This window comes from Xenopus laevis, chromosome 2L (assembly GCF_017654675.1).
Source record: "Xenopus laevis strain J_2021 chromosome 2L, Xenopus_laevis_v10.1, whole genome shotgun sequence".
Lineage (NCBI taxonomy): Eukaryota > Metazoa > Chordata > Amphibia > Anura > Pipidae > Xenopus > Xenopus laevis.
In genome coordinates, this window is record NC_054373.1 from 31,873,142 (window position 1) to 32,131,634 (window position 258,493).

General features: G+C 40.5%; 9 protein-coding genes and 2 pseudogenes across 11 annotated transcripts; 6 read left to right on the plus strand and 5 right to left on the minus strand.

Annotated features, from left to right (window-relative positions):
• Positions 1-19,238: 19,238 nt before the first annotated feature.
• git1.L (G protein-coupled receptor kinase interacting ArfGAP 1 L homeolog) lies at positions 19,239-100,203 on the plus strand. 3 transcript variants are annotated; one of them, XM_018246092.2, is made up of 21 exons: positions 19,239-19,723; positions 50,812-50,945; positions 52,058-52,170; positions 52,266-52,371; positions 53,746-53,832; positions 58,896-59,026; positions 60,655-60,749; positions 62,464-62,506; positions 66,172-66,198; positions 69,136-69,184; positions 71,024-71,096; positions 85,450-85,547; positions 85,746-85,857; positions 88,319-88,443; positions 89,168-89,320; positions 89,468-89,683; positions 90,531-90,620; positions 94,638-94,714; positions 95,028-95,210; positions 96,574-96,637; positions 97,191-100,203. In XM_018246092.2, the coding sequence occupies exons 1-21, from the start codon at positions 19,672-19,674 to the stop codon at positions 97,401-97,403; spliced, it is 2,241 nt and encodes a 746-aa protein (XP_018101581.1). In that variant the 5' UTR covers positions 19,239-19,671; the 3' UTR covers positions 97,404-100,203. The 3 variants fall into 3 exon arrangements, with proteins under 3 accessions (XP_018101581.1, XP_018101583.1, XP_018101582.1); XM_018246094.2 differs by lacking the exon at positions 90,531-90,620 and having other exon boundaries at positions 19,240-19,723; XM_018246093.2 differs by lacking the exon at positions 66,172-66,198 and having other exon boundaries at positions 19,242-19,723.
• Positions 100,204-102,897: 2,694 nt separating this feature from the next.
• LOC108705957 lies at positions 102,898-108,797 on the plus strand (annotated as a pseudogene).
• Positions 108,798-110,543: 1,746 nt separating this feature from the next.
• Positions 110,544-117,572, plus strand: LOC121399827 (protein kinase C delta type-like). Its single transcript, XM_041581675.1, has 9 exons — positions 110,544-111,438; positions 112,144-112,250; positions 112,747-112,914; positions 113,182-113,273; positions 114,143-114,205; positions 115,242-115,380; positions 116,057-116,248; positions 116,611-116,739; positions 117,435-117,572. The coding sequence occupies exons 1-9, from the start codon at positions 110,685-110,687 to the stop codon at positions 117,549-117,551; spliced, it is 1,761 nt and encodes a 586-aa protein (XP_041437609.1). The 5' UTR covers positions 110,544-110,684; the 3' UTR covers positions 117,552-117,572.
• A 6,590-nt stretch (positions 117,573-124,162) lies between these two features.
• On the plus strand, positions 124,163-127,104 carry LOC121399828 (protein ABHD15-like). Its single transcript, XM_041581676.1, has 2 exons — positions 124,163-125,084; positions 126,366-127,104. Exons 1-2 carry the CDS (start codon positions 124,234-124,236, stop codon positions 126,883-126,885), a joined length of 1,371 nt encoding a protein of 456 aa, XP_041437610.1. The 5' UTR covers positions 124,163-124,233; the 3' UTR covers positions 126,886-127,104.
• Positions 127,105-146,611: 19,507 nt separating this feature from the next.
• LOC121399829 (protein kinase C delta type-like) lies at positions 146,612-152,253 on the minus strand. The gene is made up of 8 exons (XM_041581677.1): positions 151,853-152,253; positions 151,190-151,357; positions 150,515-150,606; positions 149,583-149,645; positions 148,437-148,575; positions 147,568-147,759; positions 147,158-147,286; positions 146,612-146,749 (listed from the first exon to the last, which is right to left on the minus strand). Exons 1-8 carry the CDS (start codon positions 152,231-152,233, stop codon positions 146,633-146,635), a joined length of 1,281 nt encoding a protein of 426 aa, XP_041437611.1. The 5' UTR covers positions 152,234-152,253; the 3' UTR covers positions 146,612-146,632.
• A 3,062-nt stretch (positions 152,254-155,315) lies between these two features.
• On the minus strand, positions 155,316-161,195 carry LOC121399830 (tumor protein p53-inducible protein 13-like; the record flags this gene model as incomplete). Its single annotated transcript, XM_041581678.1, has 8 exons — positions 155,316-156,047; positions 156,525-157,410; positions 157,858-158,064; positions 158,509-158,637; positions 159,047-159,125; positions 159,317-159,375; positions 160,112-160,147; positions 161,073-161,195. Coding segments are annotated over 8 exons (1,629 nt in total), but the record flags the coding sequence as incomplete, so codon positions are not given.
• Positions 161,196-181,671: 20,476 nt separating this feature from the next.
• LOC121399834 (protein ABHD15-like) lies at positions 181,672-204,847 on the plus strand. Its single transcript, XM_041581681.1, has 2 exons — positions 181,672-182,576; positions 204,762-204,847. Exons 1-2 carry the CDS (start codon positions 181,726-181,728, stop codon positions 204,814-204,816), a joined length of 906 nt encoding a protein of 301 aa, XP_041437615.1. The 5' UTR covers positions 181,672-181,725; the 3' UTR covers positions 204,817-204,847.
• On the minus strand, positions 204,808-224,099 carry LOC121399836 (protein kinase C delta type-like). The gene is made up of 9 exons (XM_041581683.1): positions 224,094-224,099; positions 210,198-210,304; positions 209,535-209,702; positions 209,188-209,279; positions 208,256-208,318; positions 207,081-207,219; positions 206,222-206,413; positions 205,734-205,862; positions 204,808-205,037 (listed from the first exon to the last, which is right to left on the minus strand). The coding sequence occupies exons 3-9, from the start codon at positions 209,697-209,699 to the stop codon at positions 204,921-204,923; spliced, it is 897 nt and encodes a 298-aa protein (XP_041437617.1). The 5' UTR covers positions 209,700-209,702; positions 210,198-210,304; positions 224,094-224,099; the 3' UTR covers positions 204,808-204,920.
• On the minus strand, positions 214,497-220,214 carry LOC121399831. Its single transcript, XM_041581679.1, has 8 exons — positions 219,956-220,214; positions 218,997-219,032; positions 218,510-218,568; positions 218,242-218,320; positions 217,702-217,830; positions 217,069-217,275; positions 215,730-216,621; positions 214,497-215,252 (listed from the first exon to the last, which is right to left on the minus strand). The coding sequence occupies exons 3-8, from the start codon at positions 218,548-218,550 to the stop codon at positions 215,143-215,145; spliced, it is 1,458 nt and encodes a 485-aa protein (XP_041437613.1). The 5' UTR covers positions 218,551-218,568; positions 218,997-219,032; positions 219,956-220,214; the 3' UTR covers positions 214,497-215,142.
• Positions 224,100-228,921: 4,822 nt separating the features above from the next.
• Positions 228,922-231,723, plus strand: LOC121399832 (annotated as a pseudogene).
• Positions 231,724-248,793: 17,070 nt separating this feature from the next.
• On the minus strand, positions 248,794-253,998 carry LOC121399835 (protein kinase C delta type-like). Its single transcript, XM_041581682.1, has 7 exons — positions 253,861-253,998; positions 253,188-253,279; positions 252,256-252,318; positions 251,112-251,250; positions 250,247-250,438; positions 249,836-249,964; positions 248,794-248,931 (listed from the first exon to the last, which is right to left on the minus strand). The coding sequence occupies exons 1-7, from the start codon at positions 253,975-253,977 to the stop codon at positions 248,815-248,817; spliced, it is 849 nt and encodes a 282-aa protein (XP_041437616.1). The 5' UTR covers positions 253,978-253,998; the 3' UTR covers positions 248,794-248,814.
• Positions 253,999-258,493: the final 4,495 nt, after the last annotated feature.

A 258,493-nucleotide genomic window follows, 5' to 3' on the forward strand; every position in this document is an offset into this window, starting at 1 on the left:
ATACAGAGAGAGACAGAAAGGTTGGTTCTCTTTTACAATACAGCCTGCTTAAAGGAACAGTAACACCAAAATGAAATGGTTTAGGGTAAGGGCCTCACGAGGAAACTTCGGACGTCTTTGGAAAATGAAGCGCGAGTGCCATCCCGCTGGTGAGTTCTCATTATAGCTGGCAGTAAGGTAGGGGAAGGCAGTTCGGGGAGATTGTCGCCCGAAGAAGAGGAGATTTGTTGTCTGGGTGACTAATCTCCCTGAATCTGCCCGTGTGCCCTTACCCTTAAAGTAATGGAAATATCATGTAGTGTTGCCCTGCACTGGTAAAACTGATCTGTTCGCTTCAGAAACACTACTATAGTTGATATAAACAAGCTGCTGTGTAGCAATGGTGGAAATTGAAAAAAAGGCTATATGGCACAGGTTAAATAGTGGATAACAGATAACACCATTATGTTCTACAGAGCTTATCTACTGTGTAACCTGAGCCTTTTCTTCTTTGAATGGCTGCCCCCATTGCTACACAGCAGCTTATTTACTGTATATAAACAATAGTAGTGTTTCTGAAGCAAACACATCAGTTTTACCAGTACAAGCCAACACTGGATTTTATTTTTATTACTTTAAAACACTTTAATTTTTTAATGTTACTGTTCCTTTAAGGGAAATGGGAATTTAAAATGCAATGCAATGCAAACGCTAGCATGAGATAGCTTTACTAGATATTCTGGATATAAGGGGAGGTATTTTCCTGTAATAGTTCTTGGTTGCTTATCAGGTTGCTATGATAAGGTAACACAGGAAGTGATAAGGCAGAATTAAATTCCTGTTCCTTCTGGTGTTGGGGAAATAGCACACACAGTTTATCTAAATTTCTATCTAGATATGGAAGTCTTACAATATTTGTGTATGTTGTCACAGCTTACAGCTTAGTTAAGTTTAACAGTGCACTAATACATTTTTAGAAGCAGCAAAAAACAGTCCTCATATGCTACTAAACTCTTGTATGCTCTTCCAGTGGTTTGCACAGGCAATTAAATATCAGTGGGTATGCTATAGCTTTGTATTGCTTGGGTATAGCTTCGTATTGCTCCAAATGAACTGACTGCTTTGCCTAGTTCCCTGTTCTTTGATATATATTTTGGCATTTATCAGGGCATGGCCCTCAGTTATTGCACCCACTAAGACCAGGGACCACTGGCGTAACTACCGGGGGAGCAGGGGGTGCAATTGGGCCAGGGCCCACACACCCTCAGGGCCCCCCGGCAGCTCGCGCGCCACTGACTCTGGCGGAACTCCGGGCGGTTCCGGGCGTACGGAGGGGGGCGGCTGCACGTCCCTCCCCCCCTCTAGTTACGTTACTGCCAGGGACTATCAATCTGCCGGTAAAAACCTTGAAATAGTTTACCATACTATAGATTCCTCGCTAGCAGCGCCGGCCATTCAACGGAAGGAATAACACTGTTTAATATCATTCGGCTTTATTAGTACACACAGTGCGGAGTTACAATTTCAGTGGGTGTGCTGTGCAAACCTACGCGTTTCGTGTCTAGGTAAACGACACTTCCTCAGGGAAGTTTACCATGCCTATTATGGTGGGACTGCATGACACTAGTATCGGGGGTTCGCCTTTAAGTTAACTTTTAGTATGTTATATAATGGCTAACTCTAAGCAAACTTTTCAATTTTTTTTTGCATACTTTATTATGCACTTTTTCTTTGACCACCTTCCATCCGGAACTTACTTCCAAAGGTCTGAAGCAATGTAACATAACGGCAAGAATTTCGATTCGAAAATGGATTCGCATATTGCAATAAAACACACCTTTGAAAATTCACCATTTCGTTTACACAACATTTTACACCATTTTTTGGCACATTTCAATTTATACAGCACAATAAATAAGTAAAATATTATTGTAGTTGTTATTGCTTATATTTCTATTTAGGTCTCTCCTGTTCATATTCTAATCTCTTACTCGAATCAATGCATGGTTGCTAGGGTAGTTTGGACCCCAGCAACTGGATTGCTGACATTGCAAACTGCTGAATAAAAAGCTAAATAACGCAAATACTGTAATAAAAAATGAAAACCAATGGAAAATTGTCTCAGAATATCACACTCTACATCATACTAAAAGTAAATTTACAGGTGAACCACCCATTTAACTATAGAGTGGGCAGATCCTGTGAACCAGGTAGCCCAGGGGAACAGGTGGCTCACAATAGGTGATCGTAAGGGACATGCAACTCAAGCAAAATGTCTTGTGGGGGGCCAATTTTAGTGCAAAGCTTTTCTGTTATAGTTTAAAGGCATTACTCTGTACATACATTGGAAGGAACCATTAAAGGCCCTATTTGGAGGCCATGTCCTTATCATGAAAGATCACTTGTCACGCCACCTTATGGATCCTTGTTTGAAGATTAAAACACAAGCAGAGGGCTGTGGGAGTTGATGAAGCACATTATGACCCCTGCAGCTTAGACAAGACAAAAGACATAATTATTTGACTGATATTTTGAAAAGTTTACATAATTTCAAGCAACTTTGCAATATACATCATTTAAAAAATATGCAGACTTTTCATGATTTTTAATGGTTTCTGACAGTTCCCTAAGCTTAGCCCCCTGCTGATCTGTCTGACTACTTTGCTGAGCTGGCTGACTACTGTTACTTTGTATCAGCAGCCATCTGTCCTCAGCCTCCATCCTCCAAACCCCAGAATTCCCTGCACACCTGATTTCAATAAGGAAAGGAACATCACAGAGCAATGCATTTTGGGTTATGTACCGTAATTCCTGCATGCTGTCTGTAAGCTGTGGAGAAGTTGTTACAATTTGTAACATCAGTGTTTAGTCCCTCCTTCCCTGCCAGGATTTCAAATTATGCATAAACAGAACTGTTATACAGCTGGATTTCAGCATAGAAAATGGCATTTATTCATACTTTTTGAAGAAACAGGTAACTGTGATGGGTATATTAGGGGTTTTTGTGTTATGTGGGCCTCTTTATCAAATTTTGGTTTGGAAGCAGGAGTTCCCTTTAAGTTAGAAAAAAATTTAAAACAATACACAAAAAAATGTGAAAAAAGAAAGCTGAGAATATCAGAATGTCTACATTATATTAGATGGTATTTAATGTTTTGCTACCCCTACTCTGCATAACATATTGGCACTATATATATATATATATATATATATATATATATATATATATATATATATATATATATATAAAATACAACATTATTTAATAAAAAATAAATAAATATTTGTGTGGATTACATGCTAGCTTTCTCCCTGGAACGGATCAAAACAAGGTTTTTATCAGCAGTCTGAAATATCTTAACAGGAATATTATACGGTTTTGAAAGGTTACATTTGCCTGTGTGTATTTTTGTCCACTATCCTCTTCATATAAGAACAAATGAGAAGTTATTTACTGTTCTGTACTAGTGTGCCCCCTGCTGCCAAAATGGCATCATAGACAAGCTCAATGATATATCAGCTGTTCCAGCTTTACTATAGGGCTATTAATCAGTCCTGAAAGGTTACACTGCATACTGATTTTTTTTTTTCCTGTTTAACAAACAAGTCATTAAAGCTCAGAAAGTAAATGTCTGAATCCTTTTTCCAGTAGAGATGATGCATTCGAGTATAAGGACTCAACGCCAAAAACAGAGACATAGTTTTGTTAGCGCTTTCCTGGCGCTTCAGACTTTTCTGGGAAATACAATCCTTCTGGATTCCCAGATTCCTTCTTTAATAAATCTGCCTGTAAGTTTCATATAACCACAATCTGTAGATCAACAAGAGACTGGGAACTGCAGATAAAAAATTCCAACACTGGGCATTTTAGCACTTATATGTCATGTGCCCACATAAATAGAAGTTGCCCAGGATAGAATTTATGAAAGTTTTTAACACCATTCATGCACAGAACAGGATCTCTCAGCCAATGTTTCTTAAAACAAATGAAAACTTTTTATTGACTGAAAGGTTCAGAGTCTCTTGGTTGGTGCTGATGTGACTGTACTAACATCAGTCACTTACATCCCTTAGATGTGATTTAATCTCAGCTGTTCACAGCACCCCAGTGGTAGTACTTACAGGTCAGTTAAATTAGTCCCCAGTGGTAGGTAATGCTCATAGTGGTCCCTTTCTCCAGGGATCTCCTATTCCTGAGCCTAACCACTTGAGTCACCATACTGGTGGTGGATGACAACACATGGTACAAACCCATCCTGGTCACCTCATTAGAGACTCTGGCCGATCAACTACCCTGATCCAGCCTTGCACTCATAGAGGATGCTATTACAAACTTTCTAACACTTATTACTCCTACCTGAGGACCTACCTCTGCCCTCTTGAGCACAACACCATAAGACTAGTGAATCCTGACAACATCTGGCCGAATACTGAACTGGCAGGGAAATACTTTGACCTGGAAAATGGATACACATCCCTTAATACCCAGCGTTGGACTAGGCCGGCTGGACACCGAGAAAAAACCCAGGGGACACGGCCCTCGTGAAGCAAGGTAAGGAAGGGGTGACATTTTTAGGAGCTGGAGCTTGCAACAATCAGTGGCAGCCCAGTAGATACCCCAGTTCAACACTGCTAATAACTGTAAATCAAGCATAGCTATTAGCTGTCCAAAACCCTTGAAAACCTTTATCCCCTCCCTACAAAAGGAACAACCCTCTCCTATTTCTAGGCCTTATCTAAAGGACAATAAATCTCAGTTTGCAGGGCAAGTGCCAATATGTTAGGTACCTCCCATTGAATATGATCTTTATGTTTTTTTACCTGGGCATACAGGCACAAAATACAGGAAAATAAGTGCATACAGGCACAAAATAGAAAGGAAAGGGGCAGACAAGGTAAGAGAGTGAGAGGGATGAAATAGGGGCACATAATAGGGGCACACAGGGTAAGAGAGAGAGGGAGGAAATAGGAGAGTGGACTGGGCCAATTAGTTTGGGGCAGGCTGGGCCCATTCAGCTTGGGAGCAGGCTTGGTTGGATTGGGGGCAGGCAGGGCCTATCAAGGTTGGAGGAAAGCTGGGCCTATGAGAGTTGGGGGCAGGCTAGACCTATGGAGTTGGGGGATAGGCTGGCTTATCAGAGTTGGGGGTGGGCTGGACCTATGGATTTGGGGATGGGCTGGACTCTCAGTTGCCCCCAACTCAAAGTTGGGGGCAGGCCAAGCAGCATCATGTGCTGAGGGAAATATTATCTGTGCTGCCCTGTGGTGCGGGCCCCCCAGAGGTGCGGGGCCCTATTGGGCCCAATTGGTCCAATAGGCCTAAGGCCGGCCCTGATCTCCCCTTTCCACTGCCGCAGACAGGCTGCCACCCCACCTCCAGACCCTACTGTCTTGACTGTATTCTGCTGATACACAAAGGGTTAAGCTGATCAATGGGACATTAGACTGACTAATTTGAAATTCTGAGAACATTATATCCGTACAGCTTTTTTGCCGAGTTAAAGAAAGGTTACTTTCAATGCCAAGGGTTAAATGTCATAGTTATTGATTGTCATGGAAGCAGTTCTTACATTTGTTATGATCTGCAGTTAGCAGTGCCCCGCAGGTACAGTACACACTAGCTTCTTAATTGCTGTGGCCCCAAGCAGGAATCTTCTCTTCCTTTTACACATTCCTGCCGTTCTTAGGCTGTTAACCTATCTAGCCATGATTTATCTTGCTTATACGTCCAGTAACACCAGTTATTGCTATTCCTTAAATGCTTGTATTTTTAGTATTCATAACTAGCACATTATATATAAAGTGAAAACATATTGTACAGCAGTATGGATCCTCTTTTTTTGTAAAACCCGGTAAATTGCCATGTTCTTTACTCACAGTTCAGCATTTTTCCCCCCCAGAATTCCAATGGCAGCCGCACTGGGAGTTGTCCCCACTGCAATTGTGCCCAATGCATCAAACCTGCAGCTTACATTTTCATGGTGGGGACTGAGTCACTTCCAGAATGTACCAAAATTGGATCTGTGCCTACTGTAGCTTAGTATTTTTGAAAAGCTTGGAACCATCCCTACAACATTAATGTAACTACTAAAGTAAAAAAAAAAACATTTTAAGTTTTTCAGGGAACCAGAGAAATATTATATAAATATAAAAATGTGAAATCAGGGAAATAAGTTCAACTTATTCTTCAAGTACTCAAAGAATATAAGCACAGGAGTCCGTTTTAATTTGAAATACAATATTTACTGTAAATCTTTGCATGTAGGGCCAACTTAATGGTATGGAGATCTGGGCCCCATATCAGGAAAACCCCAGGTCTTGAGCATTCTGGATAACAGGTGCCATCCCTGTACAACAAATACATTGTTAGTGTGCAAATGCATGATAACCAGTATTAAAAAAAAGGTCACTGGGTGTACAGCTTTTCTCACCTTTCCTTTTTTTGTTGCACCTTTTCTGAGATTAAAGTAAATGTAGGGTTAGTAAGACTGGTCATGACTGTGACATATTTAGCATCTGAAATAGATTGCAATATATGAACAAACAATCCCTGTTTGGTATAAGAAGGTATATTTAGCAAAGAGGTTGACTATGTAAACATGCATGCACAATTCCAGCAGGAAGAAAATGATGATGGTGGAAGCACGGGGAAGAGGGGATTACTTCAGTTTGTGTGACACTTCTGTAAAATAATGAAGCAGAGAGAGGAGAGGACTGTCCTTTCTATCCTTGGTGTAGTCAATCAGCAAGTGCTAGCTGTTGTAGCAGTCTCTCAGAAGGTTCTTGGGTTCTCTGACTGAGCAATATGCAGCACTGTGTATACCAACAACCTATATAAGGCACATAATAGATTTTTTTTAGGCTACATTGTCTACAGCTGGGTTGGCTTGGATCATTAGAAGTCCCTAGCATCAGGGGTGATGTCTGTTGTGTGTAGGAGGACCTGCAGCTTGAGGGGGAGTGTTTGCGATGGCTGTTGTGTCGGGGGACCTGCAGGTTGAGTGTTTGTGATATCTGTCGTGTGTCGGGGGACCTGCAGGTTGAGGGGGAGAGTTGGTGATGGCTGGGGTGTGTTGGGGGCACGGCAGGTGAAGGCGAGTGTTGGTGATGGCTGGGGTGTGTGGGGATGCAGTTGGTCGTGGTTGAGGAGGTGGTTAGTGGCAATGGGGACAGGGGGCCTACATATAAGGTGCCCACAGGTACCCCAGAGTATAGGAAGTAAGTATTAATGTTCTACAATCTGAGTAAGTTTCAGCAATCGACTAAGAAATGTGGAAATCAAGTACACACTAAGGTTTACCTATAACAGTAATTAATTAGTGAATGTTCCGTGCTACCAATATGCTGTTTGGGCAGACCTCTAGTCCCCCACCATTCCCTTGCAATCAATATGTAGGTTTAAGCAATCATCTCCTCTCCCTTAACTAATCTAATTTTAATAGCAAGCACAGCTGGGATTGATTTTACATTTACATCATCTCCCAGTCATAATCCAGCCCCATATTAGTGATAGTGATCTTGTATACTGCATTCCATGCTGTGACTGTGGAAACAAATTCAATGCAATTTTATTGACAGGACTGATGCTTAAACCCAGGTACAGCATGAGATTGGTGCTGCCTAGCTGTGGATCTTGGAGTCTTGGTACAGCAATGGGTTGTGATTTGTGTATTCACTCTCCAACAGGGACAGGTTTGTTATACTGACATTTGTAAAATGTTAGATATTTTTTCTTATTTGTGGAATTCATGTCCATTTGAGACACCAGTGCAAAAGTTGTGGATGTCTGGAAGGTGCTGAATCGAAAAGTAAATCCTTAGGAAGGATAAAAGTAGGTCACGAACGGCGGCTGTTTCATTATGTAGTATACTGTTAAGATGTACAAGTACCAGATATTAAAGGGAAAGAAAACCCTTGTTAGGGTCAGAGCCCTGTCTTCCAATCTGCATCACTGGGAATCCTCAATACTGTCATTTGCCAAACCTAAAAAGTAAAGTAGTGCAGTAGGGTTGGTGGGTACCATCTTGCCACCTGATATCTTCTCCAACCAGACGGCAGCGGGTTGACACTTTGGGGCAGATTTATTAAAATGTGAGTTTAGAGTTTACTAAATATAAACCCACATTCTATTCATTCCTATGGGATTTTTAGAATTATATTTATCAATGGGTCAAATTTAGAAATCACCATTTGATAAATACTGTTCTAAAAATCATTATAGTAATGAATAGAACGTAGGTGAGGTTTTTTTTATGAAGCTCTAAACTCACATTTTGATAAATCTGCCCCTTAATATATTTTCCCCAGCAATGCTTGGTTTGAGGGTAGAGACAGACAAGAAGATTCAGAGATTTAGTTGACTGGTGCCAGACGCCATCTCCCCGAATCGCCACGTGTGTCTCTACCCTAAGGGGTGGCTCACCTTTGAATTAACTTTTAGTATGATGTTTAGAGGGATATAATTTCGTTGGCATGTCCCCTCACCACTACAGGCTGAACTTTCCCTGGCTGTGACAGGGTTAATGGAAAACCCCATGACAAAGAAAACAGTATAATGCTCATGTACACGACCCTTCGAGAAGAGCGAATGTCGGAGATTTCCTTTTCACGCTGCGTTTCCTTTTTTACACTGTCACCCTCACACAATGAGCTATAAATAGGAGCCCAGAATTCATTAGGAAATAAGTTCGTTAGTGTTAACGCCGACTTTCTATTCAAGATTTACATCCCCTGATTTCAGGTTTCCCCTCATATTGCAATGTTTTTTGTGGGTCCCACCAATATATAATGCATTTCCCTGATTTTGCACCATTTTTTTCTTGTCCCTTTAAAAATGGGGGGTTTCTGCTGTATTTCCACCTAATGTTAGTCAGCAACATGAGAGATATGTGGAGCCTGTGCCCGTCCCTGTTCTGTCAGATCTGTCCGTCTGTAGTTTCAGTACTGATTCTGGGTCCAAATCTTGGTATGCAGAGAGTATGTAGCATCTCAGGCAGGCTCATAATTTACATGTAGGTTTAATGGAACCAGTGCTAAAGGGATGGTTCACCTTTAAAGGAGAAACAAACCCTTTACCAAAAAAACCCTACCTCCCACCCCACGTAGACCCCCTCCCTCCCCCCCCAGCCTAGCTGCCCACCTGGGGAAATGCCCATAACTTTTTACTTACCCCTCGGTGCAGAGTCACAGTATCGGAGTTCACCGCAGCCATCTTCAAGTCTTCGGTAAGCTGAGATGGGGACGGCAAAGCGGTGCATGCAAAGTTGGAGCTATTTACCGGCTTGCAACAACTGCGCATGTGCCCAAATGGATGGAAATTTCGCCTCTGCTCTGAGAAAAAAGTTAAAAAAAATTAAAACACATTGTCTCAGAATATCACTCTCATACTAAAAGTTAAAAAGAGAGGCGAACAACCACTTTTATAAAGCAAATCATACTTTTCCATCAGTTAAAGTAATACAGCTAGGTGGCAAAAAATCCATTCTGAACTTTTTGAATTTGCATCCAAATTGATCCCAGGACATCCCTCATAGGCTTAAACTGCAATTTAGCAGATTTAAGGTGACTAATACTCAAATTTGAATTCTTAAAGGGTCAGTGTGATACATTTCTAAAAGCTAATAGAATTTTTTTTTTTAAAACTCGATACAAATTTTAGTCGAATTTCACAAAAAATTAAAAATTCGAATTTTCACTTTGACACTTGATAAATCTGCCCCTAGGTGGCCTCAAGATCATTATTACATAAGGAACATTTCCCCATAAATAAAGCAAGACAGGATAACCTGAAGAAAGTTCAAACAGTTTGCCGTCTCTGCTTTCAGTACCAAATCCATAGTAATGCATTTATGTAAATTATGTGTGCATTAGCAAAAATATACAGGTCAATTTATGTCCACATTCATTATAAAATCCTTAAAGGACATGTCAACCTAAAAATAATTTTTCGCCTAATAAAAAAAACTGATTTATCAGCAATTTTCCAATATGAATTTGTTCAAATTTTTTAGTGCTTTAAAAGCTATTTGTAAATGTAATTGGTACTGATACCAGCAGCTTTACAGTGCAGTGACAGACACTGCTTTCAATAGAAATACATATACAATAACTGACAAACCACAGAAAGCATATCATGAATGTATAATGCAAAGTTGCTTAGAATTATGTTTTCTTTTATTCAGCAAAAAATAATTTTTGTCCTTTAAAGGATAAGTACACCTTTAAAAAAAATGTAATTGCTCTGGGTGGCTCCGAATTATGGGAAGGCTGTCCTCAATAGACTCCATTTTAATCATATAATTCAAATATTTAAAAATGATTTCTTTTTTCCCTGTATTAATAAAACAGCACCTTATACTTGATCCCAACTAAGATATAAATAACCTGTATTGGAAGCAAAACCAGTCTATTGGGTTTACTGTATTTAATGTTTTCAATGATTTTTTAGTAGACTAGGTATGAAGATCCAAATTACATAAAGATCTGATATACGGAAAACCCCAAGCCCCGAGCATTCTGGAAAACAGATCCCATACCTGTATCAGTGGATGGAAATATTGTTTAGGACAGAAGCTGCACAAGTATTTTCTTAGCCAATCTTATAATATATTGTTTTGATCAACATAAAAAATAAAAGCAATTTTCCTATCACAACCTGGGATATATTTCTATTAGTAAGGTTATTTTTGAGCAACCTTCTTATCCCATTTCTGTGGGGAAACAAGCTCAGCATTTCAGGGGCTGCTAATAACTAATAATAATATTAAATGTGCTCTGCATCTCAGTCTGGTCTCTGGCACCATCAACTGCTGCTGAGCTTTACAGAGAAACATTAAATCACCTATTTAACATGGTATTTAATACCACTATGATTGATCATAATAAATCAGATCAGTAACATATTACTAATATTCCTGGAGCACACTTCCAGGAATGTGGATTTGATCAATAATTATACTGATTGTGAGCATTATTTTGGCAGAAGTGGGATAACAAATCCCCGTATTGAAATGGCATTAATAGATCATGACAAATATTTATCAAACTTTAATGCTTAAAGCTTTCTGGCCAAGTCAAATAACTGGGAATCCTGCAGGAAAGTGTTTATAAATCAGCTTGCAGCCAGGATTTCCCTTTGCTTATCAGCTGCAAGTGGGTGAAGAGACACATCCACGTACCATCTGTACTTGCGTTTCCTCTAGCCTTTGTTTCATCACTTTGAAATGTGTAAAGTCACCTACGTCTCTGTCACAGCCTTTTGGATTCCATGCTGAAAATCTGTTAACACTTTATTAGCTTTAACTATTGATCCCACTTACTTGTTGAAGGCTAAGGAACAGAATAATGACTGCTGAGAGTGACTGCAGAGGGCCCCAGTGTATCAGGGAGTCAGTGGGGGTCCTGACTAGGGATGCACCGAATCCACTATTTTGGATTTGACCCAACCCCTGAATCCTTTGTGAAAGATTCGGCTGAATACCGAACTGAATCCTAATTTGCATATGCAAATAGGGAGTGGGAAGGGAAAAACATTTATTATTTCCTTGTCTTGTGACAAAAAGTCATGCAATTTCCCTCCCTGCCCCTAATTTGCATATGCAAATTAGGATTCGGTTCTACCAGGCAGAAGGATTTGGCCGATTCCGAATACTGCTGAAAAAGGCCGAATCCTGGATTCGGTGCATCCCTAGTCCTAAACAATAGTCAATTTCAATACAACATATTCCACAGCATTGTACGGCAGATGCATGTATACACCATGCATACAAAAAAGAGTCCAACACAAAGAAACTTACAAAATAGCCTCACTGCAGATTATGACATTAAAAATCCTGTTATTATAAAGCTTCCAGTCCAGAAAGGTTACTTAAATATATAGGGCTAAACTAACGGAAGATTCCATTGGTATCCTGTCTGGTTGTGAGGAATATGCATTCAGAGAGCTTATGGGAAACATATTTTACCTTTAAGTCAACTTTTAGTATGTTATAGAATTGCCCATTCTAAGCAACTTTTTTAATTGGTCTTCATTATTTTTTAAATTATTTGCTATCTTCTTATAACACTTGCTAGTTTTCAAATGGGGTCACTGGCCCCATCTAAAAAAACAAATGCCCTGTAAGACTACAAATGTATTGTTAATGCTATTTGTTATTACTCATCTTTCTTTCCAGGCCTCTCCTATTAATATTCCAGTCTCTTATTCAAATCAATGCATGGTTGCTAGGGTAATTAGAACCCTAGCAACCAGATTGCTGAAATTGCAAACTGGAGAGCTGCTGAATAAAAAGCTAAATAATTCAAAACCCACAAATAATAAAGAAATTAAAACCAACTGCAAATTTTCTCAGGAAATTGGCCTCTATATCATGCTTGACATTAAAGGGCATGTAAAGGCAAAAAAATAAAATCCCATTTTTACTTTCTTTAATGAAAAGAAACCTATCTCCAATATACTTTACTTAAAAAATGTGTGCCGTTTTTATAAGAAACCTGACTGTATGCAGTGAAATTCTCCCTTCATTTACTGCTGTGGATAGGAATTGTCAGATGGTCCCTAACTGCTGAGCAGGGAAACAATCATACTTATGTACAGCAGGGGGAGCCCCCGCCTTACTTCCCAGCCATGCAGAACTCTAGCAGCTTTGTTTATGACGATCCCTAAGCAGCCCAGACCACACTGAGCGTGTGCACAGTCTTAGTCTTGCAAAGATGTATAATAAAGTTACAAGATGGTGACCCCCTGTAGCCAACTTTGAAAGCATAAATTATTTGTTTGATTAGGCTTGTGGTGCAGTAAGTTCATGTTTATATTTAGTATACAAAATACAGCATTTCTAGCCTTATGCTATTTAGACTTTACATGCCCTTTAACTGAAAGGTGGACAACCCCTTTAATGTGACCACACACCGGATCCACTCTCATGCAGCATTTGCAGCTAGTATTATGTATGCCTGTGGTATGGTAACTCCATACAGTGTAAATAAAAAGGCAATAAAAAGGCAAATTGTGCACAGAATATTGTTTGACTGTATTTCACCAGATCCAAAAACCCACAGCCTTTGGAGGACCATACCTTTCATTATGTAATGGTGTCACCGTTGTGACCAAAAGCCCCTTGGAGATATAAGCAAATCTAAAACCTGACGAATTGCTGTTTTAGCCTATGGGGGACCTTTGGAGTCATTTGGTGGACTCTGAATCGAATTTGATCGAATACGATCCAAATTAGATTTAACTCAAAGTTAAAAAATGCAAAATTAAAAAAAAAAATTTAGAGTTGATGGGAGCGAATACAGCCTATTCACTCGAAGTTAAAAAATTATATATTTTTTTAAATAAATTTAGAGTTGATGGGAGTTTAAAAACACTCCCATCACCTCGAAAATCGACCCTTGATAAATCTGACCCTATAGTGTGATGGAGAGAGTTATATTCGGAGACTTCTGCATTTGGTTTTCATTTTTTATTAGTTGTGGTTTTTGAGTTATTTAGCTTTTTATTCAGCAGCTCTCCAGTTTGCAGTTTTCTTAATCTGGTTGCTAGAGTCCAAATGACCCAAGCAACCATGCATTGATTTTTTTAGATGGAGTCAGCGACCCCCATTTTAAAGCTGGAAAGAGTAAGAGGAAGAAGGCAAAAATTTAGAAAATCTATAAAAAAAATATGAAGGACAATTGACAATTCCATGTTGGAGAACACTGTATTGCTTAGAAGATTCCTCTGTATCCTCCCTCCTTCACTTTTTCTTTTTCCTCTTATGTTAAAGGAAAAATTACATGCTATAGCTATGACAGTTTAACAGGTTTTGTTGTATTCTGTCTGTATTTGTTTTATTACTTTAAATTGGCTCAGGATTACTACGGTGAATATTAAACAAACTTGAATGTTTGCTAATTTATGAAAAAACCCGTCTAGAAGTTGCAATTTCCTGAAATGTGGTCTTCTTTACAAAAATAAATATACCTAAATTAAGGAAAATAACCATAACCTAGTAACCATATACACATATAGGTTTACTGACCTATATTACGTCATCGATATTGTAAATTCGGTTGGTGAGGTTTTTCACTTGTGGACTCCTGCAGTAACTCTGTTAGACCACTAGAGGTCTGTGCAATCCATGTTGGAAGTACTTGTCTGGATATAACTGTCATGCTGAGTTTAAAGGGATACCGTCATGGAAATTTTTTTTTCTTCCAAAATTCATCAGTTAATAGTGCTGCTCCAGCAGAATTCTGCACTGAAATTAATTTCTCAAAAGAGCAAACAGACTTTTTATATTTAATTTTTAAATCTGACATGGGGCTAGACATATTGTCAGTTTCCCAGCTGCCCCCAGTCATGTGACTTGTGCTCTGATAAACTTCAGTCACTCTTTACTGCAAGTTGGAGTGATATAACTCCCCCTCCCCCCCCCAGCAGCCTAACAACAGAACAATGGGAAGGTAACCATACAGCAGCTCCCTAACACAAGATAACAGCTCCATGGTGGATAAACGATCATCACTCAATAGTAAAATCCAGGTCCCACTGAGACACGTTCAGTTAAATTGAGTAGGAAAAACAACAGCCTGTCAGAAAGCAGTTCCATCCTAAAGTTCTGGTTCTTTCTGAAAGCACATGACCAGGCAAAATGACCTGAGATGGCCGCCTACACACCAATATTACAACTTAAAATAAAATACACTTGCTGGTTAAGGATTGAAATTGGTTCATGGGAGTAGGGTTGCCACCTGGCCGGTAAAAATGATGGTTGATCCCAATGTTATTAATAGGGAAAAAAAGATAAATATATAGGAAGGCCGGTATTTTTTTCCAGAAAAGGTGGAAACCCTACATGGGAGAGACATTCAAGACCAACAGAATTACATTGTGATTTAAATCTAGATAATTACCAGAGTATGTAGACTGTCAAGGTTGGGGTTATTTTCTCTGGAAAAAAGACATGATTACACTTTACAAGTACATTAGAGGACATTATAAACAAATAGCAGGGGACCTTATTACCCATAAAGTGGATCACCGTACCAGAGGCCACCCCTTTAGACTAGAAGAACTTTCATTTGAAGCAACGTAGGGGGTTCTTCACAGTCAGGACAGTGAGGTTGTGGAATGCACTGCCGGGTGATGTTGTGATGCTGATTCAGTTAATGCCTTTAAGAATGGCTTGGATGATTTTTTCAAAGGCTATTGTGATACTAACCCACTGCGTTTGATTGATGTTCATCACCACCTTTGATAATTTATGTGGAAGTATGGAGGGGTGTGTGTATGGATGCTGGGTTTTCATTTGGAGGGGTTGAACTTGATGTACTTTGTCTTTTTTCAACCCAATTTAACTATGTAACTATGTATGTGTAATGATGTCATTGTGAGGTACACAGTGCAGAATGTGAAAAGACAAAATTCCAAGAAAGGGATATTGCATATGAATTTCTAACGACAAGGCAAATGCCCAATACACATGAAATGTTACACACGCGCATTTGTTTGTGGCCCCCGTGTTACGCTTTCCTTCGTTCAGCCGCAGGGGAGCATAGGAGTAGACGCACTGAATTATTGTCAATGGGGCTGTACTCACACAGACGCATGTATGCGCCACATGCTGGTAAAATGCAACCTGCGTTTGGCGCTTACATGCGCCTGTGAGAGTACAGCCCCATTGACAATAATTCAGTGCCTCTACTCCAGCGCTACGCAGGGGAGCGCACAAACAAACGCCCGCGTGTAAGAGCCCTTAAAAATATGTAAATGTAATGGCAATTAAAAGCTGTCCTATTCCTATCTTCACAGCTGGATCTGGCTCTTAAAACAAAGCTGATTAAAGGGGTTGTTAACATTTTAATTATTTTTTGTATGATGTAGAGAGGGATATTCAAACAATTTACAACTGGTTTTCATGTTGTATTTGTGTTTTTTGCATTATTTAGCTTGTTATTCAACAGCTCTCCAGTTTGCAATTTCTGTAGGTAATCTGGTTGTTAGGCTCCAAAATACCCTAGCAACTATGCACAGATTTGAATAAGAGACTGGAATATGAATAGAAGAGGCCTGAGTAGAAAAAATAGTAATAAAAAGTAGCCTTACAGAGCACTTGTTTTAGATGGGGTCAGTGACCCTCCCCCATTTGAAAGGGAAGAATCTCAAGTAAAATAATTAAAATACTACAAAAAATAAACAAATTAATGTCAATTGAAAAGATGTTTAGAATAAGCCATTCTTTAGTATGTTAAAAGTTAACATACAGGTGAACCATCCCTATAACAGTGCTGTGAAGAAGCATGCAAGGTATTATGACAATTGCAGTCTCAGCTGGTGGAGTGTTGGCTTCTGCTGCAGTTTCTGTTCATCAATTGCTAATCAACTGACTGTCATGCCTTTGTATCAGTTTGCTTGGATTATATAATAATCATTTGAAAAAAAAATGTGAAGGCTACATCATAGAAATATAAATTCCATAGTTCTGATATTCATGCTCAAGGTAACTGAATAAGGTAAATCTTTGCAGTGCAGAGATACTTTAAATACATATAAACCTACTCTTATATTAAATTATTTAAACAATATGGCTGGTTTTGGCCCCAATAAGGACTAATTGTATCTTAGTTTAGATCAAGTACAAGGTACTGTGTTGTTATTACAGAGAAAAAGGAAATCATTTTTGTAAATTTGAATTATATAATTAAAATGGAATCTAAAGGAGATAACCTTCCCGTAACTTGGAGCTCTGTGGATTGCTGATTTTTTGGATAACAGATCCCATACCTGTAAAACATATTCCACAGCACTGTATGGCAGATGTGTGTATACACCAAGCATACCAAGAGGGGTTCAGCACCAAGAAGCTTACGATCTAAAAGGGTTGATGGTTACGCTTGGGGAAACACAGGTCACGTAACTATACGCTTTGAAGCAAACACAGCAGTTTTACCAGTGCAGGGCAACACAGCATTATATTTGTATTACTTTAAAACACTTATTTTTTGATGTTACTGTTCCTTTAGAGGTAAATAGCACAGCAAGGAAGGGAAATATTCAGCTAACATGCCCCAATGTCACGGACAGACCCTGGCCCAGTTGCACATGGTGGGAATTAGAGCTCATGGGGCCCCAACCTAAAGGGAAAAAGGAAGGAACTGATGCCCAGCCTGAAACCAACAACTTCCAGCAGCCTCGAGGCAGTTGTTAAACAGCTAAACCAAGCATGTCCAAACTCCGGCCCGCGGGCCAATTACGGCCCATTTTCAATTCGAGACTGGCCCGCAGCCAGACAAATATTCGCCCATTCAAGGACAGGCCCAGATAAAAATTGGCACCCAATTGGCCAGCCTGAGCCAGGAGTCAGTCGCTGAGCATTGCCTTCTATCTTCTTGCTGCTCCGGCTGCACACAGTGACGTAATCACACTTTAGCGTGTGTGCGTGACGTCACTGGATTAGGCGTTAGTTCTCGCCGGAAATTAGAAAGATATGCGCAGTCCGAAGATATGCGGCCGACTACTACAGCAGAAAATAATATGGTAACGAAAATTAAGTTTCTGCAACTTACTGGGAGTAAGTAGTAAGTAATGATTGAATTACATTTATTACAATTTCATATGGACAATTGTGGTTGACTGTGCTATTGCTTATTAATCCCAAACGGAAGAGATATGTGACCATGGCTACCAAGCTTGTAGAAGTGGGAATGCTAGCAGCGTCTTTCTACTCTGGCATCAACAACTGCACCCAGTAACACTTTTGCACCTATTTACACTTACTACACCTAATTTAGATTGTCCTTTTTTTACTTACTTTAGCTTACACCTATATTCTTACCTATACTCACACCCATACCATTATACACACTTTCCAAGTGTGCACCTATACATACAATTTTACTTTGCCTTCAATATTTTTAATTTTTTTCTCTCTAAAGCTGGCCATAGATGTTGAGATTTTTAAAAGATCAGATCCTGATCGTGAGACCACGATCTTCTCGTACGAATTTACCATCAACTAAAAAGACCAATTTGCTAGGAAAACGAAGTGAAGTTGCCTGCTTGGCCCTGCAAACATAGATAGATTGCACTGGAACCGACAAAGATTTGACCTGGCCTATCAATTTCCTGACAGATGTCGGCCGAAAAATCGTAAGATGTACGATGGTTCGAATCGCACTAACCACACGATAATTTCGAAGGATTGGTCGGACTTCACTAGAATCGGTCATTCGGCAAGAAGAATCGTCGCGTCTATGGGGAGCTTAAGGGTCTGGCCACAAGAGCAGATTCGGGGAGATTAGTCACCCCAGCAACAATCTCCCCGAACTGCCTTCCCCCCCGCCGCCTAAAATGAAAATCGCCTGGGGGAAGGCACACACGGTGCTTCGTTTTCCGAACCGAAGTTGCCTCACGAGGCAACTTTCAGGAGACTTCGGAAAACGAAGTGCCACATGTGCCTTCCCCCAGGTGATTTTCATTTTAGCTGGTGGAGGGCAGTTCGGGGAGATTGTTGCCCCGAAGAAGAGATTTGTCTCTGGGGGCGACTAATCTCCCCAAATCTGCTCGTGTGGCCAGACGCTTAAAAGCCGTAAGCTAGTGGCGGGGGAGGCCCTCAGACTGAAACCAAGGTTCAGCAGACATTTACTTCAATTAATGCTACTATGCAGAGAGGCACAAGATCCTTTATACTATAACCAGAGGTAAACAAGTTAGTTAGGGACCACCGTGTGGGGTTTACCTTGACGGCTTATCAATTTTATGATCATAACTTTGTAACTAAAAACCAGTCTTTGTGAACACATGCACTTGTATATATACTGAATTACTTAAGACAGGGGCCCAGGGAATGTGCACTGATTAATTTGGCCAAGTCAGTAGCACTTCCATTATACTTTAATCCATTTTTACTTAGCCTTAGGAGTGCTCCCACAACCCCCCTTTTGTATCAAAAAAAGTAGAATGGGACAACCCAGATAAGAAAGGTGCAAGGCTTATGTAGCCACAGAAAAGGGAAAGCGCACGTTTAGGGGTCGTAACCCTTCCTGGGGTGAAAAAAAAGGTACAAGTGACCGTTTCCAACATAATGGGTGAAGTTAAAAGATAATTATTCCCAATTATTTATTAATAAGAGCAAGCTTATTAGCCATTATGTTGGAAACAGTCACTTGTACGTTTTTTCACCCCAGGAAGGGTTACTACCCCGCATTCTCAATGGTCGGCCCCACACACCCCTGAGCTAAAGAGTGTCAGGCTGGGAATCCCTGATGGATACAGACTAGTGATAGATATAACCATAAGGTGCTGGGGAGCCCAGGGAAAATGGCCTCACAGTCGCTGCACATCAGACGAGACCATTAAAGCAGGAGGAAGGACATTCCGGATACCGCCAGCCTCCTATCCCCGGCTGCCCTGCTCCACTTCTCCTTGTTCCTCCCTCCTTCTCTCCCATTTCCTTTTCCCATCCCCTGGGGGGGGAGAAGCTCGGGTCCCTCCCTAGAATGGGCAGGGCCGCGCTCAGTTTCCTGCAGCCGATACATTGGAGCACAGGGATTCCAGCCGCGGAAAATACCAAGCACCGGAGAGGGGAGCCTGCGGGGTCGCGCTGACCCTTCTCCACTGCAGACACAAGCGGATCCCCCCTGTATTGTTCGGTGCGAGTGTAAGGCAGCGCCCTGGCTCAGAAGGGGATCCCCTCCTCTCCCCTGAGGATGTCTCGGAAGGTGCCGAGAGGCGAGGTGTGTGCAGACTGCAGTGCTCCAGGTAAGGTGCCAAGCTCAGCGCAGGCGGATAGGCTGCTTCTCACCCACAAGGCCTGGCATCCCATAAAGCTCATGGGGGTTCATGGCACAGGCCTACTGGCGATATTATAGCGCAAACCAACTTGAGCATCAGCCCTGGGCCCCCTTAGTCTCAGAAGGGCCCATGACCCTGAATTTGCACTTGCACGAATGAATATTACCAGATCAGTATGTTAATGCTGGTCTCGTGGTGACATGCAGACTGTTCCGTGGGGGTTGCTGGGAGTTGTAGTTAACAGCAGCTGAAAGAGCTCTGGTTGGTCGTTGCTGACATAACTCTGCTGAGGCTCCTCCCTCCTTAAAGTGCCAGCACTTGCTCCTTTTCTGTAGCCCTGGCTCAGGTAAAGTCATCGACCCAGGGATGATTATGTGTGACCCTGATTGCTGCCCTGCTGTATCTTCCCTAGGAACACATTCACAGTAAAACCTGCAGCCCTCCAGTTAGAAATATCAGGACTGGGGTGGATTTTGGGTGTTGTAGTTCAATATCATCCCTGACCTCCTTTGCTGTGACTTCCATTCAGAGGTTAAGCTCAGTGATGGCTGCCCTTTGCTCCCTCTGTATTTCATTGTGTGTAGATAAGGTCACCTACCTGCCCGATGATTAGATGCCAGGTGGCAGCACATTGTATTGGACTGGCCGAGAATGTGGCTTAAATGTTGGCATTTGTGTTTTCATTGTTCATACGTAGAGTGTGGGCACAGCAGATGTGAATGGCTCAGTCTCTGTGTCGTGCCCACAGCATGGTGCGCTCAGACGCCAGGTACAGCTGCTGTGTATAAAGGCAAAGCACATGACGTCATGCCTGGAACTTTGTCAGGAGCTGGGCTGCTAAATGCCATTTAAATGCTGGCCCTTGGGAATACGGCCGAATGGCAATGAATGTGTCTCTTCTGGCAGCCAGAGGGACTTGTGCCTTTCTGTGATTGTATATCATTGTACAGGTAAACGATCCGTTATCCGGAAAGCTCCAAATTATGAAAAGGCCATCTCCCATAACTCTATTTTATCCAAATAATCCAAAACATTTTAAAAAAATAAAAAATATTTTCCTTTTTTTCTCTGTAATAATAAAGCAGAACTTTGCCCTTGATCCAAACTAAGATATAATTAATCCTTTATGGAAGTAAAATATTGATTTCATGTTTCCATGATTTTCTAGTAGACTTAAGGTATGAAGATGCAAATTATGGAAAGATCCCTTATCTGGAAAACCCCAGGTCCCAAGCATTCTAGATAACATTTGCCATACCTGTCGGACTAATACTATTTAGTCTGCTGGGTCCACTTGCAGAGATGTCATTTGACCTCATGTCAATAGAGCAGTGTTAAAGGACCAGTAGCATACTTTTTTTTTTTAAATTAGTTTCTACTTAAAGGACCAGTAACAGTAATTTTTTTTAAAAAAATTTTTTCTTTTCAACGAAAAAAAAAACCACCAACACAGTTTTAACTTTTAAATCGCAAAGCTTTTATTAAGAAATTACTTACCGATTCTCTGCATGCGCTCCTCTTCTGAAACAGCGACAGGGCGACGATCCATCGTGTGATGCTCCATTTATCCTCCCTGCCTTCTATAGGAGATAGCCAGGGAGGAGAAATCGAGCACCGCACGTTGGATCCTCGCCCTGTCACCGCTTCAGAAGAGGAGCGCATGCAGAGAATCGGTAAGTAATTTCTTAATAAAAGCTTTGCGATTTAAAAGTTAAGACTGTGTTGTTTTTTTTTTTTTTTAAAAATTATGTTACTGGTCTTTTAATAATAAAACTGCTCCTTTTCTCCCTCCAGAACAGTTGCAGGTCACCTGGTGCAGTTATTGGCTCTTCGCTTGCAAGGCTATAATAGGCTGGAGGGCCCCTCTAATCCAGCCTATATCAGTCCTCAGTATGAACTGGTTATAGTCATGTTTAACTAGAATAAGGCACTGTATTTTCTGTGCTCATTTCACTGTCTCCATCCAGTAGCAGTCCTGACTTGCTTTATGGCTGAGACACTAGCTGCCTTTATAATAATGCATTCTGTCACAGTGGTCACGGATCCTGCCTAAAGGTCAGGACTGATGAGCCTTGATTTTGTACCCATGTTCTACCAAATCACACCGTATCCCCCAATTGGCCTGTTGATTGGTTGACTGAATAACCCTGTTTCTTGTACAGTTATGGGATTGGAAACCTGTTATCCAGAAAGCTCAGAATTATGGAAAGGCCGTCTCCCATAGACTCCATTTTAACTAAATAATCCAAATATTGAAAAATGATTTCCTTTTTCTGTGTAATCATAAAACAGTAGCTTGTACTTTATCCCAACTCATATATAATTCATCCTTAATGGAAGCAAAACCAACCTATTGGGTTTATTTAATGTTTGCATGATGTTCTAGTAGACTTAAGTTATGAATATGCAAATTACAGAAAGATACGTTATCCGGACAACCCCCAGGTCCCGAGCATTCTGGATAACCGGTCCCTTACCTGTATTATAATATCAGGGGCATATTTAGTTTATGTGATATTAGTAGTAAAATAGAGTGGCGTTACATCAACTTGTACCACTGACTGGCTCATCTCCATTCATCTCACGTGTACATACGCTTTCCGTGTGACTAGTTAGATGCAATTCAACATTTGACCTTTTATTTTTTCTTATGATAATGATCCGATATACCTGAATAGTGGGAAAATTGCCTGATGCAACTGTGCAATTAATTCTTATCTCATTTTCATGATACTGGAATCCAACTCCCCAGTATATGAGTAGCAGCAATGCAGCCCTCAAGCTCTTTAGAACCAAGATTGTATCTCCAAAAACAAAATTTAATAAATTATGCCTTTGGATATAGTGCAAGTTCTTTGTATGGGGGATGTGGGATATGGTTGTGCCACAGTGAGTATGGTTAGTGGAAAAGCCAGGGTTATTGGCATAAAAGCTGCTGCTGGCTTAAGGTCAATGGTAGCTGCCTGGACCAGGTCAAATGCTTTTTAATTGCTTGGCACAAGGGGAATGATTGTGAAGGCGGTACAGGTATGGGATCTGTTATCCAGAATGCTCAGGGCCTAGGGGATCTTCTGTCTTAAGTCTACTAGAAAATCATGTAAACATTAAATAAACATAGTAGACTGGTTTTGCTTCCAATAAGGATTAATTATATCTTAGTTTGGCTCAAGTACAAGCTACTGCTTTATTATTAAGGAGAAAAGGGAAATAATTTTAAAATATTGGATTACTTGATTAGAATGGACTCTATGGCAGATGGCCTTTCGATAATTCGGAGCTTTCTGGATAATGGGTTTCCCGATAACGGATCCCATACCTGTATTCGTTACCTTGGTATTTGTGCCGTCCAAATAAAACCCACGAATATTAGAAATTCTGTGGTAATCCGTGCAGAATTATTTCCCATTACTGACCGTGGGAGATCTGATGAGTAGGGTGCATGTGTATAAAAGTTCCAGAGTGTTCATCATGCCCTTGTGCCATGTAGAGCAGTTCCTTTCCCATTGCGACAGACAGGTGGGCGTTAAAGGTGCTATGAGCCAAATACTGTATGTTGCCACTTTCCACCATACTCCACTTTCCACCAATTTTAATGGTTTAAAAACAATTCTTCAAAACCATTAACCATATTAGTTTCTGCCTTTCTGTTCTCTGCACTGGTGGTCCTGACTTGGTACTCACCTGAATCAGTGAAGCAGCAGCCAGCAGACCTGTGAAGAAGCATGCAAGGATGCTACATTCTTTCAAGAGACAGAATCAACAGTGCAGAAAGAATCTGTATTTCTTTCATTCGTTTTGAGTTTACACCCCCTTTTAAAGCATCAATGTTATTACTGCTGTCTTTTTTATTTATTTTTTTAAGATTTACTCATACTTGTTAATATATATTTTTTACCCAGCCCCATTATATTAAAATATATTCTCTCTTCTGCCCCTTGGTGAAGAATGGCATGAAAACGAAACAATTAATCTCTATTTAAAGGGGAAGTTTACCTTTGCTTTAAGTTTTTGTAATTATAGATAGCCCTGTTCTAAGCAATTTATCAGTTGGTGCTCACTATCTATTTTTTTTTTTTTATTAGCGTTCCTATTTCTCTTGCTGCAAGGAGGAGGAGAAAGACATTTGTAGTGCATATTAAGCTAAAATCAAAAGCACATCGAAGAACTCAGAATCGTTTTATTCCTGTTCTAATTCCGTCTCTGCTCATAGACTTTTATTGGCTGAGTCATGCGTTGATTGTCATTCAGGATAAGAGAAGAGATGTTTGACAGATAAAAATAGCAGCCTATCGCTGCCACACACCTTCCCTTGTGTACAGAATCAAAGTTGAAATTGTAAATAACTCTTATCGGCAGCCCTATCAAAAAAGGAAAGACATTCCAACCTAGACATTTGTCTAGATTTCATTTTGCAGGCCTGTGGGGCTCACTAAATTATAGCAGTTAGGATCACAAAGTGACCACTTCAGCTTTTCCCCAAAGCTTTATCATAGCACTCTTCAACATGGCTCAACCCCCAGGGAGTCTATAACAGTACCATGACCGCACTTTGGTCAGCCATATTCTTCATTTTAAGACTGGCGTTGCTGCATTACCCCCTAATGCTTGTGGTGCCCAAAATGCGGACACACACACACACACACACACACACCAAAAATTTAAATAAAGAAATTTTTGGTTCACTAACCAAGGTGTGCGGGTCCTCTTGAACTTTACATAAATACTTTGACCCAGCACCCACGTTCATGGAAGACTGGTTCAGAGTGCAAGCGTCTGATTCAGGTTATATGTGTGTATATATATATATATATATATATATATATATATCTATATTATATATCCTTACAGTTTGGTTCCATTTACCAAGATTACTGCTCCTACATACTGTTTATGGAATCAACATGGATTTATATTTTTTAACCTTTTCTGCATTTTGTTAGTGTTTTTAAGAGTACTTTTTGCCTAGTTTCCCTGCAGCCCATTGCAGTAACACTTATTTGCCCCTAGTTTTGTAGAGCAGAGATCATCAAGCAATGGCTCACGAGTAACATATTGCTCACCAACCCCTTGGTTGTTGCTCCCATAGGCCTCAAAGCAGGTGCTTATTTTTGAATTCCAGGCAAATTTTGGATGAATAAAAACCAGGTGTATTTACAACAGGGCCTACTGTAGACTGCCAGTCCACATAAGGGGTACCAAATAGCCAATCACAGCCCTTATTGGAACCCTCAGAAACTTTTTGCATGCTTGTGTTGCTCCCCAACTATTTTTACATTTGCATGTGGCTCATGGCTTAAAAAGGTTGGTGTTGTAGTGTAATCCTAAAGAACCAAGCAATATTTTTAATTGCCCAACCTCTTAATTCTCTTGCTATGGAGTACAGCACATACAGTGGGACTTCAATTTTACATCCCCTGATTTAAAGTTTTCCCTCATTTTACATTGTTTGTGGTCCCACCTATGCATAATACATTTCACTGATTTTACATTTTCCTGGATTTTCCACAATTTTTTGTCTGGTCCACTGAAAAAAACGTAAAATGGGGGTTCTACTGTACACCAGACAAATGCTGTTGGTGTTTGAAGCTTTATCATTAAAAATACAGACTTTAAGAATAGTCCGCATTAACATTTTCCTGTATGGATCTGTGTCATTGTGAGTCACTTCCCTATATAAAGAAGTATGTCTAGATGACCAGACTGATTTTCCCCACCAATTCTAATGTAGGAACCCACCTCCAGGACAGATTAGATGGTAGGAAACTTTTTTTCACCAAGTTGCACACATACTTCACATATAATGTGGCATCACTGTCGCTCTACACTAAAAGATCTGCTGGTTTGGTGAGGTCAAGGCAAGTATAGCATTGATGAACCAATGTGTTTCTTGCCCCAACAGGATTTTTAAACCTGTCCTATCAATATATAGAATGGCTCATTCTAAGCAACTTTTTTTATAGTTTTTTTAAATTATGTGCCTCCTTCTGACTGACCAGCTTTTGAATGGGGGATCACTGACCCTAGCAGCCAAAAAACGATTGCTTTGTGAGGCTACAATGTAATTATTACTTATTTACGTATCTTTATACTTAGGCCCCCCTCTATTCATATTCCAGTCTCTCTTTCAAACCGCTGCTTGGTTAAATTATTCAAAATTATTCAATTCAGTGCATGGTTGCTAGGGTTATTTGGACCCCAGCAACCGGATCTCTGAAACTGAAAACTGGAGAGCTGCTGAATAAAACACAAATCATAAAAAATTAAAACAAGTTGCAATTTGTCTCAGAATATCACTCTCTTCATCATACTAAAAGTTAATTTAAAGCTGAACATCCCCTTTAAGAATCAATATATATTCATTGCCCCCTATAGGTAATACCAACGGTACAGAAATGTGAAAATATTTCTGTCAGCAGCCAGTCCAAAGAATATGTAGCATAGCAAATTTTATTTTTTTTAACCCAAAATGGGGCCACCAGCCAATATTGCAGGCCCATAGTAGTTTATCTTAAACCCTAACAATGACTTGACATGTCTATGCAGAACTCTTGACTATCCACCTGTTTTACAAACCAGTTGCAGACTTCACTGCTACCTGTTAATTCTCATTTGGGGCTTTAATGTGTCCAGCATATAGCTCCTGATTTAAAATTAATGGGCTACATTTGCCTCCTATAGTGGGGTTAATAAGTAATGGTTGGTTGTTTATCTGAATAAAGGTGGCCATAGACGTACAGATAATATCGTACGAAACGAATTTTCGTCCGATATTCATTGCGTGTATGGTGGAAAAAGAGTCGACCGATATTAGCAGAAGACTTGGATATCGGTCGGCTCGTCGATTGGGCTGGACATAAAATTTTGATCGGGTGCCTTTGAAGGGACCCAAACATCGCTCATTGTTAGTGCTGAATTATCAGATACAGGTAGAATTCTATTGTTTCTTCCCGTATATCTACCTGTATATCCGACGATTCAGCTCTACACGTGTGTATTGAAACGAACGATCTTTCTTGGAAAGATATTTTCCAAGAAAGATCGTAATTGTTACGTCTATGGCCACCTTAAGGCAGTGTTTTAGCCATCATTGGGTGACAGGTCAGTAGATGTGAAATTTCATGCATAGGTATAGTGAACACATGATAAAGCATTATGGCCAATAAAGATTTAAGAATATTGTTACAGGTATGGGGCCTGTTATCCAGAATGTACAGGACCTTCTGTTTTTCAGATAAGGGATATTTCTGTAATTTGGAACTTCATACTTTACATTTGCTAAAAATCATGTAAACTTTAAATAAATCCAGTAGGCTGGTTTTTGCTTCCAATGTGGATTAATTATATCTTTGTAGGGATCAAGTTCAAGGTATTGTTTTATTATAACAGAGAAAAAAGAAATAGGTTTTAACATTTTAAACGATTTAATTATAATGGAGTCTGTGGGAGACAACCTTTCCGTAATTCAAGGCTTTCTGGATAGCGGATTTTCCAGTAACGGATCCTATTCCACCACCATTTTAGAATTCTTTATTTAGCCTTTTAAACGGGTCACATTCCATTTTATATACCCTTTATGTTCTGCAAACAGATCATAATTTACTTTAAAACAAAACCTATACCGTTGTATACTCGTATACTGGCTTATTCTCCAGGAAAAACCTGGTCTGGTCCATGAAAAAAGCACCTAAAAAAATATATTTTCTCATATGTGCTGTAACAATTTAACAATGAAATAAGATAAAACTGTGACATGATTGTAAAAATTGAGTTGCAGAGCTTATTTTCGGGCTGCACTGTTTTTATTTTTATTTTTTATGTCGCTTTAATTCTCTAGTTGTGATGTTATCTTCTCTTTATCAGGTTTACAGACAGGGAATTAAGTTTATCATGTAAATTCATTTGTAAATCAGGCCCTTGGGATTAGGTTTATGGGAATCTGCCAGATTGCTGCAAATTTAACTTGATAGAGTGAAAGAAATATGAAACAGACAAATGTTTACGCATACAGGTCAGTGTTTGGGGGCACAGTTCTCTAGCTTATGCAAATCCATAACCTGCTGTTGTTTGAGAACTATTTGAACACTGCATCTCTCACCCTAAACTGCTGGGATTGACCACAAGATGGACATACCTGCTAGGTAAAGAAAGAGGATCACAGAAGTGTGGAAAGCATTGTGGGAATTAGAGTCTGTAGTATAGCTGAGTAACTAATACAGGTATGGGACCTGTTATCTAGAATGCTTTGGACCTGGGGCATTCTGAATAACCGATTTGGATCTTTATACCTTTGTCTACTAGAAAATTATTTAAACATTAAATAAACCCAATAGCTGTGTTTTGCTTCCAATAAGGATTCATTATATCTTCGATTGGATCAAGTACAAGGCACTGTTTTATTATTACAGAGAAAAAGGTAATCATTTTTAAAAATTTAGATTAAATGGAGTCTATGGGAGACGGCCTTCCTGTAATCCGGAGCTTTCTGTATAACTGGTTTCCGGATAACCAATCCCATACCTATGCTACATTGTTTTATTGGTACATATAATCCGTGCCAACAGTGCACGAAATGCAACAGGACATGCAGATAGTGCTTATATGCACACAGTAGGTAAAAATCTTTATGATCATTGACTGTTCTTAATCAGTGTATATTGGAGGGTTGCCCAGCATTGTATATACTTTCAATATGCAAAATTTAACATTTGGGGTACTTCCACATAAATATTGCTGTATATTTGGGACTGGCTCATGTTATATTGCTTTCCTCTTCTAAGCGTCCAAAGTGTTTTATAACTGGCCTCTGACCTTCCTTCCCTTCACTGCCTTCTGTGTGTATAGACACTCTCAAACTGTCAGTTACATCACCATCATATCATTACTTAAGCTGTTGCCTGAGGTCACATTTTCTGCACTTCTTTGTCTCTTTCATTCCTTGCATTCAGTCTTCTCCTATTGCCTTTATGCCTGAAATATCTGTGGAATGTTATCTTCCATGGTTCTATATGGTTCTAATTTGCTTTATACATACAGCCAATATTAATATAAACCGCTTCATAACTGTATTAAAGGGTTTGTTCACCTTTTAGTATGATGTAGAGAGTGATATCCTGAGACCAGTTTTTCTTTTTTTTTTATCATATGTGGTTTTTGAATTATTTAGCTTTTTATTCAACCTGTCTCTCAAGTTTGCAGTTTCAGCAATCTGGTTGCTAGGGCCCAAGTTACCCTAGAAACCATGCATTGGTTTGAATAAGGGACTAGACTATAAATGGGAGAGGGCCTGAAAAAAAGTCATACAAAATAGCAATAAATGTGTAGCCTTACAGAGCAGTTATTTTTTTAGATGGAAAGAGTTGGAAGAAAAAGGCAAAAAAGTAAAAAAAAAAACTATAAAAAAAATAAACAATCAAGACCAATTGAAAAGTTGCTTAGAATTGACCAATCTATAACATACTAAAAGTTAACTTAAAGGTGAACCACCTTTTTTTAGGAGGCAATTCCAATACATGAAATACAGCAGCAGAAATTTCAACAGGGGTGATGTCTCAAGTGGAGCACAGGACTGTTAATTGTTAGGTCTGCTTCTTAAAGAGGCTGGACAGATCTACCCTGTGACCCTCGGCGCTTCATCTGCTGCTGAACTACAAGGCAGTTATAATTAAGCAACATCTGGAAAACAAAACCCAGTGGGTATACTAGTCTTAAAGCATAATTGGGCTTCTGTTTTTGGACGTCTGTTTTTGCTTTTGGGTTTTATTATAGAGTGGCACATAAAGGTAATGACAGTGCAGTGCCGTGTGAAACTGCACACATGAAAATGTCACTAAGTGCCTTTATATTGTCTTCTTGTGGTTTCTGGAATCATTTGCATTGTGTTGAAAGTTGCCTTACTGTCCTGAGGTATTGGTGTTTTTCTTCTCTTCATAAACCCCTATGGGTCCCATAAAAAAGATTTGAGAATATCATCTGTGCTTGGTCATCACATGATGCAGCAGCCCCTGGTACCCTGGCCCAGAGAAAGGCATAAGTAATAATTTGATTTTAATTTTATAGGCAAATTCCGATGATTCCGATGATTATTATTTTCAAATGTAACCTTGATTGAGAGAGGTATTGTATTTTTCTGCTTTTTACAAAAATAATTTATACAGGTATGGGATCTGTTATCCGGAAACTCGTATAGACTCCATTTTATCCAAATAATACAAATTTTTAAAAATGATTTCCCTTTTCTCTTTATATAATAAAACATTACCTTGTACTTGATCTAAACTAAGATATAATTAGTCGGAAAACCCCAGGTCCTGAGCGTTATGGATAGCAGGTCCCATACCTGTAGTTAGTGATGTGCGGGCAGGCCCGATACCTGAGGGTTTACCCACGGGACTGGTGGGTTCAGGCCAACCTCGCCCATGTGTGGGGCCATCCGACAGACGTCCCCGGTTGATATCTGGCTGAAAGTCAGCCAGATGTCTATCGGGCAGGGCAAAAAATTCCTTTTGGATCGCAGCCGAATCTGTTTGTTGATGCGATCCCACGTTCTACCTGTCCATATTGCCTCCATTTTGATCCAATTGTTGCGCCCAAGATCGGATAAGCCCGATGTCGCCCACCTCAATGTGGTCATACCGGGGAGAGATCCATTCGTTTGGCGACTTAGCCAAACTAGAGTATCTCCCTGTGTAAAGCCACCTTAAAGGAGAAACAAACGCTTAATTAAAAAAAAACCCAGACCCCCCCTACCCTACATAGACCCCCTTCCTCCTCCCCTCAGCTTAGCTGCTACTCGGTGCAAATGCCCCTAACTCTAAAAAAAAAAGTTGTTTTTTGAGGATCTCTGAAAAAACAGTCATTGATGCTCACCAGGCAGGAAAAGTTTACAAAATTATTTCAAAAGCATTTGGACTCCACCAGTGTACAGTTCAAGTTGTGTACATATTTTTGCAGTTCAACACCATAGTTATTCTCCTCAGGAGCGGTTTAACAAAGATCACACCAGGAGCAAGGTGTTAAACCCTAGGCTAAATTCTAAGGATCGAAAGGACTTTCTTGCCCTGGAGAATGTCTGTGTTCATGAGTCCACCATCAGTAGAACAGTGGACAGCAATGGTCCGCATGGCAGGGTTGCAAGGAGAAAGTCACCACTATACAAAAAGGACATTTCTGCCCAGCTATAGTTTGCTAGACAATGTGAATAATTTAGAAGGCTATTATTGGAAAATGTTTGTTTTTTTTTTTTTGTTTTTTTGGAAGGGTGAGGCCAAAAATAGAAAGTTTTTTGCTTTGAATAAAAGCATTGTGCATTGCAGCATAAGAATGTTTCATTGTGAAGCACTGCAAAATATGCTGGCGCTATATAAATGCATGATAATAATAATAATAATATAATAAACTGATGGAGTCTGGTACAGGTATGGGACCTGTTATCCAGAATGCTCGGGACCAGGGGTTTTCCGGATAACAGATCTTTCTATAATTTGGAACTTCATACCTTAATCCTGGCAAAAAAAAATTTTTCCTAAGGATTTTTTTATGACTTTTTTCTGGAATTTTTGTAGTTTGGAACAATTTTTCGTTCTGGCCTATATGTATGCACTTGCACTTTTTGTCATTAATTGATTGTAACATGTTTCACTAATTAACTTAATTGTCATGCTTTTAAATTTGTATGTGCACTAATATCCGGTATGCTTGAAAAAGGGGTTACGCCCCAAAACGTTGCATCAGCAAATAAACGAGCAAGGTTAAATCCTGCTAGAATTATCCATGTTGTGCTGGTGTGTCTTGTATCTACGCTGTTTTTGAGGTTGTCCAATTCCTCTAACATCTAGCACCTGGAACTCGTGTGACTTCGGACGGCCAGGGTGTGCGAGTGTAAGTTCTTCTTTTTTGCATCACATAGTTGGGCACTTCTACACCAAAATGCGCCCTGTGTAAATCCTAATTTATGACAAATAGTCTCATGACCTTTTGTCATAAAACAAGGAAGTAAAAAATATTTTCCCCTTACCACCCCTAATTTGCAATTAGGATTCTGGTTCGGTATTCTGCAAATTTTCCGCAAAGGATTCGGCCGAATCCAAAATAGTGGATTCTGGGCATCAATAATTTATATATATATATATATATGTATATATATATATATATATATATATATATATATATATATATATATATATATATATATATATATATATATATATATATATACAGAAATAAAACCGCACTCCAAGGTCTTGATATGATGAAAAAGGTGATAAAGTTTAATTCAACGTTTCGGCACGCTTAACTCGGGCCGTCTTCAGGAAGTCACTTCCTGAAGACGGCCCGAGTTAAGCGTGCCGAAACGTTGAATTAAACTTTATCACCTTTTTCATCATATCAAGACCTTGGAGTGCGGTTTTATTTCTGTTTATTATGCTATGCTATAACCAGCACCCAGGCGGTTGTATATATTGCGAGTGCTCCACTACAGACTGTATGTGTATATATATATATATATATATATATATATATATATATATATATATATATATATATATATATATATATATATAATGATTCCAAATGGGCAGCACACCGCCTTTGTAGCTTACCTCAGGTGCAAGGTAAAATGGGTAGATAATGTAGTAAAGATGACCAGCAACACCGAGTTTTTTGAAAGAAACAAATTGTATTCAAGTTACATGCAAAGCCGACGTGACGTTTCGGTCCACTCAGGGACCTTTCTCAAGCCTTGAGAAAGGTCCCTGAGTGGACCGAAACGTCACGTCGGCTTTGCATGTAACTTGAATACAATTTGTTTCTTTCAAAAAACTCGGTGTTGCTGGTCATCTTTACTACATTATATATATATATATATATATATATATATATATATATATATATATATATATATATATATATATATATATATATATATATATATATATATATATATATATATATATATATATATATATATATATATATAATATCTCTATCTACATAGTAACATAGTAACATAGTAAGTAAGGTTGAAAAAAGACACATGTCCATCGACTTCAACCTTTTTTTTTTTTTTTATTAACTACCTATCTGCCAGTTGATCCATAGGAAGGCAAAAAACCCATCTGAAGCCTCTCCAATTTGCCTTAGAGGGGGAAAAATTCCTTCCTGACTCCAAAATGGCAATCGGACTAGTCCCTGGATCTATCTATAGATAGATAGATAGATAGATAGATAGATAGATAGATACAGTGGTGTGAAAAACTATTTGCCCCCTTCCTGATTTCTTATTCTTTTGCATGTTTGTCACACAAAATGTTTCTGATCATCAAACACATTTAACTATTAGTCAAAGATAACACAAGTAAACACAAAATGCAGTTTTTAAATGAGGGTTTTTATTATTTATGGAGAAAAGAAATCCAAACCTGTGTGAAAAGTAATTGCCCCCTGAACCTAATAACTGGTTGGGCCACCCTTAGCAGCAATAACTGCAATCAAGCGTTTGCGATAACTTGCAACGAGTCTTTTACAGCGCTCTGGAGGAATTTTGGCCCTCTCATCTTTGCAGAATTGTTGTAATTCAGCTTTATTTGAGGGTTTTCTAGCATGAACCGCCTTTTTAAGGTCATGCCACAACATCTCAATAGGATTCAGGTCAGGACTTTGACTAGGCCACTCCAAAGTCTTCATTTTGCCATTCAGAGGTGGATTTGCTGGTGTGTTTTGGGTCATTGTCCTGCTGCAGCACCCAAGATCGCTTCAGCTTGAGTTGACGAACAGATGGCCGGACATTCTCCTTCAGGATTTTTTGGTAGACAGTAGAATTCATGGTTCCATCTATCACAGCAAGTCTTCCAGGTCCTGAAGCAGCAAAACAACCCCAGACCATCACACTACCACCAACATATTTTACTGTTGGTATGATGTTCTTTTTCTGAAATGCTGTGTTACTTTTACTCCAGATGTAACGGGACGCGCACCTTCCAAAAAGTTCAACTTTTGTCTCGTCGGTCCACAAGATATTTTCCCAAAAGTCTTGGCAATCATTGAGATGTTTTTTAGCAAAATTGAGACGAGCCTTAATGTTCTTTTTGCTTAAAAGTGGTTTGCGCCTTGGAAATCTGCCATGCAGGCCGTTTTTGCCCAGTCTCTTTCTTATGGTGGAGTCGTGAACACTGACCTTAATTGAGGCAAGTGAGGCCTGCAGTTCTTTAGATGTTGTCCTGGGGTCTTTTGTGGCCTCTCGGATGAGTTGTCTCTGCACTCTTGGGGTAATTTTGGTCGGCCGGCCACTCCTGGGAAGGTTCACCACTGTTCCATGTTTTTGCCATTTGTGGATAATGGCTCTCACTGTGGTTCGCTGGAGTCCCAAAGCTTTAGAAATGGCTTTATAACCTTTACCAGACTGATAGATCTCAATTACTTTTGTTCTCATTTGTTCCTGAATTTCTTTGGATCTTGGCATGATGTCTAGCTTTTGAGGTGCTTTTGGTCTACTTCTCTGTGTCAGGTAGCGCCTATTTAAGTGATTTCTTGATTGAAACAGGTGTGGCAGTAATCAGGCCTGGGGGTGAGTACAGAAATCGAACTCAGGTGTGATAAACCACAGTTAAGTTATTTTTTAACAAGGGGGGCAATCACTTTTTCACACAGGCCCATGTAGATTTGGAGTTTTTTTTCTCCCTTAATAACGTAAACCTTCATTTAAAAACTGCATTTTGTGTTCATTTATGTTATCTTTGACTAATAGTTAACGGTTTTTGATGAGCAGAAACATTTAAGTGTGACAAACATGCAAAAGAATAAGAAATCAGGAAGGGGGCAAATAGTTTTTCACACCACTGTAGATAGATAGATAGATAGATAGATAGATCTATCTATATATATCTATCTATATATATATATCTATCTATATCTATCTATCTATCTATCTATCTATCTATCTATCTATCTATCTATCTATACACAAAAGCCATGTATATCCTGTAAATAATATACTTAGAAATCGTGACTAGTGATTAGTGGTCGTTTTTGTCGCATGACTCACTAAAACTTGTGTTTAATAATAAATAAAGTACCCCTTGTTGAAAAATATGAGGAAATTAGAAGTAATCTCGGAGTTCCATGACCTGTATAAAACCACTCTGCCTTGTGCTTTTATAGTGTCATGGAACACCTCTGTGACTTATAATATACTTATATTTTACAATAGGGGGTACTTTATTCAATAAATATATATATATGCCACAGGAGAGAGCACTGTGCATGCCACTGGCATTACACTATACACCAGATAAGAAGTGGATTATAAAAGAACAGACAGATCTGCTGAAGAAAATATCAGGGATTCAAATCCAGAGACTTTTACAAGTACTAGATAAAAATAACCAGTGCAAATGAGTGATTTTCACTTTGCATTGGTGCCTTGGCGGTGCCATTCAAGGACATCTGCTTCCGTTTTGTTATGGCTCATTTACCTTTGATCAGACGTTCTCTCAGACATCACAAATGTGGGGGCTATTTTAGGGAAGCTGTCCCATCAAGGTTGGCCTTCTGCAGCTATATGGTTGAAATGCTTGGAAGAGATTAGAAAGTAAAATAAGTACAGTGTTTTTACAATCCTCTATTGCACTATTTTTAGTTATAAGTCACTTCATGCCACAGAGCTCAGCTCAGCTGCGAATTCTCACCTATAATTGTAACTTGAGTAAACCAGGTTTTGCTGTGATTAACTGCCTGTGTAAACTAGGAAAAGTGTTTTCCCTCCTCCCCCAGTTCGCCCTTTGGCCTGGTTTACATGGGTGACAAATTATATGTGCTTAAACTCATAGTTTAGATAGCATTAATTCCTCTGCCAAGGTTTCATAGAATTTATACAAGGGGTTTTAAGGAGACTACACACAGGCCAAAGTGACCCCTCCAGACAAAGTCTAATTGGTCCGTGTATGTGCCCTTGGAATAAAACATCCAGATATCTGTCAATAGGGATTTTTTTATGGGCCTGGGGGGGTTCTGGTCAGCATCCACTCATCTTTTGGAGATCATAGGTAGGTTTAGCCCAAATTTTAAAAGTCGTCTACCCTGCCTGCCACATTACAATGCCCCGACTCCTGCCTGTTTGCCCTGCCCTTTCTGTGAAATCAGAGATGGGAGGGTTGGGCGTAGGTCTATAAATATACTGAAGGCTAAGCGGGTAGGGTCAAGGGCAGATCAGGAGTGGAGGGACTAGGGTCTGGTGCATGTTGACTTTTTGTCGACCCATACATCACTATCTTTCAAGTATATATATAGGCCTGCAGTATGATCCACTCATTTCCCCCATTTGGCCCAACTCAGGGTGGCCAGATTAGGGAAGGATCCGCTTGTTTGGCACCCTCACTAATATTGTGCAACAATTGGAGACCGTTCCTGCTATTTTAGGCCATAGGATATGTTCCCAAATAGGTGTGATTTTTCCTATAAACAACCGGTAGCAACCAATAAACTAGTAGCTGTGGTCAATCAAGTACTCTTACCCAATAAAACCCAAAACATGATTGGTTAATATTATTTCCTACTCCAAAGTAAAACTGCAGTTTACGGTGATTTCCCTACTTGGAGTCACAGCTAGTGTGAGCTGTCAGTCTCGGACACCATCTGAGCTAGTGTAAACTGGTTTGCTGCTTTGAATTTTAATTAGTCACATGCAGTTAATTGCTCGTGTAAACCAGGTTTTAGCAGACTGAATCAGAGATCCCTATAAGATTGCACATTGATTTGCTTCAGTCATTATGCATTGAATCCATTCAAGGTTCCTTTTATAGTTTCGAGCAGTGATTTCTCTGGCGATTAGAAAACGAAAAACATGTTCCGCAGTGCTTTGTATAGATTAGACCTCATTCGCATCAGTTCCTGCCGCAGTGGAGCTTACAATCCAAGGTCTGTTTCACAAGCACATACTATGGTCGATTTTTTTATCAAGGGGCAGTTAATCTGCCTATATTTATTGGGAGTCGGGAGGATACTGGAGTACCCGGAGGAAACCCACACAAGCACAGGGGGTTGTCCTGGCTGGAATCGACTGTAGAACCTGCCGGCACTACATGAAACAAAATAAACCAACTAAATCTTGCTATATATGCCCATATTTAGTGAGGAAGTTTTGTTGCTTTTTGCCATACTGCCCAACCTTCTATGGCACCTCAAAGTGTTCAGTTTTGACAGGTCATCTTGTAATGCCATTGAACCCCAATTCCATCTGTTGATACCACTGTGTGGATGGAGGATGAAGAATGGATAGGCAGTTCCTCCTCATGATACCTCAGATTCACTCGCATGGGTTTATCGGTAATCTAACCCTGTGGTCAGCCTGTGAATGGAGAAGTTGGACAAGTTTTATCTTCTAGCATGGTGAAAAACAAATAATGAAATTGTTTACATAAGGGTTTATTTACTTTTGCACAACAGGGCATCAAGCAGGAGGACTGGAGTTGTATCTGGCCCTCTAAAGCTGGCCATAGACACAAAGATATGATCGTACGATTTTAGGACCGTCTGTGGCCTTCAAATAATTGTGCGAACAATTTTCGTACCATGGAGATCAGTTGTTTAGTTGATGGGACAGGTTCGAAAATTTCTCTTGGGGTAAGGATAATATCTTTTGCATGTATTGCCCTGGATACCGTCTTTGCCATGGATATCTAATGTTATTACTCTTTCCAGGACATAACTTGCGTATAAGTGTGGTCTATCAATTAATGGCAAAAACATTGTTTTCCAACTTTAATCCTAAAGTTAACATTTTTAAAATTTGAATGTTAATTTTGAATTGTGGCATTAAAACGAACTATCGATAGCTAAGCATTTTGTCATATGAGGATTAAAATCTGAAAGTCTTTGGCCAGTTTTAGCCTAGTGCTACACGGGGCTGAAATGTGCAGTCCAAAAAATCATCCCCTACGCTGTCATTAATCTCCTCTCCTGCCTGCACTCAGGATTGTCGTGTTAGCTCGAATTGTTGTGCAGCCTGCACCCGAAATGGTTTTGCCGCTGATTTTGGCCCGAGAATGCATTTCTTAGCCAAAATCAGATGAGTGTGCCTGCACCCGAGCTGGCACAACAATTCCGGGTGCAGGCAGTAGAAGAGACTAAAGGTGGCCATACACGGGCAGATAAAGCTTATCTGCCCTTGTATGGGGGCTTCCGACGGGTCTTCCCGATCGATATCTGGCCACGATATCGATCGGGAAGGTTGGATTTTTACACGACCGACCCGTCGGAGCCGCATGGCGCATCGTAATTCGATCGTTCGGCCGTACGGGCGAACGGTCGAATTACCCCCGATATAGCTATGCAGTTTAATGGCATATCGGGGAAAGATCCGCTCGTTTGGCGATGTCGCCAAACGAGCGGATCTTGGAGTCTATGGCCACCTTAATGTCCACGTAGGGGCTGGTTTTTGACCTGGATGTTTCAGCAGACCAATTTCAGCCCCCATGTGGCACTAGCCACCAGACTGCTGAAGAGCTCCATTGATCTCTGTGGATGACATAATCATTTTATAACAATGTGACTCTGGAACGTGTAATATACTGAATAACGGGCCCAATCTATGGAAAGAGTTGCCCAGCTGTTTCATAGAATGTTGCTGTGGTCTCTCTGCTCCCTCCTTCTTGACCGATCTTGACAATCCCCCGGTTTCCACAGTTTTCAAGCCAGTAACTGGGAGGGGCTGTATAACACTGCCTGTCAGTTATTAAACAATGGCTGGGTTTGTTCCCTTCACTTGGCTCCAGAAAGCTGATTTTGTGGAAAATCAGACGAATGAAAACACAATAGAGAATGCTGTTTATCTGCAGCAAGACAACCGATAATGGGGAGCCAGCTTATCAGACGCTTCAGTGTTGCTGGGAGGAAACATCGTTGTCAGGATGTAATGACGAATATACAGCATGATGGTTATTTCTTTTTGATTAATCAAGCATGTCCTTTTACATCGTTCAGATGTTTTGTTAGAACGGACCTGGAGGATCTGTTCAGCTCATTTTATTTCTTCTGCTTCTAATATCGCTTGAATGTTTTCAAACACTATGCTTAAAATTCGTGAAATATACATGCAAAGCCGGCAAATATGAACGGTTCCCTGACATGGCCGTGTGCATGAATTTGTAGATGACCGACGTAGTGGTGGTTAAAATGCTGAATATCTACTGAGGTTTACACCAAAGGCAGCCCTACGTGGGTCATCTAGTTCAGCAATCTAGTGGCATCTAAGTGACATTTTTAAGCGCGCCGGGCTGTAATTTGTTGCACCAACAGTGCTAGGAACAAGGACCAATAGAGAGTTCAAGTAGCTAATTTGGGATTGTCTGTGTCTCTTCTTGGCATGTCTGTGTGTGGTTACTACGGCACAAATATATTATTAAAACCCTCACTGGAGACATTGTGAAGACTTTGATCTTTTGTATTATGCCGTGTCCCCAGAAAATGTCGTAGCTCTGTCAGGAAGTTTGGTTTGACTTCTGTTTAGCGACAGGAAGGAAGCAGATAAAGTCACATGACTATCTGGAATTTAGCCCGTCACTTTTCCCTGTTTTACTATATGCACAGAACATGTTGGATACACATAAAATCACTTGTTAAAAGGCAGTGGGTACCTATATACACCTTTGCTAAACACAAGCCCTATAAGTATGGGAAATAAATCTGTATTAACTAACCCTAAGGGCAGAAACACACGCGAAGATTCATGGAGATTATTCGCCTGGCAACAAATCGCCTCTTCTTCGGGCGACTAATCTCCCCGAACTACCTTCCCGCCGGCTAGAATCTAAATCGCCGGTGGGAAGGAAGTTCGGGGAGATTATTTGCCGAAAGAAGAGGTGATTTGTCGCCGGGCGACTAAATCTCCCTTAATCTTCGAGTGTGCCCTTACCCTAAGATGCAGCTTTTGTCAGACTTTGAGATAAAAATCATCTCATTATACCGAGGGCTCATGTTTGTATTTTTAGGCTAATTTTACACCAGGTCCAAATGGCTAGTGCCACACGGATGCGTATCTTGGCCTGCAGAGAAAAGCTGCTGCTGCTTTGCCTGCACCCAGAAACTTTGCCTCCGCTTGGGTGAAGACGGATGCTGACGATTTTGGCACAAAACCTTATGTTTCAGTGCCGAAATCCGCTGCATCTGCCTGCACCAGAGTGGAGGCAGTGTTTCTGGTTGCTGGCAGTGTTTAGTTGATTCTTGGCCTGTGTTTGTCCGGTGAGAAACGTAGGCTGAGATCTGAATCTATGTTGCTCTAGCCAGAATGCACAATTGAGCATTTTCATTCCAAAATTTGCAGTTTGTGCACTGACAGGCAGATTGTTCACTGACCATGAGACAGGTAGGACTGGATTGCGGTTTTCCATGTCAACAGTACAAAACCCCTGATGTGACACAATCCTTTATTCATTGTACTAGTTTCTCATCTGCAACCAGTAACTCAGCAGAACTGGGAAATGAGGCCATAAGTGCTAAAATAAAAACAGTTACATATAATTGGTTGGCACAAACCCTTTACCCTCCCATGACTGTTAGAAAACCACAAATCGGTCAACAATGGTTCACCCAGTCCCATACATGTGGCCAACACAACCATCAACCAGTTTCAGTAATGATGGCCAGCATAGCTATCAACATGTGCAGCCAATCTGGCCAATATCTGACCCATTCTGCCTGACTGTAGAAACAGAGCTGGCCAAAAAGCTGAATTATTGCTTCCATGCTTGTCTACCATTGTCTGATTTTCTTTTCGGGTCTTGGCTACCCATTCCCAACCCAGTCCAAGCTTTTAAAACATTTTTTGGACCTGCATTTGACTCCCCATGTTGACTAACAGTGCTTACATCCCTAAATGGGGAGATGGCATTACCAGCATGAAGGTGCCCTTCACTAAGTTTTGCCTACAACCTGCTCCAGGTGCTCTTTTGTAGGTCTGAGCATCACAAGCAAGTAGAGTCTGAAGCTGAATTCTGCTCTCAAGTTCAATGAGATGAAGTTAGGGGCAATTGGCAGGACCCCAGATTGCGTTGTTCCTGGTTGTTTTGTGTGTGTTTAGTGAGAGGCGTTTGTTGGCCCTTTACTTGCTCTCTGTATGTAAACCTCACTGATGCAGTCTGTGAATGAAACAGCAAAGCACAGTACTTTTACCCTGAAATATTCAAGCTGCTACAGTGGAGTTAGGAGGGGGCCCAGCTGTGTGTGTGGGAGAGATGGAGAACAGCTTGTTACCAAAGCCATGATATTTCCATGAACTTTCTCCCTTTGAGTATTACATTAGAGCTTACAGTAACACCTTAACTGCCAGGCCTGCGCCTCCGAGATAACCAGTATGATGTCATCTGTGCAGGAATAGCTTTTGGGGTTGGCACCTTGCTAACCACTATCTTTTTGTATAATTATACAAGACAAACTAAATTTGAACAAATAAGAACAGGGCTTATATGCTTCTTGCATCTCCTGCCGGTAGTTCCTGCTTTTTTTTTTTTTATTCATTTTTATATTTTTTGCACGCTTCCTTCTGTAATGTAAATGTCACCTTTGGGATTTGGAGGAGCCATTTTCAAAGACTTTCCTGCAGGTCACTTACCTGTGACAAGTTCAATGCATGTGAGGCCATTTACCAATGCCCAGGGCACATCTGTTGGAGCGCTATGGGACACAAAATTGTGCCCATTTACCCAGAGATTGCACCTGCGGCATTGCTGCACTCTACCTCCTGTGCCAAATGAAAAATCTGGCACAGAGTGCATTGCTGTCAGACTCAAAGCAGCCCTGTCCCAACACAGGCAGCATATGTCACAGTGCCCTCAGACCCTGATTTTCCTTACTGTTAAATTATAGGGCCATTATATACACTGATATATAAATATATCAAGATTTGCTCCATTAGAGTTTGATGGCTTGCGTTTCTGTATAATTGTGCTATACAGTAGCCGTGAATCATTAACATTGCACGATATAGCTCTGACATATTCTTCAGCACATTACATCGTTCACATCAAGGCAGGACATATAATTGATTATGACACATTCAGCCCATTTCTATTTTTGTGCAATTAACGGTTGTTTCCGGAGCCCTTTTTCTGTTCATTTGCATTGTCTTCACAGATTGCAGAGCCGTCCCGCAGAGATCCTCTGGATGCAGAGCGGCAATGCTAACAGCACACTTAGAAAGGAACAATTTAAAAGAATACCATTAATAATTCACTAGTGCAGTGTTGTCTGGAGGAAGCTATGGCAAGAAATGCTAAGTGTAAAAACGATGAGGTTATAGAGTATCCCTGAAGGAAATGCTGCACTGCAGCCAAAGAAAGTCTTCTGGGTTTTATAATCATACAGAACCTGCAGTTTACCTAACCTCATGGCTGATTTTCTTGTTAAATAGGGCTGCTCCTATAATTTGACCTCCAAAGGTCCATGTCTGTGCAGGCCTGTTGGGAGAGGACTGAATCAATGTGCCAGTACAGTCTTTTCCTGATGGGATTTTATATCCTGCTCGATATAAATGTGCCGGTTTTGCTACATGGGCAGAAAAGCCGCTAACTTGGTCTAAAGGGGCCGAATTGGTAGCTTAAATCATGGACATAAGAGCTGTTTCACAACTGCACTAGCACCGTTGCGCACAGAAACCAGCCAGATCTTTGCTTTGCTTTAATTTTCCAACTGCTTTAAACTAGGGCAATTTTGTACAGGTATGGGACTAGTTATCCAGAATGCTTGGGACCTGGGGTTTTCCAGATAACAAATCTTTACATAATTTGGATCTTCATGCTTTGTCCACTAGAAAATCATTAAAACATTAAATAAACCCAATAAGCTGATTTTGCTTCCAATAAGGATTAATTATATCTTAGTTTGGATCAAGTACAAGGTATGTATATTCGTAAATAAGGCCTACTGCCTCTTCATGCAGACACATTCATATACTGTATCTACCTCCATACTCTCTAGAGACATGGGCATTTTCCCTGCTCTACATATAGTGCAAGCACATTATTGTAGTGCTTATACATCATTCACCTCAGTTCCTGTGCGGAACCAATTTTTGAGATCCCGCAGCCCGCATCCCGCATCCCGAACCACAACTTGCATATTTACCCATTTGAATCCGCAACTGGCCCGTAACTGCTTTATCCGCAACCCCATCTGCCATTAAACAAGAAGTGCTGCTGCTTCAAACCAGACCTCATCAAAAAAAAAGTTTGTAAAGTTTTAAAAGGAGTAAAATATAGACAATACAACATAAGATAGGAAATATATATGTGTGACGCGTAGACCCACATCTATTCCCGCAACCGGAAATCCTACTTTCATCCCGCAGGGTAACGCTTTTTTTTTTTTTTTGCGCGGGTAACCCATAGGTACCCGACCCGCTGCAAAACTCTACCCAGTGGAACCAATTTTGGCGTCATGCGCCAGTTGACCTGCCTATGTGTTTTTGGGAGAGTGGGAGGAAACTGGAGTACACGGAGGAAACCCACACAGGGAGAACCTACAAACTCCTTGCAGATAGTGCCTTGTCTGGAATCAGACTTGCATAGTTACTTAGTTAAATCGGGTTGAAAAAAGACAGAGTCCATCAAGTTCAACCCCTCCAAATTGTTGCTATGTGTTACAAGACTTAAGGTGGCCATACACAGGCAGATAAAGCTGCCGATATCGGTCGTTTGGACCGATTTGACAGCTTATCTGCCCGTGTATGGGGGCTTCCGACGGGTCTTCCCGATCAATATCTGGCTACGATATTGATCGGGAGGGTTTGATTTTTAACCGACCGACCCGTCGGAGCCCCTTGGCGCATCGTAATTTGATCGTTCGCCCATACGGCCGAACGTTTGAATTACCCCCGATATAGCCATGCCGTTAGTGGCATATCGGGGAAAGATCCACTCGTTTGGCGATGTCGCCAAACGAGCGGATCTTTGAGTCTATGGCCACCTTTAGTGCAAACTTGCAAGCTCTTATTGCATTTCTTTTTGAAAGGTTTTCTTTATTGTATTTTTCAATCAGTTAGGATCCTATTCCATTTCTGTGCGATGGCCCATGTGCCTTTTCCTTAATTCTGTGTGGCTCACTATTATTTGTTCAGTTACCAAGGCTGGCCTGCTATGCAGCTGGGACACTGAAGGAAAAGCTTGGCTCTTGGTTGCAAGTAGGAGTCTGATTTCTGGCTCTTGCTGGGACTTGATGGAGTAGGCGGGAAGGGCAGGTCACTGGAGGGTTACTGCCGAATGACTCCATTCTGTGCGAGTGTGTCATTTCACGCAGCGGGCGTGCATCACAGAGAACCCGTTGCATTTCCCTGACCTCAAACAAGTTTGTTTTAGGCTTACAAGAGCATGCTTTATCATGTACTGGTGCAGAATATGTTCGTATTCACTGGAAGCAGCTCCATGCTAAATGCACAGTGAGTTCTGCCTGCAATTTCTTTCAGCTGTGTAAACCTGTACCTCGTATTGACTCAGTATGTCGCCTCCCAGAATCCTTGTCCACAGAAACGTGACATGACTAATGGTGCAAATAAGGAGCCGTCGCCAACATAAAAGCACAATCCCGGCAATTCCCTCCTTGCTGAGTAATTTCTGTCACAATTGTTTTCTCTTTATTATTAACCCCTTGTTTTTCATAAGAATGCTCCCAAAAAACCTAAGACTTGAAGTTCCAGAATATGGAACAGGGTGAGGCTGATGTTGAATGACTCTGTGAGCCTAAGGGCAGGCCAGTGGACCATGTGGACTATAAAAGTACCATGGACTCTGGAGTCTTATAGTGGACTATTTAATGGACTTTTCTAATGGATTGATTTTCCAGTGTATGTTGCATTTGATTCCAAGCTTTCCAAAGTATGTTGCATTTGTATTCCAAGCCTCACTTTAGTAGGGCCAGGGCCGCATTTACATAGTGGGTGCTCCTAGGCCCACTGCCGTTCGTCGCCCCTGTCCCCTCCCCTTTATTCGTGCAAATTTTCATCATCAACAGGGATTGTCGCATAGGAAATTTAAAAAATGATTTTATCTCCAGCGCATTCCCAGTGTTTTTGAACCAATGAGGGTGTGGTTGGGCAGCATGCCGGCGCCCTAGGCCCAGGCCTAGGTGGCCTTTCTACAAATCCGGGCCTGAGGAGGCCACACGTGTCAGTCAAGCTTCCCTCTGAGTTAAGTTTAGGTTCACAATACTGTTTTAAGCACCACCCCTACATTGTTGTATTATCCCGACAAGGAAAGGAGTGTTCCCAAAACCCACCCCCTCCCAAACGTTGATTGTGGTTTTACTGGCAAAACAAATAGGGTAAGCTCGATAGCCAAAAAAATTCTAAGCATGTGCGGTCTCTATCTCCTGTTATGAAATTTATCACTCATTTATTTATTAAGTGTAGGGAGCACTGCAGCCATTTTTCCCAGAATTCCAGTGTTGTGTTCCCAACAGGTCATTAAGCCTGATACAATTGCATTCAATGCGTCATAATTAATGTAATTGCACTTGTGCTTTGCCGTAAATCGGATGGTTTTCCATATGTGGTTGGTGTCACTTCCGGTGTTTTTGGCGCAAGAGTGATGTGCACCCATTTCTTTAGATGCAAGTACTCTGCACACAATGCTGTGGGAACTGCCTGGTTCATAATTGGGGGGTAGCTCCATGGTTCCTCTGTGTCTAAAGGTGCAGCTGTGCCCCGTTCTGTAACAAGGCACGGGAAGGACTGAGCGATGCCAGCACAACTATATGGAAGTGCAAAGATCGCATTTTGGTGCAAGTACTGTACCTTTTAATGAATGGGATTTTATGCTTAAAATTTGCACAAACACAACTGTATTAGTTGACATAAATTACTTCTTATAAGTCACTGAAAAGTTCCATGACCATATACAGGTATGAGGCTAAAGGCTGAGTGCTTTTATACAGGTTATATAACTCAGAGGTGGCTTCTAATATCCTCATTTTGCATCAGGGGGTACATCATTTATTATAATAAGTTTTAATGAATCATGTGGCAGAAATTACATCACCAATTACAACTGAAGACCTCACTAAGCAGCGTTTATAAGGATATCATTTACAGATAAGTTTACAGCAGGAAAAATAAGTATTGAACATTTTCTTGGTAAATATATCTTTAATGGGGCTATTGACATGCCATTTATACCAGATATCGGTTACAACCCAAGTAATCCACACTTACAAAGAAATCAAAACAAATAAGCCCATGAATTAAGTTATGTGTAAAAGTGGAATGACAAAGGGAATACGTATTGAACACATGACGAAAAGAAGATGCATGGAAAGCCAAGAAACCTGCTATTCATGTCTGTACCCCCAGTAGAAATATAATTACGGAGAAAAACCTTGACGTTTATATATTCTCACTGATTTTATATATATATATATATATATATATATATATATATATATATATATATATATATATATATATATATATATAATCCTCTCCAAAAGAAGCCGCACAACTCAGGACTTATTGCAAAGTAATAAATTTATTAAACACACTAACGTTTCGGCTGCAACATCAGCCTTTGTCAAAGGCTGATGTTGCAGCCGAAACGTTAGTGTGTTTAATAAATTTATTACTTTGCAATAAGTCCTGAGTTAAGGATATTATAAGTTACCGAGGAGTTTCATGACCATATAAAAACACGAGGCCGAAGGCCGAGTGTTTTTATACAGGTCATGGAACTCCGAGGTAACTTCTAATATCCTCATATTTTACAACAGGGGGTTACTTTATTTATTATAATACACAAATTTCAGTGAGTCATGAGAGAGGTTTTCACTTCACTTAGTAAAGGGCAACTCTTAAGTACACCAGGCCATTTTCATGCATTTTTCTACAAATACTAAATTTGCTTTTGAGTTCCAAAAATCAAGGAAACACATTTACCATGGATTGTGCTAGCTAAATGTTTTATGGTCTCATAATGGCTTTTAAGGTCCTAGAAGGAATTTTAATTGATTTAGAGCTAGAGATGGCCTTTTTTTTACAGGGCACTGTGTACATATAGTATCCAAGTACTTAACATAAGTCCACGCAACCTCTCTCTCCCCCATCTCTTTCCAAATTACAGCTGTGACATCATTCTGACAGAAATGCTAAAAATCCAGGGAAATCTTGATGTTTTTTTTTTTTAACCAAGGCTAGCAAAATCTCCCAGCATGCTTCAGTCATCGTGCTGATTATACTGGGACACTGGCCCTTTTTCCGCTCCAGATATGTCACTTTTCTATTGCCCACTAGTGCTATTAATATTGCATTATGTAAAGAACATATCTGGAAAAAGTAATAATCCAGCTTCTATTCAAACATCCAGGAGGACAGTTCACAGCATTGCGATCCTGCAGTGCTAAGGTCCTGAGTTTGATTCCGACCTGGGCCTTATTTGCAAGCAAGGTGTATATGTCTCTGTGTGCATTTCCTTTTGTATTCCAGTTTCCTTCCACACTTCAAATACACTATATTCAGACTGCTTAATTGACCAGTGTCAATTTACACAATGTGTAAATTGGATATGTTAGACTATACCTCCCAACAGTCCCATTTTCAGCGGGACAGTCCTGCTTTTGACAGCTCAATCCGCAGTCCTGTGTTTGTACTGGAAAGTCTGATTTTCTCTCCAATGAACAACTAAAAAAAAGATACAATGTTTCTAACTTAATTGGCTTTTGGCAGATAACACAGAACTGCCACCAGGCACAGATAAGATACTTTTGTAACAATTTTGAGATAAGCAAATAAGTAATTGTAACAATTTAGATAACGGGTCCCTTGGAAGAAGTGTTAGACTAAAGGTGGCCATACACAGGGAGATCCACTCATTTGGTGATGTCGCCAAACGAGTGGATCTCTTCCCCCCCCATATGCCCACGTTGAAGTCGGCGATATCGGGCTGATCCGATCGTGGGACCTAGGGCCCAATGATCGGATCAGAACGGAGACCAAACGGTCTGATCTGATCAACGAAAAGATTTGGCCGCGATCTGACTGGATTTTCTAACCTGCCGGATCGAGAGATATTGATAAGGAAAGCCCGTTGGGGGGAGGGGGTCTACACACGGGCCAATAAGCTGCCGACTTGGTCTGTTAGCAGCTTTTATAGGCCCGTGTAGGGGGCCTTTACAGCTTAAAGGGCAGTTCACCTTCATTAGCAAAACTGTAATAACTGAAAAAAACCCACAGAAGAAATATGTTTAAACTTTCATAACCTGCCAAATGTTGTAAAATGAACATGGTAATTAGGGGGTGTGGCCAAAAGATAGGCATGGTCAAAAAAATTTCACTGTGCTTCATGGCAAATTTTTTGTCCCTGTTTTTATTTCCAAAATGTTGGGAGGTACTGTATGTTATACTGCTTTATTCTAATGAAAAATTTAACATTTTATTAAAAAGGAAAATTTTGTAGCGATATTAGGGCTCATTTACAACTGCAAGTGCAATCCCCTGTCTCAAGTGTCCTATAAAAGTGCATCCCTTTCCCATAAGGAATGACAGTTGTATCTGTCTTTAGGGCACAATAACAAACTGCTGCAGCCGGAGCAATGCTCTTCCTTTCTCAAATGAGTTTGCTCTCCAGAATCTTGTTTTTTTTGCTGTTTCTACCTTGAAAAGCAATTACTGAGAGAGCTGATTTTCCTATTAGCCCAGCATTGGGATAACCTCACGGCATACCTTACATTTTTGTGCACGGTACGTGTAGGTGCAAACTCTACAGCAGTGTTGGCACAGAGAAAACATTCGGGAATTCTGTTTATATTTCTCCACCCCGGCTTGCAGAACTGCAGCTCATTACCTCTATTTAAGACTGTTATTATATCACGTTTGTGACATCACTCACATGAGGAAACATGATTTGTGTGAAAATGTTAACATGGTGTGTAGCCTGTAATCTGCTCTGACGTATGTGTGTGTGTGGAACTTATATCATTTATTATATAAAGGGGATCTAAACTATCCCTAAAACTGTCCCACCATTACATACCGGTATACTAAATTAATGTAACATTTCTGGGTGCCCTTTACAGCACTTTTGCAATTTATATTATCTACTATTTTCTGGTTTTCAAGTTATCTGCAGTTTTTTAAATTGCTTTCATAATGAATTTGAAACAGCAGTTCCACATGCTTCCAAGTAGCAAACAAAATGTAGTGCTAAAAAAATATGAATTGTGGCCTTCAGTTATTTTGTGTAGGAACAATACAGATCTTTGTCCTTGTCCCTGAGAATAATCTCATTGTAAATCTGATTTTCCTGGGGATAATGCACTTTACGGGGCACTAGCAACAGACTTCCTGCACTTAAAAGGTCATTGTTTGCTCTGGGTTGGTGAATCTGGCTTAACCTTTAGCTGAATGCAAGGAAGGCTTAATTTAACACACGCCAATCATTTCACCCTTTCTGCAATGTATAGGCGCTAACTGGTGTATATAAATTTACATTTTGTTTCTCTGAACATTTTCCTTTTTCATTGGCATCAATTTTGTCTAATGTGTGGGTGTGTTCTGGTTGGCCACAAATCTGCTTAAACATACCTGATCAGGATTCTAGTGCTTTTGCATGTTTCATCATAAGTTTATCAGCTGTCTTCTACTACATTCAGTAGTCAGAACCAGCAGTGCTGAGAATGTAAAGGGACACACAGACGCTGCTTTCAATTACATTTGCAAGTAACTTCAAAACCAGTAACATCTTCTAATTTGTGTATATTGAGACGTTGCTTTCTTTTATTATGCAAAATGTTGTTTGGGGCCTTTAATTAATTTTTAGAATCATGCCTCCACTACACTTAGGAGGGTTATTTATCAAAGTCCGAATTTATCTCCGCATTTTCTGCTACAAACTCCGATCAAATCCGCTCGGGTTTTTTATGCTTATTTATTATTACATTTTCCCGAAAATTTGCTTTGCGGGGGGGAAAAATTAGATTTTTACTATTTTTTTTAATTTTTTCATCCGATTTTCATGAATTTCAATATTTTTTCGGAATTTTCACCCAAAAACTACAGGTATTGCATGAAACCTAGCGCACATCAAAAAATCATTGGGACTTCTCCCATTGATTTATAAGCAACCTCGACAGGTCTGAGATGCCGGTTTTCTGATTTGGAGTTTTCCATCGTCGGGAATAAATTCAGATTTTTTTAAAGTCTGATTTTATAAAAAAAAAATCATACATTTTTCGTGTTTTTTGCATTCAAAAATAACCCCCTTAGATGTTGAACCTGTACAAGTGCTAAAATTAAGATGTCCCTGCCTCTCCACCCAGTCCCAATTTGTTTGCGTCTCAGCAGACAGGTCCACAATCTGAACCCTGCAGTTGTGTTGGATGCTAAATTCTATGACATGACGGATTCACAGAGAGTTTTAGGGCTGATGTGTTGCTTTGATAATTCTGTGTAACTTGCAAGCGCTATATTAAAAAAGTGATGATTATTATCATCTCCTGTTAATGGGCTTCTATGAATGCACAACCTTTGATGCCAAGTATTGCCTGGGATTAGAGAACATCCATACGAGCCAAATTCTTCCCCTTCAGTCTCTTTTACAATATCAATGCAGGCACATAATCTCTGAATGTTTCAGTTTATATGCATAGGAACTTCCCTATGATTGTATTTGGCCAGCAGGGGCAGCTGCTTCTGTATGTTATATATATTTTGTATGTATGTATATTTTTACTAATGAAGTGCCACTTATGTACACATTGCTGTACAGCTTGAGAAACAGGGGGTCAATACATTAATAAAATAAGACAAATGCAAAATAAGGATTCAGTGAAGTTTAAGTGCTAATTGTTAAAGAGACAAGATGAAGAAGGTACATGCCCCATAAGTATTGGAGAATGAAAGCGTCATTAGAGAGTGGCAATATTGCAACACATACTTATATGAAAGCAGTGGAGATCTTACTTGTTAATCCTTTACCTGTACATTTGTCACTTTAATGGTGTTTTCTAGGATTTAATGCTCATCATGCATTTGTTTGCTGTAGGACGGTTATTCACGTTTCCCTGTTTCTTTTCCCTCTCTCGTGTAGATCCTGGGTGGGCCTCCATAAACCGGGGCGTTCTGATCTGTGATGAGTGTTGTAGTGTGCACCGAAGTTTGGGGAGACACATCTCCATAGTGAAACATCTCCGGCACAGCACGTGGCCATCGTCTCTCTTACAGGTGAGATTCTAACAGGGCAATGAATGCTAAATTGTGGCTGCAGGAGGGTTCTGATATTCCACAGAGGATAGGTTTAGACAAAAGTCATCTATCAGCAATAGAGGCAGTGAAGCTGATGGCAACAGATGACATTATAATGAGGAAGGCACGGTTGTTAAACGGGCTGGATTCTTTGTGTGGCATTCTGTTCTATAAATTGAGGCAGTTGAGATAATTCAGTGTAAAGCACACAGCCAAGACCGCAAGTAGGAATGGGTTGGCATTGCTTTGGTCAGTTCTGTGTCCAATATAAAATATACCAACAAAAAAAACAAAAAACAGGTTTAAGGTGTATTAATAAAAACGGTATATAATAACTGTTTCCCTGTATCTGCAGCAGCATGACTTTCTATGTATTTTTCAGGCATGTAGCAACAGAACTCTGTTGTCCTAAAAGCTCAGGTTGCCACCCATTCTAATAGCTTGCTTTGATAAAAGTTATGTCACTGGTTTTTTTTTTTTTTGGTTTTTTTTAAAGCTTTACTTTTTTTTAGTGAATTGGGGGTCGGTAGTTTCTTCTTTGCAGGTTGAAAGGGTAATGTAAAATTTCCAATTTTGCATTCCAGCGAATGTAAAATTCCTCAAGGTGGGCATATTAGGAAATGATCCACTCATTTGGCCACCTTTAGTCTCTTATTGCAATAAGTTTACACCCTCTTGCATATAGACACTTTTGTCCTACTACCACTCCTGCTAAAGCATGCTATTTCTAACCATTGGGGTACTCTATTGATCAGGGCCCTCCTTACTTGGTCAGTATTTGTATGTATCTGATGTAGGGATGCACTGAATCCTTAAAATCAAGTGACACAAACAAGGAAGTGATTTTTTTTTTCTCCTTAACACTTCTGGATGCTAATTTGCATATACAGATTGGGATTCGGTTCATGATTCAGCCGAATCTTTCATGAAGGATTCAATGAATTCTGTGCATCCCTGATTTGATGTACACACCCTTCTATTTACAGCTCTGTGCAATATGCTGGCACTTTATAAATAAGAGATAATTATAATAATGGCAGTACAGTTCCTCTGGCACTGAACATACTGTATGTACTGCTCTTTCCCTACAGATGGTGCACACGCTGGCCAGTAACGGGGCAAACTCCATCTGGGAGCACTCACTTCTGGATCCAGCACAGGTACAAAGCGGCCGACGTAAAGCCAACCCCCAGGACAAATTACAGTGAGTGCTCGCTTTAGTTGCACAAGTGTGCCGTACTAGTGATGGCCGAGTGAGTGGGCTGCTGCAAATCAGAACCTTTTTTTTTCTTCTTCCAGCCCCACAAAGTCTGAGTTTATTCGTGCCAAGTATCAGATGCTAGCGTTTGTACATAAGCTACCATGTCGGGATGATGATGGAGTGACCGCTAAAGATCTGAGCAAGGTAAGAAACAGATAAAATACTATTACTGTGCCTGATATAATAATGGTTGAATGTGGTGTCTGAGCCCTCGTCATCATATATTTTTGGGGGCGCCATCACCCCCACATACCTTAGCTACCCCAAGGGACTTTGTTTTGTTTTTTACTTGCAGCAAAATATTCATATGTCTGAATAGTCAAAGTCAGTACTTTTTGTTGGATACAAAATTTTGCACTGTGGCAAACATCAGGCAGGCTGAGATTTTATGAAATATATTTGTCCCCTAAAAACAGATTTATTCTAGTTAAATATTTTCTGTACCCCCTGTGGTTATAGAAATGTTTGACAAGCGCTGTTCTGAAATTAACATAATGCTCAAGGTCATTTCCATTCATAGCTCATCTTGTATGGATATGTCTGCATAATTACCAGTCTACGAATCCAGTGCAGTTTTACTTGCCTCTATCCCATATGGCAGCGTATGCACAAATGTGCGTGATCAATGGTCTTTTGACTTCTGGCATATACAGCAGCGTTTATCATTGTCTAGTAAAGAAGAGAATTGTGCATTAAAACCCATGCACTATATATAGTTAAATGTAGAGGAAAACCAGCAAAGGCTGCATCCCTTCATAAAACCACATAGCAAGTAATAATAATGTACAAGGCTTGCTAGGCACTATATACAGTAAAACTATTTTGAACTATTTTTTTTTTTTTCAATGAAATTATTTAATAAACTGATATTTTCATTAAATATAATTTGTTCTGTAGTTTTGAAGTAGGGGTAGAGGGAACATGATGATTGCAGTGGGCTAAATATTGTGCCCCAGTTTTTGGCTTGCACTTTGTAGACTGCAATGTACAACTCGGAATGGCTGGATATATATTTAGTTTATTTGTATTAACAAACATCAGAGCCTCTCAGAAATAAAGAGGTTGTAAACCCAAAGATGTGTTTGCTGAAAATAAATTGTAATTCCAAGCGACTTTCCTATATACATCGATTCCAAACTTCTAATGGTTTTAAAATTATGTGTAAATAGAACTATGGAAAGCAGTATCTGTCCTTTGCTGTTCTCTGCCCTGGTGGTTCTGACTAATGAAGCGATGTAGAAGGCAGCTGATTAACCGACCAATGGAGAAGCATACAAGGTTGTCTTCAGCAAATTCTTTCTAAAGACAGAACCAGTAGTGCATAAGGGACTTACTAACTTACACTATTTTGCAATGACATTTACAAAAAAGAAAATATATTATTTATATTGTGTGGAGTGTAACTGCTGGAAAAAACATTTTATTTTATTGCCTGTTTTCTTTGACTCATGTTCAAGTACACACGTGTGTCTTTCATTTGCCAAAGAATAGTATCCATCTCTCTTTTTATTATCACAGCAACTCCACTCCAGCGTGAGGACCGGGAACCTGGAGACCTGCTTGCGGCTACTATCTCTTGGGGCCCAGGCCAATTTCTTCCACCCGGTAATTACTGAATGTTCTTTCTACCATTTGCTCTGCAGGTTAGCCTGTCTTATATTTCTCATAAACTACCATCTTGGATCCGGCCTGTGTCTTTTAGAGAGATGGAGTTATTGATTTTTCCCTGACTGTAACCGTCTTCCTTGAAGTTCTGTAATCAAATATTTTGAGACTGCTAATATTAGCACCACGGAGGCTGCTCTATAAGAACAGCTTCTAGGAACTTTAACTTGACAACATTCAGCTAATTTAATCATGTAAATTACCCTTCCCCCCATTGTCTTGGAATATATAGTTGTAAATTCATTCTTAGGTCTGGTTTTTTTTTTTTAACACGTTCATTGTTTTGATGCAGTTGTATTAGCTGTCTTTTCAACACTTTCATTCTAATACTTAAATCAATTAAGGCTGCTCAGGGTATGGTCATGTTAATAATGGATTGTATCTGTAAAGCACAGCGGCCGAAGCACCCAGGCATTCCGCAGGCCTATAGCCATAAAGGGATATTCTTTGGGGTTTTTCATATGTAGTGAATCAAACTTGTTCATTATCGATGCATATCCAACGTTTGGGCCCACATTACAGCTTTTCTCAAGGAGTAATGTGGCCCGAAACAATGTATTTGTGCAGCGGAACTGCATTTATCATACGCTCCCCCTGAATGTCAGCCCATCTGGCCATGCAGAGGCACACACTTCCTCAATGCCATGCTATGCTATTCATGCAAATTTGAATACCCTTTTAACATTACTCTGATGACTGATCCCATTGTTCCATATTAGAGAACACTGACTCTTTCGATAGAGGTGTGTTCATACCATATGTAAGATGTGTTGTTTTTTTCCCCTTTTGGGCATATTTCACCATGGGTTTCAGAACACAACACGTCTATAAACTGTCATTCACAGCAGAAGCGTGTGCCTCTGCATGGCCAGATGGGCTGACAATCAGGGGGAGCGTATGATAAATGCAGTTCCTCTGCACAAATACGCTGTGTCTGCCATAAGGTCCCCCTGAATACACTGAAAAATTAAGAAAATCACTGTAACAAACCATTCAGCGATAGAATTATCTGTTACCCATCTAGTTAACATTGCAAGAATGCAGATATCTCCTATTCCCATCCTATTCACAGTGCTCCATATAATAGTGCTGCATAATTGGTGCTTAGAATCGCATTAAATGACCGAATCAGCACCATAATGCAGATTGTTTATCTCTGGGAAATCAGAATCGCTCCTAGTCATGTTGTCCTTGGCTGCGAGCCAGTATCTGTTGGAAAGAAGAGCAGCAGAGGGGGATCTGTAGCGTGATGTTTATAAAACGAATAATAATATTAATACAGTTTGCTGAAAACGATGAGGACTTTGGAAGTGTAACTTGACTTTAGGGGCACTAGGACGGCTGCTGTTTATTGAGAGGTTTTTCCTCTTTAACCCAAAATGACTTGCTACTACATTTGGATTATTAGAAGAACTTGCATGGGAAATGGCCTACATGCTCAATTGTTTTTCATTGCTATACCGTGTTTGCAAGTAAAAGATAGTTAGTGATAATGCAATCATGTGTTCCTTATGTTTTACAATAGGGGGTACAGTGCACGACTGGGTAAACTGTACTCCTACACAAAATGTACTTCCCCTCTGCTTTGAAATAAATAGTAGATTTGTTTTAAAGCACACGGATATTATAAGCCACAGAAGAATTCCATGACCAAGGCCGAAATGTGAGTTATTTAATATAGGTCATGGGACTCCTCAGTGACTTACAATATCCTCATATTTTACAACAGGGGGGTGCATTACTTATTGTACATAGAATCCATTATCCAGAAACTAGGGATGCACCGAATCCACTATTTGGGATTCGGCCAAATCCCTGAATCCTTGGTGAAAATTCGGCCGAATACCGAACTGAATCCTAATTTGCATATGCAAATTAGGGGCAGGAAAGGAAAAAGTGGGGAAAAAAACCTCTTCTTTTGTGATGAAAAATCACAAGATTTCTGTACCGCACCTAATTTACATATGCAAATTAAGATTCGGATTCGGTTCGGCCAGGCACAAGGATTTGGCCGAATCCGAATCCTGCTGAAAAAGGCTGAATCCTGGCCTAATCCCGAACTGAATCCTGGATTCGGTGCATCCCTACCAGAAACCCATTAAACCCACCAAAATATAAGAAGGCCATCTTCCTCAAACTACATTTTAAGCAAATAATTCATATGTCAAAATGATTAAAACAAATTTCTGTAATAATAAATCAGTAGCTTGTACTTGATCCATCTAAGATATAATTAATCCTTATTGGAAGCAAAACCAACCTATTGGGTTTATTCAATGTTTAGATGATAATTTTATAGTAAAATAAGGGCAGAGACACACATGTGGAGATTCGGGGAGATAAGTCGTCCTGCGACAAATCGCCTATTCTTCAGGTGACTGATAATTCAAAACTCTATAATAAAGTTAAAAAGCTAGTTTATATTTAACATTGAGTAAAAAGAATAGCCATACAGACCAACAGGCCTTATCCGTTTCATACCCTCTGGTAGTTAATCATAGGCATTAATGATACCCAATTCGACAACTATATTTAAACCCAAAAAGATACCTCCAGGTACATTTTAAAACCAATCACAAATTGCCACGTAACACTCAGATGTCAGAACAGCGTTATACATATACATTGTTAAGGTTTTCTCTTCCAGTATGCCTATAATCAGCACAAATAATAACATAAACAATATTATATCAAGATTCTCCGAAAACGTGTATAAATGTGCCCTGATTAAAACATTTTAAACGGTCAGTACCATAAGATTGAGGTGTAAATCAGGGTAAATGCTCCACTAGTATTGGCCAAAAATAGAAAAAAGTGAGGTATTTTGGATTTATTTACATACTCGCCCACTTGGTCTTAATTATGAATTTGACGTGACATATTTTACTTAATTTATAGCTGGACTATATAATGTACAGTTATTTAACTATATGCTCATTAAAACTATATGCCATAGGTCTACATTTAAAGAAAAAGAATATGAGTAGATTTAACAATTTTTGAGCAATACTAGTGGAGCATTTACCCTGATTTACACCTCAGTTTTATGGTACTGACCGTTTTAATCAGGGCACATTTATACACTTTTTCGGAGAATCTTGATCTAATTTTGGTATTATTTGTTCTGATTATAGGCATACTGGAAAATAAAACCTTAATGTATATGTATAACGCTGTTCTGACATCTGTGGTATGTGGCAATTTGTGATTGGTTTTAAAATGTAACGGGGATGGGTTTAAATACTGTTGTCGAATTGGGTATCATTAATGCCGATGATTAAGTACCACAGGGTATGAAACACTGAAGGCAGAATACCAGTTGGTCTGTATGCCTATTTAACTCTGTTAAATAAAAACTAGCTTTTTAACTTTATAATAGAGTTTTGGGATTTTTTTTTTGTAGGGATGCACCGAATCCAGGATTCGGTTCGGGATTCGGGCTTTTTCAGCAGGATTCGGATTCGGCTGAATCCTTCTGTAAGCAACCTTTTCTTCATACGAAGATATACCAGCGCTAAAAGCTTAGGGGTAGACACCAAAGGAAATACAAACACAATATAGTGTAGTAATTTCAAGTTAAATGAAATATGTAACCCTTTGTGCATTTGCTATATAGTGTGGTTTGAGGTCTTCCACCGAGAGGTTAAAAAGCACCTTCTTCCGTGCCTTTTCTAGATAAAGTGGCCACCTCCTGTGTGGGGCAATGGATACTTACAGACGTTTATATTTATCACCAGCATATAATAAATATCCTTTATCCCACTCTTGATAGGCTCCAGGTTTCTAAAAACATATGCTAAAATCGTGTAAAAACTTCTTTAATAGAATAAAAAGATAAAAATACAGATTGCACTCACATGTGTGTGCTTAAAATAAGCATGATAAACAGTTCGCATTGGAGTTCTCAAAAGGCGCATGTGCGCACTAAGAAACCACAAGCCTTGAGAAAGTCGCAATAGACGAAACGCGTCGGCTGAACAGTGACGTCATCAGAGGGGGACCAGGAACGCGTGTCCTACTAACAGACGCCAGGCAAAGTGTAACATCTTAAGTGGACCGCAGGACCTGAGAACTCCAATGCGAACTGTTTATCATGAGCCTATCAAGAGTGGGATAAAGGATATTTATTATATGCTGGTGATAAATATAAACGTCTGTAAGTATCCATTGCCCCACACAGGAGGTGGCCACTTTATCTAGAAAAGGCACGGAAGAAGGGCTTTTTAACCTCTCGGTGGAAGACCTCAAACCACACTATATAGCAAATGCACAAAGGGTTACATATTTCATTTAACTTGAAATTACTACACTATATTGTGTTTGTATTTCCTTTGGTGTCTACCCCTAAGCTTTTAGCGCTGGTATATCTTCGTATGAAGAAAAGGTTGCTTACATTGTTGTCGATCTGAGGGAGAACAGGTCTTTTACCGGCAAAGGGAGTGAACTGCAGAACCTTGGGATCTTATCTTTTATACACGGCTGAATCCTTCTGCCCAGTCGAACCAAATCCTAATTTGCATATGCAAATTAGGGATGGGGAGGGAAATCGTGTGACTTTTCTTCACAAAACAAGGAAGTAAAATCCCCTTCCCACCCCTAATTTGCATATGCAAATAAGTTTCGTATTCGGTTCGGTATTCGGCCAAATCTTTCACAAAGGATTCGGAGCTTCGGCCGAATCCAAAATAGCGGATTCAGTGCATCCCTTTTTTTTTTTAGTTTTTTTTTTTTTTTAAACATGACAAATGACAACACAAACTGATGACATCACCAAGCATCATTTATAAGGATATTATTTTACAGCATATTCTTGCTCTGTATACCTGTTTATTACTGTTTTTACACCTGTGTTTGGTGCACTTGCATTATTATGGATTGTATGCAGTATATATTTGCTCTTGGGGATCCACGATTGATTCCCCCGCCATTATTCATTTAACTCTGTGTAGAACCTGCTGGGCTAAGTATCATCCTGTAATATTTGTAACCCTGTCTATCCGCAGGACAAAGGAACCACCCCATTGCATGTAGCAGCAAAAGCTGGACAGATCCTGCAGGCAGAGCTCTTAGTGGTGTATGGAGCAGATCCTGGGGCACCTGATGTGAACGGCAGGACACCCATTGATTATGGCAGGTGAGGTGATTGGGTGCGGGTCATATACATATGGGGGAATGTATTCAGACATTTTCAGAATTGCATTTTTACAGTGTCTTGTTGCTCACTAGACAGCTATTTACACTTCAAAATGTATGTGCACATAGATTATTTGCCCTTAAAGTCAGTGTTTGCCGGCAGTGGTAGATGAGAGCTTGATAGAGTGCTTTTTCACTGGTAGAAAAGTGTGACCTTTACATAAGGGATGAAAAGCATTAATTCCACCCAGTGCAAAATGAAAAAAAAAAAAAACCCTGCTTCTCTGTTATCCTGAGCCAAAAGTCTTGATTTTTACCAAAGAGTTTGTGCTTTCCTCCCACCCAAATTGCAAACATCCTTGATCTCTTGTATACATGGCCTCTCACTGGTTTATGTGGCTACTGAAAAAATATTCCTAATTAATAAGGTTAATGGCACACAGGGAAATCTTTAGCTGGTTAGTTACAGGGAAGGACAAAGCCTGATTTTTAGTATTTTGTTACTCTCTCTTGGGACACTACAGATCTCCCTCTGTGTCATTACTCTTTGCTGAATGTTGTTTAATATATGTGATTAGTGATAGACTAATAAAACCAACAAACTATTTATAGATCAACAACTATAAGAAAAAAAAAAAAAAATAACTTTTTTGTAAAAAAAAAGAATTCTACCAGTTGCCCTTTAAATCTTGTTACCTATAGTAACCAGCATTGCATTGTCTAAAGAAATCTTGGCAAACAAATCAGTGTTTCATGGGGGGGGGGGGAAAGCACTTAACCCGGTGCTGGAATTCAATGCATTGCTGAACTTGGTGACCCAACCACTCAGAGATGCTGGTCTATTTACAGTGCAGCTAAATTAGAATATGCAGCTTCTTTGAAAGTTTGTGTGTTGCTTACAGATTGAGCATACGCTGTTTTCTGCCAAAAAGTCTGCTGCATTTAATACAATGTGCCAATATTTTCAATTTTTTTTCTCTCATTTATAGCCTTAGTTGAGCATTACGTTCATTTGTAGCTGTATAAAATGGCACACGGCAACATGTTGAATACAGTACCATTTCCATATTATATCCATGGGAAGGAGTTCTCTGATATCCTGGCATGGTCTCTTTAACTGTGGGCAAATCCTAGTAGCCTCTGGTTTCAAGCATTTGAATTGTGCCCCCAAGATGGCTCAGGCCCTATCCCTGGCTTGTGACCATCCTTTAGCCAATTAGTGCATCAAGTGTTCAGTTTCACATTTGATCCATGTACGCAAGAAAATGGATCTGTATTTACTGGATTGCCAAGGAATTCACCTTAGTGGGAAACCCGGTGGAGCAAGTAAATGAACGTAAGCAACTAGGGCAAATGGCACATGATGCGGTTTGTCCACAGCTGCTATCCAGAAACATCCTTGTTTACCAGATGCAGTGTTATTTAATGGAAAGGACCCTGGCTGATTCTCATGGAACCTGTCACTGCTCCATTTATGGGCTTCCATTTAATAACTGTTTTTTCAAAGCCAGCAGGGCTTTGTCTATTTTATAAGTAGGTATTGTTTTGTACAGTTAGTGCTATGGGGGTAACCGTTGTTGGGTGGTATCCACTACTAATTGGTTAATTATATACCATGACTTATTACAGGCAGGCTGGTCATCATGATCTGGCGGACCGATTGGTGGAGTGCCAGTATGAACTGACGGATAGGTTGGCTTTTTACCTGTGTGGACGCAAACCAGGTGAGTGGGGAGTCTGGTGGAACATATAGTCATACAGTAACTGTCACATTTTCTTGGTTACTTTCCTCTGTTACAGTTGGGCGGAAATTCCTTGGACTTAGACTGTGTGCATGCTTCTTCCACTCTTGTAACCAGGCAAGAAGGCAGAACATATATCCAGGTCTAGAAACCAATAACAATCAGTCAGATGTTTGGTTGCTCAGGGACACTAAACCAGTACTTTGCACCTTTACTGCCTCTCAGTGTGACACCCTGTATCTTAAACTCTGTATTTAATGTAGTGCATTTAAAATTGGCACCTTCCCCAAGCTGATATCTGAGTGAATGTTGGCTTGAAAGTTTTTTGTGTTTTGCACATTTTTTTTGTGCCTGCATTTTTCTGTTGGTGGACCGCGGAGGATCATCAGATCTGTGTCATTTAGTTTAATGGAATCCACGTGGTACCACTACCACTGGTTGCATTCAGCAGGATGATAATGTGCCCCAATGTGCCACAGACCTAAGCTTCTGGCTTTTGCCTCAGCTTCTGCAGAGTAAGAGCTTTTTTTTTTTTTTTTTTTTTTTTTTTAAGCGATAAAGGAACAATAGAGATTTTTGTTTTATTTTCGTTTAGGGCCAACACTTTCCTTATCCAGAGTTGTCCGTTAATCTGAAAACTAAGCAAACTTTTCTTAAAAGCTTCTTGCTGTATTGGGATGCCAGTTGAAGCCTGGTGCCGAGCTAGCAGAACAGAGTACTGAGCAGGTGGTGCCACAGATGAGCTCAGCATACTTCCCAACCAAGTGCTTAGTACTGGGGAATTGCAATGGCTGCACAATGTGTTCTACTGAGCCTCTAAATCCTCATTATACATCTGCTCTTGATTCAGCCAAAATGCCAACCAGTAAATAGTGCGGCTCTGCCAGTCCAGTCTGACCACTAGATGTACTGGCCATGCCCAGCCATCACACTGTATTGAACTACATCTCCTTGTTGTTGTGTGGATTCTGGAAGTTGTAGTTCAACAAAACCTGTGTCTCTCAGTGGGATGATTGGATCATTACACAGACTTTAAGAGGCCAGTTTACTGACATTCAAAATGTATCCGCTATTTGGTTCCTTAGAAAAGATTGTGGTTTTTTTTTCCTCAACAGTTTACTGTTCTTCACAATAAAGTTTTTCAATGCAAGTATATTTATATCAGTATATATTGTGTGCCAAGTGAGCCTTTACCATGGTGGGTTATTATAAGACAATGTATTCTGGAACTAAAAAATTTGAAACTGAAGCCAAGACTCCAGCAATGTCTTCTATGCTTCTTTATGGGTCTAGTAATCATCTGGATTTTGCTACATTATATCATGAATAAGAACCAGAGATGCATACTGCGAAATTGGACGGCGTTCTGCTTTATGGGGTGGTTCAACTTTAGGTTAACTTTTAGTATCTAATTCTAAGCAATTCTAAGCAACTTTTCATTTGGACTTTATTTTTTCTTAATTTTAGTTTTTTAATGATTTGCCACCTTCTTCTGACTTTTTCCAGCTTTGAAGTGGGGGTCACTGACCCCATCTAAAAAACGAAAACTCTGTAAGGCTACAAATGTATTGTTATTGCTACTTTTTATTACTCATCTGTCTATTCAGGCCTCTCCTGTTCATATTCCAGTCTCTTATTCATTTCAATGTTGTTTTAAACAGGTATTTACCCTATTTTTTTTTTATTCTCTTTCCAGATCATAAAAATGGCCATTACATTATTCCCCAGATGGCTGACAGGTAAGTGAATATAAGTCTTTATGGCTATTAAAGCATCTATCTCTCTGTGCAGAATAAAATACAGATGGTTTGATTCAGTCTCACAAAATATGTTGTCAGAGTGCCACTAAGGGATTATACCACTACTAATATGCCCAGGAAGAAGGGCTGCCAAACACAGTTCTAGTACAATACTGTATATATTTCTCATTGTCATTCTAAGCCTTTGCTAAGCAGCCATTATGATTTTTTGGGCACAACTGGCATGTTAATCGCGTTGTGTGTATTGTGAAGCAGAGAGATCGGATTTACGGTGCTGGTCTGGGAGAGACACACCGGCTCCTCTGTCAGCGGCCGCAGTATCCAGGAAGTTAGAATGACACGGCTGCTTCCTGTTTATAGTCAATGGCTGGAGTTCCTTGTACCCATAGTGTGTGTCGCAGCCACGGGGCTCCCTGCCAAGTGATACAGTGCCTGCCAGTGCTGATAACAGACCCATCAGCATGAAACTGGGCATAACATAACAATAAAAGTTAAAACTGCTCATTTGAACTGCCATTACTTTATATGTCGCCTAAACTGCACTTATGTGGAACACTATAAAATACACATTATGAATTAAAGGTATATATTGAATTAAAAATCATTGCATCATTTTCAGGCGTCACTAGTCCTGTAATCCTGGTTATTTCTCTAGTTAAAGGAGAAGGAAAGGCATCCTGCACTTGGGGGTGCCAAATGTTAGGCACCCCCAAGTGAATGTATTTACTTACCTGAAACCCCAGGCCGGTGCTCCTATCAGCAGAAAACTGCACCGGCCCGGAGTTATACCAGTGAGCACAACGGCTGTGCCGTAAGTCTTGCCGTTGCTTTTTATTATCTTGCTGGAGAGTAATGGCACCAGCATTCATAAAGCGGTTAAAATGATCTCACTGAAGAAATGGGCCTCATTTATAAACACTGGGCTAATTTTCACCTGGGCAGTAACTTATAGCAACCAATCAGTGATTAGCTTTTTTTAGCCAGCTGTAGGTTGAACACTGAAAGCAGTCATCTGGTTGCCATGGGTTACTGCCCAGGTGCAAATTTGCCAGTGTTTATAAATAACCCCCAGTATCTCTTATATCGAATATCGCCACTTCCAGCATCAGTCTAGGTCTCCTGTTTATTCCCCAGAGTGACCCTTATCTTATTTACTTGGTCAGTGAACAGTAGAAAATATCAGTCTCTGACATTAAAATTGTTTTGGGCTCAAATGTATTGTGTGTACAAGGTCTCCCCCTTGTGGATAATGCACAGAACAACTTATACTTTTGACAGTGAATCGCTTGGTTTTTGGTGTTACATTTCTGAATGTTTTCTACCTAAAGTTTTTTTTGCGATGTTGATATGGTAATCATATTGACTTTATTTTGCATTATATAATCTTAGAGCTGAGAAGGAACAACTATTGTTCCTTTCCACTACTACACAGAGATGTAGACAAACGCCTGGCCAGGTCATAGATCCAGTTGTGGTTTTGCCGAGACATTATTTGCTCCTGGTGATATTTAGTGCTCTGCTGGCCTTGAGTTGGGGGGACTTCTCTATACAGAAATAAACATGTTTTCTGATATGATGTGGCTTTTAAAATGCAAGAACTTGTGTTTTCCACATAGCTATATGCTATGATAGTTACTGTATCTTATGGTTACATGACAGATGAAATATACACAATGATAGAAACTTTGCAAAAAAATCCGGATGCACACCTGTTTGTTGAAGTTGTGTCAAAAGTGATTTATTAAGTCCATATATACATCACAAAAAGGCAAAGTTTTGGACCCCTCCGGGCCCTTTATCAAGGCTTGATAATTTTTTGCAATTACTCTACTGACCCCTATGCAAGGGAAGGGTCTTCCAGGTAAGCACCCTGCACTTACAACAAGTGTTAATTTTGGGATTGGGTTGAGCTCTCCATTTTCGTTTGTAATAAGAAGAAATGCCACATTGAGCTACACTGATGGGAAGTTTTGCAAACACACACACACACACCATAAACCCTGGCAACCAATTAGCTAAAGCTGTAATTGATCATTATTCTAAACCTAGACTCGCTTTGAAACCTCCTCGGAATCTTCTACTTTTATGCCCATGTTAGCGAGACAACATTTTCTCTTTTATGGTGATTAATATCAGAACATGGCATTTTGGCATATGGAAATTTCACATTTGTCCGCTTGAAAACCCAACTGATATCCATGGCACAAAGATAATGGGCGCCATCATGTGTATGAAATAATCATACAATGGGTATGTGTGTGGCCAGCTGTAGTCACCCATTTGGCTTCATATGATATCAACCACTGGAATCCTAGAAAAATAATGTTTATATTATTTTGACTGCTTTGTTCTAGGCCTATGGTAGATCAGTTGCATTTGCTCTGTCATTAATATTTACAGTCCCACAACACCTCGCTGCCCACTAATTTACCTTCTGTCAGATCATCAGCCTTTATCTTTAAAGGGTTTGTTCACCTTTGAGTTAACTTCTAATATGATGTAGAGAGTGATATTCTGAGACAATTTTCAAATGGTTTTTATTATTTGTGGTTTTTGAGTTATTTAGCTTTTTAGTCAGCAGCTCTCCAGTTTGCCATTTAAGCAGTCTGTTTGCCAGGGTCCAAATTCCCCTAGCAACCATGCTTCGATTTGAATAAGAGACTGGAATATAAATAGGCGAGGGGGCCTGAATAGAAAGATGAGAAATAAATGTGCAGCAATAACAATACATTTGTAGCCTTACAGAACATGGGTTTTTAAGATGGGGTCAGTGAACCCCACTTGAAAGATGAAAAGAGTAAATGGTAAATAATTTAAAAACTATAAAAACAAAATAGATAATGAAGACCAATTGAAAAGTTGCTTAGAATTTGCCATTCTATAACATACTAAATAACTTTAAGGTGACCCAACACTTTAAACTCTCCAGTCATTTAGTCAATGCTGTCTCTTAAAAATCACCACCTTCTCTCGCTCCCCCCCCACTCATTCAACAGTCTCTACACGTCTTTCTCCCAGTTCCCCAGCCTGTGCCACCACCCAGTTCATCAGTCAATAGCTGGGGCCATACATGGGCAGATTTAAGCTGCTGATTTGTCCCCACCAGACAGGGCCAAATGTTTGGATCAGTCAGTTGTGGGCCAGTACCATATTGGGCAAAGATCTGCTCGTTTGGTGAACTTTTGCTTACACTATGCACACTAATTTAAACTTTACAGCTAATTATCTGTAAATGTGTCTGTATCTGTCCTAACCCATTTGCTGAAATCTGCCTGTGTGTGTTTTCAGCAATGTAAATTCTGCAGAATAACAGATAGAAACAGAGATCCCTTGGCCTCCAACCATGTCTTTCTAAATTCTTACCTATGTCTCAACTTTTTGTTATGATTTGAAGGTCACAAGCACTAAGCAATCATGTGCTGCTGTTATTAACCTTATTAATTGTAAGGCCTCCTAATTAACAAGTGTATGATCCTCCTGCCTTGGCAACACTTCTTTCTGTGTGTGATGATTTGTACACGAGCTGAAATCATTCTGATCTTCCCTTGTTTAATACCCTATGTTCTTGTCTGTGTCTGTGTGTGACCATTGCTGTTTAACTGTAGCTTTCTCTTCCTTTTCTTCCTTCGCTGCCCTGGATCTAGAACTCGGCCTCGAGGTGCGCCTCAGAGGTACAGTTTCATACGTTCGTTTGGGCGACAGATACTTCAGTGGTGTTTGTCTTCAACCAGTATCTACTTAGTAAAGTCTTGCATTGTCTTTTTTCCTCTTTCTTCCTGATAATTCTCTTCTACAGGGGAAGCATAACTGTGGAAAGTCTTCTTTGGTGTGATGGAACTGGCACATAGAATATCTTAATGGCCTTAAAAGATTCCATAGTGCAAGTCAGTAAAGACATGGCTCCTCCAAAACCTGTGCCCACCAGGGCTCTCTGACAAATGCAGGCGACACTGTGTTCAAAGGGGAAGCACAAAGACTTGTGCCCTTAGTGCAGGGAGCAAAAACATGGCACCCATCTGGTACTTTGCATCATGTCCTGCCACAACATAAATGTTCCCTAGAGAATTTTCACCAAACCGTTCTTACAAATCCATATTTTAGTACAGGTATGGGACCTATTATCCAGAATCTTCAGGACCTGGGGTTTTCCGGATAAGGCATCTTTCTGTAATTTGGATATTCATACCTTCTAGAAAATCATGAAAACATTAAATAAACCCAATAGGCTGGTTTTGCTTCCATAAGGATTAATTATATCTTAGTTGGGATCAAGTTCAAGCTACTGTTTTATTATTACAGAGGAAAAGGTAATCATTTTTAAAAAATGTTAATTATTTGATTAAAATGGAGTCTATGGGAGACAGCTTTCCTGTAATTCGGCTAATACAAACTTCCCCCGGTAATACAAAGGGTTTAAATAGAGATGATGAGCTCTGTATAAACCGCCTTTCCCTTCTTTCAGCAGCTGTTTGTTATAAGGCTTAAGCTGATGGCACAGGGAGTGTATCTTCCTCCAGTGTTTTTCAGCCAGTTGAGAAGCACGCAGATATGCCATTGCCACCTCTCAATAACTTAAATGGAAAATGTGTGACCGATCTGCCGCATTTTGATTTCCAGGCTCAAAAGTGCCCATTATGTTAACTGTCAGGCAGTGAATGGGAAAGCGAAAGTGGCAGTTTACACTGTGTTTCATCCAATGGAGCCATAGGCAGTACAGATAAGAGAAGTTTTAACTGGCTGTCAAACCGATCCACTTCCTTCTCCTCCTCCTGCCGTAAAAACACACAAGTGGGATCCAATAGAAAATAACAAGGGGCTTTGCGTTTCACTGTTCTACACTGGTTAGTGAAATAATGACAACCATAGATATTTTATAAAAAAGTCAGCTAAGCAGAATGTATAAAAAAGTCAGCTAAGCAGAATGTAAAGTCAGCTAAGCAACTCATGTTGCTCATTTAGGTGTTCCATGTAAATATTACCATAATCTGCATTTTTACATTGTGAATCAAATTAGGTGTTAAAGTATCATTCTGTGATTTTAGTTTTCCATTCACTTGAATATCAAATGTACTTAGTGGACAGTTCCTAGAAAGCCCAATTCAAATCTAGCTAGAAGATTGGTTCGCAAATGATTACAGAATATGTATGCTGCAAATTTATTTAACATCTGCCGTTTTTTTTTTATTTAAATTCATGACCCCAATACTCATTTTCAGTTTGTCAGCTGGTGAGCGTTTATTCCATGCATCTACTACTCATTTCAGCTGAGTACACTCTTGCACAGTTCTGCCCCCAGCTGCTTTAGACAACAGCCTATGTTCCCCTTTATATTCCCATTTGATGCTGTAATGTCAATGTAATGTAGAGTTCTCCTAGTGCAATTAGTAGTGTATGCCTTTCTCTCAAAGCAGTTTTTCTTTGCTCATCATAGTATTTATTGTCTCTTGTTTTGAAAATGTAATTGTGTCCTTTATGCACAGGAGCCTTTATGCACAGGAGCCAATCAACAAAGCTTGTGGCCTGGCATAGCAGCCAATCAGATCATCCCTTTTATTAGTCTAACTACCCTATACCAGTAATGCACTAACTTTAACCCTAATCCCTATTATGTAAGAAGTGTCATAGTGTGCAATATATAGTGAATAAAGTACCCCCTCTTGTAAAATATAAGGATATTATATATGTATAAGTATTATATATATATAATATCACACACACAAACTTTTCAATCAATATTCAAATGTAACTTTTTAAAAATATACAGGACTGATCTGTGTTAATGGATGTGTTGTGCACTGGTATATGCTGTAGGTACTTACAGTACACCTTGCGATTATATTCATTGATATATATATATCATTAAGGGTAAGCGTTATGGGAAACCGTTATGAATATGTGTTGCCATGAGTGGGATCTGCTGTAGTGCTGTCCACCTATAAATTAGCTTTTAGTATGATGTAGACATTCATATTCTAAGGCTAGTTGCATTTCATTTTGTATGTTTTTTGCATTATTTAGCTTTTTGCTCAGCAGTTCTCCAGTTTCAAATTTCAGCAGCTATCTGGTAGCTAGGGTCCAGTTTACCCTAGCAACCAGGTGGAACATTGAATGAGAGACTGGAATATGAATACAAGAGGCCTGAATAGAAAGATAGGTAATAAAAAGCAACCATGATACAATAAAATTGTAGCCTCACAGAGCAATAGTGTTTTAACTAATCGGGTCAGCGACCCGCATTGGAAAGCTGGAAAAAGGCAGAAGAAAAAGACTAAATTTAAAAACAATAAAAAGTTAACTTAAAGGTGGACAGCTCCATTAAGAGTTCTGTTGTTGTATGTGCAGAATTTATAGCCTCACTGTAACCGGGACAGTATGGCAGCAGTCCTGTATGAATTGAGAGAAGTAATGTTTTGTTTCTCAGGGTTCTGTGTCCTCAAATCTTCTTCTGTTCTCTGAACTGTAAATATTTATTCTTATAAATGTAATATGTCCCCCTCTAGACCTTTATATCGTATCAGCCATTTCCTTTGCTTTGTACTGTAGGTGATTCAGGCTGATGGAATTGCTTTGTTTTCTTAATTCATATTTCTCTTAATTCCATTTGACAGTTTGGACCTGTCTGAGCTTGCAAAAGCGGCCAAGAAAAAGCTACAAGCCGTGAGTATCTGTATATAGGGTTTCTGCGGGAAATGACAGCGAGACCATTGTTGTAGTTGTGCTGATGGCAAGGCACAAATTAGTATAAAGTTTAAAATAACAGCTTCAGTTTAGTCAGCGGCCTCCTTGGAGGAATGAGTTCAGTCCTACTCTTCTTTGTGTTCAATGGTTTGCAGTAACACTATTCATCTCAGCTCTATGGACCTTTATGGGGAACCCCAGCCAGACTTTTTTATAGTGGGAGAATAGACATGCCCTCTTTAAATGTAGGAGCCCACTCGGCTCACAAACACAACCCCTCGAAATTGCAAAGAATTGGGACTGGCCTGGAAAGATGTATGGGGTTTACACTCACAATATCACTAAATGTGGGCCACATGTGGCAGCTACTTGCTTTATCCATACAATACCCTCTAGTCAATATTAAAGGGGAGCTATTGCTAAAATGAACATTTAATGCAGGCTTCATCTTATGAGAAACTTTTTAAATATAGTAATAAATGTGGTACTTATTCTAAAATAATCGATTTACACTTCACTATAGAAACAGTTTGTAAGCTATCTATCTCTTTGTGCTGCTTAATGTTGGTTATTTTGAAAGAGAGCGGCATTAAACACACGTATTGGTGTGTGGCTCTGTCCAGGAGCAGAATGAATAAATAGTCTAGAAATAAAGAAACTAGAAAAATGGAATTAGGAAGAGGTAAAAATAACAAAATGGTTTCTCACCAGAGGAACCCCCAGTCCAAGGGTTCCACACAGGCACGAAACGCGTTAGGCCTATGAATGTCCTAATAAAGCCTTTTCAACTTAATGAAAACCAGAGCTACTGCTTTACTTGGAAATGGGTATCACCTTACTTGGATTTTCAGCTCTAAGACATTGTCTAGGGCAGTGGTCCCCAACCAGTAGCTCGTGAGCAACATGTTGCTCTCCAACCCCTTGGATGTTGCTCCCAGTGGCCTCAAAGAAGGAGTTTATTTTTGAATTCCAGGCTTGGAGGAAACTTTTGGTTGCATAAAAACTAGGTTCACTGCCATACAGAGTCTCAATGTTGGTTGACAATTCACATAGGGGCTACTAAATGGCCAATCACAGCACTTATTTGGCACCCCAAGAACATTTTTCATGGTAGTGTTGCTCCCCAACTCCTTTTACTTCTGAATGTTGCTCACGGGTTCAAAAGGTTGGGGATCCCTGGTCTAGGGCCTAGGCAACAAGGAGTCCCCAGCCTTTTTGTTTACCTGTGAGCCAAATTCTAATGTAAAAAGAGTTGGGGAGCAACACAAGCATGAAAAAAGTTTTGAGGGGTTACAAAATTGTATAATATGTGGAATGGCCTGTTTCCATGGATCCAATTCCTTCACTTGCAGGATAAACTAGTCTAATTTACAGGATAGGGAAGGGAGATGCTTTCTGCACTGCCCACTGACCTTTATACTCCGTTATTTACTCTGTTATATACTCCGCTATAATGCCTCTTTGGTGCAGAATGCTTTGTACTAGTATTACAAGTTTAGATTGGGAGATTATTTCATGCCATTCCTTCTGTCTAGCATAGAACCAGTTCACTGCCATTTTTTGTGTCTATTTTATTTATTTTTACTGGTCTTAGACTTGTTATTTGTCATGCCACTCCCATACTCTCTGTGGCATTATTACTTTCTTTCTTTATGGCCTAATGATTTTCTCTGTCATCCTGTCCACAAAAAACCTCAGTGTTATTTATTTCATAGTGCTATTCTGTATGTTCAGTTGACCCCTGTGCATTAGTGCGTATTGTTGTGTCTCGCACATTAGCGCTGCCTCTGTGTAACTAGCCTTACTCTCTATTCACAGCTCAGTAACCGGCTGTTTGAGGAGCTCGCCATGGATGTCTATGATGAAGTTGATAGAAGAGAAAATGATGCAGGCAAGTGCAAATAACATGTTCATTGGGGGCTGTGTGGCCAAACTAGTGATATTAATTAAATATGTATGTTCCAGATAACAAACATTTTTAGTATCCCAGTAAATATCTACGTACATTCTCTATATATGTGTACAATCAATGGTTAGTTTTGTGGCATGTAACACCCATTATCATTCATTGGGTGAATAAGTGGTGCAATTCATCTTATCCCACAATTGCACCATTTGTATATTGGTGAAAAACGTTGCACCTGTTTGCACCATTAGTAGTAGTAGCTCCCTTATGCCTTCAGCTCTGTAATTGCACCTCATTTACACTGACAGGTGCATGCATTTGTCTGCCAGTTGCATCCTCAATAGTAAATATGGAGTAAATATGGTCAACTGTCTTTACTTTGTTAAAATTGCAGCACTTTGCAGTAAATGTGCAAAGTAGAAGACAAATGTGGACCTTGTGATCACTGTTGATCCAATGCAAGTCCGACTGGCTGCAAATCGAGGGCAAATCGCTTATACAGATACATACATTGACTGGCATTAAGTTGGATGTATACTCTGACTATTTATTTCAGGCTATCATGCCTAGGGTATAAGGTGTTGCCTCTTTGCCTTGCATTAGTAGCCTCAGCTACTTGGTAGTATTTTATAGAAAATGTCATGTTACACAGCGCTTTGCCCCCAAATGCAAATCCCATATAGGGGCATAGGGTTATATATATCATATAACACTTTATGATATGTACTTTATGATATAAGCAGGCATTCACCATGCACAAATGTCTGTCTGTCTACACTAGCATTCTATTATTCCTATTGTCTGGTGCAAACTTTCCACTTGTTATTCTATTACCCCAATATAATAATCATCTTTCTTTAAATCAAAAAAATCTGCTTTTTCATTGCACTGTTCTATCTGCTAATAACACTGGTATAAGTGTAGATGTGATTGCACTATATTAAAAATCCAATAACACCTAAAATGTAAATCTTTCATGCAGTTTGACTTACTGGGTATTTCTGTCCTGTACCAGGACGTTGTTGAAATACAAGTGATAACTCATTATTCATTGCAGTGCATTTGCTATAGGCTCATGTGTGGACAAGTCTGAAACATTCGATATTCACTGACGCATTAGATAATAATATATTCATAATCTATCCTGTATGTGTTCAACTAGTTAATTAAAAAAAAAATTAAATCAAGCAGAATACGTGAATAATTATGGGGGTTATAAAAGTAAAAGTCAAGTGTAAGAGTTTTTTTTTTAGACAATCAGCCAGCACTCACCAGTTTCCCCAAACTTCCAAAAACAATTCAGGTGCACGTCAAACGGTGTCCACTTCAACCGACCCAAAGCGTCCAAAATGTAGCAGACGGCACCATCCAAGGATATGTTTAAAAAGCCTTTATTTCTTCTACTTCTTCTACTTAATAATCTGGACAGATACAACGTTTCAAGCCAAAGCATGGCTCTTTATCAAGCTAGAGTTAGAGGTTTTTTTTACCTCGAATGAGCTTGAAACTCGAATGGAAAAAAACTGGAATGGCAAAAGCCCTAATCTGCAAGTTCGAGTCACACAACCCAAAAACTTAAATTGAGTTTTCAGCCAAAAAAAACCTTGAATTGCTCAAATCATTTGAGTTTTTGACCAAAACCCTCTGAATAAAACTTGAACATCAAACAGACTATTAACATCTTCAAATGGTTCCAGGGACCTCTGCCATTGACACCTACATGACCTCAACAGGTTTTAGATGGTGTTTTTTCTGTTTCGAGCTATTTCCAGGAAGCTATTAACCCGAAAATGTTAGTTTTGACAAAAAAAAGACAACTCGAATTTACATGGGAAAAAAGTCGAAGCTACTGGCCCTGGGTCATTTGTTAATAAGGTTGAAGTCGTGAACCATGGCCCAGCTAATTTATGTAGCAACCCTGCTCTCTTACTTTATCAGTAGTAAGTACAGGTATGGGATCTGTTATCTGGAAACCAGTTATCCAGAAAGCTCCAAATTACGGAAAGGCTGACTCCATTTTATCCAAATAATCCAAACTTTTATAAATGATTTCCTTTTTCTCTGTAATATTTATTGGAGGCAAAACCAGCCTATTGGGTTTATTCTGGTATGAAGATCCAAATTACAGAAAGATCCATTATCTGGAAAACCCCAGGTCCCGAGCATTCTGGATAACAGGTCCCATACCTGTAGTAGTATTTTATACTAGAAAAAGTGACAACCCTAGGTCACCATAGAACTCTTTATTCTGCTGTGGTCTCGTTTTGAGATTTGATTGACAAGAAGGCAGTATATAATAATGCTATTGCCTTCTATTCACTACATACTCTTATAACCTTACTCCAACAATATTCCAAAATCTAGTGGAAAGCCCTTCCAGAAGAAAAGATTCTGCTTTAACGGCAAAGAAAAGATCAACCTTATGTTAATTCACATGGTTTGGGAATGAGATGTAGGACAGACAGGAGTCCAGATATTTTTGGTAGTGTATGTTTTTACTGTATCCTCTCCTGTATGTTGAATACAAATTGTTATATAGGACATTGTCATTTCCTTTATATGATGTCATTGCCTGGAATGTTTGTGGCAAAAACTTGTTTCTAAAGTTTCAAATTCCTAAAGTATTCAGTAACCTGACTGCATAGACTGGCACAATAGCAGAACGAAACAAAGGGCACATTGAATTCTTGTATATTTTGTAACATTAAACTAAAAGGAAAGGTTCAATCACTGGGTGTTCCAAATGTTAGGCACCCTCCAGTGATTATAATCAACTGATACCCCCGGGCAGATGATCTTGTATGCAGAAAACGACACTGGTAAGGGGTAATTCTTGGCAAACACCATGGAGTGATCCTCTGTCGGCTTATTCCTTCTGCACTTGTACAGTAAAGTGAATAGCTGAACTTTAACAAAAAAAAGCTGTCTTTTCCATTGTACTGCATGTTGTCTGCCCGGCAACTAGTTATGTGCGGGTCAGGGTTTCCCTGAGCCACACCCGCCCCTAACCCGCCCTGCTAATACCCACACCCGCTTCCGGTGGTCCTTTTATAGACCCGCCGATGACGTCACAATAGGGGTGGGGGGAGCAGACGCGACACTATTAAACCCGGAAGTCGGATGCCGGCATTTGAAGGTGGCAGGGAGAGCAGGAGAAGAGCTCAACCCCCACCCGCGAGGAGCACTGCGAGGTCAACCCGAACCCACCCGACCCGTGGGTGGTCCCGCTGGCATCGGGTCGGCCCGCACATCACTACCGGCAACATTGAAAAAACAAGAGGAGGAAGATCATTCCATGGTGCTCACTGAGAATAAACCAGGGGTGGTGCAATTTTCTCCTTTAAAAAAGTATTGTGACTGATAAGTTTCATTCCTCCTCCCATAATCTTCATGCGCCAAGATGGGAATAGTAACCCCAAGTCGCACATTCCTTTTCTGAAGGGGCGACTTTAGATTCACTTTTAGATTTTCATGCCTTTAACCATCACCAAGTCCTAATCGGATGGAATATGTTATCAAACCGGTACAGGTGGACTTTGGGAAGAGAGATGGTGGATCACGGGAGAGAGGCAACACCCGTCTATTAGAAACAATAAAATGGATATTTATAGGCAGGTAAAATGTGCATGATAACAAATGAATTTATAGAAGTGAGGGAGGCCCTGCAATAGCATTAGACATTCTCTTTCAAATGTGCATTAGACAAATACAATGGTATTTTAACGGGGTGGTACACCTTTAAGGTAACTTTTAATATGTTAAAGAATGGCCAATTCTAAGCAACTTTTCAATTGGTCTTCATTATTTATTTATTTTTATATATAGTTATTTGCCTTTTTCTTCTGACTTTCAAATGGGCATCGCTGACCCCTTCTAAAACACAAATGCTCTGTAAGGCTACACATTGTCATTGCTAATTTTTATTATTCATCTTTCTATTCAGGCCTCTCCTATTCATAATCCAAACGCTCATTCAAATCAAAGCATGGTTTCTAGGATAAAATGGACCCTAGCAACCAGACTGCTGAAATTAAAAGCTAAATGACTCCCAAACCAAGAATAAAAAAATGAAAACCAATTGCAGAAAATCCTTCTCTACATCATACTAAAAGATAACTCAAAGGTGAACACCCCCCTTTAAGTTCTACAGGAACAAACCTTGTGAGAACTGCCTATACTTTAACTCTCGTATGAGACTGAGCTCCTATAAGTTGAAACACACTAGTTCAGCTTTATCATGAGCCAGATAACCACCCTTTATGTCTTGGAGTGATCGGAGGAATGTGAAGAACCCAGTGGAACAAGCCCAGAGTGTAGCCTCCAAACGCCACACACACAGGGGCTCATTTATCAACACTGTGCAAATTTGCCCATGGGCAGAGCATTCTGGATAACAGGTCCCATACCTGTAGTAGTATTTTATACAAGAAAAAGTGACAACCCTAGGTCACCATAGAACTCTTTTTTTCTGCTGTTGTCTCGTTTTGAGATTTGATTGACAAGCAGACAGTATATAATAATGCTATTGCCTTCTATTCACTAAATTCAGTACATACTCGGATGTAGGTGTAGGATGTGACAGCAGGGTGCAGGCGTGACTCCTCTAACCATAATTCCACTGCTCGGCAGACCCCTGTCTGTGTTCTCTGCACCATTATCCTTGCAAGCATGTGTTTTTAGGGGCAATAAGGGACTTTTGTACACTGGAAATCAACCATAGTATCATTGGCTTTGAAGTTTTGTATGACTGTGTTTGATGTCTGATCACACTTTATACTGATCTTTGCTTTACACTGATGAAAACGTGCTTGTTTGTGTTGCTTTGCACAATAAATCAATGCAAGGTTTTCATAAGTATGCTTCTATGTCTGCGGTTGGTTGGCAATGGATCTTCCTCAGATTTCCCCACTAGCATCACATGAACCGCCGTTCTATGTTAAAGGGGAACTAGCGCAAAAATGAAAATTTAATATAAGCTTCACCATACTGAAATAAGAAACTTGCAAAATATAATAAATTAAAAAAATATTTACTGTTTTTGAAATAATCAATTTATCTCCACTATCCCTCTCTCAGCATCATCTCCTCTTCATTCAGGAGGTGGGTGTCAGATTTTCATTGATCCAATATATCTTTATGGGGGAACTCCCTGCCCTGGCAGAGGTGTTAGAGCTCACTCAAATAAATGATTACAGTACAAACAAAATTTAACAAAATAAGTGTCTTTGGCACAAATCCTGCATGTAGAGAGACATGATTTCTGGTGATTTTGAAAGCGTAAAGCTCTAATAGATCTTCTAGGCAAAAAAAAGCCCACCGCTAAAAGATACATTGGATCTAACTGTCATTCAGAATCAGACTCTACTCCTGGATGAAGAGGAAATGAAGAAAGTCTGATGCTGATACGGGAATAGTGAAGATAAACTTTCTGATTATTTCAGAAAGGGGTCCGAACTTTTAATCGATTATGTGTAGAAAATGTATTTCAGTATGATGAAGCTTACATAATATTTTCATTTTCACAATAGTTCCCCTTTAAATATCAGCAAGTCCCTCTGTCTGTGTCACTGCCAAAGTTCCCCAATATTTATCCCTGTCTCAATAGCACTGAGGTCTCTTTCTATTGCCAACATATTGGGCAACGATTCTTGTTCAATGTAGTGAGTCCTCATTTGTGTGGAAGCACCTGCTTTAGGCATATTTTGGGTCCCTTAGGGCTAGTCCACACGAGGAGATTCGGGGAGATTTTGTAGCATGGCGACTAATCGCCTCGTCTTTTGCGCGACTATCTCCCCGAACTGCCTCAGCGTTTTTCCCCATAGGCTAGATTGCAAAGTCGCCTGCGCTAATGCACATGCGGCGATGCGTTTTCAATAGTCGCCCAAAGTTGCCCCACTGAGGTAACTTCGGGCGACTATAGAAAACACATCGCCGCATGCACATACAAGAAAGGTTAATTTGTATCTTAGAGTAACTTGTCCCAAGTTTATCCTTTTTCCTGTATAATGGGGTGTTCCGGATAGTGAAATCTATTTAAGAGCTAATTATCTGATTGTCGAGAGTAAAGTCCAAAATCCAGGATATTGCAGCGAGTGTTTGTGCCATAATGACCTTTCCCTGGGGTCCAACCCAAGACCAGTTTCTTGGTGCCGAATAAACACTCGAATCAACAAAGCAGCGTTTTCATCACCCAGGCCCAACCTCTTTGTCCAGATAAGCCTCGGCGCTGCCGGCAGTACCAGGATTATGTGGGAAGTGGAGTTATCTTAATAGCAAGGCGGCACTGTGGATGCGAGGGTTAAATCAGTTAACTCCCTCTTTGTACTTCTTCAGTGCTTTAGAAATATTGCATACACCAAAAAGCATGAGATGTGTGCATGGGATATTGTTATTAAAGGAAACTCCATGGTTGATATACATATTTTTCTTTTTTTATGAACCAGTTCCTAGCCCATCCCACATTCCTTGTGGCTGCCAATTCCTGTGCAGTGTAAGCAGGCTTTAACATAGTTTTTCATCTTAAGAGAGTAAACGCAGCCCTTTATGCTCTGTGTAACTTACTCACCCCCAGCACCGACAAGACACTGAACCACAGCACATACTGGGAGCTCCTCATCTAGGGAAACCATTTAGCTCCTGCTGCTTTGTTCCATTTCCAAAGCCCTATTCTGCCCCGAGTTCTCTGCAACATTTTTGGTTGGTGATGCCTCCTTCTCAGCGCTGAGGATACCCGCAGGCCAGGACTCCAAGGTATTCTATGCTAAAATCTGCTTTTTTCATTCTTTTCTTATCTGTCCTAAGTGATGTGTTAGTCTTGCTTTAAGACTTTAGTGAAGACAACTCTCCCTTTTTACCCCCTATTTGCAACCTCCATGGCAACACAGAGGTTAAATCTTCTTATAGTGAGGGGTTGAAATGATTTCATGTATAGAGATGTTTTTCTAGTGTGAATCCCAGACGCGTTTTATACGTTAGAAATGCCATTCCTATCAGATCACTTTTCTTTTCCTTTCTCGTGTGGGATCGTTAAAAGTTTGATGACTGTGTAAAGGGAAAGTGTTACCAAACGCCAGTAGGCTTCAGTGACTTTACAAGCGCAACATCGTCTCTTTTGTTGTCTGCAGTCGGAAGTATTCTGGAAAATCTGTGATTAGTAATGATTGAGAAATTGCCTGATTTAAGGTTAGTGGCATCCGGCAAAATTTGATATTTCTGTTGCATATTCTGTTACTGTATATATGCAGCGTCTACTAAATGACATGGGTTACAAAGTTTTGCTTGCTAAACTTTATATCTAGTTAATGATTTAGAATCCTGGAGGGTTGGAAACGTATAAAGTAAGCTAGAATCTTAGCCATAAAGTGCAGGTATGGAATCCGTTATCCATTTCCCATAGACTCCATTTTATAGAAATAATCCAATTTTTAAAAATGATTTCCTTTTTCCTCTGTAATAATAAACCAGTACCTTGTTCTTTGTCCAAACTAAGAAATAATTATTCCTTATTGGAGGCAAAACCAGCCTATTGGGTTTATTTAATGTTTACATGATTTTCTAGTAGACTTAATGTATAAAGATCCAACTTATGGAAAGATCCATTATCCAGAAACCCCCAGGTCCCAAGCATTCTGGATACTAGGTCCCATAACTGTACTGCAAAAAGTGATGGATCGTCCTTAAAGGGATACTGTCATGGGAAAAAACATTTTTTTCAAAATGAATCCGTTAATAGTGCTGCTCCAGCAGAATTATGCACTGAAATCCATTTCTCAAAAGAGCAAACAGATTTTTTTATATTCAATTTTGAAATCTGACATGGGGCTAGACTTTTTCTCAATTTCCCAGCTGCCCCTGATCATGTGACTTGTGCCTGCACTTTAGGAGAGAAATGCTTTCTGGCAGGCTGCTGTTTTTCCTTCTCAATGTAACTGAATGTGTCTCAGTGAGACATGGGTTTTCTACTATTGAGTGTTGTTCTTAGATCTACCAGGCAGCTGTTATCTTGTGTTAGGGAGCTGCTATCTGGTTACCTTCCTATTGTTCTTTTGTTTGGCTGCTGGGGGGAAAAAGGGAAGGGTGATATCACTCCAACTTGCAGTACAGCAGTAAAGAGTGATTGAAGTTTATCAGAGCACAAGTCACATGACTTGGGGCAGTTGGGAAATTGACAATATGTTTAGCCCCATGTCAGATTTCAAAATTGAATATAAAAAAAATCTGTTTGCTCTTATGAGAAATGGATTTCAGTGCAGAATCCTGCTGGAGCAACACTATTAACTGATTCATTTTGAAAAAAAAAATTTTTCTCATGACAGTATCCCTTTAAAGCCGAGACTCACTATGCATCTCATAGTGGTACATAATCCCGACTGGGGAGCTTCACAGCAGGAGAAGATGTATTATAAAGTCGTTTAGGTGAGCATCATGGTACATTGGATCACAGCTCTAATGTTTGGTGAAACATTAGGGGTGCTATCTATGGCTGCCCATTTTATATCTATGGGCCATCACCAATGTACATGTCCAATGCCCACACTGTTATTAGATATGGCGGATATTGTTTCCTTATCCTGAGTCCACCCTATATATATATATATATATATATCAGTTCATGCAAGGTTAGATTGCTAAACTTGCCCTAAAGCCAGTACTTAATAGATGTAGAGAAAACGGCATGTAATGGCATTCCGAGTTTTGTAACCTGTAATGAGGAGTTGGCATTTAGCAACCTACTGCAGTTTGACTGATGACTATGGTTTCTAGCAATGGATTCTTAGAATTAGAGAAATGTTGCACCTGTTATTCTATTGGACCATGGTGTCTTGATTTCTTCCATATTCTTCATTTTAGTATTTTTTTAGTACTTCTTTTTAGTAATATGAGAGAAAGAAATTTGTATGTGAAGGGGTTTCTTACACATATATTTCTTGTTCTGCAACCAAGGTTATCTACTGGCTCCTTCTTCCATCCAACACTGTTGGCCAGGAGTTGCAATTTGAGAGCAGCACTGTAGGAATGATTGGTGATCCACTGTAATATCCTTAAAGCTTAAATTGATTTATTGTTGGGATTTTTTATTTTTCAATTTCATGCCCTGCTTTGAGGACCAAGATTTGGTCAGGCTGCATCAGACATTCAACCATAGTTCCAAGCATATTGGAAACAGAAGTACCTAGAACCAACTGGTATTCTCTACAGATGTCACCCTATCCAGCAATCAGGCTGGACCTCTTGCCACTATTCTGCCCCCTTAGAGGAGTCATCTTCACAGATTAAAAGCCACTAGTTTTAACCTCCTTATTACAGGAAATGGTTTGCATGCTGTTAGTATCCAGCTTTGGGCAAAAAGCCCATTTGTGCATTTTGCCAAACAGAACAAAAGACCCATGTATTGCACAGACAGAACAGTGCCATCTTTTTACAGTGCAGAAAAGGGAATCTCAACCCCGGGCCTCTGGCAATGGAAACAGCCTGTCATCTTGGTAACAAGAGAAGACAAACAGTCTGTGGACATTCGGTTGGCTACAGTTCCCAGCTTCCTCAGCCAGTGTTGGGTGATGATATTGTATATAAATATATATCGTCATAAAGATAATCGAGAATGGTTTGCTGGGCAAGTTTATAACAAGGTATCTGTATAAATTTGGACTTATAGAAGGATTTATACCAGGAACATTGATCAGCCAGCCAGTATAATAAATTGCCAACAAGATCATGAGCACATGTTCCCCCTGTCTCCAACTCAGAGTAACAAACCATGGCTCAGAGGAAACCTTTTTTGCTTTATTGCTTTCGAGCAGACCTCTAAGTACATATAGTAGATTCCTAGTCACTGCTCGTGTGGGTAAAAGGAAATTTGTTTTGCTCCTCTATACACTAGCATGATGGAGAATACTCCAAATGAGCCATGACATTCCATACAATATTAATACAGGTAAAGCTGGCCATAGATGTTGAGATTTTTAAAAGATCAGATCCTGATCGTGAGACCAATATCTTCTCAGAACGATCGTACGAATTTACCATCAACTAAAAAGACCAATTTACCAGGAAAACAAAGGGGAGCTGCCTGCTTGGCCCTGCAAACATAGAGAGATTGCACTGGGGCCGACAAAGATTTTTTGACCTGGCCGATCAATTTCCCGACAGATGTCGGCCGAAAAATCGTAAGATGTACGATCGTTCGAATACCACTAACCGCACGATAATTTCGAAGGATTGGTCGGACTTCCCTAAAATCGGTCGTTCGGCAAGAAGAATCGTCGCGTCTATGGGGACCTTAAGATGGTGAGATGTTACGGTGCCTGCTGTTTATCTGTCCCAACGCACATATCCACCGGGTGCCACATTCCGCACTTACCAACCAGCACTATTTATAAACTTGCCTGGAAGCACTGGCTTCTGCTGTTCTCATTAAAAGTCACACCTAATTGTCGGCTGTACAGGAAACTCAAAAATTAGTCATGATATAGGAAAAATAGGGGTGGTAGTTTATTCTTCAGAAACCTGCTAACTAGGCAGCATTCCCTTGGGTTATAATCTGGATTCATCCCTTCTACATGCCCCTGTTTGCAGAAAATGTTCTCTCTGTTGCTTCCCGTTAGGTCCACAGCACAATTTTCAACTCTAGTAACAATCTGAAATCCATTCCAAGGGGCAGATTTATCAAGGGTCAAAGTGAAAATTGGAATTTTCGAATTCAAATTTTTGTCCAAAACTGTGAAATTCTACGAGGGACTTGTTAAAATTCGATTTGAGGTTTTTTTTAAAAAAAATCAAATTTGATTTTCGAGATTTATCATACACTGGGCCTTTAAGATCTCAAATTCGTCTATTTTGCCACCTTAAACCTGGTCAATTGCTGCTTTAGCCTATGGAAGACGTCCTGGGATCAATTTGGAGTAGTTTGCAGCCCTCCTGACATTCAAGTATTTTTTTTTGTAAATAACCCCCATGAACTCGAAATTCGAACCCTTGATAAATCTGCCCCCATGTGTGTTTTAGGATGAACCTCCCATGCGGGCATCTTTGCATGATTCCCATTGGATGCAGCTGATGGAAGTAGCGAGTGTCAGCCTTTCATAGTGGAGAAGAAAAAAAACTAGACTACAAAATTTGTGTTTTATGGCCTCTCTGATTTGGTCAGGCCCCCTTTGGCTCTAAGCAAAGATACAGATAAGAATATTCACTCTGTTTTTTATGCATGTAATCATAACCACATTTAAAACCTTTGTAGGCCATCAGGCTGGGCCTCTCTTCTGCTTTGAAGCCCCGCGGTGAGTCAGTGGTGAGTCAGTTTATGAACCACTGCTCTATGGAAACTGGCAGTTTATAACCTACTGTATGAATGTGTCTCAAGACTTGTGTTAGCTGCCTGCACTATCCCCCAATAGTCAGAATAATAGGGCACATACTACTGGTTTATTTTCACGTGTTTTCACCCAAACACCTGTGCCTCCATTCTAACATTAGTGCCGGGTGTTGCCTGTGCTGTTATAGAAATAGGTTTTTTTTTTAGTACAGGTTATGGGTAAACTTTGATCAGATTGCGTCTTGGTCTTTATGACGATTTGCTTTTTATAGTAACCAGATACAATGCCGTGACTGATACAGGTATGGAACCTGTTATCCAGAATGCCTGGGACATAGAATGGGTCTTAAAAACATTTAAACATTAAGGGGCAGATTTATCAAGGGTCGAAGTTAATCTGAGGGAATTTTTTGGATACTTCGACCATCGAATAGGATACTACGACTTCGAATTTACTTCGATTCGAAGTAAAAATCGTTCGAATATTCGATAATTGAAGTACTGTTTCTTTAAAAAAACCGACTTCAATACTTCGCCAAATTAAACCTGCTGAAGGGTTATGTTAGCCTATGGGAACCTTCTACAACCATTTTCTAAGTCTTTACACATTTAATAAAAATCCTTTGATCGATTGAAATCCTTCGAATCGTTCGATTCGAAGGATTTAATCATTCGATCGAACGATTTTTATTCAATCGCAGGATTGCCAAATTTGCAGAAAAACCGTAGAATTCAAAGTTTTTTAATTCGGTCGTCAAATTTCAAAGTTTTTTGTACTTCTAAATTCGACCCTTGATACATCTGCCCCTAAATAAGCCTAATAGGATTGTTTGGCCTCTAGTAAGCATTAATTCGGAGCTTTCTGGATAACGGGTTTCCGGACAATGGATCCCATACCTGTACAAGAAAAGGCAGAACCTGATGACCATAACAAGGGAGGCTCCAATAGAAATATGTTTAGTCATTTATTCATATTGCCATTAGCTAAACACAAGGGAACTCTTTAAAATAATGTCCATTAAACATAGTAAGTTAGGTTGAAAAAAGACACACATCAAGTTCAAGCTTTTATTTCCATATAACCTGCCTAACTGCCAGTTGATCCAATGGAAGGCAAAAAAAAAACATTTGAAGCCTCAGAGGGGGAAAAATTCCTTCCTGACTCCAAAATAGCACTGGAACTAGTCCCTGGATCAACTTGTACTATGAGCTATCTCCCATAACCCTGTATTCCTTCACTTGCTAAACACCATCCAACCCCTTCTTAAAGCATCTGATATATCATCCTGTACCACTGATTCAGGGAGAGAATTCTTATTTAGGTGGAACCTCCTTTCTTCTAATCGGAATGGGTGCCCAAAAATATTACTTTTTGTGTGTGTGTCCTGAGAAAATGGCAGTATTTTGGGCTTACCAGTGAGAGTCGGAGCAGACGTGCAGCAGTTTAGTCTGTAAAATTGGCCAATTTCCTGGGTAGGCCTACATGGGAATCTTGGAAACAAAATTGTCCTTGCAATAACAAATCTTTGTATATTTATATTTATGTCTGCAAGGGTCTGCAGTATTAATGTATTATACACGAGTGTACAGCACTGCATATACAAGTAACACCATATAAATAAAGCTATACATACACGAGCCTTTGTAACTGTCTGCACCTCACCAATATAAGACTAGAGATTTTCTTTGGATGTCAGGGCTGCGTGGAGAATCTGTTGTGTATGAATGTACTTCACTCCTCCTTAAAGCAGCTGGGAAAACAAAGTGAAGTTAATGTGAGGAGTGTAATTAGCATTTGCCTGCCTAGAGAAACAAAGCAGTGCTGATCGGCCGAAAAACAGAACGTGAGAGTCGCACTCCCCTATTTATTTCTGGTCCTGTCTCAGTCCCATGCGATGCTGAGCCGCCCCTTTACTTAGATACCTGCAATGTCCATTGAATTAATGACTGCTATGTGTTTTATATTAGAACAATCATTGCTCTGATTTGCTGCAAGGATAAAACTTCCAGATTCTAACTTATTTCCATGTTTTTGAATTATTTTCCTACTTGCCAGCTTTCAAACACGGGTCACTGACCCTATCTCTGTAAGGCTACACATTTATGTTTTATTACTGCTTATTATTGCTCATCTTTCTATTCAAGATGTCCACTAAATATATGCCAGTGTCTTATTCAAATCAATGCATGGTTGCTAGGGTAATTTGGACCCTAGCAACCAGATTGCTGAAACTGAAAACTGGAGAACTGCTGAATAAAAAAACTAAATAACTCAAAAACCACAAATGAAAAGAAAAATGGTTGCAAATTGTCTCAGAATATCACTCTCTATAACATAACTAACAATTAATTGCAACGGTGAACAACCCCTTTAAGAACAAAAAATCTGTGTGCTATGGTAGAGTCCTGCGTGGAACCAATTTCTTATACCCCAACCCACAGCCTGCGATCTGAACCACAACCCGCATATTTACCCATTTTGATCCGCTAGCCGACCCGGACCATCAAACAGGAAGTGCTGTTGCTGCAAACTGGAAGTGACATCAAAAGTGGGCAGGGACAGAAACAAGTTTTGTAAAATTTTAAAAGGAATAAAATATAGACAATATAACATAGGATAAGAAATTTAGATGAGACCTGCAACCCGACCCGCATCTATACCTTACCTTACCTCATTCCGCAGGGTACCCACTTTACCCGACCCGCTGCAGGACTCTCTATGTTATGGGTTACTAGGCCTGGTGCAAATGCTGTTGCTTTTTATACATACCCCCTTTCTCTTTAGTTATTAGAGTGCCCCTGGTATAAAAATATAATCATTTCACAAACTCTTCCACTGGTGAAATTTTTTATATGTTGCCATATAATGACAGGCTTACTGAACCGTTAAGGAAAAAGCGTGTCTACCCATGATAACGTCACCGGTCTAGTGGGGTGAGGGAAGCAACCATACTTGTCTGTGCCAACAAAGGGTGTAACTATGTTTTCTCTCTAATTTTCTCCTCCTACTCTGTCCTTTTCCTTTAGTTTGGCTGACCACGCAGAACCACAGCACTTTGGTCACGGAACGCAGTGCAGTCCCCTTCCTTCCAGTTAACCCTGAATATTCTGCCACACGGAATCAGGTGAGTCACTAACCACCGGCCTTCTGAATTGGCCGAGAGCCGGCTGAAAGATACAGATGTGAGAAAGGACCTTCCTTATCCTCCATTTGTAATCTCCTGCAGTCCTATGCTCTGTCTGGTCTTTCTTCTGTCACCATTCATGTGCTGTCTGTATGCTTGGTACTCATTCTTCATTGCTTATCAATATACATTGTGCAGGGGCGCCAAAAGCTGGCACGATTCAATGCACGGGAATTTGCTACTCTGATCATAGACATCCTGAGTGAGGCCAAGAGGCGGCAGCAAGGGAAGACCCAAGTAATCCCCACAGGTAATAATTAGTTTTTAGCCTTTTCATCATTGTTATTGTTACGCCCTTGTTACTCTTTTATGTAAATCTATTCAGTTTATTTATAAGCAAAAGCAATCTGGATATTTTCCAGCCTTAAATCCAAGCTTTGGTGGAATAAAATGAGATTTATATATAATCTTGCTCAGACATTTTGTAGAACAGTGTATGCTCGTGTATGTAGAGCAGTGGATGTAGAGCAGTCTAGCACCCCCTTGAGGTCCAAAATTTGGTCAGGGTCCCCTAAAGGTAATTTTAAAGTGAGTAATTACTGTATTAGATATTATTGGAACTAAGGCTGGCTGATAGAGCAATTATTTCCTATATATTCAACCTTGGTAATGAGATAAGGGGGTCCTGACCAAATATTTGACCCCAAAGGGCCATAGAACCAAACACAATACTGCAAACACTGCTCTACAGTGTGTCTGAAGATTATACATACTGCTACCAGCTAAAAAAAAAAAAAGGTTTAAAGGTAGTCTGCAATTTCTAGGCTTCCAGCAGTATTTTTTTTAACCGGTTTTCTTTATTGAGTTTTCCATTAACAAGAGTTAAGAGCAAGAAATAATAGAAAAGAGAAGAGCAAGATGAGCATTCCTAGTTAGAGATCATTTGTATGCCTGTTAGATAAACCATATGACGTATCTATACCGGTGTGGTCAAGTTACAGTACCCGTTTGTGGGTCCGCAAGCCATTTGTCCCACAGTTTCCCAAATTTTTCTGGGCATCCACGGGGCTTATATGTCAGTTTTTGCCTAGGGAGGGTATCATCAATTAGTTTTATCCAAAAGCTAAACGTAGGGGTTCTCGAGCCTTTCAAGTCAGTAAGATGGCATTCCTGGAGTAGTGGAGAAGCTGCTGTAGGCACATTCTATCACTGGAGGGAATGGTAAGTCCTTGAAAGTACCCGAGCATGCAGAATCCTGGTGTCCTGATATTGGGTAGTCCCATGGAATTATTGATGTACCTAAGTATTGTGGCCCAGTATTGCTGAATCTTGGGACAGTCCCAGAAGACATGAAGGTAGGTACCAGCATCTATATTGCATTTAAGACATCTGGATAACCCTGATACATATGTGCCAGCATGTGTGGGGTAAGGTAAACTCTGTTTAGGAATTTAGTGTGAATAAAGCGATCTTTGACACAGACCTTGGTTTCTGGAATTTGTTCAAGTGTACCTGCCCATGCTTCCTCATCCAATGATGGGAAATGATAGGCCCGTTTTTGACACACTTGCCGTATGGGATCAAACTGCCCTTGTAATACAATTGCATAGAACCAGCTAATAGGCTTGGTCAGCTCTGATCTACGGAGGTAGCGTTCTAAGGTTGACTCACCTGAGGGGCCCCTTCAGGGAATTGGGTCTGGAATGCATGCCTTAGTTGCAAAAATCTAAAAATCATCTGGTTATGTAGCCCGTATTCCTCCTTCAACTGAGCAAATTACTTCCACTCTCCTGGCCCTACTATGTCTCCTATGTACTTTATTTTGGCATTAGCCCAGGAGTTGACCTCTGGTAGGGCTCTGAATTCGCCCAGGGCTTCTAGGAGTATTTAGTAGAGCAAATTGGCATCTTCTTTCCATGTCTTACCTGAAGTTGTCTGCATCACCACTAAGCCACTGCTCTAATCACTCAAAATCACTTTTAACCAAAGCATCCTCCAGAAAAACTGACCCTTTATTTCAGCTGGAAGTCTATAACAGGCCCCTTGAGGGCCAACACAGCATTATAAAAAATAAAAAGAAAGTATAATTCTGAGCAACTACCCAACATGCATTTATTACACATTTTCGGGGATCTTAAAGTTTTAACAGCGGTTTAACAGACTTGGAGAAGAATTGACTTCTGAAAAATTGTTTAAAAAAAATATAAAAAACATAACACTTTTAATCCATTTGAAATGTGTATTGAAAATAGCTTTGCATGACTTTTTCCTTGCATAATGCAAAAGGTTTTTTTTGGGTGGAGAGCCCCTATAAGCTAGCCATACACATAGCAGCTTGGAAGTATGGTATAATGTTATGTCCAATTTGTGACCCTGTATAATGGCAGAGACACACGCTGTGATTCCGGAGATTAGTCACCCGGCGAACTGCCTTCCCACCGGCTAGAATGCAAATCTCCGGCGTGATCGCACTTGGAGCACTTCGTTTTCCGAAGTCAGCCGAAGTTTCCTTGTGAGGCAACTTCGGGCAACTTTGGAAAACGAAGCGATCCAAGTGCCATGTTCGGCCGGTGATTTACATTCTAGCCGGCAGGAGGCAGTTTGGGGAGATTAGTCGCCCCGAAGAAGAGATTTGTCGAAATGAAAGAAATGTCTAACCAATGTGCTCAGATTATCACACTTATTAGTCGCCCCGAAGAAGAGATTTGTCGAAATGAAAGAAATATCTAACCAATGTGCTCAGATTATCACCCTTGTGCTTTGTGCCTTAGACAATTTTGACTACTCGTTCCGGAATGCCAATGACTGCGATGACCAACACGACTATGATAGTGTAGCATCGGATGAAGACACTGACCAGGAGGTGCTCAGAAACTCCAGAAATAACAGAGCAAGGGTTAGTACCCAGCAAGACCCCCAAATCTGTATCAACTGATTGCTTAATAGGGGATTCTCCTTAATGGACTGTCATAATCCATAACTCTGTCCTGTGCTACTAATGCTCTTTTTTTACAAGGTTATAGAAGTAGATCTGGAAGCTGGAGGAGGGAGACTAATATATAAAGGAAGAATAAGCCAAGTTGTATTGCTGGGAAATAAGGAAATCACTTAGCATTGAGGAAATATGGCGTTTTTAAGCCTGGCATGATACTTAGCCCACTGACACTTTTTAAATGATATTAAAATAATGGGAGGGGGGATTATGTTATGACCGTATTCCCTTAAAGTGATGCGGACACTAAAAATGTAATTGCTACTTGAAGTTCCTAAACCTGACTGTTTTGCCAACCTGACTGTCTCTTCTCAGCCTGTCAGTTAAGAGTTTCTAATGCTAACCAACTAGTGCTGCACAAATATGGCAGCCCCCTCCTAGAGGAACACGGGGGTGAGAAAGTTAATGTAAAAGCATCAGAACAAATACTTGTATGGCAACATTATAAATAGCATTCAAAAAAAATGTTATGACAAATACAAAAAAAGGTTATTTTCTGGTGTCAGTATCTCTTTTACGTCCTTTAATGCTTTCATTTTATGCTCCATGATTATAGTTCATGGTTATAGTTCAAAGCCTTTGGCCTATAAGGAAATCATTGAGACTAATACTTCTCCTGTCTGTGTAGAGTATGGACTCCTCAGACCTGTCAGACGGCCCCATCACACTCCAAGAGTACCTGGAAGTTAAAAAAGCACTGGCAACGTCAGATGCCAAAGTGCAGCAACTGATGAAAGTGAATAACAATCTGAGCGAGGAGCTGCGCCGGCTGCAGAGAGAGGTAAGTGCATATTGCTTTACAGCACTGCTGTGCCCTGCCTATGGCCCTGTCTGTCTGTCTCTCCTATAGATTTATCATCTGCTAGAGGTTATTGCATAGCTTTCAAAATAGAGACTGAGGAACGGGCTTTGTGTGTCTTTGTTACAGATCCAAAAGCTACAGTCGGAGAACACACAGATTAGACACCAGACAGGTCCTTCACCGCCCCCACCTGCAAACCCTGAGCGAACTGAACACCCCTCGTCCGCTGCCCACCAACGGGTCCGCCAGGCTTTTTCTATGTATGAGCCGGGCTCTGCACTCAAGCCTTTTGGACAGTCTACAGATGATCTGAGTAACAGACTGCAGCCTTTTCACTCCGGGGTAAGTCCCTGTCATGTTCCTTTCTCATGCTGTGAAATGCACAGAGGGACCTGGGGGTTATGTGATAAAAGGCACAAAGTTCTCCCAGGAGCAGTAATCGTAGCAACCAATCGGCAGCTAGAATTTACCGGTCACCTGTTTAAATGCAAACATCTTATTGGCTGCTATGGGTTACTGCCCCATGGCAAACTTAGCCCTTTTTACTACACATGGGGGATGGAATCTCCATTATCAAATCAATGAAAGACGTGGCTGTAATATTAATATGTAATAGTCCCGCTCCAGTATTGTTTGTCTGATCAGGGGGTGCTTTATTTTCTTGCAGTGCACTTTGATGGAGAGCTTGCCCCACTTTGTAGCATACACTTGTGCAAGTGTTGGGTGCTTACCAAGCTTATAGCTTATATTATTATATTATCCTCGCTGATATGTATTATTTATATTTGCATTTGATCATACGACCAGGAGCTGCCATATTAAACTCCTTTAAAAAGGCAGCAAATTGCAGCAATGCCATCTATAAAAAAAAGTAAAGGTCACTGAGTAAAAAGTAAAGATTAATGAGTAGAAGTAGTTAATGATGAAAGGAAAAAAGAATACATAGTGAATGCCGAAGGAACCCAGTCTTAAGGGTCCCAGATACAATAAGCCTGCCTTTTGCTACTGCTGGTGTCTGGCCAGAGTCTGTCGGGCCCCTGTAGTTTTATGGGTATTGTCTGCCTGTTATACTCGGTGGTGGTGTCTCTGTTCTATGTAGTGAGTCGATAGATGTTCTCCATTCCTCCTGTTATTTAGCGTCTCCTTGTGTTTGTTTGCATGCCCCCTGACACTCCCCTTCCTGTTTTAGATCCGGAAAGGCATTTCTGCCTCTTCTGTGCCCTTTCCCCCCTTGTCTTCCCCTCTGTTCTCTGGACCCCCGGACACTGGCCGGAACATGGTGACGTACCCCTTCCTTTATAAATTTTTTTTGTTTATTATTTTTTTAAAAAAATGGAATTAATTTATGGTGGGAAGAAAGCAAAATTGTAATTTTAATATGAATTTCCCTCTGCTTTCAAGGTTTAGGGTCAGTCCACACGAGCAGATTCGCTGAGATTTAGTCGCCTAGCGACTAATCGCCTCTTCTTCTGTAGCAACTTCGGGCGACTTTGGAAAACGAAGCGCCGAGTGTGCTTTAGCGCAGACAACTTTTCATTATAGCTCACGGAAGACACTCGAAAGCAGTTCGGGGAGATTGTCGCCCAGAAGAAGAGGCGATTAGTCGCCAGACGACTAAATGTCCCCGAATCTGCTTGTGTGGACTGACCCTTAAAGGTTTGTGACATAGAAGGGTTAGTAGGTGCTAAATGAAGACCTGGCCTTTATTATTTTCCATAGGGCAAGTAGTTCATCCATTCAACATTTAAAATAAAACCTGTATGCCTCTGCCATGCCCCTGATCTCCCCAACCTAGTGCACTTACACTCCTACACCTTCCTGGAATACTTATGACTCCACCCACTTTTGCGTAAGCCCTGTCCTGCTCAGGCTTGGCAAATTCAGACTGTATTGCCTACACATGGATATATGGCATATATGGTAGTCTATAGTTCTACTTAGCTACCAGCCCATCTATAGCTGCTGTGTGTGTGTCCCTATTTCTTTTTTTTTTTTTGTACGACTCAGTCAGTTAGAGTTGTTCACCTTTAAATTAACTTTTCGTATGATGCAGAGAGATATTCTGAGATAATTTGCAATTGGTTTTCATTTTTTTAATTATTTGTGGTTTTTGGGTTATTTAGATTTTTAGATTTTTATTCAGCAGCTCTCCAGTTTGCAATTTTAGCAATCCAGTTGCTGGGGTCCAAATTACCCTAGCAACCATGCACTGATTTGATTAAGAGACTGGAATATGAATAGAAGAGGGTCTGAATAGAGAGATGAGTAATAAAAAGCAGCAACAACAATACAGTAGGCTTGCAGAGCATTTGTTTTTTTAGATGGGGTCAGTGACCCCCATTTAAAAGCTGGAGTCAGAAGAAGGCAAAATAATTCAAAAATTAAAAAGAAAAAAAAAACCAAGATCAGTTGAAAAGTTGCTACAAATTTGCCATTCTAATACTTACTAAAAGTTAAACCACACTTTTAAATGCCATCCAGGTAGCAGCTTCTCCCATCTCTAGGCCTAAGCCAATTAAAGATAAAATATATATATATATAGTCAATCCCAAAGCCGGCACTCTCGACAGCAGGTTACAGTTGCCTGGGTGCAGTATCAAAAACGAAATTTCCAACGTACAAGCAAGATCCGCACTCACAGGTCTTAAAAATGAATAAAAGTTTTTATTGTAAAGGGCTAACGTTTCGGCCTCCTCCGAGGCCTTTTTCAAAGTACATAATACATAATACACACGCATTAAATACCCAGTTTGGCGGGAAAACAGGCCAACTTGAAAATGACGTATACACCTCATCATCAGAAATCGACTACTACTAAGTTGTCACATGTTATACAATTTACACATACTAATCTGCCACTCGCAACAAATAACATAAATTACAACAAACTATTAGTTACTAGTTAAAATCAAGATACTGTGCAACAAAGTTCTTAACTTCCTTTTTCAATTGCTATGACATTCATATTGCTATCTATGTTACACAATGTATCGTCCTATTGAAAAGAGGTGGAAGGTCTGCACTGGGGCTCTCAGTTCGTATCCTTATATAGTATAACATCCCTCTAAACTAAAATTAAAAAAATATTTTTTACAATTGTTACCCGCCTGCTACTGCTATGATACCCACTGAATGAAGCTATCAACCCTTGAATATTGTCAAATCCCTCATGTATTAAGTGACATCCCCAGGCCGTAAAAGAATTCACTAACCATCCCCTAAACACATCGTGGTGACTATATTATTTATATACCCCATCGATAGATTAACCCTTTCCGTGCCACAAACTAACAGCCCACACCCGAACCACTAAATGTTCGTCAAAAATTAGCTTCAAAAGTCAGAAAGTGCTATAGAAGGAATAAATAACTATTAGACTGTAAAACAAAACACATATGCATAAAAATAAAAATAAATATTAAATAAAATAAGAATGAAAATAAAAAATCAGAGAATAGATATATATATTTTAAATCACCGTGTCAATAAACAATATATGTATATATCCCAATGAAAGTCACTAAAGAATCGTCCATAAAATAACCAATGTGAAGAAATCATGGGGGTATCTGGTTGGTAGTCGCTTCGGTGTAATGTTAAAGAAACGTTAGCCCTTTACAATAAAAACTTTTATTCATTTTTAAGACCTGTGAGTGCGGATCTTGCTTGTACGTTATATATATATATATATATATATATATATATATATATATATATATATATATATATATATATATATATATATATATATATATATATATATATATATATATATATATATATATATATATATATACTTTAAAGGAGAACTAATAACTAAAGAAGTAGCTAGAAATGTTGCACATTATATTTTGTACTTCTGTACCAGCCCAAGGCAACCACAGCCCTTTATCAGTAAAGATCTGTGTCTCCAAAGATGCCCCAGTAGCTCCCCATCTTCTTTTCTGCTGATTCACTGCACATGCTCTGTGCTGCTGTCACTTACTGAGCTTAGGGACCCACTCACAATATACAGTACACATAGAATAGAAATGTCACAATATAAGGCTGATTAGTAATTAATACACATAATTACTACACGGCAGCACAGAAACCAGTGCAATTAGCATCAGAATTTAATAATCAGCCCTGTAGCATCATCTTATATTACAGACCAACCTCATTTTCTGCTTGATAATTAGTGACGAGCCCTAAGCTCAGCTTCTCAACAGCTGCTCAGAGCCCACTGAGCATGTGAGTGTCACAGACACTTTCCAAGATGGTGACCCCCTGTGACAAGTTTGAAGTCCTGGATCATTTCTGCTATTGACAAGCTGAAACTTTAGGCTGGTACAATAAGTTCTGTATATATATAAAATATGGCATTTTTAGCCACATTCATTTAAAGGGTTTAGTTCTCCTTTAGTTAAAGTTTTCACAGAATGTACCAGAACTCATTGCATTACATTAGCCCAGACTGATGCCATTATTACAGTATACACAATGTCAGAGATTTTATTCATTCTTTTATAAACAATTTACTCCCTGCAGTGCTGCTGTCTACTGAACGTTCTGAATACGCGGGAAGGTTTATAATGAGAAATGTAGTGATTCATACTAAGCATATGCCCGGGGGATAAAACCAGCCACACAGTCCAGAAGGGAAAAATAGAATATATTTATTTCTGCTGAGAGCCACCCTATTCCTCTACTGTTATACAGTGCTCTTTTAACCCTGTAACTGCTTAAAGGACCAGTAACATAAAAAAATATGTTTAAAAATGTGTTTGTACTTAACGAAAAAAGAACATTTTTAACTTTAAATTCACAAAGTCTTTATTAAGAAACTTACTGATTCTCCGATTGTGCTCCTCTTCAGAAACGGCGACAGGGTGATGATCCATCGTGCTGCGCTCGATTTCTCCTGCCTATAGAAGGCAGGGAGGAGTAATCGAGCGCTGCACGATGGATCGTGGCTGTTTCTGAAGAGGAGCACAAGCGGAGAATCGGTAAGTTATTTCCTAATAAAGACTTTCAAATTTAAGTTAAATGTGTCTTAGTGGGTTTTTTTTGTTATATAGAAATTATTATTTTTTTTTTTTTAAATGTGTTACTGGTCTTTTAATATGATCCTCATATTTCAAGTGAAGAACACCTTAAAACGCCATAACATACTTAGTGGAATTATACGTAGTAGAATTAATATGCTGCCACGGGACCTGTTATCCAGGATACTTAGGGCAGGATACTGGGGTTTTCTGGATAAAAAGTAAAAGTTAAAGGAAAATGAGATTCCTAATGTGTGTTTTCTCCCCAGCCTACAAAACCAGAGCGGCATGGCAGTGGCACAGACAGTGACTATGATAATACACAGACCACAGAAACCAGCAGCGGGTATGTGACATTGCAAGAGCCACCAAGGATTCGGCCGAATCCCAAATAGTGGATTTGGTGCATCCCTACAAGTAACCACCTTATTAGCGACACATACTTTGCTTTATTGTTGTTAAATAAGCAGCATAAACTCACCCATATTGCGTAGTTTGATTACAAATGTATATTTTGAACCCTCCCTGACAGTAATGTGCCAGTATGGATGATAATACCCCAAGCAGGGGCACCTGGGGATCACCACAGAAATGTAGTGATACAGTTATAGTTCCACTATCTCAGATAATAAGAGCTCTGTATAATTAACACTTTCCAGGCTTGATGGCAGGAGGTTCCTGGAAATGTCCCGGGATGAGGATTCCCACACGGAGACTGAGGATGTGGAGCTGGAGTTAGACCCTGCCCTTCCCAGTACAGAGGACGTGATCCTGCGAACGGAGCAAGTTACCAAAAACATCCAGGAGCTGCTGAGGGCTGCACAGGAGTTCAAGCACGACAGGTAAGGCAAAGGAGCAGCACAACTGAGGGCGATGGCAGCTCACATTTGATCAAAATTAGAATGTTATACAGGTATAGGATCCAATATCCGGAAACCTGTTATTCAAAAAGCTCCTATTGGGTTTATTTAACGTTTACATGATTTTCTAGTAGTCTTAAAGGGGTGGTTCACCTTTAGGATAGCTTTTAGTATGTTATAGAATGACTGACTAATACTAAGCACCTCTTTAATTGGTCTTCATTATTTATATTTTTATATAATTTTTTAATTATTTGCCTTCAAAAGGGGGGTCACTGACCCCACCTAAAAACAAATGCTCTGTAAAGCTACAAAATGTATTATTGCTACTTTTTATTACTCTTTTTCTGTCCAGACTAGTGATGTGCGGGTCGGGCTGGTTCGGGCCGGCCAAACACACTTCCTTGAGGGTGGCAGTTGGTTGAGCTCTTCTTGTGCTCTCCCCGCCCACCACCGTCAAATGCGACTTCCGGGTTTGTCTTTTTTAGGCGCTGCGCCTGCTCGCCCCTTTTGTGACATCATCAGCGGGCGACACAGGTGTATAAAAGCAACATGGAAGTCTGATGCGGACAGGCCAAGGGAGGGCGGGTAAGGGTTGGGTGCGGGTTTGGGAAATCCTGACCCGCACATCACTAGTCCAGACCCTCCCCTATTAATATTCCATATTCTCATTCAAATCAGTGCATGGTTACTAGGGTAATTTGGACCCTGGCAATCAGATTGCTGAAATTGCAAACTGGAGAGCTGCTGAATAAAAAGCTAAATAACTCAAAAAACACATATAATAAAAAACCGAAACCAATTACAAATTGTCTCAAAATATCACTCTCTACATCATACTAACCGTTAACTCAAAGGTGGACAACCCCTTTAAGGTATGAAGATCCAAATTACGGGAAGATCCCTTATCTAGAAAACCCCAGGTCCCAAACATTCTGGATATCAAGTCCCATACCTGTAACTTAATGTGTCTCAAAATAATATTGTAGCCTGTTTTTTCCTTCTTTGGGAAGAAGAAAGTCCATAACATAATGGAAACTGGACTGGAGAGAGTAGAATAGGAAATAAAAGGCAGACAAATGAAAGGACCGTAAACAACGGGAGAAGAATGAAAGTGGAAGGGGAGTCAGTCAGAGTAGAAGTAAAAGGGGAAAGGGAGGAAGTTTGAAAAGCTGCCTTAGCTGTATGAGCATTTGCAGGGCGGCTTTGTGTTTGTGACGTTACCTTTTGAGCTGCTTTCTTTAGTTGTCTTTGTTTTCGGCCTCCTACTGTATTGTATCAAGTGACAGTCATGTACTAAGTTTGTCTGCTTTGCTGAGTTTCTCTCATTCTCCCTTCTATTTAGTTTTGTCCCGTGTTCGGAAAAGATTCACTCTGCAGTAACCGAGATGGCATCTCTCTTTCCCAAGGTAAGCGCCCGCTACTCTTCCAGGGCAACGTTGTCTGGATGTGGCTCATTTCTTTGCCAGTTTGTAGCTCCCCTACTGATCTCAAGAGTGTTAGGGCATGCTGGGAGTTGTACTTAGATACTTACAGTGTCAATGAATCAGATGCAATTTGAGTGTAGGACTGGCCAGATATGGGATGACTTTGACGTAGTTGGCCAGCTTAAATATATTGCAATATATGGACAAACAATCCCTGTTTTGTTTAAAGGGTAAGGCATTTTTTAGAAGCTGTATGCACAAAATGTCTCTGTCTTAAATATATTGATAATGGGTTGAGTGCAGAGGACTCTTGTATTTGTCTATATGTATTTCGTGGTCACACCCTCATTGCACCCCCGCCTAATGATTTTAAAAATTAGTGGTGAGCACCACTTTCTCTGATTGTTTTTGTGGCTATAGCCAGATCCCAGTGATTTTGACGTTTTTGATCAGTGACATTGCTCTCCTAAACTGTTGGATTGGGCTGTGCCTCTTGCTTTAACCTCCACTGTATTTTCTCTTGTGTTTATGGCAGAAACCTGCCCTGGAGACAGTGCGATCATCGCTACGGTTACTTAATGCCAGCGCCTACCGACTGCAAAGCGAGTGTCGCAAAACCATCCCGCCAGAACCAGGGGCCTCTGTGGACTTCCAGCTCCTGACGCAGCAGGTCATCCAATGCGCTTACGACATCGCAAAAGCCGCCAAACAGCTGGTCACCATCACCACCCGCGAGAAGAAGCAGTGACCACTCTCACAGGCGACTGCCATCTCCATTTCCAAACTGTCAGTTTACCACACAGAGCTCTTACTCCCACGTAGCTGTCCTTGCATATTTCACACACATGACTCCGAGGTGCGGGTACAGCCCGTCCCCCTCACTGAATAACATTAAGAATTGGCTTCCTACATTCCACAGTAGCTGGAGTAAAGGTGCAGCTCCATAACATACAATTGTATCTGTGCAATACTGCCCTTGTTCTGTACATCCTACAATCTGATTGGATATCCCTAAAACTAGATGCAGATGGAATATAATGATTGTAAAATAAGTACGGTCCTTTGTGTTCTCCTATAGTAGCGATTCAGGTCAGAGAGAAATCCTCTCTCCTTCATCCTTATCGTCACTGTGGAATATCAGTGTACCAGGCTCCAATTACAGGTGGTTCTCACGCTGGTGGTGGATCAGGGTCCATAATGTACTTGTGTACAACTACAGATAGAATGTCACATCACTCTCACCCAACCCCCCCCCAACGGCCTTTTATTAGAGGTGAACGTGCAGTCACAAATTCCCTTTTAAAATAATTTAACATATCCTTGTTCTGATCATGGTTGATGGTCAAACATTACTATAGGATTAGAATTGTTTCATTGAAGCTGTGTTGTGGGGCCGCATATTTCCCACCCATTGGCTAACGTGTGGCACAAGATATACCAGGCAGAACCCTAGGGTAGGAGCACCATGATCGACAGAGGAGGGGGTTGTACTATGCAGCAAATGGACAGAAGCTAAATGTACAGCTTGAATATCCCCCCACCCCTGTCTGTTTGTTCTAGAGCAGGGCCCGTAGCGAATGGCACACACATCTCTGGCACCCAGCAAGGGGGCCAGCGCTCATAAATTAGTGACATTTACGTGTGCAATGCTGCAAACACTGGGCAAAGCACAAAACTCTCGCTGAGCCGGACGGGCATTCACTTCAGCACAAGAGCAGCCAGTCCTTACCATGCAACGCCGCACATCATTGTTAATATGAGACGCTAAACATACACTGGAATCAATGTGTATATATATAAATATATATACATATAATATATACTAAGCAATTGTTATGTGAACAGTATGGGGGTTGATGTTGGACGACTGTTAAATTTCTGATGTATGATAACCACTTTCAAGCTCATTACTCTGTGAAGAGTAGCACAACGGCAATGCTCAGAGTCTCCGCTGCGTGTTCTGTTCCAGGGTTCTGGGTGGTCTATGGCACAGGGACCTGGTCTTCCCGGAAATATCAAAGAATAAAACCGCAGGCACTCACAGAACCCACAAACAGGCTTGTAAAAGAACTGAGAACTTTATTTAGGCCACAAAGTAGATAAATACATAGCCTTACGTGTTTCATGCCAGTGGGCACTTAATCAAAGGCTGTACCTGATGTTTGCACTGACTCCTTAGGCACCCTATGGTGGACAGGCCTCTACCCTAACCCTGCCCCCTCCCTGGATGCCTATGTATTAAAATCATGTATATTATATATATATTGCCTGCAGACGTGAAGTACAATGTAAGGCTCAGTGTCCCTGCTGGCAGTGCTGCCATATCATTGGGGCCGGCATTTATTGTGGGGATCATTTTACCTGTTGCTGTAAGTAGTTCCCTGTGTCTGCCATAGATACAGCCGCTGCCAGAGACCTTACACTTCTATTGGATAGCTTCCTCACGCCAAGTGATTTTCTTTTCTTTTTTTTTAATTACTTTTGAACCCTCACAAGCTGATCAATGATTGCCCGGGAAATGACGTGTATATGTGTCCTGATTTTCACATTCAAATGAAGAGTCACCCACTTGTCTAGATTCATTAGTCCACGTGCTTAGTAGGAATGTTTGCCTTAGCCTAAACAAGGAGTGCCGACCTGTGGCTTTTCCGCTGTCATTGATTACAGCTCTCGGCAGCCATATTTCATACTGGCAGGAGTTGCTCAACAGCCGAGAGCACAGGTAACACAGCCCCATTATAATGCCTGATGGAAATCTCTTTACAGATAAAGAGATGGAATAAAACATGGAAAACAAGGCACCTGTAGCAAGATGTGTACTGTGCTGCCACCAAGCAAAAGTTACTTATATTTTTAGATACTGTTTTGTTTCTTTGTTTTTAACTATTTTTGTTTGTGTCAGAGGGGGCAATATAAAATGCTAGATTAAATGTTTAGGCTTGTAAATTCCTTTAATCTCCGTTTATGTGTCATTTTCTGTGCCAAAAATGTGCCAGCGGGTGCCCTTCTTTGTTATGGCAAGGACTCTTAAAGTTGTTTTGTTTTTTTCTGTTAGTGGCCAAAAAATGTCCTTGTGGCATTGCCCCTTTGCACTCTTTGGAAAGCCATAAGGAGCTGGGCAGGCAAATGGGCCTAGTGCATGAAGCTGACAATTTGCTAGATCTTTCTGGAATAATCTTGCTGTTTGGTTAGCACCATAAGGTTAGACTAAAAGTAGTTTGGGCTGTAGTCCTGTATCGTGCCACGTGTTCCGTCGCTACACCACTATATCATCGGCAAAATCACTTGTACTTCTCACCAGGGACTCCCAGAAGCCACTACATGAGAGGGACTCTCTGCCGCCAGCACCCACTCGTCTTGCTGGCGGATCTGGATTTGGAAACCTGCTGCTCAGAATCTCTCGGTTCCCTCTCGCCGTGCTCCTTGATACAGATTAGTGCAAAATGGCCAACCTTGTCCATCCTGTTATTTGTGAGAGCTTGGTGGTGGGTGTTATGTATAAAAATGCTCATATTGTACATTTGTATCAAATTAAACAACTAACAGTATAACGTGTCCTTTGAGTCTTTTCTTATAAACCGAATTTTGGGAGATTGTCTCTTGGTTGGTATTCTGTGTTCTAAATCCCTTTCTTATTTTCATTCCAAAAGTTGGTCAAGGTCCTCATGGATTATATCTTCTGCAGTGGGTGTAAGCTACAGTATATATTGCCAAAAGTCGAAATTACGTCCTCAGCTGGAGTGGAGCGAAGTTCTCCCTTATTGGACAGAGCAATGGAAACACATCCCCTAGACTGCGGAATTGCATTTCACCATGTGCCAATCTGATGGAAAAGTCTATCTCTAGCAGATACCAGGATAAGCCTCACTGTCTGAATACAGAACACTATTTGGAAAAGTTGATTGGAGCAGGAGTAATGGGTCTGATTTCTATAGTTTAGGCTAGGCGTTTAATTTATAGCAAAACGTTAAGAACGAACACAACAGGCCAGAGCATAATATGATATGACACTAACGATTCATTAAAAGCTACAAGGTAATTTATACAACCCACAGCAAAACCACTGATGTTAGTAATAGGCCATTGTTCTAAAGTATTAAAGGTCATTTAATTTAATGTTAGAAAACATAAGATATAAAACTGATTCTACCCTAAAGAAATAATGCACATAAAGTACAAGCCTATAAAGGTTTTATAATAAAGGGAGAAAGAGCATCATGACAAAGTGCTTGTATTTTTTAAAAATAAATTCCAATATGACAGGCCAGTAGATCCTCATTCCCGGCAGTGGGACACACTCAAAGTCCGTAAAAACAAACCCCATATCCATTTAGTTGAAAGGTTCATGTGACCACTTTAAAAAACAAATATATAGTAGATTGTGTGACAATAGGATCCATATATATATATATATATATTCCTTATTACATTTGGACATTTCCCTTTTAAAAATATAAACATACATTTAACACTGTATTATATCAACCAGTCTCTACTTTGCGTACACTTGGGAAAGGCTCCCATCTATCTGGCAGACACAAGAAATGATTTAACCTGTTGGGAATCGGGGTTGCATACACTATCTCAGTGTCCATACAGGCGCCGTGTGACTTCTACAAGAAAAGAACTAATTCCGGTGATCTGGCAATTGACACTACCTCTTTTCTCTACATCCACAAACGTTCCCGGTTAAATTAAAAGAAATCTAGAGCTAAAATAGTAGTGGTACTTATACAACAGACTTGTAACAAGAAGTATCCCAGCCAATATGCCTTCATTTACCAACACTGAGCTGGAACCCACAGATACCAATAATATTTTTACTTTCACTGCTCTACCTGCCTGAGTACTCTGTGATCTCACCTCTGGTTCATAATGAGTGGTAATGCTTGGAAACACCTGTGGGGAGACAGACAACTTTACTATTATAATCCTTTATTTACAATGCACTCAAATATTCTGCAGCCCACTACAGATATTATACATTATTCACATCAGTCCCAGCCCCAGTTGAGCTTACAATCTAAGGTGACGATCACATTCACACGCACAACAGTCGGTTCTATCAGGCGCCAATTAACCTGTTTTTATGTTGTTGGAGTGTAGGAGAAACCAAACTACCCGGTGGAAATACAAGCAGCCAGGGGAGAGCATACAAACTCCTCGCAGACAGTATTCTGGCTGGAATCAAACCAAGGCCCAGCGCTGCAAGACAACAGGGCTACTCACTGTGTCACTATGATGTAAATTCTAAAAACAAGTTATTTGAGTAGAAACACATGCTACCTGAATGGAACAAACACTATCAGTGCTTTTTATTCATGCTATTTAATTACATTGATCGATTTGTATATATTTGTATTCCAACCCTTAATTAAATAGTAATATTTGTTAGCTGTTAATCTGTAGAAAAACAAGACTTTCTGTTAAAAAAAAAAACTTGTAAGCAGCTGCAAAATATTGAAACAGCAATGAAATCAGCATTTGCATTCATATCCTCTAGATAAGATAGAGCACATTGCCTCCACTGATATTTTAGTGCAATTGCACAAGCAACAATTGTGAATGCTGAGCATCTGATATTACCCAAACAATGGAAATTGTACCTGATCCTTCATCTCAAGTCACATTCCCATGACATCCAGCCTGCCTATATGTAGGTAAGTCTCCAACAGACACAGACCGTTTTTTTTTAACTTATTGGGTGTTTCACTGCTGACCCACATCAACTTTTATATTGGATTATCAATTCGCCCAGTTATTCAGCATTTTATTCAGCAGACCTCCAATTTGCAGTTTCAGCAATCTGGTTGCTAGGGTCCAAATTACCCTAGCAACCATGCATTGATTTGAACAAGAGACTGTAATTTGAATAGCAGAGGGCCTGAGTAGAAAGATTAGTAATAAAAAGTACATTAACAATACATTTTTTTAGACTTATAGAGCATTTGTTTTTTTAGATGGAATCAGTGACCCCCATTTAAAAGCTGGAAAGAGTCAGAAGAAGAATGTAAATAATTCAGAAACTATAAATATAAATAAGACCAATTGAAAAGTTTCTTAGAATTAGCCATTCTATAACATACTAAAAGTTAACTTAACTCCCTTTAGCAAACTGCAGTAGCCAGAGAGCCCTTGTGCTATTGCTTCTTGGTACTTCAGCCCCTAAACCATTGTCCTTTATTGGCATTGCACATAAACCACTTTAATAAAATATACTGGTATAGGATTTATTATCCACAATGCATGGTACTTCTGCATAAAGGATTCTTGGTTAATTGAACCGCAACATTTTAAGTCTAATTATTTATACATTAAATAACCTAATAGGATTGTTTTACCACCAATATGGATTCATGCAGCCTGGTTACCATCAAGTGCAACTATTGTTTTATTATTACAGAGAAAAAGGAAATTCCTTTTAAAAATTAAAATTATTTTCTTAAATTGCAGTCTATGGGAGATGGGCTTCCTGCAATTCCGAACTTTCTGGATTTTGGGTTTCCGGATTAGGAATCCATAACCAAAGTGCTGCTATAATGAATATACGGTGGTGTAAGTGCTTTTATTCTGCTCTTTAGACTTATCGGATTTCTTTTCATTGCAGTTGAATATTCATGTGGACCTTCCAGACAAGAGTGTGTATACATGTCCCGGGAGACACTGGCCTTTTCCAGTTCAGGTATGAAATTCTCCAGTATTTCTGCAGTTTGTACAGGACTGACTGCACTCAGTGTTACTTTCTCTTCACTTCTGCAATATTTTCATCTTCCAGCGTTTGCATTACAGAAATAAACTGAGCTTCTTTGCTTCCAATGCGGAATGTGCTACTTTTTTTTTTTTTTTTTTTTTTTTTTAACAGAAAGTATTGTTTTTCTACAGATTTAGGGCAGAGACGGGGAGATTTACTCGCCTGGCGAAAAAATAGCTCTTCTTCGGGCAATAATCTCCCTGAACTGCCTCCCTGCCGGCTACAATCTAAATTGCCGGCGGGATGGCATTTGGAGCACCTTCGTTTTCCAAAGTCGCCCGAAGTTGCCTCAATTTAGATTCTAGACGGTGGGGAGGCCGTTCAGGGAGATTAGTCACCCGAAGAAGAGAGATTTGTCGCCGGGCAACTAATCTCCCCAAATCTTCTCATCTGTCTCTGCCCAGCTAACAACAGCTAACAAATGTTACTATTTAATTATGGGTTGGGATAAAAAATATCAATCAAAGTAACTTAATAGCCTGAAGAAAAAGCACTGATAAAGCTCTGTGTGGTGTTTGTTCCATTCAGGTAGCATGTGTTTCTACTGTCAGTTTAAATAACTTGTGTTTAGCATTTGCATCATAGTGACACAGTGAGTAGCCCTGTTGTCTTGCAGCGCTGGGCCTTGGTTTGATTCCAGACAGAAAACAGTCTGCGAGGAATTTGTATGCTCTCCCCTGGTTAATTGGCGCCTGATAGAACCGACCGTAATGTGTGTGAATGCGATAGGCGCCTTAGATTGTAAGCTCCACTGGGGCTGGGACTGATGTGAATAATGTATAATATCTGTAGTGGGCTGCAGAATATTTGAGTGCATTGTAAATAAAGGATTATAATAGTAAAGTTGTCTGTCTCCCCACAGGTGTTTCCAAGCATTACCACTCATTATGAACCAGAGGTGAGATCACAGAGTACTCAGGCAGGTAGAGCAGTGAAAGTAAAAATATTATTGGTATCTGTGGGTTCCAGCTCAGTGTTGGTAAATGAAGGCATATTGGCTGGGATACTTCTTGTTACAAGTCTGTTGTATAAGAACCACTACTATTTTAGTTGTAGATTCTCTTTTTTTTTTTATTAGGTTTTTATTTTTAATTCAATGGGAGGAGAAAACAGTAATACAAACTAACAATGGCTCACATCCAGAATTCATAACATATACATACATCTGCAAATTCTACTTTATAGGGGTACAGCAAGCTCAGCTTTATCATTGTAACCTTCATCATTAGCTCTAGATTCCTTTTTATTTAACCGGGAACTTTTGTGGATGTAGAGAAAAGAGGTACAGTCAGTTGCCAGAGCACCGAAATTTGCTCTTTTCTTGTAGAAGTCACACGGCGCCTGTATGGACACTGAGATAGTGTATGCAACCCCGATTCCCAACAGGTAAAATCATTTCTTGTGTCTGCCAGATAGATGGGAGCCTTTCCCAAGTGTACACAAAGTAGAGACTGGTTGATATAATACAGTGTTTAATGTATGTTTATATTTTTAAAAGGGAAATGTCCAAATGTAATAAGGAATATATATATATATGGATCCTATTGTCACACAATCTATATATTTGCTTTTAAAAGTGGCGTGCACCGTCCAAAATGGGCCAGATATGGAGAGTATGCGTATTGTCCCCCACAGCGCTGGCTGCATAACCTTAAGGTAGGACATATTGTGATTTTATAAAGCTTTATGGGGAATGAATTATATGATTAATAACATTGCAGTACAACTTAGAATTCCATACTAAAAGAGAACAGGGTTCAATTATAGTAGAGCTGTAATCTTAGTGTTTTAGTTAAACAGAAAAAATTGTAAGTTAACCACATGTCCCATTATACTATCCACAGATAATATACTGCAGGGCAGTGCATATTCATTCTTTTTTTATGTGGATCTGCTCCAGTTTTTGTTATTGGTGTATAGTCAGCCGTGGGAGTCGCACACTCAGTCTGATCAGTTCCTGGCCAGTACAGAGCAATTATAGAATTGATAGGGTAGGATTCCTGTTAGCATAAAGATATTTACAAGTTTGGGGGTGTTAAATTCTCTCTACCTTTATGTCTTGCAGCATGGAGGGGTTGTTTTCTTGTACCATCCCTGTGTTCACCCCAAGCTGAAAAAAGCACTTGTCCATGGAGCTCGCTCCTGCGTATACAAGCACATCATCACCCCTCACATGAACCTTTCAACTGAACGGGTATGGAATTTGTTTTTACTGACTTTAAGGGAGTCCCAGCACTGAGAATGATGATCTATTGGCCTGTCATATTGGAATTTATTTTTAAAATATGTGCATGAAATGCACATCTATGGTTGCATTTTATCCTTCAAATTTCATTGCTGGAGTAACCCTGTCATTTGCATATTTATTTTGTATACTTTTTTGATGGAAGGATATACAAGCACTTTGTCATTATGCTCTTTCTCCTTTTATTATAAAACCTATATGTGCATTATTTCTTTAGGGTAGAATCAGTCTTCCTTTTTTTTTGTTACAGTTTTACAGGAACGGCCTTTAATACTTGGCCTATTACTGACATTGGTGGTTTTGCTGTGGGTTGTATGAATTACCTTGTAGCTTTCAATGAAGCATTTATGTCTTATCATATTATGCTCTGGCCTGTTGTGTTCTTTCTTCAGCCTCTTGCCCTGGTCACCTGGGGCTCCACTCTGGAGATGTCACATATAGATCTCTGTGAAGTTAGAAACTGGCTAACGGCCAACATGGACAGGACTAAAGAACAAGGACATGGATGGTTCGTATCAGGACTTGCTTGTCCGGCCATCGTCGGTGTTCTTTGATAAACATGACAAGAAGCTTTGCCCCAAAGTTTGCTGCCAGGTAAGAAACAAATCTCAAGTTTCGCCAATAGATTTTCACAGAGCTTTTCAATGCAAAGTCCTGGCTAAGGCAGAAATAACACCTTACTACTGATCTTAGCAGGTTATTTTAATATTGTATTTCCCCATGTTTGGGCCATGCAGTGATTCAGATAGCCGTGGGTATCCACAATGGTAGGTGGGCATTGAGCAGGTCATTGGCAATAGAGTGCAAGTATGGAGAGGATGTGGGTTGAATTACCTGCAGGTCAGGTCTAGAAGAACATTCTACTCTTATAAAGTCTGTTCTTGATGAATAGACCATAGTGTCTGCAAGCTTGTACTAGTTGTGACCAGTAATTATAATACTGTTTATATCAAAAGAGTGAGCCTTTTAATTAATGTATAACACATATTTGTATACAAGAACATACATCTCATATAAAATTACTTTTCTTTATATCTTAAGCAAGAAAACTGTGGTTTGAAGAGAAGAAGAAGGGACTCTGCATTACTTGGTTCTGCCCATATATTAGCAAGCACTCCTATTTATAATGCCAGTGCAAGAATAATGAACAGTACTGCAGTGTCAGTAGAACAAACAGCAGTTGATGCCAATAAAAGTCAGCCTGTAATCTCACACACAGTATTGAGGACTACTTTATCATCTTCAACATCTGAAGATAAGGTTCACGTAACATTAGATCCGTCTGGTGTGTCCGAAAAAAAAGATTACCTTGTAGATCCAGATGGAAGCCGTTATATGGAGAGCAATGTTTCTGCTTTACTACCAGAATCCACCTTCATGAATATTTCCAAAGGCTCTCCTGACATGAACTTGAATTCTCCAACTGTACAGAGCAGGAACACATCCAATGATCTAGGGGGCAGCCAGACTGTGCCATCTCCAACTTCCATGCAAAAAGAGTCAGGCACTTCGACAACCCACAACAATAGCATTGCAGGAAAAACTACTGTTGAGGGCCCAGGTACTGCAACAACCACCCAACAAGAAGAAAAGATGCCTGAGCCTCCTGTGGGTCTTTCATCTACTACTGCTCCCAAACCAACTGCTGCCGTTATAGAAGAAAAAGAAGAGTGCAGTTGCAAGCACAAGCCAACAAAAGAGGCATCGGCTGCAGCACAGAAGGCTTCTGGTGTTGGACAAATAAAAGCCTCAGATGTGTTTGTGTCTACCCCACGAACAGAGGAGGCAGCATGGGCAGCTGCATGTCTCACTTTCCTATTTGTGTTGTTGACTTTGTCTGTTTTGTACACACAACTCTACAAGAAGTTCCGCAAGAGCCAAAGTCTGTATTGGCCCCCAGAAGGAATTGCAGCTGAGACAGAGACTGTGGCTGTGAGTAGAGAATCTGAGCATTGGGGTAATTGGCAATAAGGGTGGATTGAATTTATAATCTGTTCACTATATAACACATTAACCTAATTCCATGCGTGGCAGGTGGAGAAACAATCCTTGTTAACTCCTAGTATTCTTTTTAAATTTTTTTAAAAAAATGCTAAATAACTGAAAAACCACCAGAATAAAAAATTACCCGAAAGGTGAACAACGCCTTAAAAGGAAGATTTACAGAAAACTAAAATGTTTAACAGTGTTATTGCACATATGTGTTGGGTTGGGATATTCTCAGCATGTGTTGGAAAGAATTGTGTATAAACTGCTGCTGTGTAATGCTGCTAGTTTGTCTTATTTAAGGAAGGCTAATATTATCGACATGAACCTGTAAGCGAGTCTGGCTTTTCATCTGTTTGCCCATAGTACTTTTAATGGAAAAGATGCTCCAATTAACCAGTTTTCTTTAATTCTATCCGGCAGCTGTTGTTAAGAGGAGGCTGATGCCAGGTCACTCCAAGAGGAAGAAGTGGATTAAACACAAGAAAACACCAGTGCTTCTATATGAAAGTTTAAGTGAGAGTTCAGAATAGAGTATTTCATATCTGTGACTACTCTGTACAAATGCACTTTACATCATTGGGTGAACTGCACTCTGGTAAAGGGCATCGTAACTGAGGGATCCAGAATGAAGTCTGTAATCGAAGCCAATGGAGAACCTTGGATTTTTTTTCTCTCTGTCTCCTAAAATTGGACATGTATCACTTTTAGTTAGATGCCAGGAATCTACAGCTGTGTGTAAAGAATGATGAAGTGAATATAACGTTTCTGAACAGTATCTCAGAGTCTTGTCCATCACAGGCTCTTTTGGTATAGACTGCCTTCATTTAATTATTGTGCCATGCAAAGTCTGAGCCAAATCATTTCCCTATGGTGCTTGTTTCTCAATGTACATTTCTGTACCCACATTTACATATCCGCCCCTGCATACCCTCTCAGCCAATCATTTATACCAGGTGCTCTGTGTGGCTTCAGTACAAAATGGCAAAATCTGTAGCAGGTGGTTCTATACAGCAGCCCATAATTGTATATCTTTCTGTATGTAGACGGTAGGTAGATCTAAATTTTGGGTAAATATTTATAAATATATTTATTTTTATATTGTTTGTAAATGTATTGTAACATGATTGCTTATTGTATAGTTTTATAAATAAACCTACTGTCTATGCTACAATTATTTGTTGTTTTTATGCTTTTTTTGTGTGCTTTACATATAATAAAAATTACATTCGGGTATTGCAATCCTATATTCAGATGGTACTGACTAAGCATGAAAATGACAGGGGAACATCAAGGTATAACAAAGTTGTTTCTGCCTGGTCTCCCGTCTTCCTTACACTTCCTACAGAGATCCCAAGATGGAAGAGGAGATAATTTATGTCTCCTAAACGTTCTATCATGCTGTCTAGGGAAGTTAAGGGATATGGAGACCCCCAAATTTCTTTCTCTATTGCTTTAGCTTGGATTTTGCAAGTAACAAAGACCACTTTTGCTCTTTTGAGTACATCTATAATGCAACAACAGCAATGGATTTGGCACAGTAAAGCAATGTAAAGTGCAGTTATTTAAATGGGGTAGTAGACTAATAATTATTACATTGCCCTCTTGTGTGCTTCATGAGCTAAGTGGGCAGTCAGTGCTGAAACACTGCATGGCTTTTGTATGTAGTTTGTATTCATCCACTGCCCTCCTTGCATCTCTTTCCTACCTCCATGATCCTTCACTTCAGCCATTCTCCATCAGTTCTGTGCCCTACAGGTGTTGGATGGCTTTTAAGCAAGGGATAAAACACAAGGTTTCTGAAAACAGCTCTTAATCCAAACTTAATTCAGGGACTGGTCCAACTGACATCTGGGAGTCAGGAAGGAATCCCCCCACCCCCAGGGCAAATTGGTGAGGCTTCAGATTGGTTGTTTTTTTGCCTTCTCTGGATTCAATAGCAGTTGCACTTGATGGACACATTTTTTTCTTTTCAACCTCATCTACTATGTTACTATGTGAGAATTGGATGCATGGAATTTCCTGATGCAGTTAAAAAGTAATGGTCACATATTTCAGATGGATAATATATAATATTAGCTGCTAAGAGGTGCTGTATTTATATAGCATTTGCCCTATACAGTTTTCCACATTACACATTAACATTAACAGGGAAAAAGAAGAAGCAATACAAAGCAGAGCCACCTATACATGGCACTCACAATAAGTTGCTTCTGTTTAGAGCTTTATTTTTTACATCAGTGCAAAAATATATAGAGCTGTTACATTTATCAGTGTCTATAAATCTTTCTATTTAGGAGTTTACAATGCAGTGCTGTGAAATATGGAAATGGTGAAGAAGGGTCTATAGATAAAGAATGTAGATAATTGTCAGCGTGTCATGCTTCAATAAAGACATACGTCCCACTAAACCTCCAAAAAGGTTTGGAATTCTGGCAGCATAGATAGGTGCCATTTAAAATAGAAGTTCCTCTAAGCAACAACTTGGTGTTTGTCCAGATAATGGCCACCAGCCTACTAATATGTGGGAACTGTTGAGGCAACTTCCAATTTCCCCTGAAGGAGCTGAAGTGAACACAGAATCTCAGCACAGTTCTGGAACTCTGATACAATTAGAATCCATCAGTGTAGATATAATACAACTCTGTTAGGAGTTTCATTTGATATCCCTTGTGGACTGCAGGGATTTCAGCTCTGCCCCTTAATGTTTTACTAATAAATCATATTCTCAACTTGATAACTCCCAATCAACTTTAAACATTTGCTCTTAGAGAAGTTTTCCTTCTCTGTAGTGCCATAGCAATGTCCTCTGTAGTGCCAATGGCTCTCTAGTGCTTGCATGTCACTCCATGTTGCCTGCCCGCATGATACTGCTGGTGGTCACATGACTCACCTAGTTCAGTTACCTGTTCAGTTGGTTCAGGCCAACTGCCTTTTGGACAGTGAGGAGAGGAGACATGGAGTGAGAGTGGTGATAGATAAAAGTGGATAAATTGCGATAGAGCTTAAATAAAATTTAAAAAACCAGTATAGGAGGAGAGATTAACATGGAGGTGAGAAAGAAGAGGAGTCGGAATTCGGAGGAGGAAGGACAAGGCGAGAAAAGGAGATGGAGTGATGGAGATTTAGAAGAGAAGAAGAAAAGCCTGGTGAAAAAGAAAACCAGTGAAGATGGGGGCAGTAAAAGGAGAAGGAGAGAAAGAGAGCTGGAAGAGAAGAAGAAAAGCCCCAAAGAAAGGAAGACCAGTGGAGATACGAGCAATAGCAGAAGGGGTGATGGTGATTTAGAAGACAAGAAGAAAAGCCTGGTGAAAAGGAAGACCAGTGAAGATGGGGGCAGGAGAAGGAGTGAAGGACAGATAGAAGAGAGGAAAAGCCCCATACAAAGGAAGAACTGTGGAGATTGGAGCAATAATAGGAGTGAAGGTGAGTTAGAAGATCAGAAGAAAAGTCAAATGAAAAAGATCAGTGTAGATGGGGGCAGTAAAAGGAGAAGGAGTGAAGGACAGGTAAAAGAAAAGGAGAAAAGCCCCATGGAAAGGAAGACCAGTGAAGATGGGAGAAATAAAAGGAGAAGGAGTGGAGATGAGTTAGAAGAGCGGAAGAAACACCCCATGGAAAAGAAGACCCGCCAAGATGGGAGCAATAAAAGCAGGAGGAGTGAATTAAAAGACAAGGAGAAAAGCCCCATAGAGAAGAGTGAAAAGTTACAGTTAGAAGAAAAGAAAAGTCAGTTGGAAAAGACCAGTGAAGGAGTGAATAAGGATCAAAAATCAAGAAGTCCAGAGGATCCCTTAGAAGGTAAGAAAACCCAGTTGCAGCTTTTATGCTTAATCTCTCCCCTAACTTTCTAATAAGAAGTTGCCCCATAGGATTTATCTGCCCTAACTTGCTGGGATGTCTTTTTAACAGGATTTCAGCAAATAATATGTTTGCCTGATGGTTATAGCTTGCTGATTTACCCAAGGTCTTGTTCTGATTAAAAATTACCCATCTTTTTATTCATTCTTTCTTCTTTTTTTAATCTTGGTATGAAACTAGGGCTGGTTTACTATAAGGGAAAATAAAAATCACCAGTGATATTGCCAGTATCAACCAATCAGGGCTGGTTTTCTATAGTATAGGAAATTAGTAATATCAGTGATGATGCCAATGTCAACCAATCAGAACTGCTTTCATCTTCTACCTTGTATGTAACTGTTCAAATCTAATTACTGGTTGATTCTGATGAACATCACTATCACTAATGGTCTGCCGTGTCAATATGTCAGAAACCCAGGCTTCCAGCATTTCTTAATATATAATCAAGGGTTTAAGTTTTCTGGGAGATGTATTCATGGGGGCCATCTGGGGGAGGCACATAGGTGTAGGTGTCCCCTCTCCAGTCCCTTGTGCTGCCTCATATTAAGGAGCCCTGCCTTGTGCTTGCTGATGGGTTTATTAATATATGCTATGTACAGGTTATTTGTAATACAAGGTACTAATGGAGTTTTTTTCCCTAACTAGGTGGAAGCGCAGCGAAGAAACTCTGTGTGGATATCAGCAGACCTGTCCCCCTGGATATTAAGAACTACAGGTTTTATTCAGAGCTGGGAAAAGGAGGCTTTGGCCGGGTAAGTGAATTGTACCCTAACCTTTTAGTTTGTAAACCCTATTGTACTCTGTAATCCTTGTCTGTTATCCACCATTTATTCCCTGTTTGCTATAACTGCAGTAAAGCACTGCGTATCTTGACAGCGCTATATAAATAAATGATGATGAAGTGAAAGGCTTCCCATAAATGATTTCTCTTGGTATAAATCATAGGGAAGCAGAAAACATAGACGAAAATAAAGTAGTTTAGTATTATTACTCACTGTTTTGTAAATACAATTCTGAGAATATCATTATAAAGTGGTGATATAGAATGGGACATTTATGTTGGGGAAGGAATCACTGGAAGATACTATTTCTAATTAATTGGGGAGACTAAACCTCCCGAAATCTTCATTATTCTCCACCTATGGTGTAAAGTGAAAACAGATAACTTTTTCATTTTAGCCTCTCAGTGTTTAGCATTTATCTTTACCAAACACCATGTCATATCTAATATTTGCCCTTCGTTATTAGGTGATGTTGGCTTCGTTTACACCGAAGAAGCAACTGGTAGCAGTAAAGATCATGCAGAAAAGTCCAGACAAGAACAACTTCAACATCATGATGAAGGAGGCCCGAGTGCTGTCGGTCGCTAGAGGAAGCACATTTTTATGTCATTCCTACGCAGCTTTTCAATCAGAGGTAAATACTGCTATTAATTGCATATCATCTCTTTAAAGGGAATCTAGCATTTAAATGAACTTTTAGCATGATTAGACCAGTGTTAGGCAAACTATGCGGTGGGGTCTCATTTGCTCCTCATACATGGCTGTTTCTATATCTCCATGGAGCGCCAAGATGTTGCTTTCCACTTATTCACATTACCACTTCTATTCAGACAGTTTTAAAGTTTTTGGGTAGGAGGATGGATATTCTAGGTCTCACCTTCTTCTATTCTCTCTTTAACAGCTGGAATCCTTCTTCGTCCTGGAGTATGCCAGCGGGAAATCTTTAATGCAAATGATTCTTCGCAAAGGAAATCTGCCAATGGCAAGAATCATGTAAGTGACATTAGGACCCATTTACAGTACATGGGACAGGGAGCAAACTGGAAAGAATAGATGCAGCCCACCATGTTTTTCATACTTTGCTCACTGCCTACCTCTTAGTCCTTAATAGCTCTTTGTTCTCCATAATGGCAGCAGTGTATTACAGAGGGACAAGCTTGAGTAGCAGTGTCACCTTTCCTGCACCCGAACTTGTGTTTCATTCAGGTGCTCTAGTTAAGTGGGTGCAAGATGCGGCCTGGCCCTGTACCCTTGCCATAGATAAGTACAGGGCTGCTTTGTACCTGAATTATATTAATTGTTATTACAGAGAAATTGGGGTACATATTCCAAAGGTCCATGTAGTACTTATTTGTCTGTATAAGCTGCCCACTTAATGAATTTTGTTCTGCTGCATATTGTCAGGCCCAGACTGGCAATCTTGAGATTCTGGCCAATGCGAAATGAGTTGCTAAAAGATGCCATAGACTTACAATATCACCCCTCCCAGCGCCCCAACCAATGGCCCATTTTTCATTTCTTTGGTTTAACCTTATTAATAAGAACATGAAAAGTTTTTAAGGAATTTTAGCTGGATCACTTTAATGGATTTTCTCGGGGACAGTGTTACTAGAGCTCTTTTATAAGTGGAAAACGCTGGGCACTTGAATGGGCTGAATTTGTTCCCATAACAAGTTACATATGTAGCATGTTTGCCTGTGCTGTCAGTAAGACGTGTTCTGCACCCTTTTGTATGTTACACTTAGATATTTGCATCAGATGCAAGCACAGAGAACACTGCGAGGCAACTCTATAGTTAACTGTAACAAATCCTATGTAATGAATGTGATGTAGGAACAATGATGATTTTCTTTTTGTAAAAGGTTCTACACAGCGGAGATGGTGGTTGCCCTCCAGTTCCTGCACTCTAAGGGCATCATTCATCGGTGAGTAAATTCTCAGTATATTGTGTTGTCTCTATGTGCTTTCTGACACATAGATTCACTGAGTGATGATGGACTGTCACCACTACATGTGCTGTAGGCAAGCATTTCCCATAGTAGCTACTCATCTCTCCCAACTCGTTTTTAAATTAGTCAATACAAGAAAGCACTTACACAGTCAGACTGCAGGGTGCTGTTAGAAGTCATGGGACCCCCATACTACATAGAACTCCCCCATACAAGTCCAGGTTTTTATCCCACTGCCAGGTTGACCCCTCACCCCTGTGGGAGGTGGGCAAATCCAACAAAGTAGAACATGGCCCCAATTAAAAGAATGTAGAATATTTTACAGAACACACACTCCGTTCTGCTCAAACATGTCAACATCCCCACCCAGGACCACCATGAGAAATCACAGGGCCCCATATGACAACATTTCCTGGGCCCCCTGGGCTGCGCCCACCGCAAGCCCCACCTAAAGGTCCGCCCTCCCCACCACACAGTAAAAAAAACAAGAAAAATATTGGTGGCTCGGGTTCCCACATGTTAATAAAAAGATATTGGTGGTCAGGGCCCCCCATAAAAATATATTGGTGGCTAGGACCCAACATGAGAAAAAAAAATTGGTGGCCAGGCCAACCCCCCCCCCCACATTATAAGAAAATTGGTGGTCAGGGCCCCTTAAACGTCCATGCCTTCCCAAAGTCAGCAGGTCTGAAAAAGCAGGGGGGCCCGGCTAATCAAGTAAGTGTGGCGTGGCCGGGGCCCCCCTTACCCTCGGGGCCCCATACAACTCTCCCCCCTGTCCCCCCCTGATGGCTGCCCTGTCCCCACCCAAATGCTACTAATTCCCTCTGCAGGTCCAATATCTTTTTTATTCTATGAATTGTACCTTCACATTTCCTTGGGTTCTCTGTTACTATTGGCCCCCCTGCAGGATCCCCACTCTGATGGCAGCCTACTTATAGGGGCAGTGGAGGGCAATGTTGGTCCCGAGAACTGTTACCTATTTAAATTGCTCCTAATTCTTATCCTACAGTGACCTAAAACCTGACAACGTGTTGGTGGACAGATACGGCCATATCAAGATCTGCGACTTTGGCCTCGCCGCAGAGAACATCTTCGACCAGACAAGAACCAACGGAGTAATAGGAACCCCTGGATACCGCGCACCAGAGGTGACAACAAACATTTAAAATACAAACATATTCACCTTTAAATTAACCTTTAGTCTCATGCAGAAATATTCGGAGACAATTTGCAATTGGTCTTCATTTTGAATGATTTAGCTTTTTGTTCAGCTGCTCTCTATTTTGGAGTTCCAGCAGCTATCCGGTTGCTAGGGCTCAATTGAACTTAGCTACCAGGTGCTGAATTGAATGAGAGCCTGGGAAATGAAAATGAATGGGCCTGAATATAAAGATAAATAATAAATGTTTCAGTAACAACAAAACTGTAGCCTTACACTGCAATATGATTTTGGCTGAAGGGGGTCATTAACCCCATCTGAATGCTGGAGAGAAAGGCAAATAATTGAAAAATTATAAAAGATAAAAAACTAAGACCAAGGCAAAGGTTGCTAAGAATGTGACGTTTTATAACATACTAAGAGTTGACCTGAAGGGGAAAAACAACCCATTTAAATGAGAACAGCATCTCTGATAATACCACACGTATTTGATCTGTGCTCATTTAATATTAATTAATATTATTAATATATTAATTAATAGTAATACAGAAGTTAAATGTAATCCATCTGCAATTTAATATGGAAATAACATGTTATTTTATGTTCTGCAAGTACCCTATCAAGTTCATGACTCATGTTTTCTCTGTAATCATTTTGTTTCATAGGTTCTATCAAAGGCAGAGTATAACGCAGGCGTGGATTGGTGGTCTTTTGGGATTACCATGTACCAAATGGCCACGGGCAGCTTGCCATTTTCACCATCAGGCAGTATTTTAAGGCAATTCTTTGCAATAAAGAAGAATACGCCGTATTACCCATATTATATGAGCAAGGAAATGCTGGACCTCCTGCCAAAGGTAAATATCCAGAGCCAGATTTACATAGCAGACGCCCCTCAGATTTTCATCCTTCATCATCATTCATCTTTTTCACCAGAGCAATGGGGATTGGCGCACAGGAAATTTAAAAAAACTATTGTATCTCATGCGCATCCCCAGTGTTTCTGAATCATTGTGGGTGTGGTTGGGCAGCACGCCGCCCCCTAAAATCCTGCCACCCTAGGCCCGGGCCTTGGTGGCCTCTCTACAAATCCAGGCCTGTTAATATCACCCAAAGAACAATTACAGATCAATTAGTATAGTGTGTGTATATATATATATTAGTGCTAGGAGGTACATGACATAGCACCTGCAATATTAGAATTCATGTTTCTTTTTAGCTTTTGGAGATGGATGAGAATCAGCGGATCGGTGTCAACGGAAACATCAGGGAGCACGCTTTCTACAGCACAGTGAAGTGGGAAGAGCTGGAGAACCGGAGAGTGAAGACCCCTTTCCAGCCAGGAATGGTAAATACATGTGCTATATATGATACATCCACCCACTCTCACACATTGGGTTGGGCTTCACTTAGATAATAAAACATATTGCTAACAGTAACTTTCCCAAAGTTCTAGTAGTATCCAAGACTGATAAAACACAATTCACCTTCAGACTTCACCCAAACTGGACTTCAGCTTGGTCTCCACTGTGGTAATCACTGTAACAAGGACAGATAATCACGTGTCCATAGTGAGGTTAATGGGTCCCTTATTCATTTATTAACAGTTACCTTTTTCAATAGCTCATTCCTTGGCCCTCAGAAACTTTTTGTAATTTTATATCTAGTATAGGTAAATCTAAAAAACAACTGGACTTGCTGAGCTGAAGATATTTCACTACTCATCCGAGCAGCTTCTTCAGCTCTTCAATGATTACTCAGCAAGTCCAGTTGTCATTTAGATTTACCTATACTAGATATACCATGACCTGGATGAATGAAAATCTTCATAGTCTTTTTGTAATTTTATTTCCAAAATAAAGTTGTTGGGTTTTGGTGGATAGTGATAGTCTGATTTTAACTTTCCCTGCTTCTCATTTTTCTGGGCATTAATATCTGAATCCAGTAATCACTTTTTACAGATAATTAAAGCCACATATTAAGTTACGACTTATCTTGAGTGAAATAAAGTATGTAAGAAGCACCTTGTTTCCTTTCATATAGCCATCAGCAGATGACTTCACTGAAATCCCGCTGTCATTCTCCTCTCAAATTCGGAACGAGGAAACCAACTTGGCAGATTTCTCCCACGTGGATCCCAGCTGGAGTTGGCAGGAGTAAGGCATTGGTTCTAATATGGGAAAACATCAATACTGCCTGGACAATACAACAACCTGGGCCAATTGACATCATACCCTCTATGGCAAGCTGCACCTCTCAACAACTCATCCACCTGCGTCTGCCATCAATGTCGCCACCACACGGGATCCCTGGCTTTGACTTGGAGAAGAGAAAAAGAAAGAATGGAAGAGTTAACCATCGTGAGTATAAATGTTAGATGAAATGAGACAGTGTAGAGTAATGTAAAAGATTAGGCTGGTTTTAGGTCTTTAGATAAAATGTTATACAATAGTTTATGGACAGGATAATAGATATTATATAACTATTGACAGGCAAGCATCTAGAATAAGGTAGAAAAGAAAACATATGCTCTATAGAAACTTCTCTTAAAATACATCTAAAATCATTTTCTTTTAGGGAAGGAAGGGCGGGTTGTTATCACTCAGCAGCCGCTGAGCTCCCTAATGGTAAGTAGTGGTAAGTATACCCCCTGGAGACTTGATTATATGGGGGTTTATTGTTATCACCTTACCATTGTATATATATATATATATATGTCTGTATGTGTTTGAGATTGAGTGTGTGTGTGTGTATGTGTGAGAGTGAGTGTGTGTATGTGTTAGAGTGAGTGTGTGTGTGTGAGAGTGAGTGTGTGTTAGAGTGAGTGTGTGTGTATGTGTTAGAGTGAGTGTGTGTGAGAGTGAGTGTGTGTGAGAGTGAGTGTGCATGTGTATGTGTGAGAGTGAGTGTGTGTGAGAGTGAGTGTGTGTGAGAGTGTGTGTGTGTGTGTGTGAGAGTGAGTGTGTGTGTATGTGTGAGTGTGTGTGTGTCTGTGTGTGTGAGAGAGAGAGTGTGTGAGTGTATGTGTGTGTAAGAGAGAGAGAGTGTATGTGTGTGTGAGAGTGTGTGTGTGCATCAGTTGAATTAGCTATTTGCAATGCTCACCCATTCCTTGAACAGGAGAACACTGAGTTGAATTCCCTTTTGGAATCCGCAGGCATTTCTGTATTGGAAATGACCTGTTCTCCCTTTCAAGGAATCAGTCACTAGTATCAGGTTATTTTTATAACCTGGTGCTTCATTAATGGCATGCCAATACGGGAGCAATAGAATTGAACCCGTACACTCCCTATGTGGCATTGTATTTCCTTTACAAGGCTACTGTCGATCCAGGGACATGTCCGATTGCCATTTTGGAGTCAGGAAGGAATTTTTTTCCCCTTCTGAGGCAGATTGGAGACCGCCTCAGAAGGGGGTTTTTTGCCTTCCTCTGGATCATCTAAATTTATTTAATTGCAAATAATTGCCCATTAAAATATAAATATAACCTAAATACAACCCCATGAAAATGGAAAAGGCATGTCAAAAACTAAATTAAATAAGGATGTCCCAGGTTGACTTTTATAAACCATTAGTTAGAGGGGAGCAGGGTTCTTGGAGAGGCTACTAAAAGAAGAACTTAATAATTATAGCATGTGTGATATTCTGGAATGTGTATGAATGTTGTATGGTTGTGTGTGTGAATGTGAATATTGGCTCTGTTGTAACAACTAGTCCAAAAAACCCAGGTCCATATTAAGAATAAATTGCAGGTCAGCTCAAGGATGGGGGGAAAGGTTCATAAACAGACTGGGCAGAGGTGTATGACCCAAAATGCCAACTAGGAACAAACGTATTCTTACCATAGTCATATGTGGTCAGCTTAATAGGTCCATCATGATTCCTGTATCAGTACTGTGTATATATCATCTAAACCTAAAAATCAAAATTTTAAACTAAATCTAAATATGTTTGAGTAAAAGTAAATCTAAATATGTAAAAGCCAATGATGTGTGTGTGTGTGACTAGTCAGATACCTCTCAGTATTTGCTGAAGAGGAAAGGTCCCATGACAGTTTATGTCACTCCATGCAGGACCAGAGAGGAAACTATTGCAGCAAGTGATAGGGTGAGCCATTTGCTGCAATAGATGTGTGAATGGACAGTAACAAGAGTTGAAGCCTTGACGTGGCGTTACTGCTCACATGGGTAACCATGTGCTAATTCAACCACTTGTGAGACTTGATTCTAACATGTTATTATTAATAGTATGCAAATTGCCTTCACCTCCTACTACTTAATATATTCCAGCTTTGTGCAGTGTTCATGAGTCATTCTGATCTATTCTTTTCAGTTTTCATGGTGGAAGTGGTGGAATATATATATATGAGTAACAGGGCTTTACAGCTCCAGCAGATCGTAACCAGAGAGCACTGTGCTTATTGCTGCTCGGAGGCTGCACAACAAGCTCTAACATTTAGGAGGAAAACTGATCCTTGTCTGTGTGATGTAATAGATTTGATTGTGACCTTAGATTGTAAGCTCTGTTGGGGAAGGGACTGATGGGAATGATGTATAATCTCTGTAAAGGCTGCTGATTATTTCAGCATGTTGTCAATAAAGGATGATGATAACAATATAGTTATCCATCTCCCCACAGGTGTTTCCAAGAATAACCATCGAAAAGGTAAGAGGCACACCAGTGACATTGTTTAAGCATCTGCACGGCATTACTCACCCCGCACCTTTCACAATAGAAGTTTGGAGTCTAGATATTGTACTAATGAGCAAATAAAAATAATAGAAATAAACACATTCAACACTCATAACTGGATTACATGAACCTGTTTGATTTTGTTTGTGATGATCTGATGCTTGAGCTTGATGGATCTGAATCTACCATAAAACACATTTTGTATCTTGCTATGTGGGAAGCATTTGGGAACAAATACACATAGACAGAAATTGATTGGGGTACATACACATGCACATACGTGTTGGTTAATGCATCCAATAACATAGGGTTATCTTTTAGTTGGGAGGTGAGTGGAGGTAGCCACTGTACAATTGTGATACCGGTGTCACATTTCTGCAGTTGTGTGAGCTTTGTGTTATATCTCCTGCCCCAGCACTAGAGATATTCAAATTTACATTAGAATAGGTTTTGTTAAAATTTGAATGTGAAAACTCGAAAATTCTCATTTATTATTCAACCCTTGATAAATCTGCCCCTAAATGAACCCAATAGGCTGGTTTTTGCTTCCAATAAGGGTTAATTATATCTTAGTTTGGATCAAGTACAAGATACTGTTTTATTATTTCAGAGAAAAAGGAAATCATTTAAAATAGAGTCTATGGGAGACAGCATTTCTGTAACTGAAAGCTTTCTGGATAATGGGTTTCCAGATAACGGATCCCATAACTGTACTGTGCAGGTGCAAGTCTACAGTGCCGATTTTTTTTTTTTTGTCAAATTCGTGATTGCGTTTCTTTCCACGGAGAAAAAACAAACCACAATTATTAATATCATGAGTTTGTTACAAAATGTCCAAAAAGAAAGGAACCACCAGAAGAGTTATTGCAGTCGCACAATCTAATATTTATAAATCAAAAGTCATTTGTGTGGACAAAAGTAAAAAAACAAAACTGGAAAATGTATCAATTCAATTCATGTGAGAAATTCATAGGGATTCAAATAAAGTTCATGTGATAAAAAGAAACTGTTGTTTGTGGTCATTGAATCAATTGTGCAAATTATTTAAATATAAAATACGCCCCTGCTTCTTATTGTAACTCCACCGGAAAAAAAATGCTTTGTAAGGCTACAAACTGTATTATTGCTACTTTTTATTGTTCATCCTTCTATTCAGGCCCTCTTCTGTTCATATTCCAGGCTCTTATTCAGATCAATACATAGTTGATAGGGTAATTTAGACTTTAGCAACCGGATTGCTGAAATTGCAAACTGGAGAGCTGCTGAATAAAAAAAGCTAAATAACTCAAAAACTACAAATAATAAAAGCTAATTACAAATTGTCTCAGAATATCATGCTCTATATCATACTAACAGTTAAGTTAAAGGTGAACAACCCTTTTCAGATACATGAAAGTTTTTAAATGGGTCTCTGTTGTGCCACATTTGCTATAATATATTGTAGTATATTTAGTAACAGTGTAAGGAACCAAAAGACTCCAGCCCAGTGAAATGTATTACTCGCCCACCCTATAGCACAGAGTTGGGTAAAACACTAAGCGCAGATTCACGAAGCGCTGAATTTGCGCTAGCGTCCGCTTTGCTCACATTGCAACACTTCATCAGGTTTAGATTCGCCAGGACAATGCTAATTCACTAAATCCAAAGTTGCGTCCAGGGCACCGAACGCTTGTGAAGTAGCATTAGCGTTACTGCGGCAAGCGAAACAAACTATTTTTTGTGGAAGTCCTATCTACTCTATTGCACTTCGCCTGGTCTGAGGTGGCGAAGGCAAGTCTGGCGCAAGAGGCAACGTTCAGTAAAATACAGATCTTAGTGAATTTGCGTAGTTACGTACCTTCGCCAGGTGTAAGGGAGCAAATTACCAGGTGTAAGGGAGTCTATCTCCTTCTCTAGCAAAGTTACGCCTGCACCCGTTCGAAGTAACGAATTATGTCACAACAGGGTCGGACTGGGGGGCTTGGGGCCCACCAGGGCTACTGCCCCAGGGCCCCCTTCGGCTTTTCGGAGCGCCATGTCGCATTTGTCCATGGGGTTTCTAAGTATGCGTGCAGCGTGACATCAGTGCGCTCGCGCAAAATTTTCAATTCACCGCGACCCCCGACAAAGAGGGGTTGCGCCACTTAGAAGTGGATCTGGGCTGGCCCACTGTGTCACACTGGTGAATTTTTCGCTAACGTTGGTCACTTCGCCCTTTAGTAAATAAAAACACTAAGTTTGCCCATTTGCAGTAACCCATAGCAACCAATCAGCAGGTAGCATTAACTGCCAGTCATTTTAGTGCAATGGCACACCAGGAGATGAATTGCCAGTGATAAATCTCTTCTACTGTGGGCGACTTATCTCCAGTAAAAGCTTTCCCATAGGCAATAATGTGAATTGCTGGTGATATACCCCGTGTAGCTTCAGTCTTCCAAATTTGAAGTTTCTGCTTGAGTCCCCCACACACCAGTGAGAGAATGGCTGGGGAAAGTGGAATTCTTTAGAACTATAGAAGAAGCAGACCCCTCATTATGTGCCCCCTTGTGGCTGCGGAGTTTATAGTTACGCCACTGCCTTGACATAATTTTTTATGTTTGTTTGTTTAATGATGTTGATATACATACAAATAAAATGGGATGAACCTCTGCATCTCATTCCCTTGTGATCCCCTTGGGTATGAAAATTGTCCATATTTGGAGATACTGAAGTGGTTTCATTACCTAAAGGTAATGGATTTGAGAATATCCTCAGGGCATTCCTGACCCAATTACTATCACTATCCCTTCTGCCTGCCCAGTATTATACTGCAATGTGAGATTTCAATGCCACCAGCTTAATTGGCGAATAGTATCTAGAGATGGAAAGAATCTATCATTTTTGGATTTTGCCAACATGGAACTGAATTGAAGCCCTTGTTTGCATATTCAAATGTAAGAACATTTAAAAAACGGAATATATTATTAGCAAAAACTTGTCATATTCAGTTGTCCAGTGCAGTTAAGCCACATGACTTTATGGTTTGGATTCTGTATGAATCTTGCAAAAAAATGCTAGGATTCAGCCAGATCCCAAACATATCCATAATCAGGTGCATCCCTATTAAATATATCTTTGGTGACATATATCTAGTAACTTGGATAATAGATGCGGCTTTAACTTAACTATTAGTATGTTATAGAATGTGCCATTTTTAGCCACTTTTCAAATGGTCTTCTTTTTGTGTTTTATTTGCCACCTTCCTGTCAAATGGGGGTCAGTGAACCCATCAACAACAATCATACTGTTCTGTTAGGATTCAATTTTATTGTTATTGTTACATTTAATTGTGTATTTTTCTGTTCAGACCCTCTCCAAACACTTTCCAAACATACCAGGTTATAATGGTATATAGAACCCCAGAAAGCAGCTTCTGAAACTCTAAACTAGAGAGCTGCTTAATAAAACTACATCATTCAAAAAAATCTTCATCCCAGAAATGTATGATGATATTCTCTGCATTCTAGAATTACATTTGGAACATATTTTATGCATAATGCTGTACAGGTTTGGGACTGGTTTTCGCGACCTGGGGGTCTTCCGGATAAGGGATCTTTCCATAATCTGGCTCCTCCTACCTTAAGTCTACTAAAAAAGACAATTTAAACATTAAATTAACCCAATAAGAATGTTTTGCTTCCAATGAGGATTAATTAAATACTAACTGGGATAAAGTACAAGTTATTGTTTAATTATTACAGAGAAAATGGAAATCATTTGAATAATTTTAAAATGGAGTCTATGGGAGATGGCCTTCCTGTACTTCGGAACTTTCTCAACAATGGGTTTTCAGATAATGTATCTATCTTTTTAAAGTAGTCATTTCTTCCTGTACATTCACCAGTCCCCTAAACAAGAGATGTTCTATGTATCACTCAGCAGGAGCACTGGGATAAAGGCTAGAACTGCAGGCTGCCTTTAAACACAAACATGAATCATTCTTTAAATAATTTGATGCAGGAAGAGTTTAACCTTTTCAAAAACCTGAAACCAATCATTGTGTAGCTGAGCCTTTAAATAAATAAATCATTTGCTAAGTAACTCAAATAGAAAATGTTTGAATTGATGTAAGATTCAAGGACAGCAAAAGAGAGAAAACAAAAGCAGATTCCTCTTGTAAAGTGGACAGACTATGCTACTGGTGATTGGCCTAAGTTGCCTGGTTGGACTGGGGGTCATGGTGATCCTGCTTGGTGTACTTTCCAGGTATATGTTTTTAACTAAGAGGCAGGCAGAGAACAGAAATAGAGATGATGAAGAGGAGGATGTTTTTGGAGACTTCTGGGAGTCCCATCCTGGGGGTACACAGCTGATCTACAAACCCTCTGCTCTTGCTAACTGGTTGCTGAGAGATCTTCAACGTCAGTCATTGCTACAATCAACGGATTGGTGGATGAGGAAATGGCCTCATATTCAGACAATTATTCAGAACTTGCTCCCGGCTGACAAGATATTGGAGTTGGCCCGGGATCATCTGCAGCTGGCTGATGGCGGAATAGTTGCCTTGGACTGGGTAGTTGGACCAAGAGGTATTTTAGGAACTAGAAGAGGCACCAATACAGCCGGAAGCCCACCGTTGCTCTTTATCATTCCAAACCCATTTGGAAAGTTGACAAAAAACACTGAGCAATTTTGCCTTCGGGCATTAGAAAAAGGCTTTTACCCAGTAATTTTTAATAGGAGAGGGCAGAATGGCTGCCCCTTGGTTACAGTGAAGCTCCAAGCTTTTGGGGAGCCAGCAGATCTGAAAGAGGCTGTGAGTTATGTACGTTTTAGGCACCCATCCTCCTTGTTGTTTCTGATCAGTGAAGGGTTAGGATCAGGACTTCTGCTTTCCTACCTGGGGGAATGTGGTTCCTCCAGCTACATCACAGCGGCCTCATGCATTTCTCCAGTCTTTCGTTGCCAGGAATGGTTTGAGACTGGGCTACCATGGCTGTATGACTGCCTCCTGCTTCTCTATCAGAAATTCCATCTCAGTAGGTAGGTGCATTAACGGAAAGAATACATTATGGGTGCATTTTCTTTGGTCAGCATTATTTTTAGCAAAACAAATAGAATAGTTTTTACTCGTATATAGTTTTTAGTAATAGTTTGTAATGTAATAGTTTGTAATGTAAAAGTTTTTACTCAAGATGTTACTAATCTTCAAGTTCTCAACACACAGACGATCTTTCACTTTGACCCATTGCTTATAAACAGTACTGAATGGGGAAGGAATTATTTCTATAATTCTATAGAGCTTGTCATCAACCTGTTGCTTATTTGGCTCTGTTGTATATATGTATACAGTAAACTGCACATTCAATATATGCCTGACTATGCAAACATAGATACCCTAGACTAGAGACAGGTGAAATTGCAACCATTTCTATGCTGTAGTGGCATATTTGCCATGGAAACCATGGGCATAGAGAGCATGTTGATGGTTACCTTGGACACTACTACCACTGTGTCCATTACCACAAAGGAAATAATTTGTCATCGTGGTCAACTATGATTTAAATGGTTGTGGAACCCACTTCCATGGAAACAATGGTGAGAGGTTGGTGACCATACTGAAGGCCATTCTTCTCCTTAAAGGGCATGTACAGTCTAAAATAGAATAAGGCTAGAAATGTTGTATTTTGTATACTAAATATAAACATGAACTTACTGCACCACAAGCCTAATCAAACAAATGATTTATGCTTTCAAAGTTGGCTACAGGGGGTCACCATCTTGTAACTTTGTTAAACATCTTTGCAAGACTAAGACTGTGCACATGCTCAGTGTGGTCTGGGCTGCTTAGGGATCGTCATAAACAAAGCTGCTTGAGTTCTGCATGGCTGGGAAGTAAGGCGGGGGCTCCCCCTGCTGTTCATAAGTATGATTGTTTCCCTGCTCAGCAGTTAGGGACGATCTGACAATTCCTATCCACAGCAGTAAATAAAGGGGAAATTTCACTGCATACAGTCAGGTTTCTTATAAAAACGGTACACATTTTTTAATTAAAGTATATTGGAGATAGGTTTCTTTAAAGCAAGTAACAATGGGATTTTATTTTTTTGCCTTACATGCCCTTTAAGAAAGCACTGGTAAGAACCCATCTACAATATACAGTTTAGTTTTGGTTTCCAGTGCTCAATAGTGACATTATATTAATAGAGAAAGTCCATACAAGAGGGACTAAGTGGATAAAGGTTTGTGAAGGTGATGGGCTGATCTAAAGTCAATGGTATCATTACTATCATTTCTTACCTATGGTTGTTTTCTTTATTGCAGATATTCCACAGCCCTGGCAGATGTTTTCCCCATGGAGAGAGTTTTGAAGAGCAGTTCATTACAGGAGCTCCACCAAGTACTATTTTGCCAGTGCAAAGGTGAAAACATTAGCTGGGATGAATATTGGGAACACAATGACCCCCTGCGGGACGTGGATGAAGTTGCTGTGCCTGTCATGTGCATCTGTAGCACAGATGATCCCATTCGAGGACCTGCTGAGAAGACGCTTCCCATTGAGCTTTTCAGGACAAACCCATATTTTTTTTTGTCGCTGACGCATTATGGAGGACACTGTGGTTTTCTTACAAAGTCAGATGTATCGTGGAGCCACAAGGTTACTTTAGACTATTTTAGCTCTATAACAGAGTTCTTTCAGATAGAAGAGAAAGCAAGTGTCCTGCCTAGAGGTCGCAGTTCTGTCACGATAAACCGGCGAAGAAGAGAAACGCTGCAAAGGCGCGATAGGTCTGTCACTGATCTACATGAAATGTTTAGTTGGAAAAGGTCCTATACCAGGTGACATATTATAGTAAGAGACGGTATGATCCAACAATAAACAGAAACGGGTTAAAAAGGAGACAAGCCTGACGCATTACATGCATAAGCTAGAGATTTGTCATAATAAAGAGCTGTCCAGCTTAGGCACACAATTTGTCACCCTTCTCTCATTTTTTGACATATTTAAACAAATTGTGAGATTATACTGGTGTGTCTGCTTCCTATAAATATTCCAAAAATATTTTTGTTTCCTCCTTGAATTGCCCATCATGGCACATGTTGGGTGAGAAACGAATACATAAATACACCTGGTGATAATGCAATTTAAAAGGCAAACTATCACTCCACGGTAAAACAGACTCCTCCCACATTTGCAGTGGCAGGGTGGATCGCAAAACTTTCAGACAGTCGTATTCACCAGCACGTCACTAAGCCAAATCAAACCAACTTGTGTTTCAATTTATACTAAAACCATTCCATACACAAAAAATAGATATGAATTTAATATTTAACTTAATACAGGAATGCGATCTGTTATCCAGAAAACTCCAAATTACATAGACTCCATTTTATATGAATAATTATTTTTACTTTGCTGTAGGGCACCAGTGTTATCCACATTGTCACCCTGTTGCCTACAAGTATATTTATTGTAAGTAAGGAGACTCCTGAGGTCATTGTTTTTTATTTGCAGCTTCACACTATGGAAATTTACATTATTGACTGCCTCCGTCCTCTTCAAATGTCCTATATTGCACAAGAAATATTTAATTCTATAGTTCTGTTGAACACTGCCTGGCATTTGATCCCCGTTTAGATTTCTGCCTGGAGTGTTGTGGACATAATAGTTAGAAATTTGGCCATGTCCTTTAGTACCTCTTAATACACAAGCAGTCAGCAAACCTAATGCCTTTCACTGCAAATTGCGAAGAATAATATTTTTGGGAAAAAACGATACAGGGGCTCTGGGTCCTTCTATTGCAGCACCATGCTGGGATTCCCAGTCATCTCAAGGATAGACATGGATGCAGATTTAACAAGACTTCAATTTCAAATAAAAAAAAAAACTTCTCAATTGCAAGAATATTTTCAACCCCCCCAAACCTGTTGAAACACACACTAAAATCACATTCTGTGCATGAATTTTCAATGAGTCTGCAAAACCTCAAATCTCTTTTTAAAAACTTAAATGTGATAATAGCTGGAATTTATAAAATATAGCTCCCATGTACTTCGACGGCAGTTCACCAGGCTTGTGTTTGTAACTCTTGATATTAAAGGGCATGTAAAGTCTAAAATAAAATAATTGTTAGTCATTGTTATAACTAACAATGAACCCATGGTGGATACACCTATCTATACGTCTCTCCAAATTTCTTCCATCGGCTTTGTTGCTGTTGTACCAAACCAAAGTACAAAAAAAACAGGCTAAATATTTGGGGCTATATCATGGCGTCTGCACCTGAAAAAAGGAGGGACATTCTGCACCATGTAATAAAGTGTTTTATACTTTAACTGGTTGGAGTTCTTGCCACTTAGGGAAAAAAACATTGAACATGGGGAGTCACATTTATCAAGGGTCAAAATTTGAATTCATGTTTTTCTTAAAACTACCATACGCTCCCATAATTTGAACAATCAAAATTTATTAATAAAATCACATTTTATGAACTCCGACTAATTGAATTGACCCGAAAACTCGAATTCGATTTAAAAAAAATTATTTATTTTGCCAAAAAAAAACTAGAATGTGAGGAAGGCTGCAAACATCACCAAATTGATCCCTGGACCTCTCCTATTGACTTATACAGTAATTCGGTAGGTTTAAGGTGGCGAATAGTCGTATTCGAGTTCTTAAAGGGCCAGAATGTGATAAATCTCAAAATTAAAATTGAATTGAGTTTGGATAATTCACAATTTGCGAGTTTTGACCAAAAAAAAAAAATTTACAATTTCACTTAGACCCTTCAAAAAATTCGTTGTTTTCAGATAGATCATCAGAAATAATGACTTTTTCCAATGACTTTCTATTTTCGATGTGTAACTGTATTTCTAATATTAAAGTGTCATTGTTCACCTTCTGGAGCAGCTCTGAGGGGGGGGTCGCCGACCCTGCAAACTATTTTAAATGGATACATTTAGTTGATACATTTCTTATCTTTGTCCCTGCTGAGCAGAATCTCTGGGTTTCATTACAGGCAGCTGTTAGAATTGATACAATAGTTACTAATACTCCAGAGATACTGCTGAGAAATGTATCAACTAAATGTTGCAGAATTGTAACAGTTTAGAGTCTGTGCCTGAATTACTGAAACACCAGAGACACGAACATTCAACTTTAAACTTTTTGAGAAAACAGAAAAAAATATTGGAAAGTAATTGAAAAACGTCGTTATTTCCAGGGAATCTGAAAACAATTGAACTGAAATATGTGTTTGGAAGGTGAACTCCCCCTTTAATAAATCTTCCCACAGTGTGTAATGTGGTTATGCACAAAAATGTGTGGCTTTTGCCCTAATGCATTTGGGGTAATTATCCACCTGTCACAGCTTCTCATAGAGACGTAGAGGAAAAGAAGACGCGCAGTGCCCATCTGCAGCCCTTAGTTTGTGCTTTTAGCCTACACAGCCTGCTGGTGAGACTGAGGCATCATACATTTGTACCTTATAGGTATTGACAATGAACACTTTTGTCATTGTGATTTTGTAGTAACAAAACAAAGCAGCGGACCCACAATGTGTACTAAAATTACTTTATTACAGTTGATTTTTTTTTTTTTAACATTTCCTTTGCTATGGTACAAAGGATAATTACAAACAAAATATTACATAGGATTTATTTTCTTTCCTTTTTCTGACAACTCCGTAACAGCTTTAAATGCACAATCTATACAATTAATACAGGTTATACAATATATTGTGAGAAGAATACCAGAATACTGACATTACACTGTACAAATGAAACCCTCGCTGTACAAGAGCTCAGTGGGCTCACTCCCTGCAAATACCTTGCACACCCGCAGAAACAGCTAGAGAGGATGCCAATGGGTCCAGGGACTGTGCTCATTGGGTGTCATTACAAGACATTTTGAGGGTTACCATAAAACAATCCCGGGATTAAGAAGCTGTGAAGAGTCTATAGCACATCTATTCCGATTTATTTTGTCCCTCGTGGCTTTGTTGGGATAAGGAATAAAAACTGCAGTGATGGCGTCACTGTGCCAGATGCAAATATGTGACCATGAGCAAAATGCAAAGCTGGGAGTATGTGTATAGTTGTCACTGTATGAAATAGAAAAATAGAATTGAATCTGCTCGGTACCGAGGGACGCTCTTGTGGCTACAATCGTGGCCTTGAGGACGTTTTTGCTATGTAAAGAGGATATAAGGCACGGCAGTGGGGGGTCATTAAGCGACACTCTTGCATCACGCAATACAAAACTGCACCCTGTAGAGCGTTCACTATAAAAGACCAGATCAAAATGGAATAGAACGTTGCACCTTTTAACTCCCACTGAATTAATCTGGGTCTTAGAAGTACAACATATTAAAGGTGTTCCCTGTTGGTCGGAAAGGATTTCCCTCTCTAAACACCATCACTTCCCGAGGGAGGCTGAAATCTTCATAAATAAACGCAGAGGTGAATGTATTCCTGATATCCGTAGCCTTGGCTGATGCACTGTGCAAATATATAGTGAATAAAGTACCCCCCTTGTAAAATATAAGGATATTATGTTACCGAGGAGTTTCATGACCATATAAAAACACGAGGCCGAAGGCCGAGTGTTTTTATACAGGTCATGGAACTCCGAGGTAACTTCTAATATCCTCATATTTTACAACTGGGGGTACTTTATTTATTATAATACACAAATTTAAGTAAGTCATGTGACAGAAATTACATCAGAACTCACCGTTTATAAGGATATAATTTACAGGATATTCATAGCTTTTGTGTATTATATATATATATATAATATATACTACAGAAGCTGGAGAAGGATAACCAGATACCAGCTAGGTCTGTGTGCCCCACTGCTTCTATATTTAGGGCTATGACACCCATCAATTTGATTTGCTGCAATCTTTTCATTCAAAATACCTTATATATCGGGGAATTGCTTTCTGACACCCATAAAGTGTATCAGGACACCAGGCTGTAGGCTCTGTGTTTCCCCATACATTATAATGACAGGAGGAATTCCTGGGAAGGTTGCAGAAAGCAAATTGATGTGTACGGGTTATTTATCATCTAGAAATGGTTATACTGAAGGATCTTATTTGCTGGAATGCATCAAATCGGAGTGGTAACTTTGGATTTTGAGCAACCAGTATAACTGTGAAACTGCAGCATGAAAGGACCTGAGCATTTAATGCCACAATAACAAACTCATCACATGAGTAAGAAAAGACGTGCTTTTAAGGCTTTCAAGTTAGCTGGTACAGCCGAAACATTTATAAGGTACAAGGAGGCCAATAAATCATGCAAAGAAGCTATAAGGCAAGCTAAAATTGCTATAGAAAAGGATATTGCAGCAAGCAGTAAAAAAAATCCAAAATTATTTTTTAAATATGTCAATAGTAAAAAAATGAAGCAGGAAGGGGTGGGACCCTTACTATCAGAGGGGGGTCAGCTGGTTGATGAAAACAAAATAAAAGCGCAGATTCTGAACTCGTATTTTTCATCTGTCTACACAAATGAAGAACCAGTAAGTGAAGGTTTCCTTCTTAACACTCCCAATTCTAGTAATACAACTAATGATGCATGGTTCACACATGAAGAAATTCAAAAGAGACTTGAACATGTTAAGATTAACAAAGGTCCAGGGCCAGATGGTATTCATCCCAGGGTAATTAGCGAGCTTAGCTCTGTGATTGCCAAACCTCTTTACTTAATTTTTCAGGATTCATTGAGATCTGGCATTGTGCCGATAGACTGGCGAATTGCTAATGTGGTGCCTCTATTCAAAAAAGGATCCCGTTCTCAGCCTCAAAACTATAGGCCAGTTAGTCTGACGTCAGTATTAGGAAAGCTTTTCGAAGGGTTATTAAAGGATAAGATACTGGACTTCATAGAAAATCATAATACTATGAGTTTGTGCCAGCATGGTTTTATGCGTAATAGATCTTGCCAGACTAACTTAATTTCTTTTTACGAGAATGTAAGTAGAGACCTCGATTCTGGGATGGCAGTGGATGTGATTTACTTAGACTTTGCTAAAGCATTTGATACAGTGCCACACAAAAGGTTACTGGTTAAATTAAGGAATGTTGGCCTGGAACATAGTATTTGTACCTGGATAGAGAACTGGCTAAAAGATAGACTACAAAGAGTGGTGGTAAATGGAACATTTTCTAATTGGACCAGTGTTGTTAGTGGAGTACCGCAGGGCTCTGTACTAGGTCCCTTGCTTTTCAACTTGTTTATTAATGACCTGGAGGTGGGCATTGAAAGTACTGTTTCTATTTTTGCAGATGATACTAAATTGTGCAGAACTATAGGTTCCATGCAGGATGCTGCCACTTTGCAAAGTGATCTGTCTAAACTGGAAAACTGGGCAGCAAACTGGAAAATGAGGTTCAACGTTGATAAATGCAAGGTTATGCACTTTGGCAAAAATAATATAAATGCAAGTTATACACTAAATGGCAGTGTGTTGGGAGTTTCCTTAAATGAAAAGGATCTAGGGGTCTTTGTAGATAACACGTTGTCTAATTCTGGGCAGTGTCATTCTGTGGCTACTAAAGCAAATAAAGTTCTGTCTTGCATAAAAAAGGGCATTAACTCAAGGGATGAAAACATAATTATGCCTCTTTATAGGTCCTTGGTGAGGCCTCATCTGGAGTATGCAGTGCAGTTTTGGACTCCAGTCCTTAAGAGGGATATAAATGAGCTGGAGAGAGTGCAGAGACGTGCAACTAAATTGGTTAGAGGGACGGAAGACTTAAATTATGAGGGTAGACTGTCAAGGTTGGGGTTGTTTTCTCTGGAAAAAAGGCGCTTGCGAGGGGACATGATTACACTTTACAAGTACATTAGAGGACATTATAGACAAATGGCAGGGGACCTTTTTACCCATAAAGTGGATCACCGTACCAGAGGCCACCCCTTTAGACTAGAAGAAAAGAACTTTCATTTGAAGCAACGTAGAGGGTTCTTCACAGTCAGGATAGTGAGGTTGTGGAATGCACTGCCGGGTGATGTTGTGATGGCTGATTCAGTTAATGCCTTTAAGAATGGCTTGGATGATTTTTTGGACAGACATAATATCCAAGGCTATTGTGATACTAAACTCTATAGTTAGTATAGGTATGGGTATATAGAATTTTAATTAAAAGTAGGGAGGGGTGTGTGTATGGATGATGGGTTTTCATTTGGAGGGGTTGAACTTGATGGACTTTGTCTTTTTTCAACCCAATTTAACTATGTAACTATGTAACTAACTATGTAACATTGCTGAAAACCTAATTTAATGCTGGGGAGCCCACCTTCAATGTACAACAAGAATATGACAGCAATGAAAATAATCTGGTATTCCACTTTGGGATGAAGAGATCTCTATGATCTGCCATGCAAACCTGGGCTCTTGCTGGGGTACCAACATGCCTTGGTTTCTGCAGGTGTGCGTTTATTACCATCCTGTAAAACTAAGTTAATTGATACATTTTATTCTAATTAAAAAAAAAAAGGTTGATTTTGGCCAAAAGACCATTTTTGTCCCTATGTGGCAAGTGTACAATGTGAGAGTAGGAGTACAGATTCAGACAATATAATAATGTTTCCTTTTAACTTCAACAAAAAAAAATCAAATGTGCAAATAAAAGGGGAGAAACATGCCGGGAGCATGGAAGGAACCCTGGAAAGCAAGGAGAATGTAAGGATGAAGATAAAATAAGATGCCCAGAGACAGCAGGAATGTATTACAAAATAAAAACACATTGCTGGCCCCTCTGGAGGAGAGATTGCCCTGCCACTGCTTGGCTGCCAGATGAACCTACAACATGTTGGCGGCAGTGAAAGGAAGATCCCAGCAAATGCTAAAGAAGTACAAAAGATGCACAGGGTCATGAACCATTGCAGAAATCCAAGTTTCTAGTGCAGGGTTAATCGAAAAGAATTTGACTGCAATGTATCCCTGACCCCTCGAGAGGACACGTACCCTACACATAACAACACCACATTGCTCCTCTAACCTCTTCTGCAATCGACATATTTTGATTCTAGATTTCACATTAACAGTTTCTCCATAGGAAGCATTTCCTGATGCTGCCCCACTTAGTTGCATCTCTTAATGCAGTAGGAGCAATAGAATGGAGCAAAGACGCATTCAAAGATGCTTTTAAATGAAGGGGTGCTCTACTTCCATATTCATGATATTAGCAGTGTAAGAATTGGAGCGGCTCCTGCTATTCAGCCCAAGCTGGAAGCGTCTCCCTTCTTAGATGTATCTCACAATGTGGCAGGGGCAATAGAACTGAGCAGGGATCCATCAGAAGATGCTTCCTGATTCCATAAATTAAGCCTTTGACCTTCTAGGGTCAAACCGAAGGGGCCACTCTGGTTTGACATTCATGACTTAAAAACAGCAAATATATACAAAACATGTAAATTGAAATAGTGCTCAAAGAAAGAAGTAGGTATTTGTCCCCTTTAATCCCTTTTGCACCAGAGAGCTTGTTAAAATGTGGCGTCTATATAAGATGGTACCCTCCAGTGCAAAAAGGTTAAAGACAAAAGAACCACCAGATTAAATGAATGGAAGCAGGCCGGCTTCATTCGGTAGAGATAACTTTTTAGAATTCATATTAGTAGTTATGTTATAAAGCTCAAGCTTTTATATATATATATATATACTAGACATTAAGCCCGTTAAATTAACGGGCGCTAGAACATATGTAGTCAAACATTCGCCAGAGACGGTAAAGAGGCAAGACGCTCTGTGAGGAGCTGGTGGAAGTCTCTCTCAACCCCGACCCCCCCATTTACCTTTACTGACTGCGCCGCGGACTCCCCGGTCACACATCCCACAGCTCGAGCTGCTCCTCTGTCACATGGTGCCGGAAAATCGCTAGCGCAGGCTTCGCGAGTGTTCGCTGCACTTCGCCAGGCGAATTTTCGCCTGCGCTACGCAAATTCACTAAAGTGCGAATTTACGCTCTGGTTGGCGTCTATCTACTTCGCTAGCGTAAATTCGCCAGAGATGGTCCGTGGGGCACATGCGCAGTAGCGCAATTCCACGGACACAGGGACTGGACGCAGAGACACTTGAACTTTATTATATAGGATAGGATAGGATTGTTATTGTACCCCCAACAGTCTCCCTGTCACCTGAGACAATGTGTTTATCTCCCCCGATGCTTCCTGCTTCCCCACATCCGCCACTGCTTCTTTATCCCCCTGGTCCTACTATATCCCCTGGTCCTACTATATCCCCTGGTCCTACTATATCCCCCCCGGTCCTACTATATCCCCCCCCCTATCCTACTATATCCCCCCCGGTCCTACTATATCCCCCAGGTCCTACTATATCCCCCGGTGCAACTAGATCCCTCCAGTCCTACTATATCCCCCCCGATCCTACTATATCCCCCAGTCCTACTATATCCCCCAGGTCCTGCTATATCCCCCAGTTTTGCTAATCCCCCCGGTCCGGCTATATCCCCCCGGTCCTGCTATATCCCCCCGGTCCTGCTATATCCCCCCCCGGTCCTGCTATATCCCCCCGGTCCTGCTATATCCCCCCGGTCCTGCTATATCCCCCCCGGTCCTGCTATATCCCCCCGGTCCTGCTATATCCCCCGGTCCTGCTATATCCCCCCCGGTCCTGCTATATCCCCCCGGTCCTACTATATCCCCCCCCCGGTCCTACTATATCCCCCCGGTCCTACTATATCCCCCCAGTGCTACTATATCCCCCGGTCCTACTATATCCCCCCAGTGCTACTATATCCCCCCAATGCTACTATATCCCCCCGGTCCTACTATATCCCCCCAGTCCTACTATATCCCCCCAGTGCTACTATATCCCTGGGGCTGAGAGCTCAGGTCTCAGCCATTGTCGCTGCCAGACAACCCTTCAGCCCTCGGCCCCTGACACTGCTCATTTCCCTGAGTGTCCCTCGCCCTACACATCCCTGTCACCTCTCTCTAAATATATATATATATAGTGCCACATCCCCAGTAGTATCAGCAGCAGCAGCCGCAGGCTGCAGGCGCGGGTCTCCCTGCAGAATCCCAGACACATCCTCCTGCCGGGGCAGCTCCAGAGGGAACCGGGTCAGAACGAAAATTTTCCCTTGTAGTGCGCGGAACGTGACCATGTAGCGCCTACGCACACCACACGCGACGACGTCGGAGTCCACACACGACGTCACTCAGCGCGTGGCCATACAGTTTGCGTCTGTGAGAGAGGATTGAGCACGCCACAGATCGCACAGGGTAATTCTTTCAATCTGACTGCTGCCTGGCTGCTAGTAATCTGCAATTTAAATCTCTCCCCGGTGTCTCTCCCCGGAGCACAAACTTGAGCGCTAGGAGTGGCATTGTATAGACATTTTTCTGATTATAGTACCACAGTGCTCTCATAGAAAGTGTCCCAGCCCATTTTAAAGAAAAGAACACTGACCTGGGATAGAAATTAAGCAATTTTGTAACCCATCCCCAACTGTGAATATGTTTCATTCTCCTTTAATTATTCTTATAACAAAACACAGGGAATTGTAATGGACTCCTCTACATCATAGTCAATTGGATTTATCTGCAGGTAGAGAACCAAGCCAAACCCTCCCTCCACAGGACAATAAATGCCTGTGTGCCCCGCTCACTGATTATTCATACTTCATTGGAAACACTCAGATACAATAGAACAATAGAACCATCAGTTTAAGATCGAAAAATGATGTCAAATCTGGGAAAATGTAAAACCAGGGAAATGTGTTAAAACAACCTTTTCTTCAAGTACTCAAAGGATATAAGGCACAGCAGTCGTCTTCCATTTGAAATACAACATTTACTGTGTTAATAACAAGGAGGCATTATTATTATACTATGGGGGGCGTGTGCAAGGCCTCTCTGATAGTCACATACACAACCTAAAGCAATAAGTGATTAGTGCAGGACTGTATGAGGTGCAGACTAATTGGGACAGGCTACTTACAGACACAACGTGGCAAAATATACATCTGGTTAGTATTTAAAAACCCATGAAACTAATAATAACTAGGGATGCACTGAATCCACTATTTGGGATTCGGCCACAGCCCAGAATCCATCGCGAAAGATACGGCCGAATGCCGAACTGAATCCAAATCCTAATTTGCATATGCAAATTAGGGGTGGGAAGGGGAGACATTTTTTACTTTTGTTTTGTGACAAAAAGTTATGCAATTTCCCTCCCCACCCCTAATTTGCGTATGCAAATTAGGATTTGGTTGGGCCTGGCAGAAAGATTAGTCCGAATCCGAATCCTGCTGAAAAAGGTTGAATCCCGAACGGAATCCTGAATTCGGTGCATCCCTAATAATAACATTCTTAGAGGACAAACAGCAATTTTTGGGAACATTAGGACAAAATTGTTATATAAAATCCAGGAAAACAGTATTAGTATCAAGGAAAGCACCAATTAAAATGCATTATAAATTGGTGGGACCACAACGAATTAACATAAAATGCAGGAAAACGTAAAACCAGGGTATGTAAAATTGAGGGTTCACTGTATATAAAATGACACCAGAGCCGGGCCAAGGAGTTTGGAGTTTTTTGGAACCCGTACCCGCAACCTGCAATCCGGAACGCGGACCCGCAACCTGCATTCTTTCCCACTTGGACCAGCAACCCGACCCGCAAGTACCTTATCCGCAACCCGGACCCGCTGACCATCAAGGATCAGGAAGTGCTGACGTTGTAAACCGAAAGTGACATCATCGGAAGTAGGCGTGGTCAGAAAAACCGAAGTAAAACAGTAAGTACTGACTGTCAATGTAAACCGGAAGTGGCATCATCGGAAATAGACGGGAACAGAAAAAAGGAGTAAAAATCGCTAGTGAGAAGACCTGCGGCCCCGCAGAACCGCGTCTATACCCGCACCCAGAATTTCTGCTCGCAACCCGCAGGGTACTGCAGGTTTTTGCGGGTAACCGACCCACTGCAGGGCTCTAACTTGGGCACCCAGGACAAGGGTGTTGATGTAGGGGCCACACTTGTGACACTGCTGTAAATTTGTGCCCTAAGAATTTAGGGAATTCATTTACAAAGGCACATGACACAAGCAAGAAACGTTGATGTTGAAAAGGGGGTTGTGTATTTTATAAGAGCTGCTGTAGAGAGTCTCACCCTACAACACCCCACCACACAGGCACAATGTTATTAGGCAACATTTACAAAGGTTGACATATATTTTAGGCAATTATATTCATATATGACCTATAATATATGTTTCCACTACAAATCCAGTGAAATGATGGTATAACTCCTCCCCCACAATAGTAATGTAACTAAGAGCAGGACAAAATATTAGATACTACATGTTCATATAAACGTTAACTTCCCCTTTAAATTCTCCCCCTCTGTATGTTGTTCGTAGTAACATCTCTCTGCACTGCCCGGGGAGAAACGTTTCGTAATAAAGAGAGAGGCGGGAGCTATTAGAGGAGCTGCGGAGCCTCTCACCCGGCCATTATCTCGCAGCGATCACTGATTTCAGAAGCAGCAGCACCACAGAGCTCAGCAGCCCCATCCCGTTGTCTGACTGGGGGCGGGGTTAGGGGGGGACTGACCAAGAGACACGTCATAACAGTGCGCAGTTGTTTTCATTATACACGCAGGCCGAATAGGCGCGGCACGATCTATCCAATCAGAGGGCCACTGATGTGATAGCCTAATCTGATTGGGAGTTGGTAACATTTAGTTTGTTGCTGGCGTGGGGAGGAGACGTGTGGGTTAGATGTGATGTGACAGGGACTGGAGATGTTGTACATCCTGGTTCTGAGGGCGCTTGGAACAAATAATGGGCAGTAGTTGAAGTCAACCTCTCCTTCCCCTGTTTATATTTACACAGCCAGTGGAGATGAATAAATGTATGAAGTAAAATGGCGCAGAGGCTGTTTATTAATAGTTTAAATGGAAATATGTATTTCTTATAAGCCTCTGGTTCCCTAATAGGGTTGCTAACTGTTATCTTGTTGGTTCTTTTTACCAGACATTCTGGTAACCCCATCCCTTACTCCAAAGTGTAAACAGCTGCTACTCACAAATCCCAAAAACATGTCAGATGCAATTTTATGGCTGTAGGCTGTTCTGACTGGTTAAATAGTGTTCATTTACGTTATTCTATGACTGAACATGACTATAATTGCTATTCCATCTCTGTAACCTCAGAGCAAGCCTATGACTCTGTACTATAACATATAATATTGTCACATATTGAGCCCTATATGATTTGTATAATAAAGGATGCTGTTTGTGGGATATGTAAGTGTCTGCTATATATTATATGGAGTATGGATTAACTCTGCTGTCAAACACTGCTAATATAATAAATGTGTCTCACAAGCGACTCCCACCTCCAGTCTCAAGGTAACACAACAGTTTATCTAAATTCTGCAGAATTGTGGGGGTCAGAGTGATCAGACATGTGTATGAGGCAGTTGGCCAGTGATCTCTTTGCTTTCTCCCACCATTTCTTATTGACTGTTATACATACCCCCCAACTGTCCCGTTTTTTGCGGGACAGTCCCGCCTTCAGCTGCCTGTCCCGCTATCCCAGGTTGTGGGCTCAATATCCCGCTTCCCAGTGGCTCATGAGCTCTTCCGGTTTGTGCTTAGTGAAGTCTCGCAAGAAGAGACCACGCCTCCCTGACGCGCTACGTTGCCTCCTTTAGGCGTCAGGGGCCCCGGCAGAAGTGGGGGTGGAAGGAGCAGGAGACAGAGAGGCCGCAGTCAGACAGGAGCGAGGAGTAGAGTTATGGCTCGGCGGGCGCTGTTGGTGCTGGAGCTGTACAGCGGGGTCGGAGTAATGCACTGCGGCCTGGGAGGTAAGGGGGATTGGGTGGAACGCAGAGTGGCGCGGCAGGTAATTGGGGATTGGGTGGAGCGCACAGGGGTGCGGAAGCTGAGGTGACAGGGAAATAATACAGTGAGGCCTTCCATGGAAGAGGGGCTGGGCCTGAGCCTGCACTTGTTAGTGTTTCTTTCCCAACACAGGCCGGACTTTGGGCTGAACCACTACTTTACATTCTTCCCACTAATCTCCACCCAAACCGCACTCCCTTATACTCTCTCCCTTCAGTACTTCAATCAGATCTTCAGCCTGCTGCAGCTTCTTGAGAGATCAGGAAACGCAAACTATAACTCCCAGCATTCCTCGCTGACTCCTACAAGGGGTTTAGCAGACTCAGACAAGAATGTTACTGGCCGCACTCCTGCCTGGATATGCCACTTCTTTATGTTACTACAGTGAAAGTTCTGGAGATCTAGTGCCTCAGCATCTCTGTCATGTCACTAGTTGCCTCCCCAGTCCCTTAGCTTTGTTAGTTATTATCCTATTGGTTATACAGCACTATTTGCTTTTGGCAGAAAGTAAAATCCCTTTAAAAACCCCCCATACCTACCAACTGTCCCTTTTTTAGAGGGACAGTCCCTCTTGACAGTCGTATATTGTGTGATTGTTCTTGGCTATATGCAGATCTAACCCTCCTGTGTTGTACACAGTCTTTTGTGAAGGCTGGGGTCTGAGAAAACGTAGCTAATATCAGGGCTCCAGATAAAGATTTAGGAGACACATATAAAAAGTACACGCTCCCAAATAAGTGCTGCACATGGTGCTACTATAAAGCTAAAAGGTTCCCTCAAATGTGTGATTAATATGTGACTTTTACAATGAGTAATTAATCTAAATTAATGGGTTTTGTGGCTAATTGGGCTACTTTTGCACAAGCACAACCTTTAGCAGGTCACTACTGGGCTGTATACCTCCCAACTGTCCCGTTTTGAGCGGGACAGTCCCGCTATTAACAGCTCAACCCGCTGTCATGGTTTTGTACTGATAAGTCCCGGGTTTCTCTTTGATCTGCTGCACTGAATAGCCAGAAACAGATACAAGGTTTCTAACTTAATTGTGTCTTGACAGACAGCCCAAGAATACATACTTGACATACTTTTGTGACAGTTTGATAAGATAAGAACTTACTTACAGCTTAAAGGGCAATACACCTTCATTTGCAAAACTGTAATAACATAAAAACCACAGAAATGTGTTCAAACTTTCATAACCTGCCAAATTATGTAAAATGAGCATGCTAATTAGGGGGTGTGGCCACAAAAATGGGAGTGGCACAACTTTTTGTCCCTCTTTTCATTTCCAAAATGTTGGGAGGTATGTGTTATACCTCTCAGCCACCGTATTTCTGTCTTGTGCTCTTAGCCTCCCTGTTGCTAAACTGAATAATCTTCGTTTCCATCAAGGTTTTGACATCTTAAATGACATTTAGTATAGGGATGCACGGAATCCATTATTTTAGGTTTCAGCCGAATCCCAAATCCTCTGTGAAATGTTTGTCTGAATACCAAACCAAATCCGAACCCTAATTAGCTTATGTAAATTAGGGAAACGAGGGGGAAAGAGAACCGCACCTGGTAAAACATTTTTTTACTGCCTTGTTTGTGTGATTAAAAAGGCAAGTTATTTTTCACATTCGGTTGGCCAGGCTCATGGATTTAACCAAATGAAAAAGGGCAAATCTTCACCGACTCCTGGATTCGCTGCATCCCTAATTACGTAGTTGGTTCATCCCATTTTATTTGTATGTATATCAACATCATTAAACAAACAAACATAAAAAATTATGTCAAGGCAGTGGCGTAACTATAAACTCCGCAGCCACAAGGGGGCACATAATGAGGGGTCTGCTTCTTCTATAGTTCTAAAGAATTCCACTTTCCCCAGCCATTCTCTCACTGGTGTGTAGGGGAGTCAAGCAGAAACTTCAAATTTGGAAGACTGAAGCTACACGGGTTATATCACCAGCAATTCACATTATTGCCTATGGGAAAGCTTTTACTGGAGATTAGTCGCCCACAGTAGAAGAGATTTATCACTGGCAATTCATCTCCTGGTGTGCCATTGCACTAAAATGACTGGCAGTTAATGCTACCTGCTGATTGGTTGCTATGGGTTACTGCAAATGGGCAAACTTAGTGTTTTTATTTACTAAAGGGCGAAGTGACTAACGTTAGCGACCCCTCTTTGTCGGGGGTCTCGGTGAATTAAAAATTTTGCGCGTGCGCACTGATGTCACGCTGCACACATACTTAGAAACCCTGCACCATGTGCTCCCATGGACAAATGCAACATGGCGCTCCGAAAAGGCGAAGGGGGCCCTGGGGCAGTAGCCCTGGTGGGCCCCAAGCCCCCCAGTCCGACCCTGTTGTGACATAATTCGTTACTTCGAACGGGTGCAGGCGTAACTTTGCTAGAGAAGGAGATAAACTCCCTTACACCTGGTAATTTGCTCCCTTACACATCTCGAAGTTGTGCTCTGGTGAAGGTACGCAACTACGCAAATTCACTAAGATCTGTATTTTACTGAACGTTACCTCTTGCGCCAGACTTGCCTTCGCCACCTCAGACCAGGCGAAGTGCAATAGAGTAGATAGGACTTCCACAAAAAATAGTTTGTTTCGCTTGCCGCAGTAACGCTAATGCTACTTCACAAGCGTTCGGTGCCCTGGACGCAACTTTGGATTTTAGTGAATTAGCATTGTCCTGGTTGAATCTAAACCTGATGAAGTGTTGCAATGTGAGCGAAGCGGACGCTAGCGCAAATTCAGCGCTTCGTGAATCTGCGCTTAGTGTTTTACCCAACTCTGTGCTATAGGGTGGGCGAGTAATACATTTTACTGGGCTGGAGTCTTTTGGTTCCTTACACTGTTACTAAATATACTACAATATATTATAGCAAATGTGGCACAACAGAGACCCATTTAAAAACGTTCATGTATCTTAAAAGGGTTGTTCACCTTTAACTTAACTGTTAGTATGATATAGAGCATGATATTCTGAGACAATTTGTAATTAGCTTTTATTATTTGTGGTTTTTGAGTTATTTCGCTTTTTTTATTCAGCAGCTCTCCAGTTTACAATTTCAGCAATCCAGTTGCTAAAGTCTAAATTACCCTATCAACTATGTATTGATCTGAATAAGAGCCTGGAATATGAACAGAAGAGAGGCCTGAATAGAAGGATGAACAATAAAAAGTAGCAATAATACAGTTGTAGCCTTACAAAGCATTTTTTTTTCGGCGGAGTTACAATAAGAAGCAGGGGCGTATTTATATTTAAAATAAATAACACAAATGACTTTTGATTTATAGATATTAGATTGTGCGACTGCAATAACTCTTCTGGTGGTTCCTTTCTTTTTGGACATTTTGTAACAAACTCATGATATTAATAATTATGGTTTGTTTTTTCTCCGTGGAAAGAAACGCAATCACGAATTTGAAAAAAAAAATCGGCACTGTAGACTTGCACCTGCACAGTACAGTTATGGGATCCGTTATCTGGAAACCCATTATCCAGAAAGCTTTCAGTTACAGAAATGCTGTCTCCCATAGACTCTATTTTAAATGATTTCCTTTTTCTCTGAAATAATAAAACAGTATCTTGTACTTGATCCAAACTAAGATATAATTAACCCTTATTGGAAGCAAAACCAGCCTATTGGGTTCATTTAGGGGCAGATTTATCAAGTGTTGAATAATAAATTAGAATTTTCGAGTTTTCACATTCAAATTTTAACCCACCTATTCTAATGTAAATTTGAATATCTCTAGTGCTGGGGCAGGAGATATAACACAAAGCTCACACAACTGCAGAAATGTGACACCGGTATCACAATTGTACAGTGGCTTCCTCCACTCACCTCCCAACTAAAAGATAAACCCTATGTTATTGGGTGCATTAACCAACACGTATGTGCATGTGTATGTACCCCAATCAATTTCTGTCTATGTGTATTTGTTCCCAAATGCTTCCCACATAGCAAGATACAAAATGTGTTTTATGGTAGATTCAGATCCATCAAGCTCAAGCATCAGATCATCACAAACAAAATCAAACAGGTTCATGTAATCCAGTTATGAGTGTTGAATGTGCTTATTTCTATTATTTTTATTTGCTCATTAGTACAATATCTAGACTCCAAACTTCTATTGTGAAAGGTGCGGGGTGAGTAATGCCGTGCAGATGCTTAAACAATGTCACAGTTGTGCCTCTTACCTTTTCGATGGTTATTCTTGGAAACACCTGTGGGGAGATGGATAACTATATTGTTATCATCATCCTTTATTGACAACATGCTGAAATAATCAGCAGCCTTTTACAGAGATTATACATCATTCCCATCAGTCCCTTCCCCAACAGAGCTTACAATCTAAGGTCACAATCAAATCTATTACATTCACACAGACAAGGATCAGTTTTCCTCCTAAATGTTAGAGCTTGTTGTGCAGCCTCCGAGCAGCAATAAGCACAGTGCTCTCTGGTTACGATCTGCTGGAGCTGTAAAGCCCTGTTACTCATATATATATATTCCACCACTTCCACCATGAAAACTGAAAAGAATAGATCAGAATGACTCATGAACACTGCACAAAGCTGGAATATATTAAGTAGTAGGAGGTGAAGGCACTTTGTATACTATAAATAATAACATGTCAGAATCAAGTCTCACAAGTGGTTGAATTAGCACATGGTTACCCATGTGAGCAGTAACGCCACGTCAAGGCTTCAACTCTTGTTACTGTCCATTCACACATCTATTGCAGCAAATGGCTCACCCTATCACTTGCTGCAATAGTTTCCTCTCTGGTCCTGCATGGAGTGACATAAACTGTCATGGGACCTTTCCTCTTCAGCAAATACTGAGAGGTATCTGACTAGTCACACACACACATCATTGGCTTTTACATATTTACATTTACTTTTACTCAAACATATTTAGATTTAGTTTAAAATGTTGATTTTTAGGTTTAGATGATATATACACAGTACTGATACAGGAATCATGATGGACCTATTTAGCTGACGTTTGTTCCTAGTTGGTATTTTCGGTCATACACCTCTGCCCAGTCTGTTTATGAACCTTTCCCCCCATCCTTGAGCTGACCTGCAATTTATTCTAAATATGGACCTGGGTTTTTTGGACTAGTTGTTACAACAGAGCCAATATTCACATTCACACACACATATCTCACACAACCATACAACATTCCTACACATTCCAGAATATCACACATGCTATAATTATTAAGTTCTTCTTTTAGTAGCCTCTCCAAGAACCCTGCTCCCCTCTAACTAATGGTTTATAAACGTCAACCTGGGACATCCCTATTTAATTTAGTTTTTGACATGCCTTTTCCATTTTCGTGGGGTTGAATTTAGGTTATATTTATATTTTAATGGGCAATTATTTGCAATTAAATAAATTTAGATGATCCAGAGGAAGGCAAAAAACCCCCTTCTGAGGCGGTCTCCAATCTGCCTCAGAAGGGGAAAAAAATTCCTTCCTGACTCCAAAATGGCAATCGGACATGTCCCTGGATCGACAGTAGCCTTGTAAAGGAAATACAATGCCACATAGGGAGTGTACGGGTTCAATTCTATTGCTCCCGTATTGGCATGCCATTAATGAAGCACCAGGTTATAAAAATAACCTGATACTAGTGACTGATTCCTTGAAAGGGAGAACAGGTCATTTCCAATACAGAAATGCCTGCGGATTCCAAAAGGGAATTCAACTCCGTGTTCTCCTGTTCAAGGAATGGGTGAGCATTGCAAATAGCTAATTCAACTGATGCGCACACACACTCTCTCTCTCTCTCTCTCTCTCACACACACACTCTCTCACACACACACTCTCTCTCTCACACACACTCTCTCACACACACACTCTCTCTCTCTCTCACACACACTCTCTCTCACACACACACACTCTCTCTCACACACACACTCTCTCTCTCTCTCTCACACACACACACACTCTCACACTCTCTCTCACACACTCTGTCTCTCTCTCTCTCTCTCTCTCTCTCTCACACACACACACTCACTCTAACACATACACACACTCATTTTCACACATACACACACACTCACTCTAACACACACTCACTCTCAAACACACACACACACTCACTCTCAAACACACACACACATACACACATATATATATATACAATGGTAAGGTGATAACAATAAACCCCTATATAATCAGGTCTCCAGGGGGTATACTTACCACTACTTACCATTAGGGAGCTCAGCGGCTGCTGAGTGATAACAACCCGCCCTACCTTCCCTAAAAGAAAATGATTTTAGATGTATTTTAAGAGAAGTTTCTATAGAGCTTATGTTTTCTTTTCTACCTTATTCTAGATGCTTGCCTGTCAATAGTTATATAATATCTATTATCCTGTCAATAAACTATTGTATAACATTTTATCTAAAGACCTAAAACCAGCCTAATCTTTTACATTACTCTACACTGTCTCATTTCATATAACATTTATACTCACGATGGTTAACTCTTCCGTTCTTTCTTTTTCTCTTCTCCAAGTCAAAGCCAGGGATCCCGTGTGGTGGCGACATTGATGGCAGACGCAGGTGGATGAGTTGTTGAGAGGTGCAGCTTGCCATAGAGGGTATGATGCCAATTGGCCCAGGTTGTTGCTATGTCCAGGCAGTATTGATGTTTTCCCATATTAGAACCAATGCCTTACTCCTGCCAACTCCAGCTGGGATCCACGTGGGAGAAATCTGCCAAGTTGGTTTCCTCGTTCCGAATTTGAGAGGAGAATGACAGCGGGATTTCAGTGAAGTCATCTGCTGATGGCTATATGAAAGGAAACAAGGTGCTTCTTACATACTTCATTTCACTCAAGATAAGTCGTAACTTAATATGTGGCTTTAATTATCTGTAAAAAGTGATTACTGGATTCAGATATTAATGCCCAGAAAAATGAGAAGCAGGGGAAAGTTAAAATCAGACTAAATGAATAATGGACCCATTAACCTCACTATGGACACGTGATTATCTGTCCTTGTTACAGTGATTACCACAGTGCAGACCAAGCTGAAGTCCAGTTTGGGTGAAGTCTGAAGGTGAATTGTGTTTTTTCAGTCTTGGATACTACTAGTACTTTGGGAAAGTTACTGTTAGCAATATGTTTTATTATCTAAGTGAAGCCCAACCCAATGTGTGAGAGTGAGTGGATGTATCATATATAGCACATGTATTTACCATTCCTGGCTGGAAAGGGGTCTTCACTCTCCGGTTCTCCAGCTCTTCCCACTTCACTGTGCTGTAGAAAGCGTGCTCCCTGATGTTTCCGTTGACACCGATCCGCTGATTCTCATCCATCTCCAAAAGCTAAAAAGAAACATGAACATGAATTCTAATATTGCAGGTGCTATGTCATGTACCTCCTAGCACTAGGGCCCGGGCCTAGGGTGGCAGGATTTTAGGGGGCGGCATGCTGCCCAACCACACCCACAATGATTCAGAAACACTGGGGATGCGCATGAGATACAATAGTTTTTTTTAAATTTCCTGTGCGCCAATCCCCATTGCTCTGGTGAAAAAGATGAATGATGATGAAGGATGAAAATCTGAGGGGCGTCTGCTATGTAAATCTGGCTCTGGATATTTACCTTTGGCAGGAGGTCCAGCATTTCCTTGCTCATATAATATGGGTAATACGGCGTATTCTTCTTTATTGCAAAGAATTGCCTTAAAATACTGCCTGATGGTGAAAATGGCAAGCTGCCCGTGGCCATTTGGTACATGGTAATCCCAAAAGACCACCAATCCACGCCTGCGTTATACTCTGCCTTTGATAGAACCTATGAAACAAAATGATTACAGAGAAAACATGAGTCATGAACTTGATAGGGTACTTGCAGAACACAAAATAACATGTTATTTCCATATTAAATTGCAGATGGATTACATTTAACTTCTGTATTACTATTAATTAATATATTAATAATATTAATTAATATTAAATGAGCACAGATCAAATACGTGTGGTATTATCAGAGATGCTGTTCTCATTTAAATGGGTTGTTTTTCCCCTTCAGGTCAACTCTTAGTATGTTATAAAACGTCACATTCTTAGCAACCTTTGCCTTGGTCTTAGTTTTTTATCTTTTATAATTTTTCAATTATTTGCCTTTCTCTCCAGCATTCAGATGGGGGTTAATGACGCCCTTCAGCCAAAATCATATTGCAGTGTAAGGCTACAGTTTTGTTGTTACTGAAACTTTTATTATTTATCTTTATATTCAGGCCCATTCATTTTCATTTCCCAGGCTCTCATTCAATTCAGCACCTGGTAGCTAAGTTAAATTGAGCCCTAGCAACCGGATAGCTGCTGGAACTCCAAAATAGAGAGCAGCTGAACAAAAAGCTAAATCATTCAAAATGAAGACCAATTGCAAATTGTCTCCGAATATTTCTGCATGAGACTAAAGGTTAAATTAAAGGTGAATATGTTTGTATTTTAAATGTTTGTTGTCACCTCTGGTGCGCGGTATCCAGGGGTTCCTATTACTCCGTTGGTTCTTGTCTGGTCGAAGATGTTCTCTGCGGCGAGGCCAAAGTCGCAGATCTTGATATGGCCGTATCTGTCCACCAACACGTTGTCAGGTTTCAGGTCACTGTAGGATAAGAATTAGGAGCAATTTAAATAGGTAACAGTTCTCGGGACCAACATTGCCCTCCACTGCCCCTATAAGTAGGCTGCCATCAGAGTGGGGATCCTGCAGGGGGCCCATAGTAACAGAGAACCCAAGGAAATGTGAAGGTACAATTCATAGAATAAAAAAGATATTGGACCTGCAGAGGGAATTAGTAGCATTTGGGTGGGGACAGGGCAGCCATCAGGGGGGGACAGGGGGGAGAGTTGTATGGGGCCCCGAGGGTAAGGGGGGCCCCGGCCACGCCACACTTACTTGATTAGCCGGGCCCCCCTGCTTTTTGAGACCTGCTGACTTCGGGAAGGCATGGACGTTTAAGGGGCCCTGACCACCAATTTTCTTATAATGTGGGGGGGGGGCCTGGCCACCAATTTTTTTTTCTCATGTTGGGTCCTAGTCACCAATATATTTTTATGGGGGGCCCTGACCACCAATATCTTTTTATTTTTTATTAACATGTGGGAACCCTAGCCACCAATATTTTTCTTGTTTTTTTTACTGTGTGGTGGGAGGGCGGACCTTTAGGTCCCAGGAAATGTTGTCATATGGGGCCCTGTGATTTCTCATGGTGGTCCTGGGTGGGGATGTTGACATGTTTGAGCAGAACGGAGTGAGTGTTCTGTAAAATATTCTACATTCTTTTAATTGGGGCCATGTTCTACTTTGTTGGATTTGCCCACCTCCCACAGGGGTGAGGGGCCAACCTGGCAGTGGGATAAAAACCTGGACTTGTATGGGAAAGTTCTATGTAGTATGGGGGTCCCATGACTTCTAACAGCACCCTGCAGTCTGACTGTGTAAGTGCTTTCTTGTATTGACTAATTTAAAAAGGAGTTGGGAGAGATGAGTAGCTACTATGGGAAATGCTTGCCTACAGCACATGTAGTGGTGACAGTCCATCATCACTCAGTGAATCTATGTGTCAGAAAGCACATAGAGACAACACAATATACTGAGAATTTACTCACCGATGAATGATGCCCTTAGAGTGCAGGAACTGGAGGGCAACCACCATCTCCGCTGTGTAGAACCTTTTACAAAAAGAAAATCATCATCGTTCCTATATCACATTCATTACATAGGATTTGTTACAGTTAACTATAGAGTTGCCTCGCAGTGTTCTCTGTGATTGCATCTGATGCAAATATCTAAGTGTAACATACAAAAGGGTGCAGAACACGTCTTACTGACAGCACAGGCAAACATGCTACATATGTAACTTGTTATGGGAACAAATTCAGCCCATTCAAGTGCCCAGCGTTTTCCACTTATAAAAGAGCTCTAGTAACACTGTCCCAGAGAAAATCCATTAAAGTGATCCAGCTAAAATTCCTTAAAAACTTTTCATGTTCTTATTAATAAGGTTAAACCAAAGAAATGAAAAATGGGCCATTGGTTGGGGCGCTGGGAGGGGTGATATTGTAAGTCTATGGCATCTTTTAGCAACTCGTTTTGCATTGGTCAGAATCTCAAGATTGCCAGTCTGGGCCTGACAATATGCAGCAGAACACAATTCATTAAGTAGGCAGCTTAAACAGACAAATAAGTACTACATGGACCTTTGGAATATGTACCCCAATTTCTCTGTAATAACAATTAATATAATTCAGGTACAAAGCAGCCCTGTACTTATCTATGGCAAGGGTACAGGGCCAGGCCGCATCTTGCACCCACTTAACTAGAGCACCTGAATGAAACACAAGTTAGGGTGCAGGAAAGGGGACACTGCTACTCAAGCTTGTCCCTCAGTAATACACTGCTGCCATTGTGGAGAACAAAGACCTATTAAGGACTAAGAGGTAGGCAGTGAGCAAAGTATGAAAAACATGGTGGGCTGCATCTATTCTTTCCAGTTTGCTCCCTGTCCCATGTACTGTAAATGGGTCCTAATGTCACTTACATGATTCTTGCCATTGGCAGATTTCCTTTGCGAAGAATCATTTGCATTAAAGATTTCCCGCTGGCATACTCCAGGACGAAGAAGGATTCCAGCTGTTAAAGAGAGAATAGAAGAAGGTGAGACCTAGAACAGGGATCCCCAACCTTTTGAACCCGTGAGCAACATTCAGAAGTAAAAGGTGTTGGGGAGCAACACAAGCATGAAGACTGTTCCTGGGGTGCCAAATATGTGCTGTGATTGGCCATTTGGTAGCCCCTATGTGGATTGTCAACCTACATTGAGGCTCTGTTTGGCAGTGCATCTGGTTTTTATACAACCAAAACTTGCCTCCAAGGCTGGAATTCAAAAATAAGCTCCTGCTTTGAGGCCACTGGGAGCAACATCCAAGGGGTTGGAGAGCAACATGTTGCTCATGAGCTACTGGTTGGGGATCACTGACCTAGAACATCCAGCCTCCTATCCAAAAACTTTAAAACTGTCTGAATAGAAGTGGTAATGTGAATAAGTGGAAAGCAACATCTTGGCGCTCCATGGAGATATAGAAACAGCCGTGTATGAGGAGCAAATGAGACCCCACCGCATAGTTTGCCTAACACTGGTCTAATCATGCTAAAAGTTCATTTAAATGCTAGATTCCCTTTAAAGAGATGATATGCAATTAATAGCAGTATTTACCTCTGATTGAAAAGCTGCGTAGGAATGACATAAAAATGTGCTTCCTCTAGCGACCGACAGCACTCGGGCCTCCTTCATCATGATGTTGAAGTTGTTCTTGTCTGGACTTTTCTGCATGATCTTTACTGCTACCAGTTGCTTCTTCGGTGTAAACGAAGCCAACATCACCTAATAACGAAGGGCAAATATTAGATATGACATGGTGTATGTAAAGGTAAACGCTAAACACTGAGAGGCTAAAATGAAAAAGTTATCTGTTTTCACTTTACACCATAGGTGGAGAATAATGAAGATTTCGGGAGGTTTAGTCTCCCCAATTAATTAGAAACAGTATCTTCCAGTGATTCCTTCCCCAACATAAATGTCCCATTCTATATCACCACTTTATAATGATCTTCTCAGAACTGTATTTACAAAACAGTGAGTAATAATACTAAACTACTTTATTCTCGTCTATGTTTTTTGCTTCCCTATGATTTATACCAAGAAAAATCATTCCTGGGAAGCCTTTCACTTCATCATCATTTATTTATTTAGCGCTGTCAAGATACGCAGTGCTTTACTGCAGTTATAGCAAACAGGGAATAAATGGTGGATAACAGACAAGGATTACAGAGTACAATAGGGTTTACAAACTAAAAGGTTAGGGTACAATTCACTTACCCGGCCAAAGCCTCCTTTTCCCAGCTCTGAATAAAACCTGTAGTTCTTAATATCCAGGGGGACAGGTCTGCTGATATCCACACAGAGTTTCTTCGCTGCGCTTCCACCTAGGAAAAAAACTCCATTAGTACCTTGTATTACAAATAACCTGTACATAGCATATATTAATAAACCCATCAGCAAGCACAAGGCAGGGCTCCTTAATATGAGGCAGCACAAGGGGACTGGAGAGGGGACACCTATACCTATGTGCCTCCCCCAGATGCCCCCATGAATACATCTCCCAGAAAACTTAAACCCTTGATTATATATTGAGAAATGCTGGAAGCCTGGGTTTCTGACATATTGACACGGCAGACCATTAGTGATAGTGATGTTCATCAGAATCAATCAGTAATTAGATTTGAACAGTTACATACAAGGTAGAAGATGAAAGCAGTTCTGATTGGTTGACATTGGCATCATCACTGATATTACTTATTTCCTATACTATAGAAAACCAGCCCTGATTGGTTGATACTGGCAATACCACTGGTGACTTTTATTTCCCCTTATAGTAAACCAGCCCTAGTTTCATACCAAGATTAAAAAAGAAGAAGAAAGAATAAATAAATAGATGGGTAATTTTTAATCAGAACAAGACCTTGGGTAAATCAGCAAGCTATAAACATCAGGCAAACATATTATTTGCAGAAATCCTGTTAAAAAGACATCCCAGCAAGTTAGGGCAGATAAATCCTATTTTATTAGAAAGTTAGGGGAGAGATTAAGCATAAAAGCTGCAACTGTGTTTTCTTACCTTCTAAGGGATCCTCTGGATTTCTTGATTTTTGATCCTTATTCACAACTTCACTGGTCTTTTCCAACTGACTTTTCTTTTCTTCTAACTGTAACTTTTCACTCTTCTCTATGGGGCTTTTCTCCTTGTCTTTTAATTCACTCCTCCTGCTTTTATTGCTCCCATCTTGGCGGGTCTTCTTTTCCATGGGGTGTTTCTTCCGCTCTTCTAACTCATCTCCACTCCTTCTCCTTTTATTTCTCCCATCTTCACTGGTCTTCCTTTCCATGGGGCTTTTCTCCTTTTCTTTTACCTGTCCTTCACTCCTTCTCCTTTTACTGCCCCCATCTACACTGATCTTTTTCATTTGACTTTTCTTCTGATCTTCTAACTCACCTTCACTCCTTCTATTATTGCTCCAATCTCCACAGTTCTTCCTTTGTATGGGGCTTTTCCTCTCTTCTATCTGTCCTTCACTCCTTCTCCTGCCCCCATGTTCACTGGTCTTCCTTTTCACCAGGCTTTTCTTCTTGTCTTCTAAATCATCATCACCCCTTCTGCTATTGCTCCTATCTCCACTGGTCTTCCTTTCTTTGGGGCTTTTCTTCTTCTCTTCCAGCTCCCTTTCTCTCCTTCTCCTTTTACTGCCCCCATCTTCACTGGTTTTCTTTTTCACCAGGCTTTTCTTCTTCTCTTCTAAATCTCCATCACTCCATCTCCTTTTCTCGCCTTGTCCTTCCTCCTCCGAATTCCGACTCCTCTTCTTTCTCACCTCCATGTTAATCTCTCCTCCTATACTGGTTTTTTAAATTTTATTTAAGCTCTATCTCAATTTATCCATTTTTATCTATCGCCACTCTCACTCCATGCCTCTTCTCCTCACTGTCCAAAAGGCAGTTGGCCTGAACCAACTGAACAGGTAACTGAACTAGGTGAGTCATGTGACCACCAGCAGTGTCATGAGCAGGCAACATGGAGTGACATGCAAGCACTAGAGAGCCATTGGCACTACAGAGGACATTGCTATGGCACTACAGAGAAGGAAAACTTCTCTAAGAGCAAATGTTTAAAGTTGATTGGGAGTTATCAAGTTGAGAATATGATTTATTAGTAAAACCATTAAGGGGCAGAGCTGAAATCCCTGCAGTCCACAAGGGTTATCAAATGGAACTGCTAACAGAGTTGTGTTATATCTACACTGATTGATTCTAATTGTATCAGAGTTCCAGAACTGTGCTGAGATTCTGTATTCACTTCAGCTCCTTCAGGGGAAATTGGAAGTTGCTGATTACCTCAACAGTTCCCACATATTAGTAGTCTGGTGGCCATTATCTGGACAAACACCAAGTTGTTGCTTAGAGGAACTTCTATTTTAAATGGCGCCTATCTATGCTGCCAGAATTCCAAACCTTTTTGGAGGTTTAGTGGGACGTATGTCTTTATTGAAGCATGACATGCTGACAATTATCTACATTCTTTATCTATAGACCCTTCTTCACCATTTCCATATTTCACTGCACTGCATTGTAAACTCCTAAATAGAAAGATTTATAGACACTGATAAATGTAACAGCTCTATATATTTTTGCACTGATGTAAAAAATAAAGCGCTAAACAGAAGCAACTTATTGTGAGTGCCATGTATAGGTGGCTCTGCTTTGTATTGCTTCTTCTTTTTCCCAGTTAATGTTAATGTGTAATGTGGAGAACTGTATAGGGAAATGCTATATAAATACAGCACCTCTTAACAGCTAATATTATATATTATCCATCTGAAATGTGTGACCATTACTTTTTAACTGCATCAGGAAATTCCATGCATCCAATTCTCACATAGTAACATAGTAGATGAGGTTGAAAAGAAAAAAATGTGTCCATCAAGTGCAACATGCACAACTGCTATTGAATCCAGAGAAGGCAAAAAAACAACCAATCTGAAGCCTCACCAATTTGCCCTGGGGGTGGGGGGATTCCTTCCTGACTCCCAGATGTCAGTTGGACCAGTCCCTGAATTAAGTTTGGATTAAGAGCTGTTTTCAGAAACCTTGTGTTTTATCCCATGCTTAAAAGCCATCCAACACCTGTAGGGCACAGAACTGATGGAGAATGGCTGAAGTGAAGGATCATGGAGGTAGGAAAGAGATGCAAGGAGGGCAGTGGATGAATACAAGCTACATACAAAAGCCATGCAGTGTTTCAGCACTGAATGCCCATTTAGCTCATGAAGCACACAAGAGGGCAATGTAATAATTATTTGTCTACTACACCATTAAATAACTGCACTTTACATTGCTTTACTGTGCCAAATCCATTGCTGTTGTTGCATTATAGATGTACTCAAAAGAGCAAAAGTGGTCTTTGTTACTTGCAAAATCCAAGCTAAAGCAATAGAGAAAGAAATTTGGGGGTCTCCATATCCCTTAACTTCCCTAGACAGCATGATAGAACGTTTAGGAGACATAAATTATCTCCTCTTCCATCTTGGGATCTCTGTAGGAAGTGTAAGGAAGACGGGAGACCAGGCAGAAACAACTTTGTTATACCTTGATGTTCCCCTGTCATTTTCATGCTTAGTCAGTACCATCTGAATATAGGATTGCAATACCCGAATGTAATTTTTATAATATGTAAAGCACACAAAAAAAGCATAAAAACAACAAATAATTGTAGCATAGACAGTAGGTTTATTTATAAAACTATACAATAAGCAATCATGTTACAATACATTTACAAACGATATAAAAATAAATATATTTATAAATATTTACCCAAAATTTAGATCTACCTACCGTCTACATACAGAAAGATATACAATTATGGGCTGCTGTATAGAACCACCTGCTACAGATTTTGCCATTTTGTACTGAAGCCACACAGAGCACCTGGTATAAATGATTGGCTGAGAGAGTATGCAGGGGCAGATATGTAAAACGTGGGTACAGAAATGTACATTGAGAAACAAGCACCATAGGGAAATGATTTGGCTCAGACTTTGCATGGCACAATAATTAAATGAAGGCAGTCTATACCAAAAGAGCCTGTGATGGACAAGACTCTGAGATACTGTTCAGAAACGTTATATTCACTTCATCATTCTTTACACACAGCTGTAGATTCCTGGCATCTAACTAAAAGTGATACATGTCCTATTTTAGGAGACAGAAAGAAAAAAAAATCCAAGGTTCTCCATTGGCTTCGATTACAGACTTCATTCTGGATCCCTCAGTTACGATTCCCTTTACCAGAGTGCAGTTCACCCAATGATGTAAAGTGCATTTGTACAGAGTAGTCACAGATATGAAATACTCTACTCTGAACTCTCACTTAAACTTTCATATAGAAGCACTGGTGTTTTCTTGTGTTTAATCCACTTCTTCCTCTTGGAGTGACCTGGCATCAGCCTCCTCTTAACAACAGCTGCCGGATAGAATTAAAGAAAACTGGTTAATTGGAGCATCTTTTCCATTAAAAGTACTATGGGCAAACAGATGAAAAGCCAGACTCGCTTACAGGTTCATGTCGATAATATTAGCCTTCCTTAAATAAGACAAACTAGCAGCATTACACAGCAGCAGTTTATACACAATTCTTTCCAACACATGTTGGGAATATCCCAACCCAACACATATGTGTAATAACACTGTTAAACATTTTAGTTTTCTGTAAATCTTCCTTTTAAGGCGTTGTTCACCTTTCGGGTAATTTTTTATTCTGGTGGTTTTTCAGTTATTTAGCATTTTTTTAAAAAAATTTAAAAAGAATACTAGGAGTTAACAAGGATTGTTTCTCCACCTGCCACGCATGGAATTAGGCTAATGTGTTATATAGTGAACAGATTATAAATTCAATCCACCCTTATTGCCAATTATCCCAATGCTCAGATTCTCTACTCACAAGTCTCTGTCTCAGCTGCAATTCCTTCTGGGGGCCAATACAGACTTTGGCTCTTGCGGAACTTCTTGTAGAGTTGTGTGTACAAAACAGACAAAGTCAACAACACAAATAGGAAAGTGAGACATGCAGCTGCCCATGCTGCCTCCTCTGTTCGTGGGGTAGACACAAACACATCTGAGGCTTTTATTTGTCCAACACCAGAAGCCTTCTGTGCTGCAGCCGATGCCTCTTTTGTTGGCTCGTGCTTGCAACTGCACTCTTCTTTTTCTTCTATAACGGCAGCAGTTGGTTTGGGAGCAGTAGTAGATGAAAGGCCCACAGGAGGCTCAGGCATCTTTTCTTCTTGTTGGGTGGTTGTTGCAGTACCTGGGCCCTCAACAGTAGTTTTTCCTGCAATGCTATTGTTGTGGGTTGTCGAAGTGCCTGACTCTTTTTGCATGGAAGTTGGAGATGGCACAGTCTGGCTGCCCCCTAGATCATTGGATGTGTTCCTGCTCTGTACAGTTGGAGAATTCAAGTTCATGTCAGGAGAGCCTTTGGAAATATTCATGAAGGTGGATTCTGGTAGTAAAGCAGAAACATTGCTCTCCATATAACGGCTTCCATCTGGATCTACAAGGTCATCTTTTTTTTCGGACACACCAGACCGATCTAATGTTACGTGAACCTTATCTTCAGATGTTGAAGATGATAAAGGAGTCCTCAATACTGTGTGTGAGATTACAGGCTGACTTTTATTGGCATCAACTGCTGTTTGTTCTACTGACACTGCAGTACTGTTCATTATTCTTGCACTGGCATTATAAATAGGAGTGCTTGCTAATATATGGGCAGAACCAAGTAATGCAGAGTCCCTTCTTCTTCTCTTCAAACCACAGTTTTCTTGCTTAAGATATAAAGAAAAGTAATTTTATATGAGATGTATGTTCTTGTATACAAATATGTGTTATACATTAATTAAAAGGCTCACTCTTTTGATATAAACAGTATTATAATTACTGGTCACAACTAGTACAAGCTTGCAGACACTATGGTCTATTCATCAAGAACAGACTTTATAAGAGTAGAATGTTCTTCTAGACTTGACCTGCAGGTAATTCAACCCACATCCTCTCCATACTTGCACTCTATTGCCAATGACCTGCTCAATACCCACCTACCATTGTGGATACCCACGGCTATCTGAATCACTGCGGGGCCCAAACATGGGGAAATACAATATTAAAATAACCTGCTAAGATCAGTAGTAAGGTGTTATTTCTGTCTTAGCCAGGACTTTGCATTGAAAAGCTCTGTGAAAATCTATTGGCGAAACTTGAGATTTGTTTCTTACCTGGCAGCAAATTTTGGGGCAAAGCTTCTTGTCATGTTTATCAAAGAACACCGACGATGGCCGGACAAGCAAGTCCTGATACGAACCATCCATGTCCATTTCTCGTTCTCTAGTTCTGTCCATGTTGGCCGTTAGCCAGTTTCTAACTTCACAGAGATCTATATGTGACATCTCCAGAGTGGAGCCCCAGGTGACCAGGGCAAGAGGCTGAAGAAAGAACACAACAGGCCAGAGCATAATATGATAAGACATAAACGCTTCATTGAAAGCTACAAGGTAATTCATACAACCCACAGCAAAACCACCAATGTCAGTAATAGGCCAAGTATTAAAGGCCGTTCCTGTAAAACTGTAACAAAAAAAAAGGAAAACTGATTCTACCCTAAAGAAATAATGCACATATAGGTTTTATAATAAAGGGAGAAAGAGCATCATGACAAAGTGCTTGTATATCCTTCCATCAAAAAAGTATACAAAATAAATATGCAAATGACAGGGTTACTCCAGCAATGAAATTTGAAGGATAAAATGTAACCATAGATGTGCATTTCATGCACATATTTTAAAAAATAAATTCCAATATGACAGGCCAATAGATCATCATTCTCAGTGCTGGGACTCCCTTAAAGTCAGTAAAAACAAATTCCATACCCGTTCAGTTGAAAGGTTCATGTGAGGGGTGATTATGTGCTTGTATACGCAGGAGCGAGCTCCATGGACAAGTGCTTTTTTCAGCTTGGGGTGAACACAGGGATGGTACAAGAAAACAACCCCTCCATGCTGCAAGACATAAAGGTAGAGAGAATTCAACACCCCCAAACTTGTAAATATCTTTATGCTAACAGGAATCCTACCCTATCAATTCTATAATTGCTCTGTACTGGCCAGGAACTGATCAGACTGAGTGTGTGACTCCCACGGCTGACTATACACCAATAACAAAAACTGGAGCAGATCCACATAAAAAAAAGAATGAATATGCACTGCCCTGCAGTATATTATCTGTGGATAGTATAATGGGACATGTGGTTAACTTACAATTTTTTCTGTTTAACTAAAACACTAAGATTACAGCTCTCTATAATCAAACCCTGTTCTCTTTTAGTATGGAATTCTAAGTTGTACTGCAATGTTATTAACCATTTGATTCATTCCCCATAAAGCTTTATAAAATCACAATATGTCCTACCTCAAGGTTATGCGGCCAGCGCTGTGGGGGACAATACGCATACTCTCCATATCTGGCCCATTTTGGACGGTGCACGCCACTTTTAAAAGCAAATATATAGATTGTGTGACAATAGGATCCATATATATATATATTCCTTATTACATTTGGACATTTCCCTTTTAAAAATATAAACATACATTAAACACTGTATTATATCAACCAGTCTCTACTTTGTGTACACTTGGGAAAGGCTCCCATCTATCTGGCAGACACAAGAAATGATTTTACCTGTTGGGAATCGGGGTTGCATACACTATCTCAGTGTCCATACAGGCGCCGTGTGACTTCTACAAGAAAAGAGCAAATTTCGGTGCTCTGGCAACTGACTGTACCTCTTTTCTCTACATCCACAAAAGTTCCCGGTTAAATTAAAAGGAATCTAGAGCTAATGATGAAGGTTACAATGATAAAGCTGAGCTTGCTGTACCCCTATAAAGTAGAATTTGCAGATGTATGTATATGTTATGAATCCTGGATGTGAGCCATTGTTAGTTTGTATTACTGTTTTCTCCTCCCCTTGAATTAAAAATAAAAACCTAATTTAAAAAAAACGGAATCTACAACTAAAATAGTAGTTGTACTTATACAACAGGCTTGTAACAAGAAGTCAATAGTAGAAATACACTGGCACACACGGCAATTCAAAACGGGGAATCCCTTGTGTCTTTATTTGCAGAGAAGCAACGTTTCGGGGTAGTACCCCTTTGTCATGCTTGACAAAGGGGTACTACCCCGAAACGTTGCTTCTCTGCAAATAAAGACACAAGGGATTCCCCTTTTTGAATTGCCGTGTGTGCCAGTGTATTTCTACTATTGACCTTGGGGAGGGTGCCGATCCCTCCAGCATTGAGCACCTGGCTATCCTGACTGAAGGCCTGGGTGTGCGAGCCGACATCTCTATCTTGTAACAAGAAGTATCCCTGCCAATATGCCTTCATTTACCAACACTGAGCTGGAACCCACAGATACTAATAATATTTTTACTTTCACTGCTCTACCTGCCTGAGTACTCTGTGATCTCACCTCTGGTTCATAATGAGTGGTAATGCTTGGAAACACCTGTGGGGAGACAGACAACTTTACTATTATAATCCTTTATTTACAATGCACTCAAATATTCTGCAGCCCACTACAGATATTATACATTATTCACATCAGTCCCAGCCCCAGTGGAGCTTACAATCTAAGGCGCCTATCGCATTCACACGCACAACGGTCGGTTCTATCAGGCGCCAATTAACAAGGGGAGAGCATACAAATTCCTCGCAGACAGTTTTCTGGCTGGAATCAAACCAAGGCCCAGCGCTGCAAGACAACAGGGCTACTCACTGTGTCACTATGATGCAAATGCTAAACACAAGTTATTTAAACTGAGAGTAGAAACACATGCTACCTGAATGGAACAAACACCCACAGAGCTTTATCAGTGCTTTTTCTTCAGGCTATTAAGTTACTGTGATTGATATTTTTTATCCCAACCCATAATTAAATGGTAACATTTGTTAGCTGTTGTTAGCTGGGCAGAGACAGATGAGAAGATTTGGGGAGATTAGTTGCCCGGCGACAAATCTCTCTTCTTCGGGTGACTAATCTCCCTGAACGGCCTCCCCATCGTCTAGAATCTAAATTGAGGCAACTTCGGGCGACTTTGGAAAACGAAGGTGCTCCAAATGCCATCCCGCCGGCAATTTAGATTGTAGCCGGCAGGGAGGCAGTTCAGGGAGATTATTGCCCGAAGAAGAGCTATTTTTTCGTCTGAGACAGACGTATCTTTTTGTCTGTCTCAGCCCTAAATCTGTAGAAAAACAATGCTTTTTGTTAAAATAAAAAAAAACGTAGCACATTCCGCATTGGAAGCAAAGAAGCTGAGTTTATTTCTGTAATGCAAACGCTGGAAGATGAAAATATTGCAGAAGTGAAGTGAAAGTAACACTGAGTGCAGTCAGTCCTGTACAAACTGCAGAAATACTGGAGAATTTCATACCTGAACTGGAAAAGGCCAGTGTCTCCCGGGACATGTATACACACTCTTGTCTGGAAGGTCCACATGAATATTCAACTGCAATGAAAAGAAATCCGATAAGTCTAAAGAGCAGAATAAAAGCACTTACACCACCGTATATTCATTATAGCAGCACTTTGGTTATGGATTCCTAATCCGGAAACCCAAAATCCAGAAAGTTCGGAACTGCAGGAAGCCCATCTCCCATAGACAATTTAAGAAAATTATTTTAATTTTTAAAAGGAATTTCCTTTTTCTCTGTAATAATAAAACAATAGTTGTACTTGATGGTAACCAGGCTGCATGAATCCATATTGGTGGTAAAACAATCCTATTAGGTTATTTAATGTATAAATAATTAGACTTAAAATGTTGCGGTTCAATTAACCAAGAATCCTTTATGCAGAAGTACCATGCATTGTGGATAATAAATCCTATACCAGTATATTTTATTAAAGTGGTTTATGTGCAATGCCAATAAAGGACAATGGTTTAGGGGCTGAAGTACCAAGAAGCAATAGCACAAGGGCTCTCTGGCTACTGCAGTTTGCTAAAGGGAGTTAAGTTAACTTTTAGTATGTTATAGAATGGCTAATTCTAAGAAACTTTTCAATTGGTCTTATTTATATTAATAGTTTCTGAATTATTTACATTCTTCTTCTGACTCTTTCCAGCTTTTAAATGGGGGTCACTGATTCCATCTAAAAAAACAAATGCTCTATAAGTCTAAAAAAATGTATTGTTAATGTACTTTTTATTACTAATCTTTCTACTCAGGCCCTCTGCTATTCAAATTACAGTCTCTTGTTCAAATCAATGCATGGTTGCTAGGGTAATTTGGACCCTAGCAACCAGATTGCTGAAACTGCAATTTGGAGGTCTGCTGAATAAAAAGCTGAATAACTAGGTGAATTGATAATCCAATATAAAAGTTGATGGGGGTCAGCAGTGATTCTGAAAAAGGACTGAACCACAACAAGTGATCTCATTGAAAGGCATTTACCAAATAATCGGTATTTATACAACTTTCCTATCCACAGAAGTGGCCAAATTTCCCATGATCTCTCTGATGTCAGCTGAATCCTTACTTGGTATAGCAAATAACTAATGACCTACAGTATATAGTTAAATATTATCTCAGAGATGTAAAATAAGACAAACAGGTCATACGTCTCCATAGCATTATATACTGTACCAACTGCTATTTCAAGAATGTGTTCTGAATATTCTAATAAAAATAAACATGAGGGGCGTGGTCTGACCACTGATGTGAGTGCACGCAGAAATCGGAGCTTCGCACCAAACCCTGTTTTAAACCCGGTAATCCCTGATATTTCTGGTGAGAAACGGAGCTGGAGCACGGAAACCAACAAGCCCTACCGGAGAGACTACTCATGGGCCAAAACCGAGCTAATAAGCGGTCCTCAGAGGCAGCGGCCCGTCTTGAGAGGTACGCCAGAGACCCACCTCAAAATGGCGGAGACAAGGCCAAACACGGGAAGCGCACGGACCCGAGACAAGATGCGGATAGCGATGCCTCTGAATCAGTGGAAGACGGGAACCAAGCGCTAGATCAGTCCCAGGCAGAGGGGGAACCGACCTTAAGAGACGTGATGTCGGAAATCAAGGCAGCCAACACAGCCTGCACAACCCTCATTAACGCCAGGACGGAAGAAATAAAGATTGACCTGTCCATCATAAAGCAGGACATGCAGAAGTTGCGAGAGAGAACAACAGCTGTTGAAACTAGGGTCAGCGACCTGGAAGACTCGTGCAGGGAGATCCCTGACCAGTATCGCGCAGTGAAGAGACTACTGGAAGAGTGCCAACGTAAGTCTGATGACCTCGAGAACCGGCTGCGACGCAGCAACCTCAGGTTTGTGGGTTTTGCGGAGATGGCGGAGGGGAGCACGCCCGAAGCCTTTCTAGAGACATGGCTTAAGGACACTTTTGGGGCATCACAACTCTCTACCACCTTTACAATTGAGCGGGCTCACAGAGTCCCAACTAGACAGTCCCCTCCAGGCGCCCCTCCTAGGCCCCTGATAGCGAAGCTGCTAAACGCGCGGGACAGAGACAAAATCCTATCACTAGCCAGAGGACGTGGCCCGCTACGTTTCCAAGCTTCGACAATTTCGATATATGCGGATTACTCCATGGAAGTGCAGAAACAGCGTGCAGGCTTCCAAGGTGGGAAAAACCGGCTACGGGCAGAGGGCCTCACCTACGCCATGTTATACCCTGCGCGACTACGGGTCCAAGCAGATGGGCGCACTTACTTTTTCACTGCGCCGCAAGAGCTTACTCAATGGTTGGATGCACGAGGAGCTCGTCCCTGAAAGGATCATAACCTCTTCTCTACTACGTAAGTGTAGTTCCTGAAATTATGCAGCAGCAGGCCCATGGGGGGGTATTTTTGGATCGGAAGGGAATCTTGCTAGCCTTCACCTATCACACAACCCCTACTTCAGTTGCACCATCACTACGGGGGAAGGCAGGATATATTACCCATTGCGAGACAGTAATCTGTCTATCCCTTCTGCCCCATAAGGGGTCCCGCCCGGCAGCCTTTACCAAGCAACGTATAGGAAATGCGGCTTCACCAGTTGGTTAATCAGGATGTGTGTTCCAGCTCCTGAACACAGTTTAGTGGAAATATTTTTTTTATTTTTATTTTTTGTATCAGCATTTGATCATGTACACTGGGATAACCACCCAAATGATGGTGCGGAGGTTCGTTCTCACATCTAGGAAGAGCCCGCAGTTTACCCGGGCTCGATCTGCCACTAGGCGACTTTACTATCTCTACCGCCTGTTTGTGCGGAGTGGCATGACTGTCCCCAACCTACAGTGAGAGAAGGAAGGAGTGTTTCGGGACAAATTCTACCCTTAGTTTGGAATAGGGTGGAAGGGGAGGGGGGTATGATACTTCAAGGGATGTTTATTGGTGCAATGTTCATGCACAAGGTTCAAATGTGTGACAAATTCTATGCTTTGACCTTAACGGTTGCTCAAGGGAAATTTTTGTTGTGTACATTATGGCAATTGTTATATATTCTGATGTTCCTGGTCTGTCAGCTCAATGGCGGTTAACATCACCAGCTGGAATGTTAGGGGCCTTAATGACCCAATAAAACGCAGGTTAGTTATGGACTTTCTTAAAAGACACCACACCTCCATAGCTTTACTCCAAGAAACCCACTTGACAGGCTCTAGGACGCAGGCCCTGCGGAGACCTTGGGTTGGGTGGGCTTACCATGCAGGCTATTCGACACACTCTTCAGGGGTATCCATACTAATTGGTAAAAGTGTCCCTTTCAGATTTGGAAGTATTAAAACAGATCCAAAAGGGCAATATATATTTCTGCATGGTTATATCAACTCATGCGAAATACTTTTGGCCAACATATATATTCCCCCCCCCATTCGGACCACAAGTACTGCATGTACTAGCAGATCAGATTATTCAATATCCCCACGCACTGGTTATAGCAGCTGGGGATTTTAACGACGTACTGTCCCCTGAGTTAGACAGATTATGGAAGCCACCTAACAAGCCCCCCCAGCAAGCCACTATACTAAGTCAGTTGACCCAATCATTGGCACTAGTAGACATATGGAGAGCTACTAATCCAGACAGGAAGCTGTACTCTTGTCATACAGTGGCCCACCAGGCACTGTCCAGAATTGATATGGCTCTTATTAACACCGCTGCTGTTCCATTTGTGTCTGGTATTTGCTACTTGCCTAGAGGCATTTCGGATCATGCCCCAGTGCAACTAGTACTTCAACCTCCACACAAATCCGAACGGCCCCGTCCCTCTATCAACTCAACCTGGTTAAATATACTGGATAACTTTACCTCAGTAGAAGGAATGATAGATGACTTTCTCACTCTGAATAGAGACATCCCAACGTTGGTCCCTATATGGGACTCTTTTAAAGTATATATACGTAATTCCATAGCAGCCGACATAGCGGCATACAAGAAGCAAGCAAGGTTAGCAATACAATATCTAGAGGAGCAGGTAGTGGAAGCGGACCATCAGGCGGCTGTAGCCCCCACCCCCGATAACCTTAAATTGCTCAAGGAGGCGCAAGAGACATATGCACAGAGTCTCAAAACCAAAGCTCTGAACCGTCATTATTTCAGTAAAGTTAGGATTTACGAACAGGGTGAGAAGGCAGGGAGAATGTTGGCTCACTTAGCAAAAGCACTGAATACTCCCCCCCCCATCCCAGCAATAAAAGACAAGCAGGGAGTCCTGCACACGGATCCCCTTAAAGTCAGAACCCTGCTCACAGATTTTTACACAAACTTATATACTAGTAAACTTGGAAGGTTCCGAGCCTGAAATTTTGGAGTTTTTAAACACGGTCGATCTCCCAGCACTAAACCAAGACTTTAGAGAGTACTTAGACGCTGACCTCACAGCCATAGAAATTCAAGAAGCTGTGGACTCCTTCCCTCAGGGCAAAGCTGCTGGCTCAGACGGCTTGCCAATGGAGTTTTATAAAAGACACTCTAGTAAGCTGGTTCCACACCTGCTCCAACTTTATAATGATGCCATAAAAGAGGGGCACCTCCCACATTCCCTGTATGAGGCTGCTATAGTGCTTCTCCCCAAACAGGGGAAAGATCCACACCTGTGCGAGTCATTCCGCCCCATTTCACTATTAACTGCTGATGTGAAAATATACGCCAAGGTACTAGCTAGAAGACTACGCAAGGTAATAACACAAGTAGTTGACCCTGACCAGGTTGGGTTCATTCCAGGTAAAACCGCCAGTCTGAACACACGACGGCTGTACCTAAACCTCACAAACAATTGCGACAACACAGGTAGTAGGGCCATCGCTGCATTGGACATAGCCAAAGCTTTCGATACGGTGGAATGGCCCTACCTTTGGCAGGTCATGAAAGTGATGGGGTTTGGTGATAAATTTGTGCAAAGGGTTCAATTGTTGTATAAAAACCCTACTGCCTCGCTACGCCTCAGTACACTTAACACCCCTAGTTTTATGTTATCCAGGGGAACGAGACAGGGGTGCCCTCTCTCGCCCCTGCTCTTTGCGCTAGCCATAGAGCCATTTGCCCAAGCAGTCAGAGCCCACAACCAAATAAAGGGGTTTCAGAGAGACAACAAGGTAGAGAAAATTCAACTCTATGCGGATGACACCCTAGTTTACTTGGGGGATAGGAACCAGTCATTGTGTTCTCTAATACAACTTACTAATTTGTTTGGTCGGGTGTCGGGCCTACAAACGAATACTTCCAAATCAGTACTATTTCTAGTGGATGACCCAGCACAGGGTGAGGTACTAACAGAGCATCCTTTACAGGTGGTGGACAACTTTACTTATCTAGGACTCCAAATTGCATTACCAATCCCTCAGTTTCAAGCCTTGAACATTGATACACTTATCAGGTGGACCCAGGGAAAATTTAGAACATGGGAGTCACTCCCGATTGGTCCTGCTGGCAGAATACAACTAGTTAAAATGTTCATTTTACCCAAATGGCTATATATACTATGGCACTCACCCATGTACCTACCTAAAAAAAATTCAACGGAGTAAACGGTATGATGAGTAAATTTATTTGGGGTTCCTCCCGACCAAGGTTGAGAATGGCCACCCTGATGCGACCAAAGGACGAAGGGGGTATGGCCCTTCCTGACTTATATATCTATTTTATTGCAGCGCAATTGGCGCATATCATGCCAATGGTACATCAGGACATCTCGCCACCACTATATAACCTGTGGGCAGTTACGGCCAAAAACCCTTGTACGCCCTGGGTCACTCTACTGGGGAACGACTCCCGAAAAGTTAAGTCACCTATGCTTACATTACAATCCAAAATTTTGAGAATAGCACATACACTGGTAAAATATAAAATGCTGGCCCCGCAGACCCCGATTTGGACAAATTTGGAGTTCCCTAGGCTGGCGTCTTGCCCCCCTCCGGGGACCTGGCTCAGACTTAGCCTAGTAACGGTAGCAGATGTGTGGGAGGAGGATCATATTATTCAGTTGCAAAAACTACAAGAAGATAGGGACCTTCCAAACACTCAATGGTTGGTGCATCGCAGGATCGGCTCATCTCTGTCAGAGTTCTTTAGACAACCCAATCGAGTTGTAGGTAACTCTCCAGTTATCGACGCTCTGGTTGAGTTGACTCATAGGAAGAAAATTTCTACTCTTTACAAACTATTAAGTAAACCTTTGTATGTGGATAGCGATATACGAGCTCGGGGGGCTTGGGAGACAGATTTGGGTCCTATATCTGACGACCAATGGGAGGGGGTGCTCCGTACCCCTAAAATAGTATCCCACTCTGATAGACATGGATTGATCCAATTATACCTAGTGCACAGAGCATACTACACGGTTCAGAGACTATATGCTATGCAAGCAGTGCCATCCCCCCTTTGCCCCAGATGTAAGGGGGAAATAGCCACCTTGGTACATACATTATGGGGCTGCCCTGTTGTATTGAAGTATTGGGAAGAGGTGGCTTTATGCTTAGATAACATTATCCCAGACTGGGGTGAAGGCAACGCCAGAAATTGCCTGTTTGCACTCGACATTAATGAGTCACTAGATTTACATACCAAACTTTTTATTATCAAAGCACTGTTTCAAGCAAGACGCCTGCTTACACTTCACTGGAAGGACTTGCATGCACCCTCCCTGCAGGAATGGAGGAAACCATGAATGACTTGGCTGATTTTGAGCGGGTTATTTTGGACAGAAGAGGGCAAATGCTGAAATATATACAAATATGGAGACATTGGAATGGTTCACTACACCTAAATGCTACTTGAGGGGGGAAGGGTAAGGTGACCTGTGGGTAAAGAACATTTACCAATGGAGAAGTAACAGCAGCTGGGAATTAAGGATTTCCATGTATCCGAGTGTAACAGTGTGTTTTTAATTCCCACAGCACAGTTGACATTCCTGAGTTCAGATAATGAGTTATCAGACATACGTGCAGCGGGGAAACCTTGCTATGAACAGCACATCTAAAAAATGAACAGCTTTAATACTACCCAGACCTGCAAAACCTGTTGCTCTAGATGTTTCCTAGAGAGAGAAAAACCTACGGTATAATAAGATCTTTCCTGTCTCTTAATAATAATTACTGCTGAAAGAAGCAATAATTTCAACAGTAAGAATCTTATAAAGCTTTATTTAGGGGAGAAAGTAAAACAACAAATGCTCCTTCTCCTTTAAGAACCAATTCCCTGTCAGAACCCGACACAAGCTTAGAGGATTTCTGCACATAGGACACAATGGAATTCAGCAGTTCTATCCTGACAAACATTTCCAGCCAATGAGCAAAGTGTAAGCACTTAAAGGAGAAGGAAAGGCTAAACCTAAATAAGCTTTATCAGAAAGGTCACCAGTAAATCCTCAAAGTAGAGTCCTCTGTCAAAAGAAACCTTGCATTCCTTTCATTCTATTGTGTACACATGGGCTTCTGTATCAGACTTCCTGTTTTGAGCTTAAACCTCCAGGGCTAAGGCTTGAGCATGCTCAGTTTGCTCCTCTCCTCTTGCCTCCTCTCCCCCCCCCTCCCTGCTTTAATCTAAGCCCAGAGCTATGAGTGAGCAGGGAGAGACTCAGGCAAGAAGTGATGTCACACCAAGCTAATATGGCAGCTGCTATCCTAAACAAATATAGTGTTCTCGCTTGCATTATTGTGGCTAATCTATTGGCAATAAACTGCTTCATTAGCTTTCCTTCTCCTGTAAATACTCATTGCTTGCGATTGGGTTATTATAATCATGTAAATTTGCAGCTATAATAGAATATGAAGGCCACACTGTTTTCCTGGCAGCATCACTGGCAACATGGAATGGTTAAAGGAGAGGAAAACTTTCCAGCACATTGCCATCTGGTATCATTCTCCTGGGGATTTCTTGTGTCGCATTAGGTGGGTGTCTGCATTGTATAGACATTTTTCTGACTTTACTATAGTAATATAGGGAATGAAAGATTATAGTACCACAGTGCTCTCATAGAAAAAAACACTGACCTGGGATAGAAATTAAGCAATTTTGCAACCCATCCCCAACTGTGAATATGTCTCCTTCTCCCACAGCAAAAGGGCAGCACTCCGTACTTTAGTAACATTGCCTTTATTTCCACATGCAGGGCATCATATGCAGCTGCATATGTTGCCCTGCATGTGGAAAAAAAGGCAATTTTACTAAAGTACGGAGTGCTGCCCTTTTGCTGTGTGACTAGTGGTTCCAGTGTGGAGGGACACTGTGGGACGTGCACCCGGAACAATAGGAGATTGGAAACAAGTGAGTGCCCCTCTAACTCTACCTCCATATGTCTCCTTCTCCTTTAATTATTCTTATGGCAACAAAACACAGGGAATTGTAATGGACTCTTCTACATCATAGTCAATTGGATTTATCTGCAGATAGAGAACCAAGCCAAACCCTCCCTCCACAGGACAATAAATGCCTGTGTGCCCCGCTCACTGATTATTCATACTTCATTGGAAACACTCAGATACAATAGAACCATCAGTTTAAGCTTTTCAGGGGACCACGAAAAATGATGTAAAATCTGGGAAAATGTAAAACCAGGGAAATGTGTTAAAACAACCTTTTCTTCAAGTTCTCAAAGGATATAGGCACAGCAGTCGTCTTCCATTTGAAATACAACATTTACTGTGTTAATAACAAGGGGGCATTATTATTATACTATGGGGGGTGTGTGCAAGGCCTCTCTGATAGTCACATACACAATCTAAAGCAATAAGTGATTAACGCAGGACTGTATGAGGTGCAGACTAATTGGGACAGGCTACTTACAGACACAACGTGGCAAAATATACATCTGGTTAGTATTTAAAAACCCATGACACTAATAATAACTAGGGATGCAATAAATCCACTATTTTGGATTCGGCCACAGCCCAGAATCCTTCTCGAAAGATACGGCCGAATACCGAACTGAATCCAAATCCTAATTTGCATTAGTATTCGGTCGAGCCTGGCAGAAAGATTCGGCAGAATCCTGCTAAAAAAGAAAGACTCCCGAACGGAATCCTGAATTCGGTGCATCCCTAATAATAACATTCTTAGAGGACAAACGGCAATTTTTGGACAAAATTGTTATATAAAATCCAGGAAAACAGTATTAGTATCAAGGAAAGCACCAATTAAAGTGCATTATAAATTGGTGGGACCACAACAAATTAACATAAAATGCAGGATAACGTAAAACCAGGGTATGTAAAATTGAGGGTTCACTTAATATAAAATGACACCACAGCCGGGCCAAGGAGTATCGGCTAGAGTCCTGCGCGGGTCCATTTTTTGGAACCCGTGCCCGCAACCTGCATTCTTTCACACTTGGACCTGCAACCCGACCCGCAAGTACCTTATCCGCAACCCAGACCCGCTGACCATCAAGGATCAGGACTGCAGGGCTCTAACTTGGGCACCCAGGACAAGGGAAGTGATGTAGGGGCCACACTTGTGACACTGCTGCAAATTTGTGCCCTAAGAATTAAGGGAATTCATTTACAAAGGCACATGACACAAGCAAGAAACGTTGATGTTGAAAAGGGGGTTGTGTATTTTATAAGAGCTGCTGTAGAGAGTCTCACCCTACAACACCCCACCACACAGGCACAATGTTATTAGGCAACACTTCCAACGATTGACATTTAGTTTATGCAATTACACTCAAGGGAGAGTAAATCCCCTCACCTATAATATGTGTTTCACTATAAATCCAGTGACATGATGGTATAACTCCTCCCCCACAATACATACCTCCCAACATTTTGGAAGTAAAAAGAGGTACAACATTTTTTTTCCCGCAAGTAGCGCAGCAATTTTTTGACCACACCCCTTTCTGTGGCCACACCCCCTAATTACCATGTTTGTTTTACAAAATTTGGCAGGTTATGAAAGTTTGAAAATATTTCTCCTTCTCCAAACTGTGTTTTTGTGTCTCAAAATTGTTACAAAGTATCTTATTTGCACCTGTTAGCTGTTCTGGGCTCTCTGCTAAAAGCCAATTAAGTGAGAAACTTTGTTTCTTTTTCTGGCTGTTCAGTGCAGAGAAAAGAGGGACTTTCCAGTACAAATGAGGGACTGCAGGTTGAGCTGTCAAAAGAGGGACTGTCCCTCCGGAAAAGGGACAGTTGGGAGGTATGACAATAGTAATGTAACTAAGAGCAGGACAAAATATGAGATACTACATGTTCATATAAACGTTAACTTCCCCTTTAAATTCTCCCCCAATGTATGTTGTTCGCATTAAAGTCTCTCTGCACTGCCCGGGGAGAAACGTTCCCTAATAAAGAGAATCAGTAGCTATTAGGGGAGCCTCTCACCCGGCCATTATCGCACACTTGCCCAAAACTCGCAGCGATCACCGAGCTCAGAAGCAGCGGCACCACAGAGCTCAGCTGCCCCATCCCGTTGTCTGACTGGGGGCGGGGTTAGGGGGGACTGACCAAGATACACGTCATGGCACCGCGCTGTTCTTTCCACTGTACACGCAGCCCGGATACGCGCGGCACCATCTATCCAATCAGACCGTAATAACGTGATAGCCTAATCTGATTGGTAGTTGGTGGTGTTTACTTTCTCGCTGGCGCGTGGAGGAGAAGTAGTTGTGACAGGGACTGGAGATGGTGTACGTACTGCTCCTGAGTGCGCTTGGAACCTCCAATGGGCCTCCACACATAGGGGCAAGGGAGGGCACTTGCCCCCTGGACCAGTAACATTAAAACATTTTATCGAAGAAAATCTGTGACCAGCTCGCCTGTGTGCGCGCCCCTGACGCAGCGCTGTTCCTCCAGCACCGGAAGTAAGCGCGCACAGCACCGGAAGTAAGCGCGCACAGCACCGGAAGTAAGCGCACAGCAGCCAGGAGGAGTAAGGCCGTGCTGGCTGGGGAGAGACAGTCGGCAGAGCGTCGGGACAGCTGTGGTGAGAGGGAGGGAGCGGCTAGACAAGGGAGGCTGCGGGGAGAGAACGGCAACGACTGCATGTCATTGGGCCAGGAACTTCTCTGCCATCTCAGGAGTTACATATGGCTCCCCCCCAATTCTGACACAGTAAATTAATTGACTTTGCCATCAATAAGTAAATCGCCATGTGTTGCTCTTTCACTCCTCGGTCCCAAACTTAATAAAGTAAAATAACTTATCATTGAACCAATAACCACCTTGAAGTATTGTTTTCACCAGACATTCTGGTAACCCCATCCCTTACTCCAAAGTATAAACAGCTGCCACTCACAAATCCCACACACGGGCACATGCACAAAAGAATATTTATTCCAAAAACATGTCAGACACAAGTTTAGGGCTGTAGTTAGGGTTACCACCTTTTTTGGAAAAAAAATACCGGCCTTCCTATATATCTAGATTTTTTTCCCTATTAATAACATTGGGGGTCAAGCATCGTTTTTCCTGGTCAAGCCGGTAAAATACTGGCCAGGTGGCAACCCTAGCTGTGGCGCACTGTGTTCTGACTAGGGTTGCCACCTTTTCTGGAGACAAATCGCAGCCTTCCTATATTTGTGATGTTTTTTCCTATTAATAAGCATCATGTTTACTGGCCGGCCAGGTGGCAACCCTTCTGACTGGTTAAATTGTGTTCATTTATGGTTTTCTATGACGGAACATGGCTGTAAATGTTATCCCATCTGTAACCTCAGAGCAAGCCTATGACTCTGTACTATAACACCCAATATTGTCACATATTGAGCCTTATATGATTTTTATAATAAAGGATGCTGTTCATGGGAAGTGTCTGCTATATATATTTTTTAGAGTAAGAATTAACTCTGCTGCCAAACAATGTTAATATAATAAATGTGTAATGCAAGCGCCCACTCTTCCAGTCTCAAGGTAACACAACAGTTTATCTCAATTCTTCAGAATTGTGTGGGTCAAAGTGATCAGTCAGGCATAATGAGTTGGCTAATGATCTCTTTGCTTTCTCCCACCATTTCTTATTGACTGTTCTACCTCTCAGCCACTGTATTTCTGTCTTGTGCTCCCTGTTGCTAAACAAAATAATCTTCGTTTCCATCGAGTTTTTGTCATCTTAAATGACATTTTGTATAGGGATGAAAACAAATCAGTTTGGACCAGTAGCACGTAGGATGCCTGTACCACTGCTTCTGTCCCAACTTGAAGCGCATGTCAATATACCAAAAAAAAAGAGTGTGGAAAACAGGCTCAGAAGCCACAGATACTGTGCTACAAGCTTTATTATAACAAACCTGTTAAAATAAACCTTGCAACACAGTATCTGCTGCTTCTGAGCCTGTTTTCACACTCTCTTTTGGTATGTTTTATAGGGATGCACCAAATCCACTATTTTAGGTTTCGACTGAATCCTTTGTAAAAGATTCAGCCGAATACTGAACCGAACCCCCCGAGACTGATTTAAAAACGTTCATATATCTTAAAAGGGTTGTTCACCTTTAACTTAAAGGGAGTGGTTCACCTTTAAGGTAACTTTTAGTGTGTTATAGAATTACCAATCCTAAACAACTTTTCAATTGGTTTTCATCATTTATTTTTTGTAGGTTTTTAATTATTTGCCTTTTTCTTCTGACTCTTTGCAGCTTTCAAACGGGCATCTCTGACCCCCTTCTAAAAAGCAAATGCTCTGTAAGGCTACAAATGTATTATTATTGTTACTTTTTATTACTCATCTTTCATTTCAGGCCTCTCCTATTCATATCCCAGTCTCTTTTTCAAATCAATGTGTGGTTGCTAGGGTAATTTGGACCCTAGCTACCAGATTGCTTAAAATGCAAACTGGAAAGCCGCTGAATAAAAAGCTAAATAACTCAAAAACTACAAATAATAAAAAATGAAAACCAATTGCAAGTTGTCTCAGAATATCACTCTCTACATCATACTAACCGTTATCTCAAAGGTGAACACCCACTTTAACTTTTAGTATGATAGAGAGAGTGAAATTCTGAGACAATTTGCAATTGGTTTTTATTATTTGATCACCCTAGCAACCATGCATCGAATTGAATAAGAGACTGGAATAATAAACAGGCCTGAATAGAAGGAAAAAAAAGTAGCAATAAATACATTTGTAGTCTTACATTTGTTTAGATGGAGTCAGTGACCCCCATTTGAAAGCTGGAAAAAGTCACAAGAAGAAGGCAAATTATTCAAAAACTATGCAAAAAAAAAAAGTCAAGGCCATTTGAAAACTTGCTTAGAATTAGCTGTTTTATAACAAACAAACAATTCACTTAATAGTGAATCACCCATTTAGACATTGTGAGAGCGACACCTCACAATATCATTCATTGATGTGATTTGGATAAAGCATGGCATGTGGAACAGACAGGACCGGATTTACATAGCATCCCCAGTGTTTCTGAACCAATGTGGGTGTGGTTGGGCAGCATGCCGCCCCCTTAAATCCTGCCGCCCTAGGCCCGGGCCTTTGTGGCATCTCCACAAATCCGGGCCTGGGAACAGAGTTGTCAGTGGAACATCAAACACTGCTGTGTGTGCCATAGGCTTTAAATGTCCAACCCTAGAGCTCAGTGAACTGCAGGGGGAGCGGGGGCCTTACTTCCCAGCCATGCAGAATTCAAGCAGCTTTGTTTATGACGATCCCTAAGCAGCCCAGACCACACTGAGCATGTGCACAGTCTTAGTCTTGCAAAGATGTTTAATAAAATTACAAGATGATGACCCCCTGTACCCAACTTTGAAAGCATAAATGATTTGTTTGATTAGGCTTGTGGTGCAGTAAGTTCATGTTTATATTTAGTATACAAAATACAGCATTTCTAGCCTTATTCTATTTTAGACTTTACATGCCCTTTAACTTATGTCACCAAGATGTGTCCTTATGGTAGAAAATATGTATATAATGCAGCCTTCGGTCTGCACTGCAATGCTGGCTCTCACATGGCATTTTGCAGGTGTGACCTTTGGAGTGTTTGTGTTGGCCTGCACTGTGACGGGCCTGTACCTTGGAACAACCTTTTACTGAGAACACTGACTTATGGTACAAGCTGGACAGAACACGTCTCCCTTGTGTGTTATTGTGCATGTGGACAGCTTTTCAACAAGGCCACTGCGGAGCAAGATTTCTAATGAGTTAACTAATTATATAGAACACAATTACTGAGGAGCAAATAATAGCACAACGTGATCTCTCCCATGTTTTATCTGTAAGACAACCAATAATAATAGATTAGCATCCAGCTGTTTAAGCTTTTGTAACCTCTGCATCTCATTCCCTTGTGATCCCCTTGGGTATGAAAATTGTCCATATTAGGAGATACTGAAGTGGGTTCATTACCTAAAGGTAATGGATTTGAGAATATCCTCCGGGCATTCCTGACCCAATTGCTATCACTATCCCTTCTGCCTGCCCAGTATTATACTGCAATGTGAGATTTCAATGCCACCAGCTTAATTGGCGAATAGTATCTAGAGATGGAAAGAATCTATCATTTTTGGATTTTGCCAACATGGAACTGAATTGAAGCCCTTGTTTGCATATTCAAATGTGAGAACATTTAAAAAACGGAAAATATTATTAGCAAAAACTTGTCATATTCAGTTGTCCAGTGCAGTTAAGCCACATGACTTTATGGTTTGGATTCTGTATGAATCTTGCAAAAAAATGCTAGGATTCAGCCAGATCCCAACATATCCATAATCAGGTGCATCCCTATTAAATATATCTTTGGTGACATAGTAACATGGATAATAGATGCGGCTTTAACTTAACTATTAGTATGTTATAGAATGTGCCATTTTTAGCCACTTTTCAAATGGTCTTCTTTTTGTGTTTTATTTGCCACCTTCCTGTCAAATGGGGGTCAGTGAACCCATCAACAACAATCATACTGTTCTGTTAGGATTCAATTTTATTGTTATTGTTACATTTAATTGTGTATTTTTCTGTTCAGACCCTCTCCAAACACTTTCCAAACATTTACCTGTATTGATCGTGATGTTTGTTACTCCTTATATTCTATATATGTAATTCATGATGTAGTTGTATAATCACATTTACTTTACAGTGCCACGCAATATGTTGGCGCTATATAAATACATGTTAATAATAATAATAATAATAATAATAAACATACCAGGTTATAATTACATAGTTACATAGTTACATAGTTAAATTGGGTTGAAAAAAGACAAAGTCCATCAAGTTCAACCCCTCCAAATGAAAACCCATCATCCATACACACACCCCTCCCTACTTTTAATTAAAATTCTATATACCCATACCTATACTAACTATAGAGTTTAGTATCACAATAGCCTTGGATATTATGTCTGTCCAAAAAATCATCCAAGCCATTCTTAAAGGCATTAACTGAATCAGCCATCACAACATCACCCGTCAGTGCATTCCACAACCTCACTGTCCTGACTGTGAAGAACCCTCTACGTTGCTTCAAATGAAAGTTCTTTTCTTCTAGTCTAAAGGGGTGGCCTCTGGTACGGTGATCCACTTTATGGGTAAAAAAGTCCCCTGCCATTTGTCTATAATGTCCTCTAATGTACTTGTAAAGTGTAATCATGTCCCCTCGCAAGCGCCTTTTTTCCAGAGAAAACAACCCCAACCTTGACAGTCTACCCTCATAATTTAAGTCTTCCGTCCCTCTAACCAATTTAGTTGCACGTCTCTGCACTCTCTCCAGCTCATTTATATCCCTCTTAAGGACTGGAGTCCAAAACTGAACTGCATACTCCAGATGAGGCCTCACCAAGGACCTATAAAGAGGCATAATTATGTTTTCATCCCTTGAGTTAATGCCCTTTTTTATGCAAGACAGAACTTTATTTGCTTTAGTAGCCACAGAATGACACTGCCCAGAATTAGACAACGTGTTATCTACAAAGACCCCTAGATCCTTTTCATTTAAGGAAACTCCCAACACACTGCCATTTAGTGTATAACTTGCATTTATATTATTTTTGCCAAAGTGCATAACCTTGCATTTATCAACGTTGAACCTCATTTTCCAGTTTGCTGCCCAGTTTTCCAGTTTAGACAGATCACTTTGCAAAGTGGCAGCATCCTGCATGGAACCTATAGTTCTGCACAATTTAGTATCATCTGCAAAAATAGAAACAGTACTTTCAATGCCCACCTCCAGGTCATTAATAAACAAGTTGAAAAGCAAGGGACCTAGTACAGAGCCCTGCGGTACTCCACTAACAACACTGGTCCAATTAGAAAATGTTCCATTTACCACCACTCTTTGTAGTCTATCTTTTAGCCAGTTCTCTATCCAGGTACAAATACTATGTTCCAGGCCAACATTCCTTAATTTAACCAGTAACCTTTTGTGTGGCACTGTATCAAATGCTTTAGCAAAGTCTAAGTAAATCACATCCACTGCCATCCCAGAATCGAGGTCTCTACTTACATTCTCGTAAAAAGAAATTAAGTTAGTCTGGCAAGATCTATTACGCATAAAACCATGCTGGCACAAACTCATAGTATTATGATTTTCTATGAAGTCCAGTATCTTATCCTTTAATAACCCTTCGAAAAGCTTTCCTAATACTGACGTCAGACTAACTGGCCTATAGTTTTGAGGCTGAGAACGGGATCCTTTTTTGAATAGAGGCACCACATTAGCAATTCGCCAGTCTATCGGCACAATGCCAGATCTCAATGAATCCTGAAAAATTAAGTAAAGAGGTTTGGCAATCACAGAGCTAAGCTCGCTAATTACCCTGGGATGAATACCATCTGGCCCTGGACCTTTGTTAATCTTAACATGTTCAAGTCTCTTTTGAATTTCTTCATGTGTGAACCATGCATCATTAGTTGTATTACTAGAATTGGGAGTGTTAAGAAGGAAACCTTCACTTACTGGTTCTTCATTTGTGTAGACAGATGAAAAATACGAGTTCAGAATCTGCGCTTTTATTTTGTTTTCATCAACCAGCTGACCCCCCTCTGATAGTAAGGGTCCCACCCCTTCCTGCTTCATTTTTTTACTATTGACATATTTAAAAAATAATTTTGGATTTTTTTTACTGCTTGCTGCAATATCCTTTTCTATAGCAATTTTAGCTTGCCTTATAGCTTCTTTGCATGATTTATTGGCCTCCTTGTACCTTATAAATGTTTCGGCTGTACCAGCTAACTTGAAAGCCTTAAAAGCACGTCTTTTCTTACCCACCTCAACACCAACGCTTCTATTGAACCAAAAAGGTTTTGCTTTGCAACGACGTTCCTTGCTTACAAGCGGAATATACTGACAAGTATATTTATTAAGCAGCATTTTAAAGACTTCCCATTTTTGTTCTGTGTTTAACCCTGTGAAAAGCATTTCCCACTTAATATGTTGCAGAGATGCCCTTATACTGTCAAAGTTTGCACGTCTGAAATTTAGTGTTTTAGTTACTCCCTTATAGAATTGCTTCTGCAACAGAATCTCAAAGGAGACCATGTTATGATCACTATTCCCTAAATGCTCACCCACACAAATGTTAGAGATGAGTTCAGTATTGTTAGTTATTACAAGGTCCAAAAGAGAGTTATTCCTAGTAGGTTCTTGAACGAGCTGGAATAAAAAGTTGTCATTCAGCATATTTACAAACCTACTAGCTTTTTCTGTCTTAGCAACCCCATTACCCCAGTCAATGTCTGGATAATTGAAGTCACCCATAGCAACAACTTGACCCAGCTGTGAAGCCGCTTGTATCTGCAAGAGTAGCTCGGCTTCATACTCGACACTTATACGAGGTGGTTTATAGCATACACCAATGATAATTCTTTTTGATACCTTTTGCCCAGTCGAAATCTCTACCCAGAGTGATTCTACACCCTCACCAGTGCCAGCTATTTTTATTTCTTTAGCGCATGGCTTTAATTCAGGCTTTACATACAAACACACTCCTCCACCCTTTTTAATCCCTCTATCCCTCCTAAAAAGGGTGTAACCATTTAAATTCACAATCCAGTCACATGTTTCATCCCACCAGGTCTCAGTGATACCAATTATATCATAATGTTTAGAGCATGCAATTAATTCTAGGTCTCCCATTTTACCTGACAAACTCCGTGCATTTGCCAGCATACAGCGGAGGTTATTACTTTTACTTTTGAAATGTGCATTACTTGGTAAAGAATTATACGTTAAGTTAGTATTATTCTGTTTTCCTTGTAACAGAGGGACCTCCTTAGCTGGTAAACTGTATGCCCCCCTCACTCCTCCCCCATGACCCCTTACTAACCCCACTGCCCCGTCTACACTAGCTTCCCCATAATCCTTTCTCTCACCCACCCCCCCCTTGCCTAGTTTAAACACTCCTCCAACCTCTTAGCCATTCTTTCCCCTAGCACCGCGGACCCCCTTCCATTGAGGTGCAAACCGTCACGGCTGTATAAGTTGTACCCCAACGAAAAGTCAGCCCAGTGCTCTAGGAACCCAAACCCTTCCTTCCTGCACCAAGACTTTAGCCACGCATTAAGCTCCCTGAGCTCCCGCTGTTTTCCTAAACTTGCACGTGGCACAGGCAAAATTTCAGAAAAGATTACATTGGAAGACCTTTCCTTGATCTTAGAGCCTAGATCCCTGAAATCATTCTTTAAGGTCTTCCATCTACCATTTATTTTGTCATTAGTACCGATATGCACTAAGACAGCTGGGTCGTGCCCAGCCCCACCCAATAATTTGTCTATCCGATCAACCACATGCCGAACCCTGGCACCAGGTAGACAGCAAACTGTTCGGTTGTAGCGATCCGGACGACAAATTACCCTATCCACTTTCCTAATAATTGAGTCCCCTACAACCACAATCTGCTTAGGCCTGACTCTACTCTCCCCCCCACCACTACTAGAGAAACTGGTCTCCCGGCTGTTAGAGAGATCAGCCCCATCTAGAATTGCCAATCCAGAGTTCATACTCCCATCATCTTCACACAATCTGGCAAATTTGTTGCGATGTATAATCTCCGGATCAGCCTCCATTTTCCTTTTGCCCACCTTAGATTTTCTAACTGTCACCCAGCTAGCTGCCTCAACATCCTGCTGCTGTTCTGTTCCCCCCAAACTATCTGACCCCGCTAGGTCCTGCTCAGTGAGCAAAAGACTCCTTTCAAGATTGTCAATCGACCGCAGTGTTGCAATTTGTTGCTCTAGTGCTCTAACTTGAGCCTCCAAAGTGGCAATTTGCTCACAACCACCACAGAGGTAAGCATTTTGTTCCAAATCTGCATACATATGGCAGACTGTGCACTGAGTCAGACCTTCAATCTTGCTAGCACTCATTATCCCAGTTACAGATCAAAACAGGAAAAATTTAAATATATAAAATAAAAATGAGGGTTTAGAACAAAACTTTTGACCTAGTTTGAACCTCCTTTAGTTTGAAACTCCGGTGTTTGTAACTCCACTTACAGAACAACTCCACTTACAGAACCCCCACTTAACGAGCAAACACTTAAGAGAAGCTAACACTAGAGCAAGCTCCACTGGAGTCCCAGGGGTTCTATTTATACAGTCTGTTCAGGTGCAACTAATCAAACCCCACCCCCTCAAACGGAGGGAAAACTGCAAAGTAAAGCAGGTTGTGACAAACTTGCTGTAAGCACACTAGCACACCAAACTTTGCTGTTTAGCACCCAAGACAGAAAAAAAAAAAACCTTTTAAAAAAAAATTAAACCACAGTAGTTAAATATAAACCTTAATATAAAAAAGCAGTTAAGAAATACTTATCCTTTTCAGATGATTTGTTTGCTTTAAGTTGCTTTAAACCTGTCAGCAGCCTGATTCCATATTAATGGTATATAGAACCCCAGAAAGCAGCTTCTGAAACTCTAAACTAGAGAGCTGCTTATTAAAACTACATCATTAAAAAAAATCTACATCCCAGAAATGTATAATGATATTCTCTGCATTCTAGAATTACATTTGGAACATATTTTATGCATAATGCTGTACAGGTTTGGGACTGGTTTTCGCGACCTGGGGTCTTCCGGATAAGGGATCTTTCCATAATCTGGCTCCTCCTACCTTAAGTCTACTAAAAAAGACAATTTAAACATTAAATTAACCCAATAAGAATGTTTTGCTTTCAATGAGGATTAATTAAATACTAACTGGGATAAAGTACAAGTTATTGTTTAATTATTACAGAGAAAATGGAAATCATTTGAATAATTTTAAAAATGGAGTCTATGGGAGATGGCCTTCCTGTACTTCGGAACTTTCTCAACAATGGGTTTCCAGATAATGTATCTATCTTTTTAAATACAACCCTTGACTTGTTTCAAAGAAGGAAACTGTAAAGTAGTCATTTCTTCCTGTACATTCACCAGTCCCCTAAACAAGAGATGTTCTATGTATCACTCAGCAGGAGCACTGGGATAAAGGCTAGAACTGCAGGCTGCCTTTAAACACAAACATGAATCATTTTTAAAATAATTTGACGCAGGAAGAGTTCAACCTTTTCAAAAACCTGAAACCAATCATTGTGTAGCTGAGCCTTTAAATAAATAAATCATTTGCTAAGTAACTCAAATAGAAAATGTTTGAATTGATGTAAGATTCAAGGACAGCAAAAGAGAGAAAACAAAAGCAGATTCCTCTTGTAAAGTGGACAGACTATGCTACTGGTGATTGGCCTAAATTGCCTGGTTGGACTGTGGGTCATGGTGATCCTGCTTGGTGTACTTTCCAGGTATATGTTTTTAACTAAGAGGCAGGCAGAGAACAGAAATAGAGATGATGAAGAGGAGGATGTTTTTGGAGACTTCTGGGAGTCCCATCCTGGGGGTACACAGCTGATCTACAAACCCTCTGCTCTTGCTAACTGGTTGCTGAGAGATCTTCAACGTCAGTCATTGCTACAATCAACGGATTGGTGGATGAGGAAATGGCCTCATATTCAGACAATTATTCAGAACTTGCTCCCGGCTGACAAGATATTGGAGTTGGCCCGGGATCATCTGCAGCTGGCTGATGGTGGAATAGTTGCCTTGGACTGGGTAGTTGGACCAAGAGGTATTTCAGGAACTAGAAGAGGCACCAATACAGCCGGAAGCCCACCGTTGCTCTTTATCATTCCAAACCCATTTGGAAAGTTGACAAAAAACACTGAGCAATTTTGCCTTCGGGCATTAGAAAAAGGCTTTTACCCAGTAATTTTTAATAGGAGAGGGCAGAATGGCTGCCCCTTGGTTACAGTGAAGCTCCAAGCTTTTGGGGAGCCAGCAGATCTGAAAGAGGCTGTGAGTTATGTACGTTTTAGGCACCCATCCTCCTTGTTGTTTCTGATCAGTGAAGGGTTAGGATCAGGACTTCTGCTTTCCTACCTGGGGGAATGTGGTTCCTCCAGCTACATCACAGCGGCCTCATGCATTTCTCCAGTCTTTCGTTGCCAGGAATGGTTTGAGACTGGGCTACCATGGCTGTACGACTGCCTCCTGCTTCTCTATCAGAAATTCCATCTCAGTAGGTAGGTGCATTAACGGAAAGAATACATTATGGGTGCATTTTCTTTGGTCAGCATTATTTTTAGCAAAACAAATAGAATCGTTTTTACTCGTATATAGTTTTTAGTAATAGTTTGTAATGTAATAGTTTGTAATAGTAATAGTTTGTAATGTAAAAGTTTTTACTCAAGATGTTACTCATCTTCAAGTTCTCAACACACGGACGATCTTTCACTTTGACCCATTGCTTATAAACAGTACTGAATGGGGAAGGAATTATTTCTATAATTCTATAGAGCTTGTCATCAACCTGTTGCTTATTTGGCTCTGTTGTATATATGTATACAGTAAACTGCACATTCAATATATGCCTGACTATGCAAACATAGATACCCTAGAGCAGGGATCCCCAACCAATTGAATCCGTGAGCAACATTCAGAAGTAAAAGGAGTCGGGGAGTAACACTTGCATGAAAAATGTTCTTGGGTGACAAATAAGGGCTGTGATTGGCCATTTAGTTGCCCCTATGTGGATTGTCAACCTACACTGAGACTCTGTTTGGCAGTACACCTGGTTTTTATGCAACCAAAACTTGCCTCCAAGCCTGGAATTCAAAAATAAGCATCTGCTGTGAGGCCACTGGGAGCAACATCCAAGGGGTTGGAGAGCAACATGTTGCTCATGAGCTACTGGTTGGGGATCACTGCCCTAGAGACAGGTGAAATTGCAACCATTTCTATGCTGTAGTGGCATATTTGCCATGTAAACCATGGGCATAGAGAGCATGTTGATGGTTACCTTGGACACTACTACCACTGTGTCCATTACCACAAAGGAAATAATTTGTCATCGTGGTCAACTATGATTTAAACGGTTGTGGAACCCACTTCCATGGAAACAATGGTGAGAGGTTGGTGACCATACTGAAGGCCATTCTTCTCCTTATAGGGCATGTACAGTCTAAAATAGAATAAGGCTAGAAATGCTGTATTTTGTATACTAAATATAAACATGAACTTACTGCACCACAAGCCTAATCAAACAAATAATTTATGCTTTCAAAGTTGGCTACAGGGGGTCACCATCCTGAGGTCATTGTTTTTTATTTGCAGCTTCACACTATGGAAATTTACATTATTGACTGCCTCCGTCCTCTTCAAATGTCCTATATTGCACAAGAAATATTTAATTCTATAGTTCTGTTGAACACTGCCTGGCATTTGATCCCCGTTTAGATTTCTGCCTGGAGTGTTGTGGACATAATAGTTAGAAATTTGGCCATGTCCTTTAGTACCTCTTAATACACAAGCAGTCAGCAAACCTAATGCCTTTCACTGCAAATTGCGAAGAATAATTATATTTTTGGGGAAAAACGATACAGGGGCTCTGGGTCCTTCTATTGCAGCACCATGCTGGGATTCCCAGTCATCTCAAGGATAGACATGGATGCAGATTTAACAAGACTTCAATTTCAAATAATAAAAAACTTCTCAATTGCAAGAATATTTTCAACCTCCCCAAACCTGTTGAAACACAAACTAAAATCCCATTCTGTGCATGAATTTTACCTCCCATGTACTTCTACGGCAGTTCACCAGGCTTGTGTTTGTAACTCTTGATATTAAAGGGCATGTAAAGTCTAAAATAAAATAATTGTTAGTCATTGTTATAACTAACAATGAACCCATGGTGGATACACCTATCTATACGTCCCTCCAAATTTCTTCCATAGGCTTTGTTGCTGTTGTACCAAACCAAAGTACAAAAAAAACCAGGCTAAATATTTGGGGCTATATCATGGCGTCTGCACCTGAAAAAAGGAGGGACATTCTGCACCATGTAATAAAGTGTTTTATACTTTAACTGGTTGGAGTTCTTGCCACTTAGGGAAAAAAACATTGAACATGAGGAGTCACATTTATCAAGGGTCAAAATTTGAATTCATGTTTTTTAAAACTACCATACGCTCCCATAATTTGAACAATCAAAATTTATTAATAAAATCACATTTTATGAACTCCGACTAATTGAATTGACCCGAAAACTCGAATTCGATTTGAAAATATTTGAGGTTTTTTTCTCCAAAGAAAAAACTAGAATATGAGGAAGGCTCCAAACATCACCAAATTGATCCCTGGACCTCTCCTATTGACTTATACAGTAATTCGGCAGGTTTAAGGTAGCGAATAGTCGTATTCAAGTTATTAAAGGGCCAGAATGTGATAAATCACAAAATTCAAATTAAAACTTGAATTGAGTTTGGATAATTCACAATTCGAATTTGCGAGTTTTTTTGACAAAAAAAAAAAAATGTAAAATTTCACTTAGACCCTTCAAACAATTAGTTGTTTTCAGATAGATCATCAGAAATAACGACTTTTTCCAATGACTTTCTATTCTCTATCTTTGAACCTGCTGAGCAGAATCTCTGGGTTTCATTACAGGCAGCTGTTAGAATTGATACAATAGTTACTAATACTCCAGAGATACTGCTGAGAAATGTATCAACTAAATGTTGCAGAATTGTAACAGTTTAGAGTCTGCACCTGAATTACTGAAACACCAGAGACACGAACATTCAACTTTAAACTTTTTGAGAAAACAGAAAAAAATATTGGAAAGTAATTGAAAAACGTCGTTATTTCCAGGGAATCTGAAAACAATTGAACTGAAATATGTGTTTGGAAGGTGAACTCCCCCTTTAATAAATCTGCCCACAGTGTGTAATGTGGTTATGCACAAAAATGTGTGGCTTTTGCCCTGATGCATTTGGGGTAATTATCCACCTGTCACAGCTTCTCATAGAGACGTAGAGGAAAAGAAGACGTGCAGTGCCCATCTGCAGCCCTTAGTTTGTGCTTTTAGCCTACACAGCCTGCTGGTGAGACTGAGGCATCATACATTTGTACCTTATAGGTATTGACAATGAACACTTTTGTCATTGTGATTTTGTAGTAACAAAACAAAGCAGCGGACCCACAATGTGTACTAAAATTACTTTATTACAGTTGATTTTTTTTTTTTTTAACATTTCCTTTGCTATGGTACAAAGGATAATTACAAACAAAATATTACATAGGATTTATTTTCTTTCCTTTTTCTGACAACTTCGTAACAGCTTTAAATGCACAATCTATACAATTAATACAGGTTATACAATATATTGTGAGAAGAATACCAGAATACTGACATTACACTGTACAAATGAAACCCTCGCTGTACAAGAGCTCAGTGGGCTCACTCCCTGCAAATACCTTGCACACCCGCAGAAACAGCTAGAGAGGATGCCAATGGGTCTAGGGACTGTGCTCATTGGGTGTCATTACAAGACATTTTGGGGGTTACCATGAAACCATCCCGAGATTAAGAAGCTGTGAAGAGTCTATAGCACATCTATTCCGATTTATTTTGTCCCTCGTGGCTTTGTTGGGATAAGGAATAAAAACTGCAGTGATGGCGTCACTGTGCCAGATGCAAATATGTGACCATGAGCAAAATGCAAAGCTGGGAGTATGTGTATAGTTGTCACTGTATGAAATAGAAAAATAGAATTGAATCTGCTCGGTACCGAGGGACGCTCTTGTGGCTACAATCGTGGCCTTGAGGACGTTTTTGCTATGTAAAGTGGATATAAGGCACGGCAGTGGGGGGTCATTAAGCGACACTCTTGCATCACGCAATACAAAACTGCACCCTGTAGAGCGTTCACTATAAAAGACCAGATCAAAATGGAATAGAACGTTGCACCTTTTAACTCCCACTGAAATGAATCTGGGTCTTAGAAGTACAACATATTAAAGGTGTTCCCTATTGGTTGGAAAGGATTTCTCTCTCTAAACACCATCACTTCCCGAGGGAGGCTGAAATCTTCATAAATAAAGGCAGAGGTGAATGTATTCCTGATGTCAGTTTCTCCGTAGCCTTGGCTGATGCACTGTGCAAATATATATATATAATATACTACAGAAGCTGGAGAAGGATAACCAGATACCAGCTAGGTCTGTGTGCCCCACTGCTCCTATATTTAGGGCTATGACGCCCATCAATTTGATTTGCTGCAATCTTTTCATTCAAAATACCTTATATATCGGGGAATTGCTTTCTGACACCCATAAAGTGTATCAGGACACCAGGCTGTAGGCTCTGTGTTTCCCCATACATTATAATGGCAGGAGGAATTCCTGGGAAGGTTGCAGAAAGATATTGACGTGTACGGGTTATTTATCATCTAGAAATGGTTATACTGAAGGATCTTATTTGCTGGAATGCATCAAATCCGAGTGGGATTTTGAGCAACCAGTATAACTGTGACACTGCAGCATGAAAGGACCTGAGCATTTAATGCCACAATAACAAACTCATCACATTGCTGAAAACCTAATTTAATGCTGGGGAGCCCACCTACAATGTATTACAAGAATATGACAGCAATGAAAATAATCTGGTATTCCACTTTGGGATGAAGAGATCTCTATGATCTGCCATGCAAACCTGGGCTCTTGCTGGGGTACCAACATGCCTTGGTTTCTGCGGGTGTGCGTTTATTACCATCCTAATAAGTTACAAAACTAAGTTAATTGAAACATTTTATTCAAATAAAAAAAAAAGTTGATTTTGGCCAAAAGACTATTTTTGTCCCTATGTGGCAAGTGTACAATGTGAGAGTAGGAATACAGATTCAGACAATATAATAATGTTTCCTTTTAACTTCAACAAAAAAAATCAAATGTGCAAATATAAGGGGAGAAACATGCCGGGAGCATGGAAGGAACCCTGGAAAGCAAGGAGAATGTAAGGATGAAGATAAAATAAGATGCCCAGAGACAGCAGGAATGTATTACAAAATAAAAACACATTGCTGGCCCCTCTGGAGGAGAGATTGCCCTGCCACTGCTTGGCTGCCAGATGAACCTACAACATGTTGGCGGCAGTGAAAGGAAGATCCCAGCAAATGCTAAAGAAGTACAAAAGATGCACAGGGTCACGAACCATTGCAGAAATCCAAGTTTCTAGTGCAGGGTTAATCGAAAAGAATTTGACTGCAATGTATCCCTGACCCCTCGAGAGGACACATACCCTACACATAACAACACCACATTGCTCCTCTAACCACTTCTGCAATCGACATATTTTGATTCTAGATTTCACATTAACAGTTTCTCCATAGGAAGCATTTCCTGATGCTGCCCCACTTAGTTGCATCTCTTAATGCAGTAGAAGCAATAGAATGGAGCAAAGACGCATTCAAAGATGCTTTTAAATGAAGGGGTGCTCTACTTCCATATTCATGATATTAGCAGTGTAAGAATTGGAGCGGCTCCTGCTATTCAGCCCAAGCTGGAAGCGTCTCCCTTCTTAGATGTATCTCACAATGTGGCAGGGGCAATAGAACTGAGCAGGGATCCATCAGAAGATGCTTCCTGATTCCATAAATTAAGCCTTTGACCTTCTAGGGTCAAACCGAAGGGGCCACTCTGGTTTGACATTCATGACTTTAGTAAAAACAGCAAATATATACAAAACATGTAAATTGAAATAGTGCTCAAAGAAAGAAGTAGGTATTTGTCCCTTTTAATCCCTTTTGCACCAGAGAGCTTGTTAAAATGTGGCGTCTATATAAGATGGTACCCTCCAGTGCAAAAAGGTTAAAGACAAAAGAACCACCAGATTAAATGAATGGAAGCAGGCCGGCTTCATTCGGTAGAGATAACTTTTTAGAATTCATATTAGTAGTTATGTTATAAAGCTCAAGCTTTTATATATATATATATACATTGCCATCTGGTATCATTCTCCTGGGGATTTCTTGTGTCGCATTAGGTGGGTGTCTGCATTGTATAGACATTTTTCTGATTATAGTACCACAGTGCTCTCATAGAAAGTGTCCCAGCCCATTTTAAAGAAAAGAACACTGACCTGGGATAGAAATTAAGCAATTTTGTAACCCATCCCCAACTGTGAATATGTCTCCTTCTCCTTTAATTATTCTTATGGCAACAAAACACAGGGAATTGTAATGGACTCCTCTACATCATAGTCAATTGGATTTATCTGCAGGTAGAGAACTAAGCCAAACCCTCCCTCCACAGGACAATAAATGCCTGTGTGCCCCGCTCACTGATTATTCATACTTCATTGGAAACACTCAGATACAATAGAACAATAGAACCATCAGTTTAAGTTTGAAAAATGATGTCAAATCTGGGAAAATGTAAAACCAGGGAAATGTGTTAAAACAACCTTTTCTTCAAGTACTCAAAGGATATAGGCACAGCAGTCGTCTTCCATTTGAAAGACAACATTTAGGGGCACATTTACAAAGCTCGAGTGAAGGATTCGAATTAAAAAAACTTCGAATTTCGAAGTGTTTTTTGGGCTACTTCGACCATCGAATGGGCTAGTTCGACCTTCGACTACGACGTCGACTACGAATCGAACGATTCGAACTAAAAATCGTTCGACTATTCGACCATTCGATAGTCGAAGTACTGTCTCTTTAAGAAAAACTTCGACCCCCTAGTTCGGCAGCTAAAAGCTACCGAACTCAATGTTAGCCTATGGGGAAGGTCCCCATAGGCTTGCCTGTGTTTTTTTGATCGAAGGATATTCCTTCGATCGTTGGATTAAAATCCTTCGAATCGTTCGATTCGAAGGATTTAATCGTTCGATCGAACGAATAATCCTTCGATCGAACGAATAATCCTTCGATCGTTCGATTTTAGGATTAGCGCTAAATCGTTCGACTTTGATATTCGAACGATTTTAGTTCCTAGTCGAATATCGAGGGTTAATTAACCCTCGATATTCGACCCTTAGTAAATCTGCCCCTTACTGTGTTAATAACAAGGGGGCATTATTATTATACTATGGGGGGCGTGTGCAAGGCCTCTCTGATAGTCACATACACAACCTAAAGCAATAAGTGATTAGTGCAGGACTGTATGAGGTGCAGACTAATTGGGACAGGCTACTTACAGACAGAATGTGGCAAAATAAACATCTGGTTAGTATTTAACCCTTTAAATGCCACAGAACGTAGAATCTACGTTCTGTAGCAAAGTAACTTGAAATGCCACAGAACGTAGATTCTACGTTCTGCAGCATTTGCAGATTTGGGAACGGAGGAGCGGTTTGTAAAGCCACTCGCTCCGTTCCTGCTTGTTCCCCAGCCCCTAGGCAACGAGCCTAGGCGGGGAACAAGTGGCCCCTGGGTCGCGATCGCCCAGGGGCCCCAAGGCAGCAGCAGGCACGTGCAGCATATGTGCCCTGCTGCTGCCTGCACTTTCAGAACGGAGGAGCGGCTTTACAAGCCGCTCGCTCCGTTCTTAGTTTCCCTGCCAGCTTCCCCTTCCCCTAGGCAACGAGCCTACGTAGGGAAAATGGGGCCCCTGGGTCGCGATCGCCCAGGGGCCCCAATGCAGCAGCAGGCATGCAAAATATACGTGCTCTGCTGCTGTTTGCCTGCTGCCTGCTTTTTTTGAACGGAGGAGCGGCTAAAAAAGCCGCTCGCTCCGTTCATACTCGTCCCCCAGCCCCTAGGCAACGAGCAGAAGCGGGGAACGAGTGGCCCCTGAGGCGCGATCGCCCAGGGGCCCCAAGGCAGCAGCAGGCACACTGAAATCTAGGTGCCCTGCTGCTGCCTGTGCTTCCTAGCCCTACAGCACCGCCCACTCACCAGATCCAGCAATGAAGACGATTCCAGCTCATCATGCAGCCCTCCTGGACAACCTACAGCCTGCCACCCCAGGTTAGTGCCCCCCCCACACACACACATACACACAAACACACACCCACACACACCTATTGTACTAATACACTTACATTCCCACTTATATTCCCACTTACACACACATACATTCAATTTTGGGGGATCAGGGGGGTCACATATATTCACAGCCCTTACACATGCTTGCACACACTTGCACATGCAAACAACACGCATACAACACACAATTTGCCTGTTGTACACACTCATACGCTATTTTGTGTGTTTTTATTTTCTTTTATCGCATCGTCTGTATTTTTGCCTGTAAAAACTGTTTTATTGCCATTGCGAATAGCGTATTTGCTAATTGCACCGCGCAATACCTTTTGTATGTTATTTCGGTGATTATATTGCAATTTCAGTGATATTTGTACATTTTTAGCCATTTTATTGCATGTTTAGCCATTTTATTTCATTTTCAGCTTTGCGTAGGTGTTGTTCGCTTATTTCTATCTGTAAAACCTATTTAGCTATGCTAAAATAATCAAACTTTGATTCTGACCGTTAATTACATTAGGCTAAAAAAAAAAAAGCCATTGATTTTTGTGGTTTTGTTGGATTTTACTGATTTTATACCATTTGGCTCAGTTCTATGTTACTTTGTTTTGCCCATGGAAATTTTGTCTGCGATGGATTCATTTGGGGGTCTCTGTGCGCCACATAGTTTGGTATATCTATACATATTGGGCATCAAAGTATTCAGTAGACCCCTGGCGTTCATATTTAGGATGTTTTATGCTGATACGTTACGAAATGTGGGGCATATAATGGGGTAAAATTCAAGCTTTCTGACGATTTTCAGAAATTTGATAAAAACCGTTATGTTCAGCATTGCTTTGCAGTTTGGCAGTATGCAGTAGAAACACATATTTACCCATATTGGATTTGTCAGAATGTGTACTTTCTAAAAATATATGGTTTTCTGGGGTCTCTGTACTGTTAGGGGGGTCTAATGTCGCATAATACACACACCAGGTGCTTATATTGCAGCAGCCAGCGCGTCAGCTGTGAAAATGTATATACAGTATTGTCATTTGGGGGTCTCTGTGCGCCACATAGTTTGGTATATCTATGCATATTGGGCATCAAAGTGTTCAGTAGACCCCTGGCGTTCATATTTAGGATGTTTTATGCTGATAAGTTACGAAATGTGGGGCATATAATGGGGTAAAATTCAAGCTTTGTGACGATTTTCAGAAATTTGATAAAAACCGTTATGTTCAGCATTGCTTTGCAGTTTGGCAGTTTGCAGTAGAAACACTTATTTACCCATATTGGATTCGTCAGAATGTGTACTTTCTGAAAATATATGGTTTTCTGGGGTCTCTGTACTGTTAGGGGGGTCTAATGTCGCATAATACACACACCAGGTGCTTATATTGCAGCAGCCAGCGCGTCAGCCGTGAAAATGTATATACACTATTGTCATTTGGGGGTCTCTGTGCGCCACATAGTTTGGTATATCTATGCATATTGGGCATCAACGTGTTTAGTAGACCCCTGGCGTTCATATTTAGGATGTTTTATGCTGATAAGTTACGAAATGTGGGGCATATAATGGGGTCGAATTCAAGCTTTGTGACGATTTTCAGAAATTTGATAAAAAACGTTATGTTCAGCATTGCTTTGCAGTTTGGCAGTTTGCAGTAGAAACACTTATTTATCCATATTGGATTCGTCAGAATGTGTACTTTCTGAAAATATATGGTTTTCTGGGGTCTCTGTACTGTTAGGTGGTCTAATGTCGCATAATACACACACCGGGTGGTTATGTCGCAGCAGCCAGCGCGTCAGCCGTGAAAATGTCTATACATATTGTCATTTGTGGGTCTCTGTGCGCCACATAGTTTGGTATATCTATGCATATTGGGCATCAAACTGTTTCGTAGACCCCTATGTTTATATTTAGGATGCTTTATGCTGGTAATGATACATGGACAATAGGATGCTGGAAAGTTGAAGCTTTGAGGCAATTTTCAGATATTTCACCAAAACCGCCAAATTTGGCAAAGCCTTGCGACTCAGTAGTTTGGAGCAGAAAGGCATGGGTACCCATTTTAGATTCTGTAGAATGTGTACTTTCCAAATATGTATGGGTTTGGGGGGTAAACATATATTTCTGTGTTTTTACCCCACAAAAATGCAGTCAATGTGTTGATTTTTCATTAGCTGAAGTTACCCACAGGACAATTTGTATGTGCTAACTTCATTTTGGGGCCTCTAAATGCCATATACTTTGGTAAACCTATGCACAGTGGGCACCAAACTGTTTGGAGGACCCCTGGCAATCACAATTTGGGTGCTTTTTTGTGATACGTAATGATACATGGGCGATATGGTGCTGGAAAGTTGAAGCATTGAGGCAATTTACAGATATTTCACAAAAACCGTCAATTTTGGGAAAGCGTTGCGACTCAGTAGTTTGGAGCAATAAGGCATGGGTACCCATTTTAGATTCTGTAGAATGTGTACTTTCCAAAAATGTATGGGTTTGGGGGGTAAACATATATTTCTGTGTTTTTTGACCCCACAAAAATACAGTCGATGTGTTGATCTTTCATTAGCTGAAGTTACCCACAGGACTGTTTGTATGCGCTAACTTCATTTTGGGGCCTCTAAATGCCAGATACTTTGGTAAACCTATGAACAATGGCCACCAAACTGTTTGGAGGAACCCTGGCAATCATATTTAGGGTGCTTTTTCTTGGTGCATAACAATACATGGGTGATATGGTGCTGAGAAGTTGAAGCTTTGAGCCAATTTTCAGATATTTCACCAAAACCGACAATTGTGGGAAAGCCTTGCGACTCAGTAGTTTGGAGCAGAAAGGCATGGGTACCCATTTTAGATTCTGTAGAATGTGTACTTTCCAAAAATATATGGGTTTTGGGGAGTAAACATATATTTCTGTGTTTTTACCCCACAAAAATGCAGTCAATGTGTTGATTTTTCATTAGCTGAAGTTACCCACAGGACTGTTTGTATGCGCTAACTTCATTTTGGGGCCTCTAAATGCCAGATACTTTGGTAAACCTATGAACAATGGCCACCAAACTGTTTGGAGGAACCCTGGCAATCATATTTAGGGTGCTTTTTCTTGGTGCGTAACGATACATGGGTGATATGGTGCTGAGAAGTTGAAGCTTTGAGGCAATTTTCAGATATTTCACCAAAACCGACAATTGTGGGAAAGCCTTGCGACTCAGTAGTTTGGAGCAGAAAGGCATGGGTACCCATTTTAGATTCGGTAGAATGTGTACTTTCCAAAAATATATGGGTTTTGGGGGGTAAACATATATTTCTGTGTTTTTACCCCACAAAAATGCAGTCAATGTGTTGATTTCTCATTAGATGAAGTTACCCACAGGACTATTTGTATGCGCTAACTTCATTTTGTGGCCTCTAAATGCCAGATACTTTTGTAAACCTATGAACAATGGCCACCAAACTGTTCGGAGGAACCCTGGCAATCATATTTAGGGTGCTTTTTCTTGTTGCGTAACGATACATGGGTGATATGGGGCTGAGAAGTTGAAGGTTTGAGGCAATTTTCAGATATTTCACCAAAACCGACAATTTTGGGAAAGCCTTGCGACTCAGTAGTTTGGAGCAGAAAGGCATGGGTACCCATTTTAGATTCGGTAGAATGTGTACTTTCCAAAAATATATGGGTTTGGGGGGTAAACATATATTTCTGTGTTTTTACCCCACAAAAAATGCAGTCAATGTGTTGATTTCTCAGTAGCTGAAGTAAAGTCCTGAACAATTTGGATGTGCTAACTACATATTGGTGTCTCTAAATGCCAGATACTTTAGTAAACCTATGCATAATGGGTATCAAACTGTTCAGTGGACCCCTGGCAATCATATTTCAGGTGCTATGCGGAGCAGCAAAATAAAACCTTTGAAATGATTTTTCAGAATTTTCAATTTTTTTTTGAAAAACCACTATGTTCAGACAAGCTTTTATGTTTAGTAGTTGGGAGTAGAGAGACATAGTTACCCATTTTGTAATCGGCAGAATGTGTACTTTTCAAAAATGTATGGTTTTCTGGGGTAAACCTACGGTTTCAGGATTTTTTGCCTTGGAATCTAAAGCATGCCGTTTTCAGCCTTAGTGCTTTCAAAATTCAGTAATATACTGCCGGGAGTTTTTGAGGTACAGAAGTCCTAAATCTCCCTAAAACTATACATATCTGGTATTGGCACGTTCGAGAGACATAAGGCTTTCCAAATCAGTTGGATTTTCATCCGTAAAATGAAATATTTTTCTGGTATAAATTGATATACGATGAAAAATCATAATTTTTCATTTTTTTTTGGTATTTAGCACTATAAATTTTTTTGCACAGGTGGAAATACATGAAAACTCAGGCAGATTTAGAAAGCTCAGTTTCTACCGAAAAAAACAATGTATAGTTTTCCTAGGTAAACTATAGGTTTCCCCTCAGAAAATGCCCCTAAAGTGAGAGAGCACAAAATGTTTCAAAAACGGCTGGCATTTCGCGTAACCAAAATGTGAAACTCTGCTGGCACTTAAAGGGTTAAAAACCCATGACACTAATAATAACTAGGTATGCACTGAATCCACTATTTGGGATTCGGCCACAGCCCAGAATCCTTCGCGAAAGATACGGCCGAATACCGAACTGAATCCAAATCCTAATTTGCATATGCAAATTAGGGGTGGGAAGGGGAGACATTTTTTACTTTTGTTTTGTGACAAAAAGTTATGCAATTTCCCTCCCCATCCCTAATTTGCGTATGCAAATTAGGATTTGGTTGGGCCTGGCAGAAAGATTAGTCCGAATCCGAATCCTGCTGAAAAAGGTTGAATCCCGAACGGAATCCTGAATTCGGTGCATCCCTAATAATAACATTCTTAGAGGACAAACAGCAATTTTTGGGAACATTAGGACAAAATTGTTATATAAAATCCAGGAAAACAGTATTACTATCAAGGAAAGCACCAATTAAAATGCATTATAAATTGGTGGGACCACAACGAATTAACATAAAATGCAGGAAAACGTAAAACCAGGGTATGTAAAATTGAGGGTTCACTGTATATAAAATGACACCACAGCCGGGGAAAGGAGTTTGGAGTTTTTTGGAACCCGTACCCGCAACCTGCAATCCGCAACGCAGACCCGCAACCTGCATTCTTTCCCACTTGGACCAGCAACCCGACCCGCAAGTACCTTATCCGCAATCCGGACCCGCTGACCATCAAGGATCAGGAAGTGCTGACGTTGTAAACCGAAAGTGACATCATCGGAAGTAGGCGTGGTCAGAAAAACCGAAGTAAAACAGTAAGTACTGACTGTCAATGTAAACCGGAAGTGGCATCATCGGAAATAGACGGGAACATAAAAAAGGAGTAAAAATCGCTAGTGAGAAGACCTAGTGAGAAGACCTAGCTAGTGAGAAGACCCCGCAGAACCGCGTCTATACCCGCACCCAGAATTTCTGCTCGCAACCCGCAGGGTACTGGAGGTTTTTGCGGGTAACCGACCCACTGCAGGGCTCTAACTTGGGCACCCAGGACAAGGGCGGTGATGTAGGGGCCACACTTGTGACACTGCTGTAAATTTGTGCCCTAAGAATTTAGGGAATTCATTTACAAAGGCACATGACACAAGCAAGAAACGTTGATGTTGAAAAGGGGGTTGTGTATTTTATAAGAGCTGCTGTAGAGAGTCTCACCCTACAACACCCCACCACACAGGCACAATGTTATTAGGCAACATTTCCAAAGGTTGACATATATTTTAGGCAATTATATTCATGGCAGAGTAAATCCCCTGACCTATAATATATGTTTCACTACAAATCCAGTGAAATGATGGTATAACTCCTCCCCCACAATAGTAATGTAACTAAGAGCAGGACAAAATATTAGATACTACATGTTCATATAAACGTTAACTTCCCCTTTAAATTCTCCCCCTCTGTATGTTGTTCGTAGTAACATCTCTCTGCACTGCCCGGGGAGAAACGTTTCGTAATAAAGAGAGAGGCGGGAGCTATTAGAGGAGCTGCGGAGCCTCTCACCCGGCCATTACCTCGCAGCGATCACTGAGTTCAGAAGCAGCAGCACCACAGAGCTCAGCAGCCCCATCCCGTAGTCTGACTGGGGGCGGGGTTAGGGGGGGACTGACCAAGAGACACGTCATAACAGTGCGCAGTTGTTTTCATTATACACGCAGGCCGAATAGGCGCGGCACGATCTATCCAATCAGAGGGCCACTGATGTGATAGCCTAATCTGATTGGGAGTTGGTAACGTTTAGTTTGTTGCTGGCGTGGGGAGGAGACGTGTGGGTTAGATGTGATGTGACAGGGACTGGAGATGTTGTACATCCTGGTTCTGAGGGCGCTTGGAACAAATAATGGGCAGTAGTTGAAGTCAACCTCTCCTTCCCCTGTTTATATTTACACAGCCAGTGGAGATGAATAAATGTATGAAGTAAAATGGCGCAGAGGCTGTTTATTAATAGTTTAAATGGAAATATGTATTTCTTATAAGCCTCTGGTTCCCTAATAGGGTTGCTAACTGTTATCTTGTTGGTTCTTTTTACCAGACATTCTAGTAACCCCATCCCTTAGTCCAAAGTATAAACAGCTGCCACTCACAAATCCCACACACGGGCACATGCACAAAAGAATCTTTTATTCCAAAAACATGTCAGATGCAATTTTATGGCTGTAGGCTGTTCTGACTGGTTAAATAGTGTTTATTTACGTTATTCTATGACTGAACATGACTATAATTGCTATTCCATCTCTGTAACCTCAGAGCAAGCCTATGACTCTGTACTATAACATATAATATTGTCACATATTGAGCCCTATATGATTTGTATAATAAAGGATGCTGTTTGTGGGATATGTAAGTGTCTGCTATATATTATATGGAGTATGGATTAACTCTGCTGTCAAACAATGCTAATATAATAAATGTATCTCACAAGCGACTCCCACCTCCAGTCTCAAGGTAACACAACAGTTTATCTAAATTCTGCAGAATTGTGGGGGTCAGAGTGATCAGACATGTGTATGAGGCAGTTGGCCAGTGATCTCTTTACTTTCTCCCACCATTTCTTATTGACTGTTATACATACCCCCCAACTGTCCCGTTTTTTGCGGGACAGTCCCGCCTTCAGCTGCCTGTCCCGCTGTCCCAGGTTGTGGGCTCAATATCCCGCTTCCCAGTGGCTCATGAGCTCTTCCTGTTTGTGCTTAGTGAAGTCTCGCAAGAAGAGACCACGCCTCCCTGACGCGCTATGTTGCCTCCTTTAGGCGTCAGGGGCCCCGGCAGAAGTGGGGGTGGAAGGAGCAGGAGACAGAGAGGCCGCAGTCAGACAGGAGCGAGGAGTAGATTTATGGCTCGGCGGGCGCTGTTGGTGCTGGAGCTGTACAGCGGGGTCGGAGGAATGCACTGCGGCCTGGGAGGTAAGGGGGATTGGGTGGAACGCAGAGTGGCGCGGCAGGTAATTGGGGATTGGGTGGAGCGCACAGGGGTGCGGAAGCTGAGGTGACAGGGAAATAATACAGTGAGGCCTTCCATGGAAGAGGGGCTGGGCCTGAGCCTGCACTTGTTAGTGTTTCTTTCCCAACACAGGCCGGACTTTGGGCTGAACCACTACTTTACATTCTTCCCACTAATCTTCACCCAAACCGCACTCCCTTATACTCTCTCCCTTCAGTACTTCAATCAGATCTTCAGCCTGCTGCAGCTTCTTGAGAGATCAGGAAACGCAAACTATAACTCCCAGCATTCCTCGCTGACTCCTACAAGGGGTTTAGCAGACACAGACAAGAATGTTACTGGCCGCACTCCTGCCTGGATATGCCACTTCTTTGTGTTACTACAGTGAAAGTTCTGGAGATCTAGTGCCTCAGCATCTCTGTCATGTCACTAGTTGCCTCCCCAGTCCCTTAGCTTTGTTAGTTATTATCCTATTGGTTATACAGCACTATTTGCTTTTGGCAGAAAGTAAAATCCCTTTAAAAAACCCCCATACCTACCAACTGTCCCTTTTTTAGAGGGACAGTCCCTCTTGACAGTCGTATATTGTGTGATTGTTCTTGGCTATATGCAGATCTAACCCTCCTGTGTTGTACACAGTCTTTTGTGAAGGCTGGGGTCTGAGAAAACGTAGCTAATATCAGGGCTCCAGATAAAGACTTAGGAGACACATATAAAAAGTACACGCTCCCAAATAAGTGCTGCACATGGTGCTACTATAAAGCTAAAAGGTTCCCTCAAATGTGTGATTAATATGTGACTTTTACAATGAGTAATTCATTTAAATTAATGGGTTTTGTGGCTAATTGGGCTACTTTTGCACAAGCACAACCTTTAGCAGTTTCTTGCTAAATTGTGTCTTGACAGACAGCCCAGAATACATACTTGACATACTTTTGTGACAGTTTGATAAGATAAGAACTTACTTACAGCTTAAAGGGCAATACACCTTCATTTGCAAAACTGTAATAACATAAAAACCACAGAAATGTGTTCAAACTTTCATAACCTGCCAAATTATGTAAAATGAGCATGCTAATTAGGGGGTGTGGCCACAAAAATGGGAGTGGCACAACTTTTTGTCCCTCTTTTCATTTCTAAAATGTTGGGAGGTATGTGTTCTACCTCTCAGCCACCGTATTTCTGTCTTGTGCTCTTAGCCTCCCTGTTGCTAAACTGAATAATCTTCGTTTCCATCAAGGTTTTGACATCTTAAATGACATTTAGGGGCCGATTCACTAAGGGTCGAATTTCGAAGTTAAAAATACTTCGAAATTCGACCCTCGGATTGAAATCCTTCGACTTCGAATATCGAAGTCGAAGGATTTAGCGCTAATCCTGCGATCGATCGATCGAAGGATTTTTCGTTCGATCGAACGATTAAATCGTTCGAATCGTTCGATTCGAAGGATTTTAATCCAACGATCGAAGGAAAATCCTTCGATCAAAAAAACACAGGCAAGCCTATGGGGACCTTCCCCATAGGCTAACATTGACTTCGGTAGCTTTTAGCTGCCGAAGTAGGGGGTCGAAGTTTTTTTTAAAGGGGAAGTACTTCGACTATCGAATGGTCGAATAGTCGAACGATTTTTCGTTCGATTCGTTCGATTTCGTTCGACTTCGAACGAATTTAACCAATTCGATGGTCGAAGTACCCAAAAAATACTTCGAAATTCGAAGTATTTTTCATTCGAATCCTTCACTCGAGCTTAGTGAATCAGCCCCTTAGTATAGGGATGCACGGAATCCATTATTTTAGGTTTCAGCCGAATCCCAAATCCTCTGTGAAATGTTTGTCTGAATACCAAACCAAATCCGAACCCTAATTAGCTTATGTAAATTAGGGAAACGAGGGGGAAAGAGAACCGCACCTGGTAAAACATTTTTTTACTTCCTTGTTTGTGTGATTAAAAAGGCAAGTTATTTTTCACATTCGGTTGGCCAGGCTCATGGATTTAACTAAATGAAAAAGGGCAAATCTTCACCGACTCCTGGATTCGCTGCATCCCTAATTACGTAGTTGGTTCATCCCATTTTATTTGTATGTATATCAACATCATTAAACAAACAAACATAAAAAATTATGTCAAGGCAGTGGCGTAACTATAAACTCTGCAGCCACAAGGGGGCACATAATGAGGGGTCTGCTTCTTCTATAGTTCTAAAGAATTCCACTTTCCCCAGCCATTCTCTCACTGGTGTGTAGGGGAGTCAAGCAGAAACTTCAAATTTGGAAGACTGAAGCTACACGGGTTATATCACCAGCAATTCACATTATTGCCTATGGGAAAGCTTTTACTGGAGATTAGTCGCCCACAGTAGAAGAGATTTATCACTGGCAATTCATCTCCTGGTGTGCCATTGCACTAAAATGACCGGCAGTTAATGCTACCTGCTGATTGGTTGCTATGGGTTACTGCAAATGGGCAAACTTAGTGTTTTTATTTACTAAAGGGCGAAGTGACTAACGTTAGCGACCCCTCTTTGTCGGGGGTCTCGGTGAATTAAAAATTTTGCACATGCGCACTGATGTCACGCTGCACACATACTTAGAAACCCTGCACCATGTGCTCCCATGGACAAATGCAACATGGCGCTCCGAAAAGGCGAAGGGGGCCGGGGGCAGTAGCCCAGGTGGGCCCCAAGCCCCCCAGTCCGACCCTGTTGTGACATAATTCGTTACTTCGAACGGGTGCAGGCGTAACTTTGCTAGAGAAGGAGATAGACTCCCTTACACCTGGTAATTTGCTCCCTTACACATCTCGAAGTTGTGCTCTGGCGAAGGTACGCAACTACACAAATTCACTAAGATCTGTATTTTACTGAACGTTACCTCTTGCGCCAGACTTGCCTTCGCCACCTCAGACCAGGCGAAGTGCAATAGAGTAGATAGGACTTCCTCAAAAAATAGTTTGTTTCGCTTGCCGCAGTAACGCTAATGCTACTTCACAAGCGTTCGGTGCCCTGGACGCAACTTTGGATTTTAGTGAATTAGCATTGTCCTGGTTGAATCTAAACCTGATGAAGTGTTGCAATGTGAGCGAAGCGGACGCTAGCGCAAATTCAGCGCTTCGTGAATCTGCGCTTAGTGTTTTACCCAACTCTGTGCTATAGGGTGGGCGAGTAATACATTTTACTGGGCTGGAGTCTTTTGGTTCCTTACACTGTTACTAAATATACTACAATATATTATAGCAAATGTGGCACAACAGAGACCCATTTAAAAACGTTCATGTATCTTAAAAGGGTTGTTCACCTTTAACTTAACTGTAAGTATGATATAGAGCATGATATTCTGAGACAATTTGTAATTAGCTTTTATTATTTGTGGTTTTTGAGTTATTTAGCTTTTTTTATTCAGCAGCTCTCCAGTTTGCAATTTCAGCAATCCGGTTGCTAAAGTCTAAATTACCCTATCAACTATGTATTGATCTGAATAAGAGCCTGGAATATGAACAGAAGAGGGCCTGAATAGAAGGATGAACAATAAAAAGTAGCAATAATACAGTTGTTGCCTTACAAAGCATTTTTTTTCAGGCGGAGTTACAATAAGAAGCAGGGGCGTATTTATATTTAAAATAATTTGCACAATTAATTCAATGACCACAAACAACAGTTTATTTTTATCACATGAACTTTATTTGAATCCCTATGAATTTCTCACATGAATTGAATTGATACATTTTCCAGTTTTGTTTTTTTACTTTTGTCCACACAAATGACTTTTGATTTATAAATATTAGATTGTGCGACTGCAATAACTCTTCTGGTGGTTCCTTTCTTTTTGGACATTTTGTAACAAACTCATGATATTAATAATTGTGGTTTGTTTTTTCTCCGTGGAAAGAAACGCAATCACGAATTTGAAAAAAAAAAATCGGCACTGTAGACTTGCACCTGCACAGTACAGTTATGGGATCCGTTATCTGGAAACCCATTATCCAGAAAGCTTTCAGTTATAGAAATGCTGTCTCCCATAGACTCTATTTTAAATGATTTCCTTTTTCTCTGAAATAATAAAACAGTATCTTGTACTTGATCCAAACTAAGATATAATTAATCCTTATTGGAAGCAAAACCAGCCTATTGGGTTCATTTAGGGGCAGATTTATCAAGGGTTGAATAATAAATTAGAATTTTCGAGTTTTCACATTCAAATTTTAACCCACCTATTCTAATGTAAATTTGAATATCTCTAGTGCTGGGGCAGGAGATATAACACAAAGCTCACACAACTGCAGAAATGTGACACCGGTATCACAATTGTACAGTGGCTACCTCCACTCACCTCCCAACTAAAAGATAAACCCTATGTTATTGGGTGCATTAACCAACACGTATGTGCATGTGTATGTACCCCAATCAATTTCTGTCTATGTGTATTTGTTCCCAAATGCTTCCCACATAGCAAGATACAAAATGTGTTTTATGGTAGATTCAGATCCATCAAGCTCAAGCATCAGATCATCACAAACAAAATCAAACAGGTTCATGTAATCCAGTTATGAGTGTTGAATGTGTTTATTTCTATTATTTTTATTTGCTCATTAGTACAATATCTAGACTCCAAACTTCTATTGTGAAAGGTGCGGGGTGAGTAATGCCGTGCAGATGCTTAAACAATGTCACAGTTGTGCCTCTTACCTTTTCGATGGTTATTCTTGGAAACACCTGTGGGGAGATGGATAACTATATTGTTATCATCATCCTTTATTGACAACATGCTGAAATAATCAGCAGCCTTTTACAGAGATTATACATCATTCCCATCAGTCCCTTCCCCAACAGAGCTTACAATCTAAGGTCACAATCTAATTTATTACATTCACACAGACAAGGATCAGTTTTCCTCCTAAATGTTAGAGCTTGTTGTGCAGCCTCCGAGCAGCAATAAGCACAGTGCTCTCTGGTTACGATCTGCTGGAGCTGTAAAGCCCTGTTACTCATATATATATTCCACCACTTCCACCATGAAAACTGAAAAGAATAGATCAGAATGACTCATGAACACTGCACAAAGCTGGAATATATTAAGTAGTAGGAGGTGAAGGCACTTTGTATACTATAAATAATAACATGTTAGAATCAAGTCTCACAAGTGGTTGAATTAGCACATGGTTACCCATGTGAGCAGTAACGCCACGTCAAGGCTTCAACTCTTGTTACTGTCCATTCACACATCTATTGCAGCAAATGGCTCACCCTATCACTTGCTGCAATAGTTTCCTCTCTGGTCCTGCATGGAGTGACATAAACTGTCATGGGACCTTTCCTCTTCAGCAAATACTGAGAGGTATCTGACTAGTCACACACACACATCATTGGCTTTTACATATTTAGATTTACTTTTACTCAAACATATTTAGATTTAGTTTAAAATGTTGATTTTTAGGTTTAGATGATATATACACAGTACTGATACAGGAATCATGATGGACCTATTTAGCTGACGTTTGTTCCTAGTTGGCATTTTGGGTCATACACCTCTGCCCAGTCTGTTTATGAACCTTTCTCCCCATCCTTGAGCTGACCTGCAATTTATTCTAAATATGGACCTGGGTTTTTTGGACTAGTTGTTACAACAGAGCCAATATTCACATTCACACACACATATCTCACACAACCATACAACATTCCTACACATTCCAGAATATCACACATGCTATAATTATTAAGTTCTTCTTTTAGTAGCCTCTCCAAGAACCCTGCTCCCCTCTAACTAATGGTTTATAAGAGTCAACCTGGGACATCCCTATTTAATTTAGTTTTTGACATGCCTTTTCCATTTTCGTGGGGTTGTATTTAGGTTATATTTATATTTTAATGGGCAATTATTTGCAATTAAATAAATTTAGATGATCCAGAGGAAGGCAAAAAACCCCCTTCTGAGGCGGTCTCCAATCTGCCTCAGAAGGGGAAAAAAATTCCTTCCTGACTCCAAAATGGCAATCGGACATGTCCCTGGATCGACAGTAGCCTTGTAAAGGAAATACAATGCCACATAGGGAGTGTACGGGTCCAATTCTATTGCTCCCGTATTGGCATGCCATTAATGAAGCACCAGGTTATAAAAATAACCTGATACTAGTGACTGATTCCTTGAAAGGGAGAACAGGTCATTTCCAATACAGAAATGCCTGCGGATTCCAAAAGGGAATTCAACTCAGTGTTCTCCTGTTCAAGGAATGGGTGAGCATTGCAAATAGCTAATTCAACTGATGCGCACACACACTCTCACACACACACTCTCTCTCTCACACACACTCTCTCTCTCTCTCACACACTCTCACACACACACACTCACACACACACTGTCTCTCACACACACACTCTCTCTCTCACACACACTCTCTCTCTCTCTCACACACTCTCACACACACACACTCACACACACACTCTGTCTCTCTCTCTCTCTCTCTCTCTCTCTCTCTCTCACACACACAGACACACACACACACTCACTCTAACACATACACATGCACACTCACACACACTCACTCTAACACATACACACACACACACATATATATATACAATGGTAAGGTGATAACAATAAACCCCTATATAATCAGGTCTCCAGGGGGTATACTTACCACTACTTACCATTAGGGAGCTCAGCGGCTGCTGAGTGATAACAACCCGCCCTTCCTTCCCTAAAAGAAAATGATTTTAGATGTATTTTAAGAGAAGTTTCTATAGAGCATATGTTTTCTTTTCTACCTTATTCTAGATGCTTGCCTGTCAATAGTTATATAATTTCTATTATCCTGTCAATAAACTATTGTATAACATTTTATCTAAAGACCTAAAACCAGCCTAATCTTTTACATTACTCTACACTGTCTCATTTCATATAACATTTATACTCACGATGGTTAACTCTTCCGTTCTTTCTTTTTCTCTTCTCCAAGTCAAAGCCAGGGATCCCGTGTGGTGGCGACATTGATGGCAGACGCAGGTGGATGAGTTGTTGAGAGGTGCAGCTTGCCATAGAGGGTATGATGTCAATTGGCCCAGGTTGTTGCTATGTCCAGGCAGTATTGATGTTTTCCCATATTAGAACCAATGCCTTACTCCTGCCAACTCCAGCTGGGATCCACGTGGGAGAAATCTGCCAAGTTGGTTTCCTCGTTCCGAATTTGAGAGGAGAATGACAGCGGGATTTCAGTGAAGTCATCTGCTGATGGCTGTATGAAAGGAAACAAGGTGCTTCTTACATACTTCATTTCACTCAAGATAAGTCGTAACTTAATATGTGGCTTTAATTATCTGTAAAAAGTGATTACTGGATTCAGATATTAATGCCAAGAAAAATGAGAAGCAGGGGAAAGTTAAAATCAGACTATCACTATCCACCAAAACCCAACAACTTTATTTTGGAAATAAAATTACAAAAAGACTATGAAGATTTTCATTCATCCAGGTCATGGTATATCTAGTATAGGTAAATCTAAAAAACAACTGGACTTGCTGAGTAATCATTGAAGAGCTGAAGAAGCTGCTCGGATGAGTAGTGAAATATCTTCAACTCAGCAAGTCCAGTTGTTTTTTAGATTTACCTATACTAGATATAAAATTACAAAAAGTTTCTGAGGGCCAAGGAATGAGCTATTGAAAAAGGTAACGGTCAATAAATGAATAAGGGACCCATTAACCTCACTATGGACACGTGATTATCTGTCCTTGTTACAGTGATTACCACAGTGGAGACCAAGCTGAAGTCCAGTTTGGGTGAAGTCTGAAGGTGAATTGTGTTTTATCAGTCTTGGATACTACTAGAACTTTGGGAAAGTTACTGTTAGCAATATGTTTTATTATCTAAGTGAAGCCCAACCCAATGTGTGAGAGTGGGTGGATGTATCATATATAGCACATGTATTTACCATTCCTGGCTGGAAAGGGGTCTTCACTCTCCGGTTCTCCAGCTCTTCCCACTTCACTGTGCTGTAGAAAGCGTGCTCCCTGATGTTTCCGTTGACACCGATCCGCTGATTCTCATCCATCTCCAAAAGCTAAAAAGAAACATAAATTCTAATATTGCAGGTGCTATGTCATGTACCTCCTAGCACTAATATATATATATATATATACACACTATACTAATTGATCTGTAATTCTTCTTTGGGTGATATTAACAGGCCCGGATTTGTAGAGAGGCCACCAAGGCCCGGGCCTAGGGTGGCAGGATTTTAGGGGGCGGCATGCTGCCCAACCACACCCACAATGATTCAGAAACACTGGGGATGCGCATGAGATACAATAGTTTTTTTAAATTTCCTGTGCGCCAATCCCCATTGCTCTGGTGAAAAAGATGAATGATGATGAAAATCTGAGGGGCGTCTGCTATGTAAATCTGGCTCTGGATATTTACCTTTGGCAGGAGGTCCAGCATTTCCTTGCTCATATAATATGGGTAATACGGCGTATTCTTCTTTATTGCAAAGAATTGCCTTAAAATACTGCCTGATGGTGAAAATGGCAAGCTGCCCGTGGCCATTTGGTACATGGTAATCCCAAAAGACCACCAATCCACGCCTGCGTTATACTCGGCCTTTGATAGAACCTATGAAACAAAATGATTACAGAGAAAACATGAGTCATGAACTTGATAGGCTACTTGCAGAACAAAAATAACATGTTATTTCCATATTAAATTGCAGACGGATTACATTTAACTTCTGTATTACTATTAATTAATATATTAATAATATTAATTAATATTAAATGAGCACAGATCAAATACGTGTGGTATTATCACAGATGCTGTTCTCATTTAAATGGGTTGTTTTTCCCCTTCAGGTCAACTCTTAGTATGTTATAAAACGTCACATTCTTAGCAACCTTTGCCTTGGTCTTAGTTATATATCTTTTATAATTTTTCAATTATTTGCCTTTCTCTCCAACATTCAGATGGGGGTTAATGACGCCCTTCAGCCAAAATCATATTTCAGTGTAAGGCTACAGTTTTGTTGTTACTGAAACTTTTATTATTTATCTTTATAGTCAGGCCCATTCATTTTCATTTCCCAGGCTCTCATTCAATTCAGCACCTGGTAGCTAAGTTAAATTGAGCCCTAGCAACCGGATAGCTGCTGGAACTCCAAAATAGAGAGCAGCTGAACAAAAAGCTAAATCATTGACCAATTGCAAATTGTCTCCGAATATTTCTGCATGAGACTAAAGGTTAAATTAAAGGTGAATATGTTTGTATTTTAAATGTTTGTTGTCACCTCTGGTGCGCGGTATCCAGGGGTTCCTATTACTCCGTTGGTTCTTGTCTGGTCGAAGATGTTCTCTGCGGCGAGGCCAAAGTCACAGATCTTGATATGGCCGTATCTGTCCACCAACACGTTGTCAGGTTTCAGGTCACTGTAGGATAAGAATTAGGAGCAATTTAAATAGGTAACAGTTCTCGGGACCAACATTGCCCTCCACTGCCCCTATAAGTAGGCTGCCATCAGAGTGGGGATCCTGCAGGGGGCCCATAGTAACAGAGAACCCAAGGAAATGTGAAGGTACAATTCATAGAATAAAAAAGATATTGGACCTGCAGAGGGAATTAGTAGCATTTGGGTGGGGACAGGGCAGCCATCGGGGGGGACAGGGGGGAGAGTTGTATGGGGCCCTGAGGGTAAGGGGGGCCCCGGCCACGCCACACTTACTTGATTAGCTGGGCCCCCCTGCTTTATGATAGCTGCTGACTTCGGGAAGGCATGGACGTTTAAGGGGCCCTGACCACCAATTTTCTTATAATGTGGGGGGGGGGCCTGGCCACCAATTTTTTTTTCTCATGTTGGGTCCTAGCCACCAATATATTTTTATGGGGGGCCCTGACCACCAATATCTTTTTATTTTTTATTAACATGTGGGAACCCTAGCCACCAATATTTTTCTTGTTTTTTTTACTGTATGGTGGGGAGGGCGGACCTTTAGGTGGGGCTTGCGGTGGGCGCAGCCCAGGGGGCCCAGGAAATGTTGTCGTATGGGGCCCTGTGATTTCTCATGGTGGTCCTGGGTGGGGATGTTGACATGTTTGAGCAGAACGGAGTGAGTGTTCTGTAAAATATTCTACATTCTTTTAATTGGGGCCATGTTCTACTTTGTTGGATTTGCCCACCTCCCACAGGGGTGAGGGGCCAACCTGGCAGTGGGATAAAAACCTGGACTTGTATGGGGGAGTTCTATGTAGTATGGGGGTCCCATGACTTCTAACAGCACCCTGCAGTCTGACTGTGTAAGTGCTTTCTTGTATTGACTAATTTAAAAACGAGTTGGGAGAGATGAGTAGCTACTATGGGAAATGCTTGCCTACAGCACATGTAGTGGTGACAGTCCATCATCACTCAGTGAATCTATGTGTCAGAAAGCACATAGAGACAACACAATATACTGAGAATTTACTCACCGATGAATGATGCCCTTAGAGTGCAGGAACTGGAGGGCAACCACCATCTCCGCTGTGTAGAACCTTTTACAAAAAGAAAATCATCATCGTTCCTATATCACATTCATTACATAGGATTTGTTACAGTTAACTATAGAGTTGCCTCGCAGTGTTCTCTGTGCTTGCATCTGATGCAAATATCTAAGTGTAACATACAAAAGGGTGCAGAACACGTCTTACTGACAGCACAGGCAAACATGCTACATATGTAACTTGTTATGGGAACAAATTCAGCCCATTCAAGTGCCCAGCGTTTTCCACTTATAAAAGAGCTCTAGTAACACTGTCCCAGAGAAAATCCATTAAAGTGATCCAGCTACAATTCCTTAAAAACTTTTCATGTTCTTATTAATAAGGTTAAACCAAAGAAATGAAAAATGGGCCATTGGTTGGGGCGCTGGGAGGGGTGATATTGTAAGTCTATGGCATCTTTTAGCAACTCGTTTCGCATTGGCCAGAATCTCAAGATTGCCAGTCTGGGCCTGACAATATGCAGCAGAACAAAATGCATTAAGTGGGCAACTTATACAGACAAATAAGTACTACATGGACCTTTGGAATATGTACCCCAATTTCTCTGTAATAACAATTAATATAATTCAGGTACAAAGCAGCCCTGTACTTATCTATGGCAAGGGTACAGGGCCAGGCCGCATCTTGCACCCACTTAACTAGAGCACCTGAATGAAACACAAGTTCGGGTGCAGGAAAGGGGACACTGCTACTCAAGCTTGTCCCTCAGTAATACACTGCTGCCATTGTGGAGAACAAAGAGCTATTAAGGACTAAGAGGTAGGCAGTGAGCAAAGTATGAAAAACATGGTGGGCTGCACCTATTCTTTCCAGTTTGCTCCCTGTCCCATGTACTGTAAATGGGTCCTAATGTCACTTACATGATTCTTGTCATTGGCAGATTTCCTTTGCGAAGAATCATTTGCATTAAAGATTTCCCGCTGGCATACTCCAGGACGAAGAAGGATTCCAGCTGTTAAAGAGAGAATAGAAGAAGGTGAGACCTAACCCATCCTAAAACTTTAAAGCTGTCTGAATAGAAGTGGTAATGTGAATAAGTGGAAAGCAACATCTTGGCGCTCCATGGAGATATAGAAACAGCCATGTATGAGGAGCAAATGAGACCCTACCGCATAGTTTGCCTAACACTAGTCTAATCATGCTTAAAGTTCATTTAAATGCTAGATTCCCTTTAAAGAGATTATATGCAATTAATAACAGTATTTACCTCTGATTGAAAAGCTGCGTAGGAATGACATAAAAATGTGCTTCCTCTAGCGACCGACAGCACTCGGGCCTCCTTCATCATGATGTTGAAGTTGTTCTTGTCTGGACTTTTCTGCATGATCTTTACTGCTACCAGTTGCTTCTTCGGTGTAAACGAAGCCAACATCACCTAATAACGAAGGGCAAATATTAGATATGACATGGTGTATGTAAAGGTAAACGCTAAACACTGAGAGGCTAAAATGAAAAAGTTATCTGTTTTCACTTTACACCATAGGTGGAGAATAATGAAGATTTCGGGAGGTTTAGTCTCCCCAATTAATTAGAAATAGTATCTTCCAGTGATTCCTTCCCCAACATAAATGTCCCATTCTATATCACCACTTTATAATGATATTCTCAGAACTGTATTTACAAAACAGTGAGTAATAATACTAAACTACTTTATTCTCGCCTATGTTTTCTGCTTCCCTATGATTTATACCAAGAGAAATCATTCCTGGGAAGCCTTTCACTTCATCATCATTTATTTATTTAGCGCTGTCAAGATACGCAGTGCTTTACTGTAGTTATAGCAAACAGGGAATAAATGGTGGATAACAGACAAGGATTACAGAGTACAATAGGGTTTACAAACTAAAAGGTTAGGGTACAATTCACTTACCCGGCCAAAGCCTCCTTTTCCCAGCTCTGAATAAAACCTGTAGTTCTTAATATCCAGGGGGACAGGTCTGCTGATATCCACACAGAGTTTCTTCGCTGCGCTTCCACCTAGGAAAAAAACTCCATTAGTACCTTGTATTACAAATAACCTGTACATAGCATATATTAATAAACCCATCAGCAAGCACAAGGCAGGGCTCCTTAATATGAGGCAGCACAAGGGGACTGGAGAGGGGACACCTACACCTATGTGCCTCCCCCAGATGCCCCCATGAATACATCTCCCAGAAAACTTAAACCCTTGATTATATATTGAGAAATGCTGGAAGCCTGGGTTTCTGACATATTGACACGGCAGACCATTAGTGATAGTGATGTTCATCAGAATCAATCAGTAATTAGATTTGAACAGTTACATCCAAGGTAGAAGATGAAAGCAGTTCTGATTGGTTGACATTGGCATCATCACTGATATTACTAATTTCCTATACTATAGAAAACCAGCCCTGATTGGTTGATACTGGCAATATCACTGGTGATTTTTATTTCCCCTTATAGTAAACCAGCCCTAGTTTCATACCAAGATTAAAAAAAGAAGAAAGAATGTGCACTGATATTTTACTTGTGATCGCTCATGACTGTTTACATTATTTTTGATGACCTGCCGCACTTTTGTGATGTACATTTGGCATTTGTTTGTGAAACAATAAAAATATTGTTGAAAAAAAAAAAAAAAAGAAGAAAGAATGAATAAAAAGATGGGTAATTTTTAATCAGAACAAGACCTTGGGTAAATCAGCAAGCTATAAACATCAGGCAAACATATTATTTGCAGAAATCCTGTTAAAAAGACATCCCAGCAAGTTAGGGCAGATAGATCCTATGGGGCCACTTCTTATTAGAAAGTTAGGGGAGAGATTAAGCATAAAAGCTGCAACTGTGTTTTCTTACCTTCTAAGGGATCCTCTGGATTTCTTGATTTTTGATCCTTATTCACAACTTCACTGGTCTTTTCCAACTGACTTTTCTTTTCTTCTAACTGTAACTTTTCACTCTTCTCTATGGGGCTTTTCTCCTTGTCTTTTAATTCACTCCTCCTGCTTTTATTGCTCCCATCTTGACGGGTCTTCTTTTCCATGGGGTGTTTCTTCCGCTCTTCTAACTCATCTCCACTCCTTCTCCTTTTATTTCTCCCATCTTCACTGGTCTTCCTTTCCATGGGGCTTTTCTCCTTTTCTTTTACCTGTCCTTCACTCCTTCTCCTTTTACTGCCCCCATCTACACTGATCTTTTTCATTTGACTTTTCTTCTGATCTTCTAACTCACCTTCACTCCTTCTATTATTGCTCCAATCTGCACAGTTCTTCCTTTGTATGGGGCTTTTCCTCTCTTCTATCTGTCCTTCACTCCTTCTCCTGCCCCCATGTTCACTGGTCTTCCTTTTCACCAGGCTTTTCTTCTTGTCTTCTAAATCACCATCACCCCTTCTGCTATTGCTCCTATCTCCACTGGTCTTCCTTTCTTTGGGGCTTTTCTTCTTCTCTTCCAGCTCTCTTTCTCTCCTTCTCCTTTTACTGCCCCCATCTTCACTGGTTTTCTTTTTAACCAGGCTTTTCTTCTTCTCTTCTAAATCTCCATCACTCCATCTCCTTTTCTCGCCTTGTCCTTCCTCCTCCGAATTCCGACTCCTCTTCTTTCTCACCTCCATGTTAATCTCCCCTCCTATACTGGTTTTTTAAATTTTATTTAAGCTCTATCTCAATTTATCCACTTTTATCGATCGCCACTCTCACTCCATGTCTCTTCTCCTCACTGTCCAAAAGGCAGTTGGCCTGAACCAACTGAACAGGTAACTGAACTAGGTGAGTCATGTGACCACCAGCAGTGTCATGAGCAGGCAACATGGAGTGACATGCAAGCACTAGAGAGCCATTGGCACTACAGAGGACATTGCTATGGCACTACAGAGAAGGAAAACTTCTCTAAGAGCAAATGTTTAAAGTTGATTGGGAGTTATCAAGTTGAGAATATGATTTATTAGTAAAACATTAAGGGGCAGAGCTGAAATCCCTGCAGTCCACAAGGGTTAGCAAATGGAACTGCTAACAGAGTTGTATTACATCTACACTGATTGATGCTAATTGTATCAAGAGTTCCAGAACTGTGCTGAGATTCTGTGTTCACTTCAGCTCCTTCAGGGGAAATTGGAAGTTGCTGATTACCTCAACAGTTCCCACATATTAGTAGGCTGGTGGCCATTATCTGGACAAACACCAAGTTGTTGCTTAGAGAAACTTCTATTTTAAATGGCGCCTATCTATGCTGCCAGAATTCCAAACCTTTTTGGAGGTTTAGTGGGACGTATGTCTTTATTGAAGCATGACATGCTGACAATTATCTACATTCTTTATCTATAGACCCTTCTTCACCATTTCCATATTTCACTGCACTGCATTGTAAACTCCTAAATAGAAAGATTTATAGACACTGATAAATGTAACAGCTCTATATATTTTTGCACTGATGTAAAAAATAAAGAGCTAAACAGAAGCAACTTATTGTGAGTGCCATGTATAGGTGGCTCTGCTTTGTATTGCTTCTTCTTTTTCCCAGTTAATGTTAATGTGTAATGTGGAAAACTGTATAGGGCAAATGCTATATAAATACAGCACCTCTTAGCAGCTAATATTATATATTATCTCGAAATAAAATATCTTCGAAATATACTATTAATTGTTGGCGCTGTAAGGAATATAAGGGAACACATGACCACATTTGGCTGACTTGTCCAATTTTAACCACATACTGGGAAGATATTATTAATGAAATAAATGTTGTTACCAAAAGTGACTTTAGATCTAACAATTACGCACTAATCTTGCTGAACATCTTGCCTAATTCGGAAAAGGTAGTAACCGATCCCCTTACCATTCACTTACTTCACTCAGCTAAGGCACTGATACCCCTAAAATGGAAATCTACCAGCCCCCCAACGCTCTCCGAATGGGTAATAAAAGTAGAAGAAATCAGGAGGTTGGAAGAACTATCCCATATTATAGAGAATAGCAGTAACACTTATTGGAATATTTGGCGCCCTTGGATAGAGTATTTGGAGAATCGTTAAACCGACAAGGCAAAATAAGAATTAATATAATAGACCCTTTAATTATCTGATTAGTACTTTTTGTATAATTGAAATGATAATTAATGTGGCACCTACCCCCAACCCCTGCCTTTCCCTTCCCTTTTTTTTTTTTTCCTTCTGTACCCCCCTCCCCCTCCCTTTGAATACTTTTGTATTGAAAAAACTTAAATAAAGATATTATAAAAAAAAGAATAAAACCTAAGGCAGTAAGGAAAAAAAAAAATATATATTATATATTATCCATCTGAAATGTGTGACCATTACTTTTTAACTGCATCAGGAAATTCCATGCATCCAATTCTCACATAGTAACATAGTAGATGAGGTTGAAAAGAAAAAAATGTGTCCATCGAGTGCAACATGCACAACTGCTAGTGAATCCAGAGAAGGCAAAAAAACAACCAATCTGAAGCCTCACCAATTTGCCCTGGGGGTGGGGGGATTCCTTCCTGACTCCCAGATGTCAGTTGGACCAGTCCCTGAATTAAGTTTGGATTAAGAGCTGTTTTCAGAAACCTTGTGTTTTATCCCTTGCTTAAAAGCCATCCAACACCTGTAGGGCACAGAACTGATGGAGAATGGCTGAAGTGAAGGATCATGGAGGTAGGAAAGAGATGCAAGGAGGGCAGTGGATGAATACAAGCTACATACAAAAGCCATGCAGTGTTTCAGCACTGACTGCCCACTTAGCTCATGAAGCACACAAGAGGGCAATGTAATAATTATTAGTCTACTACCCCATAGAAATGTTATTTGTGGGGAATTAAATAACTTCACTTTACATTGGTTTACTGTGCCAAATCCATTGCTGTTGTTGCATTATAGATGTACTCAAAAGAGCAAAAGTGGTCTTTGTTACTTGCAAAATCCAAGCTAAAGCAATAGAGAAAGAAATTTGGGGGTCTCCATATCCCTTAACTTCCCTAGACAGCATGATAGAATGTTTAGGAGACATAAATTATCTCCTCTTCCATCTTGGGATCTCTGTAGGAAGTGTTAGGAAGACAGGAGACCAGGCAGAAACAACTTTGTTATACCTTGATGTTCCCCTGTCATTTTCATGCTTAGTCAGTACCATCTGAATATAGGATTGCAATACCCGAATGTAATTTTTATTATATGTTAAGCACACAAAAAAAGCATAAACACAACAAATAATTGTAGCATAGACAGTAGGTTTATTTATAAAACTATACAATAAGCAATCATGTTACAATACATTTACAAACAATATAAAAATAAATATATTTATAAATATTTACCCAAAATTTAGATCTACCTACCGTCTACATACAGAAAGATATACAATTATGGGCTGCTGTATAGAACCACCTGCTACAGATTTTGCCATTTTGTACTGAAGCCACACAGAGCACCTGGTATAAATGATTGGCTGAGAGAGTATGCAGGGGCGGATATGTAAAACGTGGGTACAGAAATGTACATTGAGAAACAAGCACCATAGGGAAATAATTTGGCTCAGACTTTGCATGGCACAATAATTAAATGAAGGCAGTCTATACCAAAAGAGCCTGTGATGGACAAGACTCTGAGATACTGTTCAGAAACGTTATATTCACTTCATCATTCTTTACACACAGCTGTAGATTCCTGGCATCTAACTAAAAGTGATACATGTCCGATTTTAGGAGACAGAAAGAAAAAAAAATCCAAGGTTCTCCATTGGCTCCGATTACAGACTTCATTCTGGATCCCTCAGTTACGATGCCCTTTACCAGAGTGCAGTTCACCCAATGATGTAAAGTGCATTTGTACAGAGTAGTCACAGATATGAAATACTCTACTCTGAACTCTCACTTAAACTTTCATATAGAAGCACTGGTGTTTTCTTGAGTTTAATCCACTTCTTCCTCTTGGAGTGACCTGGCATCAGCCTCCTCTTAACAACAGCTGCCGGATAGAATTAAAGAAAACTGGTTAATTGGAGCATCTTTTCCATTAAAAGTACTATGGGCAAACAGATGAAAAGCCAGACTCGCTTACAGGTTCATGTCGATAATATTAGCCTTCCTTAAATAAGACAAACTAGCAGCATTACACAGCAGCAGTTTATACACAATTCTTTCCAACACATGCTGGGAATATCCCAACCCAACACATATGTGCAATAACACTGTTAAACATTTTAGTTTTCTGTAAATCTTCCTTTTAAGGCGTTGTTCACCTTTCGGGTAATTTTTTATTCTGGTGGTTTTTCAGTTATTTAGCATTTTTTTAAAAAAATTTAAAAAGAATACTAGGAGTTAACAAGGATTGTTTCTCCACCTGCCACGCATGGAATTAGGCTAATGTGTTATATAGTGAACAGATTATAAATTCAATCCACCCTTATTGCCAATTATTCCAATGCTCAGATTCTCTACTCACAAGCCACAGTCTCGGTCTCAGCTGCAATTCCTTCTGGGGGCCAATACAGACTTTGGCTCTTGCGGAACTTCTTGTAGAGTTGTGTGTACAAAACAGACAAAGTCAACAACACAAATAGGAAAGTGAGACATGCAGCTGCCCATGCTGCCTCCTCTGTTCGTGGGGTAGACACAAACACATCTGAGGCTTTTATTTGTCCAACACCAGAAGCCTTCTGTGCTGCAGCCGATGCCTCTTTTGTTGGCTCGTGCTTGCAACTGCACTCTTCTTTTTCTTCTATAACGGCAGCAGTTGGTTTGGGAGCAGTAGTAGATGAAAGGCCCACAGGAGGCTCAAGCATCTTTTCTTCTTGTTGGGTGGTTGTTGCAGTACCTGGGCCCTCAACAGTAGTTTTTCCTGCAATGCTATTGTTGTGGGTTGTCGAAGTGCCTGACTCTTTTTGCATGGAAGTTGGAGATGGCACAGTCTGGCTGCCCCCTAGATCATTGGATGTGTTCCTGCTCTGTACAGTTGGAGAATTCAAGTTCATGTCAGGAGAGCCTTTGGAAAAATACATGAGGGTGGAATCTGGTAGTAAAGCAGAAACATTGCTCTCCATATAACGGCTTCCATCTGGATCTACAAGGTCATCTTTTTTTTCGGACACACCAGACGGATCTAATGTTACGTGAACCTTATCTTCAGATGTTGAAGATGATAAAGGAGTCCTCAATACTGTGTGTGAGATTACAGGCTGACTTTTATTGGCATCAACTGCTGTTTGTTCTACTGACACTGCAGTACTGTTCATTATTCTTGCACTGGCATTATAAATAGGAGTGCTTGCTAATATATGGGCAGAACCAAGTAATGCAGAGTCCCTTCTTCTTCTCTTCAAACCACAGTTTTCTTGCTTAAGATATAAAGAAAAGTAATTTTATATGAGATGTATGTTCTTGTATACAAATATGTGTTATACATTAATTAAAAGGCTCACTCTTTTGATATAAACAGTATTATAATTACTGGTCACAACTAGTACAAGCTTGCAGACACTATGGTCTATTCATCAAGAACAGACTTTATAAGAGTAGAATGTTCTTCTAGACTTGACCTGCAGGTAATTCAACCCACATCCTCTCCATACTTGCACTCTATTGCCAATGACCTGCTCAATGCCCACCTACCATTCTGGATACCCACGGCTATCTGAATCACTGCATGGCCCAAACATGGGGAAAAACAATATTAAAATAACCTGCTAAGATCAGTAGTAAGGTGTTATTTCTGTCTTAGCCAGGACTTTGCATTGAAAAGCTCTGTGAAAATCTATTGGCGAAACTTGAGATTTGTTTCTTACCTGGCAGCAAATTTTGGGGCAAAGCTTCTTGTCATGTTTATCAAAGAACACCGACGATGGCCGGTCAAGCAAGTCCTGATACGAACCATCCATGTCCATTTCTCGTTCTCTAGTTCTGTCCATGTTGGCCGTTAGCCAGTTTCTAACTTCACAGAGATCTATATGTGACATCTCCAGAGTGGAGCCCCAGGTGACCAGGGCAAGAGGCTGAAGAAAGAACACAACAGGCCAGAGCATAATATGATAAGACATAAACGCTTCATTGAAAGCTACAAGGTAATTCATACAACCCACAGCAAAACCACCAATGACAGTATTAAAGGCCGTTCCTGTAAAACTGTAACAAAAAAAAAGGAAAACTGATTCTACCCTAAAGAAATAATGCACATATAGGTTTTATAATAAAGGGAGAAAGAGCATCATGACAAAGTGCTTGTATATCCTTCCATCAAAAAAGTATACAAAATAAATATGCAAATGACAGGGTTACTCCAGCAATGAAATTTGAAGGATAAAATGTAACCATAGATGTGCATTTCATGTACATATTTTAAAAATAAATTCCAACATGACAGGCCAATAGATCCTCACTCTCAGTGACTCCCTTAAAGTCAGTAAAAACAAATTCCATACCCGTTCAGTTGAAAGGTTCATGTGAGGGGTGATTATGTGCTTGTATACGCAGGAGCGAGCTCCATGGACAAGTGCTTTTTTCAGCTTGGGGTGAACACAGGGATGGTACAAGAAAACAACCCCTCCATGCTGCAAGACATAAAGGTAGAGAGAATTCAACACCCCCAAACTTGTAAATATCTTTATGCTAACAGGAATCCTACCCTATCAATTCTATAATTGCTCTGTACTGGCCAGGAACTGATCAGACTGAGTGTGCGACTCCCACGGCTGACTATACACCAATAACAAAAACTGGAGCAGATCCACATAAAAAAACAGAATGAATATGCACTGCCCTGCAGTATATTATCTGTGGATAGTATATTGGGACATGTGGTTAACTTACAATTTTTTCTGTTAAACTAAAACACTAAGATTACAGCTCTACTATAATCGAACCCTGTTCTCTTTTAGTATGCAATTCTATGTTGTACTGCAATGTTATTAACCATTTGATTCATTGCCCATAAAGCTTTATAAAATCACAATATGTCCTACCTCAAGGTTATGCGGCCAGCGCTGTGGGGGACAATACGCATACTCTCCATATCTGGCCCATTTTGGACGGTGCACGCCACTTTTAAAAGCAAATATATAGATTGTGTAACGATAGGATCCATATATATATATTCCTTATTACATTTGGACATTTCCCTTTTAAAAATATAAACATACATTAAACACTGTATTATATCAACCAGTCTCTACTTTGTGTACACTTGGGAAAGGCTCCCATCTATCTGGCAGACACAAGAAATGATTTTACCTGTTGGGAATCGGGGTTGCATACACTATCTCAGTGTCCATACAGGCGCCGTGTGACTTCTACAAGAAAAGAGCAAATTTCGGTGATCTGGCAACTGACTGTACCTCTTTTCTCTACATCCACAAAAGTTCCCGGTTAAATTAAAAGGAATCTAGAGCTAATGATGAAGGTTACAATGATAAAGCTGAGCTTGCTGTACCCCTATAAAGTAGAATTTGCAGATGTATGTATATGTTATGAATCCTGGATGTGAGCCATTGTTAGTTTGTATTACTGTTTTCTCCTCCCCTTGAATTAAAAATAAAAACCTAATTTAAAAAAAACGGAATCTACAACTAAAATAGTAGTGGTACTTATACAACAGACTTGTAACAAGAAGTATCCCTGCCAATATGCCTTCATTTACCAACACTGAGCTGGAACCCACAGATACCAATAATATTTTTACTTTCACTGCTCTACCTGCCTGAGTACTCTGTGATCTCACCTCTGGTTCATAATGAGTGGTAATGCTTGGAAACACCTGTGGGGAGACAGACAACTTTACTATTATAATCCTTTATTTACAATGCACTCAAATATTCTGCAGCCCACTACAGATATTATACATTATTCACATCAGTCCCAGCCCCAGTGGAGCTTACAATCTGAGGCGCCTATCGCATTCACACACATTACGGTCGGTTCTATCAGGCACCAATTAACCAGGGTGGAGCATACAAATTCCTCGCAGACAGTTTTCTGGCTGGAATCAGACCAAGGCCCAGCGCTGCAAGACAACAGGGCTACTCACTGTGTCACTATGATGCAAATGCTAAACACAAGTTATGTAAACTGAGAGTAGAAACACATGCTACCTGAATGGAACAAACACCACACAGAGCTTTATCAGTGCTTTTTCTTCAGGCTATTAAGTTACTTTGATTGATATTTTTTATCCCAACCCATAATTAAATAGTAACATTTGTTAGCTGTTGTTAGCTGGGCAGAGACAGATGAGAAGATTTGGGGAGATTAGTTGCCCGGCGACAAATCTCTCTTCTTCGGGTGACTAATCTCCCTGAACGGCCTCCCCACCGTCTAGAATCTAAATTGAGGCAACTTCAGACAACTTTGGAAAACGAAGGTGCTCCAAATGCCATCCCGCCGGCAATTTAGATTGTAGCCGGCAGGGAGGCAGTTCAGGGAGATTATTGCCCGAAGAAGAGCTATTTTTTCGCCAGGCGAGTAAATCTCCCCGTCTCTGCCCTAAATCTGTAGAAAAACAATACTTTCTGTTAAAAAAAAAAAAAAAAAAGTAGCACATTCTGCATTGGAAGCAAAGAGGCTCAGTTTATTTCTGTAATGCAAACGCTGGAAGATGAAAATATTGCAGAAGTGAAGTGAAAGTAACACTGAGTGCAGTCAGTCCTGTACAAACTGCAGAAATACTGGAGAATTTCATACCTGAACTGGAAAAGGCCAGTGTCTCCCGGGACATGTATACACACTCTTGTCTGGAAGGTCCACATGAATATTCAACTGCAATGAAAAGAAATCCGATAAGTCTAAAGAGCAGAATAAAAGCACTTACGCCACAGTATATTCATTATAGCAGCACTTTGGTTATGGATTCCTAATCCGGAAACCCAAAATCCAGAAAGTTCGGAATTGCAGGAAGCCCATCTCCCATAGACTGCAATTTAAGAAAATAATTTTAATTTTTAAAAAGAATTTCCTTTTTCTCTGTAATAATAAAACAATAGTTGTACTTGATGGTAACCAGGCTGCATGAATCCATATTGGTGGTAAAACAATCCTATTAGGTTATTTAATGTATAAATAATTAGACTTAAAATGTTGCGGTTCAATTAACCAAGAATCCTTTATGCAGAAGTACCATGCATTGTGGATAATAAATCCTATACCAGTATATTTTATTAAAGTGGTTTATATGCAATGCCAATAAATTACAATGGTTTAGGGGCTGAAGTACCAAGAAGCAATAGCACAAGAGCTCTCTGGCTACTGCAGTTTGCTAAAGGGAGTTAAGTTAACTTTTAGTATGTTATAGAACGGCTAATTCTAAGAAACTTTTCAATTGGTCTTATTTATATTTATAGTTTCTGAATTATTTGCCTTCTTCTGACTCTTTCCAGCTTTTAAATGGGGGTCACTGATTCCATCTAAAAAAACAAATGCTCTATAAGTCTAAAAAAATGTATTGTTAATGTACTTTTTATTACTAATCTTTCTACTCAGGCCCTCTGCTATTCAAATTACAGTCTCTTGTTCAAATCAATGCATGGTTGCTAGGGTAATTTGGACCCTAGCAACCAGATTGCTGAAACTACAATTTGGAGGTCTGCTGAATAAAAAGCTGAATAACTGGGCGAATTGATAATCCAATATAAAAGTTGATGGGGGTCAGCAGTGATTCTGAAAAAGGACTGAACCACAACAAGTGATCTCATTGAAAGGCATTTACCAAATAATCGGTATTGATACAACTTTCCTATCCACAGAAGTGGCCAAATTTCCCATGATCTCTCTGATGTTAGCTGAATCCTTACTTGGTATAGCAAATAACTAATGACCTATATAGTTAAATATTATCTCAGAGATGTAAAATAAGACAAACAGGTCATACGTCTCCATAGCATTATATACTGTACCAACTGCTATTTCAAGAATGTGTTCTGAATATTCTAATAAAAATAAACATGAACAATAACACGACAAACGAACATTTACCAATGGAGAAGTAACAGCAGCTGGGAATTAAGGATTTCCATGTATCCGTGTGTAACAGTGTGTTTTTAATTCCCACAGCACAGTTGACATTCTCGAGTTCAGATAATGAGTTATCAGACATACGTGCAGCGGGGAAACCTTGCTATGAACAGCACATCTAAAAAATGAACAGCTTTAATACTACCCAGACCTGCAAAACCTGTTGCTCTAGATGTTTCCTAGAGAGAGAAAAACCTACGGTATAATAAGATCTTTCCTGTCTCTTAATAATAATTACTGCTGAAAGAAGCAACAATTAAACAGTAAGAATCTTATAAAGCTTTATTTAGGGGAGAAAGTAAAACAACAAACAAACAACTTCTCCTTTAAGAACCAATTCCCTGTCAGAACCCGACACAAGCTTAGAGGATTTCTGCACATAGGACACAATGGAATTCAGCAGTTCTATCCTGACATAAACATTTCCAGCCAATGAGCAAAGTGTAAGCACTTAAAGGAGAAGGAAAGGCTAAACCTAAATAAGCTTTATCAGAAAGGTCACCAGTAAATCCTCAAAGTAGAGTCCTCTGTCAAAAGAAACCTTGCATTTCTTTCATTCTATTGTGTACACACGGGCTTCTGTATCAGACTTCCTGTTTTCAGCTTAAACCTCCAGGGCTAAGGCTTGAGCATGCTCAGTTTGCTCCTCTCCTCTTCCCTCCTCTCCCCCCCTCCCTGCTTTAATCTAAACCCAGAGCTATGAGTGAGCAGGGAGAGACTCAGGCAAGAAGTGATGTCACACCAAGCTAATATGGCAGCTGCTATCCTAAACAAATATAGTGTTCTCGCTTGCATTATTGTGGCTAATCTATTGGCAATAAACTGCTTCATTAGCTTTCCTTCTCCTGTAAATACTCATTGCTTGCTATTGGGTTATTATAATCATGTAAATTTGCAGCTATAATAGAATATAAAGGCCACACTGTTTTCCTGACAGCATCACTGGCAACATGGAAAGGTTAAAGGAGAGGAAAACTTTCCATCGCATTGCCATCTGCTATCATTCTCCTGGGGATTTCTTGTGTCGCATTAGGTGGGTGTCTGCATTGTATAGACATTTTTCTGACTTTACTATAGTAATATAGGGAATGAAAGATTATAGTACCACAGTGCTCTCATAGAAAAAAAACATTGACCTGGGATAGAAATTAAGCAATTTTGTAACCCATCCCCAACTGTGAATATGTCTCCTTCTCCTTTAATTATTCTTATGGCAACAAAACACAGGGAATTGTAATGGACTCCTCTACATCATAGTCAATTGGATTTATCTGCAGGTAGAGAACCAAGCCAAACCCTCCCTCCACAGGACAATAAATGCCTGTGTGCCCCGCTCACTGATTATTCATACTTCATTGGAAACACTCAGATACAATAGAACCATCAGTTTAAGCTTTTCAGGGGACCACGAAAAATTATGTCAAATATGGGAAAATGTAAAACCAGGGAAATGTGTTAAAACAACCTTTTCTTCAAGTACTCAAAGGATATAGGCACAGCAGTCGTCTTCCATTTGAAATACAACATTTACTGTGTTAATAACAAGGGGGCATCATTATTATACTATGGGGGGCGTGTGCAAGGCCTCTCTGATAGTCACATACACAACCTAAAGCAATAAGTGATTAGTGCAGGACTGTATGAGGTGCAGACTAATTGGGACAGGCTACTTACAGACAGAATGTGGCAAAATAAACATCTGGTTAGTATTTTAAAACCCATGACACTAATAATAACTAGGGATGCAATAAATCCACTATTTTGGATTCGGCCACATCCCAGAATCCTTCTCGAAAGATACGGCCGAATACCGAACTGAATCCAAATCCTAACTTGCATTAGTATTCGGTCGGGCCTGGCAGAAAGATTCGGCCGAATCCTGCTGAAAAAGAAAGACTCCCGAACGGAATCCTGAATTCGGTGCATCCCTAATAATAACATTCTTAGAGGACAAACGGCAATTTTTGGACAAAATTGTTATATAAAATCCAGGAAAACAGTATTAGTATCAAGGAAAGCACCAATTAAAGTGCATTATAAATTGGTGGGACCACAACAAATTAACATAAAATGCAGGATAACGTAAAACCAGGGTATGTAAAATTGAGGGTTCACTGTATATAAAATGACACCACAGCCGGGCCAAGGAGTATGGGCTAGAGTCCTGCGCGGGTCCATTTTTTGGAACCTGTGCCCGCAACCTGCATTCTTTCCCGCTTGGACCTGCAACCCGACCCGCAAGTACCTTATCCGCAACCCAGACCCGCTGACCATCAAGGATCAGGACTGCAGGGCTCTAACTTGGGCACCCAGGACAAGGGAAGTGATGTAGGGGCCACACTTGTGACACTGCTGCAAATTTGTGCCCTAAGAATTAAGGGAATTCATTTACAAAGGCACATGACACAAGCAAGAAACTTTGATGTTTACAAGGGGGTTGTGTATTTTATAAGAGCTGCTGTAGAGAGTCTCACCCTACAACACCCCACCACACAGGCACAATGTTATTAGGCAACATTTCCAACGGTTGACATATATTTTATGCAATTACACTCAAGGGAGAGTAAATCCCCTCACCTATAATATGTGTTTCACTATAAATCCAGTGACATGATGGTATAACTCCTCCCCCACAATAGTAATGTAACTAAGAGCAGGACAATATATGAGATACTACATGTTCATATAAACGTTAACTTCCCCTTTAAATTCTCCCCCAATGTATGTTGTTCGCATTAAAGTCTCTCTGCACTGCCCGGGGAGAAACGTTTCGTAATAAAGAGAATCAGTAGCTATTAGGGGAGCCTCTCACCCGGCCATTATCGCACACTTGCCCAAAACTCGCAGCGATCACAGAGCTCAGCTGCCCCATCCCGTTGTCTGACTGGGGGCGGGGTTAGGGTGGACTGACCGAGATACACGTCATGGCGCCGCGCTGTTCTTTCCACTGTACACGCAGCCCGGATACGCGCGGCACCATCTATCCAATCAGAGTGTGATAACGTGATAAGCCTAATCTGATTGGTAGTTGGTAGTGTTTACTTTCTCGCTGGCGCGTGGAGGAGAAGTAGTTGTGACAGGGACTGGAGATGGTGTACGTACTGCTCCTGAGTGCGCTTGGAACCTCCAATGGGCCTCCACACATAGGGGCAAGGCAGGGCACTTGCCCCCTGGACCAGTAACATTAAAAAATGTTATCAAAGAAAATCTGTGACCAGCTCGCCTGTGTGCGCGCCACTGATGCAGCGCTGTTCCTCCAGCACCGGAAGTAAGCGCACACAGCACCGGAAGTAAGCGCACGCAGCACCGGAAGTAAGCGCACAGCAGCCAGGAGGAGTAAGGCCGTGCTGGCTGGGGAGAGACAGTCGGCAGAGCGTCTGAACAGCTGTGGTGAGAGGGAGGGAGCGGCTAGACAAGGGAGGCTGCGGGGAGAGAACGGCCAGGAATTTCTCTGCCATCTCAGGGGTTACATATGGCTCCCCCCCAATTCTGACACAGTAAATGAATTGACTTTGCCATCAATAAGTAAATCGCCATGTGTTGCTCTTTCACTCCTCGGTCCCAAACTTAATAAAGTAAAATAACTTATCATTGAACCAATAACCACCTTGAAGTATTGTTTTCACCAGACATTCTGGTAACCCCATCCCTTACTCCAAAGTATAAACAGCTGCCACTCACAAATCCCACACACGGGCACATGCATAAAATAATCTTTATTCCAAAAACATGTCAGACACAAGTTTAGGACTGTAGTTAGGGTTACCACCTTTTCTGGAGACAAATCGCAGCCTTCCTATAGTTGTGATGTTTTTTCCTATTAATAAGCATCATTTTTGCCGGCCAGGGGGCAACCCTTCTGACTGGTTAAATTGTGTTCATTTATGGTTTTCTATGACTGAACATGGCTATAAATGTTATCCCATCTGTAACCTCAGAGCAAGCCTATGACTCTGTACTATAACACCCAATATTGTCACATATTGAGCCCTATATGATATTTATAATAAAGGATGCTGTTCATGGGAAGTGTCTGCTATATATATTTTTTGGAGTAAGAATTAACTCTGCTGCCAAACAATGTTAATATAATAAATGTGTAATGCAAGCGCCCACTCTTCCAGTCTCAAGGTAACACAACAGTTTATCTCAATTCTTCAGAATTGTGTGGGTCAAAGTGATCAGTCAGGCATAATGAGTTGGCTAATGATCTCTTTGCTTTCTCCCACCATTTCTTATTGACTGTTATACCTCTCAGCCACTGTATTTCTGTCTTGTGCTCCCTGTTGCTAAACAAAATAATCTTCGTTTCCATCGAGTTTTTGTCATCTTAAATGACATTTTATATAGGGATGAAAACAAATCAGTTTGGACCAGTAGCACGTAGGATGCCTGTACCACTGCTTCTGTCCCAACTTGAAGCGCATGTCAATATACCAAAAAAAAAGTGTGGAAAACAGGCTCAGAAGCCACAGATACTGTGCTACAAGCTTTATTATAACAAACCTGTTAAAATAAACCTTGCAACACAGTATCTGCTGCTTCTGAGCCTGTTTTCACACTCTCTTTTGGTATGTTTTATAGGGATGCACCAAATTCACTATTTTAGGTTTCGACTGAATCCTTTGTAAAAGATTCAGCCGAATACTGAACCGAACCCCCCGAGACTGATTTAAAAACGTTCATATATCTTAAAAGGGTTGTTCACCTTTAACTTAAAGGGAGTGGTTCACCTTTAAGGTAACTTTTAGTGTGTTATAGAATTACCAATCCTAAACAACTTTTCAATTGGTTTTCATCATTTATTTTTTGTAGGTTTTTAATTATTTGCCTTTTTCTTCTGACTCTTTGCAGCTTTCAAACGGGCATCTCTGACCCCCTTCTAAAAAGCAAATGCTCTGTAAGGCTACAAATGTATTATTATTGTTACTTTTTATTACTCATCTTTCATTTCAGGCCTCTCCTATTCATATCCCAGTCTCTTTTTCAAATCAATGTGTGGTTGCTAGGGTAATTTGGACCCTAGCTACCAGATTGCTTAAAATGCAAACTGGAAAGCCGCTGAATAAAAAGCTAAATAACTCAAAAACTACAAATAATAAAAAAATGAAAACCAATTGCAAGTTGTCTCAGAATATCACTCTCTACATCATACTAACAGTTATCTCAAAGGTGAACATCCACTTTAACTTTTAGTATGATAGAGAGAGTGAAATTCTGAGACAATTTGCAATTGGTTTTTATTATTTGATCACCCTAGCAACCATGCATTGAATAAGAGACTGGAATAATAAACAGGCCTGAATAGAAGGAAAGTAGCAATAAATACATTTGTAGTCTTACATTTGTTTAGATGGAGTCAGTGACCCCCATTTGAAAGCTGGAAAAAGTCACAAGAAGAAGGCAAATTATTCAAAAACTATGCAAAAAAAAAAAAGTCAAGGCCATTTGAAAACTTGCCTAGAATTAGCTGTTTTATAACAAACAAACAATTCACTTAATAGTGAATCACCCATTTAGACATTGTGAGAGCGACACCTCACAATATCATTCATTGATGTGATTTGGATAAAGCATGGCATGTGGAACAGACAGGACCGGATTTACATAGCATCCCCAGTGTTTCTGAACCAATGTGGGTGTGGTTGGGCAGCATGCCGCCCCCTTAAATCCTGCCGCCCTAGGCCCGGGCCTTTGTGGCCTCTCCACAAATCCGGGCCTGGGAACAGAGTTGTCAGTGGAACATCAAACACTGCTGTGTGTGCCATAGGCTTTAAATGTCCAACCCTAGAGCTGAGTGAACTGCAGGGGGAGCGGGGGCCTTACTTCCCAGCCATGCAGAATTCAAGCAGCTTTGTTTATGACGATCCCTAAGCAGCCCAGACCACACTGAGCATGTGCACAGTCTTAGTCTTGCAAAGATGTTTAATAAAATTACAAGATGATGACCCCCTGTAGCCAATTTTAAAGCATAAATTATTTGTTTGATTAGGCTTGTGGTGCAGTAAGTTCACGTTTATATTTATTATACAAAATACAGCATAGACTTTACATGCCCTTTAACTTATGTCACCAAGATGTGTCCTTATGGTAGAAAATATGTATATAATGCAGCCTTCGGTCTGCACTGCAATGCTGGCTCTCACATGGCATTTTGCAGGTGTGACCTTTGGAGTGTTTGTGTTGGCCTGCACTGTGACGGGCCTGTACCTTGGAACAACCTTTTACTGAGAACACTGACTTATGGTACAAGCTGGACAGAACACGTCTCCCTTGTGTGTTATTGTGCATGTGGACAGCTTTTCAACAAGGCCACTGCGGAGCAAGATTTCTAATGAGTTAACTAATTATATAGAACACAATTACTGAGGAGCAAATAATAGCACGACGTGATCTCTCCCATGTTTTATCTGTAAGACAACCAATAATAATAGATTAGCATCCAGCTGTTTAAGCTTTTGTAACCTCTGCATCTCATTCCCTTGTGATCCCCTTGGGTATGAAAATTGTCCATATTAGGAGATACTGAAGTGGGTTCATTACCTAAAGGTAATGGATTTGAGAATATCCTCAGGGCATTCCTGACCCAATTACTATCACTATCCCTTCTGCCTGCCCAGTATTATACTGCAATGTGTGATTTCAATGCAACCAGCTTAATTGGCGAATAGTATCTACAGATGGAAAGAATCTATCATTTTTGGATTTTGCCAACATGGAACTGAATTGAAGCCCTTGTTTGCATATTCAAATGTAAAAGAACATTTAAAAAACGGAATATATTATTAGCAAAAACTTGTCATATTCAGTTGTCCAGTGCAGTTAAGCCACATGACTTTATGGTTTGGATTCTGTATGAATCTTGCAAAAAAATGCTAGGATTCAGCCAGATCCCAAACATATCCATAATCAGGTGCATCCCTATTAAATATATCTTTGGTGACATATATATCTAGTAACATGGATCATAGATAAGGCTTTAACTTAACTATTAGTATGTTATAGAATGTGCCATTTTTAGCCACTTTTCAAATGGTCTTCTTTTTGTGTTTTATTTGCCACCTTCCTGTCAAATGGGGGTCAGTGAACCCATCAACAACAATCATACTGTTCTGTTAGGATTCAATTTTATTGTTATTGTTACATTTAATTGTGTATTTTTCTGTTCAGACCCTCTCCAAACACTTTCCAAACATACCAGGTTATAATGGTATATAGAACCCCAGAAAGTAGATATCTTCTGAAACTCTAAACTAGAGAGCTGCTTAATAAAACATTAAATGCATCATTAAACATTAAATTAACCCAATAAGAATGTTTTGCTTCCAACAAATGGGTTTCCAGATAATGTATCTATCTTTTTAAATTATACTCCTTGGCTCGTTTCAAAGAAGGAAACTGTAAAGTAGTCATTTCTTCCTGTACATTCACCAGTCCCCTAAACAAGAGATGTTCTATGTATCACTCAGCAGGAGCACTGGGATAAAGGCTAGAACTGCAGGCTGCCTTTAAACACAAACATGAATCATTGTTAAATAATTTGACGCAGGAAGAGTTCAACCTTTTCAAAAACCTGAAACCAATCATTGTGTAGCTGAGCCTTTAAATAAATAAATCATTTGCTAAGTAACTCAAATAGAAAACGTTTGAATTGATGTAAGATTCAAGGACAGCAAAAGAGAGAAAACAAAAGCAGATTCCTCTTGTAAAGTGGACAGACTATGCTACTGGTGATTGGCCTAAGTTGCCTGGTTGGACTGGGGGTCATGGTGATCCTGCTTGGTGTACTTTCCAGGTATATGTTTTTAACTAAGAGGCAGGCAGAGAACAGAAATAGAGATGATGAAGAGGAGGATGTTTTTGGAGACTTCTGGGAGTCCCATCCTGAGGGTACACAGCTGATCTACAAACCCTCTGCTCTTGCTAACTGGTTGCTGAGAGATCTTCAACGTCAGTCATTGCTACAATCAACGGATTGGTGGATGAGGAAATGGCCTCATATTCAGACAATTATTCAGAACTTGCTCCCGGCTGACAAGATATTGGAGTTGGCCCGGGATCATCTGCAGCTGGCTGATGGTGGAATAGTTGCCTTGGACTGGGTAGTTGGACCAAGAGGTATTTCAGGAACTAGAAGAGGCACCAATACAGCCGGAAGCCCACCGTTGCTCTTTATCATTCCAAACCCATTTGGAAAGTTGACAAAAAACACTGAGCAATTTTGACTTCGGGCATTAGAAAAAGGCTTTTACCCAGTAATTTTTAATAGGAGAGGGCAGAATGGCTGCCCCTTGGTTACAGTGAAGCTCCAAGCTTTTGGGGAGCCAGCAGATCTGAAAGAGGCTGTGAGTTATGTACGTTTTAGGCACCCATCCTCCTTGTTGTTTCTGATCAGTGAAGGGTTAGGATCAGGACTTCTGCTTTCCTACCTGGGGGAATGTGGTTCCTCCAGCTACATCACAGCGGCCTCATGCATTTCTCCAGTCTTTCGTTGCCAGGAATGGTTTGAGACTGGGCTACCATGGCTGTACGACTGCCTCCTGCTTCTCTATCAGAAATTCCATCTCAGTAGGTAGGTGCATTAACGGAAAGAATACATTATGGGTGCATTTTCTTTGGTCAGCATTATTTTTAGCAAAACAAATAGAATAGTTTTTACTCGTATATAGTTTCTAGTAATAGTTTGTAATAGTAATAGTTTGTAATGTAAAAGTTTTTACTCAAGATGTTACTCATCTTCAAGTTCTCAACACACAGACGATCTTTCACTTTGACCCATTGCTTATAAACAGTACTGAATGGGGAAGGAATTATTTCTATAATTCTATAGAGCTTGTCATCAACCTGTTGCTTATTTGGCTCTGTTGTATATATGTATACAGTAAACTGCACATTCAATATATGCCTGACTATGCAAACATAGATACCCTAGACTAGAGACAGGTGAAATTGCAACCATTTCTATGCTGTAGTGGCATATTTGCCATGGAAACCATGGGCATAGAGAGCATGTTGATGGTTACCTTGGACACTACTACCACTGTGTCCATTACCACAAAGGAAATAATTTGTCATCGTGGTCAACTATGATTTAAACGGTTGTGGAACCCACTTCCATGGAAACAATGGTGAGAGGTTGGTGACCATACTGAAGGCCATTCTTCTCCTTAAAGGGCATGTACAGTCTAAAATAGAATAAGGCTAGAAATGTTGTATTTTGTATACTAAATATAAACATGAACTTACTGCACCACAAGCCTAATCAAACAAATAATTTATGCTTTCAAAGTTGGCCACAGGGGGCCACCATCTTGTAACTTTGTTAAACATCTTCGCAAGACTAAGACTGTGCACATGCTCAGTGTGGTCTGGGCTGCTTAGGGATTGTCATAAACAAAGCTGCTTGAGTTCTGCATGGCTGGGAAGTAAGGCGGGGGTTCCCCCTGCTGTTCATAAGTATGATTGTTTCCCTGCTCAGCAGTTAGGGACCATCTGACAATTCCTATCCACAGCAGTAAGTAAAGGGGAAATTTCACTGCATACAGTCAGGTTTCTTATAAAAACGGTACACATTTTTTAATTAAAGTATATTGGAGATAGGTTTCTTTAAAGCAAGTAACAATGGGATTTTATTTTTTTGCCTTTACATGCCCTTTAAGAAAGCACTGGTAAGAACCCATCTACAATATACAGTTTAGTTTTGGTTTCCAGTGCTCAATAGTGACATTATATTAATAGAGAAAGTCCATACAAGAGGGACTAAGTGGATAAAGGTTTGTGAAGGTGATGGGCTGATCTAAAGTCAATGGTATCATTACTATCATTACTTACCTATGGTTGTTATATTTATTGCAGATATTCCACAGCCCTGGCAGATGTTTTCCCCATGGAGAGAGTTTTGAAGAGCAGTTCATTACAGGAGCTCCACCAAGTACTATTTTGCCAGTGCAAAGGTGAAAACATTAGCTGGGATGAATATTGGGAACACAATGACCCCCTGCGGGACGTGGATGAAGTTGCTGTGCCTGTCATGTGCATCTGTAGCACAGATGATCCCATTCGAGGACCTGCTGAGAAGACGCTTCCCATTGAGCTTTTCAGGACAAACCCATATTTTTTTTTGTCGCTGACGCATTATGGAGGACACTGTGGTTTTCTTACAAAGTCAGATGTATCGTGGAGCCACAAGGTTACTTTAGACTATTTTAGCTCTATAACAGAGTTCTTTCAGATAGAAGAGAAAGCAAGTGTCCTGCCTAGAGGTCGCAGTTCTGTCACGATAAACCGGCGAAGAAGAGGAACGCTGCAAAGGCGCGATAGGTCTGTCACTGATCTACATGAAATGTTTAGTTGGAAAAGGTCCTATACCAGGTGACATATTATAGTAAGAGACGGAATGATCCAACAATAAACAGAAACGGGTTAAAAAGGAGACAAGCCTGACGCATTACATGCATAAGCTAGAGATTTGTCATAATAAGAGCTGTCCAGCTTAGGCACAAATTTGTCACCCTTCTCTCATTTTTTGACATATTTAAACAAATTGTGAGATTATACTGGTGTGTCTGTTTCCTATAAATATTCCAAAAATATTTTTGTTTCCTCCTTGAATTGCCCATCATGGCACATGTTGGGTGAGAAACGAATACATAAATACACCTGGTGATAATGCAATTTAAAAGGCAAACTATCACTCCACGGTAAAACAGACTCCTCCCACATTTGCAGTGGCAGGGTGGATCGCAAAAATTTCAGACAGTCGTATTCACCAGCACGTCACTAAGCCAAATCAAACCAACTTGTGTTTCAATTTATACTAAAACCATTCCATACACAAAAAATAGATATGAATTTAATATTTAACTTAATACAGGAATTAGATCTGTTATCCAGAAAACTCCAAATTACAGTCTTCCATAGACTCCATTTTATATGAATAATTATTTTTACTTTGCTGTAGGGCACCAGTGTTATCCACATTGTCACCCTGTTGCCTACAAGTATATTTATTGTAAGTAAGGAGACTCCTGAGGTCATTGTTTTTTATTTGCAGCTTCACACTATGGAAATTTACATTATTGACTGCCTCCGTCCTCTTCAAATGTCCTATATTGCACAAGAAATATTTAATTCTATAGTTCTGTTGAACATTGCCTGGCATTTGATCCCCGTTTAGATTTCTGCCTGGAGTGTTGTGGACATAATAGTTAGAAATTTGGCCATGTCCTTTAGTACCTCTTAATACACAAGCAGTCAGCAAACCTAATGCCTTTCACTGCAAATTGCGAAGAATAATATTTTTGGGAAAAAACGATACAGGGGCTCTGGGTCCTTCTATTGCAGCACCATGCTGGGATTCCCAGTCATCTCAAGGATAGACATGGATGCAGATTTAACAAGACTTCAATTTCAAATAAAAAAAAAAAACTTCTCAATTGCAAGAATATTTTCAACCCCCCAAACCTGTTGAAACACACACTAAAATCACATTCTGTGCATGAATTTTCAATGAGTCTGCAAAACCTCAAATCTCTTTTTAAAAACTTAAATGTGATTGCTGGAATATAAAAAAAATATACCTCCCATGTACTTCTACGGCAGTTCACCAGGCTTGTGTTTGTAACTCTTGATATTAAAGGGCATGTAAAGTCTAAAATAAAATAATTGTTAGTCATTGTTATAACTAACAATGAACCCATGGTGGATACACCTATCTATACGTCCCTCCAAATTTCTTCCATCGGCTTTGTTGCTGTTGTACCAAACCAAAGTACAATAAAAAAAACAGGCTAAATATTTGGGGCTATATCATGGCGTCTGCACCTGAAAAAAGGAGGGACGTTCTGCACCATGTAATAAAGTGTTTTATACTTTAACTGGTTGGAGTTCTTGCCACTTAGGGAAAAAAACATTGAACATGGGGAGTCACATTTATCAAGGGTCAAAATTTGAATTCATGTTTTTCTTAAAACTATCATACGCTCCCATAATTTGAACAATCAAAATGTATTAATAAAATCACATTTTATGAACTCCGACTAATTGAATTGACCCGAAAACTCGAATTCGATTTGAAAATATTTGAGGTTTTTTTCTCCAAAAAAAAAACTAGAATATGAGGAAGGCTCCAAACATCACCAAATTGATCCCTGGACCTCTCCTATTGACTTATACAGTAATTCGGCAGGTTTAAGGTGGCGAATAGTCGTATTCGAGTTATTAAAGGGCCAGAATGTGATAAATCACAAAATTCAAATTAAAACTTGAATTGAGTTTGGATAATTCACAATTCGAATTTGCGAGTTTTGACCAAAAAAAAAAAAATGTAAAATTTCACTTAGACCCTTCAAACAATTAGTTGTTTTCAGATAGATCATCAGAAATAACGACTTTTTCCAATGACTTTCTATTTTCGATGTGTGACTGTATTTCTAATATTAAAGTGTCATTGTTGACCCTTCTGAAGCAGCTCTGAGGGGGGGGGTCGCCGACCCTGCAAACTATTTTAAATGGATACATTTAGTTGATATATTTCCTATCTTTGAACCTGCTGAGCAGAATCTCTGGGTTTCATTACAGGCAGCTGTTAGAATTGATACAAGAGTTGCTGATACTCCAGAGATACTGCTGAGAAATGGATCAACTAAATGTTGCAGAATTGTAACAGTTTAGAGTCTGTGCCTGAATTACTGAAACACCAGAGACACGAACATTCAACTTTAAACTTTTTGAGAAAACAGAAAAAAATATTGGAAAGTAATTGAAAAACGTCGTTATTTCCAGGGAATCTGAAAACAATTGAACTGAAATATGTGTTTGGAAGGTGAACTCCCCCTTTAATAAATCTGCCCACAGTGTGTAATGTGGTTATGCACAAAAATGTGTGGCTTTTGCCCTAATGCATTTGGGGTAATTATCCACCTGTCACAGCTTCTCATAGAGACGTAGAGGAAAAGAAGACGTGCAGTGCCCATCTGCAGCCCTTAGTTTGTGCTTTTAGCCTACACAGCCTGCTGGTGAGACTGAGGCATCATACATTTGTACCTTATAGGTATTGACAATGAACACTTTTGTCATTGTGATTTTGTAGTAACAAAACAAAGCAGCGGACCCACAATGTGTACTAAAATTATTTATTACAGTTGATTTTTTTTTTTTTAACATTTCCTTTGCTATGGTACAAAGGATAATTACAAACAAAATATTACATAGGATTTATTTTCTTTCCTTTTTCTGACAACTCCGTAACAGCTTTAAATGCACAATCTATACAATTAATACAGGTTATACAATATATTGTGAACCCAGAAGAATACCAGAATACTGACATTACACTGTACAAATGAAACCCTCGCTGTACAAGAGCTCAGTGGGCTCACTCCCTGCAAATACCTTGCACACCCGCAGAAACAGCTAGAGAGGGTGCCAATGGGTCCAGGGACTGTGCTCATTGGGTGTCATTACAAGACATTTTGAGGGTTACCATGAAACAATCCCGGGATTAAGAAGCTGTGAAGAGTCTATAGCACATCTATTCCGATTTATTTTGTCCCTCGTGGCTTTGTTGGGATAAGGAATAAAAACTGCAGTGATGGCGTCACTGTGCCAGATGCAAATATGTGACCATGAGCAAAATGCAAAGCTGGGAGTATGTGTATAGTTGTCACTGTATGAAATAGAAAAATAGAATTGAATCTGCTCGGTACCGAGGGACGCTCTTGTGGCTACAATCGTGGCCTTGAGGACGTTTTTGCTATGTAAAGTGGATATAAGGCACGGCAGTGGGGGGTCATTAAGCGACACTCTTGCATCACGCAATACAAAACTGCACCCTGTAGAGCGTTCACTATAAAAGACCAGATCAAAATGGAATAGAACGTTGCACCTTTTAACTCCCACTGAAACTAATCTGGGTCTTAGAAGTACAACATATTAAAGGTGTTCCCTATTGGTCGGAAAGGATTTCTCTCTCTAAACACCATCACTTCCCGAGGGAGGCTGAAATCTTCATAAATAAAGGCAGAGGTGAATGTATTCCTGATATCAGTTTCTCCGTAGCCTTGGCTGATGCACTGTGCAAATATATATATATATAATATACTACAGAAGCTGGAGAAGGATAACCAGATACCAGCTAGGTCTGTGTGCCCCACTGCTCCTATATTTAGGGCTATGACACCCATCAATTTGATTTGCTGCAATCTTTTCATTCAAAATACCTTATATATCGGGGAATTGCTTTCTGACACCCATAAAGTGTATCAGGACACCAGGCTGTAGGCTCTGTGTTTCCCCATACATTATAATGACAGGAGGAATTCCTGAGAAGGTTGCAGAAAGATATTGACGTGTACGGGTTATTTATCATCTAGAAATGGTTATACTGAAGGATCTTATTTGCTGGAATGCATCAAATCGGAGTGGGAACTTTGGATTTCGAGCAACCAGTATAACTGTGACACTGCAGCATGAAAGGACCTGAGCATTTAATGCCACAATAACAAACTCATCACATTGCTTAAAACCTAATTTAATGTTGGGGAGCCCACCTACAATGTATTACAAGAATATGACAGCAATGAAAATAATCTGGTATTCCACTTTGGGATGAAGAGATCTCTATGATCTGCCATGCAAACCTGGGCTCTGGCTGGGGTATCAACATGCCTTGGTTTCTGCGGTTGTGCGTTTATTACCATCCTGTAAAACTAAGTTAATTGATACATTTTATTCAAAAAAAAAAAAAGGTTGATTTTGGCCAAAAGACCATTTTTGTCCCTATGTGGCAAGTGTACAATGTGAGAGTAGGAATACAGATTCAGACAATATAATAATGTTTCCTTTTAACTTCAACAAAAAAAAATCAAATGTGCAAATAAAAGGGGAGAAACATGCCGGGAGCATGGAAGGAACCCTGGAAAGCAAGGAGAATGTAAGGATGAAGATAAAATAAGATGCCCAGAGACAGCAGGAATGTATTACAAAATAAAAACACATTGCTGGCCCCTCTGGAGGAGAGATTGCCCTGCCACTGCTTGGCTGCCAGATGAACCTACAACATGTTGGCGGCAGTGAAAGGAAGATCCCAGCAAATGCTAAAGAAGTACAAAAGATGCACAGGGTCATGAACCATTGCAGAAATCCAAGTTTCTAGTGCAGGGTTAATCGAAAAGAATTTGACTGCAATGTATCCCTGACCCCTCGAGAGGACACATACCCTACACATAACAACACCACATTGCTCCTCTAACCACTTCTGCAATCGACATATTTTGATTCTAGATTTCACATTAACAGTTTCTCCATAGGAAGCATTTCCTGATGCTGCCCCACTTAGTTGCATCTCTTAATGCAGTAGGAGCAATAGAATGGAGCAAAGACGCATTCAAAGATGCTTTTAAATGAAGGGGTGCTCTACTTCCATATTCATGATATTAGCAGTGTAAGAATTGGAGCAGCTCCTGCTATTCAGCCCAAGCTGGAAGCGTCTCCCTTCTTAGATGTATCTCACAATGTGGCAGGAGCAATAGAACTGAGCAGGGATCCATCAGAAGATGCTTCCTGATTCCATAAATTAAGCCTTTGACCTTCTAGGGTCAAACCGAAGGGGCCACTCTGGTTTGACATTCATGACTTTAGTAAAAACAGCAAATATAAAAAAAAACATGTAAATTGAAATAGTGCTCAAAGAAAGAAGTAGGTATTTGTCCCCTTTAATCCCTTTTGCACCAGAGAGCTTGTTAAAATGTGGCGTCTATATAAGATGGTACCCTCCAGTGCAAAAAGGTTAAAGACAAAAGAACCACCAGATTAAATGAATGGAAGCAGGCCGGCTTCATTCGGTAGAGATAACTTTTTAGAATTCATATTAGTAGTTATGTTATAAAGCTCAAGCTTTTTATATATATATATATATATATATATATATATATATATATTGCCATCTGGTATCATTCTCCTGGGGATTTCTTGTGTCGCATTAGGTGGGTGTCTGCACTGTATAGACATTTTTCTGATTATAGTACCACAGTGATCTCATAGAAAGTGTCCCAGCCCATTTTAAAGAAAAGAACACTGACCTGGGATAGAAATTAAGCAATTTTGTAACCCATCCCCAACTGTGAATATGTCTCCTTCTCCTTTAATTATTCTTATGGCAACAAAACACAGGGAATTGTAATGGACTCCTCTACATCATAGTCAATTGGATTTATCTGCAGGTAGAGAACCAAGCCAAACCTTCCCTCCACAGGACAATAAATGCCTGTGTGCCCCGCTCACTGATTATTCATACTTCATTGGAAACACTCAGATACAATAGAACCATCAGTTTAAGGTCGAAAAATTATGTCAAATCTGGGAAAATGTAAAACCAGGGAAATGTGTTAAAACAACCTTTTCTTCAAGTACTCAAAGGATATAGGCACAGCAGTCGTCTTCCATTTGAAAGACAACATTTACTGTGTTAATAACAAGGGGGCATTATTATTATACTATGGGGGGCGTGTGCAAGGCCTCTCTGATAGTCACATACACAACCTAAAGCAATAAGTGATTAGTGCAGGACTGTATGAGGTGCAGACTAATTGGGACAGGCTACTTACAGACACAACGTGGCAAAATATACATCTGGTTAGTATTTAAAAACCCATGACACTAATAATAACTAGGGATGCAATAAATCCACTATTTTGGATTCGGCCACAGCCCAGAATCCTTCGCGAAAGATACGGCCGAATGCCGAACTGAATCCAAATCCTAATTTGCATATGCAAATTAGGTGTGGGAAGGGGAGACATTTTTTACTTTTGTTTTGAGACAAAAAGTTATGCAATTTCCCTCCCCACCCCTAATTTGCGTATGCAAATTAGGATTTGGTTGGGCCTGGCAGAAAGATTAGTCCGAATCCGAATCCTGCTGAAAAAGGTTGAATCCCGAACGGAATCCTGAATTCGGTGCATCCCTAATAATAACATTCTTAGAGGACAAACAGCAATTTTTGGGAACATTAGGACAAAATTGTTATATAAAATCCAGGAAAACAGTATTACTATCAAGGAAAGCACTAATTAAAATGCATTATAAATTGGTGGGACCACAACGAATTAACATAAAATGCAGGAAATATATTACAATAAAAAATCGATTGTTTAAAACACACAATCAAAAAATGTCAGTCTCTTAAGTTATTTCTTGCCGATCACCTCACAGTCTCTCCACTGTAGAAAAAAAGTCCAACCAAATGTGTATACTTCCAGAAAAATATGCACAAGGGATCAGCGCCTGTGGCAACAGAAATAAGGAACTCGCATAGCGTAATACGTTCGATGTAAAATGATATATAACACCATGTGCTTTTAATTAGCTTACTTTATGTGTGTTCCCCCTTTTTTTTGGGTTAGGTTAGTCTATGAGTGCTCCCATTTCCCTTATACACAACTGGTTAAAGGGAACAGGTGCAGGGGGGGGGTGCAGGTTAGAAACAGTTTTAAAATCCAATTTAAAAAAGCAGATTTTAAAAGGCAGATTTAAAAAGCAGATTTAAAAAGCAGAGTTCTTTGGTGCAGCGATGGGTGAATACAGTTTTCAACACAACACCTCCACCGTTTGGTAAAATTGCCTACTTACAAACCACACTCGTGGTTAAGCGTATTCATTAACTCCTCCCGAGTGGTCTTAGCTTGACTTTGTATCCTCCATAGACTCCAGGGGAAGGATAGAAAAACCAGAAATAGTGTAATAACGTTTTATTTAAAAAATCTTAAAAACAGTAAATGCACTCACATTTTGTTCTCAATAAAATCGCATTCAGTCCAGTTTGTTGTAGTTTTTCGAAATCACCAGGGATGGTCCTTGCCAGCCGGATCCAGACCTCCTTGTGGTGTGCGTGCTGAACTGGTAGGTGAGATCACCTAGCTAAATCTGCTTTTTAAATCTGCCTTTTAAAATCTGCTTTTTTAAATTGGATTTTAAAACTGTTTCTAACCTGCACCCCCCCCCTGCACCTGTTCCCTTTAACCAGTTGTGTATAAGGGAAATGGGAGCACTCATAGACTAACCTAACCCAAAAAAAAGGGGGAACACACATAAAGTAAGCTAATTAAAAGCACATGGTGTTATATATCATTTTACATCGAACGTATTACGCTATGCGAGTTCCTTATTTCTGTTGCCACAGGCGCTGATCCCTTGTGCATATTTTTCTGGAAGTATACACATTTGGTTGGATAAAATGCAGGAAAACATAAAACCAGGGTATGTAAAATTGAGGGTTCACCGTATATAAAATGACACCACAGCCGGGGCAAGGAGTTTGGAGTTTTTGGAACCCGTACCCGCAACCTGCAATCCGCAACGCGGACCCGCAACCTGCATTCTTTCCCACTTGGACCAGCAACCCGACCCGCAAGTACCTTATCCGCAACCCAGACCCGCTGACCATCAAGGATCAGGAAGTGCTGACGTTGTAAACCGAAAGTGACATCATCGGAAGTAGGCGTGGTCAGAAAAACCGAAGTAAAACAGTAAGTACTGTCAGGGGCAATCCTGGCCCCTCCGCCACCTGAGGCAGCAGCAGTTGCTGCTGCCCCCCCTCCCCCGGAAATTCACTCTTAAAGTACCAGGAGCAGCATTTTTGCTGCCCCTGGTACCTAGTGGGGCGATGCCGCCTGAGGCGACAGCCTCAACTCGCCTCCTTGGCGAAGCACCCCTGAGTACTGTCAATGTAAACCGGAAGTGGCATCATCGTAAATAGACGGGAACAGAAAAAAGGAGTAAAAATCGCTAGTCAGAAGACCTGCGGCCCCGCAGAACTGCGTCTATACCCGCACCCGGAATTTCTGCTCGCAACCCGCAGGGTACTGCAGGTTTTTGCGGGTAACCGACCCACTGCAGGGCTCTAACTTGGGCACCCAGGACAAGGGTGGTGATGTAGGGGCCACACTTGTGACACTGCTGTAAATTTGTGCCCTAAGAATTTAGGGAATTCATTTACAAAGGCACATGACACAAGCAAGAAACGTTGATGTTGAAAAGGGGGTTGTGTATTTTATAAGAGCTGCTGTAGAGAGTCTCACCCTACAACACCCCACCACACAGGCACAATGTTATTAGGCAACATTTCCAAAGGTTGACATATATTTTAGGCAATTATATTCATGGCAGAGTAAATCCCCTCACCTATAATATGTGTTTCACTATAAATCCAGTGACATGATGGTATAACTCCTCCCCCACAATAGTAATGTAACTAAGAGCAGGACAATATATGAGATACTACATGTTCATATAAACGTTAACTTCCCCTTTAAATTCTCCCCCTCTGTATGTTGTTCGTAGTAACATCTCTCTGCACTGCCCGGGGAGAAACGTTTCGTAATAAAGAGAGAGGCGGGAGCTATTAGAGGAGCTGCGGAGCCTCTCACCCGGCCATTATCTCGCAGCGATCACTGAGTTCAGAAGCAGCAGCACCACAGAGCTCAGCAGCCCCATCCCGTAGTCTGACTGGGGGCGGGGTTAGGGGGGGACTGACCAAGAGACACGTCATAACAGTGCGCAGTTGTTTTCATTATACACGCAGGCCGAATAGGCGCGGCACGATCTATCCAATCAGAGGGCCACTGATGTGATAGCCTAATCTGATTGGGAGTTGGTAACGTTTAGTTTGTTGCTGGCGTGGGGAGGAGACGTGTGGGTTAGATGTGATGTGACAGGGACTGGAGATGTTGTACATCCTGGTTCTGAGGGCGCTTGGAACAAATAATGGGCAGTAGTTGAAGTCAACCTCTCCTTCCCCTGTTTATATTTACACAGCCAGTGGAGATGAATAAATGTATGAAGTGAAATGGCGCAGAGGCTGTTTATTAATAGTTTAAATGGAAATATGTATTTCTTATAAGCCTCTGGTTCCCTAATAGGGTTGCTAACTGTTATCTTGTTGGTTCTTTTTCCCAGACATTCTGGTAACCCCATCCCTTACTCCAAAGTGTAAACAGCTGCCACTCACAAATCCCACACACGGGCACATGCACAAAAGAATCTTTTATTCCAAAAACATGTCAGATGCAATTTTATGGCTGTAGGCTGTTCTGACTGGTTAAATAGTGTTTATTTACGTTATTCTATGACTGAACATGACTATAATTGCTATTCCATCTCTGTAACCTCAGAGCAAGCCTATGACTCTGTACTATAACATATAATATTGTCACATATTGAGCCCTATATGATTTGTATAATAAAGGATGCTGTTTGTGGGATATGTAAGTGTCTGCAATATATTATATGGAGTATGGATTAACTCTGCTGTCAAACACTGCTAATATAATAAATGTGTCTCACAAGCGACTCCCACCTCCAATCTCAAGGTAACACAACAGTTTATCTAAATTCTGCAGAATTGTGGGGGTCAGAGTGATCAGACATGTGTATGAGGCAGTTGGCCAGTGATCTCTTTGCTTTCTCCCACCGTTTCTTATTGACTGTTATACATACCCCCCAACTGTCCCGTTTTTTGCGGGACAGTCCCGCCTTCAGCTGCCTGTCCTGCTGTCCCAGGTTGTGGGCTCAATATCCCGCTTCCCAGTGGCTCATGAGCTCTTCCTGTTTGTGCTTAGTGAAGTCTCGCAAGAAGAGACCACGCCTCCCTGACGCGCTACGTTGCCTCCTTTAGGCGTCAGGGGCCCCGGCAGAAGTGGGGGTGGAAGGAGCAGGAGACAGAGAGGCCGCAGTCAGACAGGAGCGAGGAGTAGAGTTATGGCTCGGCGGGCGCTGTTCGTGCTGGAGCTGTACAGCGGGGTCGGAGGAATGCACTGCGGCCTGGGAGGTAAGGGGGATTGGGTGGAACGCAGAGTGGCGGGGCAGGTAATTGGGTGGAGCGCACAGGGGTGCGGAAGCTGAGGTGACAGGGAAATAATACAGTGAGGCCTTCCATGGAACAGGGGCTGGGCCTGAGCCTGCACTTGTTAGTGTTTCTTTCCCAACACAGGCCGGACTTTGGGCTGAACCACTACTTTACATTCTTCCCACTAATCTCCACCCAAACCGAACTCCCTTATACTCTCTCCCTTCATTACTTCAATCAGATCTTCAGCCTGCTGCAGCTTCTTGAGAGATCAGGAAACGCAAACTATAACTCCCAGCATTCCTCGCTGACTCCTACAAGGGGTTTAGCAGACACAGACAAGAATGTTACTGGCCGCACTCCTGCCTGGATATGCCACTTCTTTATGTTACTACAGTGAAAGTTCTGGAGATCTAGCAGCATCTCTGTCATGTCACTAGTTGCATCCCCAGTCCCTTAGCTTTGTTAGTTATTATCCTATTGGTTATACAGCACTATTTGCTTTTGGCAGAAAGTAAAATCCCTTTAAAAACCCCCCATACCTACCAACTGTCCCTTTTTTAGAGGGACAGTCCCTCTTGACAGTCGTATATTGTGTGATTGTTCTTGGCTATATGCAGATCTAACCCTCCTGTGTTGTACACAGTCTTTTGTGAAGGCTGGGGTCTGAGAAAATGTAGCTAATATCAGGGCTCCAGATAAAGACTTAGGAGACACATATAAAAAGTACACGCTCCCAAATAAGTGCTGCACATGGTGCTACTATAAAGCTAAAAGGTTCCGTCAAATGTGTGATTAATATGTGACTTTTACAATGAGTAATTAATTTAAATTAATGGGTTTTGTGGCTAATTGGGCTACTTTTGCACAAGCACAACCTTTAGCAGGTCACTACTGGGCTGTATACCTCCCAACTGTCCCGTTTTGAGCGGGACAGTCCCGCTATTAACAGCTCAACCCGCTGTCATGGATTTGTACTGATAAGTCCCGGGTTTCTCTTTGATCTGCTGCACTGAATAGCCAGAAACAGATACAAGGTTTCTAACTTAATTGTGTCTTGACAGACAGCCCAGAATACATACTTGACATACTTTTGTGACAGTTTGATAAGATAAGAACTTACTTACAGCTTAAAGGGCAATACACCTTCATTTGCAAAACTGTAATAAAATAAAAACCACAGAAATGTGTTCAAACTTTCATAACCTGCCAAATTATGTAAAATGAGCATGCTAATTAGGGGGTGTGGCCACAAAAATGGGAGTGGCACAACTTTTTGTCCTTCTTTTCATTTCCAAAATGTTGGGAGGTATGTGTTATACCTCTCAGCCACCGTATTTCTGTCTTGTGCTCTTAGCCTCCCTGTTGCTAAACTGAATAATCTTCGTTTCCATCAAGGTTTTGACATCTTAAATGACATTTAGTATAGGGATGCACGGAATCCATTATTTTAGGTTTCAGCCGAATCCCAAATCCTCTGTGAAATGTTTGTCTGAATACCAAACCAAATCCGAACCCTAATTATCTTATGTAAATTAGGGAAACGAGGGGGAAAAGAGAACCGCACCTGGTAAAACATTTTTTTACTTCCTTGTTTGTGTGATTAAAAAGGCAAGTTATTTTTCACATTCGGTTGGCCAGGCTCATGGATTTAACTAAATGAAAAAGGGCAAATCTTCACCGACTCCTGGATTCGCTGCATCCCTAATTACGTAGTTGGTTCATCCCATTTTATTTGTATGTATTCCAACATCATTAAACAAACAAACATAAAAAATGATGTCAAGGCAGTGGCGTAACTATAAACTCCGCAGCCACAAGGGGGCACATAATGAGGGGTCTGCTTCTTCTATAGTTCTAAAGAATTCCACTTTCCCCAGCCATTCTCTCACTGGTGTGTGGGGGAGTCAAGCAGAAATTTCAAATTTGGAAGACTGAAGCTACACGGGTTATATCACCAGCAATTCACATTATTGCCTATGGGAAAGCTTTTACTGGAGATTAGTCACCCACAGTAGAAGAGATTTATCACTGGCAATTCATCTCCTGGTGTGCCATTGCACTAAAATGACCGGCAGTTAATGCTACCTGCTGATTGGTTGCTATGGGTTACTGCAAATGGGCAAACTTAGTGTTTTTATTTACTAAAGGGCGAAGTGACTAACGTTAGCGACCCCTCTTTGTCGGGGGTCTCGGTGAATTAAAAATTTTACGCGTGCGCACTGATGTCACGCAGCACACATACTTAGAAACCCTGCACCATGTGCTCCCATGGACAAATGCAACATGGCGCTCCGAAAAGGCGAAGGGGGCCCTGGGGCAGTAGCCCAGGTGGGCCCCAAGCCCCCCAGTCCGACCCTGTTGTGACATAATTTCGTTACTTCGAACGGGTGCAGGCGTAACTTTGCTAGAGAAGGAGATAGACTCCCTTACACCTGGTAATTTGCTCCCTTACACCTGGCGAAGGTACGCAACTACGCAAATTCACTAAGATCTGTATTTTACTGAACGTTACCTCTTGCGCCAGACTTGCCTTCGCCACCTCAGACCAGGCGAAGTGCAATAGAGTAGATAGGACTTCCACAAAAAATAGTTTGTTTCGCTTGCCGCAGTAACGCTAATGCTACTTCACAAGCGTTCGGTGCCCTGGACGCAACTTTGGATTTTAGTGAATTAGCATTGTCCTGGTTGAATCTAAACCTGATGAAGTGTTGCAATGTGAGCGAAGCGGACGCTAGCGCAAATTAAGCGCTTCGTGAATCTGCGCTTAGTGTTTTACCCAACTCTGTGCTATAGGGTGGGCGAGTAATACATTTCACTGGGCTGGAGTCTTTTGGTTCCTTACACTGTTACTAAATATACTACAATATATTATAGCAAATGTGGCACAACAGAGACCCATTTAAAAACTTTCATGTATCTTAAAAGGGTTGTTCACCTTTAACTTAACTGTTAGTATGATATAGAGCATGATATTCTGAGACAATTTGTAATTAGCTTTTATTATTTTTGGTTTTTGAGTTATTTAGCTTTTTTTATTCAGCAGCTCTCCAGTTTACAATTTCAGCAATCCAGTTGCTAAAGTCTAAATTACCCTATCAACTATGTATTGATCTGAATAAGAGCCTGGAATATGAACAGAAGAGGGCCTGAATAGAAGGATGAACAATAAAAGTAGCAATAATACAGTTGTAGCCTTACAAAGCATTTTTTTTTCGGCGGAGTTACAATAAGAAGCAGGGGCGTATTTATATTTAAAATAAATAACACAAATGACTTTTGATTTATAGATATTAGATTGTGCGACTGCAATAACTCTTCTGGTGGTTCCTTTCTTTTTGGACATTTTGTAACAAACTCATGATAATAATTGTGGTTTGTTTTTTCTCCGTGGAAAGAAACGCAATCACGAATTTGAAAAAAAAAATCGGCACTGTAGACTTGCACCTGCACAGTACAGTTATGGGATCCGTTATCTGGAAACCCATTATCCAGAAAGCTTTCAGTTACAGAAATGCTGTCTCCCATAGACTCTATTTTAAATGATTTCCTTTTTCTCTGAAATAATAAAACAGTATCTTGTACTTGATCCAAACTAAGATATAATTAACCCTTATTGGAAGCAAAACCAGCCTATTGGGTTCATTTAGGGGCAGATTTATCAAGTGTTGAATAATAAATTAGAATTTTCGAGTTTTCACATTCAAATTTTAACCCACCTATTCTAATGTAAATTTGAATATCTCTAGTGCTGGGGCAGGAGATATAACACAAAGCTCACACAACTGCAGAAATGTGACACCGGTATCACAATTGTACAGTGGCTACCTCCACTCACCTCCCAACTAAAAGATAAACCCTATGTTATTGGGTGCATTAACCAACACGTATGTGCATGTGTATGTACCCCAATCAATTTCTGTCTATGTGTATTTGTTCCCAAATGCTTCCCACATAGCAAGATACAAACTGTGTTTTATGGTAGATTCAGATCCATCAAGCTCAAGCATCAGATCATCACAAACAAAATCAAACAGGTTCATGTAATCCAGTTATGAGTGTTGAATGTGTTTATTTCTATTATTTTTATTTGCTCATTAGTACAATATCTAGACTCCAAACTTGTATTGTGAAAGGTGCGGGGTGAGTAATGCCGTGCAGATGCTTAAACAATGTCACAGTTGTGCCTCTTACCTTTTCGATGGTTATTCTTGGAAACACCTGTGGGGAGATGGATAACTATATTGTTATCATCATCCTTTATTGACAACATGCTGAAATAATCAGCAGCCTTTTACAGAGATTATACATCATTCCCATCAGTCCCTTCCCCAACAGAGCTTACAATCTAAGGTCACAATCAAATCTATTACATTCACACAGACAAGGATCAGTTTTCCTCCTAAATGTTAGAGCTTGTTGTGCAGCCTCCGAGCAGCAATAAGCACAGTGCTCTCTGGTTACGATCTGCTGGAGCTGTAAAGCCCTGTTACTCATATATATATATTCCACCACTTTCACCATGAAAACTGAAAAGAATAGATCAGAATGACTCATGAACACTGCACAAAGCTGGAATATATTAAGTAGTAGGAGGTGAAGGCACTTTGTATACTATAAATAATAACATGTAAGAATCAAGTCTCACAAGTGGTTGAATTAGCACATGGTTACCCATGTGAGCAGTAACGCCACGTCAAGGCTTCAACTCTTGTTACTGTCCATTCACACATCTATTGCAGCAAATGGCTCACCCTATCACTTGCTGCAATAGTTTCCTCTCTGGTCCTGCATGGAGTGACATAAACTGTCATGGGACCTTTCCTCTTCAGCAAATACTGAGAGGTATCTGACTAGTCACACACACACACATCATTGGCTTTTACATATTTAGATTTACTTTTACTCAAACATATTTAGATTTAGTTTAAAATTTTGATTTTTAGGTTTAGATGATATATACACAGTACTGATACAGGAATCATGATGGACCTATTTAGCTGACGTTTGTTCCTAGTTGGCATTTTGGGTCATACACCTCTGCCCAGTCTGTTTATGAACCTTTCCCCCCATCCTTGAGCTGACCTGCAATTTATTCTAAATATGGACCTGGGTTTTTTGGACTAGTTGTTACAACAGAGCCAATATTCACATTCACACACACATATCTCACACAACCATACAACATTCCTACACATTCCAGAATATCACACATGCTATAATTATTAAGTTCTTCTTTTAGTAGCCTCTCCAAGAACCCTGCTCCCCTCTAACTAATGGTTTATAAACGTCAACCTGGGACATCACTATTTAATTTAGTTTTTGACATGCCTTTTCCATTTTCGTGGGGTTGAATTTAGGTTATATTTATATTTTAATGGGCAATTATTTGCAATTAAATAAATTTAGATGATCCAGAGGAAGGCAAAAAAACCCCCTTCTGAGGCGGTCTCCAATCTGCCTCAGAAGGGGAAAAAAATTCCTTCCTGACTCCAAAATGGCAATCGGACATGTCCCTGGATCGACAGTAGCCTTGTAAAGGAAATACAATGCCACATAGGGAGTGTACGGGTCCAATTCTATTGCTCCCGTATTGGCATGCCATTAATGAAGCACCAGGTTATAAAAATAACCTGATACTAGTGACTGATTCCTTGAAAGGAAGAACAGGTCATTTCCAATACAGAAATGCCTGCGGATTCCAAAAGGGAATTCAACTCAGTGTTCTCCTGTTCAAGGAATGGGTGAGCATTGCAAATAGCTAATTCAACTGATGCGCACACACACTCTCTCTCTCTCTCTCACACACACTCTCTCTCACACACACACTCTCTCTCTCTCTCTCACACACTCTCTCTCACACACACACTCTCTCTCTCTCACACACACTCTCTCTCACACACACACACTCTCTCTCACACACACACTCTCACACTCTCTCTCACACACTCTGTCTCTCTCTCTCTCTCTCTCACACACACACACTCACTCTAACACATAGACATGCACACTCACTCACACACACTCACTCTAACACATACACACACTCATTTTCACACATACACACACACTCACTCTAACACACACTCACTCTCAAACACACACACACACTCACTCTCAAACACACACACACATACACACATATATATATATACAATGGTAAGGTGATAACAATAAACCCCTATATATTTAGGTCTCCAGGGGGTATACTTACCACTACTTACCATTAGGGAGCTCAGCGGCTGCTGAGTGATAACAACCCGCCCTTCCTTCCCTAAAAGAAAATGATTTTAGATGTATTTTAAGTGAAGTTTCTATAGAGCATATGTTTTCTTTTCTACCTTATTCTAGATGCTTGCCTGTCAATAGTTATACGATATCTATTATCCTGTCAATAAACTATTGTATAACATTTTATCTAAAGACCTAAAACCAGCCTAATCTTTTACATTACTCTACACTGTCTCATTTCATATAACATTTATACTCACGATGGTTAACTCTTCCGTTCTTTCTTTTTCTCTTCTCCAAGTCAAAGCCAGGGATCCCGTGTGGTGGCGACATTGATGGCAGACGCAGGTGGATGAGTTGTTGAGAGGTGCAGCTTGCCATAGAGGGTATGATGTCAATTGGCCCAGGTTGTTGTATTGTCCAGGCAGTATTGATGTTTTCCCATATTAGAACCAATGCCTTACTCCTGCCAACTCCAGCTGGGATCCACGTGGGAGAAATCTGCCAAGTTGGTTTCCTCGTTCCGAATTTGAGAGGAGAATGACAGCGGGATTTCAGTGAAGTCATCTGCTGATGGCTATATGAAAGGAAACAAGGTGCTTCTTACATACTTCATTTCACTCAAGATAAGTCGTAACTTAATATGTGGCTTTAATTATCTGTAAAAAGTGATTACTGGATTCAGATATTAATGCCCAGAAAAATGAGAAGCAGGGGAAAGTTAAAATCAGACTAAATGAATAATGGACCCATTAACCTCACTATGGACACGTGATTATCTGTCCTTGTTACAGTGATTACCACAGTGCAGACCAAGCTGACAGGGCTGGTCCTATCACACGTGGGGCCCAATTGGGACCATGTTGGCGGGGCCCCTAGACAAAGTGTTGCTGGCTACTGACACACCAAGTATTTAGGAAAATAAGGGCATACAGGCACAAAATAGAAAGGAAAGGGGCAGACAAGGTAACATAATAGGGGCACACAGGGTAAGAGAGAGAGGGAGGAAATAGGAGAGTGGACTGGGCCAATTAGTTTGGGGCTGGGCCGATTCAGCTTGGGAGCAGGCTTGGTTGGATTGGGGGCAGGCAGGGCCTATCAAGGTTGGAGGAAAGCTGGGCCTATGAGAGTTGGGGGCAGGCTAGACCTATGGATTTGGGGATGGGCTGGACTCTCAAAGTTGGGGGCAGGCCAGGCAGCATCATGTGCTGAGGGAAATATTATCTGTGCTGCCCTGTGGTGCGGGGCCCCCCAGAGGTGCGGGGCCCAATTGGGCCCAATTGGTCCAATTGGCCTAAGGCCGGCCCTGCAAGCTGAAGTCCAGTTTGGGTGAAGTCTGAAGGTGAATTGTGTTTTTTCAGTCTTGGATACTACTAGTACTTTGGGAAAGTTACTGTTAGCAATATGTTTTATTATCTAAGTGAAGCCCAACCCAATGTGTGAGAGTGGGTGGATGTATCATATATAGCACATGTATTTACCATTCCTGGCTGGAAAGGGGTCTTCACTCTCCGGTTCTCCAGCTCTTCCCACTTCACTGTGCTGTAGAAAGCGTGCTCCCTGATGTTTCCGTTGACACCGATCCGCTGATTCTCATCCATCTCCAAAAGCTAAAAAGAAACATGAACATGAATTCTAATATTGCAGGTGCTATGTCATGTACCTCCTAGCACTAGGGCCCGGGCCTAGGGTGGCAGGATTTTAGGGGGCGGCATGCTGCCCAACCACACCCACAATGATTCAGAAACACTGGGGATGCGCATGAGATACAATAGTTTTTTTTTAAATTTCCTGTGCGCCAATCCCCATTGCTCTGGTGAAAAAGATGAATGATGATGAAGGATGAAAATCTGAGGGGCGTCTGCTATGTAAATCTGGCTCTGGATATTTACCTTTGGCAGGAGGTCCAGCATTTCCTTGCTCATATAATATGGGTAATACGGCGTATTCTTCTTTATTGCAAAGAATTGCCTTAAAATACTGCCTGATGGTGAAAATGGCAAGCTGCCCGTGGCCATTTGGTACATGGTAATCCCAAAAGACCACCAATCCACGCCTGCGTTATACTCTGCCTTTGATAGAACCTATGAAACAAAATGATTACAGAAAAAACATGAGTCATGAACTTGATAGGCTACTTGCAGAACATAAAATAACATGTTATTTCCATATTAAATTGCAGATGGATTACATTTAACTTCTGTATTACTATTAATATATTAATAATATTAATTAATATTAAATGAGCACAGATCAAATACGTGTGGTATTATCAGAGATGCTGTTCTCATTTAAATGGGTTGTTTTTCCCCTTCAGGTCAACTCTTAGTATGTTATAAAACGTCAAATTCTTAGCAACCTTTGCCTTGGTCTTAGTTTTTTATCTTTTATAATTTTTCAATTATTTGCCTTTCTCTCCAGCATTCAGATGGGGGTTAATGACGCCCTTCAGCCAAAATCATATTGCAGTGTAAGGCTACAGTTTTGTTGTTACTGAAACTTTTATTATTTATCTTTATAGTCAGGCCCATTCATTTTCATTTCCCAGGCTCTCATTCAATTCAGCACCTGGTAGCTAAGTTAAATTGAGCCCTAGCAACCAGATAGCTGCTGGAACTCCAAAATAGAGAGCAGCTGAACAAAAAGCTAAATCATTCAAAATGAAGACCAATTGCAAATTGTCTCCGAATATTTCTGCATGAGACTAAAGGTTAAATTAAAGGTGAATATGTTTGTATTTTAAATGTTTGTTGTCACCTCTGGTGCGCGGTATCCAGGGGTTCCTATTACTCCGTTGGTTCTTGTCTGGTCGAAGATGTTCTCTGCGGCGAGGCCAAAGTCGCAGATCTTGATATGGCCGTATCTGTCCACCAACACGTTGTCAGGTTTCAGGTCACTGTAGGATAAGAATTAGGAGCAATTTAAATAGGTAACAGTTCTCGGGACCAACATTGCCCTCCACTGCCCCTATAAGTAGGCTGCCATCAGAGTGGGGATCCTGCAGGGGGCCCATAGTAACAGAGAACCCAAGGAAATGTGAAGGTACAATTCATAGAATAAAAAAGATATTGGACCTGCAGAGGGAATTAGTAGCATTTGGGTGGGGACAGGGCAGCCATCAGGGGGGGACAGGGGGGAGAGTTGTATGGGGCCCCGAGGGTAAGGGGGGCCCCGGCCACGCCACACTTACTTGATTAGCCGGGCCCCCCTGCTTTTTGAGACCTGCTGACTTCGGGAAGGCATGGACGTTTAAGGGCCCTGACCACCAATTTTCTTATAATGTGGGGGGGGCCTGGCCACCAATTTTTTTTTCTCATGTTGGGTCCTAGCCACCAATATATTTTTATGGGGGGCCCTGACCACCAATATCTTTTTATTTTTTATTAACATGTGGGAACCCTAGCCACCAATATTTTTCTTGTTTTTTTTACTGTGTGGTGGGGAGGGCGGACCTTTAGGTCCCAGGAAATGTTGTCATATGGGGCCCTGTGATTTCTCATGGTGGTCCTGGGTGGGGATGTTGACATGTTTGAGCAGAACGGAGTGAGTGTTCTGTAAAATATTCTACATTCTTTTAATTGGGGCCATGTTCTACTTTGTTGGATTTGCCCACCTCCCACAGGGGTGAGGGGCCAACCTGGCAGTGGGATAAAAACCTGGACTTGTATGGGAAAGTTCTATGTAGTATGGGGGTCCCATGACTTCTAACAGCACCCTGCAGTCTGACTGTGTAAGTGCTTTCTTGTATTGACTAATTTAAAAAGGAGTTGGGAGAGATGAGTAGCTACTATGGGAAATGCTTGCCTACAGCACATGTAGTGGTGACAGTCCATCATCACTCAGTGAATCTATGTGTCAGAAAGCACATAGAGACAACACAATATACTGAGAATTTACTCACCGATGAATGATGCCCTTAGAGTGCAGGAACTGGAGGGCAACCACCATCTCCGCTGTGTAGAACCTTTTACAAAAAGAAAATCATCATCGTTCCTATATCACATTCATTACATAGGATTTGTTACAGTTAACTATAGAGTTGCCTCGCAGTGTTCTCTGTGATTGCATCTGATGCAAATATCTAAGTGTAACATACAAAAGGGTGCAGAACACATCTTACTGACAGCACAGGCAAACATGCTACATATGTAACTTGTTATGGGAACAAATTCAGCCCATTCAAGTGCCCAGCGTTTTCCACTTATAAAAGAGCTGTAGTAACACTGTCCCAGAGAAAATCCATTAAAGTGATCCAGCTAAAATTCCTTAAAAACTTTTCATGTTCTTATTAATAAGGTTAAACCAAAGAAATGAAAAATGGGCCATTGGTTGGGGCGCTGGGAGGGGTGATATTGTAAGTCTATGGCATCTTTTAGCAACTCGTTTTGCATTGGTCAGAATCTCAAGATTGCCAGTCTGGGCCTGACAATATGCAGCAGAACAAAATTCATTAAGTGGGCAGCTTATACAGACAAATAAGTACTACATGGACCTTTGGAATATGTACCCCAATTTCTCTGTAATAACAATTAATATAATTCAGGTACAAAGCAGCCCTGTACTTATCTATGGCAAGGGTACAGGGCCAGGCCGCATCTTGCACCCACTTAACTAGAGCACCTGAATGAAACACAAGTTAGGGTGCAGGAAAGGGGACACTGCTACTCAAGCTTGTCCCTCAGTAATACACTGCTGCCATTGTGGAGAACAAAAACCTATTAAGGACTAAGAGGTAGGCAGTGAGCAAAGTATGAAAAACATGGTGGGCTGCATCTATTCTTTCCAGTTTGCTCCCTGTCCCATGTACTGTAAATGGGTCCTAATGTCACTTACATGATTCTTGCCATTGGCAGATTTCCTTTGCGAAGAATCATTTGCATTAAAGATTTCCCGCTGGCATACTCCAGGACGAAGAAGGATTCCAGCTGTTAAAGAGAAAATAGAAGAAGGTGAGACCTAGAACAGGGATCCCCAACCTTTTGAACCCGTGAGCAACATTCAGAAGTAAAAGGTGTTGGGGAGCAACACAAGCATGAAGACTGTTCCTGGGGTGCCAAATATGTGCTGTGATTGGCCATTTTAGCCCCTATGTGGATTGTCAACCTACATTGAGGCTCTGTTTGGCAGTGCATCTGGTTTTTATACAACCAAAACTTGCCTCCAAGGCTGGAATTCAAAAATAAGCTCCTGCTTTGAGGCCACTGGGAGCAACATCCAAGGGGTTGGAGAGCAACATGTTGCTCATGAGCTACTGGTTGGGGATCACTGACCTAGAACATCCAGCCTCCTATCCAAAAACTTTAAAACTGTCTGAATAGAAGTGGTAATGTGAATAAGTGGAAAGCAACATCTTGGCGCTCCATGGAGATATAGAAACAGCCGTGTATGAGGAGCAAATGAGACCCCACCGCATAGTTTGCCTAACACTGGTCTAATCATGCTAAAAGTTCATTTAAATGCTAGATTCCCTTTAAAGAGATGATATGCAATTAATAGCAGTATTTACCTCTGATTGAAAAGCTGCGTAGGAATGACATAAAAATGTGCTTCCTCTAGCGACCGACAGCACTCGGGCCTCCTTCATCATGATGTTGAAGTTGTTCTTGTCTGGACTTTTCTGCATGATCTTTACTGCTACCAGTTGCTTCTTGGTGTAAACGAAGCAACATCACCTAATAACAAAGGGCAAATAATTAGATATGACATGGTGTATGTAAAGGTAAACGCTAAACACTGAGAGGCTAAAATGAAAAAGTTATCTGTTTTCACTTTACACCATAGGTGGAGAATAATGAAGATTTCGGGAGGTTTAGTCTCCCCAATTAATTAAGAAACAGTATCTTCCAGTGATTCCTTCCCCAACATAAATGTCCCATTCTATATCACCACTTTATAATGATATCTCAGAACTGTATTTACAAAACAGTGAGTAATAATACTAAACTACTTTATTCTCGTCTATGTTTTTTTGCTTCCCTATGATTTATACCAAGGAAAAATCATTCCTGGGAGCCTTTCACTTCATCATCATTTATTTATTTAGCGCTGTCAAGATACGCAGTGCTTTACTGCAGTTATAGCAAACAGGGAATAAATGGTGGATAACAGACAAGGATTACCAGAGTACAATAGGGTTTACAAACTAAAAGGTTAGGGTTACAATTCACTTACCCGGCCAAAGCCTCCCTTTTCCAGCTCTGAATAAAACCTGTAGTTCTAATATCCAGGGGGACAGGTCTGCTGATATCCACACAGAGTTTCTTCGCTGCGCTTCCACCTAGGAAAAAAACTCCATTAGTACCTTGTATTACAAATAACCTGTACATAGCATATATTAATAAACCCATCAGCAAGCATAAGGCAGGGCTCCTTAATATGAGGCAGCACAAGGGGCTGGAGAGGGGACACCTACACCTATGTGCCTCCCCCAGATGCCCCCATGAATACATCTCCCAGAAAACTTAAACCCTTGATTATATATTGAGAAATGCTGGAAGCCTGGGTTTTCTGACATATTGACACGGCAGACCATTAGTGATAGTGATGTTCATCAGAATCAATCAGTAATTAGATTTGAACAGTTACATACAAGGTAGAAGATGAAAGCAGTTCTGATTGGTTGACATTGGCATCATCACTGATATTACTTATTTCCTATACTATAGAAAACCAGCCCTGATTGGTTGATACTGGCAATATCACTGGTGACTTTTATTTCCCCTTATAGTAAACCAGCCCTAGTTTCATACCAAGATTAAAAAAGAAGAAGAAAGAATAAATAAATAGATGGGGTAATTTTTTAATCAGAACAAGACCTTGGGTAAATCAGCAAGCTATAAACATCAGGCAAACATATTATTTGCAGAAATCCTGTTAAAAAGACATCCCAGCAAGTTAGGGCAGATAAATCCTATTTTATTAGAAAGTTAGGGGAGAGATTAAGCATAAAAGCTGCAACTGTGTTTTCTACCTTCTAAGGGATCCTCTGGATTTCTTGATTTTTGATCCTTTATTCACAACTTCACTGGTCTTTTCCAACTGACTTTTCTTTTCTTCTAACTGTAACTTTTCACTCTTCTCTATGGGGCTTTTCTCCTTGTCTTTTAATTCACTCCTCCTGCTTTTATTGCTCCCATCTTGGCGGGTCTTCTTTTCCATGGGGTGTTTCTTCCGCTCTTCTAACTCATCTCCACTCCTTCTCCTTTTATTTCTCCCATCTCACTGGCCTTCCTTTCCATGGGGCTTTTCTCCTTTTCTTTACCTGTCCTTCACTCCTTCTCCTTTTACTGCCCCCCATCCTACACTGATCTTTTCATTTGACTTTTCTTCTGATCTTCTAACTCACCTTCACTCCTTCTATTATTGCTCCAATCTCCAACAGTTCTTCCTTTGTATGGGGCTTTTCCTCTCTTCTATCTGTCCTTCACTCCTTCTCCTGCCCCAATGTTCACTGGTCTTCCTTTTCACCAGGCTTTTCTTCTTGTCTTCTAAATCATCATCACCCCTTCTGCTATTGCTCCTATCTCCACTGGTCTTCCTTTCTTTGGGGCTTTTCTTCTTCTCTTCCAGCTCCCTTTCTCTCTCCTTCTCCTTTTACTGCCCCCATCTTCACTGGTTTTCTTTTTCACCAGGCTTTTCTTCTTCTCTTCTAAATCTCCATCACTCCATCTCCTTTTCTCGCCTTGTCCTTCCTCCTCCGAATTCCGACTCCTCTTCTTTCTCACCTCCATGTTAATCTCTCCTCCTATACTGGTTTTTTAAATTTTATTTAAGCTCTATCTCAATTTATCCATTTTTATCTATCGCCACTCTCACTCCATGCCTCTTCTCCTCACTGTCCAAAAGGCAGTTGGCCTGAACCAACTGAACAGGTAACTGAACTAGGTGAAGTTCATAGTGACCACCAGCAGTATCAATGCGGGCAGGCAACATGGAGTGACATGCAAGCACTAGAGAGCCATTGGCAACTGACAGAGGCATTGCTATGTGCACTACAGAGAAGGAAAACTTCTCTAAAGGCAAATGTTTAAGTTGAATTGGGAGTTATCAAGTTGAGAATATGATTTATTTAAGTAAAAACCATTAAGGGGCAGAGCTGAAATCCCTGCCAGTCCACAAGGGTTATCAAATGGAACTGCTATACAGAGTTTGTGTTTATATCTATCTACACTGATTGATACTAAATTTGTATCAAGTTCCGAACTGTGCTGAGATCTGTGTTCACTTCAGCTCTTCAGGGGAAATTTGGAAGTTGCTGATTACCTAACAGTTCCCACTATATTATAGGACTGGTGGGCTAATTATCTGGAACAAACACCAAGTTGTTGCTTAGAAGGAACTTCTATTTTAAAATGGGCTATCTATGCTGCCGAAATTCAAAACTTTTTGGAGGTTAGTGGGACGTAGTGTCTTTATTGAAGCATGACATCCTGAAATTTCTACATTCCTTTATCATAGACCCTTCTTCACCATTTCCATATTCACTGCACTGCATGTAAAAACTCCTAAATAGAAAAGATTTATAGACACTGATAAATGTAACAGCTCTATATATTTTTTTGCACTGATGTAAAAAAATAGAAAAGCGCTAAACAAAAAGAAGCAACTTATTGTGGAGTGCCATGTATAGTGGCTCTGCTTTGGTTATGCTGTCTCTTTTTCCCCAGTTATGTTATGTGTAATGTGAGAACTGTATAGGAAAATGCTAAGTATAAATAAAGCACCATTTAACAGCTAAATATTATATATTATCCATCTGAATGTGTGACCATTACTTTTTAACTGGCATCAAGGAATTCCATGCATCCAATTCTCACATAGTAACATAGTAGATGAGGTTGAAAAGGAAAAAAATGTTGTCCATTCAAGTGCAACATGCACAACTGCCTATTGAATCCAGAGAAGGCAAAAAACAACCAATCTGACTGAAGCCTCAAGCAATTTGCCCTGGGGTGGGGGATTCCTTCCTGACTCCAGATGTCAGTTGGAACGCAGTCCCTGAATTAAGTTGGATTAAGAGCTGTTTTCAAGAACCTTGTGTTTTATCCCGTTGCTTAAAAGCCCATCCAACACCTGTAGGGCACAGAACTGATGGAGAATGGCTGAAGTGAAGGATGCATGGAGGTAGGAAAAGAAGATGCAAGGAGGGCAGTGATGAATACAAGCTACATAACCAAAAGCCATGCCAGTGTTTCAGCACTGAATGCCATTTAGCTCATGAAGCACACAAGAGGGCAATGTAAATAATTATTTTGTCTACTACGCTCCATTAAATAACTGCACTTTACATTGCTTTACTGTGCCAAATCATTGCTGTTGTTTGTACTCCATTATAATGTACTCAAAAGAAGCAAAAGTGGTCTTTGTTACTTGCAAAATCCAAGCTAAAAGCAATAAGAAGAAAGAATTTTGGGGGTCTCCATATCCCTTAACTCCCCTAGACGCATGATAGAACGTTTAGGAGACTAAATTATCTCCTCTTCCATCTTGGGATCTCTGTAGGAAGTGTAAGGAAGACGGGAGACAGGCAGAAAACTTTGTTTATACCTTGATGTTCCTCTGTCATTTTATGGCCTTAGTCAGTACCATCTGAATATAGGATGCAATACGCCGAATGTAATTTTATAATATGTAAATGCACACAAAAAAAGCATAAAAACAACAAAATAATTGTAGCATAGACAGTAAGGTTTATTTATAAAACTATACAATAAGCCAATCATGTTTACAATACATTTACAAAAGATATAAAATAGAATATATTATAAATATTTACCCAAAATTTAGATCTACGCTAACGGTCTACATACAGAAAGATATAAAATTATGGGCTGCTGTATAGAACCACTCTGCTACAAAGATTTTGCCATTTTGTACTGAAGCACACAGAGCACCTGGTATAAATGATTGGCTTGAGAGGGTAATGCCAGGGGCGGATATGTAAATGTGGGTACAGAATTACATTTGAGAAAAAGCACTCATAGGGAAAGAATTTGGCTCAGAACTTTGGCATGGCACAATAATTAAATGAAGGCAGTCTATACCAAAAGAGCCTGTGATGGACAAGACTCTGAGATATGTTCAGAAACGTTATATTCACTTCATCATTCTTTACACAGTCACAGCTGTAGATTCCTGGC

Excerpts from the sequence above, each read along its gene's own strand:
- git1.L (XM_018246092.2), top strand. The coding sequence starts at position 19,672 with ATGTCTCGGAAGGTGCCGAGAGGCGAGGTGTGTGCAGACTGCAGTGCT. Across the intron at positions 60,750-62,463 it reads CCTGTGTGGACGCAAACCAG|ATCATAAAAATGGCCATTAC; the intron begins GTGAGTGGGGAG and ends TTCTCTTTCCAG. Across the intron at positions 94,715-95,027 it reads ACCACAGAAACCAGCAGCGG|GCTTGATGGCAGGAGGTTCC; the intron begins GTATGTGACATT and ends AACACTTTCCAG.
- LOC121399827 (XM_041581675.1), top strand. The coding sequence starts at position 110,685 with ATGGAGGTGAGAAAGAAGAGGAGTCGGAATTCGGAGGAGGAAGGACAA. Across the intron at positions 114,206-115,241 it reads TCTAAGGGCATCATTCATCG|TGACCTAAAACCTGACAACG; the intron begins GTGAGTAAATTC and ends CTTATCCTACAG. Across the intron at positions 116,249-116,610 it reads TGCTGGACCTCCTGCCAAAG|CTTTTGGAGATGGATGAGAA; the intron begins GTAAATATCCAG and ends GTTTCTTTTTAG.
- LOC121399828 (XM_041581676.1), top strand. The coding sequence starts at position 124,234 with ATGCTACTGGTGATTGGCCTAAGTTGCCTGGTTGGACTGGGGGTCATG. Across the intron at positions 125,085-126,365 it reads CAGAAATTCCATCTCAGTAG|ATATTCCACAGCCCTGGCAG; the intron begins GTAGGTGCATTA and ends TCTTTATTGCAG.
- LOC121399829 (XM_041581677.1), bottom strand. The coding sequence starts at position 152,233 with ATGAACATCACTATCACTAATGGTCTGCCGTGTCAATATGTCAGAAAC. Across the intron at positions 151,358-151,852 it reads GAAAAGGAGGCTTTGGCCGG|GTGATGTTGGCTTCGTTTAC; the intron begins GTAAGTGAATTG and ends CTTCGTTATTAG. Across the intron at positions 146,750-147,157 it reads CCCCTTTCCAGCCAGGAATG|CCATCAGCAGATGACTTCAC; the intron begins GTAAATACATGT and ends CCTTTCATATAG.
- LOC121399834 (XM_041581681.1), top strand. The coding sequence starts at position 181,726 with ATGCTACTGGTGATTGGCCTAAATTGCCTGGTTGGACTGTGGGTCATG. Across the intron at positions 182,577-204,761 it reads CAGAAATTCCATCTCAGTAG|TCAAAGCCAGGGATCCCGTG; the intron begins GTAGGTGCATTA and ends CTCTTCTCCAAG.
- LOC121399836 (XM_041581683.1), bottom strand. The coding sequence starts at position 209,699 with ATGTTGGCTTCGTTTACACCGAAGAAGCAACTGGTAGCAGTAAAGATC. Across the intron at positions 205,863-206,221 it reads TGCTGGACCTCCTGCCAAAG|CTTTTGGAGATGGATGAGAA; the intron begins GTAAATATCCAG and ends GTTTCTTTTTAG. Across the intron at positions 205,038-205,733 it reads CCCCTTTCCAGCCAGGAATG|CCATCAGCAGATGACTTCAC; the intron begins GTAAATACATGT and ends CCTTTCATACAG.
- LOC121399831 (XM_041581679.1), bottom strand. The coding sequence starts at position 218,550 with ATGGACACTGAGATAGTGTATGCAACCCCGATTCCCAACAG. Across the intron at positions 217,831-218,241 it reads GCTGGCCGCATAACCTTGAG|CATGGAGGGGTTGTTTTCTT; the intron begins GTAGGACATATT and ends TATGTCTTGCAG. Across the intron at positions 215,253-215,729 it reads TGAGACCGAGACTGTGGCTT|CTGTTGTTAAGAGGAGGCTG; the intron begins GTGAGTAGAGAA and ends TCTATCCGGCAG.
- LOC121399835 (XM_041581682.1), bottom strand. The coding sequence starts at position 253,977 with ATGCAGAAAAGTCCAGACAAGAACAACTTCAACATCATGATGAAGGAG. Across the intron at positions 249,965-250,246 it reads TGCTGGACCTCCTGCCAAAG|CTTTTGGAGATGGATGAGAA; the intron begins GTAAATATCCAG and ends GTTTCTTTTTAG. Across the intron at positions 248,932-249,835 it reads CCCCTTTCCAGCCAGGAATG|CCATCAGCAGATGACTTCAC; the intron begins GTAAATACATGT and ends CCTTTCATATAG.